This window comes from Stenella coeruleoalba (assembly GCF_951394435.1).
Source record: "Stenella coeruleoalba genome assembly, chromosome: 21".
Taxonomy (NCBI): Eukaryota; Metazoa; Chordata; class Mammalia; order Artiodactyla; family Delphinidae; genus Stenella; species Stenella coeruleoalba.
This window is the reverse complement of record NC_137167.1, coordinates 18,784,659-19,073,016: the sequence shown is the minus strand read 5'-3', so window position 1 is coordinate 19,073,016 and position 288,358 is coordinate 18,784,659. Positions and strand designations below refer to the sequence as shown.

Below are 288,358 nucleotides of genomic sequence, written 5' to 3'. Positions count from 1 at the left end.
AATCACTTTTCATTTTCATGTGTCAAACTTCCTGCTTAGAAATGAAACAGAAAATCCAAGTTAGTCATTTTCAGCAGGAGTAATCTAGGTTGTTGTCTTCCAAAGATTTCAGAAACATTTGTGCATGTCTGAACTCCTAAGGTTTTATGAAATTACAGGAAAGTTCAAGGGACTTTTGTAGCTCAATAAATTACACACCCTGTATCCTACACTTGCCAAACACAACCCAGAGTAAGTCTCATATCCACGAATAAGGGATTTACTTTAACTATCAAGGCTGAATGAGTTGATTCTTATTAGTTCTAATTTTGACTCTATTATCCCCAAGCTATTTCAGCAAAGACAAAGCTAAAATCCACCAGTTTTTTTAAAATGGTTGGATACTAGATATTGAAGCTTGTTTTATAGTTGAATAAATAGGCTTGAAGGAGAAAAAAGTCTTGGATCAGAGTTCAGACCACTAGAGTTTCAAGTGCTTTCAGGCCACTGTTGTTCTCCATTTCCCTTTCAAAAACATGTAAAAAATTAAAGGTGATTTTCCACACATTCCATATTTACCCATTCCTTAAGATAAACAATAAAATATTGAAAAAAATACAATAAGCCCTTATAAGACAAATTATCTTTTAAATTTGTATTTTTCGACTTGTCTTTTAACAAAGACCAAATAATGGTTTCGCAATGGTTTTCAGTTCTGCACTGCTCTCCCTATGAATTTCCCTACATCCTGCCACTCAGCTAGTTTCTGGGTTTTCTTTACATTGGCCATTAATCAAGAATCGCCCAGAGCTCCACCCGTTCCGTGCTGGTCTCTGTTTCCTTCGGCCAGGATTCCTGCTGGGACTGTATCTGCTGAAAAAAGTCAGCCTTCTCAATCCAAACATCTTCAGTCAGCCTGTTGCTCTAAGGACTGAAAACCAGGGAGGGGGTCAGGAGAGAGCTCAGCTGATGTAAATCCTTCTCTGTCCCTCCACCTTGTCAAAGGTTCTCACTGCTCCGGCGATGGCTTCCTAACCATGTCCAGTGGACTTCTCTCAGTTTTCAACTGCCTCAAATTCTCTCCGGCTTTCTATCCTTTTGTCTGGAAATTGTTTTCCCCCTTGGCTTTCATGATCTCTTCATTTTCTTCCTACCATCCTGACAACTTTTTGTCCTCCTTGCTAACTATGGAACTCCTAAGAATAAATTCTTGAATCATTTTATCTTCATCCACCTTCACAATCTTAGCTGTTATCCATTCCTAAGGCTCAGCCAACTTGATGGCATCTCTCCCAAAAGCTACTTTGTTAGACCTTGTCTTTGCTCCAAACTGTGTCTCTGGGGAGATAAACTTGCAAGTACTTGAAATTATATGATTGAAGAAAAATCCATCTCTTCCTTAGACTGATATCTCTCTCCAGCTTTCTTCTTACTATTTTTCTGGTACTCTTTAAGTTATACATTCTCCTGGTAATAACCTTAAATTGTTATTTACAGCTCTCTCCTTTACTTTTTTTTTTTTTTTTTGCGGTACGCGGGCCTCTCACTGTTGTGGCCTCTCCCATTGCGGAGCACAGGCTCTGGACGCGCAGGCTCAGCGGCTATGGCTCACGGGCCCAGCCGCTCCGCGGCATGTGGGATCTTCCCAGACTGGGGCACGAACCCTTGTCCCCTGCATCGGCAGGCGGACTCTCAACCACTGCCACCAGGGAAGCCCTCCTTTACTTTTTTTTATGTTCCATCAGTCACGAAGTGCTGCTACTCTTCCTCCGTTGATTCTGTATTACAGAAACAATTTTTTCTCTTGATTTCTAATCTCCGTCTCCCTAATCTCTATCCTTATCACGTTTTCTTTTTAACATCTTTATTGGAGTATAATTGCTTTACAATGGTGTGTTAGTTTCTGCCGTATAACAAAGTGAATCAGCTATACCTATACCTATATCCCCATATCCCCATATCCCCTCACTCTTACGTCTCCCTCCCACCCGCCCTCCTATCCCACCCCTCTAGGTGGTCACAGAGCACCGAGCTGATCTCCCTGTGCTATGCGGCTGCTTCCCACCAGCTATCTATTTTACATTTGGTAGCGTATATATGTCCATGTCACTCTCTCACTTCGTCCCAGCTTCCCCTTCCCCCTCCCCATGTCCTCAAGTCCATTCTCTACATCTGTGTCTTTTCTCCTGTCCTGCCCCTAGGTTCTTCAGAACCTTTTTCTTTTTTTTAGATTCCATATTATCCTTATCATGTTAAGACAAGTTACTGCAGTCTTCTCAACAACTCATGGTGTCTTCTCATCGATTATAGAATCAAACTAAACTCCTATCTTGTACAGACCCCATCAGTATATCTTCTTGACTTATCATGTGTCCAAGATGGTAGCCACTTGCCACGTGCACCTCTTGAGCGCTTGATTCATGACTAACCTGAACTGAGATGTGCTGAAGAGTAAAATATACCCTGAATTTCAAAGACCATACAATCAAAGTCATGTAAAAATGGCTCACTAATAATTCTTTCACACAGATTACCTGTTGAAGTAATGTTTGGGCTAGGCCATCTACGTCATTGGAATTATTTTCACCTGTTTCTTTTGACTTCTTTTTCTATGTGACTGCTAGAGAATGTTAAGTTACAAACGTGGCTCACCTTGTATTTTACTGGACAGCGCTGCTTTAGACAATCAACAAGCCTGTCCTGGGCTAAGCAAGATGCAACAAATTTTTTAAAAAGCACGAATGATCCACCCCTTCACAACCCAGCTAGGGGGATAAGACATTGAAAATCAATTATTGACACCACGGTAGGAAAACGCCAAACGACTGAAGAAGAAAATTAGCCCTGTGGAAGCTTAAAGGAGAGAAGTGGTCAGGAAGCCTTTCCTGAAGAAGTGGCATTTCAAAAGATCCTTGAAGGACAGACAGCTTGCTTTTCTGCAGCTGTGGAAGAAAGATAAAGCCATTCTGGGACACAGGAGGTGGGAAAGCACTGAGGAGGCTTGGGGTAGACGTGTAGACCATTGGCTGGGGTGAGTGCCATGCCCTGGAAGGGACTCAGGTCGACGCATCTCCTGTGCCTCTATGTGCTCAATCACCTCTAGGATGACCTCTTGCCTACTTTTCTCATCATTCTCTGTCCCATTGCTTCCTTCCAGGCTTTACCATACCCAGGACCTGAAGCTAGGATAAAAGTTACATGCACGTTGCCAGCCCTGCTTCTGACGAAGTTTCCAGAAAGCGTGCTCCAATGTATGCTCCCAGACAGTGACACCGCATGGTGTTTTTGCTGAGGAAATGTTCTCCCGCACTGGGGAAACCTTTGAATGGAGGGTCCGACCCAAATAAAGAACAGAACTCAGTGTTTATTTAAATTGCCTCCTATCTACGTTGGCCAACCATTCTGATTTGCCCAGGAGTGTTCCAGTTTTAGCACTAAAAGCCCCAGGACCCAGGAAACCCTTCAGTCCCAGGGAAACTGGGATGGTTGGTTCATTTTACTTACTCTGCCATGTTCCAGGTTCTGACTTTGTTTTTCCTTTTTAGTCACTACTGTGATTTCTAAGACAAAATGACAGATAGTACAATTGTGTTGAAAAGGAGTGTGGTTGCTTTCTCTGGTCACAGCAGTGCTGACTTGACAGCATTTTTTCTCAGCCTTGGTTTTGTGATGTCCTGGGGGGGGGGGTCACAATTCTTCATGTTAAATTCATTCAACTTCCATTTTAAAAATATGTCACTGGATACACCCAATCAAATAGAAGGGGGATACTTCAGTTCCCAAAAGTGGGAATAGACAGAATCCTACCTGCAAGTAACCTTACCTCTTCACTGGAGCCTAATCATCCCCGTCAGTTCCCTGTTACTTCCTCCTGAGCCTCTTTCTGGGCCCTGGGAAGTCCCACTCCTCTTGTAAGTCCCATTCTTGTTCTCAAGGCCTGATAGCTAAAGGACGTCATCAATATGAAGAGAAAACACCTAGATGAGAAATTCGAGAAGCAGATGCAATTCCAAGTTCTGGCAGGAAAAGGCTTACCCGATTTAAGAAGTCTCCTCGTCCCAAAGGAATGAAGCAGCAATGGTGAATGGGTAGGTGATAGGTTTGGACTTTTAAGATACTGACCTGAAACCTTTCAGATCATCAACACCATATATTCATAAAGCTTAGCCGCAGTAGAATCACTTACCCAAAAGTTCTTGCACAAGTCTGAAAAAATATCCAAATCCCAATTTCCACTTAGCAACCACCTCTTGCACGGCGCTGTGAATTCCAAGTTGCAAAACTTCGGTCTGAAAATGCTCATGTGGAAAATGTTACTGTCTACCACCTTCCAGGGCTTCTGTGTAGCCTCATCAAAAAATTAAATACTTGGAGGTCAAACAATGAAAAGCAAATTAACCTCTGGTGGTGGGGGGAAGGGAGAGGGACAGTTGGTTCCTTGTTTAGCATGACTTTGATGTTTTACTGTCTGGCTTGGGCTCCATCCCTTAAAAGATCCTTCCCTTAAAAAGCTCTATGAGTTGGTAACCTGTCCTTAAGGACCTCAGGGGATGAGAGCTTCAGAGAGTATACATTTTTTTTTTTTTTTTTTTTTTTTTTTTGCGGTACGCTGGCCTCTCACTCTTGCGGCCTCTCCCGTTGCGGAGCACAGGCTCCGGACGCGCAGGCTCAGCGGCCATGGCTCACGGGCCCAGCCGCCCCGCGGCATATGGGATCTTCCCGGACCGGGGCACGAACCCGTGTCCCCTGCATCGGCAGGCGGACTCTCAACCACGGCGCCACCAGGGAAGCCCCAGAGAATATACTTTTAAAGCTCCCACCTCTTTTACTTTTATATTTGGATTGGCACGAATTGATGCCTCTCAGCAAATTAAGCAGTCTTTTGTGCCTTTTGTATCCTAGACAGAGAGGCAGAGTCTGTTTTAATGACGAGCAGTCTGGTACGCCGAGTTTCTTCATACAAGTCAATGTTGGTTTACTCCGTCCCAGGGAGAACACCTGAGTTCTTCCTCGGTTACATAGAAGAGTTCAGAGTGCTGGCTCTCATGTGGCTTGTTCCCTAGTCTCTACTGTCAAATCTGACCGCACTAGAAACTGTGTGCATTTTCTCCAGAAGCTTTAGGGGAAATTGCGCTTTTGTGCTTCTGCATCTGGGGAGAGAGCTTGTACAGCCAGGCTAAACCTGAGTAGGATCCTGGCCTAATTTGGAAGGCACTTCAGTTCTGCCTGGGTTTTCATTTTCATCTTTCCCAAAATTTAATTCTGGGGAAGAAATCATGAACTAAAAAGATATAATTACATTCAGATGTGCAGTAAAAAACACAAACTAATCCTACTGGTTGCTAAGTTAGCTAAATGTATGATTTTGAGCAAAAAGTTCTCAACTGCATTTTTTTCACTTTCTTTTTCCTGTGAAGTGAGGATAATAATACTCCCTTTAACTTCTCCAAAAGATTGTGAGAGTGATACACAGGTAAGCAAAAACACTGCGAACAAGTTAAGTCACTCATTAAGGTTTGGCATGGTTCATACCCCATCAGTCTAAAATTCAGTTCCAAATACAATTTCAAGTTAAAAATCTAACTCATTTCTCAGGCTGTGCATGTAAACCACATAATGTAGCATTATCTTTAACATTACATTGAAACAAATAAAATAAAGTTTTAAATAACTGATACTTTTAAGCCAGGTTGATCTGTCCAAGCAATCTTCCAACAATAGTTCTATCTTTGGGGTCATCTTGCCTGTGTCAGCAGCAGTCATCGCCAGAGTGTGACCCATGACCTGTTAACTGGCCGAAAGGACCTCAGCCTGATGGTCATACTGCTTTCCCTTCTGTTGGCCCCTGTGTTGACCTTCTTTCTAGCCTTCTTACAGTTCAGGGAAACTTAGAGCAAAAAATAATGAGCAGAAGAAAAATAGGAGAGAAGAAAAAAAATCTTGAAAGTACAACATTTTAATTTTAAATTCTCAGTCATTTCACAGCCTATGTAGGTAAGTGATAATCATTAAAAGTATACAAAAATACGTTCCCATTTATTATTAAATGCATCTAAGGATGAGTCTTAGGAAAATCTACTGGGGCCCCACTTCTAACGCTGCAATCTCAACCTCCCAGCAAGGCCAGGCAGGTAACATCAAACTTTGAGGCTAGCTGGGCATCAGACGATAGTGGGGTGGGGGGAAGGAGGCTACAGAACTGAGAAAACATTGAAATACAAAAATTTAAACACTGAGCCAGATAGGCAACACACAAATACAGGCTGAATTAGTTCCCAGGCAGGGATACCAATTTTCCACATCTGTTCTAAAAGGTTACTCATATAACCGTGCAGTCAACTGAAATTATTTATTAAAATTATTTTTTAAACCACATTCACTATAGGCATAGTGGATATTTAATTGTCTGTACGATTCTAGTACGTTATTCCCTTTAAGGTACAGTTTCACATTTTTTTTTTAAGGAAATACAAAATTTAGTGTAAATTTCTTTCAAAAAGTTACATAAGCATATTTCCCATGAGAAACTCCACTTGTTCGTGTGGGAAACTATACAAAGGAGTTTATTAGCAATAAATTGTGCATGATCATCAGAATAGCAAAGTAATCATTTTGAACTGAGTGCATATTCTAATCCTCCTGTATGAATTATGTGAATAAAATCTTTGAAGAATTGTTGAGGAGGCAATCTTGGCTAAATTGAATTTGACAGTGCCCCTTTATCTAGTTCCAATGTGATTAGACTATGGGGTGCATATAGAATCATAGCGGATACTGCTTTAAAATATGGTGCAATGAGTACATTCCGGCATTAGATAAAGCAACTCAGGACAATGAACCCTGCATTGAATAAAAGTAACTTCAACACCCACAGTGTAACGTTTCCTTTTTGGGGGGAGGGGTTCAATTTGATAGGCTGTTTCACATCATTTTATTTTTATGAAAGTTTGACAGTAATATCCAAGGGGGTAAACATTCATTTTACAACTGTATGTTTTATACCCTTAAGTTCCAGCCGGTTGTGCCCTGCATGACCCCAGGAGGTGCCATTCTTATGGACAACAATGTGAAAAGCATTCCTGGGATTCAGGCAAAGTACAATGTACACAGCCTTAAAGCAACCTCACTGAAGACTCAAGGGATAAACAAGCTGTTCTGCATAGGCATGTTTCTCAAAGAGCAGAAATTTGTCCACTTAAGTACCCAAATTTAAAACATCTGTGCGAGGCTTCCCTGGTGGCGCAGTGGTTGAGAGTCCGCTTGCCGATGCAGCGTGACACGGGTTCGTGCCTCTGTCCGGGAGGATTCCACATGCCGCAGAGCGGCTGGGCCCGTGAGCCATGGCCGCTGAGCCTGCGCGTCCGGAGCCTGCGCGTCTGGAGCCTGTGCTCCGCAACAGGAGAGGCCACAACGGTGAGAGGCCCGCGTACCGCAAAAACAAACAAACAAACAAAAAACATCTGTGTGTATGTACATAATTGTAAATAAGCACTTTAAATGGTTTTTTTAAATCAGTGTACAACTTCCTGGATCCTTAAAGAGATGATGCAGATGAAATTTTCTTGTACCTTTGGGTCACGATTATGAGGGTGCAAATAATGAGAACACTGTTTGTAATGTGTGTTACCCCCGTGGTTTTGAAGTGTGCATAGTATTTTTAAAATGTTATGAATATGTCTTTAAAGAAAAGACAATATTCAAGGACTCTATCTTAGCTTGGATTTCCCCAGAAACCAACATGAGACAAGGATTTGACTGCAAGAAATTTATATGAGAGGAATAAGGAAATAGGGAATTAAGATGGGGGAGGGAAGTAAACTAATAAAAGGTGTTATCAAAAGCATGTTGACAAGTGGCGCTTAACCCTTTGGGAGACAGCGTAGATGTTGTGTCTCAGAATTCTCATTGAGGGGGAGGGAAATCGGACACTTACACATCAATTCCATCACCTTTGATGCAGGGCTTCTCCTGGGGGCTATTAACTCTCCTCGAACATGGACAAACAGGCTGAACTAGCCAGAGGAAGCCCTACAAAGGCACATGAAGGACCTTGTCATCTCCGTCCTCAATATGTCATAGCAGCCCTGGATCCTCATGTTAATCAGAACTTCTTTCTTTGCTTATTGGTCACCTGGAATAAGAAGCTGAAAATGCCAAGGGAGAAGATGTAACTTAAGGTTCAGTGGAAACTTGCTCTGTCCCCTTATAGAAGGATCCCTCTCCCTCCCAGGAACCAGGACCCAGCATAGGCAAAGTGGAGGGAATGGGAAGCACAAATTTCCAAGTCATTCCCTGACCCATGTATTTTAAACATGAACCCTGCTGCAGGCTAACTTGTTAAATTAAATTAGGGTATATCAGAGCTCACAGCCCCTGCATCCTACAGTTCTGTTCAAGACATGACATTGTTCTTGATTTCTTACCATGGCCAGTAGAGGCACCTTTAGGAGACTTCCATTTGGCCTTTCTTAACAGATGATTTACTCTGCAGGTCAAAGAACCTGTGCGGGGTGAGGTTTTGCCAGCTCTAAGCATAGTCATTTTGATTATGCCCTTGGGCAACACAGACATTTCTACCTGGGTGTCCATAGATGCACTGGATCTCTTGTCAGATGAACTTGGGCCAGGACTCCAGACTCCATTTATTCTCTAGCCTCTGAGTAGCCCCCACTCTAAAAAGGGGCCACAGGGTTGGCTTACAGCCACCAGGATGAGTATCCTGCATCTCACAACTGGAACTTAATTCTGCTGAGGAAATATAGGAGTACACAGTACAGTTCCATCTATTCTTCCATTCAGTGTGTTTATGCCCCCAATTAAGCATGAGACAGGGACTGTGAGTCTGTTTGTCATTCCTTAGCTGCTTTCAGATCCCACGTTATCTGTCGTTCCACTGCACCAGTTACGACTCTGTGATTTGAAGGTACATATGCTTTGTACGACATGGTCTCTAAATGCAATCCGTAACTCATCCAATGCCAAGCAAAGTAGCGATCTGTTCCAGTGCTGGAGGAAAACCAATCATGAAATAAGTAAGAGATAGTTTGTCTCATATGAGGTGACTCTTGGCATCCACCACCATCCTAAGAGATTTCCAAGGGTCATGCTTTTCCTTTGCCTTCACGCTACCCTATTTAATCTAACCCCTGAATAAGATACAGTCCCTTGTAATGTTTGCCCTTCACTGGTGTCATTTAGTAAAGAGATTTGGGGAGGAGCTAATTCTGTTTTCTCTTTGAGTGTAATATTTACTTCCAATTTTGTAGCTGGTTTGCTAAGCTTGTTGACATATCTCTGAGGCTTGCCTATTTTTTTCTCTCTAAGAAGTACAACTTTTAATATTTTTTATTTTGTTCTCTTCTCTGTCTTTAGCAATAAAATGAATCAATTTTATACTAGAAGGTATTATTTTGTGCTTGTTCTGGAAATAGGTTCACCAGAAGTGTTATTGCACTTTTTCTTTTTTTTTTTTCTTTTTAATGGTGTGAGAGCTTCCATGGCTTTCTTTTACTCTTTGGCAATGTTTTCTGATAAACAGTGTCCTGGGCACTAGTGGTGATGGGATTGCTGGTCTAATAAAAGCATTTTCAGATATTCTTCAGTATCTTTCTTATTTCCTTCTCTTTTGTAGCTGCTTATACAAAATCACCTTTCAGATTCATTTGTTCCAACACATACTGGTTGATATTCTATATTCATGTTCATGTGTTGTGTTCCCTTTCTACACATATGGCTTGCAATTAGATGTTTTGCTTATTTTATTTTAAAATAAATCATTCTTGGGCAGTCAATCAATTTTTAGGATTGATTGTAAGAAGAAATAAAATGATCAAAGGAGAAAAGCCTATATGCACATTTTTATCTGACCCATACTCTCCCATAGAACTTCACTGGTGATAAAACAAATGAAATCTGCAGCATTTTCAATGTGCTTACAAGTATGCGAGAAGGTGAGTGGATATTCCCAAGCATGAGTTAGATAACATCTTAAGATTATTTTTATGCTGTGGTTCTACTATTACCTCCAGGAAAAGAAAGCAAATGCAACCAAATGTATTACAGGACAGTGGAGAACCTGGGATTTATATTTTTGCTGTTCATTGGTAAATTATACTGTCGTCATAGAACCATTGAAAGCTAGAGTTGAAGTGGGTTTCTGGCATGACCCAGCACAGCTATTCCATTCTTCACGAAAGTGGGGACCTAGGTAATTTAAATGTCTTTTCCTAAACTCATAGCCCTAGTTAGTGGTAGAGCTGGGGGTGGGGAGATACCCAAACTGAATGTTATAATTTTTTCGCTATCATTTTGCTTCTCAAAGCAAATCCCATGACGGTGCCTATAAGTAATGTAGGAAAATTCTCTGGAATTTCCCCAGTCAACTGGACGTCTTGACTTCAGGGAAGAATGCAAATGTCAGGAGAGGTCCACCACCAATGCATCACTGCTCTCGTAATAAAGGGGGCAGGTGTCCTGGGGTCAAGGCTGAAGCACTTGGCAGGAGAGTAGTACTTGCCTCAAACACGCTTCACCACTAGACAAATACAGGATTTCAATACTTAGGACAACTTGTCCTGTAACCTTGTGATTTCAAACAGAGATGTGAGTGGAAGTGTAGGTAGAGAGACAGAAAGACAATGACTAGGCATTTGCTAAAACCATCTGTCAACTAAATGAAATGTATCAAAAACCTGTACAAACACAAAAGATAAAGTACATGGGGTACGTTATTAGAAAAGACCAATTTTCAAACATTGCTTTATCCATCTCCAATGTACCGCTTAATTTTTCTCTAAGGGATTAAAACGATGTCTTCTCAGTGGTTGGGAGAGGTTAGGTTATGTCTCTATGGTTAGGTGAGGTTAATAGAGAATATTATACAAAAGGCAAAGTTTTTAATAAAACTTAAGTGAAAATGAAGCAAGGCTGAATTGTTGGCTTGTCTTTCCCATCTGGCAGCCCTGTGATTAGTGGTATCAAGGGGTGTGTGGAGGGGGTGTGTGGAGGGGTGTGTGGAGGGGTGTAGCTGGAAAGCTGCAATCATTGTTTTCTCTCTGGTGTTGACGTAGGTGTCAAAAACTGGTTGACATGCTTGATATGTTGGGCAATTCTTGTGATAACTTAGTTCAAGCTTCTGCTCTTAGGCAAACACGTAAGTGAAAAACAGACTGTAAATACCCACTAGCTGGAATGCCCAGAGGCTAATCTGGTTTTGCTCCATGTACAGTATACACTTCATCCCAGCAGATGGTCAAGATGTGGTGGTGCAGGGTGATACATGCTTTCTTATTCAGAGACCCACCGATGACAAATTCTCTCCTTTACACCGTTAGCTCTAGTTTAATGAGATCCTGAAAATAAATGTTAGGCTAACATTAAATCATGTTTCTAGGGAAATATATAAGGGGCTAAACCACTTTCCTTAAATTAAATCTTAATAGTGGTAACTTGATTTTGTGAGTGCAAAAGGGAATGCTATGACACCTCTACATGGGTTTGAATATAAAAATTATGTTTAATCTGCTGTTACCATAGATTTAGCTATAAAAATCATTTCAAGGGCATTGTGTTGTGATGTAATGTACAACATGACAAATATAATTAATACAGCTGTATGTTACAAATGGAAGTTGAGACTAGTAAATCCTGAGTTTTCATCACAGAAAAAAAAATTCTATTTCTTTAATTTAGAACCTATATGAGATGATGGATATTCACTAGATTTATTGTGATAATCACTTTATGATGTATGTAAATCAGATCATTGTGCTGTACACCTTAAATTTATATAGCACTGAATGTCAATTATATCTCAATAAAACTGCAAAAAAAAGAACATTGTGTTTTTACACTTCTCTGGGAAAAAAGTAGACCTTTCTAAAAATAATAAAGGATACACACACAGGCAAATTTTTTTCCTTTCAGTTAATAAAAAGGAGTAATGCTATGCAATTTGAAGCACAGCTGACATGTATTTGGCACTTAATAAAACTAACTTTGTAATAAATGAATAATTATTTGAGCTTCGAGGGGTTTTTTTTTCCTTCAGTAAGCCTTATAATGCTTTGAAAATTCTCTTAATACAATTGCATTGGTCATCATCCAGTTCACAGAGAAATGTGGAGCTTTTTAAACACCATATAAGCAGATAAAATGTACACAGTCTGCTCTCCAAGAGCTTTCAGTTGGAAAGAATAGTCAATTAAATCAATATGTAGGAAAAATTCAGATATGTAAGTGTATAGCAAACTTAGGGATAATAGAGCAAAATCCACATTATTGAACCTCCTTTTTTCAACACAATAGTTGATTTTATATAAATAAAATTTTATTTTCCCACCCACCCATTAACCCCTAAATGAAATATAGTCAACTTCACTTCCACATAAATTAGCAAATCTGAACACAGAATCTTTTCTTTAGTTTCATGTATTCAGTAGAAAATCATAAGCAATGCAATCGTCATCCGTAAAGCCCGAAGTTTAAAATAAGGGATATCCTCAAACGAGACATTAAAAAGGGGAAAATAAAAGTCAGTGCTGTGCCACGTTTTTAGTAGAAGTCATTAAGAATACAAATGAAAAGAATTTCACTGGGTTTGGTTGAGAGAAACACTGTACCAAGTTCTTCCCAGAACATGTTTTGACAACCATGGTCGCACTTGGTTTTTGAGCTCATATGCATTACAAAGCAAATGAAATCCATATGTTTCTGATTCACTTACACTCAACTCATCAAAATGTAGTTGTAGGAGCTTCTTGATGTCTGAGCAGCTTATAAACCATACTTTGCCCTTATGAAATAGAACTCAAAGACAGAATTGGTTTGCATTTAACATATAATTATCTAAAAACTATCTGAGGAATTTTGTTCAACCCATGTGGTTTAATACATATTGTGCTATCTCTTGGAAATGAACAAGCAGTACAGGATGTTTAGCCAAATAAATCCTTATTATCCCTTCTTCCCATTGCCTTTTTGCTTCCATTGGTTTTCAAGGGAAACAGAAGGAATTTAGCCTGCCAAGAGAAATCTGTTCTCTCCTCAAGGAACATAATATATTCTATTAATCTTCTCTCTAATTCTTCATGTAAACAATAACGAAAAAAAAAAAAAAGAAAAAGGACTTCCATGGTGGTCCAGTGGTTAAGAATCCGCCTTCCAATGCAGGGCATAAGGGTTCGACCCCTGGTCGGGGAACTCAGATCCCACATGCCAAGGGGCAACTAAGCCACAGTTAGAGAAACCCATGCGCTGCAATGAAGAGCACTCTCACTGCAACGAAGACACAGCACAGCCAAAAAAAAAAAAAAAAAAGTTTGTCAACTATGGAGTTAAGTAATTCTCATTCCTAGTTCTTGGTTGGACTTTTTTTTTTTTTTAATATTTATTTATTTTTGGCTGCGCTTGGTCTTCGTTGCTGCGAGCGGGCTTTCTCTAGTTGCGGCGAGCGGGGGCTAGTCTTCATTGTGGTGCTCAGGCTTCTCATTGCGGTGGCTTCTTTTGTTGTGGAGCACGGGCTTTAGGTGGGAGGCTTCAGAAGTTGCAGCACTTTGGGCTCAATAGTTGTGGCTCGTGGGCTCTGGAGCACAGGGTCAGTAGTTGTGGTGCACTCGGTTAGTGGCTCCGTGGCATGTGGGATCTTCCTGGACCAGGGCTCGAACCCAAGTCCCCTGCATTGGCAGGCAGATTCTTAACCACTGCGCCACCAGGGAAGCCCTCTTGGTTGGACTTTTATTCAGAGAATTTTGATCAGAGTTTGATTATTGTTTATAACGACTTGAAGTGTTAGCTCCACAAAGACAGTGACTGTGTTCTTTAGCCTTGCGTTCCCACATCTGGCACAACACCTGGCACAGAAGACTTGGTTGAAGGAATGATCATGGCAGGTCTTGTCGAGGCGACTGGTCCTTTGTTCCTTGTTCCTTAATAGAATATAAGTGGCACTACAATCAATTTATTTTAAGTAGATGTGCTTGGGGATAATATAGAGATGTAACAGTAAATCTGATATTGGGTTTTACAGAAGATTTGAAATATTTTAGCTGCTCAGATCATCAAGAATTCTTCAGGCAGCCTTTAAAGCTGCTATGTTATAACCAAAATGGGATTCAGGAGAGTCACCAAACAAAAAATCCAGTGAACAACTTTATTGTGGGGTCAGTAACATTCCATGCTACCCCATGAGAGAAGGTCTTCTCCAGAGACAGTGCTTCTAAGGCTATGGGTTTCTCTGTCACTTCTTCACCTACCTGGTGGGGTTGGAGTCCAGCCTCAACACAGCAATTGCTCCCCTGATACGTGGACCTTGTAGGCAAGGAATTCGTAAAATATATATTTACTAGGTTGGTCTCTTTTCTCCATTAAGCTTATTCCACAGATGACCCTGCAATTATTTTCCAGTCCCTTCTAAAGGGGATTTTGTCATTACATCCTCTCCTCTCAGCAGGGCTTAAGAAGGCAGTGAGATATAGAAAAAAAAAGTATTTAAGGTCAACAAACCTTAAGCTGTGTAACCCTGGGTAAGTGGTTCAACCTCTCTGAGCTCCAGTTTGGTTATTTCAAAAGCAATTATAATAACTAGCTTGAGGATTGTAATAAGAATTATACACAGTGCCTAGCACATGACTGGTTCTTATAAGTATTCTTTTTTTCCTCTCTACTCTGATAGCCTGAAGAATATCATGCCTACTTGTACCCTCACACTTATTATTTCAGCTCATATTCATCAGGTACCATGAGCCAGGCAGTCTGTTAAGTAACTTGGCCATTGGAGTGAAGGAAAGGGATGTGACCATGTCCTCTTGGGGTTTCAAATTGAGTGGGAGGGAGACATTAAACAATTACACAAATGAAGATGTATTTACAAATTGCAACATTCTGTGAAGCAAAAGTAGAGTACTGTAGGCACTGATGCTGCCAGGCATCCACTCCTACTCAACTGACTTGTTTCCAGGCAAATATCGAGATTTATAGCACCCAGTGAATTTTCATGGTCCTAGCTGCAGTCACATGTGATGCTTTCCAATCGTATTAGTTTTTTTTTTTTTTTTTTTTGGTGATAGGCGGGCCTCTCACTGTTGTGGCCTCTCCCGTTGTGGAGCACAGGCTCCGGACGCACAGGCTCAGTGGCCATGGCTCACGGGCCCAGCCGCTCTGTGGCACGTGGGATCTTCCCGGACCGGGTCACGAACCCATGTCTCCTGCATCGGCAGGCAGACTCTCAACCACTGCGCCACCAGGGAAGCCCCGTATTTGATTTTTATAGCGTTGGGAGGGATCAATACTTGTGTTTATCAGACATATAAAAACACATAAAAAAGAGTGTGGGATTCATGTTAAAGCATTAATATAAAGAGAGGCTAACATTATCATTAATGTTTATTTATTATAAATCATCAGTAGATTTGCATCCGGAAGACTGTATGACACATCTGCTTACACTAGCGATATCCTATAGGCAAGATTCTTATTGCCAACATAGAACAGAAAGTAGCCATCATATGTTATTGCCCAGGAAAGGGAGTGCTCTATTCTTCTTTTTTCAATTTCTTGAGGTTACTTTACATATTAAAAAGTGCACATATTTAATGTATACATTTTGATGAGTTTGGACATATGCATACATCTGTGATACCATCACTACAACCAAGATAATAAACATAGCCATCACCTCCAAAAGTTTTCTTGTGTCCCCTTGCTTGGTTTTTGTTTGTTTCATTTTGTTTTGTTTCGTGGTAGCAAGAACACTTAGCAAGAGATCTGCCTTCTTAATAAGTTTCTAAGTGCACAGCACCACATGTTAAGCATAGGCACTAGGTTGTACAGCGGATCTCCAGAATTTATTCATCTTTTTTTTTTTTTTTTTTTTTTTTGCGTTACGCGGGCCTCTCACTGTTGCGGCCTCTGCTGTTGCGGAGCACGGGCTCCGGACGCGCAGGCTCAGCGGCCATGGCTCACGGGCCCAGCCGCTCCGCGGCATGTGGGATCTTCCCGGACCGGGGCACGAACCCGTGTCCCCTGCATCAGCAGGCGGACTCTCAACCACTGCGCCACCAGGGAAGCCCTATTCATCTTAATGTAACCAAAAGTTTGAACAACTTTCCATTTCCCCTCCCCACCCCACCGCCTTTTTATTCTCTGCTTCCATGAATTTGACTATTTAGATACCTCATATAGTGGCATTATCAGTATTTGTCTTTCTGTGACTGACTTATTTCACTTAGCTTAATGTCCTCCATGCTGTTGCAAATGGTAGGATTTCCTCTTTTAAGGTTGAATAAGATTCCGTTGTATGTATATACCATTTCCCTATCTATTCATCTGTTGAGGGATATTTGGGTTGTTTCCATATCTTTGCTATTGTAAAAAATGCTGCAGTGAACATGGGGATGTAGATATACCTTCGAGATAGTGAATCATCTCCTTAGGATATATACCCAGAAGTGGGATTGCTGGATCATGTGGTAGTTCTATTTTCAATTTTTTGAGGAAGCTCCATACTGTTTTCCATAGTGGTTGCACCATTTTACATTCCCATCAACAGGGTCACAAAGATTCTTTCCGATTTTGTTGACAGTGATTTAGAATTCAGAAACAATGTAATGAGTGATGATGAGGGACCCAGAACAGCTCACATGGCATAGATTACCCATTGCATAGCTGAATCATGATTTTTAATAGCTGTAAATTGAGTCTGAGCCCTGTGAAATGAGAAGTAGAAGATAGCATCTTCCTTCTGATGTAGGTCTGATCCCAGACCAAATTTAAAAACAGGCAACTGTGAAAGGTGCACTTTCCAGCTTGCCCCCTCTACTCCTCCTACCAAGCCCAGAGCCGTGGTGTTATCCAAAAACTACGCCCTTGAGCTTGCTCTAAGTGATAAATAGTCTAAAAATTGGGGGTGGGGTGGAATTTTATTTGTTTATTTTGAGTTAAAAAATAAAACTGTATTTTAAAAGCATAGAAAATACAGAAAAGTAAGAAGTCCCAAATTTTCATCATACCAACATATATATCATTCTTCTATATTTCCATTTCCTCTTTTTTGCATAAATGTAATGCATACTCTTTGGGAGGGGGAGGGGGAGGGGAGGGGAGGGGAGGGGAAGAAGATACTTTACTATCACCACAAGACTCCCTTATATTACCCCTTTATGGCCACACCTATCTTTCCTCCCCCATCCCTAATCCCTGGTGACTCCAAATTTGTTCTCCATCCCTACAGTTATATTATTTCCCCAATGTTACATAAACAGTATCTTACAATATGTATCCTTTTGAGATTTTCTTCCACTCTGCAAAACTTCTTTGAAGTTCGTCCAACTTACTTCATGTATCAATAGTTTATAACTTTTATTTCATGGCATGCATGCACCAGTTTGTTTACCCATTCAGTCAGTGAAGGACATTTGGTTAATTTCCAGCTTTTGACTACTATGAATAAAACTGCTGTAAACATGTTTGAAGTTCTTCGTGAAAATAAGTTTCTGTTCTTGAGAATAATTGCTGGCCTGCAGGGTATTTGCATGATTAGTTTTATAAAACACTGACAAACTGTTTTCCAGAGTGGCTGTGGCATTTAACTTTTCCATCAGCAATCAATGTACGAGTGATACAGTGTCTCTGCGTCCTCTCCAGAATTTTGTGTTATCACCATTGAAAACTTTTAGCCTTTCTGATAAGTGATATCTCATTATGGTTTTACTTTGCATTTTTCTAATGAGTAATAATATTGAACATCTTTTCATGTTCTTATTTGCCATCTGTATATCCTCTTTGGTGAAATGTCTAGTTATTTCTTTTGCCCATTTTCTAATTGGATTTTTTTAATGTTCAGTTTTGAGAGTTATTTATTCTAGATGCAAGTCCTTTGTTGGATGTGTGATTAGAAATATTTTCTCTAGTTGATAATTTTTATTTCTCATCTTTTTAACAGAATCTGTCACAGAAGAAAACATTTTAATTTTGATGAGGTCCAACTTATTAATTTTCCTTTTATGAATTATGCATTTATTATTTAGTCTAGAACTCTTCATCTAGTCCTCATTCCCAAAGTTTGCCTTTTCTCCCCCTTGGAAGTGTTATAGTTTTACATTTTACATTTAACTCCAGGATTCATATTGAGTCAAATTCTGTATAAGGTGTGAGGTTTAAGATATAGGTTTTTTCATTTGTTTTGTTTTTTTGCCTATGAGTGTCCAACTGCTCCAGTACCATTTATTGAGAAGGCTATATCTCCTCCATTGAATTGTTCTTGCCCCTTTGTCAAAAATAATTGAATCCATATTTGTGTAGATCTATTTCTGGGTCCCTATTCTGTCGCACTGATTTATATGTGTCTTTGTATCTGCCAGTACCACAGTCTTGGTTACTGTAGCTATGTAGTCAGCCTTAATCTTGGGAAGTTATTTTTCCCAATATGTTCTTTCTCAAAATTGTTTTGGCCATTCTAGGGCTTTTCCCCTTTCCATGTAAATTTTAGAATAAGCTTCTCTGTGTCTATAAGAAACCTTGCTGAGATTTTGATAGAAGTTGTGTTGAACCTATAGGTCCATTTGTAAGAATTGACATCTTTATTACTTTGAGTCTTCCAATCTTTGAACATGTATGTCTCTCCAAGTACTGAAGTCTCCTTTGATTTCTTTATTCAGCATTTTGTAATTTTCATTATCTAGATCTAATACATGTTTTCTTAGACTTATACCTAAGTATTTCATTTTGGGGGGTGCAATTGTAAACGGTATTGCATTTTTTAGTTTAGTTTTCACTTGTTTGTTCTTAGTGTATAGAAACAATTTCTGTATGTTGATTTGTATCATGTGACTCTACTTAATTCACTTTTAATTTCTAGGAGTTTTTTTGTAGATTCCTTGGCATTTTCTATGTAGACAATTCTGTTGTCTACAAATAGAGATAGTTTCATTTCTTTGCTTCTAATCTGCTTGCTTTTTATTCCTCTTACTTGTATTATTATCATAGCTAGAACTTCCAGTACAATGTGGAGTAACAACGGTGAGAGTGTGCATCCTTGCCAGTCCTTGATCTTATAGGGAAAGCAATAGGTCTTTCATCATTAAATATAATGTTAGCTGTAGATTTCTTGCAGAGGCTCCTTATGAGGTTGAGGACGTTTCCCTCTATTCTCATTGTACTGAGAGTTTTTACCATGAGTCAAAGTTGAATTTTCTCAAATGATTTTTTTTTGCATCAATTGATATGACCATATGATTTTTCTTCTTTAGCTTATTGATATGGTAGGTTACATTGATTGATTTTCAAATATTGAACCAGCTTTATGTTCCTGGAATTAATTCTACTTAGTCTTGGTGTGTTAGTCTTTTTATACCTTGTTGAATTGCTAAAATTATGATGAGGATTTTTGCATCTAACTGCATAAGAACTATCTGTCTGCAGTTGTGTGTGTGTTGTCTTTATCTGGTTTGAGCATCAGAGTAATAATGGCCTTGTAAAAGGAATTGGGAAGTATTCCCTCCTCTTTCTGAAAGAGATTGTATAAAGTCAGTGTTCATTATTTGAATGTTTGGTAAAATTTTACAGTGAAAATATCTGGGTCTGGATAGTTCTTTCTCAGGAGGATGAAAGTTACCAATTCACTTTCTTGAATACTTACAGCATTATTCAGGTTACCTGTTTCGTCTTGCGTGAATTTTGGTAGTTTGTGGAGTGCATAAAACGGGGAAGGGGAAAGTATTTGGGTAAACACTGTGTTCCCACAATGTAAGGCAAACTACACCTAAAAGTCAGCCCAAACCTAAATACTCCCTAACAGATACTACTTGTTACTTTTCTCACTAATAGAGCTCCAAAGCTCACAGACTTTCTAAAGGATCCAGCTTTGATTTATTGTTTTAACAGCATATGCAACTTGTTTAGAGCGGTAACTGTGACAGTAGCTATTCGTCTCTATGTGTAGTTCAGAAGTCAGTCTCCATTTTTACAAGTATAATATGTGCTGATTCAGGCCCACTACTGGTTTTGTGGCAGTACACACTCCAAGGCACATGTAAACTGAGTCATATACAGACACAGGGCAGTGACAGAACACCCAAGCCCCTGCGACACAATGAGTTAAGGTAGAGCACCCCCAAATGCCTTTGAAACAAATACATGCCTTAAAAACCAACTCTAGCGTAAATGCTCTTTATTTTCAATTTGAGAATATTGATTATGAAAAAAAAAGAAAAAATGTTTAAATTTATTTCTCAGAGAAACTGATCTAAATGTTAAGGAAACTGCTGCTGAGTATGGGGAGAAGCAAGTCCCTGTTCTGTTTCCTCCTTCCAGCTGTGTCAGAGATCGTGGACAAGTTTCTTAGCACCACACCCTAGGAACCATGACTGAGGTTTTTCCAATGTCTCCAGTCTCTATGGCACCCGTATTCTAGAAACAGAGTTTAGTCACTCAAACCTGTGGCTTTTTAATCATATAGTTGGCAAGGTTGCTATTGGCTGCTCACAAAGAATTCTGTCTTTTTGAAAAGCACATCTGTTGACTTAGGATGGTCTTTTCATGTTGGATTTTCGTGTTTATCACTTTTTAGCAAATAGTCACAGCATGGGTACCCCCTTCAAAAACAGATCTGAACATCTACATTCACGAGGAATCAATTTGTTAAGTCTGCTGGAAGGACACAAGACCTGAGGATGTTAACCAAATCCCCAGGCCTGGTTAGGAGTGGTCATTAGACCATCAAATAATCAGGGACCCTAAGATCACAAATAGAAGCCAGAAACATCCCAAAGTTATCCTGACTCATGTTACAACCATCTACCCATTACTAATCCAGTTCTTGGCCAGAATATCTTTAAGGACAGACTCTAACTTTCCTAGGTCACCATAGTGGAGATTTATTTTTTCAGTTTCAGAAGAATAAGACACTGATGAGTACTGTAACTCCAGACTACACACATTGTAGGATTTTTATCCTATAAAGTTTCACACTATAGGGATTTGGTCACCATATGAAAATTACCAGTCTCTTAAAGCACGTATTTTATTTACATATCTGCTGTTGTATTTAAAATATTTAAGAAATAAGAATACTTAAATCAGAGATTCACTTCTAACATTTTTATTTAGACAATCTTTTGTTCTTTTCTGGACAGACGGATTATAGGCATACCTCATTTTATTGTACTTTGCTTTACTGTGTTTCACAGATATTGCTTTTTTCTTTTCTTTTTTTTTTAGAAATTCAAGTCTAGTGGCAACCCTGAGTCAAGCATGTCTATCAGTGCCATCTTTTCAATAGCCCTTGCTCACTTCATGTCTCTGTGTAACATTTTGGTAATTCTTGCACTATTTCAAACTTTTTCATTGTTATTATATTTTTTATAATGATCTGTGATCAGTGATCTTTGATGTTACTATTGCAAAAAGATTATGACTCACTGAAGGCTCAGATGATAGCATTTTTTAGCAACAAAGTATTTTTTAAATTAAAGAATGCACATTGTTTTTTTAGACAATGCTATTGCATACTTAATAGACTACCGTATAGTGTAAACATAACTTTTATATGAACTGGGAAACCAAAAATTCATGGGACTCGCTTTATTGCGGTAGCCTGGAACTGAATGAACCCACAATATCTCTGAGGTATGCCTGCCTGTATTTTGGTATTGTTTTATAAAATGAAAGTGAAAACAGTGAGACATATGTCATCTAATTTTATGAATAAATTTTATCAAATAAGCTTACAACAACTTAAAGTATTAAAAATATGTAGGAGTGATGACATGATAACATTGCATTCACTTCATTTTGCAGAATATGAAAACTGAAAAGAAACATTGTGGGTGGGAGCAAACCCCATGATTACAGCTGCTTAAGCCCCAAACTACAAGGAAATGGTCCCAATTTCTTCTTCCATGAAAACATGTAGCTTGTTATCATCCTTCATTTTGAACTTCCCGAACCTTTTTCAAGTCTGCCCTTCTGTCCATATTGTGATGCCTTTCTATTTCATTCTGAGAAGCAATAAGATGTGGAGTGGAAAGATGCCTCTGATTTCCCCAGGTGAGAGAACACGCCAATGACAAAGGTTGTTCTGGTGTTTTATTTTCCCCTAAATCAGTGCTTCCCAACGTCTATGAGGATAACAATGACCAAGGCACTTGTTAAAAACACTAATTCTCAACCTTTGCCTTTGAAGAGTCTAATTCAGTAGGCTTAGGGTGGGACCCAGGGAGCTCTCATTTTAATAAGTTCCCAGGACGCTGTTACTATCAGGGCAGTTTAGGAAATGTTGAATTAAAGTAGGTTTTTTTTAACATTGCATTTCAAGGACCCCCTTTAAAGAATCAGGGCCACTGAAGGAGGCTGTGCAATTTGTTCTCCACCAGCCCTGCTGGCTAGGAGGCGCTCTCTGGCAGGAATGTGTGGGATCTGAGAAAGGAGAGCTTGTTAAATTTGTCCCCCCAGAGGAGGCGATTTTTCTAATTGGCACCACATTGCACCTGTGCTAGCAGCTGACTCTCATCAGAATGGCCGAGAACGCTGGTTATATATACAGATTCCTGGATTCTTACCTAATACCTATTGAAAAAGGATCTCTGGATTGGGTTGTATTTTAAACAAGCTCCCCCACTTCCCACCACTTTGACTCTAGTACGTATAAAAGTTGGAGAACCACCAACAGCTTAGACCCAAACTCAAATAGCAATCTCTTTGATAGATGTGGCTCTGTATTCTTTAATCTCTAATTTTTGAGGACCTCAGCTCCTTGGCCCAAAGGCTCTTTACCAACTCCTAATACCTTTGAATCCAGAGCCAACTTATAATAAACACTGCATACCCAAATTATGATTTCCACCACTGGAGCTCAACCACCACTACCCTGACTTGCATTGTTGTGTTAACCCAACACCTGTGTCACCCTCATTTTCCTCTTAGTTTCCACGCTTTATTGGACTCTATTCTTCATGTTTCAGTTGTACTGCAACTCATTTGCAAATTTGTCTCTATTCTCTACAAATTTTGCAAGGTCCCTGAACCAGTCTCCTCTGATATTTCATCTGATTCCTGCCGTGTTGCTTTCCACTCCTTGATTCTCTGCAGCTCTTCCTTCTCACCACCTGATTGGCTGCTATCCACCCACAGTGCTCAGCCTCATGTAAACTCAGCACCAGAGAAGTTCCCTCTGGACGTGCTGGTTTCCTTCCTGTGGGATGAACCAAACAGCTTCTTTGGATAACCACAATCGATCAAGCTGGTAGGAGCTACTCAGGTTTGGATGTCTGGGAACAGATGTTATTGAATTGGTTTTTATTTACTTTTTTATTTAGTCCTGTGATTGGCTGCTGTTGCATTAATTTTATTCACTGCATTTCACAAGATAGTCTCTGATTTAAAGCTTAGTGAAATGAGACACGGGAGAGAGGACAAAATGAAAATCACCACAAAACTTAATCAACTTCCCCAGTCCTTATTTATCTTATAACTAGAAGTTTGTACATTTGACCACCTTCATCAAATTCCTCCACCCTCTACCTCAGGTAACCACAAATTTGGTCTCTTTTTCTGGGTTTTGTTTTTTGCTTTGTTTTGTTTTTTTCCCCCCAATTTTATTTATTTATTTATTGACCATCACAGGTGGTATCTTTTTTCATTGTTTTGAATTTTTAAATTTAATTTAATTTTTATACAGCAGGTTCTTATTCGTTATCCATTTTATACACATCAGTGTCTACATGTCAATCCCAGTCTCTCAATTCATCCCCCCCACCCCTCCCCCACCGCTTTCCCCCCTTGGGGTCCATACATTTGTTCTCTACATCTGTGTCTCTATTTCTGCCCTGCAAACCGGTTGTTTTGTTTTTTTTAAGAGTCCATATGTAAGTGAGATCATACAGTATTTGTCTTTCTCTGTCTGACTTACTTCACTAAGCATAATGCCCCCAAGGTTCATCTTAGTTAACCCTGCTATATGGCATATTTGAAAGTTGCTAAGAGAGTAGACCTTAAAAGTTCTCAGGACAAGGAAAAAAAACCCTTTTTTTGGTAACAATATGAGGTAATGGATGTTAATGAAAACTATTGTGGTGATCATTTCATAGAATATGTAAGTCAAATCTTCATGCTGTACACCTTAAATTTATACACTGTCATATGTCCATCATATCTCAATAAGTCTGAAAAAACTTAAGCAACTTCATATTTGCGGGTAAACCTCACATAGTGATTTAAATTCTGCTTCCCGCTTTCTTAGAATATTTTCTAATGTTAGAATTTTTAAAAATCTGTATCCGAGGGGCTTCCCTGGTGGCGCAGTGGTTGGGGATCTGCCTGCCGGTGTAGGGGACGCAGGTTTGATCCCCGGTCCGGGGGGATCCCGCATGCCGCGGGACGGCTGGGCCCGAGCGCCACAGCTGCTGAAGCCCGGGCGCCTGGAGCCCGTGCTCCGCAGCGGGAGAGGCCACGGTTCACCACGGCTGGGGAGGGCCCGCGTGCAGCAACGGAGACACAACGCAGCCAAGGATGTAAAGAAATAAATAATAAATAAATGCAAGTCCCTGCTCTTTGGAAAAAAAAAAAAACCTTTATCCGAATATTTTTTCTTGATCCCTGCCTTCTAAAGCAGTGAATGGCTATAAGTGCTAGTAAGTCTACCCACTTTAAGACACAAAGGGTGCCTTTCCTAGTCTCAGATTCCTTCTCTGTATTATTGGTTACTGCTGCTGCCACGGTAACCAGGCTCCTCCCACCCCAGAATTCAGATGATTCTATTAGATGAGTTCCGGAAGGAAGACCCTTCCATTAAGAGTGATGGTCTTTAATGTGGTTTCGCTTGACTTCACATAACAAGAGTCATAAATAACATTGTAGCAGATCAAAAATCACCATTTTTTAAGCTTTAAAAAATAGCTTCCCAAGGGGTAAAAGAACCTTGATTTGGGGGAAATCGTTGATTGGGAGGCAAAAAACACAACTGCAACCAATTTTTCCTAAAAGCTAATATCGTGCCACAAGGATTAGATCCACCTATGACTTGTTGTTAGTCTATGATCATTAGAAAATAACCAGTTCTGAAAGTGAAAGGATACTCATTTTATTTATGAAATGTTATTAATGAAGCACACCATTTTATTTAATAATGCAAAGTGAAGTTTTAGTCTTATAAAGCAATTCATGTCCCCCAAGAATTTGCCCCCAGAAAACTGAGTTATGGATGCATGGCTGCTGATTTTCCATGTGACTTGACTGGGTTTGAGTCATCGTTGCAAACTCTACTTAACGATGTCAAACATCTTGTGATACAAATACCCTAAAAAGGTTTGCTAATGATGCACTTTCAGTGGCCTTGGCCATGGAAATCAATAAAGTGAAATCTCCTCTTGAAACAAAACCATCTGATGGTAGGCAACGTTCCACACATGGTAAAGTAACTGACTCACGTGACTGGAATGACACACCAGCTAGGTGGTGACTTCACAGAGGGAGAGGAAGATTAGGCTATGTCCAGACAAGGTGTGTCATTGTCATCAAAGGAAGGGGACAAACTTATGCCAATTGCCAAATGGTGTTGTATCTCCAGGCACTATTTTCCTGTCTACCTGCCTCCTTGTATTCAAAGTTACCCAAAGAACACCTCCGGTTGAAAAAGAATTTCTCTTTTACTTGCAAAACCAAATCTATATCTGTATCTCCTTCTCTTACTCAGATAATTTGGAAAATATTTAATTGCTGTTGCCCACTGTGGTAGCCTGGGTTAAGGGAGCTAGAGCAGCGGAAGGCTAGGGATCTGACGTAGATAATACAGAGCCTGGTTCCTGGTGTTTTCCCTCAGCCCTAGTGTTCTGTCCCGGAGAGAAAATAAATCAGTGCTCTAATAATAAAAGCAATTCCCCAAAGAGCTGAATTCATAACGACATAATATTTGAAAACGAGGGTTTACATTCTGAAAGCTTTAGAAAGTGATCTGGTGCCTTCCTTTGGTGGTTTAGAGAGAAGGTGAGGAGATTGACGGGAGGGTGTTGGTTAAGGGTTTTGCTGGGGTAACAGGCCCCCCGACCCCCTCCCCTGCGCTTTTTTAAGTTCAAGGTATAAAGACACATTATCTCAAATCTTAGCGGGTGGGGGTGGGGAGGCATGAAATAACGGTGAGTCCATGCTTAGTGTCAGGGTTCAGATAATATTTCAAAGTTTATGGTAAGTTCATAAACATCTGGAATCTCCCAAACTGGCCTGGCTTGGTCGCAAGAAAGGCTCTCACGAGATTTTTCAGAGTTACTTCCTGCTCTAATCAGGACGTACATGTATAAATATCTTTTCCCAGTACGTCTCCACTTTTGTTTCCAGGTGAAATGGGATGTGTAGATGTGATCAGAATGCAAAATGAGAAAACATATTTCACATATTTTATTAATGGAGGATTGTTTCCATAGCTTCTATCATAGGTCTTTAGTAGTCAATAAGATCTATCTGGTAATTTGTTTAAAATGTAATTTTAATCTCGCTATTTATGTCTATATTTCTACATATATATGTATGTGTGTATTTACACACACAAATATATATATACATATATAAACACACATATATACATATACACACAAACACACACATATTTACTTGTTTGTTTATGAAAAATAAGAGAGCAAGACATGGCGTTCTGGTGTTCAGAGACATAGATACACAAGTGCTACAATCCTTTTTTGTGTTTCAGGAGAAAAATGTGGTAGCACAATGTATGAGGAAATATGATTTTATCTTTAGTAAAATTCTCTATAGGAAATTATAAGGCAAATTTTAAAGACTATTTTTCCTCTGCACCCAAAACCCAAATATATCAACTGGCTTAATAGAGGAAAAAGTAGATAAAAATAACATTTTAAATTTCTGTATTTTTCTGTAGTAACATTTTAAATTTCTGTATTTTTCTGTAGTAGGGAGCAAATGCTTAGAACTATAGAAAATTACAAATACTAATATTTGCAGTTTACAGGGAAAGTTCGAAACTTATACTAGAAGTTTCAAAGCCCAACTTCTGAGTGCTGAGCCTTTGCCAATATACAACATTTATTTTTGTCTCCATGCTTACAGAGTTTGCTTATACCAAGTTTTATGTAGCCTTTGATTTTTATCCAAAAGATTTTTTCAACACCCCTAATGAGCTTCCTTTTCAGGCAGGTTAGTGGCCTTTCTATAGGGGCTGAAATGTTTGCACCAATTTGGCTCATTTTAAATAAACATATAAAACCAATGATGGTAATGGAGAGAATACACAGGAACCCAGTGCTGGGACCTCATGTCACAGCAGGAATGATTCATCAGTAAGGCAGTCAGAGTTCCCAGGGTAAATGATTTCCATTTTACCACTGGACTAGAAGATAAGGATAGAGCTGTCTTTAAAAAAAAAATTAAGTTTAAAATTTCTGACATCTTTTATTTGGTAATATCTTAGAAATACATATATATTAAACTTTATTCTTCCTAGTCCCTAAAATACTTGGGGTAGGGAGAGATCTTACGAGTAAAAGAAAACTCCCCAGGGCCAAGCATGAGGATAAGAGATTACAAAAACTTGATTATGAAGCCTAATCATATCTAGTTAATGGAGGACAAAGAAATTTCTTACGAAAAGGCAAAAATAATCAAGCTCTAATTTTATTTTATTTTAAATTTGCTGAGTCCAGTGATTCAATTTTTCTAGGGAGAAGTCTAAAAGACCCTTTACTTCTTGAATTCAATGAATAGTATGTTGTGGTTAATAATTTATTCAACAAATATATCAAAGAAGTTTGAAAACAAGCAACCATGCTAATTTAGTTTATTATCCAAAAAGTGTGGGGTTCAGTATTCAAGTAATGCTTTCAATTTAGCTAAGAATCAGATCTGAGAATGTGTAACCCATCTACTAGAGGTGAAGGGAGCTGCACAGAAGTTCCGGCCAATCATTCGATCATCAGCTATTAGTTATCTATTTCTATGGCAAGTACCATGCTAGGCAATGGATATATAGAAATGAAGAATCAAAACTGAGTCACTAAAAAAAAAAAACAAAAAAAAAAACTGAGTCACTCATGCTCCAGTGAGTATCTGAATGTGTAATAGATTATTGTAATATACCATGACAAGGGCCGTGTCACTCTAAGTGCTGGGCGTTCTAAGAAAACATGGGGGTCATAAGACAGCGATTGCCTCAAAGAACTGGGAAAGGCTTCAAGGATGAGGTGACCTCTGAGTTGGGTCTTGGAGGATGAGCAGGTGTGTTTCTGACGTGGGAGGAGCTGGTCATTCCAGGCAAGGGAACTGCCTGTACCAAGATGCAGAGTCCTAAATTTAGCAGCTCTTTTAAGAAAGCTGAATGTTGCTAGAGTGTTTTGAGCTTGTACATGAGTACAAGGGCAGGGTATAGGACACATGGGTAAATTCTCCCATGGTTTTCCTGTATCATCCTTGCCTGTTCATTCACTTTATAAAATAAGACTGAATGATCCTTAAGGTTCAAAATTTTATGATCCTATGAAAGGGAAAAAATTCTGATCTGAGTTGGAAAAAAGAGCTTGGGGGTGAACAAGGGTGTGGGATTGTTTCTATGAAAGTGAAGATTTGCAGCTGCTTCACACAAGTTACACTGAATAAAGAGAAAAAAGAAAAAAAAAAGACTTTTTTTTCTATTCTTGGTACGTTTTGACATGTGCCTCTAGCACTATTTGGAAAGAAGATGACAATTTTTCTTCCCAATAACAAATACTTCTTTTTTCATTTTCTTTTATTAGACTCCCTCGGCAAATGGAAAGTTTTTGTCCTGGTCTTGTTCTTAGACAGAAAAGCATGTATTTTAAAACTAGGCAATCTATGTCTAAGAACCAGTTTGTTGTCATTTACAGATAGGCACATGTGCAGGGAACCAGGGTCTAAGTTCTGGGCAGAGCTGCCCTGTAACGGTGTTCTTTGCAGACTTCAGACACCAAAACTGAACCTCAGGTTACTGGGATGAGAGAAACAACCTGTAAACCTGATGGGCTGTTGACAAATGAAAGAGAAACAGAAAACTATTTCCCATGTGGTACATAATCTCAATTAAAAACATAGAAGTTGAAAAAATAAGGTGTCTTATAAAAGACAAAGACATGGGATTTTCCTCACACATTCTATTGAAAATTACCATGAGCATTTATATTCATGGGGAAAGAAATGAATGTGTTGTTTATTTAAATAACTGAAATTTAACTCAAGAACACAGAGACTTAGTTTAAATTTAAACACTAGGAAAGGATGATTACTTCTCCAAATGATACTCTCTGAGAGTGTAGTTTTACAAGTAAAGGAAATCAGAAAAAAATATTCTGATTTTTTTAAAGCTTGAATTTTAGCTAATTTCTTTTATTTTAATATCCAGAGTCCTAAAGAGTACTTGAGCTGTTTTGCTACTTTGAGATTGGTAGTTAAAGACTACTGATTGCTCTGACATAAGTAGCTTGGCCCCAATACGCTTGTACTCTCAGACAGGAAACCTTTGCATTTCCCTGTTCTCATGCCTTTCAGAGAAGCCTTCCTTCACATCTTCATCCACCCAAAGCTTAGCCACTTTTAAGATCAAATTCAAACCATCTCCCCTGTAAAATGTCCATTTGATCATCTCTGCTTGAATAGTTGCTTTCTGCTCAGAAATTCTTCACAACCTATTACCCATCACTTAACTGCCAATTAATCCCTGCTAGCTAACAAGCAACCATGCTAATTTAGGATAATCCCATTATTATCCTGAATCTCGTATTGTTGACTCTCAGTAGGAGCAGGTGTTTGTGCCTAACCTCCTCAACAAAATCATTGTTCCTTGAGGACAGAGACCTTTTCTTCTCGGTGTCTTTACAGAGTTGAGTTCGGTAAATATTTGGTGATTTGTGTAATTGGTTAATTCAACAAACATTTACGAGGCAGCCACCATGTGAAATGAACTAAGGCTAACAGTAGTTAGTCACGAAGGCTAACAGTAAATCTAGAGTCAATAAAATGTAAAAATCTTCAGCCCATCTGTAGATGAGTCGCTAATTTCTCTAAGTTATTAAGTCAGGGTCCAGACTTCTTTTTCGTTGGTGACTCCCTTGGGCCTCACATGGACCCTCCAGGTTCACATTATTCTAATTTCCCAGCAGTCCTGCTGACGTTAGCAGTCTTTTCTCTACAGTCCCTACAAAAATCTCATTTCACTTAGTTGGTTCTGATTGGCTGATGAGAAAGTTTCTACTCCCCCACCCAACCTCCCGCCCCATGTATGAGTGATGGGACAGGATGAAAGTGGATGGGTTAGGGCGGTGTTGACAGAAAAACAAACCATTGTTCTGTTACCAGGACAAAAGTAAGTGAATGTTGAGTAACAAAAGAACATATATCGGCTGTAACTTTCTTGCTCACTATATAAAAGTTGATAGAAACGAATCTCTAATATAATGAAATTAATTGATTTCCTTTAAAAAGAATTTTCTTTTCTAAATTTTGTCTTAGTCCTCACCAAAAAAATCCCACAACAGGAATAAAAAAAAATGTGCCAGTTTTGAGATGCTCTCAAATACAGAATACAAAACTATTGGTGCTTCTTTTTGTAGCAATTTAATTTGTTTCTTAAACTTCAGTCAGGGCAAAACACTACCACCAATGGAAATGCAGATTGTTTCAGGATAGGTTAAAAAAAATTTGATACCATAGCCATTAGCCACATGTTACTATTCGAATTAAAATTAAATACAGTTAAAAGTTCAATAGCATTCACATTTGTCACAGTGCAGGTGTTCAGTGGTCACGTATGGCTAACAGGTTGGACAGTGCAGATGAAGACTATTTCCATGGTGGCAGGACATTCTATGTGCAGCAATGATTTAAACTATGATATTTATTTCCAGAATTTTATCACAGATCAGATTTTTGAAACCATCTCACATAGGAAAACTTAATTAGACAGGTAAAAGCAAATTCTGAGGGAGTTACAAAGAACGCCTCATGCCTTTCACCTTTCTGTCCTTAATGTCTAGATGACTCCCAGTTTTATGAGGTTGGCTGGATGCCCTTCAGTGGCTATTGTTAACTGTCCCATCCCAGTGCGACAGTTGAGTCCTTCGTGGCTAGACCGTAGAGTCTCCAGTGAGTAGTCAGTATTCAGTCAGCTCCGTCTCCTACTGGAGTAGAGCATGCCCTCAGCCTCAGTGCAGTTACTCGTGTGCTAGCTGCAGCCGCCCTCTTGCACATGTCTGGCTGGAGCCAAAGCAGTTTGCTCCTTCCCACTGACCCCACGGCCAGCCTTCCCATTGAATCTTTTTCTTTTTTATTGAGATATAATTTACATACAACATTGTGTAAGTTTAAGGTGTTCAATGTGATGGTTCGCTCCATGCCTATATTGTGAAATGCTTACCATTATAAGGATAGTTAACATATTCTTTACCTCACATAGTTACCATCTTGTTGTCACGGTGAGAGTATTAAAGCTCTCCTCTCACAGCAACTTTCAAGTATACAATACAGTGCTGTTAGCTGTAGCTACCAAGCTGTAACTTAGACACACAGAACTTGCTCGTCTTATAACCAGAAGTATGTGCCGTTTGACTAACATCTCCCCATTTCTCCACCCTTCAGCTTCTGGCAACTACTCAGTGTTTCTATGAGTTTGATGTTTTTGATTTCACAAAGAAGTGAGATCATACAGTATTTGTCTTTTTCTGTCTGACTTATTTCACTTACTACAATGCCCTCAAGGTCCATCTATGTTGTCTCAAATGGCAGGATTTCCTTCTTTATTATGGATGAGTAATATTCTACTGTGTCTATGTACCACGTTTTCTTTACCTATTCATTTATGAATGGACATTTAGGTTGTTTCCATGTCTTGTTTGCCCATTTTAAAACATTGCTTGGTTTGTTTTCATAATACTGAGTTTTGAGAGTGTCTTATATAGAAGTCCTAGATACAAATCCTTTATCAGATATATGATTTGTAAATATTTTCTTCCAGTCAGTGGCTTGTCTTTTCACCCTCTTGAGATGTCTTTCAATGAGCAGAAGTTTCTTGATTTTTGATAAAGTCCAATTTATGTTTGTTTGTTTTTTAATGGATTGTTGTGCTTTTGGTGTTATCTGTAAGAAAACTTTTGCTCAACCTGAGGTCACAAAGATTTTCTCCTATGTTTTCTACTAGAAGTTTTATAGTTTTACGTTTTACATTTAAATCTACGATCCATTTTGAGGTGAATGATGTGAAATATGAATCACAGTTTATTTTTGCATGTGGATATCCAATTTTTCTAGCACCATTTGTTGAAGATTATCCTTTCGCCACAGAATTTTGTTCTTTTGTTGAAAATCAACTGACTATATATGTGTGGGTCTATTTCTGGACCCTGTATTTTGTTTACTCTATTTGTCTATTCTTAAACTGATACATTGTTTTGATTACTTGCGGTTTTACAATTTTGAAGTTAAATACTATAAATCCTCCAAACTGGTTCTTATTTTTTAAAATTGTTTTGGCTGCTCTAGGTCCTTTGCATTTCCATGTAAATTGTAAAAGCAGTTTGTGAATTATACAAAAACAACCTGCTAGAATTTTGACTGGGATTGCTCTGAACCTGTAAATACATTTGGGGAGAAACATTATAATAATATCAAGTCCTCCAATCCATGAAGACAGTATAACCCTCCATTTATCTAGGTCTTCTTTAATTTCCTTCAGCAATGTTTATAGTTCACAGTGTACAGGGGTTGCACATTTTTTTGGTTAGATTTATCCCTATTTAACATTTTAAATGTATTTTAAATGGTATTATTTTTAATTTCCAATTATTGGTTGCTAGCATGTAGAAATACAATTGATTTTTGTATTGATCTTCTATCCTTGCTAAGGATACTTGTACTAAGTACCCTTAGCATAATTGCTAAGCTTACTTGTTAGTTCTTATAGTTTTTTGTAGGTTCCATAGGATTTTCTGTGTATAAAATCATGTTGGTTGCAAATAAATAAGTTAACTTCTTCCTTTTCAATCTGGGCATCTTTTTTTTTTGCGTTACGTGGGCCTCTCACTGTTGAGGCCTCTCCTGTCGCGGAGCACAGTCTCCGGACGTGCAGGCTCAGCGGCCATGGCTCACAGGCCCAGCCACTCCGCGGCATATGGGATCTTCCCGAACCGGGGCACGAACCCGTGTCCCCTGCATCGGCAGGCGGACTCTCAACCACTGTGCCACCAGGGAAGCCATCTTTAGTCTTTATGATTGTGTTCAAAAACTCTCAAAAATTGTTAATTTTCAGAGTGAAATAATCTTGAAATAGATAAAATTTGTAATGCTAATTGGATTACCAAGATTAAATGCAATGTGTTCTATTCTTTAGTCTTTTTAGAAATGAGAAAATATTCAAAGTGTCTACTTTTCATGAGCTGTTAGGCATTTCCAAACACATTATTTTTCAGTGTAGGGTGAAGTGTTTTGTGTGGTTCCATCCATTTACACAACTCTCTTTCCCCCTCTCTATTTTGTGAGAACATTGGTTGGGAACTATCATAAATCAACTCCCTTTTGGAGTCATTTTTCTCAGAGGAGGTTGCAGGAACACTGCTCCGGGTGACCCTGGTAGTCCACAGAGGGGGAACATGAAAGAATTAAACAATAATACCACCCATCAGCTACTGCTCCCAGAGAGATGCACAGGAAATGTTCCTGATCAAATTTCACTTGAAACTCAGAGCAGGAAATGACTGTTCCCATTAGAGGGGAATTAAAAGATTCCCTCAGGCCTCAAAGGCAGTGAGGTTGATTGTACCACTGAGCAAGTTGCCACAGTGAGAAGGCAGATAATGAGCCTCTGGCTGGAGACACAGAGCCCATCTGCCCTTTCATTAACCAGTAAATCAGGTGGGGCAGGCTGGAAGGAATCCAAGCCTTTGGAAGCAATGGCGTGATCAAGACTTCATCCTCAAGGAAGTTAAGCAACTTCTTAAGCAAAGACTAGGAATATTGGCAATACAATGGCAGGATTTCAGAACAGGGAAGCAGGGTGCAAATATTGCCCGTACAGTTTCCGACCTATGTTTCCTTCTATTTTCTTTCGGGGCCTCCTTCAGTTTTCTTGTGTTATCGTTGGGTGACATACATAAGGCAACGAGCTCGTTACTGGTACATAGTTGTAAAAGGAGAAAGATGCCATTCATAACCTAGGTGACTTCTAGGGACGGATTTTGCTCCATGGAAAGATGCTTCATGTTACCTGAGACTTAACTGGCTTGTGTGTGATGAGATTAGGAGCTGGTGTTGACTTGCTCTGCGCGTTGCGGAAGCAGAACTTGGAGTTCCCAAGGCAAACTGGGTGGAAAGGAACAGAGAAGTGAAGGTGAGTAGAGAAATCCAGAAGGAAGAAGAAAGGCTGGGTGAAGGGCCAGTGAAACCCCAGAGTGAATGCCGTGGTACTTCAACAGCAGGAATGCCTGATGTTTTGAGTAAAAATTGTATACACCTTCCTCATATATTGCACAGATACGCAAAATTGGAACTTTCTTCATTTCTCTATACCTGAACTAAATTTTGAGTCCCCTTTTTAATGGGTAGCGACAAGATAATCTTCTGATTTAGTGTTAGCTCAGATACTTAGGGTTGAAACTCCATAGATTACGGCTGTCACTTCAATCATTTCCTATTCTTCCTCAACTCTTTCCTCCTTTCTGCCCAGGAGGTAAGCTAAGTTCCAGAATGAAGTGACTTTAACAATCATCCAGGTCAGGGGAAGAGGATGTCTGGTCCTCAATCATCCCGTATCCATCTCTGGCAGCCCCTGAGCTGCACCTTCTCCCACCAGCCTCTGGATGCACCTTCTACTGCTTGTGCTGAAGTGACCACTGTCCTCCCAATAACCCTCCTGATGATCTGTTCAATGCAGGCCACTCCGGGTCCTGCTCACTGGGGTGTAGATCCCAGATTCGTCCACGCCCCCTGACCTGAGTGTCACTCCCACCCCCCTTTCAGGGGCTACAGTAAATTTGTGTTGTTGTCCCCATATCACCCTGGCGGCCCCTGAGGCTGCCCTTGGGCCAGCTGTCTGGGCATTTTTCAGATTTTGCTGGTGCCAGTTTCTCTAAGAGACTCGCAGACTTCCCATAGTATGCTTTGAGAGGGAAGGTCTAGTCCTTTCCTGCCTTGGGTTCTCTAAACCCATCTTGGATTTCCAGTTGTCTTCGCCACCTGGACTCAGCCTAGGCAGGGAGTGAGGCCAGGGTCCAGGAGCACCAAATACTCACAAACTCACACTCCCGCTCTTCTCTCCCCTTTGAAGTTCTTTCCCTCGACAAGAAAAGTCTTTCATCCTCTTCTTGTGTGGCTGAATACGGACTCTGCATCTTTCTTCTCCCCATATATTGTTTGAGGGTAAACTTTATGTCTTCCTCCCTCAGGCTTTGGATCTTAACAATTAAAGCTAAGTTTTTGGAATTGAGAAAACATTTTTTTCCCAGGTATTGTGGCTCTCAGCTCAACTCCCTGCTACGCAAGGGCTTTTGGGGTCTAGCTTTTATCTGACCTCCTCTTAAGAGCACATAAAAGATATTATAGCTGCCTGAGTAGTTGGAAGAAAGATAATGGTAAAAGGAAATGTAAGGAAAGGGAACTTCGATTCATATTTCGAATAATATTCACTACACTAATAGGTGTTTTCAAATTGGTAGTACTGTGCTGGGTGATGTGACATAAGCAATCCTAAAAATTAAAAAAAATATATCTTCAGTATTATCTACATTTTCTCAAATATTTGGTTTGAGTTGTTTTATGTAGAAATACAGGAAAAACTGAGTTGTAAGTCTAAGGTGACAAACCATGGAAGAGAGGCAACAGGACCCTAGAACCTGTGTTGACTTTCCTCCTCATGTAAAACTCTGCAGAAATGTGGACTTTCATGGGGCCTGGACTGTGGGTTTAAGCTAATTTCATCTCAGAGAGTGAGTATGTCCCAGCTGACATCTGGGTGAAAGAGGAAACAGTCAGTAAAGGTTAGCTAATTACAGTTGTGGTGGAATTAGAAATCGTGGTGGTAGGAATGTTCTTGAAGAAGCAGATACCCCTGTGCCAGTTGGGTGGGGAAAGAACAACACGGTGCAAGGTCAAAGCAGTGGGTATCCCCTTAGCTTGTTTAGAGTCCTAGGTGAGAGAAACCGAGACTAATACCCTAACCCACCTTGTATCTCCTACAAATCATTACCTACCACATAAAATAGTGTTCCAGAGGACCTTAGCATGGTCATCGATCCATGCTGGTTTGCTGACCTTGCGAGCAGGTGCTGTCTCTCTCTGAGCATCTGTTTAAGTTGCTATGATCAAGTACTTTTGGGTTGTCTGTAAGCTGCTAAGTGTATTAGTCACGGTTCTTCAGAGAAACAGAATCAATAGGAGATATATACAGAAAATATATAGAAGACATCATAGGCTATATAGATCTATAATTATATATTTATTTTATCATCCTAATATCCTATATATATTCTATTATCCTCTGTCCTATTATCCTGTTAGGACATTCTACTATCCTATATGTAGTCTATTTATCTTTCATATCTATATCTATCTTCTCTCTATTTTTAGATCTAGATATGGATTGATTTATTTTGAGGAATTGGCTCATGTGATCATGGGGGCTAGAAGTCCAAAATCTGCAGGGCAGGCCAGCAGGCTGTAAATTCCAGCAGGAGTCTTTGCAGTCTTGAGTTCAAAGACAGCCTGGAGGCAGAATTCCTTCCTCTTTAGGGACCTCAGTCTTTCCTCTGAAGGCTTTCAATTAATTGGATGGACCCACCCACATTACGGAGAGTAATCTGCTTGACTCAAAGTCTACTGTTAACCACAGCTAAAAAAAATTGCCTTCACAGCAACAAGTAGGCTCGTGTTTGACCCACAACTGGGCAACTTAGCCTGGTCAAGCTGACACGCAAAGTTAACCACCAAAATAAGGGCGTTTGCTTTTGTTTTCTCTAGAGGCAAGGACGGTGGAAATCCTGACTGACACATTGTTTCATCAGACAGGTTTGAGCACCAGTGGAAAGATGGGTGAGCCACCAACTAAAGGAGTTCATGAGAAATTCTGTGGACTCTGGACTCAAACAGAGCCGCTTTGCAATTCAGAAAAATGTGACCCAGAGCTGGCGAGAGAGGCATCCTGCCCACCTCTGTGAGAAACCCAGCATGGTTCCTGCCCTTCAAAATGGTCAGCCTGGAAGTGCCAGGAAACAACCCCCTCGGCATGATGTTAACCTTCTCATTGACGGTAGCAGTGGTGATGAGGACGTAACCCCCAGGTGGGGTTTTCATAAGACAGAAGCTGGAGTGGAGCTTGAGGAGAACAGGTGTTCCTGGGTGTATCCAGTAAGCCTCTAGGAATGTCTAGACATGCCTGGGGGTAACATTGCTGGAGACAGGAATCTCTGTCTGGGCAAATGGAGACAGTGAGCCCATGGAAGTCGCATCCACAGGCTAGAAAGACCCAGAGACTTCTGGCTTATATTCTTTTTACTTTACAGACTGAGAATTCAATTAGTCTTGATACACTTTTTGTGGATTCCATAGGAATTCTTACAGGTATTGTTATCTACATCTATCTACAAACTGTTTGAACTCTACCTGATCATTAAAGTCAAGAGTCCAGGGCTCAAGATGAGCAAAACCATCTCTGTTCAAGGTCTACCATATAGACATAAAGATGAGTGTGTTAACGTTGCATAAAATCTGGTCTTTGGTCAAACTTATGGCGCTCTCTGAGGGTCAGCTGACTTAGCTGACTTAAAGCTGTAAGCTATCTAGCTGTTGAACAAGAGCACAAGATATGGGGTAAGAGAACCATGAATTCAAATTCTGATATCACCTTGACACGTCTGTGACCCAGATTAGTTATTTAATGATTAAATCTTCATTCCTTCCTCTCCTTATGGATCTGTTATAAGCTTTAGCGCATAGTAAGGACTCAACAAATTGTAGCTGTTAATGTTACCGTTGTCAGTTTCATCTACCATCCTTTCCATATTTTCCCCTTAAACTTCAGCTGACATCTGTGAAAGTAACCGGTAAGTATCTACTGTGGTTCTTAACCCAGGTGGGCATTTGGAACGAAGGGGCATTTGTAAATATTGCTGGGGGCAAATATTGAGGGGCACTGTGTTTGGATGTCACAATGACTGGGCGTTCCGCGGGCATCTGGTGCCCAGGGATCAAGGACAACAAACGCTCTGTGGGTCAGTCTTGCATCATGAATTAATTGTCCCACTCCAAAAACCCCTATAGTGCCCATTAGTGAGAAATGCTGTGTTTTCCTTTCTGCCTATTTTGAGTTAAAAAAGAGAAATGAAGTGGAAGAGGAGCTGGGCCCAAGAAGAGGGGTTTTCGAGGGCGTAAGGTGAGAGGCACTGCTCCAATTGCTTTGAATTCACCACTCCCTGATTCCTTACAACAACCCAGTCATTAATTCCCATTTTACAGGTGAGCAAACTGAGGCACAGAGAGGTTAAGCATAGGAAGTGCTTATTCCCCTGGTAAGTGGAGAGCCTGAATTCAAGCCCATGCTCTTAAGCACCCCATTATCATGCCTCTCGAGAAGGTAAAAGAAAGCAAAATCAAATTAAGCAAAAATAATCAAACAATACAAAACACTAGCGGTGCGTATAATTGGTTTTAGAGTTTTCTATGCTAACGGAAAATTCTTTCTCTTTTAAGCTCAAAAAGATTAAAATGAAGTGATTTTCTTGGGTAGTGCCTCCCATTATGTTGTAGGAGAAACAATTTGAGGAAAGTATTAATAATCTCACTGGCACCAAATGCACTTCTCTACAATTGGAAGTGAGCCCTCTTTTGGTGCAGAGAACACGTGTGTGCATGCGTGTGTGTGTGTACATATATTTTTCTATCTTCTATTTATAGAGATAAATTTATATTGAGGTATTATTCACTCTCCATAGTATTCGAATGAAAAGTTTGATATTAAATTTTTTTCAGAAAATAGAATTATACTTTGTTACTTAAAGGATGAGGTGAAGGAGTGAAGAGAATACCTTGACTTACAAATAACCTACATGACTTTAAACAACCTGTGCTTTTGTATATTCCATAATGATGACCCCAAGTTGCAGATTGTCAACTTTTCCTTAATGAGTGATGAACACACACTTAGAGGTGTCTCATGCTGACCCTGCTGGCCAGTTGGCATAGTATTTTATTTTATTTTTTATTATTATTATTATTTTTTGTGGTACGTGGGCCTCTCACTGTTGTGGCCTCTCCCGTTGCGGAGCACAGGCTCCGGACGCGCAGGCTCAGCGGCCATGGCTCACGGGCCCAGCCACTCCGCGGCATGTGGGATCCTCCCGGACCGGGGCACGAACCCGTGTCCCCTGCATCGGCAGGCGGACTCTCAACCACTGCGCCACCAGGGAAGCCCGGCATAGTATTTTAAACTATGTTGTTTTCTTGGTTTGTCCAGGAGAGTTTGTACAATTATTTGAATATTTAATACATTTTGCCATTATTTTAAATAATTAGTAGTAAAAAAATAATACTAGTGATATAACAATTGCAGCAGATGTAAGTAACTAGTCATGGTCAGGTGTTTAGCTGAGTTAGAAACATGGACTTTTGAGATTAAGCCTATCAAGTATGTATTAAATAGTGAGTGAAAATGTAAAGAAATAAAATGTACAAAATGCTAGAAATAGGTTGTTGAAGCTCAGGGCTGACAGTTGAAGGGCACTAATGGTAGAAATGGAAAATCTTTAAAATTAAAGATTGGAAATTAGATTGGAGACACTCCAGAGATCCGAAGGCCTAGGGAAGTTCCCAGAGCTTCTGCCAGCTGTTTCCTCCTTCAAAGCACAAAGAAGTCAGGTGTTCAGTTTTCACACAATAAATACTTCAGTAGAGTCAACAAACATCGTCACATTCTCTTGTTCAATCCTATGCGGTTTTTTTCCTAGTAAGCTTCTCTTCCTAAGAATAAAAGAAATTGCTTTTGTTCCACGCTGATCCCACTTCAAGTAACTTGAGCAAACTAGAATTGAGATAAGAAATTACTTAAAATTTTGTTTTGTCTCTATGTACTTGTCCTGCTTTTTGGTGTTTAGCATATGCGTTATGTATCCTGAAAAGAGACGAATCCATTTATACCACTATTAGGGAATTTTGTGATTTTTAAAACTTTCTAGTCAGGGAAGCTCTATTGTTTAGTCAATTGTGAGTCTGTGTCCTGCTTTGGTTTTCAGGGATCCTGGGCATACAAAGGTGGTCATTAATATAAGGTCATGGGAAATCATTGTTGCGTCAGTCCCTACCTCTCTCAACTCTCCTTTGTTCTTTAATTCAGACTTTTAGAGTTTAAACAGCACTTTCAAAAGTTGGACCAGGATGCCATCAGTTAAAATAGAATAAGATCAATCTTTCTCAATTTTCAGGAAAAGGAATTATCTCTTTAAATTTTTTCTTCTATAAATGTTCTTAAAATCTTTTGTGTTTGCTATTCCCAAGACCAAAATGAATGAACAACTTAATAACAAATATGACCATAAAATTTGGGAGCATTCTACAAAGCAGATCTTTTATTGACGCATTATCGTGGTTGAGATATTCTATATATGACTGCAAAAATAGTCACACATAGAGTTATATATATGTAATCCTCTATCTATCCTGGTGGAATACTGTTTCATAGTCTGCAAAGACCACAGAACCTAAAGAGCTTTATGACTTCCAGGTGCTCTTTAACCTAATAATGTAAAGAGGAAAGAGTTGAGATATTGCTCTTCAAGAGAAGTCACTTCCATTGGCACCCCATCACTTAAGGCTGCTCTGGGGCTTGTGGAAGGGGCCCCTCCTGCTTCTAAGGTGGAGGGAGGAGGTCTATTCCTAAAATGCAATGTTCCTTATGTGTTTTGATGTAAAGTCACACGTGGGAATTCAGTACAGTGTAAGTAACAGGATGACTAGTACCATTGTTTGCAGACCCTTCTGAGGAATGGCCCCGAAATTGTCATCGTTTGTGAAATCTGAGAACCAAACAACCTTCTTACAATGCGACTCTTGGACTATAATTCATTCCTAAGTTGGCGATTATTCATGCAGACTCCCTGAAAAATGACCAAATGATCAGGAACAAAACACTGAAAATAAATGTGATCTGTTCTACCTGCAGATGATGGGGTTCCTATCTTGTGCCGTGTTCAAGCTCTTTAGGCTTGTCTTTGCCGTGGCAAGACAGTCAATCACATCTGCCAAATCCAAATGCAAACATAGGTGGTTCTCAGCCAGTTAGAGCCAGATCAAATCGTGTTTAGTTCACCATCTTGCACAAATCTTGTTCACTGATTTTGTTTACAAAAATATCCTCTCTGCCAAAGAAGAGATGGAAAAATTCCCTTGCAGAGCCAGCATTCAAAATTACTCATTATCTCCACAAGAAACCCTAGTGTAACCCAAGAACAACTTTTACATCTGTTTATTAAGAGTCTCAGATTGTCCTGGCTATGAGATTTATGTTCATATGTATTTTGCCAATACTTAGCATCTGCATCTAAATTTTAAAAAGAAGGGGATTAAGATAAAGTTTTATTAATTACGTATGACCCAAACACCAAAGATACATCTCAGATTTTTTACTAAAAGTTAAAGTCAGTTAAGTAATTTTTTTATACAACATTGGCTTTTAAGCACAGAACATTCCTCCAAGCTTGATTGTACTTCATAGAAAAATCTTTGGGGCTTTTTTTTTTTTTTTTTTGGTTGTAAAAACAGCATTGCTAAAATCCTTACAAGTCAGGAGGGAGCGCCCTCCTCTTTTCTTTTTCCAGCTATTGTTACACACTTGGGATATTGTTTTTATTGTTTCCTTATGGAAAATAATCCGGATTTTATCCTTGAAAAATGATTACTTTTCAGAAAGATTATTTTTGACCTGAAATTTTAGGAAGTATACACTTAAAATTCTCTCAACTCTTCAGTAGTCTTTTTAAAAAAACAAAATAAATTTTTTCTCCACAAAAATATTTGCTTTGACTTTTGACACTATGATGTGATTATTATTACTTGTTTCTATTTGAAATTACCTTTTTAAAGTACGCATTCTTTGTAATTATTAAAATGTGCAATGTAAATATTTGTAAAATATAAAAAATAAAATTATAATCACCCACAAATCTACACCCAGATGTAATTGTTATGCCTGTGTTTTTTTCTTCTATTTTTTTCTCTCTTTACTTTCACATATACACATACACATTTTGAAACACAACTCAGATCACACTGTATATACAGTTTAGTATCTGGCTTTTTGGCTTAAAATTTTGTTATGAGCATCTTTCTATGTCATTAAGTATCCTTTGGGAAAAAAACTTTCAAGCTCATACAGTATTTCACATACAGCCAAGCCACATTTTATTTTAAAATTCTATTTATTTTAAAAGTTAATTAATTAATTTATTTTTGGCTGCGTTGGGTCTTCGTTGCTGTGCACAGGCTTTCTCTAGTTGCAGCGAGCGGGGGCTACTCTTGTGGTGCACGGGCTTCTCATTGTGGTGGCTTCTCTTGTCGTGGAGCACCGGCTCTAGGGGCACGGGCTTCAGTAGTTGTGGCACAGGGGCTCAGTAGTGTGGTGTGCTGGCTTAGTTGCTCCGTGGCATGTGGTATCTTCCCGGGCCAGGGCTCGAACCTGTGCCTCCTCCACTGGCAGGTGGATTCTTAACCACTGCACCACCAGGGAAGTCCAAAATTCTATTTATTTTTGATATTTATTGCTTCTAATGTTTCACCAAACAAAATGTGACAGGGAGTCTTGGGTGGACTGGAGCTAGAGCTCAGATGCTTCCAGATTGTTGGATTAGGCAGAATCCTGTCCCCTAGGGGTCCGTTGGAATACTGTTATTTTCATGGGAGCTGAAGAACATCCTGAATTTACAAAAACTTGAATGCTGCACAGATATTTGCGAAAATCTGAAGAATTACGGAGCCTGTGATGATATCAACCTGCCCCACAAAACCTAACTCCATCCAAAGAGAGAGAAATTCATCACGACTGAAAACGGGATCAAAATAAAAGGTACGTCCTAGCATCAGGGCTTGATGTCGGAAAGGGAGTGTGGTGGTTCTGCGTCCAAGGTTCTGACTGATCTCAGAAACATTCCATTTCGGCGCCTGGTGGAAAACGGCAATGTCCACGTATTGACAGATTGTGAACTCTGACACTTGGCAACCCAGGAGCTCTGCTTTGGACAAACCCTAAATGAGCTTCATAAGAAGGTCTTACCTTTCATTTCACAAGAATATCTGCCGTAGGCAGATGTCCCGCGCTGGAGTGTGATAGCGGCTTCACAATCTCACAAACTTTGAGAAGAGCCTGTTTTCAGCAGTGTAGGTGTCGATGACCACAGAGTAGCAGTGTTGACAATGGCAGTGACGGACTACAAGAGGACGAAGTCTCAGTTGAGTATTGGCACTGAATGAAGCTGTCGAAGACCCAGAGTGGAACAATGGTGGGGAAAGGAGAAAACTCTTATACTCTGGAATACTGTACATCTTTGATGTGAGAAATCCTCCAAACTGAGTGCAAGTTTGATTTTTGAATCAGAAGACAGAGGCAGCATGACAGCTTCCCTGGCATCGAGAACAGCAGATTCCCAGCAGCAAGAGCAGCAGCATCTTTTGCCTCTCACTGCGTCTGCTGCAGCAGGATCCTGCCCTGGCTAGCAATGCAGCAGGGAGCCACCAGGACTGGCTGTGCATACACATTGGTTCCTCTGCAAGTATTAGGAAGAAGAGGACTCTATATAATGAAGATGGAGGCTTAGGGCTGTTGAGATTTTAGGTATTAATATTCATGTGATTGCCTTTATATTCCTAAGTTTCTGAAGCCTGAAATATTTACATTTCATAAATTATGTTGTTCTAAATATCTGTGTCAAGTTGGGATCAGTGCAAACCACTCTATGTATTTGTATTCATCAGCTTGAGTTGCCATAACAAAATACTACAGACTGAGTGGCTTGAACAACAGAAATTTATTTTTCATAGTTCTGGAGGCTGGGGAGTCCAAGATCAAGGTCCCCCAAGTTTTTGGTGAGAGCTCTCCTTCCTGGCTTGCAGATGACTGCCTTCTGCTGTATCCTCATATGATAGAGAGGGAGAGAGAGAGAGAGAGAGCGAGAGAGAGAGCGAGAGAGCGAGAGAGAGAGAGAGCGAGAGAGAGAGAGAGAGAGAGAGAGAGAGAGAGAAAGAGTGAGAGAGATCTCTTCCGCTTCTTATAACGGCACCAGTTCTATTGGACTAGAGCCCTACCCTTATGACCTCATTTAATGTTTATCACCTCCTCGTATTTGGATCTGCTGGGGTCAAAAAGCCACTGTCATAGATCTGTTTCCACCACAACTCAAATCAGCTAGAGACCCTTTTCTTACCCAAGGCCCCAGTCAGAGCTGGTGGGCCTGATGGCCAACTCTGTAATAGGCTAGAGGGCCGCAAAGCAAAGCAACTTGCCTTTCATGCTGGAGAAGCTATTTCACCACTGCAGATCCTAGAAACTTCACTGAGATGGCAGGACCCTGAATTTCCCCAGAATGTATCTCCCATCCTCTGACACATGTGTGTTTTTCTTGGGCATCTTGGACCCCTGCAACTTTCTGTTCATTCCATCCGACCAGCATGACATTGTCAGTGTAGTGACCCAGCGTGATTCTTGGAACAGGGGACTGATTAAGGTCCCCTGTGGATAAGTTGTGACAGAGATGCATAAAATTACACTTCCAGATGAAAATAAACTGCTTATGACGATCTCTGCTTATTGGAATGAACAGACAAGAGTTATTTTGGAAGAACTGCATTTGGAGGGAATGTTGAAGTGAATCTTGAAATGAACCTAGGGGATTTGATACACAGGAATAGTATGAACAAAGACATAAAGGTAAGTAAATGCAGGATATAGAAAGTGATTGGTTGACTAAGTGATACATTCAAAAACTATTTATTGAGCACCTACTAAGTGCCAGTGACTTAACTTTGCTGAGTTTGTGAAAGAGAAAGGTAGGATGTGACTGGGCCTTAAATGACAGAATAAGGAGATGGTACTTGATTAAAAGGCAATTGTAAACCACCTGAAAGTTTTTAAGCTGGAGAGTGATGATTAGAGTTGCTTTTCATGAGGATTGATCCGGCAGCAGAGGCTAATATTCCAGCCAGGAAGAAGCAATGAGGATCTTAGAGCAATGGCAGTGAGAAAGGAAGGGGAAGGATCAGCTGAGGAAAAGTTGTGGATGAGGAATCCGCATCTGTCTGGGTATGGGGGCCAGTGAGGGACATGAGCCAGAAACAACTCAAAGGCTCTGAACTTGAGTGATTGAGATTAACAAAAGAAATAATGACGTCAACAGGAGGTTTGGTATCAGGTGGAAGATAATGATAATAATAATAGTAGCTGATATTATTAGACAGAAGCACCTTGAGGGCAGGACTGTGATTGCTTTGGTTCACACTTTATCCTCGGTGCTTGGCTCACAGAGGACAATCAATAAATATTAGTCACAAAATATATGCTCGATCTCACTGAATTGTCAAATCCATCCTAAGAAGGAGGTGTAATTATGCCCCATTTTCTGCTATCAATTTTATTTTTTATTTTGGACTACCTCAGGCATATACAAATAAACAGGAAATAATGATATATATACATAGATATTTATCTCTCTATATATAGATATCTACTCCTCAACTTGAGAAAAAGAAAGTAATACAGATATTATCATTATCTCCATTTTACAGGTAAGAAACCTGAGGCTGAGAGGGGTCAAAAACTTGTTCAAGGTCACACAGCTAGCCCATGCTGCAGCTGTGACTTGAATATAGGCCTGTCTGTCATACCTAGTTTGTGACATTGATGGGACATCCATGTGGAGGTACTCAACAGGTGGATGGAAATATCATATGTGAGGTATGGAGAGAATTTAGGAGTAGAAATATTGACATGGGAATTGTCTGCATCAAAATGATGGTTGAAGGGACAGCAGTGGGAAGGGAATAAACAGTAAGTGCTCTGAGGATACAGACTTGTGTTTGAGTGATGTGCCTTCTTGGAGGGAGAACAAAATATGCGAGTCTATTTTAAAACCTGGCCTGTTCATAGAGTAAGAGCTCCTTTTATGCTGGTCCAGAGTGTCCCCTTTGGTTTCTAGAAAAAGGGCAGAGCTGCCTGCAATCCACAGAGTGCTTATTCTCTATGTCTGGCATAGGGCGAGGCCAAAGAAGACATTGGTATTTGGCATCATTGGCTTTATAAAAATCCTGAAGGTGAGGATGTTATTTTTTCTAGGCAGAGCCCCAAATGCGGCTCTAACCCTATCCTATTGGGTAGCTAGCCTGCTTCTAGCTGAGGCTTGGCTTGTATAGAGATGGGTGCCCTCCTCCACTCATATCCTTGTGGACCGCTGAGGCTTAGCAGTGCTGAATAGGATTTTACTGGGTTTGTAATTGTTAGCAATGCTACCCTCCTGAGGAAAGAGTTCTTGGCTTCACTCCAAATCAGAAGTTTTAGTTGCCTCAGGAGAAAAGTAAGAATTCTAGAAAAAGTCTTGCCAGTGTTTGATAAGCCTCTACATCTCCTCACGCCACTGAAGAGCACAGCATTGGGGGAAGTTCCCAGTGAACATCAAGTTTGGATATAAAAATTCCTATAGTAATATTATTTGCAACTAGACTATCTGTGTGATAAAAATTTCTTAAGGAGAGGTTCTGCAGAAGAAGTTTGGTAACACACGATAAAGTTGAGGTCTTGGAGATGACATGTGTCATCAGACCTCTTTAATGACATTATCAACCCCCTTGAGAAAAGATCAGAGACACAGGAGGTATATTATTTTGACTCTCAGAGTCCCTTCTTTAGAATGTCAGCATAGGCGAGGGTAGGTACAAAACTTAACCTCTAAATCTCAGTGGCTTCATGCAACGACCACCGCTACAAAAAGCTGTTCTTTTCACTCAAAAGAATCTGCTGTGACACTTCAGAGTAGCTCCCTTCCAAGTAATGACTTGGAGAAACAGCCTGTTTTTCTCTTCATGTCAATCTAATGCTGAATAGTTTGTGGCCACAGTCACATTATATACTCAGAGTGAATTTATCATCATTATTTTCTCTATAATTTCAAGATAAGATCTCCAAAGAACAAGGCAAGGGAAGAGAAAGCTGGAGGGCCACAGAGGTTTTGCAGAACTTTGGCTTCAAAATGACACAGGTCACTTTCCACGGCCCTGGTCCACGGTCCCACCCAACAGTAATAGAGTGGGGAAGCATAGTCTCCTGTGTGCCCGTGAGGGAAAGGAGAATTAAATATCTACCATTTTCACAGAGGTAGAAAAGCACTGAAGCATGAGCACTAAAGGTAAAATGAGGGCAACTATATTGTGTGCTGTCAAGGGAAGAAGTAGTTTGACGAATATGCAGGTAACTAGGTCTTAACCTTATTGTCTGATGTTTTGCTTGATGGTGAAAATAGTTTTGTTGAATTTTCCATCCAGGATTCACAAATGCTAGCTTAAAAAAAAATAGCCATCTTCCAACCCACTGGGCAAAGTGACTCTGTGGTGTAAAAAGTAAATTGATGTGCTATAAATCTGGATGCGGATCCCTCTGCAAATCACGCAGTGTTAGAAGAATACATTTTTTTCTCCCCTTCTTACTTCTTGGTTCTGGTGCCAGATGGAGAGATTTCTGCTCTGTGAACACTCAGAGGTGCAACATTTATCCACATGACCCTTGGTTCATAACAAATGCAACAGGAGCAAACTTTAGGCATTAGGTATATGATCCTGAGTTCACCTATTATTTTCCATATAATTAACATGGAAAATGTAGGAAGCAGGTCAATCTCCTTGAGGCTACTTTTGGCATTTCCACATGCTCTGTTGCCATCCTACTGGTCTACTTTTCACTTCCTTGGTGTTATCCATATCACTGTTATGGAACTTGGTATCCTCCTCCTCTGGGTCTCCCTTCCATTTCCCAGCATCTGCCATGGTACCTTGTGCATGACCGTCAGTAAATTAATCTCAGTGATTCTTAACTAAATGAATGGCTGGTTTCACTTTCTGCCCTACTTAGGATCAACGTGTATTCTAGCTTCTCTCACTCCACTGCCCACCAGCTCTTGCTGCTTTGTTCAATCTCTTCTGCCCCACTGGGTGGTGGTTCAGAGAAGCTGTGAAACATGGGGGCATGAGGCAGTGCAGAGAAAGTGAGAAAGAGCAGAGTGGCTGTCTGGGGTCAACACAGCTTGTGATCTAATAAGCTGGATAGCGATCGGGGCTGGGGGTCAAGTCAAGGAGGATTCCTCAGAGAACTGTTAGTTCAAACCCAAATGTTTACTTATAGAGAATTTTTCCCTATTGTTATTTTATTTCTAGCTTATTCTGTGTTAACTTATCCTAATAAGTGGAATGAGGTCAGAGGCTGAATTGGAACCAGAGTGCTCCTGACGCTATTCCTGGTGTTTTTTAGTAACAAGAAATTATACTCTGGGTCAGTTTTGCCATATGCAAACATCAGTTTACTGAACTTGTCCTAATTGCCCCCCAGAGTGGAAGGAGGATGAAATGATAAAAGATATGTGAAGGGGACCTGGAAATTTGAAAAATGCAATACTGTATTGATTAAATAAACATTTATTTGGAAGGTTGCAATGTGCCTACCATGGACTGGACAAAAAGAGATTAAAAAAAAACCAATGTCTACAGCCAAAGAATTTACAATCCAGGTAAAAGAGAGATGAGTAAGAGCTAGGAAAAAATTGGATAGATATTATTCTAAGAACTACGAAGAGTTTTATGAAATAATTAGTTATGGTAAACCTTTACACACAGGTTTGCAAGAAAAAAAGGCGGGGGTGGGTGGCGCGCATTTCTTCCCTTTGGCTTTTCCAAATGGCTTAGTACTAACAGTGGCAACAACTACTCTTAATATCATAAATGGAAGAATGATGCTTTATAATGGATGCTTTGTTATCTATATCTTACAGTTCAGTTAGTTAGAGCTAAGTGAAGATGTCAAATGAGCATCCAGTACTGTGCCAAGGTAAAGTGTCTCTTCCAACGGTAAAGTCACAGGTTGATGTGAGATGCCTGCCTGAACAGCACTTTCTCGGGCGCTAACACTGTTGCTATTTCCACCTTCATCCCAAATGCTCTGCCGCCTATGATGAAATATACAGACAGGGCCCAAGAGGCCACACTGGATCTGGAGTGTTTGTGGCAGCCTTTTTCCCGCCCCACCCTGAAGTCCCACCTATCCTGGGACGCTCTGGAAGGAAGCCCATGGGCGGTGTGGAGCAGCGCTCGGTCCCATCTCTCCTCAAGAGGGCACACCCACCGCAAGGCCCCCATTGTGTCTCGGGGAACAGTAACCCGACAGTCTTACGCTGGCTGCCCTTCTTCAGAGGAAGCGAGCGGCTCCCGCGACCCCAGCCAGGCAGCCAGGCAAGGGGCGGGGCGGGGCGGCGACAGGCGGTGCAGGTGGCAGTGGCGCAGAGACGCGCACTCTAGGACCGCGCGCTCTAGGGCCGCGCGGGCGCCCCGGGCCCCGCACGCCTGCCTCGCGCGGGCGCCGCCGCACCTGAGGGCGGAGCTAAGCCCGAGACCCGCCCGCTCCCGGGCGCGAAGCCCCCTCCCCGCGTCCCTCCCGCCGCGCTGCAGACTCGCGCAGGTACGTGAGGCCTCACCCGCCCGGGACCAGCAGACGCGGGCTCGCCATGGAGCACATCCGCACGCCCAAGGTTGGTGCTACGGGCGCGGGCGGGGAGGGAGAGCGGGAGCAAGAGGAAGGATGCTGAGCCGGCTGGAGGCCCGGCTTCCCTGTCCGGCGCAGACCGAACTGGCACCGCGAGCGAGCGAGGGAGGAGGCGGCGCCGGAGCCTCTCCCGCTTCGCCGGGAGGCTGGGCTTCCTCTTGCTGCCTCACAGGCCTAGCCTTGGCTGCTGCTGGATCTAACCTCTTGTCCTTGGGGATGCTCAGTGGACAGAGGGCTGGACGGGAGGGAAGCCTAACTGCCAGTAGAGTAATGGGGCTGCTGATAGGCTGATAAACGCTTCCTTCTGGTCTAGCACTAGGTTGCTGCTTTAAAAAATTTTTTTTTTCTGTTGGCTGCTCTGAGCAGTTGAAAGAGAAACAAGCCTTCCTAATAACAGGTGCAAGGAAACGAGTTACGTGCAGGTGCGTTGAATGCACTCGGGAAGCTTGTTGAATCTAAGGGTTCAGACCCGCCCAACTCGCCCTTCTGCTTCTTGGTCTTCAGGCTATCAGCTGCAGTGGACCTTGCACCGAGCAGATGATCAGTGTTCGCTGTAGGCTGAATATTATCAATCCTTCCATCTTCTTGCCTTTTCCAGTGGGTTGCAGCTTACAGATTCGTCCACTGGTCTGTTTTAAACAACACCAGATCTTGCCAACTCAACAAAAGCGACTGGTCCCAGATCATTTCAGTTAAATAACACTGGAAACGTTGACCCCTGTACCAAACTTTACTATTCATGGTTGTACTAGTAATAAAATTTAGGGCGAAAAAAGTGATCGACATTTCTGATAAAAACCCTAAATTAGTGACAAAACCTATTTCAGGAACCTATTGGCTGTCTCTTGTTACTACCACTATAGCGCCTTGCGTTTCCGGGATGATCTTCTGTTCAAAATCTAGGTCCTGACAGTGAAGTCAAAGCTGGGCCTGAGTGGGCGGAACTTAGGAGGCCCCAGGGATCGTATTCATCTCATGGGGCCATTGCTGTGCAGTAAGTCCAGTAAGAAAAATTCATTCCTAAATTCCGGAATGGTTTCTCTTTATAAAGGCAGCTTTACGATTGTCTTATGTCAATGGAAGAATAAAATCTTTCAGTTTGCCACATAATGTGAGTTCCAACAGTAAAGTTAAGTTGTATTGATTTTGCACCATGGAATTAAATTGTTGCTTCACAATCGGGAAATTGTAAACTTAGAGGAGAGTGCCGTAAACCGCAGGATAGGTGGCTCAGAGCTTTCAGGGTTTAAGTGGTGCTAAATAATTTATTCTGGAATGAGGAATTTAACTCATGAACTCCCTCTGCCCTTGCCAGGGGCATCCTTTCTTTGTCATGATGAAGGGGGCTCTTGATAAAAATGATGTCTGATGTGAATGTCAGTAGTGATAGGGTGACATGACACTGAGTGCTTTTCTTCCTATGGAATATGAATTTTGGGAGTAAAGGCCTTTTCTCATCCTTATTCAAACTCATTCTCTACAAAGCCATGTGTGCAAACCTGAACATCAAGCAATATTCTCACTTGTTCTTAAAACCCGTTTTCATAAACACCCTGTACCATAAATCTTCTGTCAGGAAACAGAAGGAAATGGGGGGAAATGGATAATTGTCTGAAATTTCACTGAGTTGAGAGTCATGAACGTTTAGGATAATGCAGGTGGAAAAAAATTAAAAGCTACAGAGGTTGGGGGGGGATCCAATCCAGTTATTCATTCATTTCATTCCACAAGCATTGGAGAACCTTTCCTGTGAGAAGCTCCTGTGTGAGCTCTGTGAAGCTCCAGACCAGGGAGCTCCTGGCCTGGAACGGAGGCAGTTGTAAATCTGGAGAGAGATGTGTACAAGGGACAGTGGGCAGAGAGGGCAATGGATGGAGGATCAGCTCTACCATAAAGGGTGAGGGAAGGCTTCTTAGAAGAGCTGAGTCTTTTTTTTTTTTTTTTAATTTTTTTTTTGTGGCACGCGGGCCTCTCACTGTTGCGGCCTCTCCCATTACGGAGCACAGGCTCCGGACACACAGGCTCAGCGGCCATGGCTCACGGGCCCAGCCGCTGTGCCGCATGTGGGATCTTCCCGGACCAGGGCACGAACCCGTGTTCCCTGCATCGGCAGGCGGAGTCCCAACCTCTGCGCCACCAGGGAAGCCCGAAGAGCTGAGTCTTAACATGCAGGAGCGTTGGAGATGCTGTCAGGCAGTTGTGTAAATATGGTATATTGTAATAAATCATTACTCCCTCAAAGATGCTGAAAGCCTAACAGCGATAAAGATAGAAATGATGACATGACATGATTCCCTGAGGTTAAACAGTATCATTTTATTTTACATTTTTAAAACAATTAAAAAATTTTTATTTTTCACTTCCTGTTTTATTGAGATAGAATCGACATACAGCACTGGATAAGTTTAAGGTGTACAGCATAATGATTTGACTTACATACATCATAGAATGATTGCCACAATAAATTGATGACCATCCATCATCATTTAGATAGAAAATTAAAGAAATAGAAAAAAATTTTTTCTTGTGATGGGAACTCTTAGAATTTATTATCTTAACTTTCATGTATAACATACAGCAGTGTAAATTATATGTATCATGTTATCCATTCCATCTCTAGTACTGATTTATCTTATAACTGGAAGTTTGTACCTTTTGACCACCTTCCTTCAGCCTGCCCCGCTGGTAACCACAGATTGGGTCTCTCTTTCTATGAGTTTGTTTGTTTGTTTTGAGGTGTAATTGCCCTACATCACTGCGTTAGTTCTTGTTACACAACATAGTGATTCGGTATTTTAAACAATTTCATTTTACATTTTTAAGTGCAATACTAATTTTCACAGTATAAATGAAAAGGGACCGTACTACTTACAGAGCTTGTGTTGTAAAATGTATAATTTTTGATGGTCATATTCGTCTTTGTTCTGGGCTTCCATTATATCATGGGGGTGCTGAATAGATAGCTTGTCTTATATTGTACGATTTCACGTCTTAGGTGGCTTGTGAGGGGTACACACTCGAGTTTGAAGTGTATTTACCATGTGGCTGGCAGGGGTTTATTTTAAGAGGAAAGGAAATGCATGTATAATGTACAGTTGTTTTCCTATTACAGTGAAGTCATTCATTTACTCTTTGTAAGCTGTGCGATATCATCACAGCCTCTGTACTCTGCTTCAGTCTCTGGAGTGCAGTGTAAGGAGAGAGATACCCATGTATAATCTGGATGCTTTGCACATCTTTCTTGCTGGTGTGTGTGTGTGTGTGTGTGTGTGCGCGCGTGCGTGTGTGTGTGTGTGTGTGTGTGTGTGTGTTTAACAGAAGCCTTTAACAGAGCGTATACTAAGCAGGGTGTTTCTCTCCCGGAATGGTTCCCGTATAAGAAAAAGAAAATGTTCCAGGGAGGAGCTAGTTTGCAGTTGGGTTTAAGTTAGGACACCAAGCATTACCTGTATTGCATCACAGTGAACTTTTTGTTTCTACTTCTCTGTCTGGTTTTCTCTGCCACTCTGAAGACTTGCTGGTAAGAAAAAACCCTGCAAGAAACTTAGGGATAATTTGGGTTCATGTGTTACTTAGTTATATATAAAGCCTTCAGGGCTTTTAGAAGTAACTTAAAGTGTTTTGTAGGGTTTGGGTTAGTATCGGATAGATGCTAATGTGTCTAGGAACCTGGTGAAGTAATCTCTACTTTTTATGTTTTGGTCTTTCTGGAAGACATTTTTTTCCCACACATGTAAATTTGAGTTGTAAAATAGAATATGTGATGACCTCCAAAACTCCAAATAGACCTTGAAAATGCCTTTTGTTCCTTTCCACCCCCATCCCTGGTCTGAGCCGTTACTCTCACAGCCTCCTAACTGGTTCCTCTTTGCTTTTCTCCCATCCCTCCTCCACAGAGGGAGCCTGGGTGATGCTTTTATGACACAAATTGGTCATGTTACTTCCCTGCTGAAATTCTTGGGTGGCTTCCCTTTGTACCCAGGATATAGAGTGAGAATCCCCAGAGTGGCCTGCCTGGACAGACCCATGTTTACTTCTCAGCCTCATTCTGTGACAGTCGTCTTCTTACTCACCACCCTCTGATCACAGCTAGCCTTCGTGGGTTTCTCACATGTGACAGGTTCTTTTCTGCCTCAGGACTTCTGCATTGCTGTTCCATCCAGAGGATACTCTTATCCCCCTGCTCTTCACCTGCCTAAATGTCTCATCTTCATAGTTTCAGATTAAATATAATTTCCTCAGGAAGGTATTGCCCAATTCTCCATCTAAATCAGGGCTGCCTGTTATTGATATATTCTGTCATGGAACCCATATTTCACCTTATGCCCCTTGTTACATACATGTTATATATATATGCAAGTGATTATTTGTTTCATGTCAAGCTCCCCTTTTAGACCAGGAGCCCTGTGAAGGTGAGGACCACATCTTGTTCACCCCTGTATCCACAGCATCTAACATAGTTTCTGGCACCAAGTAAGCACACAGTAAATAAATTAAGAATTGGATAATAGAAGGAATGAGTGATTCTTAATTTCAGCCCTTCAGTTTTTAATATTTTCTTTAGTAATCCAGGCCTTTTGTGCATTGTACCCATGCTAGGTACCATATTGTCAGTCTTCTAATAGTAATAAGTACTTGTGGATGTCAATATATTTTATAAAATATATAGCATATATATAATGATATGTCTTTTGTCATTATATATTGTTTTAATGAGACAGAATTAAAATAACATAAAATTCACCATTTAGCCATTTTAAAGTGTACATTTCAGTGTTTGTGGCCTCTCCTGTTGCGGAGCGCAGGCTCAGTGGCCATGGCTCACGGGCCCAGCCGCTCCGCGGCATGTGGGATCTTCCCGGACCGGGACACGAACCCGTGTCCTCTGCATCGGCAGGCGGACTCTCAACCACTGTGCCACCAGGGAAGCCCCATTTCAGTGTTTTTTGGTATATTTGTGTGGTGTACCTCTCACCACTGTCTAATTGGGAACATTTTCATCACTCCCAAAGAAACCTAGTACCTATTAGTAGTCAGTCCTCGTTCCCTACTCCAGCCCTTGGCAGCACTAGTCTACTTCCTGTCTCTATTAGATTTGCCTATTCTGGGCAGTTCACATAGATGAGTAATATAATTTGTGGCCATTTGTGACTTGCTTCATTTAGCATAACCCTTCCTGGGTTCATCCAACTTGTAGTAGGTGTTGGGGCTTCATTCCTTTTTTATTGCAGAATAATATTCCTTTTTGTGGATATACCACATTCTGTTTATCCTTTCGTCAGTGGATGGGCATTTGGGTTATTTCCACTTTTTTGTTTATTATGAATAGCACTGCACATGAACACTCATATACTTGTTTTTTGGGAGAACATAACTTTCCAGTTCTCTTGGGTGTATCTCTGGAAGTGGAATTACTGGGTCATATAGTAACTTTAATATTTGAGGAAACTTATGAGTACATCTTACATATTATACAACTAAATCTTTTTTCTTTAAATATACATCTAATAATCTAGAATGATTTATGTAGTATTCAGAACCTAGGCACTTTAGGACTAATTGTTTAAATGGGTGAAGAGAGAGGTTTACATCAAAAGGGAGTATAGATTTTTATTGTTAGGTTTACATCAAAAGGGAGTATAGGGTTTCCCTGGTGGTGCAGTGGTTGAGAGTCCGCCTGCTGATGCAGGGGACACAGGTTCGTGCCCCGGTCCAGGAAGATCCCACATGCCCTGGAGTGGCTGGGCCCATGAGCCATGGCCGCTGAGCCTGCGCGTCCGGAGCCTGTGCTCCGCAACGGGAGAGGCCACAACAGGGAGAGGCCCGCGTACCCCCCCAAAAAAAAAAAAAAAAAGAAAGGGAGTATAGATTTTTATTGTTATACATTTAAACAGTTTCTTAGAAAAACAACCTAATGAGATGAAGTTATATTTACATCACTCCAAATTCAATTCTAATTTGTGATAACATGCCCTTTTTATATAGTTGAAAATAGCATGCTTTAGCTCTCTTATTGAAATTTTTGCCCACCATTATTTTGTATATATATTTTCTATTCAGATGTCGTCTCCCTACTTATTGTTTTAATGGTTGCATATTATTCATTTGAGTAGGGTTTGCTTAAACTGTATCCACTCATAGGGATGTGGGTTTTGTGCCCCTAGGAGAATACCTGGTACAGTTTTCTCAATTAATTATTGCCCAGAGTGGAATGATGAGAGTAGGAACAGTCTTTATAAGGATTCTCATTACGTGATATCTTTCAGTGTTGGAAAGCTTCTTTATGGTCCAGGGTTTAGAAAAACTCTTTATAGTCCCAGCGAGCAGAAATGAAGGGACTGCGGAGGAGAAGGTCTTGGCTCCGTATAGAGAAGTTCTTTACCACAATTATACCTGTTATAGAAGAGAAATTAGTTTATCTCTTGAAGGATTACATGTGTCTTAAGCAGAGTCTGGATGACTCTCGTTAGCAAAGACATGAATGTGTTTCAGGCATCTGAGGGGAGAATAGACTAGAATCCTGTCTGAATTTCCTCTGAGCCCAGTGCCCAGCTGGCCCGAGCTCCCTACTTCTGATTCTGAGAACTTGCTGTGTCCCTTGGCAATCCACGCTGACCATGGACAGCTCTAGCCAGTAGGAAGTTTTCCTTATATTGAGTCAGAATCTGGCTCACTGTAGTTTTTAGTAATTGGGTCTAGCTCTGTCCCCTGGAATGTTCCCCAATACATCAACCCTCCTTCCAGGAAATGGCCCTTCGAGGATTTCCTAGGATGCCACCACCTCCATAATCCTTCCCTCTCACCTAAGTAGTTGGCTTAGCCCTGCTTTTCTGGCAACCAACCAGTGGCTTGGTTTTAAGTCCCTTTATATCCTGGTTACTTTACTCAATGAGTTAAAAAAAGTATATGATTACTTCAGGTTTTGTTGAACTGGGAGAGAGTAAAGTTTGCTAACTATTTTTTAAATTTAAATATCCTCGAGCCACAGCTCAGCGGCCTGTGGAAGAGAGCCCTAAAGTGGTCTCCACACACTGAGCTGTGAAGTCAAGTCTCCCCTGTCTTTTCCTTGCATGATAGTATCTTACACTTAGCTTTGTTGAATGTTATCTCATTGGATTTAGCTTCTCGCTTAATCCCTAACACTGTTTTTGGATCCTGATATACATCTGCTATTCCTCTCAGTCGGGTACCATCCACTATTTAACAGCCTTGCCCTCTATTATTACCTCATCCGTGATCTTATCCAGGGAAGAAGCTAAATTAGGCAGATGTGACTTCTTAGTAGCTTAAGTTCACCCTCTCTCTCAGGTTCTCCATCCTGATAACAGATACACTAGTTGCCCCAGCTTGGTGCCATTTACCGTTTGATAAACTTGGCTTCCATCACCTCTCCAAACAGCTCGTCAAAGAAAAAACTGAGTAGCCTGCGAATGATGGAGTGAATCCTCCTGCTGACTGATAGTTTCCTTTTCTAGGTTCATACAAAATTCCATTAAAGAAGCCGTTTTAGAATCTTGCCTAGATTTAATGTCAAACTCACCAGCTTATAATTCAAAATTCCATACCCCCATTTGAAAATAGTGATGTCATTTGCAAGATCTCTCTGTGATAGAGATCAGTAGAGTCATGAGAAGATTGGCTTTCTCTGTGTCATTCACTGTCATTATACCATCGGCACTAAGTGTTATCTCTTTCATCTTTATTTTAAAAAGTATACACTTTCAGGTTATAAAAGTATATTTACTTTTAATTCCTTAATAGGAAGAATATGGAAATTAACCACTGTTAATATGTGAGTATATTTCCTTCTGATATTTTTTTTTCTTTGCATGAATACTCACACTTTTTATTTGCTTGTTTAGAAATTTAGGATCACCCAATTCAATTTTGTAGTGTGCTTCTTTTCATTTACCTTATTGTGGTCTTTGAAAATATGCTTTTTAGAAGACTATGTGATTTTTTTATCCTATGGAAATGTCATTATCGCATTAACCATTTCCCCATAAGGCTGTTCCAATAATATAATGAAGAATATCTTATTTATTAATTATTATTTGCATATAGGCTAGAGCCCTAGATGGAATTACTGTGTCATGGAAGATGAACAATTTTATGGTTAATATATGTTGCCTAATGACTTTCCAAAAATATATCAATTTTCAGAAATAGGGCATAGTGTCTTTCTCACTGTACCATTGCTTAATTATTTGAAAAATATTTGTTAAAGGGGGAATAGCACTGTGTTATTTCATGGTACATTTTTTTTTATTTCTAGTGAGGTTGAAGCATTTTCAAAAATATGTTTATTGACTATTTTATTACTTTCCTCAATTATCTATTTATATCTTTCTCCATTTCAATAATTGTTGTTTGTGTGTGTGTGTATAGTATGTATATATATTTGTATATATATTTAACTGCCAGTCTGTTTTCTGGAAGTGACTATACCATTTTAAGATCCCACCAACAATGTGTGAAGGTTCCAGTTTTTTAGTATCCCTGCTAACACTTGTTATCGTCTGTCTCTTTTATTCATCCTAGTGGGTGTGAAGTGGTATTGATCATGGTTTTGGTTTGCATTTCCCTAATGACTGATTATTTTGAGCATCTTTTCATATGCTTAATGACCATTTGTATATTTTCTTTGGAGAGCTCTCTATTCAGATCCTTTGTTCATTTTTTAATTGGATTATTTGTCTTTTTTAATTATCGAGTTGCAAAAGTTCTTCATATATTATGGATATAAGTCCCTAATCAGATATATGACTTACAAACGTCTTCTCCCGTTCTGTCAGGTTTTTTTTCACTGTCTTCATGGTGTCCTTTGAAACACAAAAGTTTTGAATTTTGATGAAGTCCACCTTACCCAGTTTTTCTTTTGTCACTTGTGTTTTTGATGTCATATCCACGTATATTTTTTTAAAAGCCCTTTTTTTCTGATTAAAAAGGTAATACATTACAGAAAATTTAGTTCAAAAAAGCAGAAAGAAAATAAAAGCCATGCACAATCTCAATACCCAAGAAGAACTGCTGTTAACTTTGTATATTGTGAGCCCTTTTCTTTGTATAAAAATGGAAAAGTGTTATAAAACAAAATTACATTTGTTTTCCCTCTCTCTTTCTGTCTCTCTGTGCCTGTGTGTGTGTGTAATTTGGGGAGTGAGAGTCTGTGTTTTGTATGTCACAGTATACCATAAATATTTTTCTCACCTTATTAAACATTCTTCTGAAAAGTGATTTGTTGTAACTACATGGTCTCACATTGCGTGGATGCATTATAAGTTATTTAGTGTTGGGAGGCAGCTAATTCTCCTGTAAACATTTCTGTTCTTTTGTTCTGAGGTTATCTTTTCAAGGGTGATTTTATAGTAAACAGCCTTGGAAGAGAGAAATAGTTTCTCCCTTGGGCAAAGGGCAGATTTGTTTGCTGTCCGGGTAATAAAGACAACATTTTCCTCGGGGCCAAAGGTTGGTCAGGGTTGCTAGCAGCCCTCTTATAAGATTGGCGTGTATGATGCTCTGAGTGTCCTCATCTGGGACACAGAGCTGCTCGGAGTGCAGCATCCACTGGGCTGCTGTTTCCCCTCAGACTGGGGAGGTGGGGAGGGGTGGGTGTAGGCACCTGATGCAGACGTGGAGCTCCTGCTTCCTGGTGTGCAGAGAGTAATGAAGTCCTTTGTTTCTGACCCAGGAGTCTTGTGTCTTCCCTCAGCAACCATGAAACTGCGGCAGGCTAACTTGTTAGGTTGCAAGCAGACTAAAATTTCAGGCATTTCACAGCTTTTAACCAAGTTTATTATCACTTACTATTTGATAGTAAATTTGCTTCCATTTCGTCACTAGAACAAATAACTGATAAACATCAGTGAATTTAAATTGTTGGGCAGATCTCTCTGTTGCCTCAGATTAAATTTCTAAAGTGTGATTTTGGGTTCCATTTCTATACGTATCTTAAAGATTTTTGATATCTTCTGCTAGATTTTCCTCTAGAGTTGTGTCTGCTTTGCCAGTGTAGCAGAGGAACTTTTTTCCTTTATTCTTATGAGAATGATATGTGAAGTGTGGTTTCTCATTAATTTATATACTATAGCTTTGTTTATTGGTGAGATTGAATATACTTTTGGTGGCTGTTTGTAACAATAGCAATATAATAATAGTACTGGTGAAAGAAAATCCTTCAGTAGCACTTGCTGTGTGCTAGGCACTCATTTCATTAGTCCTTGAAATAACTCTATTAGGTGTAAGTAGTATTATTATCCCCATTTTGCAAATGAGGAAACGGAGGTGAAATAACTTAAAAGGGGCAGAGTGAGGATGCAGAACCAGACAGTGTAGCTGCAAAGTTTGTTTTCTCAGCAGCTACGCTATCTTGTGTTTGGATGTTGAGAGTGGGAGAGAGTGTGGTCTGGGTTCTCACTCCGGTCTGGCTTTACACTCCCAGGGCGAGGCCTTCTGCAGCCCTGCTCACATTCTTGCCTTGAGGCTGCCTCTGGATTATTAAACATGCCCCTTGTTTTTTCTTATTATTGCAGTTTGGTTTTATCGAAAGAACCAAGGTCAGCATTTTGCTTTGATTTAAGACAGATTATTGCCCAATTGTTAAAGTCTCTTCCGTTGCCCAATATTTGACAATATTGGGGAGGTAGTCTGTGTAATCAAATACACTATCTCACTTCAAAAGCAAGGCTGATAAGTTCGTTACAGTGAAACACGCCACTAGCGTGTAACAGCGGCAGTTACCTTTTCTTTAGTTTTCCAACTTGTGGTTAAGCAGGAGTTTTTTAAGCATTCCTCAAAACCACCTGCATTTCTTGAAATCCTCACTTCTAGTAGGTTTAGCAAAAGTTTAGTTGAAGTCTGGTTGTTCGGGTGCGAGTTGGGTGTGGGTACAGAACACATGGTGTGTCATAGACCTTAAGAATCCCTATTCATTCTATACTGTGTAAATGCAGGTAGCTGCCAGGTAGCTTTCTAATTAGGGGATATACACTGTGTGTGTGTGTGTGTGTGTGTGTGTGAGATGGAGAAAATTCTATGAAGAAAAATAGCAAAATTCAAGAAGAGGGATGTTGGTGGGAGTGAGTTCGGGTGGTTATTGATATATGCTGATAATACAGCCTTCCTGATAAAATGACACTTGAGCAGAGACCTAGAAGTGAGGGAGCAAGGCATCCGCTCACCTAAGGACAGCAGAGGGTCTGGAAGTAGGAATGTGCTTGGAGTTTTCAAGGAGGAACAGGAAGACAGGGTGGGTGAGGGGCAGGGATGGGGCAGTCGTGGGCAATGAGCTTTGAGGGGGACCAGGGACAGAGAACGTGCGGACTTTCACCTGGCTGTGAGGAGATCCCCAGGAGGAATCCAAGCTCGGAGTTAACATTTAGCAGGCTCTTGAGCAAAAATAAACTGGGTGGAGGTAGGAGGGTAGGCAAAGCTGGAAAGAGGGGGTGGTGGGTAGCAGTGGAAGTGGAAATAAACAATATATTTACAAGTAGAGTGCTAAGGATTTACTGACAGAGTAGAGATGAGAGGAGAGAAAAAGAGGAGTTAAGAACAGCACCAAGGTTGTTTGCCCCCCGCCCTGGAAGGGTGGATTGCTGAGACAGGAACAGCTACAGGAGGGGAAGATGGGAAGCGAGGTGAGAGGGAACCCGGGCCTCAGTTTTGGACACAACTGAGTTTGAGATGCCTGTTAAGACATAGAAGCGATTTCCTTAATAGGATCAGGGAACCCCCTTAAGGAACTACAGAATGGCAATACAAGAGTGGCATACTTTTTTAATAGGACTGTTTCTTTTTTATCACTTTATAAAGGTCTCAAATCCTTTTGAAAATAGTCTGATGTAAATAAATTCAGTCAATAAATACATATTCTGGAAAATTTTCTCATAAGCCGTATGCTTGTAGTTAGGTCAGAGTTCCCTATGGATCTCGTTGTTTTTAAGCAATAATTAACCCTGAATTATTTTCAGTTGAATATTGAATTTTCTATCTTGTACATAAATAATATATTTACTCCCAATAGTTTAATTTTTGTTCTTTTCCACCTTCGCCTATCATGTATCAAGATGGACAGTAAACAAATACATTTCTCAGCATGAGAGGAATATAATATTTAAAGGTATGCTAGATTGTTCCTTTGTAATATGAAAAATGCTGCTTTGCTTTGTCTTGTTTCATCTGTTTTCACAAAGCAAACTAATACACTTATAACTCAACAATAACAAAAAAATCAAGGAGCTCAATTAAAAAGTGGGCAAAGGACTTGAGTAGACATTTCTCTAAAGAAGATATACAAATGAAAGCATATGAAAAGATGTCCAACATCACTAGCTATTAGGGAAATGCAATTCAAAACCACTCTGGACTACCACTTCATACCCATTAGGATGGCTCTTGTTAAATAAATAAAAATAACAAGTGTTGGCAAGGATGTAGAGAAATTGGAACTCTCGGACGTGGCTGGTGGGAATGTTAAATGGTGCAGCTGCTATGGAAAACAGTTTGGCAGTCCCTCAACAACTTAAACATAGAATTACTGTATGATCTAGCAATTCTGCTCCTAGATACATGCCCAAAAGTATTAAAAACGGGGACACAAACAGATACTTGTATTCCTGTGTTCATAACTGCATTACTCACAATAGACAAAGAATGGAAACAATCCAAGTGTCCAGCAATAGAAGAATGGATAAACAAAATGTGGTATATACATATAATGGAATATTATGTAGCCGTTAAAAGGAACAAAGTTGTGATATATACCACAGCATGCGTGAACCCTTGAGACATTTTGCTGAGTGAAATAAGTCAGACAAAAAGCTTCAAATATTGGGTGATTCCACTTCTATGAGATGTCTAGAATGGGCAGCTTCTTAGAGACAGAGGTAGAATAAAGGTTAACAGGGGCTAGGGTAAGGGAAAATGAAAGTTATTACTTAATAGACGTAAAGTTTCCATTTCAAGTGATGAAAAAGTTTGGGGATAACGGTGGTGGTTACACAGCACTTTGAATATACTTAAAATGGTAAATTTTATGTTACGTGTATTTTGCCACAATAAAAAAAAAAAAAACAAGCAAAACCATTCCCTAACACATAACCAGTGCTGAATAAATAGTGAGTGAATTTGTTGAATGAATGAATGAATTCCACCTATGCTTAATTTGACAAATGAACATCAGCTTTTAGCGTGGTAGTGTGTGGGGGGGGTGACAGTGTGACTCTGAAGTCAAGTGACCACAGTTTAAATTCTTACTCTGCCACTTCCTATGACTTTTTTAACTTTTGGCATAATTTTTTAAAATGAGAAGTAATTCACATAACCATAAAAGTCACACTTTTAAAGCGTACAGTTCAGTGGTTTTTGTTATATTCACAGTGTTGTGTAACCATCATTACTGTCTATCTAATTTCAGAACATTTTCATCACCCCCAAGAGAAACTTCATACCCATTATGAATACCCAGCTTCATACCCATCAGTTCCAGTTTCTGTCTCCCCACACTCCTGCAAACACTAATGTACTTTTTCTTTCTACAGATTTGCCTATTCTGGACATTGTATATAAATGGAATGTTATAGTATATAGTCCATTATGACTGGCTTCTTTCACTTAGCATAACATTTTCAAGATTCATCCATATTGTAGCCTGTATCAGTATGTCATTCCTTTTTATTGCTGAATAATATTCCATTGTGTATATTCACCCACATTTATTTATCCATTCATCAGTTGATAAATATTTGGGTTGTTTCCACTTTTTGTTTATTATGAATAATGCTGCTATGAACACTTATATACAGGTTGTGTTTTTTTGTTTTTTTGTTTTTTTTTTTTGCGGTACGCGGGCCTCTCACTGTTGTGGCCTCTCCCATTGCGGAGCACAGGCTCTGGACGCGCAGGGTCAGCGGCCATGGCTCACGGGCCTAGCTGCTCCGCGGCATGTGGGATCTTCCTGGACCGGGGCACGAACCTGTGCCCCCTGCATCGGCAGGCGGACTCTCAACCACTGTGCCACCAGGGAAGCCCTATATACAAGTTTTTTGTGTATGTTTTCAGTTCTCTTTGGTATATACCTAGGACTAGAATTATTGGGTCACATGGTAACTGTATGTTTAATCTTTTGAGACTGTTTTCCAGAGAGGCTGCACCATTTTATAGTTCCAGCAGCGTTGTGTGAGGGTTCCAGTTTCTTTGCATCCTCACCAGCACTTGTTATTGTCTGTCTTTTTGGTTATAGCTATCCTAGTGGGTGTGAAATGGTCTCATATTGTTGTTTGATTTGCATTTCCTTGATGGCTAATGATGTTGAACATCTTTTTATGTGCTTATTGGCTATTTGTGTATCTTCCTTGGAGCAATATCTATGCAAATTCTTTCCTTTTTTTAAATACTTTTTTTTTTTTTGGGTGCAGTTTTAGGTTCACAGCAATATTGAGCAGAAAGCACAGAGATTTTTCGTATACCCCTCCCCCCGACATGCATAGCCTCCCCCGTAATCAGTATCCCTCACCAGAGTGGTTCATTTGTTATAATTGATAAACCTACATTGACACGTCATTATCATCCAAAGCCCATAGGTTATTAGGGTTCAGTCTTGGTGTTGTACATTCTATGGGTTTGCACAGATTTATAATGACATGTATCCCTCAATGTAGTATCATCCAGAGTAGCTTCACTGCCCTAAAAATCCTCTGTGTCCCACGTATCCGTCCCTCCCTTCCCAACCCTTGGCAACCTCTGTTATTTTTGTGTCTCCATAATTTTATCTCTTTCAGAATGTCATATGGTTGAAATCATACATATGTAGCCTTTTGAGATTGGCTTCTTTCACTTCTAATATGCATTTAAGTTTCCTCCGTATCTTTTCATGGCTTGATAGCTCATTTCTCTTTAGTGCTGAATAATATGCCATTGTGTGGATGTATCAGAGTTTATTCACTCACTTACTGAAGGACATCTTAGTTGCTTCCACGTTTTGGCAATTAGGAATAAAGCTGTTATAGACACTTGTGTACAGGTTTTCAGCTCCTTTGAATAAATCCCAAAGAAAGTAATTGCTGGATTACATACTAAGAGTGTATTTAGTTTTGCAAGAAGCTGCCAAACTGACTTCCAAAGTGACTGTACCATTTTGTATTCCCACCAGCAACGAATGAGAGTTCCAGTTGCTTCACATCCTTGTCAGCATTTGGTGTTGTCAGTGTTTGGATTTTGGCTGTCCTTGTCAGTGTGTAGTGGTAACTCGTTGTTTTAATTTGCATTTCCCTGACGACACATGATGCACAGCATATGCTTATTTTGCCATCTGTATGTTTTTGGTGAGGTGTCTCTGTTAAGATCTTTGGCTCATTTTTTAATCGAGTTGTTTTTATCAGAAATGTCTTTTGCAAATGTTTTCTCCCAATCCATGGCTTGTCTTTTCATTTTTTTGACTGTGTTTTGCAAAGCAGAAGTTTTTAATTTTAATTAAGTCTAGCTAATCAGTTCTTTCTTTTGTAGATCACGCCTTTGCTGTTGTATTTAAAAAGTCATCGCCAAACCCATGATCATCAAGATTTTCTTCTGTGTTATATTATAGGTCTTTGTTCATTTTTAATTGTGCCATCTATAAGGGACCTCCTTCGTGGTCCAGTGGTTAAGACTCCGCACTTCCACTGCAGGGGGCATGGGTTCGATCCCTGGCTGGGGAGCTAAGATCCTGCATGCCTGGTGCTGTGTGGCCAAAAAGAAAGCTTACGTGCCATCTATATTTTTATTGTTGAGTTGTAAGTCTTTGTATATTCTGAATACCAGATCTTTCTCAGATATATGACTTGCAGATATTTGCTTCCATTCTGTGGGTCTTTTTTTCATTTTCTTGTTCTTAGAAGCACAAAAGTTTTTAACTGTGATGAAGTCCAATTTATCTATTTTTTCTTTGGTTGCTTGTACATTAGGTGCTATATCTAAGAAACCATCACCTAATCCAAGATCACAAAGATTTTCACTGTGTAGGTCTTTGATCCATTTTGAGTTAATTTTTGTGTATGGTGTGAGATAGCGGTCTACATTCATTCTTTTACATGTGGGATTCCAGTTGTCCCAGCATCCTTTATTGAAGGACTTATACCCTTTAATTATCTCCACAACCTTGTGGAAAATTAATTCACTATAGTTGCGTGGACCATAGATGCCTGGGTTTTTTACTGGCCTCTCAGTTCTATTCCTTTGATCTCCGTATTTATCCTTAATTAGTACCACACAATCTTGATTACTGTAGCTACGTATATGGCCTTGATTGAGTCACTTGAGGTCTCCCAAAGCCTTGATTTTCTCATCTGTAACTCATTAGGAGACTAAATGAGAGAATACATTTAAAACACTTAATAATGTGGCATTTAGTAAACTTTAGCTGTTTTTCTTAATTTTATTACCATCATCATTGCCAGAGGAGGTGGTCACCGGTTTGTATGCTGGAAGAACTTCTATGAAATCTGAGAATAAAAATTTTTTTCTTTATCCAAACATTTCATTTGATTTACTCATCCATTTCCTCACTTTACAGTGGGGTTGACTAGTTTTTCCCCTGAGGGCACTCTACAAAGAGTCCCTTCCTGTCACCCAACTCTAGTTCACACCCATACTTGAGAGCATAGTTTTCTTTTATAAAAATGTTAATTTCATCAACTGTGTGAATTTTAGGTAAGGTGTCAAGTTTTGCTCAGGAAGCCTCTGTCGTGGCCTCCGTTCCCTGGAGAAGAAGCCTCAGTGACATCATCCAGGATTCCAGAGGGAGAATCTTTTTGGAGTGGATGTGTGGGGAAGAAACTGAGAAAACGGTCTGATTTTTTTTTTTTTTTCTTTTAGTGGATGAAAGTAACATGGTAAGATTGGTGTCTGCATTAAGCTTTCAAAAGGGATACCATTAAGACATTTCATACCTTGAAATATCTGAATGCTTGTGAGGAACGATCAAGACATGAACGTGTAACCTCCTGCATATGTCCACTCTGGGCATTTATTTATTTATTCGTGAATTTCAACATTTCTCACTTGAACTCACATTATTGACTGATGTGGTTTAGTTATCACTTCTGTCATATCTCCACAGGCACACAGTGTCTGGAATGCTTGTTTTCACAGAACAGATGTGCACGTATTTTCTTATCCTTATTTAAAGTTTATTTTTATTGGTTTTTCCATTCCGAATGGGACAAGCTGTGAAATATGCATGAAATTAAACCTCTTGACCACACACCCAGGGTTCCGTGACTCTGTCCCGTGTGATGGTTCCGTTTGTATTCTTCTGTTACACTCAGAGGGAGGCCGAGAAGCTCATTTTGTACCATATTTCTTAGGCCAGGAACAGTGTAAACTATTTTCTGGTGCCCTTTCCCCTGGTGGACAGCTAGTGGACAGCTAGTTGAAGCCTTTGGGAGTTAAAGTACTTCCCAGGACATAGGCCCAACCCTTCCTCCCTCAGCCGTTTAAAATAGTTTAAAAATAACCCCACTTAACGTTTTGTGGCAGGCTGTGACAACTTTATAAAAATTGTGTGTTTACTTTTCTCCTTTTTTTCGTGTATTAAAACACTGTTTATCACAGATTCCCGGAGAAAGAAATTTACTGCCAAGCTCTGAAAGAAAGTTTCATTCCTCGGGGCATGTAGCAAAGCACAGATTATTTCGAATGGTCAAGGTGGAGTTGACTTCCACATGGAAGTGAGCTGCTCAGCCTGCATGAGTAGTGGTGGTGTACCAAAGGGGTTCTGCCTTCTTGAGCTAAGTGGATCGATTCAAAGACCCTATTCATGCAGGTATTCTTTCACTTGGACCTTCAACAGCTCTTCCTTGAGTGCTTTCTGTAGGCCAGGTGCTGTTTTAGGCCTTGGAGATCCATCCAGTGGTGAACAAGACAGGCTCTCTAGTGGAACCTCTAATGGAACTTACGTTGTAGGGAAGAATCAAGCAAACAAAAAATATTCCAATATTGCAATATAGATACAATCACTGTAAGTCAAGACCTTAGAAAATTGTCCACTTCTAGAAGGTTTATCTGCCAAATCCTGCTACCTTTCTTCCCCTGTACACCTTCCAGTGTGGGTTTCTCAGCCCACTCAGAGTGAAAGGCAGTGAGTGTCCTAGCATCCTCTTGGAAGGCCTGACAGATGGCCCCAGCTGCCTGTGGCAACTCGTCCCCACTCTACACCAACTCTGGTCCAGACGTCCCACCTCCTTGTAGCCCCTTGAATTATTCAAAGATCTTCCTGTGCGAGGTCTTGCAATGGTTCCTTTGGGCTGGAATGCTGTTTTCCCAGATTGCCTTGTGGCCGGCTCTCTCACTTCCTTTGGTCTCTACTGAAATGTCCAATCATTTTATAGGAGAGGAAGTCCCTGGACATGCTGATGCCCCTCCCCACGCAACTGCTTATCTTGCTTCCGTTTCCTCCCTAGCACCTTCTGGCATGCACGTATGTTTGTTTGTTGGCTTTGCTTGTTTATTTGTCATTGCCTGTTCTCTTGCCCCCCCAAACAATGCCAGCTCCCCGTGCCAGTGACGTCGTCTTGTCCCCTGCTGTAGCCGCAGCATCCAGAGCGCTCTGTGCCTGGCACAGAGGAAAGGTGCACAGTGAAGATTCCTTGAAGGAATGAATCAAGGAAATGGTTTAATGTGACTGGGTCCAAGCTTCACTATCTTTCAACAGCCTTCTTTCTTTTTTTTTGTGAAAAAATTTTTAATTGAGGAGTAAGAGACATATAGCAGTATTATTAGTTTCAGGTATACAACATAGCGATTCAGTATTTGTATACATTGTAAAATGATCACAATAAGTCTAGTTAACATCTGTCTTATTTTTTAACACAATTAAGCCAGTGTTCCCTGGTACTCTAGTGGTTCGGGTTCGGTGCTCTCACATGTATGCTAATATTTTATTAATTCAAAAGTACTTTACAAGAAAATATAAATATGGCTTCCAAAAAAAAATGTTATACCTGGATTTAGTACCAAGTTCACAGATTTTCATTTTGCAAGGACTGTCAGGCTCTAAAAAGTGAAGCAATATTGTAACCAAAACTTTAACCCCAAGGATTCTCGCAAAACATTACAAATGACAGCACGAAAAAAAATCTTGCATGGTAACTCCAAATTTAGTTCTACAGTGTACCCAGAAACTGGCAAGACATGGTGTCTTGCACAGTCTCAACTTTTCAAATAAAGAATGTTACAAAGAGCTATATAGGGCTTCCCTGGTGGCGCAGTGGTTGAGAGTCCGCCTGCCGATGCAGGGGACACGGGTTCGTGCCCCGGTCCAGGAAGATCCCACATGCTGCGGAGCGGCTGGGCCCGTGAGCCATGGCCGCTGAGCCTGCGCGTCCGGAGCCTGTGCTCCACAACGGGAGAGGCCACAACAGTGAGAGGCCCGCGTACCGGAAAAAAAAAAAAAAAAAAAAAAAAAGATCTATATAATCACAGCAATCACATGAAGAGTTTATGACCTAAAGTTTCTTGAAACTTGTCAGCTTCTATACCACCTGGGTAACGTCTTCCCAGTGTGAAGACGAGTTTTATTTTGTCTTTTTAAAAATCTCTAATCTAGTTTAATGGTGCAGCTTTTGTTTTTACCTGCTGGCTTGTGTTCACAGCAGCTTTTGAAGACTGTTCAACCACAGCTGCATCCTGTACCCCAGCTATGGAGAAGAAGGTAAAACCTCTTAGTCCCACGGCACTTAGTTTTAGTTTTCACCTTTGCAGATGAAGTTTGGTGTTTTGTTTTGTTTTGTTGTTTGTCTTTATTCCTTGTTTCTTGTCCTTGCAACATCTTCCATCACTTAATATTACTTACCTTGTCTGAAAATTCAAATTCAAAAATAGAGCATTCCTGGTTAATCATACCTGAATCTACCTATAAGCCCTCACATACTTCGTTTTTACCATAGTGCTGTTAACTTCCAGTCACTGGACGAATATTTTAGCACATGCGTGTGCTAAGCATTAGGGCACAGAGATGAAAAACACATAGTGCCCGTCCTCAAGGAGCCTCTCGTCGAGGCGTTGCCATGTTGCTCTGATATCATCGTAATGGTCCATCATTGCCGGATGCCAGTAAGCCAAGGACTGCATCTCCTTTTTCCTTCTTCCCACAGTTCCAATGTAAGTGTGGGCCTGCATTGTTCATGGTGTTGCAGGGAATATTGGAAATAAAAGAACCTCCCTTGAGAATATGCATTCTGGGAAACAATTAGAACGGTTCAGTAAAAATAGCATGTTATGGGGCTTCCCTGGTGGCGCAGTGGTTGGGAGTCCGCCTGCCAGTGCAGGGGACACGGGTTCGTGCCCTGGTCCAGGAAGATCCCACATGCTGCGGAGCGGCTGGGCCCGTGAGCCATGGCCGCTGAGCCTGCGCGTCCGGAGCCTGTGCTCCGCAACGGGAGAGGCCACAACAGCGAGAGGCCCGCGTACCGAAAAAAAAAAAAAAAAGCATGTAATAAGGCAGTGCAGAATAAATGGGAAATAAATAGTAATGACCAGAAGTGCCACAGCAATTCCCAGTCCACAGAGAGGATGATCTCTGTGGACTGGGATGGTCAAAGGGAGGCAGTATTGAGGAGGCGGGTCTTGGGTATTAGGCTGGAGGGGATATGCTGTGCTGGGTGAGTGGTGTCCTCACGCTCCTGGGGACCTCAGAGCTCTTTGTGACAGGACAGTTGTGCAGTCTTTCTAATTGGGCCTCAGAAGAGGCTTCCGCATCTTTGTGTCTGCACGGCATTCTGCTGTAAACTCATTTCCCAGAATGGGAATGATGGGCTCCCAAGGGGTGTCCTGTAAGATGAGAAAGGGGAAAATGTGGTGCCGATTATAGAGTTTGTCCTTGGGGGCTCGGAGCCCAGGGTGAGGCATGGGAATGTGTAAATGGGCTGGAAACTGGCCTTGCCCGCGTGGACAGGCTGTACCCCTTTGCCCTCTGGCACCGATACTTGCCAGGACACGGTGGGAGGGGCAGGGGGGTATACCACTCGGTTCTGTCTGTGCCCAGGCTGTCTCCTCTCTTTGGACCAGCAATGAGTTCCATTTGGCACAATTTGCCCTTGGAAAACTGGTTTCCCATAGTTTCCATAGAGCTATGTAAGTAGACGGTTTAATCCTTTGCTCGCGGTGGCTTTGTCAAAAATATGTCACCTTCAGAAGCGTTTTAGAATTTTAGAAATATTTTTAGAGGAAAATCATAAGATAAGCCTTTGCCTTCTGTATTGCCTCCTAGCTAGGTCTTATTCTCCCAATATTATTCTAGTTTTCAAAATACTGTTGTTTTGAAGCCAGGTATCTTTAATAGGTTGTTCCATAGGTTTATTCTTTGAGTCACAATGGGCCCAGCATCTGTTCTTTATTTATTTTCCTCTTAATCTCTTTCTTCCTCTTTTTCTCTTATTTATGCTTGTTGAAAATGGTATTTTTGGTTGAGGTTATTTTGAGGTGGTGTTGAAATAAATCCTGAGACTGTCCTCTTGTTCAACAGCGCATGTTCTTTTAAGCCTACACATCCAGGGTCATCCTACCAAAATAAATTATATGGGCCCTGTGCAGATCTCTCAAGTGCCTGACTTTATTTATGAGCTTGGCTGCTGGCATAACGTTTATAGTTTCCCCTGAGCAAAAATGGGCTCCCTTTTCTTTTCTCTGTCTTTTCCAAGAATTGCTAGCAATCTCATTTCTTAAGTAGCTATATAGGTCTGTGTCACTTACTATTTTAACTTTATTGTCCCCCTCAGGGAATTTTTAAAATTTAGTTGAATGTCAGTCAAATCAACTGTTTTATTTATTTATTTGTTTATTTATTTATCTTTGGCTGCATTGGGTCTTTGTTGCTGTGCACGGGCTTTCTCTAGTTGTGGCGAGCGGGGGCTGCTCTTCATTGCGGTGCGTGGGCTCTAGGCACGTGGGCTTCGGTAGTTGTGGCACATGGGCTCAGTAGTTGTGGCTTGCAGGCTGTAGAGCGCAGGCTCAGTAGTTGTGGTGCACGGGCTTAGTTGTTTCGCAGCATGTGCGATCTTCCCGGACCAGGGCTCAAACCCATGTCCCCCTGCACTGGCAGGCGGATTCTTAACCACTGCGCCACCAGGGAAGTCCCAAATCAACTGTTTGAACAATTGTATAGGCAGATGGAACTCAACATTGTGCCCATTTATAGGCATTCAGGGCTATCTGAAATCATCAAGAGATTTCCTTTACCTTGGCTTAAGCTGGATAAAAATATCCTTTTTTTATTTTTTTAAATCAAAAAAATTTTTTAATTTTGGCCGTGTCGCATGGCTTGTGGGATCTTAGTTCCCCAACCAGGGATCAAACCTGGCCATGGCAGTGAAAGCGCCGAGTCCTAACCACTGGACCACCAGGGGATTCCCAAAAACATCCTCTTCTATATAGGAAAGTTGACTGACTTTTTTCTTCTTTTAAAAGCAAATTTCCCACAACTTATATTTTTCAGAGTATAACCTTATTTATTGGAATTATTTGGAGATTTGTAGATCTGTAGAAATAAGTGTGTCAAGTACCTATTTCTTGTGTGGAGAAAGGTCTTAAATTTTCCAGCCAATTGGGGAAATACATAGATTCTTCACTTTGAAAGCTGACACACTAAACATCCTTATAACATGCATACAATTCAGAATCTTTATTTTCATTGTCCTGTTGTGCAACTAGCATAACAGAATATTCTGGATAAACCCATTCATTCTTTTACCTCTTACTTTTGAAAATTAGATCAAGGTTATCGGAATGAACTTTTCTACCGATAGCTACCCATGGGTGTGTCTACACTCCTTGGATTATGAGTCTGTTTCAAACTGGGTTTTAGTCTTTCCAGATCTGAACCCTCCCACTTCAGTTAACCTGCCTGATACTGGCTCTGTCCGGACAGAAGTTGGTGCTTGAGGGGGTAAGATTGAGGAGGCGGGCTCTGTAGGCTGGTAGATGCTGTCGGAGGAAGCAGCAGCATGGGGGTTATCTGCGCATGTGCAGATTATGGTAGCTCAGTATGTCTTTGGAGAATAATCAGTGGCCTCTATTATATGATGTTGGCGATGGTTTTGGGTATTAAAAAAGGAACCTGCTGAAAAGGTAAGGTGCTGCCAGGCTGTGGGAGGCCCTGATCAGTAGTACTGGGAGCACTGAGGCTTTGAACAGCGAGTGATGTGACAAAGGCGTGAAGTAGGATGACAAGCTGGGAACAGAGGGCGTGGTAGCCGTGAGCCGGGCTCTGGCAGCTCACCGTGCGTTCTCCCGGGCTCACTGAGGGCCCACGCCTGGTCTGCCCACAGTTTGTGTGCTTTTGTGTGGCTCGAACCGGGCCACCCATCAGGTTATTCCTGTGACCACTGTGACTGGCTTAAGTGTAGGCGTAGGACCCAGTGAAATGCAGTGAGGCTGCATGGGCTGCGGGGAACACATCCGGTGAGGCTGGGTTTCTGGAGCCGTCGTGAGCAGAGAGCCAGCAGAGATGGAGGGGCCCCTGCTGAGAGATGGCGGGGGGGGGGGGGGGGGGTGGGGGGGGGGGGGCTGGGGACTTTGAACCCCTGGCCAGTCTGATCGTTATGGTTAAATGCTTCATTAAAATCCCTTTTGGCTGCAGCCGTATGAAGTTGAGACTTCTGTCTCTTGCTCCTGGAAGAGTCCTGACAGAGGTGGAGTCACATAATCTGCGGGCAGTGTCACTAATTAGGAGTCTCTGGGTAACCGGTCTGGGTCCCTGGCACAGAATAGACACTCAAATTAATAACATGAATTAATAAATTAATTACATTAACAAAGGTTAAACTGATGGGTGGCAGCCGTCTCAGGGGTTTTTAATAGGTGCCTTGCTTTGTAGTGTATCTGACTGTACTGACTAAGTTTTAGAGAATAATTCAGCTTCATAGCGGGATACATTTTTAAAAGACTTGATTTTTCAGGCAGCTTGAAAATAGGATTATTTTCCTGCAGTCTGAATGTGTGTATCCTACCCGCATCTCTCTCTGTGTTATGTCAAAGATATTTTATAAATTTTTTGAAGGACAGGATGTCTTAAGTATTTCTTCTGGTTACATGCCATATATTTTCTTGGATTGTGTTTTGTGATTTTTGCCTTTCCCTCATTTCTTCTCCAATATCTGACCTCTGAATAAAATGGTCCTGGGAAAAGACTTTCATTAGTTTTATGGTTTTAAACAGATTAAATCTGCCTTTTGGGAGAAGGATTGGTGTTTCTGATTTTTCTACCAAACGGCTGGATTAGAAAACTCCTGAAGCTTCCTGACTACCCCCGTTTTTTTAAAAAATAAATTTATTTATTTACTTATTTTTGGCTGCGTTGGGTCTTCGTTGCTGCACGCGGGCTTTCCCTAGTTGCAGTGGGGGGGGCTACTCTTCATTGTGGTGCGCGGGCTTCTCATTGCGGTGGCTTCTCTCATTGCGGAGCATGGGCTCTAGGCTCGCGGGCTTCAGTAGTTGGCGCGAGGGCTCAGTAGTTGTGGCTCACGGGCTTAGTTGCTCCGCGGCATGTGGGATCTTCCCGGACCAGGGCTCGAACCCATGTCCCCTGCATTGGCAGGCGGATTCTTCACCACTGTGTCACCAGGGAAGTCCCTGACTACCCCCTTTTATGAGTTCAAGCAACTTTATGCAACTAGGAAAAATGTGTATCTCTTAATTACTTTAATTAAAATTTTTTTTGCAAACAAGTTTATTATATGACATTTTACCATGTGATTTTATTTTTTTAATGTGGATCATTTTTAAAGTATTGAATTTGTTACAGTATTGCGTCTGTTTTATGTTTTGGTTTTTTGGCCGCGAGGCACGTGGGATCTTGGCTCCCTGACCAGGGATCCAACCACACCCCCTGCATTGGAAGGTGAAGTCTTTACCGCTAGATCGCCAGGGAAGTCCCTACCATGTGATTTTATTTTTCCAGTTTTACTGAGATATAATTGACATAGAACATTGTATTGGTTTAAGGTATGCAGTATAATGATTTGATATATGTGTATATTGCAAAATGATTACCACAGTGTTATTAGCACTCATCACTTCATATAGTTAACAATTTTTTTCTTGTGATGAGAATTTTTAAGATATACTCGCTTAGCAACTTTCAAATATACAATACAGTATTGAAAGTACTTTTTTTTTTTTTTTTTTGCGGTACGCGGGCCTCTCACTGTTGTGGCCTCTCCCGTTGCGGAGCACAGGCTCCGGACGCGCCAGCTCCGCGGCATGTGGGATCCTCCTGGCCCGGGGCACGAACCTGTGTCCCCTGCATCAGCAGGCGGACTCCCAACCACTGCGCCACCAGGGAAGCCTGAAAGTACTTCTTTTTAAATTGAAAAAATCAGATGCTTGTTTTCCCTATTATAAGAGATTATGACAATTCCAAGTGGTCTGAAGAATGTTTTATTGCTTCACTTTTTCTTCATCTATGTCAAAATATTCTGCAACTATCATTGAGTAGCCCATCTTTTTTGCAAACTCTGTCATTACCACTACTGTAACAGGGGAAATGGAATCACAGACACGAGGTGAGCATTCAGTGAGAGCAAGAATGAAATCTCCGAAGTCTCTGTTATGAACTTGTTTGTCAGTAATTACAGTTTATTCATAACTACAGAGATGGATGCCTTTCCTCTTTCTCTCTCACACATGTAGTTACTCGCAGGTGGAATCATTCATTGTCCAGGAGCTCTGGGTTCAAACTTAAAACATCCTACTTGGCCTTCCCTGGTGGCGCAGTGGTTAAGAATCCACCTGCCAATGCAGGGGACATGGGTTTGATCCCTGGTCTGGGAAGATCCCACATGCCATGGAGCAACTAAGCCCACAAGCCACAGCTACTGAGCTCTCGTGCCACAACTACTAAAGCCCGTGCGCCTAGAGCCTGTGCTCCACAACAAGAGAAGCCACTGCAATAAGAAGCCCATGTACCGCAACGAAGAGTAGCCCCCGCTCGCCGCAACAAGAGAAAGCCTGCTTGCAGCAACGAAGACCTGATGCAGCCAAAAATAAATAAAATAAATAAATTTATTAAAAAAATAATCCTACTTAGTGCCACAGGGACATCTACCATAAATGAAACATTTCTAAAATTGATGCATGGCTGGTGAGAAGTGCACCTTGATTCCTGACGTGGTTCTCCTGCTGCCAGAAGGTCATGGCACCTTATGACGTGAAACAGGCCAGAGCACCTGTCATGACTCTGGCCAGCTGGTCCTGGGACCACGTGGGAGCCAGGCGCCCCAGGCCTCCTCAGTACCATGGCGGGCATGCACCCCTCCAGACCAGTGAAGTACTAGATGGCGTTAACGTGGCCATTTTAACTTAATGCTCTACACTGAGTTATCAGTGCTTTAGCTTTAGTCAGAACTTTTTTTTTTTTTTTTTGCGGTACGCGGGCCTCTCACCATTGTGGCCTCTCCCGTTGCGGAGCACAGGCTCCGGACGCGCAGGCTCAGCGGCCATGGCTCACGGGCCCAGCCGCTCCACGGCACGCAGGATCCTCCCGGACCGGGGCACGAACCCGCGTCCCCCGCACCGGCAGGCGGACTCCCAACCACTGCGCCACCAGAGAAGGCCTAGTCAGAACTTTTTACGTGTTAACCGTGTAACTCTGTCGTTGAAATTTTAGGGAAAATGAAGGATTTACAGTCTTAGGCTTGGACCGAGGGGGTAAAGTATGGGGACACATCTAGGGAACAGGTGTGGGCGTCAGACACTTCTGGTCTGAAATCTAGCTCTGCCGCTTTCTAGCTGCGGGTCCTTGGGCAGTAGGTCTACAGGCTGCATGTGTATTTTATCATTTGTTCAGTGGGACCACTATGTCTAGTTTTCAGCCAGGGTTAGAAATAGTGTGCGGACAACACTTAGTACGATACCTGACACTCAGCAGTTGCTCAGTTAATGTGAGTAGTGTTGTTGTTATTATTACCCTTCTTTCGTCCCTTCTGCTCAAGGGAGAAGTTGAGAGGAATCTTCCTCAACGGTGCTTCCTTCTTTACCTTCAGCTTTTCTAGAAAAGTCCTGGATGGGCCTGATTGTGATTCTCAGCCGTTCGTTCGTTCGTGAGCAGGTAGTGGGCACTGCTTGAAGCCAGCACAGCCTCTGCACCCAAGACGGTGGATACCTGAGGCCGGGCTCTGCCCTCGGGGGCTTCTCTCTGTTGGGCCCCGAACACTGGGCTGCAGTGCAGCCCCTGGGCCACTTTCAGAGAGTGTTGTGGCATCTGCTGTGGCCGAGGCTGGTGCTTCCTTTTCTTGGGAAATCGCGAGAGCTTTGTTGGCCAACCACGTTACCGAGGGGCTAAATTTCTTGAGATTTAATATTGAGTCATTATCGTGTGTATTTTCACAACTGCTGTTTTCTGGGTTTTCTAACGTCTCTCTGAAGCACCTCTGAGTTAACCTGTGCAAGTGTGGGAACGCATTAAATACCTGTAGGTCCTTTACAGGAGTCAGAACCCAGACGGAGTCGCTCAGCTGCCTGCACCCAACGGTTCCCTTTCAAAACCAGAACCGGAACCAGAACCAGAGTCGAGGCCTCCTGACTTGCAGACAAATATTTTACTTTTCATGTTGCTGGACTTAGAAAATGTCATGATACCAAATTTAGCACGACAAACTATTTATCTAGTTGCTTTTCTTAGATTAGAACATAAACTTGTCTTCGGTTTTGGCCGCTGCAGACATTTTGATTTCTCCCTGTTCCGCAGCCTCTGGATCTCTTCCCCTGGCTGACTGGCCGTGACCCTCAGCCTGCTTTATACGGGTTAGAGGACTCACCTTCAGCCCAAGCAAAACTGGTGGCCAGTGCCGTTCATCTTCCTTTCTTTCATTAAAAGGTAACCCTACACTGCACTTTGGACTCCCTGTCCTGCAGAGCAGCTTTTCTTTTCCAGATAGAGATGATTCTAGAACCCCAAAATGTTCAGTAGTCCAGTATTCAACCTGCAGGGTAGAAAGTAAAGACTTCTATTTAGATTGAAATTAGAAGGTGGTGCAATGGAGAATGGCTGAGGAGAGGCTGTGTCCCCCTGTGATGGATGGGGGAAGGATGCAGCCATACTTGTGTCCTGTTTCAGGCCTGGCAGTGCCGTGGAGGGGCCCCATGTTTTCACTGAGGCTTTTCAGCCTCGGCTTAGAAAAGCTGATGAAAGCTTTTTTTCCTCTCAATCTAACCTCAGCAGAGCAGGGATGGGAATGAAAAGGCTATTAAACTGGGGCACAGCCTTCTCCATTGAGTCTGTAAGATTCTTCAGGATGAGACAAAGACTCCATCCTATTCAGCCTTTTGTTCTTCTTCCCAGAACCTAACACCGTGCTACACAAAGGCATTTTGTTGAGTGGAATTGGATGTTTACTGTTCTTTCTTTTGGTTCTGAGAATCCTGAACGTGTCCTCGTGCCAACATTTGGGTTCCCGTAGCCCATTCCCAGGCCTTTTGTCTTTGGGTTTATCTCAAAGAAGAATGTTCTCATAGTGGTTTGTGAATATAGTTTTACAATATAATTTTCTCTTAAATCATTCTGTTTTTTAAAAATTAATTAATTAATTTTTGGCTGCGTCGGGTCTATCGTTGCTGCGCGCGGGCTTTCTCTAGTTGCGCCTAGCAGGGGCTACTCTTCCTTGCGGTGCGTGTGCTTCTCATTGCGGTGGCTTCTCTTGTTGTGGAGCACGGGCTCTAGGTGTGCGGGCACAGTAGTTGTGGGTCACGGGCTCTAGAGCGCAGGCTCAGTAGTTGTGGCGCACGGGCTTAGTTGCTCCGCGGCATGTGGGATCTTCCCGGACCAGGTCTCGAATCCGTGTCCCCTGCATTGGCAGGCGGATTCTTAACCACTGCGCCACCAGGGAAGTCCCAGCATTCTGTTTTCAAATACTAATTTCATGTATAAAGTTGCTTAAAATAATTGTTAACTGGTTATCCTAAACATATTAATTTTGGGTAACAGAACTAGAATGACCTCATAGGCATTCACCAGGGTCCACAGCCTCGGTGACCTGTGAGCTTGGCCTTTGGAGCTGGATAGACCTTAACTCCAAGCTGAGCCTTCCCATGTACTACTTGTGTGACCTGGGAGGATTTGTCAGGTCTCTAAACGTAACAGTGAAATGAAGATTATGTGAGGACCTAACTCATGGGGTTATTGTGGGGATTAACTGAGGTCAGATATGCAGTGACAGCACAGTGCATGGCAGAGAGTAAGTTCTCCAAAAATGTTTAATTGTTGTTTTTATTATTATTATTTTGGTAATTTTTACACGAGCCAACTGACGGCTGGGATTGGCCTGACCCATGCCATGTTGGTAGTTATTTTGAACACCTCCATTCTATTCCCTTCAGAATTCCAAAGCTCTTCCCAGAATTTCTGCCGGTTCCCTTGGATGTTTGCACTTTCACAGTCTCCTCTAGCATAATCTTCTGCTCCCACTGAATTAGTTCAGGTTATCGATTGTTTCACCATCCATTTAGGCACCTCTGGTCCATGACTCAGCTGTGTTGTATTAAAACCCGCCTCTTACTTAATTACACAGCCCTTGTCCAGCCCATCAAGGCAGTACAGTATACAACCTACTCTCCTGAAGATTTGGGGCAAAGGAAAGGTTCAGTAAAGCAACGGCAGAGATTAGATTTTTCCTCCCCATCCTTGGGTTTCTTTCCCCTGGCACTTTGCCACGTAATCAAAAAATGCTTAAAATAAGGTATAAATATTTTCTAAAATACACCAAAAGATTCACAGTGCTTGTGGTTTTTAAAAATATTTATTTGTTTTTGGCTGAGTTGGGTCTTCGTTGTGGTGAGTGGGCTTCTCATTGCAGTGGCTTCTCTTGTTGCAGAGCATGGGCTCTAGGCGCGTGGGCTTCAGGTGCTGTGGCACCTGGGCTCAGTAGTTGCGGCTCGCGGGCTCTAGAGTGCGGGCTCAGTAGTTGTGGCCCACGAGCTTAGTTGTTCCGCAGCACGTGGGATCTTCCTGGACTAGGGATTGAACCCGTGTCCCCTGCATTGGCAAGTGGATTCTTAACCACTGCGCCCAGGGAAGTCCCAGTGCTTGTGTTTCAATTATGGGCCTAGGGTGAGTTTCTTTCCCTCTTCTGTATTTCTGAATTTTTAAACATTGCATAAATAAGCATGTTTCTTAATTTTTAAAAAGACCAGTTTTAAAAGCTGGAGGAGAAGCTTTGTAGGACTGGGGAGACTTCAGTACAAGCAGGATAAACAAATCCTTGTCCAGTGATCCTCATCTCCTTTTTCTAATCCTTTAAAACGTATTTCTCACAGTTTCCTCCGAATGGGAGTTACTTTATTTCCTGTGTGCATCACAGTGTGAGACGCCCCCTGGTTGGCAACCCTCTTAGGCTGCTTTGTCTTGACCTGCCTATTGCTTCTGGAAAGCTCTTTGCATGCTTCGGTCTTTTGCTACTCCGGGATGGAGTTTGAGTGGTCAGGTTCCCAGCTCTGGCTTCTGCCTTCACTTCCACGAAGAGTAGAATCTCCACTTTCTCAGCTCTAGTGAGTTCACTCCTCCAGCCGTTGTGTTATGGCTTCTGATCCCAGGGCTCCCACGACCCCTTCTGCATCTTCCGTGATGCTGAGTCCAACGGGCATTTTATGGTTCTTGCCTTACTTGATTTCTCAGCAGCAATCGGCATAAACATTCTCCTTTTAAACCACTCCCTCTGCACCCTCTCCCCTGACAGCACGCTCTCCTGATTTTCCTCCTAACTGGCCATTCCTCCAAGTTTGCTTTTCTGATTCCTCCTCTTCCTTCAGAGCTTTAAGTGTTGGATGCCCTCAGGTCTTTCCTCTTGTCACTTTGCATGCTCTCCCGAGGTAACCTCTTTCAGTCCCATGATTTCAAATATAATTTATATGCCAGTGACTAATAACTGCATTTCAGCAAACCTAAGACATCAGTGATTGTAAAATGCACTGAGATTTTATTTACCACAGAGAAAGAAAAAGTGCAGCCAGTTAAATGCCACAGTGGCTTCTTACCACATTAATCATAAGATACATTCCATTTTTGGAAATGTCAGAAAGTGAAAAATGTACACTCAAGAGTTAATGATAATAGTGTAATATCTTTTGCATAAATGAATTGCCATTTGCAGAGCACGAATGCCAAGTGTGTCTTAAGCGTGGTGTTCCCAGGAACATGCAAATGAATTGCAATAACTTTGTCTTAAGAAGCTGGTGATTTCCTGGGCTTCCCTGGTGGCGCACTGGTTAAGAATCCACCTGCCACTGCAGGGGACACGGGTTCAAGCCCTGGTCCAGGAAGATCCCACATGCCGTGGAGCAACTAAGCCCGTGCACCACAACTACTGAACCCACGTGCCACAACTACAGAAGCCCGTGAGCCTAGAGCCCGTGCTCCACAACAAGAGAAGCCACCGCAATGAGAAGCCCACACACTGCAACGAAGAGTAGCCCCACTCACCACAACTAGAGAAAGCCTGTGCGCAGCAACGAAGACCCAACGCAGCCAAAAATAAATAAAATTAATTTATATATATAAAAAAAGAAGCTGGTGGTTTCCTGAGAGTCATTATCTCTCCAAGTATGAAAGAAGCCTTATTACCAATAGTTTATTACATGTGTAGATGAGGTAGAATTAAGTCAGCTCGACAGTGAGGCAGCGTTATTGAACCAATGGGGCTTCATGATGGCGCCCAAACTCTTGAGATTTATTTCATTTTTTCTAGAATTGACTGACTCTAGCATCACAGTCAGGAATGTTCTGGCTGTCTTAGTGTAAACCACGTGGTGGTCCCAATTTTAGTGCTCCCATCTTCACAGAAATTCTCAGATTACGGGATTTTAATTCTTATTACTCATTTCTTTTATTACATCACTGGGAAATCATGCTGTTGGTGTTTCCCTCATTTTTTTTTCCCTCCCTCCCCTTCAGCCTTACTTTTGACAGCTGTGAGACCTGTGAGAACGATTGCCAAATCTTGAAATGTAATTTTCCTGCGGCAGCATCCAAAGTTAACAAAAAGACATGGAAAAATCTCATTAAGTGTTTTAACCTACCACCATCTGCAAACCTTCTTCTGTTCCACTGAGGTTTTCTAAAAATAATCTAAGTGGTATAGCTTTCTTCACTTCTATAGGGAGAATAATTCATACTAAATACTTTGGCTTCAAAATATTATCTTATGTTCAATGTGGTTACCCTAATAAAATTTTGTTTCATTGGTTCTAAGTGCAGAGAGAATTATTTACATTCTGTTTTTAGATATTTTTAATTGGTATATCAATCCTGGACCTCTGGTTAGTTTAGCTAGGCACATTTCAGCATGCAAATGAGTTTTTCCCCATAGAAATGTCCTAAAAATAATATATCCCCTTGCTTTTCTCCTCCCACAGTCTCTTCCATGCTATCTTTCTCATAGTGACTTCAGAATAGAATGTTTAATGACAAAAATTTAAATACCGTAATCCAATCCCGTGGGAATTGAAAAATATTCTCTTTAAGAACTCTTGGGTCAAAGAAGAAATAAAGGGCTTCCCTGGTGGCGCAGTGGTTGAGAGTCCGCCTGCCGATGCAGGGGACACGGGTTTGTGCCCCGGTCCGCGAAGATCCCACATGCTGTGGAGCGGCTGGGCCTGTGAGCCATGGCCGCTGAGCCTGCGCCTCCGGAGCCTGTGCTCCGCAGCGGGAGAGGCCGCAACGGTGAGAGGCCTGCGTACCGCAAAAAAAAAAAAAAAGAAGTAAAAACTGCAGTTATAAACTACCTAGAAAGAATGATAATATTGCAAACAAAACTCATAAGATGCAGCCAAAGATTTAGCTGGAGGAAAATGATTGGACTTAAAGCTTGTTATTAATCAAAAAGAATGAAAATTGATGAGCTATTAAAGTCAAGAATTTAAAACTGAGCAAAGAGGGACTTCCCTGGTGGTCCAGTGGTTAAGACTCCATGCTTCCATGGCAGAGGATGCAGATTCGATCCCTGGTCGGGGAACTAAGATCCTACATGCCTCATGGCGCAGCCAAAAAGAAAAAAAAAATTATAAAAAAAATTAAAGTGAACAAAGAAACAAATACCACATGATATACTCAAGGAAAGCATGTTAAAACATTTATTAACAAACACAAGCAGAAGGTAACGATTGGAAAAGAGAAAAATTAACTCGATAAATCCAAGACCTGTTACTTAGAAGAAAAACATATGCATACCTAATCACAAAGAAATAAGAACATAGTTCACAATATTAGGAATGAGAGAAGGGGTAAGGACAGAGGGGTTTACCCACAGACAAGAATTAAAAGATTGTAAAGAATTTGAAAATCGGCAATAAGATAATTTGAAAAGAAAATAGATATCAAAATCAGATTTAGTAAAAAATAGAAACATTGAACAGATCTATAATTGCACAAAAAATTGAATGAATTATTAAAGTCTTGTTTCTGTATAAAGAAGTACCCATATTTCTTTCAAATACTAAGTAATTTGTATGTTGAAAGCTTCCTAATTAACTTATGTAATTTTAACTGTAATGATTTCTTAAAAGCATAGATGCAAAAAAACCAAAAGGGAAAACAAGAATAAAACAGTTATAGCGGATAAAATATAAGGAGTATTGAAACACTAACACACCGATTCCAAGTTGGTCATATACCAAGATGCAAGACTTCTTTAAGGATTAAGAAATCTATTGCTATTATTAATAGCACAGGACTAAAATAAAAAAGTAAATATTCATCCAAATATATATTTAAAAGGTATGATGTTCATTCCTCATTTTCAAAAATCAAAACTCTTATAGGAGTAGGTCACTTCCACTATGTGATTTTAAAAAAAATCAACATCAAACTCAAGGGTAAAATATAGGAAGTGTTCCCATTAAAAACAGATGTGCACATGAAAAGATGTTAGCATCATTAACCATTAGGGAAATGCAACTAAAAGTCACAAGATACTATCTCATACCTACTAGGATGGCTATGATCAAAAAAAAGAAATTACTTAACAAGGGTTTGCAAAGACATGGAGAAATTAGAACCCTTATAGATTGGTGGTGGGAATGTAAAATGATACAACCACTTTGGATTTGGAAAATAGTCTGGGAGTTCCTCAAAAGGTTAAACAAAGAGTTACATATGAACCGGCACAATTCCATTCCTAGGTATATATACACCTAACATATGTCCTCATAAAAACTTGTATGAGAAAAAACTTGTATAAGAATGTTCATAGCAGCATTATTAATAATAACCAGGGCTTCCCTGGTGGCGCAGTGGTTGAGAATCTGCCTGCCAATGCAGGGGACATGGGTTCGAGCCCTGGTCTGGGAAGATCCCACATGCCGCGGAGCAGCTAGGCCCGTGGGCCACAAATACTGAGCCTACGCGTCCGGAGCCTGTGCTCCGCAACAAGAGAGGCCGCGATAGTGAGAGACCCGCACACCACAACAAAGAGTAGCCCTCGCTCGCCGCAACTAGAGAAAGCCCTCGCACCGAAACGAAGACCCAACACAGCCAAAAATAAATAATTCAAAAAAATAATAGTAATAATAACCAAAAGGTAGAAACAACCCTAATGTCCATCAGCTGACAAATAGATAAATTAAAATGTGGTATATCCATATAATGGAATATTTTTGACAGTAAAAATAAATGAAGTACTGACACATTCTACAAATGGACGAACTTTGATTGAAACACGGATTGAAAACATGATGCTAAGTGAAATAAACCAGTCACAGAGTACAACAGACTGTACGATTCAGTTCATATGAAGTGTCTGGAGTAGGCAAATCCATAGAGACAGAAAGTCGATTGATGGTTGCCTAGTGCTGAGGTGGTTAGTGGGGAAAGAGTGCTGACTGCTACTGGGAACAGGGTTTCCTCCTCGGGTGATGAAAATGCTTTAACGTTGACAGTAGTAGTGGTTGCACAGTGATGATCTACACAGTGCTGTGAATATACTAAAAAGCGTTGAGTCGTATACTCTTAATGGGTGAATTGTATGGTATCTGAATTCTGTCTCAATAAAACTGTTACCAAACCAATGAAAAGCAACACAAGAGTGTTGTTACCACTGTTATGTACTGTTATTCTGAAGGTTCTAGTTAATGCCATTAAACAAGGGGAATGAAGGTATAAATATTGGAAAGGAAGAGAGAAATTATGACGGAAAATATTCCTGTTCTACTCGGAACATCCAAGAGACTTTGGTGAAAAAATTATTAGAACTAGTAAAGGAGTTTGGTAAAGAGGCAGTTATAAAACATACAAATAACAATTAAGCCATAGGCTACTATCCTTACTATATAAACAGTTTTCATGAATGTATAAGAAATGATGACCACCTGGTATGAAAGTAAACCAATGATGTGAGGACCATTTACGAAAGAGACAGACCGATGAATAACCATGTGAAAGAATGTGGAGCACTGTAGTAACAAAAGAAGTTTTTTTTTTTTGCGGTACGCGGGCCTCTCACTGTTGCGGCCTCTACCGTTGCAGAGCACAGGTTCCGGACGCACAGGCCCAGCGGCCATGGCTCACGGGCCCGGCCGCTCCGCGGCATGTGGGATCCTCCCGGACCGGGGCACGAACCCGTGTCCCCTGCATCGGCAGGCGGACTCTCAACCACTGCGCTACCAGGGAAGCCCTCAAAAGATGTATTTTTTAAAACCATAAGCTGGTAGGTTAAGAACACTGCTGTTGAATGACCATTCTTGATACACATAGACATTCACAAGGCCTCAGGAATGATGCAGCCACCCCCCGCATAAATTGTATGCCCCCCAATTATAGTAAATACCTGATTCTTTATTTGCCTCATTAGATCCCTGGAAATTGGGAAGAAGTGGGACAAGACGCTCAAGTACTATTCCCAGAAGGCTAGTTTGGTTCTAAGGGCTCAGAGGAAACTGAGGCAGTGGAATGTGTGGAGTGATGTTTGCCCTTGGAGTTGTCCTGACGGTCCTGAGGGGTGTCCATTCAGTCCGCTGTCCCCGCAGGGCTTCCTGGAGCAGTTGAGAAGCCTTGGGATCTCCAACTGCATCAGCACAACAGCTTCTATATTAGACGAAAGAATGGAGCACACATATGATTCACTAGTCTCTCAGCTGCCTCATGGAAGCAAGTCACCATCCTGATTTGAGGGATGAGGGTTGAGCCAGTGTCTTTTTTCTTCTTTTTTTTTACATCTTTATTGGAGTATAATTGCTTTACAATGGTGTGTTAGTTTCTGCTTTATAACAAAGTGAATCAGTTATACATATACATATATCCCCATATCCCCTCCCTCTTGCGTCTCCCTCCCACCCTCCCTATCCCACCCCTCTAGGTGGTCACAAAGCACCGAGCTGATCTCCCTGTGCTTTGCGGCTGCTTCCCACTAGCTGTCTACCTTACGTTTGGTAGTGTATCTTTTTGTAGATGGTTGATCCTTGGCAGTAGTAAGTAGCATTGCTAAGCACTGCCATCCTTACTAGAATGTTCATCGAGTGTTTGGGGTGGCTCTGCCTTATTGAAGTCGTCGTTGCTGCTTTATTCGTTTGTAGAAACTGTCTTGTCATTTCCTTTACATTTCATATTGAAATGACCCCGATGCACATGTTCTTGAAATTACTCTACATTTCAGAGATGTATGCTTGATAAAAGTTGTTTCCAGAAGTCTCCTGTAGCAGTTTGAATTTTAGCTCAGGGGTGAGCATTCTATTTATTAGAAAGATTTTATCATAAATATTAACATCTTAATTTGGTAGATTTTCTTGCTAAGCATTGCAGAACATTCTTCTGACACTTTTTGCTCCTGTATGTATATTTGTATTTCCTACTAGTTTATATGGAAGCAGATAACCTTGGGGCCATTTCTACAACTGAGAAACACATAGGAAAATACATTATTTTTTTAATAGAATGCTATTCATATATAGTTAATGTGTAAACTCAACTTTCATGGGTATGCTTCCTGCCTTAAAATTACATAATTACAGTGAAGTAAAAATGTTGACCTATTTAAAACACAGAAAGGGTATTCTTAAAGAATAGGATCTATACATGGGGAGGGGGAAGGGTAAGCTGGGACAAAGCGAGAGAGTGGCATGGACATACATACACTACCAAACGTAAAATAGATAGCTAGTGGGAAGCAGCCGCATGGCACAGGGAGATCAGCTCGGTGCTTTGTGACCACCTAGAGGGGTGGGATAGGGAGGGTGGGAGGGAGATGCAAGAGGGAGGGGATATGGGGATATATGTATACGTATAAATGATTCACTTTGTTATACAGCACAAACTAACACAACATTGTAAAGCAGTTATACTCCAGTAAAGATCTTAAAAAAAAAATAGGGTCTATAACTCTTTTGTGGTACATTTAAGGTTCTATTTAAGGAATTGGTGAATTTTTATCTTTTGATATACAGAATCATTGTGAGATCTAATTAAGAGGGAAAGTTTTGGTTTTTATTATTGGGAGAATTTTCAAAATCATATTTGGATTAAGCTCGAGATTACTTACTGATTGCTTTTTGTGAATAGCTTTTTTGCTCTCCTCTAACCCTGTCACATTAATTTCTCTAGGTTGAAAATGTCCGCTTGGTAGATCGAATATCTTCTAAAAAGGCGGCCCTTGGTACTTTGTATTTGACGGCTACTCATGTCATATTTGTGGAAAATGCACCTGACACAAGGAAAGAAACATGGGTATGCATTCCTCATTGTTGGCTTTATGTGTTTTCCATTGTTTTAAGTAACAAGTTTTGACCCCCTCTTTTTTTGTTTGTCCTCAGGGTGAGGAGGGTGGGATTTGGCGTTTGGGTGTTCAGAGGACTCTTTTTGGAATGTGGGTTTTGCCTTTTTTCTGTAAAGGGGCACATCCACTTGATCTGTTTCCTCATTTTAAGCACCAATTATTTGAACATCATCAGAGACATAGAAATAGCCAGAGCTATAAGTGCTTCGTGTCACAGCTGTCAAGTAGAGGTTCAATAATGTTAGTGTACCAGATACAGCATTTCCACAGTGCCTTATGTGCAATCCACTTTATTTGTAGCATCCTGTAATGCAGGCCATTTAGTCATCTTATTATGTGGTCTGCAGTTTTCTCATAACTTAAAAAAGAAAAAAAAGTCTAGGGAACAGTCCCATCATCAGGTATTTCTGCTACATAATAATGAGACCAGTAGATAGTTCTTATTTTATATAGCCACCCAACCATGACATCATGACCAGAACCAGAGTCCCTGAGTTGTAGATTTTGCCTTTTCTGTAGTCTGTAGACTTTATCTTTTCAGCAGAAGGTGGCAGGCACTACTTAGTGGAGAGGAATTTAAAGAATGAAGTGTTGCCACTGAGCAGAGAGAGACCCTCCTGAAACGCCAGAGCACTTCAGCATGATTTGCTTTCAAGTAAATCTCTTCTGCAGCCTGCCTGACCACCAAGAGCTTCGAAAACAACAATCTCACGTAGCTGTTGAACTTGAGAGCATTCCATGTGGAATTGAGGAGCGTGGTGGTACCTCCCAGCGGAGCTGTCTCTAACTTTTGTTGATTGCAAGGTTTACTTTACTAACTTCTCATGACCTTATTTAATTTTAGCTACTCAGTGCATTGCAACATTTGACGGCCCAAATGTTCCCTTACCTGGACCTGTGCAGAATTGTATGCCGAATAGTTTGCTTCATATAATTAGCTTGGATATCAGAAAGCTTGGCACTGAAAAATAAAATGATAAATTCAGACAGTGGGCTCTTACCCCAGACACGTAGATTCTTGTCATCTGAGTGCAAGCCAGCTGAAGGTCAGGGAGTGTTTCCTGTCTATGTGTGTGGCTCAGAGATCTGTGTTACTTTTTGTCCTGTGTGTCTGTTATTTGTGCTTAGTTTACCAACATTAACTTTTGGTGGTAGATTCTTCACAGTCAGATTTCCACCATCGAGAAACAGGCGACAACGGCTACCGGGTGCCCTCTGCTCATTCGCTGCAAGAACTTTCAGCTCTTACAGCTCATCATCCCTCAGGAGAGGGACTGCCATGACGTTTACATCTCTCTCATCCGCCTTGCAAGGCCAGGTAGGGCAGAGCGGCTCGGCATTCAGCTTGGACCCACTCTTAAGACATTCACAGATTGTGTTGAAGAAATATGGATAATACTTCATAATTACAGTACTTTAGGAATTATTCCAGCCTTCAGATGAGGCCAAGAAATCTGATAGAGTTCCTTGTCTTTTGAGGGGGCGCCTCTGTCTGAGTTACTTACTGTATGAGCTTCTTTCATTATTCATAGTTTTTATCTTGGAGGGGGTTTTAGTTGTGCTTCACTTTTGGGGTGAAATCATCCCAAACTATGCCCTTCTGATACTGTGGTAGTCAAGCCACCTTGACTGAGCCCTGAGACAAAACCCACAAATGGTTTTGTGTGGAAAACATTGACATCCAACAGGTCTAGGGCAGTTTTCCCTATTTGGGGGCTTTTAAGGTTTGGTTTCTGTTGCTTTTTGATAGTGATATGTATTTCCCAAGCTTGGCATAACTAGACCTTTGTTAGCATCAGTGAATGTTCGGGGTATGTATATGTTGATTCTCCTAAACAAAACCACCTTAAGTGTTGTGGGAAGAATGGCTGATTTGAAAAATATATGCTATCAGTTACTCTCTGGTTATATATCCCTCAACTTAGGGTCTTTAGAATTATAGCTTATTATGCTTTAAGTCTAAGAAATTTATAGCTTACTATGCTGTAAATGTATGAAAATCTACACAGGTGTTTCTTGTGTATGTGGCTTGTGTGAACTGTAGGGTTCCTTTGTTCAGTGTCTTGGAAGTATACAGTGAAAGGAGATCATTTGTATAACAGTTAACATCCATGGTAGTGTTTACCCAGAAGTCATTAATAAGGGAGATAGGACATGTGCTTATAGTTATTTTACTAAATGCTTTTTGATTCAGGACAAGACGTTTGATTGTAAACCCTTCAAAGCATTTGGTTGGGTCCTCAGATTCTTATGATACAACTGTATTGTCTGTTGAGAGCTGAGAGCTAAAGTTACGTGATGGGAACATCAGAATCTGATCATTATGAACTTGACTTTGCTCCCCTTTCAAGTCAGCCCGTTGAGGCTTTTTCATCTCAGTGTGTTGAAAAGAACTGCCGAGTTAGCCAGAAAAGCAGTTGAACTTTTTGGAGGGTGCACTATAATTGGAACAGAAGTTCTGGGAAGATGTACGTGAGGTTGCATGTAGCAGAGAATGCGAGGGGAATTGTGCGCCAGCAGTTTCTGTGTCACTGATTAATGGATGTACTGGATGATAAATGTGCTCTGACCGGATTAATGGGATTTAGGAATAGCCCAGAGAACTGGGAAAGGGCTGAGGCACTGGAAGAGTAGATCACAGTGGCGGTGAGGGCTCTGGCCCCAGATGACAGTGAGTGCCCAGATTCACATTGCGAGGGTCCCCAGGGAGGAAAATCACTGTGTTCCCCTGCTTTTAAAAATATACACTTTTTCTTAAAGATGAAGTTTTGGGAGTTCAGTATTAGCTGTAGCCAGAGACCAAAGAAAGAAATTATAGTCATTAATTGAATTAAAGCCATTACCTTAGAAGATTTTTTAAAAAGCCACCAGCATTGTGAAACATTGGAATTAGAAATGCCAGTTTATGTAAAACATAGTACTTTCATGAGTATGGGAAGAGGAAATAGAATCCAAGCAGCTTCACAGTTTAATGCTGAAGGCAGTGCTAAAATTAGGACATATTGCAGCCTGTCACCTTGGAAGCAGGGTGTTGAATCTGGGTGGAGGTGAGGCAAGGTGGGAGGGAGTTTCCACCAGGAGTGTGGTGGCTTCTCAGACCATCCCAGGACCTTTTACAAATTACATCTTTGCATTCCTCAAGGTATTTCAGAAGAGGGGTGTGTGTGTGTGTGTGTGTGTGTGTGTGTGTGCATCTCTGGGGTTATTGTGGTTGGTCACCAGCACAAATCATGTGTTTTCAGCTCCCCTTATGGGCACAGCTAAGGTCCTGTAGAGGACACTTTTTTTTTTTTAACAAAAGAAGAAATGTTTGGGAGTCCATTTCAGTCAAGGCCTATGAAGGAGATAGCTTCAAAGCTCTTGCGAGTCTGTCTTCACCGAATTACGATTTCTGGGATAAGGGTAAATCAAATGACTAAAAAATTTGTCTAGATTTTATTGGTTTGTCTTCCATATGAATTCAGATTGGTCAGAATTTGGTCATGGACTCTAAAAGATCCCAGCCAAACAATAACGTAGCCAAACCCAGTAAGCTCCTTAATTCTTCGTAAAGAGATAAGTTAAAATAGGGCTGCGGCCCAAATGAGAAAAGAAATTAATGCTGTAGATCTGATGTCCTAATAAGGTTATACATTTTTCTGATTTGAAGACCCTTGTTTCTCAGAGGGCTTCCATTTTCCCCATGTTCTTTCTTTCCTCCTCCCTCTAATTAGCCTCCTGCTGGTTATTTTTTTGTATCAATTATCTTTCCCTCTGTAGTGTTCTTGGGCCCTTTAATATTTAAGCCATCTCTTTTGTTTATTTTCTCACTTTTTATGAAATTGCAGTATTTTTTCAGCCCATCTTAGTCCCTAATTCTTCAGCATGTTTACTGTGATTTTTAAAAATCTCAGGATTGATATAGTCTAATTTGCCTAATTTAACTTTTTACTGTTCTTATCTAAGTCAGTGCCACTCAAGCAATTTTTACAGTAACAATTTCCTTTTTATTGATGATACTAATCTCCGGGTCCCGTAGCCCTTTTTTACTACGTGTTAGCTTCCACAATCCTGATGTTTAACCCGATCACTTGTCTGTTCAAAATAGAGAAGAAAGTTCTCATTTTTTTTTAGTATGCAGGATCCAATTAATAGCTGTGTTATCTTCTCACCCCTCTTTAAATGGTTTTTCAAGTACGTTTATTTTCAGTTGCCTGAATTCATTGGGGCGTGTAGAGCAATTTAACTTTCTAAAGTTAAGGGTTAGGGTTTACTTTGGGTTCTAAAACCTCTGTGTTCTTCCAGTGACTGCTGGTGACTTTTCCCTTTCCTTCCTCATCCTTCACATTCTGCTGATGCTAATTCATGTTTGTGTTTCCTTTCGATTTTTAAAAAAATTTGCATAACAGTCAATAATGTAATTGGATTATTCAGGTTTTACATTGGTTGTTACAAGTTTCCTTTAGATTTTTTTTTTTTTTTTTTTTTGTGGTTCGCGGGCCTCTCACCGTTGTGGCCTCTCCCGTTGCGGAGCACAGGCTCCGGACGCACAGGCTCAGTGACCATGGCTTACGGGCCCAGCCGCTCCGCAACATGTGGGATCTTCCCGGACCGGGGCACGAACCCGTGTCCCCTGCATCGGCAGGCGGACTCTCAACCACTGCGCCACCAGGGAAGCCCTCGATTTTTCAAGTACTTTTGATTTTAGTATAAATTACCTTCCGTTTTTCCCAGTTAGTCAATAATAAGAGAGAATGCCCCCATGTTTTCTTTTCTGTTTTCCTAACTGCTTTGTTCTGCCTGAAGGCTCTCTTATTTGGTGGAATGAACACGCTTTCCTTTCTTACGGGAGGAAGGAGCAGAGGTTAAATGCCGAGACAAGGCCATTTGTAGGCTTGGTGCTTCCAGGTTGAAAGAGTTTCCACTTGATGGCCCATATCTTCTCCAGGAGTAGAAAGTGGGATTATCTGAGCGGGAGGGAGTTGATGAGAGCAGTAGGTATCGAATCGATTGCAGCCACACATGCTGCCCTGTGTTAAGGCGAGCGCTGAACAATGATGCTAAAATAAGATAAGGTCAGTCCCATCTGTGTGTCTCTGTGCTTGGGTGGAGCTCATGCACCTCTACTTAGTCCTGAAACACTGACTTGGCCTTCTTAGAACCGTAGACAAAATGCTACTCATTCTTAGTTTAATGTAGTATTTGAGAAATGGCCATTTTTCTTTCTAAATAGAAGTCTGCCCTTGTTTAGCAGTTATATGGTTTAGGTAGGTAAATAAAGGAAGTGCTAGAATGATTTCCACATAAGCTTTTCTGAAAATTTTTTTCATTAGAGGTGCACATCCAGTTTACTCCCCCCCCCACCCCCGTCCAAAGGCATGCTGAGGGTTTGCTTCTTGTTGGAAGAGCTCTTGTGCCCTCCTAGTCATGAGGCCGCAAGGGGCGAAGCCTTCAATGCATCCCCTGTTGAAGGTGCCAGGCCACGAGCAGCAAAAGGCATTTTATGTTGGATGTGATGGCCTAGACTTTGCGATGTGAAAAGCCAGTGGAGTATTTAACGTGTTTGTTTTAAGAGTGGGTGGAAAATCAGGGATTTGGCCTTCCCAAAGCACATAAGTATTTTCTCTCAGTTCAGATTCTGTAAGGACCGGAGATTTCTCAAAGCCCTACTTTGGTTGTTGTTGGTTTTAATTTACCTACCTTACTTAACTTACATTAATAATGTTGATTACTAAACATTCTGCTGTGTATTTTGCAAGAGATGGAGATGAGGGGAACAAAACATTATGAATGGGAAATATTCAGTAAAATTTACAACTTTGTTAATGCTATTTTTTAATTTCTCAGAGTAGACAGTTTTTAGCTGAGGGCTTCTCCTGAGCTGGCCTCTGGGTAAGAAGCTTGCCCACATTAAGAAGACTGAGCTTTGACTGACAAAAATGTGTTTCTCTGCCCGCATGTAGAATTTTAGGTAAATTGGGCCAAAGGTATGGTTGATCACCCTTTTCCTTAAAAATAACTGAAAGAGAGGGCTTCCCTGGTGGCGCAGTGGTTGAGAGTCCGCCTGCCGATGCAGGGGACACGGGTTCGTGCCCCGGTTCGGGAGGATCCCACATGCCGTGGAGCGGCTGGGCCTGTGAGCCATGGCCGCTGAGCCTGCACGTCCGGAGCCTTTGCTCCGCAACGGGAGAGGCCACAACGGTGAGAGACCCGCGAAGCCCCCCCAAAAAAAATTAACTGAAAGAGAAAATTTCATTATTTCAGTGGCAACCCATTCTGATGTCTCCCAATTCAAGAATGATCTTCTTAATGTCGGTGACAAGTTATTCTTGCATTAATTTATGTGCAGTTTCCTCACCTCTTCCCAATGACAGCAAGAATGAGCCCATACATAGAAAACTATCTGCAGTCATGGAATGGTTTTCTTCTTCTACCTTTAAACCTATTTGTAGGCATTTAGCAAATGGAATTTAACTTCCATTATTACCCCATCTTCCTTAGCTCTTCTTTCACTGAAGGAACTGAGGCTTTCTCAAGAGGTTCTCTTGGCATCTTAAACAAATTGCATTTGTGGTTAACATTATGATATCAGAAGCCTGAGTCATGAAAATGGTACTTAGAGATGGGAAACATATGTCAGTGTTGAGCCGACCGTTCCCAGAACAGGATGTCAATTTAATATGCTGTCTGTTCAATTTGCTAAGATGACAAGAAACCGTTTTTACTGGAAGTGTCTGTGCTGTGTGTGTGAGTGTGTGTGTGCGTGTACATGTACCTGTATGTGTGCATTTTCTTCGTTGAAATCTCAGTATGCTCAATTTTCAAATTTAGAAATATGACATCGAGAGAGAATGAAATAGACATAGCTTATCTCACTGATAAACCCCAGTCTTCTCGCTTCTTTTTTACAAGAAAGAGTGCATGTCTAATTCAAAAGTCTGATACTTAAAATATGACCCTTATCTTATCATTCTAGTAGATGAGTCATTTCAGTAGTAATCAAAGGAAGCTGGAAACTTGAGTTTTGACCTCAGGCTGCCTGCGTATTATTGCAGCCTTTTGCTGGTGGTGAGATGCTTTGTTGGTCCTCCAGACACACGTTTAGGAGCACTGAAGTGTCCATGCTGAACGCCATTGACAGATGAAGGAACAAATGGGATGATCTAAGAAAGCTGTAAGGAGGAAAAATTCTGTTGAAAAAAAAAAAAGAAGATTAGGGGGATGGTTGGAAAGAAAATATACAAAAGCGGCCTGTCTGGGAAGAAGAGAGAAGGGTCTGCCTTGGAGTGGGGGCAGAGTGCGTGGTGGTGAAAGCCAGACTCCCTACCTCCTAGCTGTGTGACCCTGGGATCGCTGCAAAACATCCCTTTGCCTCAGATTTCTCATCTGTGCAAGGAGACCTGTCATGATGCTTACTAGACGGGTCAGTACATTTAATCAGAACAGAATCTGGAATGAAACAAGGGTTTGCTGAGTATCAACCACGATTTATCATCACCAGAAATGCTTTGATTTGCACTGTCCAGTAGGTAGCTCCTAGCCACACGGGGCTGTCGAGGGCTTAAAATGGGGCTGGTCTGAACTAGGTTGTGCTGTTTGGTGAGAAATACACATGGAATTTCAAAGATAGTACAAAGCAAAATGTATAAAATATTCATAGGTTTTGTATTCCGTATTTGTTGAACGATATTTTGGGTATACTGGGCTAAATAAAATATTTTGTGAAAATTAATTTCACTTTTTTCTTACGATTTTAATGTGGCTACAAGGACATTTTACGTGACATATGTGGCTTACGCTGTATTTCTGTTGGACAGCGCTGGCCTAGTTGCTTCCCTTAATGTGGCAAGGCCAGAGCAAGAAAACCAAATCCTTGATCTTGCTGGGGATAGCTGTTGAGCCTGGCCTTACAAGCATAAAAGGCGATGCACGAAGTTAGAGACACCCTGGCACAACGGAAAGAAGTCTGTCATCACACATCCTTCAACTTGCCCCTCATGAGCAGGGTGCCATGTGAATGGAAATTTTTTAATGAATCCTGTAAATACTGTATGAACAGTACAATTATGACATTTATGTAGTTGTTAAAAGTTCAAGTGTTTCAAGTGCAAACATTTAAATATATTCCACAGTTTTTTCAACTGTTTTGTCATTTAACACTGTTTGAGCATCAGAACATGGCAGTGGCCTGACCTCTGTGTATCTCTGAGAGGCCATCCCAAATTTGAGCTCGACGTACATAAACAAATTTGAGTTCTGGTTTTCTAAGGAATATATGTGTTCTTTTTTTTTTTCTTTTTTTTAAAATTGAACTATAGTCGATTTACAGTATTGTGTTAGTTTCAGGAGTTCAGCAAAGTTATGCATATATATTCTTTTTCAGATTCTTTTCCATTATAGCTTATTACAGGATATTGAATATGGTTCCCTGTGCTATACAGGAAATCCTTACTGTTTATTTTATATATAGTGGTGTGTATCTGTTAATCCCATACTCCTAATTTCTGCACCCCCCTTCGCCTTTGGTAACCATAAGTTTGTTTTCTATGTCTGTGAGTCTGTTTCTCTTTCATAAATAAGTTAATTTGTATTATTTTTTAGAATCCACATAAAAGTGATATCATATATTTGTCTTTGTCTGACTTACTTCACTTAGTATGGTAACCTCTAGGTCCATTCATGTTGCTGCAAATGGCAATATTTCATTCTTTCTTATGGCTGAGTAATACTCTATTTTATGTATATATATACACACACATATATATCTCACATCTTCTTTATCCATTCATCTGTTGATGGACACTTAGGTTACTTCTGTGTCTTAGCTATTGTAAGTACACATATATTCTTAATTACTTTTTAATCTCCATATTTTACGTGGTCTGAAAATATATTTGCTTTCAGAAGCAACTCAAAAACAAAAACAAAAACAAAAACAAAAACAAGATGGGGAAGGCCATGCTCCTGAAAGAAAAGAAGTTCTTGCGAAGTTGAGTTCAGTTGTCCTGAGGTCTTGTTGTTGGGAAGAGGTGGGTGAACCCACCTCAGAGACAGGGTACCCTGGGAGAGCCCCGAGGGGTGAGAAGCTGGGCTGGCCTCTCCAGCCCAGACAGGATGCATTTGGGGAAATTTGATTCTGGCTTTGACTTGGCTTGATTTGGCTTTATTCTCCCCTTTTCTTTTTTTGCAGTGAAATATGAGGAGTTATACTGCTTTTCATTCAACCCCAAGCTGGATAGAGAAGAAAGGGAACAAGGCTGGATGCTGATCGATCTCAGTGAAGAGTACCAGCGCATGGGCCTCCCTAATAATTACTGGCAGCTCAGCGATGTGAATAGAGATTACAGAGTGAGTGGAGGCATTTGGTGAAATGCAGATACTTAATCCAGATGAAACCATGATTTCACATAGTTTAGCATGACTTCTGTTTGATCTCCTTCAACTTCGATAGCTCTTTGTGGGTACAGATGTGTGGATTCCCAAGTCTCCCTTGGTTATTGCTGGCTCTGTTTCCTACTTGCACCTAGAATCAGAACGTGTGAACAGGGTCACCCCAGAGAACATCTCCTCTAATGGATGAGGGAGTGGAAACCCGGAGAGGCCCAGCGGTGGGCCTCAGGGCCAGCACCTCCCTTCTTCCAGCCAGTCTTTTTATAGCTCAGTGAGTGATGGCTGGGGAGTCACAGAGGCTCTGCTGGCAGCTTGGCACGAGCTCTCTGTGCTCACTGAACTCTTGATTGGTACACAAGGTCACCAAGAGCCTTCCCTAGAGAAATGAGGAGAAATATGTCTGCACTTACGGAAGGGAATGGGCGATGCAGCGAAGCAGGGGGGGCAGAGCCAATTCCATATTCTCCCTGAGGGTGGGCTTACAAATCAGTGTTGATTTCCTTGTTAATTTTTAAAGTGTTTTCAGTAATAAAAGTACATGAGAACATTGCAGAGAATTTACAAAAGAGAAGAGAGCCGGCATCCCATTGCCCTAACATTCTTCTAGAAGGTTTTAAATTTTTTCTTAATTTTTTTATCATCTGCACAGTCCAATAACTTTTTTCTTACGAGTAATGCATTTCATTGTTTACAATTGGAAAATGTCAGGGCAAAGGAGCCGTTCAAATATATACAACAAAAATGGAATCATACTACATATGCCTTGTGTTTTGCTTTTCTGCACATAGCATATTGTGAGTGTTATCCTGTCAATAAATATATTTTATATCATTTTAAAACATTATATAATATGACATAGTATGGCTATATCATAGTCTGTCTAATTTTTAGACATTTAGGTTATTATTATTTTTCACTCTTTTAAATAACATAGTGAGAACATTCTGGTAACTGTACCTTTGCCCATGTTAAAAGTCTTTTTTTAAAGACAGATTCCTAAAGGTGGAATTTGTATGTCAAAAGGTTTACTCAAATTTTTGTACATATTATCAAAAAGAACTGCAGGGCTTCCCTGGTGGCGCGGTGGTTAAGAGTGCACCTGCCGATGCAGGGGATGCGGGTTCGTGCCCCGGTCCGGGAAGATCCCACATGCTGCGAGTGGCTGGGCCCGTGAGCCATGGCCACTGAGTCTGCGCGTCCGGAGCCTGTGCTCCGCAACGGGAGAGGCCACAACAGTGAGAGGCCCACGTACCGCAAAAAAAAAAAAAAAAAAAAGAAAGATTGTACCAATTTATATAAATTCTCAACAGTTGTGTAGGAGAATGCTTGAGTCTTTGTACCTTCACCATTAAAGAGTTTATTTCTTAAAAATCTTTTGACAGCTTGATAGTGGGATAAGTGATTTCTCAATTTAATCTTCACGCCTTCATCTCTTGAATTGTAGTTTCGTACATGCCGACCATTTATATCTTGTCCACTCTTAACTGACCATTTCTGGCCGCATATTTTGAATCCTGATTACTTTCTTCACCTTACCATATGGATTTTCTATATTGTGACAGTATTCGTATCAGTAATTAAATGACTGTGTAACATTCCATCAAGTGAATGTACCGTAATATACTTAAATATTTCCCTATTATTAGGCATTTAGAGTGCTCATAATTTTTGCCATATGAATAGTTCTGGGAGTAATATCTTTGTTCGTGTGATTTCCCCCATATTTTAAATTATTTTCTAAGGATAAATTCCCAGGACCAATTACAAGGCATAAGAGGCTTAAATCTTTTTTTTTAGATTTCAAGCAGGCAGGCCATTGATGTTTTTGCTTTTGATCAGTATTTGGTTGTTAATTTCTGTTCCCTTGTATAGCAAGCAGTGTATGTGACCTGTAAGATTTGAACTTTGGGGATTTTTTGAAGATTTATGTCTTCATAAAACACCCAATATTTGATTTTATCAATGTTTTGAGTCTGGAAAAAATGTATATTCTCTGTTATTTGGGTATAAAATTCTGTCTCCATCTAAATTAAGTTTCTTATGTTATTTTGGTCCCTTTGCTCACTTGATTTCTGACAGAGGTATGTAAAAATTTCCCATTATGATTGTTGATTGGACGTTTTCTCCTTACACTTCTAAAGTGTTTGCAGTATATATTTTTGAAGTTATGTTGTCCAGCACATAATGGTTTAGGACATCTGTTTGGTGTGCTTTTTATCAACTTAAAATATCCTTTTTTCCTGTGAATGGTTTGAATTCTATTTTGTATTATTATGTTTCTACTGTTTTCTTCTTCTTGTCAGAATTTGCCTGGTAGAGCTCTACTTATCCTGTTACTTTCAGTGATCCTATATGAATGTTTTGTCCTTTTAAAAAATATCTAACAGTGGGAATTCTCTGGCGGTCCAGTGGTTAGGACTTGGCACTTTAACTGCTGAGGTCCAGGTTCAATCCCTGGTCAGGGAACTAAGATCCCGCATGCCGCAGGAAAATAATAATAATAATAAAAAAATAATAATAATCTAACAGTAGTTATCTTTGGGTTGTGAGGGTGGAATGTGTTGTTTTTTCTCAAATTAGGTATGGTTAGATTTTGATTTTGCAGTAACTGATACCTATGACATTGTTCTAGATACGATGCTTTGTGGTTTTACTAGTCATGTTTTTCCCCTTTTCATATCTATAGCTAGATAGTTTTTTTCTTGTATTTGCCTGTAGTTTTGGAAATATACATCTTACTGCTTTCTTCCATTGATTATTCTTCATTTTAAAACAGCTGTTTATTTATTATGCCACTCTTCCAACATACACAAAACTTTGAAAAATAATGAAATGAACAGCAGGGACCTGCGTACTATGTAAGAACAAACATGGCCAATGCTGTTAAACCTCCTTAATATTCCCTCCAAATCACTTCCTGCTCCAGGGTCCCTGACTGCAATTTGGTGTTGTCATTCCTTTCTATTTATAACGTTTCTACGTTTGTAAGTAGCGGCATGTAGTATCTTTTCGTGCGTTTTTTACACTTTCTGTATGCGGTATCATGCTGAATGTTGCTTACTGAAACTTGACTTTTCACGCAAGTTGTATTTGTGAGATTCATTTCATTTAACAAACACATGTATAATAGTTACCACATGCCAGGCTATGTTCTAGAAGCTTAAAAAATGTTAGCAGTCCTGTGTGGTAGGTGTTGTTATTGTCCCTGCTTTCAAATGGAGAAACTCAGGCAGAGACAGATTAAGTAACTGTCCAAGATGTAAAGAAGTTAGTAACTGTTGAAACCTGTAGCTCTTGTTTATTCATTCTTCACTATTGTCTTATACTCCATTTTACAAATATACCATAGTTTAAACTTTTATTTATTCTTTTTGTTTCTCTTTTGTTTTCCCATCTCAACTAAAGCCGTTATCTGGCTTATATATGACTCATAGTACATTTTGAGTTTCTACCTAGGAGTAGAATTTCTGAGTTAGAGGGTATGTGGATTTTAGCCTTACTAGATATTGCCAGATTCTTTTTTTTTTTAAGATTTTTTTTTTGATGTGGACCATTTTTAAAGTCTTTATTGAATATGTTACAGTACTGCTTCCGTTGTATGTTTTGGTCCTTTGGCCGCGAAGCATGTGGGATCCTAGCTCCCTGACCAGGGATTGAACCTGGACTCCCCACATTGGAAGGCGAAGTCTTAAGCATGGGACCGCCAGGGAAGTCCCATTGTTGCCAGATTCTTTTCCAAAGTGTTTGCATGGACTTACACATCTAAGATATGATTTCTCATTACCCCACAGACTTACCAACAGTTGGTATTTACAGTGTTTGGTGGTATCCCTACTTATTGACCCAACAGTCTTCTGGGAATTTCTTCTAAAGAGTTAGCATAAACGCACAGTGACGTACACAGTTATTTATTGATGCATTGTTTATCAAAGCATGTATTAGAAGAAACCCAAATTTCTTTAATAGAGGACCAGTTAAATAATTTTGGGTCTATTCGTAAAATTAAATTAGTGTGTAGCCATTAAAAACATGTAGAATATTTCCATGTACTGATAAGGAAAGATCGCTAAAGTATATTGTTAGGTTCAAAAAAGCAAGGCACAGTATCGTGAATATAGTGTGATACCTTTTATTTTATAAAAGAGGGAGAAAAATAAGACTTGTTCATATGGATGTGTAATTGCCCCAAAGTGATAACCTAGAAAGTAGGTGGGAATGGGATGAATAGAACACAAGGGTGAGGCTGTGCACCTTTTTGTATTGTTTTATTTTTTTTTATAACCATGTGAATTTATTAACTAATCAAAACGTTAAATTTGAGAAAATGCCAATTGAATTGGTGTGAAATAGATCTCAGTGTGGTTTTCTTTACATTGCCCTGTTGTCATTTATAGCTGTTGCAAATATCTCCTCTTAGGAGATATTTATGTACTGTGCCTAGAGTATCTTTTAATTCTCAGAAGTTTTGAGTTGTCAATGTTTCCTAGTTTGTTTCATGGTTTTAGCATATTGTTTAAGAAAAAATCCTGGTCTATTCGCTAACCTTTGTCTCAGTTTACACTGTGTAATTTCCATAGTTACATTTTCACTAACTATGATTATTATAGCTTTATAGTAAATCTTGATATTCTACAAGTCAGGTCCTTCCACATCCTTCTGAATATATTGAATGTACAGATTATTTGGGATAGAATGGCCACTGTCATGATACTGAATTTTCTTTGTAATTACTCTTAAATGTAACGATCATAATCTTACACTGTGAGTGGACATTTGGGTCCTTTTTGTCTCAATCATTATAAAGTATCTGGCTAATGTAATAGTTTGTTCCCATGCTAAAGCCAACCTTTGCAGTGAATTTCTAGCCTTGAAATGAAAGGCAGGAAAATCCAAGTTTAGTAAAGAAAATAGGATATCCTTTTACAATTTAAAAAAAATATGACACACCCTTGGGTGGGGAAGAAAATGAGGCTAAGGCACGTCTTGTGGAATAATATTTTCTTGAAAACACAGGTTCTTGTTGTTTTTGATGAGGTTTCCTTCTAGACTTAGCACCACAAACATGACTCACGTTTAGTCACTTAAGTTCTACAGTATAGAGACTGCAAAACATGAGTTATTCAGCATTTTTTTCCCAAAAGTAATACACAGCAAACCCAAACTAACAATCAACAAACTGTGTTGAAACAGAAAAGGTGAAAACCTAGGGGATTTTCTGATTTTACAAATATCATTGAAATGGCGAGAAAGGTGATGAACCCTCATTTATTACCAGTTAAAAAATGTAATAAAAGTTGGTTCCATCAAACTATTTCTGACTGTTAGTCCATCGGGAAGATTATGTCATCATCCATTACTTTTGCTTTTAACCTCATGGTTGAGAAAAACCTCTACTTTTTCCTCCCTTCTTTTATAAGAGTTATTTCTTTCTTTTCACAAGTTATTTGATGTAAGTGGGGCTAGTGATGTCATCTGATGGAGAAGAAGCTTTTGTCCATGGTGGAAAGAACACCATACATAGCGCACAGAGACTTAGGTTCCAGAGCCGGCGCTGCCCTTTTCTCTCCATGTGGTCTTGGGCAGGCTAATTATTATTATCATAATCACCTCTATCAGCATTGCTATTATCCCTGTTTATAAGACACTTGCTTCTGGTAATCTAACTCTCTAAGCTAAGATTTCCTTTCTGTACCTAACTCTTAAAATTATCTTTCTTTAAATAAAATAATTGGCGTTCATTACTAGGTTAAATTTTTAATCTAGTTCTCTTGGAATAAAATTGAAAGTATAACCCAAACCAGTAATTTTAAAAAATCTTGTTTATTTCAGTTCTCTACAGCTATAGTTTATGTATTATTTTATTTTATGTATATACAAATCATTTCATGCTGTTCATACCACTTCTCCCCATTACATCATAAATTCCTTGAGATAAATTTTAGGTCTTAAATGTTGAAGAAGACCGTTGTCTTTATAGATATATCTCAGTTCCTGACAACTAACCCTCGCCCTGAAGTGCTCAACTGAGTGACGGGTCCTCAATAAATACAGAGCCTTGGCTGGCTCTCAGGTGGATACTATGCTGCAGTGGTAAATACATGTATTGGGAGGTTGTAACCAGGGCAACAAAGATCAAAGATTCCTGGGATTGTGAACTCCTTGAGGCCAGTAAATCTTTTGTTATTCATCACTGCTCTAGCACCTAACCTAATGCCTGACACATAATAAGTATTCAGTAAAAATTTGTTGATAGACACCAGTATTCTATGATAATCATCACATTTCTAAGAAACTAGAACTTAATGATTCCAACCACTAAAAAGAAAGGATGATTATGTAACATGACAGAGGTGCTAATTGTCACTACAATGGCAATTGTATTACAATGTACAAATGTATCAAATTAATATGTTTTACACTTTATACAGTGTTATATGTTAAATATATTTCAGTTAAAAAAAAAAAAACTTGTTGAATGAATGAAAGAATTACCAAAAAAGGTTCCTCTTGGCCAGGCGAACCAAGACACGCAGGCACTCCAGGCAGGCTTATTTAGCGGAGGACAAAGAAAATCGTTCCCTTATTAATTAAAAAAAAATTACGCAGGATTTGTTTGAACTTACTTACTGGAACTTAGTGAACTTACTGAAAACCTACCAATTTCCTTTTTAAAACTGCTATTTTAAGAAAACGTTGTTAAGTCTGGTGCAATGACTACGTCTCTTGAACTCAGACGCGCAGGTGTGGTCTGTGTAGTAATGTTCTGGCTGCCTGACTCCAGAGAGGTCCTGACACCAGATTTGCAGGGAAGCAAGTGTAGTGTCTGTGGGCAGTAATTGCAGTAAAATCTCAGGTTCCAAGTAGGTTGGACCATCTGTTCTTGGTCTGGGATTTTTGTCTCAGTGCCAGAGCCCACGTTGACGTCTTTGGTAATCTTGCCTAAAATGCCGTTGGGGAAATGCTCTGGGCCTGGGAACTTCACTTCTGTGGCCCATCTGTCTCCTTCTCAGTGCGGTGCCCAGGCTGGAAGCAGACAAGGTAGGCAGGAGGGCAGGCGAGGGAGGCGTCGTCACAGAACAACTGATGTGCGCTTTGTGACGGGTTCTCGTTCCCTTCGGTCCCGTGAGTGGTAAGGACGGGCGGGATGGTTAGAGGACGTGCAGACACACATTTCCCCTGCTGCTATGCCTGCTTGAGGACTCTGCTTGAAGCGCCCAAGGAGGTGCTTGACTTCTAGGAAATAAACAAAGTTCAGGAACTGCCATCTAAACGGTCCTCGTGTTGCAAAAGGATGGGTTGGCTGCCATCAAAGCAAAATATGTCGAGCAAGAAGTCGACTATTACTGTGGCCACCATTCGCATTTCTGTCAGGATTAATGGTTGATGAAGAGCCTCGTCACTGGTGTCCTTGTATCAGCCGCGGGGGATGTCATTTCTGTTCCGTGTCAGTTTCAGAGAATAGCAAGTGCTCAGTAGTTTGACTTCTTGAAGGTCGTGAAGTTGGCAAGTTGGAGCTAGGTTTGTTTTTTTTTTTTTGCGGTACACGGGCCTCTCACTGTTGTGGCCTCTCCCGTTGCGGAGCACAGGCTCCGGACGCGCAGGCCCAGCGGCCACGGCCCACGGGCGCAGCCGCTGCGCGGCATGTGGGATCCTCCCACACTGGGGCACGAACCCGTGTCCCCTGCATCGGCAGGCGGACCCTCAACCACTGCGCCACCAGGGAAGCCCCTGGAGCTAGGTTTTAAACCCCTGATATCTGACAGAATTGCCGGACCATTCCGAGGCGCCAGAGCTTCCACTGGGGGAAATCACTGCCAGGGATGCGCAGAGAGGGTAAATCATTTCTTACCACTTCTAAAATCGTCACGTAAGAAACAAAAAGTTGTCGTAGTGTGTGGTGAGGGGTGGAAGCGCAGGGGAGAGGAATTGGGTCGGCCCCCGAAGAGCGGGTGGGCTTTGGGAAGATGTCTGGGGAGGGTGTTGGCTTGACCGTCACCTCAGATAGGAGCGCACAGAGGGTGTGCCAGGGACGGGAAGGTGCCCTGAGGAGGTCACCACTGGTGCTGGCATTTTAGGACATTGTCTCCCAGCGTCAGGCGGTCTTAAACAGGCAGCTGAAGTTTTCCCCGTTGCCAGGATGCAGAACTGCAGTCTGTCCCTTTTCGATGAAAGAAATGCTCGCTTGTCACTGTCTCACCTGCCACCAAGAGCCCTTGGAGAGAAGGGGCAACGCCTGAGGGCAGGATGATGAAGAGTGTCTTGCTTTGCTTCACTGTGATTTCTTAGAACCAGCGCTCCACTTCTCTGAAGCGGCTCTGTAACTGGTTAAGAACACTTAAATATGCAACCTGTAAGCCCAGTGAAATGGAATTTCTGGTGGCAGTTTGTAAATCATGACTAGATTGCCTAAAACATGCCCTTGTGCTTTCCACAACAGGTTTGTGACTCTTACCCTACTGAGCTGTACGTTCCCAGAACGGCCACGGCACACATCATAGTGGGGAGTTCCAAATTCCGGAGCAGACGGCGATTTCCTGTCCTTTCTTACTACCATAAAGATAACCACGTAAGTCTCAAGGCATGCTTTTGTTTCATGCTTTGCTTTTCTTCTTTTATCATAAACAGGCCTTTTCCAGGGAATTCTGCCGTGTGTGGGGGTTTGAATTCTTTTTAAAGTATGTGGATATTGCTGTGTGTGTGGTACGACATGACACGACACGACTGTGCTTAAACCCTTATCTCCTGTAGAAGTTGACCTTCCGTGCTTATTTGACAATAAAGAAATGGGAAAGAGTCACAACACACCTAACCATAATCATCTGAGTGGGTGCCGTCCTCGCTTCTAACTGGTCACCTTGGGAGGCTCTGTACTGAAGAGCCTATTTTACAAAAGCCTAAAAGCCATGGCACGTTCTTTCTCTTCTTTTTTTAAATGCAACATATATATGTTTTTTCAGTATCTTCAATATAAGAAATCTTTCTTTATGGAGAGCGAGTTTCAGTTTTTAAAATAATATTGGTGAAAGCTAGAATTAGGTTTGTCTGCAACGAAGAGAGACCATAAGTAACCGTGGCTTAAATAGGATAGAATTTTATTTTCTCTCCCATAAAACTCCCCAGGTAGGCAGTCAGGGCCTGGTGTCCTGGTTCTGCCCCACTCAGCCCTCAGGGACCCGAGCTCCCGGTGCCTTTCTGCTCTGCCAGCCCTGGGGGTCGCCCCCATCACGTGGCGTGAGAGGTGACTTTAGTTCCAGCCGTGACCTCCGCGCGGCAGCAGATGGAAGGGGGCGCAGTGGTGCCCTCGCTGCTTTCGGAGGGAGGCTCCCCAAACTGCCATGGGACAGCGCTGCTCCTATCCTGTTGATCAGAACTGCACAGGGCCTGTGGGAAAAGACAGTCCTGTGGGTAACTGTGGAAATCACAGCTAAAAGCTGTGATTCCATTTCTGTAGAGGATGAGAAGACAAATTTGGGGAGACAAGAATGATCTTCGTTACCTGCTGTAGAGGTCATGTGACTTCAGCCGGGCGAAAACGTTTGGTTTTCAAGTGAGATAACATAGCCTCATTTGACTTTAATCCCAAACTATAAACAATCGCAACAGATGTGTGTGAGTGTGTGCCGTGCATGCACCTATAGGCAGGGCGTGGGGCAGGATCTGTGTCCGCTCTTAAAAGGAGGCTTCCAGAAATACACTGAGCAGTGCCAGCTTGGCCAGAGTAAGGCATATAGCCTTCTGTGGTGCCCCACTTTGAAGGGAGATATTCACTCAGCCGTGTAAGGTCCGTTAATTGAAAGGATATTAATGGTCTTATTTTCAGTTACACTCACTGCTCTGAAATGGCCTAAAGAAAGCAGGTATTTCATTAATATCCTGTATTATTTGACTCCAAATATATCTCAGCCTACACAGAGCTGGCCTGATGGTGAGAGGCAAAGGAAGATGTGAATCTCTTTTTTTTAAAAAAATGATGGGATGAAAAGGGATGTGGAATTTCATGATGTTGTATTTGAATTTAGGATGCCAGGAACATTTACTTTTGTTTTGTAGCATCCATTGATAAAGAAGTAAGAGAGGAGAGGGAGGGAGAATCTTTGATGGTTATGTCAGAGGTGGGGATGGACCGGGTATTAGAAAGTGAGCTTAGGCCTGATCCTACTTCTTTTCCTTCTGTTTTGATTTTCTTGAGAAAAGGAATTTTTTTGTCAGTGTGAGTATTATAAAGGGCAAGCATGTAATGTCTGAGGATAGGATAGAATTTTTAGCAGTTAGGCCACAGAGACCAGCTTCTTTGCCTCTTGACGTCAGACCCTCATCACCCCATTCCCGCTCTCGTGCTCTGTTCTTTACTTGATCTCCAAGCCCGGAAATGAACTCACACAGCCATCAGTTATGGTTAAAAATAATTGATTTCCTGTACTTAAAATTTTAAAGCAAACAGTACTTTAAGTTTTAGCTCTTCTTACAAGATAGAGAAGGTTTCTAAGCATTGCTAAGAAACCATTTCTGGTTGCCCAGGGAAATACTTCATGTACATGCATGCCCACTCTCCCACACCCACGACCTAAAATCTCTGCTGCAGGTAGAATACGATCAAATTTGTGGTTTTATAACAACGCTCAGGTTTTCATATCCAGGTTAATTATGTAAATGCTTCCAAGGTGACCAGGGGTTTTTAGAGCGGGAGATACCATTAGCGAAGGTGGATTTCTGTGGTTCGGCGGGAGACACAGGAAATATCAGTGCAGTATTTCATGCTGTTGCTCAGAAAAACCCACACATAAGCCAGGCATCTTCCGTGAAAAGTAAACAGCTAGAAAGTACCTAAGTTTGCGGACCTTTCTTTCTTCCTTTTTGTGATTTTAGACTTTTTAGACGAGTAGGTATTCCTGCCCCAGTAGAACTCAGGCTTGGGAATAAGAATATCACATTTTCTAGTTAAATTCTGTCCCTCGCATAGCCCCTTGTTCCCAAGGAGCACTGAAGATTTGGGTGGTGAGATGAGTTGGCCGGTGTTGGGTAGTGGGAATTGGTGATTAGATTAAGAAAAAGCTTGACATGTACCTCATGTCGTGAACAGGAAGCCCCGTTGAGACTCCTTTGATATAAATCCCCCCGCTGATGGTACATCATTACCTTTGGACCGGCTTTTAGCATACATGGTGTTGTAATCACTTCCTGTTCACCCGTTGGTGAGGTCAGGATTCCTGCCCTAGGGTTTACTGGGCTGACTGAACACATGGCATCTGACATTGGACAAATGAGGTTTATTAGTTACATATGCCCCCTGCCCAGGGGAAGAAGGCACTGCATGGCAGGCAGGGCTGTAGGAAGTTTGCACTCAGGAATCGAGTGAACCAGCAGAGATGGTGTGAGGCAGGCTTTGGAGTCTCAGGAGGATGAGTTGACCCCTGGTTCCCAGGGGAGCACGCGATTGGCTGGTTTGAGTAATTCCATGGGCTGGCAGGGGACGAAACGCACTGCTCTGGGATGAGAAGGGGCTGCATCTGGTCCTTTGGGAGAAGGGTTGCTTAGCTGGGGACTTTATCCACGGAAGCAGGGTATGGAGGGGAGCTTGCAGCTGACCATTTGAGGTCCTGCTGATGTTACCAGCTGTTAAGGGCAGCACTTAACGTTAATTTCAGGCCTTGAACCACACATGAGTTATACAGAGCCATCCAGAATCCTTTTGGATATCAAACGGTTCAACAGCTTCGCAGATCACAGTTAGAGATGTGTCAGTGTCACTTGTGTTTGGAAGCCGCGGTATCCTTGGTTCTTTCTTACTAAATATTTTAATTGCTTTTAAGAAAGCAGTTCTGCTTTAAATCATTAATAGCATGGTATCCCCAAATCACAGTACAAATCTTTGGGAAGCCCAAGTCTGAAAGATTTCCAAAGAGGCCATTTTCCTTAAGAAAAATATAGACCTTCTTGCCCTTCTTTTATAAATAATGTTTATTGAAACTTACTTTGTGTTAGGCATAGTTCTAGGAGTGTTATATACCTCATCACACTCTGTAGTTTTGGTATTATTATTATCCCTGTATTAAAGATGAGAAAAACCAAGGTTCAGAGATGATAGGTAAATTACCTAAGATTATATAGGAAGTGAGAACACACCTTGGATTAAAAGCCAGATCTTTTTGAATCCTGCCTCTTAATTCTCTCTCATGCTTCTTGACTTATTTACACACATGGGCGCTATATTATGTTGGTTCAGAAAATATTTTGCCTGGATTCAACTCCTAGCTCTGTGACATTGGGCAAGTTCCTTTACCTCTCTGTGCTGTGGTTGTCTCATCTATAAAATGGAGCAAATAATAGATCTTACTGTATATGGTAGTTGGGAAGATTAAATAAAAATACACAGAGTTCTTCTAATAGTGCCTACCACATAGTAAGCATTCAAAAACTATTGGCTATTTTATAGATTATCAGTAGCCTTTGTAAATGAGGCTCTCATGACGGTTTACCATTGAGGAGTCTTATCTCTGCTCTCAGGTGGCTGACATCAGTAAGAAATGCTGCCAGGTAATGGTGCAATTCTCTCAACAGTCTTGACTCTCTGAGGTGTGTATAGGGTGGACAGGGCACTTAGAGACTACTCACCGCTCTTTACAAAGCGGACAGCTCTACGCCAGCAATCACTGAGTCAGTGACGAATTCTGTTAGGAGCCTATCTATAGATTATTAAGAAAATGTAACTACAAAGTATTAACATGTAGTCTGTTTAATATATCTGGTTTAATTTATCGACTACATTTCATAGTGTAACTCTGTTCTGACTTAACCCTTCACTGAAAACTGCTCTCAGCCTGAAGGTAAGTAGTAATAGTTGTCACTAATTGGCTTCATTTCATGGTTGGACCTGCACTAGTTGAGTGAGTTTAGGTGCGCCGTATGCTTCCTTGGACAAATTCTCCCCGTTGAGATATGGTCTCTTCCCCATCTAGCTCTTCTGATAGGATCTAAGAAATTGCCTGATGGTAGCTGTCCTTAATTAGTATTTCCTTAGCCCAGACAAAGCCAGCTCAGAATTGTTTTCTGCTCCAGTCAGAGCGGCTGACGTGACCCCTCTGCACATCATAGGAGACGGGAGCCTGGATGAGCGCAGTGAGAGCATCTGCGGCGCTTTACTCTCTGTCCATCCACTGCAGCTTGCCTTTTGTCCCCAAGCCCCCTCTGGCCCCTGCCGTCCCTTTGCCTTGCTGCTGGCCGGCCTCCCATCCACGGTCAGACCCCCGGGGCCCTTTCTCCTCCACTCTGTGGTTGGACTTCTGCTGCCAACAGCTTGAGAATTCAGCAGCCCTGGAGCCCCTCTCTTGCCCCTTTGCTTTGCTTCCCACTCCGCAGGGACCGGCCCCCTGAATCTGGCTGCAGGCACAGAGTTCCTGGAGCGCCTCAGCAATTGCCCCTCTCTGTCACAGAAGGTACTGGAACCCTCGGGCGGTTGCCCGGTTACTTGTCTGCAGTTCTCGGTCCTGCCGGGAGCTTCTCTGCTGGAGGATCATATGGTTAGTAAGAACCATCCCTGCCTTCCCCAGCGAGGAGTGCCAAAGCTCACCAAACCCTGGCTAAGGAGTGCTGGCATGGGCTTTAAGGACAGTCAGGCTGTGCTTGGACTCAGAGCTGGAGTGGCTTCCAGGATGAAGCCCTGCCTGCAGGCTCCCTGAACGGGCTGGGCCACGGCTGTTTTCAGGGGAGGTTTCCCTGCTCAGCCTGCCCCGAGCCGGGGGGCTGCCTGCATCCTCTTACACAGGGGGCGCCTGGGCTCAGTTCTTCAGAAGAGTCATTCCTAGATTGTATTTGGTGATTTGAGTTCAATTTAAATGTTATAAATCTAAATCCATAAAATGTATTTTGCCACAAAAGTGTAAGTTTTACAGCTGTGAGGTTGTGGCTACACTCACCTATTAATAACTCAGGGAAGTGTTTGTGCTGTTATGTATATTGTTTATGCTGTTGTGTATATATTATTTATTCATTTAGTTTTGGCTGCGTTGGCTCTTTGTTGCTGCGCGTGGGCTTTCTCTAGTTGCAGTGAGCATGGGCTACTCTTCGTCGTGGTGCGCGGGCTTCTCATCGCGGTGGCTTCTCTCGTTGTGGAGCGTGGGCTCTAGGCACGCAGGCTTCAGTAGTTGTAGCATGTGGGCTCAGTAGTTGTGGCTTGCAAGCTCTAGAGCACAGGCCCAGTAGCTGTGGCACATGGGCCCAGCTGCTCCGCGGCATGTGGGACCTTGCTGGACCAGGGCTTGAACCCGTGTCCCCTGCATTGGCAGGTGATTCTCAACCACTGCGTCACCAGGGCAGTGGTGCAGTGTACCCTTAGAATCGCAGAGTAGAGAAATCGAAGAATAGAATGCAGATCAGTTCCCCAGAAAGACCTTGCTTCTAACTTACCTGGTCAGCCCAGGTCCATGCCTGCTGTCCTTAGAAGCTAGCAGCAGCCTGGGCTTCATCACTGTGAAAACTCCCCCATTTAGGATTAGAATTGGTTTTTATTTTTTTTTGCGGTACGCGGGCCTCTCACTGTTGTGGCCTCTCCCGTTGCGGAGCACAGGTTCCGGACGCGCAGGCTCAGCGGCCATGGTTCACAGGCCTAGCTGCTCCGCGGCACGTGGGATCCTCCCGGACCGGGGCACGAACCCGCGTCCCCTGCACCGGCAGGCGGACTCTCAACCACTGCGCCACCAGGGAAGCCCTAGAATTGGTTTTTGGTATTTGTGTTGTTTCTAAATGGGCTAGTAAATGATGGAAACACTAAAGAAGTCACTTTTATAATTTTTATAAGTTTTACTAGAATAGTTACTTACTGTATATTTCTACTTTGGCAGGAAGATGAAACAGTAGTGGTGAAGAGGAACGTAGGATGTTTAACTGGCTTTACATTTCATAGTTTGGGTCCCACCTAAACATCCTTACACATTCCTAATTTCTTACACAGAGAAACTTTTTGCACTGCTTGCCCATATAGTGGTTTCTTGACTTGAATTAGAAAGAAAGCAACCTCGGTTTCTAGAAGGCATTGATACTTTTACGAGCTACTGGTGGGCGTCAGTGAACTGGGGGGCCTTGTGAGGGTGGTCTTGAGGGTTCCGGGGAGGTGCCGTCGCACTGCTGCCTGATGCTGCCGCGTTGCTTCCCCCCAGGTCTCCATCTGCCGGAGCAGCCAGCCCCTGTCTGGCTTCAGTGCCCGGTGCCTGGAGGACGAGCAGATGCTCCAGGCCATCAGGAAGGCCAGTCCGGGAAGCGACTTCATTTACGTCGTGGACACTCGGCCTAAAGTAGGTGTCACCACGCTGGTGTGTGTCTTTGCCGCTCTGAATCATGAAATGGGAGATGAGGCCATGCTCCCTGACCACCCTCACCCGCTCAGGGAGCCCCATCTGCAGAGGCGCTGTTTCCCTTTGCACAGTCGTGCGTGGCTGCCCTGCTCAGCTGCCTCTGGGGCCCCTGAGGTCGGCAGGTACTTCTGATATTTCCCCTGCCTGCATTGTGCTTGGTACATAGTGCACACAATGAAAGTGTGGTTTCGTGTTGGAGATTACTCTCCTAAATATACCACATTATTTTTTTTGGTTTGTTTATAAAAGGACCGTTTCTTCTCCGACGGTATGAAATTTACTGTGGAATTCCTACAGTTCAGTTTTTGTGAGATATTCACCTCTTCTATTGCAAATTCCACTTGTAGTGCTCTGTAGCTATGACTTGGAAAGATTTACAAAATGCAATGTTAAGTAAAAAAAGAAAAGTCACAAATTAATGTGTATACTACTCTGTCTGTGGAAAAAAAGAAACTATAGGTAGGTAAAAATTTAAATTAAAATAGAAAAAGATCTGGAAGGATAAACACTAAACTATTAAAATTGCATGGAGAAGGGGGGAGGCTGGAGGGAGGTAGAGAACTTTCTACTTACCTCGTTTGAAAATATTATTTTATAATTATGCAGGTATTCATATATTAATTTTATAATTGAATAGAACAACCAACAGGAAATAATCTAGTTATCAACGGGTAGACCAAGTTCATCTTATGCTTACCACCCACTCAGCTTTATATGTTCTTGACACTAGTCAGGGTCAGGTCAAGTATAATTTGTAATTTCACTCCTTAGACCCATTTCTTTGTAAACCAGCCAACACATGGAGTCCTCAGAGGTATGTGCCGTTGAATACATGGAAACAAAATCACCTACAGGGGCATGGAATATGTGGGACAACATGAGGTGACACAGAGAAATGGCCTTTATTCAACATATTTGGCATAGGAATTTCTTGCCAGTTATGAAAATAGACCTGGACCTATGACTGTGAGAGAGAGCTGCGTGTTCTTTCTCCACGTGGGTGGAACAGTGTCCAAGATAGACCGTGAAGCAACAAGAGCTACAGAAAATCTGTAATGCCATGTATGTAATAATAATTAAATTATAAAAATTATACGTTGTTCTATAGTTTTTTCATGGAAAAAAGTTTGAAGGTATGTATAGTAAACTGTTAACAGTGGCTTTTCTTGTGAGGTGAGAGGAGGATTTTAAGAAACCTTTATTTTATAAATTACAGTGTGAAAGAATTTTTAATCATAAAAAGGTTGAAAGAACATAAGGACTTCAAAATGGTACACATAAAAGTTACCATGTGACCCAGTAATTCCACTCCTAATTTAAGAAAAATGAAAACATATGTCCACACAGAAACTTCTAAGTGAATATTCATTGTTAATAATAGCCCCAAAGTAGAAACAACCAAATTCCATCAACTGAGAATGGATTAATAAAATATGGTGTATCCATTCCCTGGAATAGTTTTTGGCTATTATGACTAAAGGAACGAAGTACTGATAGCTGCTACAACGTGGATGAACCTTGAAAGTGTTAGGCTAAGTGAAAGAGTCAGTCACAGAGGATCACATATTGTATGATTCCATTTATATGAAGTGTCTCTATGACACATCCATAGAGACATCAGGCAGGGTGGTGGTTGCCTAGGGCTAGGGGAATGGGAGGAAATGGGAGGCGACACCTGATGGGTAGAGGGTTTCTTTCTGGGGTGATGAAAATGTTCTAAAAATAGATTGTGGTGACATGGTATATTCACAGTTCTGTGAATATACCAAACACCATTGAACTGTATACTTTACATGGATAGATTGTATGGCATGTGAATTCTATGTCAAAGAAGCTATCAAAAAACATAAGGACATAGAAACATTAGAACAGGAAGGAGGAAATATGACCAACGGCCCAAGTCACTTCAAAGTCTACACTGATGTTAGGAGTGGGTAATTACAGATAGGGTCTATACTCGTGGCCGATAAGAGAAATCATGGAAACTGGATGCTATCCAGTGTGTAGCCACTCAGACTGGCAATCTCGCTGCTTCTCTGAGCCCTATTTCATTAAATATTGTGATTCATGGTCTCGATCACTAAGTTTGATGTCTGCCCAGTGTAAGATCACTCACATCACTGCCCTCAGAACAGTCCCTTCCTCTCTAACGGGAGGGTAGCTGTGGGATGGCCATGGAGGGGTGGGCAGTGAGGAGGAGTTACTCTCAGAGGCCAGATCAGCAGACCAGCCGTGCAGGTCAAGGACAAAACATGTTGCAGCTGGATCACATTCTAGTAGATGACAGGTAAAGGAGTCCCTTCCTTTTGGACAGATTTTCAAAGCACAGCAGGGAAGAGCTTCAGACTGGGGAAGAAATAGCTTCTCTGCTTGAAGGTTTTCACTCGAAAGATGCCAGGCTCTGACTTTTACTCTCTCTTTCGATTTGTGCTTTCTCTCTGCTTCATCCTTCTCGCATTGACTGTTTCCCTCCTGTCATTGTGCCTTTTGCGTCGGGACAGTGGAGCTGCTCTGAATTTCCTAACAGTCAGAGACAACTGAATGAATGCCTGTCCTAGACACACGTACTGAAGACAAGATAAGAAAAGGACGGGAAGACAGGGCCTTTAAAGTGAATTGGCGTGCCCTTCTCCGATCCCATTTTCCTAGATTTAAATAAAGGCAGACAGGTTCGCCTGCTGCTTTAAGGGCCGACGACCCAAGCGTGTACTACGCTATGCAGACCTTCCGGGCAATGTGGCAGCTGTTGAGCCAGGCATAGTCCAGATGTAACATAAATTAATCCAGAGGATTTGATTTGAAGGGTATATTTAGCACTGAGTGCGTTTGCTCTTGGCGATAAGAAGTTGGATGCTAATCCCTTAAAGAAGATTGGTGTCTCATACAAGTCATGCCCTCTACCTATTTCCCAGGCACGCACACCTTCACAGGAGTCTTCACCTGTTTGCTTTAGGGCTCTCATTCTTTTAAAGATCACGTCCGTTGATGTTTATTCCTCGGTAGCCGGGAGACCCAGTCCATGTTTGCTGTGGGTGGTAGACAGACAGATGGGCCCTGGCCAGGTTTGCTCACAGGTTTACTGAAAAGGAGAAAAGCTAGAAGTCGTTCTTGTCCTTGGAGCAAGGCTCACCCCGGATGCTGCCTGTTCAGATGAAAGCTTCTGCATTGCTTGTTGATGTTAAAATCTCAGGAGGCAAAGGCAGTGAGGGCCTCAGCATGAACTGAGTATCTGTTAAGAAAAAACATACCCTCGAGGTCCTATGTTACTGCTAGAATCTGGTGCATTAAGAAGATAGGAGATCATGTTGATGCCATAGTTGTTGGATTTTGAAGTGATACCGAACTCCTTCTGTCTCAGCCTCGCTCATGACTTTAACATTACTTTGTTCTAGGACTTTGCTGAGCTTGTAAAAATGCCAGGCACTTTCCCATTCAGTTCTTATTATAATCCTGCAAATTAGGAGCTGTTCTTTTCTGTTTATGGGTAAGGTCTCAGACTGAGAGAGGTTCAGTCATGTGTCCAAGGTCAAGCCGTTCAAATCTAGGCTGATCTGACGCCCGAGCCCACGCTACTTCTGTTTGATCACGGTCTGTTGACAGCGATATCCAGGGGAGCCTTGGGTCCACTGTCAGGTTCCACAGGGTTCCCCTTCTGAGCACATTTGCAGGGAGGCTGGAAACTCAGAGCTGAAGGACCAACCACAGGCTCGTACACGCTCAGGCCGGGGCGAGAGGTGTGAGCAGGCCTGTGAGCCAGGCTCTGACGCCGGCGGCCTGGGAGGGGTGCCGGGCAGTGGAGGGAAGGGGTGAGCAGGCCGGCCGGGGGCTCAGCTCACGCCCGGCCCCTTGTCCTGGCTCTTCCTCCAAAGACAGCTTAGTGGTTAAAGGGCCTCTGATTTCCCTTGTGAGCGATTCTTTAGCTGTGAGACAGGAGGTCATGTTGGAAGTTTTCCTGTGTCTCTGGAATCAGTAATTAGGTGGTTTCCACTCACTGAATCCTGTGAGGGGGGGATCTGGGAGGATCTGTTGTAGAGATCGGGGTGCGTGACAGAGGGGCAGCTAGGAGGTCACTTCGGCATGGGATGCGTGGCCGACCTGTTCCACTGCGGCAGTGAGCAGGGGAAGGGGAGCTGCGCGGCGTTTAGTGGCAGTGGGGCACCTGCTCTCCCTCTTTGGCAGGACAGGGATGGAGGGGGGACCTGTGGGTCCAGTGGACACTGAGAAAGAAACTTGTACGTGAGCCATCTTGCTAAGGCCCGGGTCCCACCCCCAACTGGAGGTTCCCAGCTGCGGCCGACTGTGGGGTACGTGCTGGGGAGGGAAGCCGGGGGCCTCGGAAGAGGCTCAAGCCAAGGTGGGTCTCATGTCAGCGAGCTGTGTACCTCCTCCTCCTGGGAACCCACGGACTTGCCCTAGGATTTGGACACTTAATGCCAGAGAGGGCAGTGCTGGTCAGCGAGTGTTAACCGGAAAAGCAGTGACGACCAATGGAGAGAGAACAGCAGCCTCGTCCAGCTTTACAGAGAGATATTTACCTCCTCTTTTATCCCCCTCCCCAATATAAAGATAGAGCCTAGAAGAAGGAGGAAAAGGAGAGTACCAGAGCAGACCCCTCACCAGTCCAAACAGCCTATAATAAGAGAAGGAGAAAATTTTGCATCATATATGGGGTTGGGATTTTAAGTTGAGCTGGACGGTGATTTCCTATAAGTTATTAATTCTTCCTTCGGGGTTAGGAAAGGAGGATTTTGATTAGCACAGTTGTAGACAGTAGTTGCAAGAAATAAAATCATCTCTTATTTTCATGTTTATATCACAAGTTAAGATTCTTCATTTCACCAGATACAGATGCAGGGAGAGAAAAGGACCATTAATTGACACCACAGGCTAGAACGTGGTCCAGGCCTCCTTCTGCCAAGACCAACTTCAATTCTCATTTTTCAGGCACGTCAGATCAGGTCCTGGCATTCAGGTACAGAATGTGCTCTGCTGAAATGTTAGACTCCGTGGCTGAGATGCTGACCAGCTGACCTTTAACTTGATATGCAGATTATGGTCGACTGAGTTTCCATGATTTTGATGTGTCTGATTGATGATTTAAGATTGCGGGGGAAAGAATCTGATTCTGTTTTTTTTTAACATTCTTGGCCTGTTCACCTCAGCCTCCCTCCGTTAGCACATTCATTTGGCCGGTCAGCCCGTCAGTAAATCTTCACCGAGTGCCTGCTCTGTGCCAGCTTGACCCATAGGGTCCTGGCCATAAATGAGACCAGCCACCTTCCTGTGCGGCTCACGTCCTCTGCCTCACTCCAGAGGATCTTCTCTGTCGTGGATACTAAATCTCGAATGTTTCAATTAATCCTGCTCAGAAGCCTTCAGCGGCTCTTTACTGCCGCAGATAAAGTTAGAACTTCTTAATCGAGCTTGTGTGTAGAGGACCCTCATAATTTCTAGCCTTGTTTCTTGCTGCTGCCGCCAGGCTTGAACCTTCCGCTGTGCTCGCACTGGTTGACTCAGCTGATACCCACCTGCTTCTTCGGTGGCCACCGATACCCTACCTCTTCCCTCTCTCATCGCTTCATCTGGGATGCCCTCCCCCTTTCTCTCCATGCTCCCTGGTTATTAAAGCCCATCTTAAATCCTCCTTCCATCATGAAACGTTACCCCTGAGGCCCTAGGCCGCGTGGGGCTGTTCCAGATTCTAGCTACTGCCACCGCCTCCACCAGGCTCTCAGCTCCTGCCCAGTCCTGGTGGGTATGATCTGTCGTTATTTGGTGTTGTGTGCTCGCACTTCCATACTCGATGATAAGCTTGTGGTGGCTGGGACGACTTCTTATTCACGTTTTTATTCCATTCAGTGCCTGGCACACAGTAGGCGTTCGTTACGTGTTTGTTGAGAATGAGTGAATTTTTTGGTTTCACTTATGAGTTTTTTTGCACCCAAAGATGCTGAGATGATCAAATAGCAGAGTGACCTTGGATTAGAAAACAGGGCACTTTTTCCAGTACCACTTTCAGTTGTCCGTTGTGTTCTTTAAGCATAGGTTGAAACTGGAATGCAGTTACCTCCGTTGTTTTATCTGTTTGAGAATTTTTTTTTTAAATTAGACTTTCTGTGTTGAGATAATTGTAGATTCACATGCAGTTGTAGGAAATAATACAGAAGGATGCCTTGTACATTTTACCCACTTTCCCCCAGTGGTAACATCTTGCAAAGCTGTGTACAGTATTGCAACCAGGATATTGACATTGATAAAATCCACCAATCTTGTTCCGTTTTTCCCAGTTTTACTGTAGTCGTGTGTGTGTGTGTACGTGTGTGTGTGTGTTTAGTCTATAAAGTCTTATCACATACGTATGTTTGTATATTCAGTACCACAGTCAAGATAGAGAACAATTACATCACCACAAATAACCACTAATCTGTTCTCCACCTCTATAAGCTTGTCATTTCAAGCACGTTCTGTAATTGAAAACATATAGTATGTGACCTTTTGAGGTTGTTTTTTTTTCACTATTTGAGAACTTTTAGGGGCCGAAATGAACAGCTTTTTCTTTGCCTGTGAAATGGAGTTCTCAGCCTAAGGGACAGGGCACCTAACTAGACTTAGTGTTTTATTTATATAAGAGATACTCCATCTGAACGAATATACCTATACGTCCAAGATAGCTTCTGAATTTTTTATTAATTATGAAACTGTATTTTCTGCTTTGAAGGGTCAGCTAGTGCCCCATTATCCTGACAGGGCCTGTGAAATACGTGGAAACCTTGAGAAAGTACACTTTGGATGGTAGATTAAATATTGCCACCTTCTGTTCATTATGAGAAGTACCGTTGACTTTGAAGAGGCCATCTTGTGTGGCTCCTTTGCTTTTAAAGAAGACCATCGATAAATTCTCCTAGGTCATAGGTCATCAACTACTAAAAAATGTGAACATAGGGTCCTAATTATAGATTAAAGTAATAATAGTGTTTTGGTTTTTATTCACTGCCCTGTTTAAAAAGAGTATGGTATGTGGTGAGAAGGCTTAACTTGAATTATTCAAGATACAGAATAAACATAAGGTTCATGTAACATAAAGATACTTGCACGTATCCTGTTAACCATTTTATTTATGAAGCTTGTAAAGAAGCTTGTAAAGAATAAGCCAGCAACTTTGGAAAATAATTACACAAACCAGTGATATTTTTATAATAGTATGTTTCAAAAGAACAACGTCTATAGGTAATTTTAGAAAAATTTTCCTCTTAAAATACTTTTAAAATTTAAAGCATGAACATCAGTCGTCTCAAAAATAACACTATTTTTATATTTTTTTCTTTATTGAGACCAAACCCTTTATCCTTCTCATAGCATGCCTGGGAGAAAGGGGATGATCTTTCCGTAAATGGGAAACAGGGTAGTGGGGCGCACCCCAGCTGATGTCACGTGAGCTGAATCACGGAGCAGGAAAGGGAGGGGCCTGCCATGTTTTTTTTCTGTTATTTAAATTACAAACCCACTGTATCTGGTTTGTAACAAAGCCTGGAGGAGCGTCTGGAGTAGTATTGGCAGCCGCTCCCCACACGTGCCGCCTCTGTCTGTCTGCTGCAACAGCTGCGAAATTGGTGTAGACTTCCATTCATTTCTGTTCTGCTTACCCCAGCATGCATAAATGTAAATGCATGTCAGTAGGTCGGCTTGTTTTACAAAAAATGGGATAATTGTATGAATATTATTCTGGAGCTTACTCTTTTCACTTCACATGTCATGGCCCAGTATCTCCTCTCTTCTCCCCTCCCTCCCCACCCCTCTTTTTTTTCTTTCCCTCCTCCCTCCCTTTCCCCGCAATATCTAGACATCTGTATATCTGTCTGTCTCTATCTCTGTGTCTCTACTTGAGCCTATTAGAAGTCCAGGGTATGAATATACCATAATTCATCCAATCATGGCCCTATGGAGATATTCATAGGTTTTCCGGTTTTTTTACTCAACTGTTATTTAAAAAAAAAAAAAGATTGCAGTAAACATCCTTGGACGTCTGTCTTTATGTGCTGGTATTTTAATAGTGTCAGATTCTCACACATAGGAAATCTGGGTCAAAAAATACGTGTGCTTTTAACTTGGCTTCTTAAACTTAGATTTTTGAAAAGTATGAATATCCCCCGAGTGCTGCATCGTGGTCCTAAAAACGGATATATTTTTGGTAGTGAGTTCTCTGCCTGGGCTAGCCCGCCTGCCCTTTGTGGGCAGAGGAAGAGAATGGTCAGTGAATATTGATGTCTAGGATGTGATGGCCCGCTTAGCTGAACAGCAAGAATGGAGTATTCACAATAATACATTCATTCTAGAAATCTGTGTATTTCTCAGCTAAGGCAGGACTTGTCCCCTTCTTGATTTTAGTTACACAGGAATAAGGCAGAAGTTTGCATATCATAAATTTCTTCTTCAAAGTTCATCACCATTTAACCCAGTTTGCACTAGGAACCGTGACTTTTTATAGATGAAATTATGACAATGAATGTGATAGAAAAAAATCCTCTCTGGAGATTTAAATAGGGTGGCCAGAGGACATGTCTTGCCCTCTCTCTGTTTTGTTCAGCGTTTCCTGCTCAAAGTTGAACTGGGTACCTGAGGGATTCTTGTAGGCAAATTAGAATGACGTAACTATTCCTATACGTTGATGTGTTTGTTGGCATTCGAATACTGGAAGATATAATACTTTAACTTACAGAGCTTTATGTTGCCAACTGTATCTGCAGATATTCTTCTGCCAACCTAAGGCTGTCATGTTTGGTATTAAATTGGGGCGACTTGGCTCTGTACAGAATCCCACATTGGATTTGGCAGGGAACGTCTCCAAAAGGGCTTATCTCTAGGATGCTTCCAGCTCAGAAAATGTTGCCACATCGACAAACTGATGTTGTTGAACGTAAGCGCAGCACGAGTGTCTGTAGCTACCTAGCCCAGCGCGGTGTTCCCGGGATTTAAAGCATGTTTCTGCACATCATGTTGAATGTTCTTATGGATATTAGCCGTGAAGTGTTGTGATTGTTTCATGAATATCACTGGTGACTGTTCTGTTTTGCTGCCCACTGCAGCTTAATGCGATGGCAAATCGTGCTGCAGGGAAAGGCTATGAGAACGAAGACAATTATTCCAATATCAAGTTTCAGTTTATCGGGATAGAGAACATCCATGTCATGAGGAACAGTCTGCAAAAAATGCTGGAAGGTAAACCATTTCCTTATGCACAGCATTTAAAAAATGCAGTTAAATGTTTTAATGCCAAGACGGAATAAGATGGTCTGTTGATATGAAAACTGTGCTTTACTTCGATGTTGTTTGCAAGGGTGGGATCAGTTGGGAAGAATATCAAAATGCAGGGGCTCTTTAAACATGTAACAGCTTTTCTCTTCTTTTTTGGTGTCATCGTGGAGTGGTTTTGTCACGTGGTATTAGCTGCTGGGCTCTCTCCGGTGGTAGCTAACACCTAAGATAGAAGTGCACGGGGATATTTTTTCTTTCTCTCTCATAATAGTAGTTCGACCCATATTCAAGACCATTGGGAGATAAAGCAGTCCTACGTCGAAACCGCCAGCTGTTCACGTGTGGACGTGAGGCCCATAAACTGAATCCGAGCGGCTGAATGGCCATTAGAAGGATGCTGGGGGGTCCTGGTTCTCCCTTCCATCAGCAGCACTGCTGCAGCGCGCTCCCTCCACCCACCCCACCCAGCGAGCACCACGAGACGCGTACACCCAGGCTTCTGTACTCACAGGGAGAGCAAGTCGCAAAGCTGGGTTATGCAACGTAGAGGAATTATTCATGTGGCCACACCAGCCGTAATCTAATTACCAGAAATCACATATTCCAAGCAAAACCAGCCTCGTTTACTGCTTATGCTCTTGCGATTGCCAAGGCCCAAGGAGGAGTCTGTTGTTATCTCCACCACTTCTCCCTCTTGTGGGAACGGAAGAGAAAGAGGATGCATAACCCAGGGCTTTGTGCCTCTGGACCAGGGGAGGCTGTAAATGCTGGGCTCGCACTTCTGGGAGGAAGCCCTGGGGAGGCGGCGCTGTGTGCCAGGGAAGTGGGCAGTCCGGTCTGAACCGGAAATGCGGGGTCTGTAGTGAAGAGGGACAAAGTGCCGAATTCCCTTTTTCTCGGGATGCACGTTTGCTCTCAGTAACCAGTGCTTAATCAGAGCAGGATGTAGTGAGAAGCTAGCGGTGGGGCTGGAGGAACTTCAGTGTCACAGACAAGCCTGATTGCCATTCTCCTTCCTGGATTCCCGGGGTCATCTCAGTCATTATGAGACTTTGAACACGTCATGTACCTTCTTTGGGGCTCTGTACCTGCTGTAAATGGAGAGGATTGGACTCATAATTTCTGTGGACCCATCCAGCCCTGACAGTCTGTGAGTCCACACTTTGATGCCCCTGATTGCAAATAGTTTAAAATTGAGGGTTTGAATGGTTAGACGAAACCTCTTCCTGCATTTAAAAATAAATAAATAAATAAGTAAATAAATAAAATAAATAAATAAATAAAGGCCCCAGAGCTGTCTATCTCCATCTTACCTCCACGTGAAATTTGCCATGTCTCAGCGGACAGGAGGATGCCTGGGGCATTGAACTTCGTAAACTTTGGGAGATTATCATGGGTGGTGTGGCTCTCCCTGCTATAAGCTGTGCTTTCTAGACATTGAAAAACTGGACTAGCTTGGTACTGTAACTGAACGGGTAGTCTAGTTTTAGTGTGAAGAGTGTTCGATATCAGAATCATTAAAACATTTGCATGCTTTATAGTTTTCATTTAGTAATTTCATAAGCTGACTTTTGAGAATATGTATTTTCTTCTGTGCAGAAGGTGGCTCCCAGGAGTGCTTGGAACATGGCGATTTGGCTTTTGTTTTAAAATTAGCATTTACTTGGTTTCTTATTAGGAACCATGTCTCCTGCCCTCATACCTTTGGTCTGACTCGCTATTTCTGAAGGACCAGCAAACGGACCGCGTTCCAGAGGGAGGGCAGCCTGTGTTTCATAAGGGATTGTGGTTCTTCTGCATCACTTTTTCAGCCCTGTGACAGTGCAATAAGCAAGGACAACTTTCTGGATGCCTTTCAGGGGACTTGACCAATGTTTGACTATCTGTTTTTGCCAAGTAAATTATAAACTGCTCGTGGAAGCTCAGCTGATGAACTGATGCAATCAGACCCACCTTTTGAGGCTTTTATCCTTCAAACAGCTGTCTTGGCATCAAAGAGATCGGAAGGTTTGTACCGCTGGTCACTTGGTAGGAAGTGGAATAATGCATTCCCTTCATGATTATTATTTTTTTTTCAAAATTCCTCTTATCAGGGATATTGATATTATCAGGAGAGATTCTGAATAACAGAAATGAAAAATTGTTCGCATTCTGGCCCGAAATAGCCCTGTCTGTGAGCAACAGCTGCAGGGTATTTCATCAGAAACTGAAATCTAGGACCAAGTTCACATCCGGTGTAGGTCCTTTTATGGGGCTGATTGATTGCATGTTAACTTTGGTTTCTAAGTTCTAAACCAAACTATTTTGTGGTATTCACACCTCCCAGTGAGATAATAATGAAGTCTTTCAGTTATGTAGCAATTGTGTGATTTATTAAGTGCTTTCCACAGAGCCTTTCCTCTTGATCATGTCAATAATGGTTTTTCCCTCAAATAATAAAAGGATGCCCTATATTTTCTTTCTTTTGTTGTTGTTGAAACAGGCAGTAGAAGAACCTGGAAAAGGCTCTTTCTGTGGCTGAGGAAATTGTTATCAGATGTGGAAATAAAAGCCTCCCAGGGCATCCTTGATTTGGGGGGAGGAAATCAGTGAGAGGGAGGGAGAGAGGGGCACATGGAATTACCTCACATCCGGGCTTTGAGATTGAGCCGCACTGTCGTGCCTCTTCGTAAATAAATACCTGTTTTCAAGGTAGGCGGGTGTTTATGGGAAAGACATGATGGCAGTGACACCTTCCTGTTTTTCAGTCAACCTGCTCCACCTTTTGTATGTTGCCCAGAAAATTGACCTTTCTCCCCACCACTAGTTTTGGCGCGCCTGGATTCTACATGAATCTTAGATTAATATTGTTGGCCACAGTGTGTAGTTCTGTATAACTGACCCCTTATTCATTGACTTGTGCATTTCACTAAAAACAGAGCACCTGCTACGTGCCAGGCTTCCTCAGTATTTTTACTTAAATGATTCACGAATGGGCAGACCTTGAAGATATCGCAGGTTCGGTTCCAGACCACCTCAGTAAAATGAATATCGCTATAAAGTGAGTCGCACGGATTTTTTGGTTTCCCAGTGCATGTGAAAGCTATGTTTACCCCATCCTGTAGTCTATTCAGTGTGCAACAGCATTATGTCTAAAAAAGCACTGTACGTACCTTAATTTAAAAATATTTGATTGCTTAAAAGATGTAACCATCATCTGAGCTTTCAGAGAGTTGTATTCTTTTCACTGGTGGAGGGTTTGAAATATTTCGAGAATTACCAAAATGTGGTACAGAGGTATGAAGTGAGCAAATGTTGTTGGGAAAATGGTGCCGATAGACTTGCTCGATGCAGGGTTGCCACAGACCTTTAACCTATAAAACACACAGTATCTGTGAAGTACAGTAAAATGAGGTCTGCCTGTATTTGATTTCACAGCAATAGTGTGCTGTACGTAATATTATCTGCACTTTATAGATGAAGAAAGTGTCTCAGTGAAGTTAGGCAACTCAATCTAATTCTTTAAAGAAAAATAAGTTGAAACAAACAGAAAAACATTTAAACTTGCTCTGATAATTAAAGGTAGTTAAAACCTCAAAGTACCATTTTTCACTTAAAAATTTTTTTAATTTAAATAAGATTAAATTTAAATATTTAAATTCAAATACATTAAAATATTCAATACTGAAAAGAATATGGTAAAACTAGTACTTTAAATATTTTTAGTATCATTGAAATTGGCAAGAGGTACCTAATATATTTTGTTCTGAGATACATATTTTTACCAGATTAATTCCCCTTAGGGACTAATCCAAAATATGGTTTAAAAAAAAGACATATAATGCCTGTTTTGATAGAAGTGTTTTATTTATAATAATAGAATTTTGGAAGCCTCAGGAATGTTCAACAATAGTTGACTGACTAAACACTCTACCTTTTGATACAAAATTTTGCATCCATTAAAAATGATAAATGTGAAAAATATATTACTAACATGGGAGAACGTGTATAATCTAAGTGAAAAATTCAGGTTGTAAAATTGTATACATACTCTGATTCACTATACAGTAAACCATATTTATGAAGAATTTCCAGAATGATAATTGGATTAGAATGAGAGGACGATGGGTGAATTTTTTCTTTTTCCTTCTTTATTTACAAAATTGTCTATGGTTGGTACGTTACATGGAACATAAACAATACACACTTAGCAGGTCACAGTTTCTGAGGGTCACGAGTCTGGGCATTTCTCATGTGTCAATGGGAAGCCAGGATCCCTCTGCCTAGGATCTTACAAGGCTGCAGTCAAGGTGCTAGCCGGACTGTGTCCTCATCTGGACACCTGGATGGGGCAGAATCTGCTTCCAGGCTGATTCAGGTTATTGGTTGCATTCAACAGAGGGCCCTGAGCGCTGTCAGCTGGCGGTCACCCTTAGGTCCTAGAGTTCTCTGCCATGTTGGACCTCCACATAAGCTGTTCACAACACGACAGGTTATTCTTCAAGACCAGTAGGAGCGCCTATCTCCAGTTACAAAGTCTGGTGTATTACATTTTTAATTAAAAAGTTTTTAAAGACATACCCTTCTTGGTATCATATAACAAAGGAAGAATTGAGCCTAGTACTTTCCATCATTTTACCATGCTCCTCGTTGATTTGTGGTCCTTTTATTAGGCTCACAGATAACCACCCACATGGTAATGATGATATAACATTTACGGGTGATTATTATGTACTGGACACTGTTAATTTTTTTAATATACTTATTTATTTTTTGGCTGCGTTGGGTCTTCGTTGCTGTGCGCGGGCTTTCTCTAGTTGCGGCGAGCGGGGGCTACTCTTTGTTGCGGTGCACGGGCTTCTCATTGCAGTGGCTTCTCTTGTTGCGGAGCACGGGCTCTAGGCGCACGGGCTTCAGTAGTTGTGGCATGTGGGCTCAGTAGTTGTGGCTCATGGGCCGTAGAGCACAGGCTCAGTAGTTGTGGCGCACGGGCTTAGTTGCTCTGTGGCATGTGGGATCTTCCCGGGCCAGGGCTCGAATCCATGTGCCCTGCATAGGCAGGTGGATTCTTAACCACTGCGCCACCAGGGAAGTCCCAGACACCATACTCTTAACCACTTTGCTTTACAGTCTCTCTAGGTGGTGGCTTGGGTAGAAAGTGCCCTGGCCTAAGTGTCTGAAGATCTGGGTTTGGGTTCTTGCCTTAGTCTCTTAGTAAACATGAACAGACTTCATTTCCTGTATTTGTAAAACAGTGTAAGCAATATATCATTGCTGTCTAGCTCACAGATTTGTTCACAAAGATTCCTTGCAAACTGTAAAGTGCTTTCCAGTATAAGGTGCCTTATGCTTTTTCTTGGGAAGCAGTACAGTAGTTTAAAATAAGTACTGCGTAAAATGGATAAGCGAATGGACTGTAGATTAATTCAGGCAGCTAGGCGGGTATTTGATAGGTCCCCTGCTTTCTTATGGGTGACTTTCCTTAATTTTTTTATTCAAGAGACATGGAGTAAGCACAATTTCAGAGGCATGGAAGTGCTTGCCTCGTGATACGGTCTGTGTCCACTCAGCACAAGTTCACCAAAAATAATTTAATAAACCCCATGCCAGGCCTGGTGGGTGTTTTCTCAGCAAGTTGTCTGACAGAGATACAAACCTCAGCCTGACAGCCGATCAGATGGGAGCAGGTCCAGAGCACAGGAACAAAGGCCCGCTGCCCATTCAGCAGTTTGGACAATACTACAGTGAAGGGCTGTTTGTAAGATTCAACTAGAAAGATTGGAATCTTTTTAGCAGGCCCCAAGAGGTAACCACTTCTATCGTTTCCCCTAGAATTGGGAACAGTGATGATGGCGAAAGTTCTGTGGTAAAGTCAGGAGGCCCCAGAGATATGTGACCTGTGCTTGTGTGTGAAGGTTGTGAGGCCCGATTGTTCAGAACCTTTGTTGGGTGTAGAAGGGACAGGTAAAAGCAGAGAACTTCGAGTGTGTCATGGGAGGCACCACGGCCGTGGGTGCTGTGCTCGTGTGACGACTCCCTGCTCTGGCGTCCCTGCCCGGTGCTCTCGGGTGCACCAAGGTCTAGAAGGGGACGGTCCCTAACACACCTGGCTCCGAGGTTCCCACGAAGTATTTTTCTCTGCTCAGAGGTAAGGTTGTAACTCTCAGTCCCAGTGTCCTTTTTATTTGATTCTTTCTTCCTCACCTCATTACTTTATGTGGCGATGGCTAAGTAAGCCTGGAAGAAATGGAAGAGTTCAACCCTTTATAGTCACATGTAAGTTTTTCATTTCAAAGTGAGTATTTCCTGTAACATGGCCTACAAGTTTATGCTATGAGGTTCTACCAGCTATGAGCTAATGAAAAGCTATAAAGGCTGATCTTTTTTCAGTTCTCGATCTTCTGACTTTCCCCATTATTAATTTCCTGAGATTACTAACCTATTAGACGAGACAGCCAATAAGACCTGGCTGAAAATCTGGTCACTGTCCCTCAAAATTTAGCACGTGGCATGGGTTTCCACACAGAAAACCTACTTTCCCATTAAAGTGAACTGGAGAGCTCCACCTAGCGGTAAGATTTTTTAATAAGTGTTCTACTAGAGCAACAGGTCTCTTTGTCAGGCTCCACTAGTTATCAATTCATGGTCACTTGGAAGAAAGAAATGCATCAGGAGTGTGTACCTGGCTCTCTCTTTGTTGTAAGAGGATGTAAAATGTGGCTGGATGGTGTCGCCCGATCTAGACTGAGATCTAATGCTCTAAGCACTGAGGCAGAGAGGAAAGAGCGTGAGCTTTGGGGCGTATGTGTTGTGGCCAGGACTCCAGCTGTTATTTGCTGGCCGAGTAACCATGGATGACTTAGTAAACTCTTTTTTTTTTTTTTTGGTTCGTGGGCCTCTCACTGTTGTGGCCTCTCCCATTGCGGAGCACAGGCTCCGGACGCAAAGGCTCAGCGGCCATGGCTCACAGGCCCAGCCGCCCCGCGGCATGTGGGATCTTCCCGCACCGGGGCACGAACCCCTGTCCCCTGCATCAGCAGGCGGACTCCCAGCCACTGCGCCACCAGGGAAGCCCGACTTAGTAAACTCTTTAAGCCACACTGGCTAATCTGAAAATTGGGAGTAAATATATGCTGCATGGTAGATAATGGATGTAGAGGAAGTCACTGGGAGCTACATAGTTATTTTAGACAGTCATCTGTACATCAGACAGTTCTTGAGAGTTTTCTATACACTGGGCATTGCATAGAAAAAGGCTTTATTTATTAATACAAAGTGACGTTACTGATCTTGATATAGGGCAGAAAATTCTGGCGGGAAGAGAAGATGATGCTTTCTCATAAGTGATCTTCCTGAGGGCTGTCCTTGGGTAGATCAGATGGTTGAATGTTTTAATTGGATGTCAAAGCCAAAGACCTCATCTCTGGGTGATTTTAGCAAAGGAGAGGACAAGAGAAAACAAAGATTTAATGGGAGAAGAATGGCTGTTTTTTATTCTCATTGTGCTGTATCTTGATGTTCCTTGGGACAATTCAAAGATCAAAAAATTTCACCCTCAGAATTGTTGTTTTCATTTTATTAATCATGACAGCTAGTTTTTGGATAACTAGGACATTTACAAAAGGAGCACTTATAGAAGAACGTGTCTCCCATAAAACTAAAGATAGACGTGACTCATATTAGCCACAGGGTGAGCAGTTTTCCCATAAGGCTGCAGGGGGGATGGGGCAATTCAGTATCTGCTTGCCAGTGACAGTGTGGCCTCAGATTCGATGGGTGCATTGGTCCTGCAGCTTTGCTCAGCCGGTGTGATGAGCGTGGAATGCTTTTCCACCAGTTACGTCCCCAGCCACGTGTACTGCTTATTTCACCACTTGTTATTTGCTGGCAACATCTTACTTAATCTCACATGATTCTCGGCCTTCTCTCCAGCATTTGCCACTAATATCTTACATCCACCCCGACGTCACAGGCTCTCAGCACCCCTTCCTTCTCGCAGACTAGACTTCTATTTTCATCTGCCTTACGTTTCCTATTTAGACTTGCTCATTCCTTAAGCCCTGTCTTTGGTTGAGTTCCTGTTCACTGAGAGAAAATGACCAACTCCCAAGCCTTCTATATGGTAAATGTAACATAAATGGGCATATATATTTTAAAATTTATTTGTGGCAAATTGTGTCTTTAGACACAAAACTCATATGCAAAGCTAATAAATGCTAGTAGGGCATTCTTTTGTGAACCAGCTGCTTGATTTTCTTTAGGTCAATGGTAATCAGTATTACTGGAAAGTGTGTGTGTATACATGCATTTACACACACATACATGCTTATTAGTAGCTCGACACAGACACATACTCACGCCCATGTGAGTTTGCATATAGTTACTATGCTGCTAATGCAAGCAGTGCTAGCACAGGTGTACAGAATTTAGGCTGGATCGCAACTTACCATTTGATATGAGCATCGACTTCTTTAGAGGACGACAAGGCTATTCAAAAATGGCTTTCATGGCATTGTTAATTGTGTGGAGATTCCAGAAAATAGCATCACAAACAAAGCTGGAATCTTATTGGTGTCCAGTAATATACAGAGAAGCTAATATACAGATCTCTCCAATTAATGTAAAGGCCTCTATAAAGAGGGTCCATGTCAGTTGGCGGGGGGGGGGGGGAGGAGAGTGGCACTGACATTAATAGACTGAGGACACTTCACTGCAGAGTTTATTCTGTCACCAGGGTGGGCTCTAAGTAAAAAAGGGAGACTACAGGGCAGGCTTTACCAAACACTTCTGTTGTACAGGCCATAATTAAGTCCTCTTTGAATGGTATCACCTGCTGGGATGTTCAGTTGAGGGAGATTACCATCATTTTGCTAGTTCTTTGAAGGCCGTTTCATTGGGCTTGGGTTTTTGACTCCAAGATGGGAAGGAGACAAACATGAGGAGAGCTCAGGTATGTGTCTGGCTGGCAAGTAAGGGAGGGCCATGTACCTTCCAACCTTAGATCTTAGACACAAGAAAGACCAATCCCACAGGGTTCAGATGGAGACTTTGCACCCTCACTGATCCCCACGCAGTCACTGTGTAGGAAGAAATGAGCTTGGTATAGGAAATAGCTAAGGAAGATCGTGGGAGGTTAATTTTCTTCCAAATAAATTTCCTATTTCCTCAGGTGCCGTAATTATCGATCTTTCTTTAAGTGTTGTTTTTATGTGTTTGTGGGATATAGTTGCCCTGTTATGTAAAACAAATGTCACTAGACCCAGGCATTAAACTCCAGGTTAGTATAATAAGTCTGGTTCTCTGTGATCTGTGGCTGACGCCTGTGAGGTCAGCTGAAATGAACTTTGTTCAGCAAAATGGTTTGTAAATATTGGTTCAGCTTTGGCAACAAGGGTGAACCGATCAGTATTTCTGCCTTATCCTGAGTTTATCCAAACAAACCCACCAGTTTTATATTTAAAAATCCAGGCGCTAATTCTTGGAGTCTCAAATGTACCCCCATCTGTCCATGTGTATTAATCACCTGTGGGCTGATTGCTCTTAACAGTGGCCACTCAGCATGTGAGGGGAAACACTCAGCCGTTACCTTGCGTGAAACCTCGGGAGGCTATTTTATTCAATGTACCCAGTTATGATGTTCCTGAAAGCAGATGTGTTAAACAAGGAGCCATCCTCCGTGTGGAAGGAGGGGAGCTGACCTGGGAGAGATGCGGCAGCTGGTCCCCTGGGCCGTGAGCCAGTGAAGAGGGTGGCCTGGGCATCCTCTCTACAGCACCTTTTAGGGCCTTGTTCTGTGAGCTGGCCGGTCCCCTCTTGCCACTGGCACAGGCTACCTCCCAGTTAGCTGGAGAGCCTGGCGTCTGTATTTTTAAACTCGCTGTCATTTCCACACCTGGTGAGAAGAGAAGGCAAAAGGGGTCATTTGTCCTTGGACTGAGCTTCTGAGCTTGGATGCCAAAATATCCCTCTAGCTCCCTGGACTTTTTGAAATGAAGGAGGATGCCAGCGAGCCCTGAGCCCGATCATGACCACCAGAAATTTGGGCTAGTTCAGTGGAAAAAAAAAAATCACAAAAAACTGTTTGCAAGTCGGTATTATCTGCGGAAGATTTAAAGGACTCAGTGGGTCCAGAGACTCTACGTGGTGGAATGTGTGTATTTTAGGATTAAGTTGAACGGTCTGGGTCACGGCCGGGGTTGGACAGAAAGACCAAACAGCAGGCGCCCGCGGGAGAGGCCGCAGCACAGAGGGTGCGGGGATTGCGTCATGTGCGCTGCACGGCGGGCCTGGGCAGCCCTGCGGCCAGCCCGTCCCCGTCCGCCTCCCCGAGGACAGAGCCACGCCCGGCCCAGTTTCTCACCAGGGCTGGCATTTTTCAGTTGCAGCAGATTCAGCGTCTGTCTTCACACTGAGTACATACACCGCGAGGTCACGGGAAGAGTTTCCCAGGGGCGCCCTGGCTGGATGGCTTTATGGCACTGACTTCCGCAAGTGCTCCTTCCTAAAACTGCCTCGCCTGCCTTAGAGATGCTCCTCCGTCCAGGTGTGAACCAGCCATCCTTTCCCACCTCCCATAACGAACTGTCCTTTTGCCACCTTACAGACGGCGAACACACCTTCAGTCTTATTATGGGGCGTTATTCTAGGGTGCCTGAGAGGGTACATAGTTTTTTTTGTTTTTTTGTTTTTCAGTGTTCATAAAGTTTTTTTGTTTTTTTTCTACATCTTTATTGGAGTATAATTGCTTTACAATGGTGTGTTAGTTTCTGCTTTATAACAAAGTGAATCAGTTATACATATGCATATGTTCCCATATCTCTTCCCTCCTGCGTCTCCCTCCCTCCCACCCTCCCTATCCCACCCCTCCAGGCGGTCACAAAGCACCGAGCTGATCTCCCTGTGCTATGGGTACATAGTTTTAAAAATCAGTGGAGGGGCACATGTGCAAAAACGTTTGAAGACTGCACATCAGGTTAATCTTCCTGGAACAATCTAAATCGCTGCTGGTGGGGAGCCAGTAGCACTGTGACCTCAAAGGGACAGTGTCCTGAACCAGGGCAATGCTGGAGAGAACTCAGTTCTCCAGCTGGGCTTCCAGCTCAGGGCAAGCTTTTGGAAGGAAGAGGTTGGACTCTTGCCTGAACATATTCATAATACGGTTTTTTCTTAAGAAGGGCCTTAAAAGGTGGGAATCTCGGTATTTTCTTCCTCACTGCTGCCGTCTGTGACTCAGAATTTAACTACTTGTGCTTTTTTTGTGTGGCTCTTATGTTGCGGGAAATACGACTGAACCCTCTGTTATCTGGCATATCTGAGGGAAGGGCATCTGATAAATTAAACGTTGTTAACTGTTTTTAAGTATTGCAAATGTGCGATGCTTTCATAGACTTAAAGTTGAATCTGGGAGTCTAGAGTTGGAAGGGCACTTAGATATAATTTAGTACACCTTCCCCGTTTTAAACGTGAACAGATCAAGGCCCAAACTAACACTTTAAACAAACAGAATCTATGGAACATTAGTTAATTTTCATTGATTAATTCATAAGATTCCTCAAAAGGGCTTTATAGGTATGAACCCCATGAACTTTGGAATGTCATATTTGTGATATGGAGTCAGAACGCTGAGCCCTAAAGTTTTTTCATGCTTAACTAAAAGATAAGCTCTCGAGATGAAATTGTTTGTGATAATATTATAGAAGTGTTTACACAGCTGCCTTAGTTTTGTAAAATATAGGTATCATTGGAATCCTGGATTATCTTCATTTTCGACCAAAGGGAAAGCCCCTAACCTGATGCTCTAGAAGCAATCGGAAGTGCAGGGCCTCATGTTTAAGTTCACACGCTTTGCTCCCTTTGGGTAGGGTTGTTGGTAGCAGGAGTTCGATCACTTCCATTTAAGACTTCTAGGACAGCTCTGTTTTGTATTTTTACAGCAGTCTGCAAGTGCGGTGCTGGGATGATGGAGTTCTAGTTGGGAAAGTGCTGGAGTTCGTTATAGGCGTCTTTTCCTCCAGGGCACTCTTACTCAAGTGCTTCCTGGTGGCACATTTTGACTATCTTTGCTGGAAGAATAAATAAATCTCTTATTTTTACTATGGTAACATTCAATGATTTTCATTTATTGGGGTTTAAACTTTACTAATATAATACTCCTAAACAGATGCAGTGTCCCCTGTGACCAAAGAAGATAGAAAAGCCTTTCCTTGGAACTGTTCAGTAGAATGAGTAAGCTTGGGCGTCTATCTTGACTCAAGTCTTCCAGAAAGTACTGCAGTGAAGGAATCATTAACGAACTGCCTGCAAATATGATCAAATGTAAAATGAGAGATTTTCTGTATTTTGTTTCTGTAACACGATTTATCTTGCAGTGTGTGAACTTAAATCTCCCTCCATGAGTGATTTTCTTTGGGGACTGGAGAACTCTGGCTGGTTGAGGCATATTAAGGCCATCATGGATGCAGGAATCTTCATTGCAAAGGTATGCGAATGCAGAGAACAGAAATTATGGGGCAGAGCAGCCAGTGTACTCTGACTTCGGAATGGAGATCTTGTTGCCTCGTGTGAGCTCCTCTGTACTAAACTGGGTGATACCAAATGGGGAGCTGGCTTTGCAGACCTCCATGAAGTTTGCCCTCTGAAGATGGGATTTTGTGAAAGAGAGGATGGTGTTCAGTTGACAGTGTATCATCAAGGCGATCAAGTGGTAAAATACTTTCAGAATGGTCTCTCTTCAGTTAGGCTTGGTCCTGGGTGGAGGAAAGAATTTTCTATAGGAGGGTACATCCAAATGTGAGTCACCTGAGTGACCGAGGCCTGAAGCTTCCATCTTAGCAAACAGCTCCCCCTTTTCAGTGATGGCAGAAGCAAGTCATGTTCCTGAACCTGGCAGGTAGATTCTGTTCTGCCAGGGGAAGATTTTGCTGCAACTTTCACATAAGCTGCTTTTGAATGCATTGTCTATTTTGTTGTTCAGTGCGTTTTTTTTTAAAAATAAATTCCCTTCAGATTTATACCTAAAGACAACCATATCTTTTCTGATGACATGGTATGCCTCCCTTTATTAGATAATTCATTTATTTAACAAATATTTATTCAGTGCTGGGCACTTTCACTTGGCTCTTATCCTTTTATCTCTAATTTCATAGTTTTACAATTTATGATTTTTGTCTTTTCCTTTTTGAAAATGATTGCAGCCAGCAGCAGCTCCAGAATTTCATTTGGAAAGGCTTAAGGTGGAAACCCGGCAGGGAGGAAGAGGGTTGAAGGTGGGCTAGGAGACGTTCATACAGGAAGCCTGCTTGTATATGGTACAGAAGCCGGGCTCGTGGCTCCTGGACATAAGGGAAGGGAAGTGACACTTCAGTTACCGGCACCAAACCTCTCCTTGGGTCCGCCCTAACTACACGGGGGCGTGAACACTCAATAAATGAAGGAACAGGTTTTGGTATTGATTTTTCGCCTGTAAATCTTTTTTTGATTCTTTCTGCGAGTACAAAGCCAAAGCTAATTCTGATGATGTTTCCTGTTGATAGCCATCCTTTGCCCATCCTGTTTTTCAGGCAGTTTCAGAGGAAGGGGCAAGTGTGCTTGTTCATTGTTCTGATGGCTGGGACAGGACTGCTCAGGTGTGCTCGGTGGCCAGCCTCCTGCTGGACCCTCACTACCGGACTCTGAAGGGCTTCATGGTGAGTGTGGCCGCTTGGCCACTGTCCAACGCACGCAGTGCCTGGACAGAATGGACCTCTCTTCTGACAACTATTGGCAACTTTTCCCCCTCCTCCTCAACATTATTTTTCTCTTAGTAGATCAGCATGATTAATTAAAGGGGAAAAGGTGAAATAGGCTCGGAATAAGAAGGTGAATTTCTGGGATTTTGGAACCAATTCAAATCAATGCTATTATAAATATAAAATATCTACTTAGCAGTTTGTAAAATAGTTTTATACCTCATTTGTATGAATATATTTCAAGTTTGATATATATTTTCAAGTTTGAGGTAACATGACTATAAAACAGAAAACACTTTCCAGAAAAAATATTTGGAGAAAAACCTTTCTATAGGAAAAAGTGATTTCACTTACTGCTTTTATATTTTAAATTGTCCTTCACAACTCTGGATATCCAGAGAATATTGAAAACTTTACAGTGTTTTTGCATTCCTTACTGAAATTCTGGGTACATCCTCTCCTAGACTTTGCACCTTTTAGATGTGCATCAAAGCTTGACATGTTGCTTCCAACTGCAGAATATTTGTGTTAGTTGCCTGGAAGGGTGAAGCTTTGGCTAAGCCAGAACCAAAATCTTAAAGTGGCTGCAGGGACTTCCTAGCGGCTGGGAGATTACTGGTTCCTGCCTCTTGAACCATGATTTGGTAGAAAGTGCTTCAGAGGATCCTGAATCCATGCTTGGGATCCTTTATCGAGTATTATCAGCTGACACTCTGGGGACAAGAGAGAAGTGGCAGGTTTCCACTCTTGGGCTTTTTCTTTCCTTTTGTTTTGAATGCGTCAGAGAACTTCCTATCGCCTGTGACAGCACTGAGACTTCAGGGTGACATTCCTGCTTCAGACCCCTCCCCTGGACTGAGGTTGGGGGCTGGAGTCCTTCATTTATGTCTGGAGAGTGGGGAGGCTGAGTCACACACCACCGGGCAGTTTGTCAAGGCCAAACTTCAACCAATCCTTACTTTTTTTAACGGAAAAGCTCTGGCTGTTTTAGAGCATTGGTGATATTGATGGTACTATCCTATAGTATTTGATTAAAAAGTTTTTTGTTTTTTTAATCCAGACAGTTTGAGAGTATAAACTCATGTTACCCCTAACTCCAAAGCAGGGCTGAAACTTCTAATATGTTCCAGGCCCTCATCATTCTAGAATTCTTCTAAAGTATACTGAAGATCACTGGAAAACATCCCTAATTGTTTCTTGTAAAACGGTTAGTATTTGCTATTATATTGACAAGCAGCATTGCCTGTTGCTTGAGAGTTGGGCTAGATGGGCTGTGGTGGTTTCTGGAGCTCGGTTACGAGGTGGCATCCACCACTTGCCAGTAGCGTGATCTTTGGTGAGTATTTAACCTCTCTTTCAGTTTCTCCCTCTCTAAAATGAGAGTGATGATACCTACCCCACAATGAAATGAGATCATACATGAAGCAATATGAACAGTGCTCACCGAAAGCACTCTGTGGGTGGTGGCATTACATCTTCATATGTCCACTCTTGTTTTTCCTATGGAAGGCTTTCAACTTTGCCCTCTGACATGCATCTGTATAGGGGTGGACAGTGAGTGTTTGTTCATGTGCAGGTTACGGAGGAGGGTGACTTCCGCTCCAAGAACCTCTGAATTCAGAATCCTTCAGAATTATTGGTGCTGGTCTCTTATTTTCCTTCATTTGCTTCTCTCCATGATATTTATATTCTGTCTTGTGTAGGTATTAATTGAAAAGGACTGGATTTCCTTTGGTCATAAGTTTAATCACAGGTAAGAAATATTTTAAAATCTGTTGTAGTGAATGTTTAGGATAAAAGAGATAATCTGTTTCTGAAGTTCTCAATTGAGTGGGGGAAAATACCCTTGTTTTCAGAGTTTCCTTGTGTACCTTATTCAGGAAGTTAAAATTTTGTTGAATATGTGTATCACAGATAAAAAAGTTCTAACTCGAGAGCGGTTGGTATTTACTGAGCAAAACTAACTAATATTAAGTTCTTCCAGAAGAGACAGAAGCTTGTTCATTAATCAACCTAGAAAGGATGGACTCTCCCTTCCTTCCACACACATTTGATTTACTAAATTATTACATTTTTGAAGTGCAGATATTCATTTTAAGCTGCACATTGTGAAATGCCTGTGGAACAGTTTTTCTTTGATCTTCCACAAGGGGAGTTAAATTGGGCTTATCCTGCGGCATTTGTGTCCCAGGCGTCTCTGGAGAGCTAATGTAGGACAGCGGCCCAGGCTTTGAGCCCAACAGATCCAGCCTCAAATCCAGGCTGTGGCATTTACTGTGTGGCCTTGGGCATCTGTCCTCTCTGAGCATTCGCCTCCTGTCTATGTAAAGGGGAGACCCTCCCTAATCCACGGGGTTATAGCAAGGCTTTTAAAACTGTATATGTGAATAGCCCAGCTCCTTGCCCACTAGCCCATCTACTGGGCTTTAAATAAACAGAAGCTACTGGCCTTATTTGGTTAGTGTGGATGGTAACGTCTGACTGGTGTTCTGGTGTCTCTGATCCCTGAATGTTACGTGTTGTAGCTGGTATGGTCTCGTCTTTTAGAGGTAAAATTTAAATTTAGGCAGTATGCTGATAATAATTTAGAGATTTTGATATACATTTTTGATTGTTTGAATGTTTTCCTAAAATAAATTCTCTATTTATGGAGCTGCCCATATTTATTTTTGTAAGTTTTTGCATTTAGCATTAGTTGAGCATTTATTATGTGGTTTTCTGGAATTCTATTTTTATAATTAATTATCTTTCCCGGAAAGCAGTGATTCGATTTTACAAATGAGAAAATTAAAGCCCCCAAACAATTAAGTAACCTTACGATCAATTGTTATTTTCAATTTTGGGGGTTCCACCGACTGTCTGATAGGCACTTAGGATCTCTGAGGTAGAGGATCTGTGGCAGTAAGAATATAGAAATGGCTAATGTGTGTCTTGTGAGGAAAGAACGTACTGGGCAACCCCTTTTTAAAGCGACCAAAGGTGAGTGGGACTAAACCTTTTGAGAGGTTTCCAGGCAGTTTCTAATGTTTCCACCCTGGAAAAAACTACTAAACCGATCCTTGCTCATTCCTACTCCTCAAGCTGATTATCCATGTCTGAGAAGATGAGGTTCTATATTGTTATTCTGTATTTGATGGTACCCAAATCACCCTTTTGGATTCTTTCTGAAATTCACATAATAGTGTAAAGGACAAGGCAGTCTTCGTTTAAAAATCAATACAAACATGAGGGAGGAGATTCCTGATGTACTCTTGAGAACAGTGATACGAGAGATATAAAGGTATATGGGAATCTGGTCACGTGGAAATAAATTGACAAGTTTTAACACTGGTCTAGAAATGGAAATATCCCTAGAAACTTGGGGAACCCGTTTTTTTAAAGCTGTCTCTCTTCCTCTTTTCTTCCCAACAAAACCATGCAAAAACGAAAAACTCTGAAGTTGCTTAGGCGTTTCTTCCCATTCTCCCCCCAGTCACTAATTAAAGTGGAAGATTTATTTCAGAAGTTCTGATGTACTTCGCATGCTTGAATGAAAGGTTGCTCTCTCCATAGAAAGACTCCTTGAATGCACTAACACTTTTCTTTTGTAATTATAACGTCAACATGTCCCTTATCTGCCCAGACCTTCACTACAAAGTTTCTTTTGACATTACAATTTAAAAAGTTATGTTTTTCCACTTCTTCTGCATTCCAGGTTTATAAGATAAGATGTTTAGGAACTAGGGTTGCTTCTATGATTGTTTTTGCATTTATAGCTTTCGAGTTAAAAAAAACAAAAAAAGAAACCCCCAAAAACCTTGCCGTAACGTCTCATACTTTGTTTTACAGGTATGGCAACCTAGATGGTGATCCCAAAGAAATCTCTCCAGTTATTGACCAGTTCATTGAGTGCGTCTGGCAGTTAATGGAACAATTTCCCTGTGCCTTTGAGTTTAATGAGAGGTTTTTGATTCATATTCAACACCACATCTATTCCTGCCAGTTTGGAAACTTCCTATGTAACAGCCAGAAGGAGAGACAAGAACTCAAGTAAGTGTTTCAGTGTTTAATTTTTATCGAAAGAGTTTGTGACTGAGAATTTCAGATGGCCTTCCACAGTTTTGAAGACTGTTTTACCCACACATCTATACTGACAGAGTAAAGTTATTTTCTTTTTCCTGACGTCACTTTAACAGTTTAATGCCATCAGCTGACAAAGATAGGTACAAGTCCATTTTGCCCAGTTCCTGCCTAGTGTCCACAGACAGGTAGGTAGACTTCACGTACTGATAATGGAAAGGAAGCTTCTTGGAGTCAGAGAAAGCAATTTTTGCATTTAAAAGGAAAGAGACATCTTTGGCGGATATACTGTCATAAGAATTGCAAGTACAGTAGTCCCCCTTATCCATGGTTTCGATTTCCATAATTTCAGTTATCCAAGGTCAACTGTAGTCTGAAAATATTAAATGGAAAATTCCAGAAAAAAACGATTCATAAGTTTTAAATTGTGAGCCATTCTGAGTAGCACAACGAAATCTTGTGCTGCCCCTCTCCATCCTGCCTGGGACCGCCTGTTACTTACTTAGCTGTCTCAGTTATCTGATTGACTGTCGAGGTTAACACAATGCTTGTGTTCAAGTAACCCCTATCTTACTTAATAATGGCCCCAAAGTTCAAGAGTAGTGATGCTGGCATTTTGGATGTTCTTATTATGCCTAATTTATAAATGAAACTGTATCATAGGTGTGTATGTATAGGAAAACACAGTATACACAGGGTTCAGTACTGTCCACAGTTTCAGGCATCCACTGGGGGTCTTGGAACATATATCTCATGGATAAAGGTTGACTACTGTATAACAACTGGGAAAGTAAATTAGAAACTCAGGTCACTCTCTTATTCAAATTAAAACTGGATTGCTTTTTATTGAGAGGGAAAAAGTAGATGAATGTGGACGTTTTATAAAGTCAAAAACTTAACACAAAGTGACTTAAGAGCTGCAAATCAAAGAACATTTTTGAAATTTTTATAAAATAAAATGACTTTAAGTGTGGTATATATAATATCGGATTTAATTTTGGAAATGATCAGTTCAAATAAGACTCTACTAGTTTATAGAGCCTGAATGGAAAGAAAATGACTTTTTCCAGTAGGTACTAGTTTGTTTTCTCTAAGGAACTTTAATTCCAATAAATCGTAATGATTTAAAAGTAGCAGAGTACATCCTTTAAGCTCACCTGTTTTCCTAGGTAGTTTTGTGATTAGTTGGGCCAGATTAGCAAAAGGGACAAAAGTCATAGGAATTCAGTGAGGATTAAATGAGAGAAAATATGTGCAGCATTTAAATAGTACCTGGCAAATAATAAAAATCCAACGACTATTTGGGGAAAAATTCCAAAAAATTTCTTGTGGTTTTATTTTACACTCAGAGGCATCAAGCATCTTGCTGAGGCCAGTACGGATAGCAGTGGAGTCGAGACTGTTACAGAGCTCTCCTGCTGTACCATGAAGACACAGGTTGCAAATTTCCCTGCTAGAGAACAGGGACACCTGATGTTCAGATAACAGTTTTTGATCCCTTTCCAGCTTTAATATTACATGTCTACTATTTGTAAGAATGAAGATAAGCTATATTCAGGCTTATTTTCTTTTTAACAGAATTCAAGAAAGAACATACTCTTTATGGGCTCACCTGTGGAAGAATCGGGGTGACTACCTGAACCCTCTATTTAGAGATGATCCCAGTCAGACCCAGGGAACCCTCCATCTCCCCACGACGCCGTGCAACTTCATGTACAAGTATGTAAACCTCTAGGACCTTAACAAGTATGGCTATGAACTTAGATTCTGGCACTTTTTACCATTTGGAAGTTGAAGTGTATGAGCTTCAAGGCTTTTTTGGATGCAAACACACTGAAGGAAGATGCTTAAATATCTCATCTGGCATTTTTGCCAGTGTCTCCTCTTCTCTCTCTTTTCCCCCCTAAATGGGGAATTCTCTTTAGAAGTCAATGTTTTGTAGTAATGATATCCTAAAAATGTAAGTTCCAGTCTATTTAAAAGTGAAGGAGGGAGGGAGGGAGGGAGAGAGGACCTTAGAAGTTAAATGTGGAATCACAGGTTTAGGTAGTGATCATGACACAGCTTACCTTCAGGAATACTGTGGCTTTGGTTCCTGACCACTGCGAGAGAGTGAATACCACAATAACGAGTCACATCAGTTTTTTAGTTTCCCAGTGCATATAAAAGTTATGTTTACACTATACGGTAGTCTATTAAGTGTGCAACAGCATTACGTCTAAAAAACAATGTAACCATGTTATATACCTTAATTTAAAAACACTTCATTGCTAAAAAATGCTAACCATCATCTGAGCCTTCAGTGAGTAGTAGTAACATCAAAGATCACTGACCACCATAGTAAAGAAAATAATACTGAAAAGTCTTGAAATATTCTGAGAATTACCCAGATGTGACACAGAGACACAAAATGAGCAAATGCTGTTAGAGAAATTGTGCGGATAGACTTGCTTGGCACAAGGTTGCCACAACCTCCAATTTGTAAAAAAACGCCATCTCCACAAAGCACAGTAAAGCAAAGTGCACCTGTATTCTCATTTGCATTTCAGTATGCTTTACTGTGTAGGATAAAAAAGGGAGGATTTATTGCAAATGTAAATTTTTGGTGGTTGTGATAAAAACAAGCGAAAACCCTCAAATTTAAAAGACTCCCTTTGTGGCTGAAAGATTCTGCATGTTAATACAAACACTCATTTTCAAGTTGACTTCCAAACTAAGAGCCATTTTCTTAAGCCCAAAAAAGAAAGAAAATGTAACATGTACTACCTTCAGTCTGTTTTAGAAAAATATGTTATGTGCCTACTAATTCAGTACCATCTGTACAAGTAGACTTCATGAATTTATTCTCCCTGAAAGAAGTCTACTGATTCAAGAAAATGAAAATATCAACATGAAGTTATCGCCTTAGTAAAGTGGCTTTTTTGAGCCCGTGCTTTGCATTTGGTTATTATTAGGACGGTGGGACTGTGGGTTGAAAGATTCCTTAGAAGACTCGAGGATGTGGATATACAGATTGTGACCTGGTGTTTCATGAAGCACTGCTGTCCTCTCTAGATTTTGGAGTGGAATGTATAACCGCTTTGAAAAGGGACTGCAGCCCCGACAGTCGGTCACAGATTACCTTATGGCTGTGAAGGAGGAAACCCAGCAGCTGGAGGAAGAACTCGAGGCCCTAGAAGAAGTAAGACACACTTGCTCTTGTTAACCGTATTTTGTGACGATCACTGCTCTGGGAAAGCCTCTCATGACTCAGGATGTGTGAAATGTAGCAACAGAGCCATTTCACATTTTTAGCTGGTGGGTAACAGGAAACACAGCCCCCAAAGGTGAGCACTTACCTATAGGCACTTGATACGTTTCAGACATCTGGCTTGGCTCGCTTCCTTGGTTTGCTTCGGGGATGATGAAAATATTAGGGAACTAGATGGTAGTGAATGGTTGTGTACCCTTGTGAATATACTAAAAACCACTGAACCGTACACTTTAAGAGGGTGAGCTACTTATATCTTAATTAAAAAAATTAGATAATGAGCACCTCACTCCTAATTTTAAAAAAATGTATTTTGAGTTCACAGGATGAAAATCATTATGTAAAACCAGATAGATACAGAAAGAAGGATGCCAGGTGCTCTACCTATGCTACGTTTTCTGCATTTTATAGAAAACCTGTGCTAAGGCAGTGCCATCCTTACATTAGAGATGAAGAAAGCAAGCCTCACAGAATCTAATTATTTTGTCCAAAGTCATGAAGTCTAGTTTTCAACCCAAGTCCGTCTAAATCCCATGTTCTTAACATTATACCCAGCTGGAAGGTAATGAATACCTTTAGGCATGCATATACAAAAAAGATACATGATTTATGATCGTTCCCTGAAATTGTTGTTTCTTTTTAGAGGCTGGAAAAGATTCAGAAAGTCCAGTTAAATCGCACTCAAGTGAAGAGTAAGCAAAGTGAACCCAGCAGACACTCAGGGTTTTCTACCTCAGACAACAGCACAGCCAACACTCCCCAGGATTACAGCGGGAATATGAAATCATTTCCATCCAGGAGCCCTTCACAGGGCGATGAAGATTCTGCTTTGATTCTAACCCAAGACAATTTGAAAAGCTCAGACCCAGATCTGTCAGCCAACAGTGACCAAGAATCTGGGGTGGAGGATCTGAGCTGCCGCTCCCCCAGCGGCGGGGAGTGTGTGCCAAGTGAGGACAGCGGCAAGGACCGGGATTCGGACGAGGCCGTGTTTCTCACGGCCTGAAGGTCCCCCGTGGGGGGACACACAGAAACACGTTCCAGAAATAAGGGAACAGTGCAATTTCAAATGATAAAGTAGCCCAACAAATGATACAGGTCCTTGAGAATTATAAAATGTAGCAGTGAAAAGAAAAAAGCCCAACTTTTAGTTCCTTCAGGTGTTGAAGAACAGGAAGTAGCCATTTCTTTTATCAAACAAGTATAAGGAAAATGATTCCCCATTTTGAAAATCATTCTAGACTGCGGAAGAAGTTTCATTCACCACAGAGCAATGACCTCTACCATCACCTGAGGTTATCAATGCAAATCTTCCTTGATAGCCTGCAGCTGGTCAGAAAGTGCCCTGACCTCTTCACACTTATCACTTCAGTCTTTCCCCTTATTTCACCTCCAGATGCATATTTTGTTTCCTAAAATATTTTGTTACCTTCCTTCCTGTTATCAGTATTTCTAATAATGGAACACGTTATGGCTAACAGACATATTTCTGTAACTGATGAGCTCTGTAACTGCTCTTATGCTTATCTTTCAGGTTTATTCACTTTAACGTTCTCTTAGGTAATATATTTTAAATCGTTATAATAATTTCGTTGCCTTTTCCTGGAATTTCATATGCTCCTTATTTAAAAAACGCTAAGACTTACAACACACTTTTCTCTAACACCAGTGTACCACCTAATAAAGTAGAAACAACATTTACTCTCTGGGTCTTAAATATGAATTTGGATCATATTAACTTCTTTTTTAATAACAACCTTTTATTATTACTCCAGAGGCCACATCACCAGGACAGGGTGGGTCAGCCACCAGCCTGATCCCTGAAGTATGACTGTATAAAGTCACAGGGCACCATTTCAATGAGAGAAGATGTCACGTAAGAACTAGAGAATTTGGTTTTCATGTCTGTTTACCACGTGGAGTAAGTTCTGTCATTTGTTACCTTAGGAACCGTGTGACTGGTTAGTATTGTTTGATCGACGTTCTTTCTGCCTGCAGAGCCCACACAGCTGTCTCAGCCAGCAGCCCCGTTCATCAACAGAGTCCGGTCGGTCGGTGGTGCAGTCTGACCAGAGAATGTGACAAAGCGCAGGTTTGCCTAGCTTGGGCTCCCGAGGGGACGTGCTGCTGGCCCTGGAGTCCAGTCTGCCCACACCCAGGCAGAAGAGCTGAGCCATGGCACCTCTGCTGTAGACTGTGGCTCCTGGCCCCTACTGACCAGTAAGCCTGTTCAGGAAGATGTGGGAGCTGCCTGAAATGGGCCTTCTCAGTCCTCCGCTGGCAGAAGACAGAGAGCCCCACCCGATAGGGAGGGGTGGTGAGAACACCTGGAAGCTGCATACCCCAGCAGCGCTTGAGCTGAGAAGTGAGTGGGCAGAGCTGACTGCCCTGAGAGCAAAGCCAGTGGCCCTGTTTGGCCAGGGAACCTGGGGCACAGGTTGACTTGAGACCACAAACAAACAGCGTTAGTGACCTTCGAGCTGCTTCTCCCACAGTGCCTGAGCAGGGAAACTCATCTGTAGCCCCACTTATTGCTGAAAACATGCATCAGCCTGCCTGACCAGGGAGCTTTACCAGAACACATGGGAAACTGCATAACCAATCCAACAGCCCCGTTTACAGTGGCAGTTGAACAGAGAGCACAGCCTGTAACTTTCCCTGTCTGCAGAGCAAGACTGGTGGCCTGCACCTTCAGTGCACACTCCTGCCTGATTCAGGTCCCCAAACAATGAGCTGTGCAGGCCTTGTGTCCCATCCTGCTGCACCACCAGGGCAGAGAAGCTAATTTCATAGCCCCACCTAATGCTGAGTATAGTATCCAGTCCCAACTGTCTAGTAACATCACAGAATCCAAGCAACCATGAAGCCCATCCTACAGCCTCACTTGGGTGGGAGGGTAACCAAGCCAACAGTCCTACCAGGCTATCTCAGCCAATGACCCTCGCCTCCCCCTCAGTGCTCAAACAGATGCTTTGGCCAAAAATAGACCACCTAAGTACATAAAGCAAAAACTAGCAGAGCTAAAAGGAGAAATAAAAGCAATAAAGTAATAGTTGGGGACTTTAATACCCCACTGTAGACAATGGGTAGATCATCTAGGGAGAGAATCAATAAGGAAATAGCAAATTCGAACCACACTATATACCAAATGTACTAACAGACATATACAGAACATTCTGTTCATCAACAGAAGAATACACATTCTGAAGTGGACATGAACATTTTCTAGGATACACCATATGTTAGGCCACAGAACAAGCCAGTAAATTCAAGAAGATTGAAATCATATCAGGTATATTCTCTGACCACAATGGTATGAAACTAGAAATCAATAACAAGAGGAAAACTGGAAAAGTCACAAACATACGGAATGAAAACTCTCGTGAACAACCAATGGATCAAAGAAGAAATTAAAGGGGATATAAAGAGTATCTTGAGATGAATGAAAATGGAAACACAACAAAACAAAACTTACGGGATGCATCAAAAGCAATTCTAAGAGGGAAGTTCACAGCAATAAATGCCTACATTAAGAAGCAAGAAAGATCCCATATAAACATCCTAACTACGCCTTAGGGAACTAGAAAAAGAAGAGCTGAGCCTTAAGTTAGCAGAAGGAAATAGCAAAGATTAGAGCAGAAATAGAGAGTACGAAAACAACAGAAAAGATTAACCAAACTAAGACTTGGTTCTTTGAAAAGGTAAACCAAGGAAAAAAGAAAGGACCCAAATCAACAAAATTGTAAATGAAAAAGGAGACATTACAACTGATAGCACAGAAATAAAGAATTGTAAGAGGGTACTATGCAAAACTATATGCCAACAAACTGGACACCCTAGAAGAAATGCAGAATTCTTAGAAACATACTATCAAGAGTGAATCAGGACAAAATAGAAAGCCTGAATAGACCAATTATAGTAAAGAGATTGAATTAGTAATCAAAAATCTCTCACAGAGGAAAAGCCCAGGACCAGAGGGCTTCAACTGGTGAATTTCACAAAACATCTTAAGAAAAATTAATGCCAGTCTTTCCCAAAAAATTGAAGAGGAGGGAACACTCCCAAAACTCATTTTATGAAGCCAGCATCACTGATAGCAAAGCTGGAAAAGAACATTACCAAAAAAGGAAACTACAGACCAATATCCCTGATGAACAGAGATGTAAAAATTTGCAATAAAATACTGGCAAATTGAAATCAGCAGCACATTAAAAGGATCATTCACCATGATCAACTGGGATTTATACCTGGCATGCAAGGAAAAAATTATCTGATTAGATGCAGAAAAAGCATTTGACAAAGTTCAACATTCATTCATGATAAAAACTCTCAACAAATTAGGTATACAAGGAATATACTTCAACATAATAAAGGCCAAAAGGGATAAGCCCACAGGTAATATCATACTGTTGAAAGGCTGAAAGCTTTTCCACTAATTTCAGGAACAAGATAAGGGTGCCCACTCTGACCACTTCTACTCAACAAAGTAGACCACAAAGTAGACCAAAGTAGAAGGAAAAGAAACAAAAGGTATCAGAATTTGAAAGGAAGAAGTAAAACTGTCTCTGTATGTAGATGACATGTTTTTATACATAGAAAATTCTAAAGACTCCATGAAAAAAATCTGTTAGATCTAATTAACAAATTCAGTAAAGTTGTAGGATACAAAAGCAACATAAAAAGTCAATGGCATTTCTATATACTAACAATGAAATTATCTGAAAAAGAAATAAAATGATCCCATTTACAAGAGCATCAAAAACAATAAAATACTTAGGAATAAACCTAACCAAGGAGGTGAAACATCTCTACTTTGAAAACTACAAGACACTGATGAAAGAAATCAAAGAAGACACAAATAAATGGAAAGGCATCCTGTGTTCATGGATTGGAAGAATATTGTTAAAATGATCATACTACCAAAAGCCATTTATACATTCAGTGCAATTCCCATCAAGATTCCAGTGGCATTTTTTAAAGTAGTAAAAACAATCCTAAAATTTATATGGGACCACAAAAGACACGGAATAACCAAAGCAATACTGAGAAAGGAGAACGAAGCGGGAGGCATCACACTTCCTGATTTCAAGCTATCCTATAAAGCTGTAGTAATCGAAACAGTATGGTACTGGTATAAAAACAAATAGATCAATGGAACAAAATTATGAGCCCAGAAATGAACCCAAGCATATATGGTCAACTAATATTTGACAAGGGAACCAAGAATACTCAGTGGAGAAAAGATGGTCTCTTCCATAAATGGTGCTGCAAAAATTGGATAGTCACATGTAAAAGAATGAAATGACCACTATCTTATACCACTACCCAAAATGAACTCAAAATGATTAAGACCTAAATGTACAACCTGAAACCATGAAACTACTAGAAGAAAACAGAAAAAAGGCTCACCGGCATGTGTCCTGGCAGTGATTTTTGGATATGACATCTAAAGCACAAGCAACAAAATAAAAAATAAGTAAGTAAAACTACATCACATTAAAAAGCTTCTGCACAGCCAAAGAATAATCGACAAAGTGAAAAGACAACCTATGGAATGGAAAAACATATTTGCAAACCATATATCTGACAAGGGGTTAATATTCAAACCATATAAAGAACTCATACAATTCTACAGCAAAAAAAAAAAATCCAATTAAAACATGGGTAAAAGACTTGAGTAGACATTTTTCTCAAAGAAGATATATAAAAGGGTCAACAGGTATATGAAAAGATGCTCAGCATCACTGGTCATTAGGGAAATGCAAATCAAAACCAAACCATAATGAGATATCACCTCACATCTGGTAGGATGGCCAACATCAAAAAGACAAGCAATACGAAATGCTGGTGATAATGTGAATTTAAGAGAACTCTTGTGTACTGTTAATGGGATCATTAACTGGTACAGCTACTATGGAAAACAGTACGGAGGACACTCAAAAAATTAAAAATAGAACTACCATATGATCCAGAAATTCTACTTGTGGGAATACAAAGTAAATGAAAACACTAATTCGAAAAGGTAATCTGTACCCCTTCATGTTCATAGCAGCATTATTTAAAATAGCCAAAACATGGAAACAACCTAACTGTCCACCAGCAGATGAATGAATAAAGCACACACACCATGGAATAGTATTCAGACATAAAAAATGAGGAAATTCTGCCTTTTGCGACAATGAATGGGCCTTGAGGGCATTATGCTAAGTCAGAGAAAAACAAATACTGTATGATTTCACTTATATGTGTAATCTAAAACAAACAAACGAACAAACCAAAGTTAGAGAAAAAGAGATCAGATTTGTGGTTAACCTGAGGTGGAGGTGGGGTTGGGGAATTGGAGAAAGGTGGTCAAAAGGTACAAACTTTCTGTAGCAGGGAATACCTTGTTAATGATACTTAGGATAAGTTGTAATAGCTTTTGCATTTTTATAACATAACTCACTTCATACCACTCTTGTAGTTGATTATCAACTCTAGAAACTTCTTTGCCTCATGTTGAGGATGAGACTTTAATTTCTTCCATTTGGCAGTATACATCTACAAAAATAAATAACAAATTAAAAAAAATAACACAGTAACTATAGCAAACAGAACTATGCATTTATTTTAAAAAGCAAATACTATAAATCTTTGATATTTTAAAATTTAGTTCTTTAATGTGAATGTTTTCCACATCAGACACAAAATTTTTTTTCAGCCCCACACCAAATATTTTACAAAACATTATTTAAGCATATGTTCATTTAGACTACTTATAAGGTAACCTAACACTGAAATTTATTTAAAAAAGGTTACCTTTATTGCTTATTAAAACTTTATTGTGCTGGACAGAGCCTTAAAAGAGCATGGCCAATCCAACAAGGCTAAAATCTCTAACAGTATATTCTCATTTTAAATCAAACATCGATCAAGGAACTGTTTTATTTAGAGCAGTTGGTTTAAACCATGTAAAACTGACTCAAGACAGATTACTTCCCAACTAGTAATATTTAGCGCTCAAGTGATTTATTATCGATTTTCTGGAAAATTTAATAATATGAAGTAGGTAAACATTTTGATCATGACTCAGCAGTCAACAAAGCAACTTTTTAGAATAAAGGAAGGTGAAGAGAAGGGAAAACCTGGCATAGGTTTTTATTTTTTAAGAGCACATGATTAGTTTACTTTCCGTAAAAATGAATCTGAGCTGTCCTTCAATTTAAGCACATATGAATTATGATCAGACTTACCTGTCAATCTCTATTTCAATATAAATTTCCTAGTCTAGAATTATTCCTAGAAAATCTTCCAACTTGAAACATTATGTTTAGCACGTATCACATTTATTCAGAAAACTTTCTTCTATTTTTGAGATGTTAGCCTTTAAATTTCTACCCGTGACAAACCCCTACTCTGAATTATCTAATAACTCCTCAGCTTTTCTGTACTATTGTGACTTCCATCTAGTCTTCTATTATGTGTTAAAGTAAAATCAGAATCTGCTTTGGCAGGCTTTTTTTCTTCCTCTGGCACTGTTTCTCCAATATAGCCAATTTTAAGAAGAAAATAATATATCCATAAGATTAAAGAAAAGTCACTAAAATTTTTATTGTAGTAACAGAACCAAAATGCATACATATTCAAATGCAGACTATTGTCCGTCCTGGATGACTTATATGACCTATTATCTGACCTGATTTGTCGGTTAAAATGTAGGTAATGATGATCAGACTCCTCTTATTAATGACTGGGTTGTAAGGAGGTTATCTAAAAAATTAATTTTAAAAGGAGAAACCAAGGTATGTTAACTGGTACAGAATGAAACTGGGATAGTTCAAGTTTAAAGAATAAAAAACATTGAGATGAATTACTTATGTGATTATGTAGAAGAGATCTACTATATAAGAAAATGACTTTTTTTTTTTTGTGAAGGAAAAGGTAGATAAGTACCTAAACATCTAGACCATGTTTGAGTCATCGTTGTATAGTATTTCCACAGCGCCTCATTCTTAGTAGGGGCTTAATAAAATTAGGAGATCAAATGAATTAATGGCTGTGGTCTGCTGGCCTCTTGTTCTGGGCTCAGCCTGGTTTCTCAGAAAGCTTCCTGATGTTTGCAGAAGATTGGGACTACCGTGTCCTCCACTGTGGTGACTGCTGGAAAGCTGAAGCTTCTGTGACCACTACAGTAAGGAAAGGTTCCTGAAATACCCAGAAGACTGCCACAAATTTGCAACACTTACCTCAGTTATCTCATCTACACATCCAGAATAATAATACCTTCCTCGTCTGGTCATTTTGAAGATTAAATGGCATGCCCTTAGCACAGTACCAGGAAGACAGGTGATTAAAAAAAGTTAATTTCTTTACCCAAATTATATCTTTATAGTCCGTGTGAATACTTGCCCTTCCACACACATAGACTAAGTATTAAGTATTATTCAAGTCTAAGAAAATTTTGTTTTTCCTAAAGTTCTATTGCTAAAACATGTATAGAAAGAAGAATAAAGAAAAGAAAACACCTGTACCGTATGCTCGTGTTTGGAATGGCAATCATACTGTGATGAAGTTTAAATAAAAATTGTCATTAGGCTGTTCTGTGATCTGGATACTCTACCAAGCCTCAGATATCTAGTTCAAGATTTTCTACTTAATTAGCTTTCACAGCTACCCATAAAATATATTCATTCTGTAACGTAGTATAAAAGCAAACTGTTTAACACAGTACAAGTTAAAGCGAAAATCCAATTAAATTAATTAAAAACTAGACTGCCTAAAAATTAATATTAATTTATTATTAAAGCTTTTCTGTTATGAAAAGCTAACACAGTAAAGGTCAGAAAAATTCACTGACTTTTGTGTGTTTAAATTTACTATTTATTAACAAAAATATTGTTTTAAACTTCAACATGAGGAACTTAGCATATCCTTATCTAACCACAAACCCAGCAGATACTTACATTTACAAAGTTAGCATGAGGCAACTCCCTGGTGGTCCAGTGGCTAGGACTCTGCGCTTTCACTGCTGAGGATGCGGGTTCAATCCCTGATTGGGGAACTAAGATCCTGCAAGCCGCGCGGTGTGGCCAAAAAAAAAAAAAAAAAGAGTTACTATGAAAGTTTATGTTGGACTATTTTAAATGAAACACAGTTTTTTCTATTAGGTAAAATATTTATTTACCTGTATTGCCTCTTAAGTGCAACTTTAATTTTAAAAATAAGACAACAATAAGTAAAAAACGCTGGTTTACTCTTTTGATTTATTGTATGAATTAAAAGTTACTTCCTTGAGACGGCACATTGGCAGGTTTGGTGTTTCCTGACACTGTGAATATTTAAAAACAAATTATTTCTGAAAGTTTTATCATACAGAAAGAAACAGGAAGAATAACAGTTTTTCTACAGTTGAAATGGTAATTTTTCAAAAAAGGTTGAGAGGAAAAAATCGAAACCATTCTTGATAAAGCAATGAGGCAGTTTCAAATTAAAATTACAAATTTAAATGAAGTAATTTTATAAAATATTGAAACTAGTTAAAATTACATGCATAGGTATTTAATCAATAGTAAGAGAGGAACAGCAGTGGAACTTAAATATGATAGGATTTATCAACAACAAATAAACATTTTTAGTGCAAATAGTGCAGAAAAATTTCTCAAAGCAAAGATCATAGCAATCATTCTAATCTGTACAAAATCAGTCTCAGTTCTGTATACAATCTATATAGTGTATCTATGAATTCAGCCACTGTAATGAAATGCCAATTTGCAAATCATAAATATAAATGTGCTTAGTCTTGTGTCCCATTCCTCTCTTGGCAGTTCATGTTTTCAGGAAAATCTGAAAAGAAAAGAAAATCAAAACCTAAGATTTAATTTAAGATGATAAATTAAGATTTACCTAGAAGAAGATAATCTATGAGGGAAAAGAGGTAGGGAAAGGATTCTAGCATGCTCATGTCAGTAAGCAATTACTCAGTGCCCACTTACTTCTCAACCTTGAGAAATGCATAGTTGATATTAAAAATCAACCCTTACCCTCAGGGATTGACAGTCTGATTTGTAAAATAAAACAATTCAATGTTGCTACTAATGTTAAGGAGAACTAGATTGAGAAAAGGGGCAGAGAGTTTGAATGGGGGTTGAGAAATGCCTGTCACTTCCCTCCCTGTAGCCTGATTCCTTTTAAGGGAACCTCCCATGCTCCCTTCTCAAAGTCTACTCCTTTAGCCCAGCAGAGCGGGCAGATGAACACAGGACACCAATCTCTAGGTCAAACTGCTGAGGTCAGGATGCACACTGTCTATACAGGGCCAGTCTCTTTCCCTGAATTTGTGGTGAGACCCTTGTCAGTCTCCACTGGCTGTTTGGACTGTCATGATATGATCAAGCCTGTGGGTAGCAAAGAAAGCTCTCTGAAGAGCAAGTGAGAAAGCACATGGGAGTGAGAGACAGAAAAGAAGAGAGATGCAAAAATGAAAAACAAGCAGTCGTGGGAAAGGTCTAAGAGGAGCTGCTTTGGTTACTGATGGCCTCATGTCGTGTTTTCACTCCCAGGTGACTGAGGTGTACTTTTCTGCATTTTGGCTCTGTTTCCCTGCGTTATCCAGTGACACAAGCTTTTAAAGTTGTTGAGGTGGGAGCTAGTCTTTGCCACCAGGTCATTCCTAAAACAAGATAGATGGAGAGGAAAACAGAAGAGTGTCCTGAGATCAGGTGAGAGCATGAACAAAGATACGGTGGTAGAAAAAACAACATGACATGAGAGAACATAAGGGGAAAATGGAAAATTAAAATGGATGATCTAAAATATAAGCGAGAGAAATTTGGCATTTCTCATCCCTAGGGGTTCATTGCAGGTCCTGGAGCAGAGAAATGTTATCACAGAGTGGTATTTTAGGAAGATCATTCTGTCAGTGCTGAGCAGGAAGGAGAAACCCTAAAGTCAGAGGACTGGTCAGAAAGTTATTGGAATAATCCTGATGTGAGATGGAAAAGAGACAGAGCAGAAATTCATTTTAAAGGAAGAAATGACAAAAGAGACTACTGAGGAATATGTCAACTAATATGGTATACTCCCCACACCAGCTGAGAGAAAGGAACTAATTACAGTTTAAACTCTACATAAGTAGCTATCAAATACTGAAAAAAAATTCATTTAAGCCAATATCATACTGAGAAAATATGCAAACAATTTCTACTGGTTATATGCTTAGGCATAAAATATTATGCTTAATATAAAGTATTCTACATGTTATATAGCACAATAGCTATAACGACAGTATTATGCTTAAAGCTGGCTGAACAAACACTAGTAAGAACACTTCATTAAAAATAGCCATGCAATAGCCTGAAGACTCAAACCTTCTAGAATACAATTTACCTATAGTGGAGCATGAAATTGGCTGTGCATTGCTATCACTTGTTGAAGTTTTTCTTCCTTGGCTCTTCTACAGTGGCAAATCTAGAAGACAAATTATTTAAAATACCAGTCACTTCTCCAGTAATCTTCCTACTACTAGCTAAATTTGACAGAATTCTAAGTAAGAATCTTTTAACTTGTTGACATTATTTAAACTGTCGATGTCTGAGGTAGAGCAGAATTTAAGAATCAAAAAGAAAAAAATTTTAATTTTGTTTGGAAGATAATCTTTGTAAACTTCCAGAATGTAAAACGCACTCTGATCCTTTATACCAGTTCTCTGATTATATAATTTCAAATATCTGTGTTTTAAAAATATGAAAATAAATCCTACTGTTGTTACCCAGGAAGCTTAACAAATAAAAACTTCGGGGCTTCCCTGGTGGCACTGTGGTTAAGAATCCGCCTGCCAATGTAGGGGACACAGGTTTGAGCCCTGGTCCGGGAAGATCCCACGTGCCGCGGAGCAACTAAGCCCGTGAACCACAACTACTGAGCCTGAGCTCTAGAGCCCATGACCCACAACTACTGAAGCCTGCGTGCCTAGAGCCCGTGCTCCGCAACAAAGAGTAGCCCCACTTGCCACAACTAGAGAAAGCCTCCGCACAGCAATGAAGACCCAACGCAGCTAAAAATAAATCAATTAAAACAAAAACAAAAAAAAACTTCAAGATACAGTTAAATAGTACCGAAGAAAAATGGACCCAAAATCGACGCTTCACTAATGCTATAACCATTGTCATTAATATCTCTGTACTTCAAATTTTCTCATGGAAAACAGGGATAATAAAATCTGCCACACTTTCCTTAACAGTTCATATATATATATATATATATATATATATATATATATATATATATATATATGGCACACCTGTTTTATAACGTTTATTAACAAAAGGTTATTTTAAAACTGTGATGTTTCAGAGAAATTAGGTAAACATTTAGGACTCTATCAAAGGACAAGATACTGCTAAGCAGACTTAAAATTTTTTTCTTTAAATATAATGAAGGTCTTCCCTGGTGGCGCAGTGGTTGAGAGTCTGCCTGCGGATGCAGGGGACGCAGGTTTGTGCCCCGTTCCGGGAGGATCCCACATGCCGGAGCGGCTGGGCCCGTGAGCCATGGCCACTGAGCCTGCGCGTCCGGAGCCTGTGCTCCGCAACGGGAGAGGCCACAACAGTGAGAGGCCCGCGTACCACAAAAAAAAAAAAAAAAAAAAAATATATATATATATAAAAAATGGAAATACTAGAACAGAAATTATCCCCAGAATGTTCTCAGTAATATTAAAAACAAAAAAATTTTAAAAATCTGTATAGGGAATTCCCTGGTGGTGCAGCTGTTAGGACTCGGCACTTTCACAGTAGTGGCCTGGGTTCAAACCCTGGTCAGTGAACTAAGATCCTGCAAGCCGTGCGGCACAGCCAAACAAACAAACAAACAAACAAAAACACTATATAGGTTATTCTCTTTTTAAACAACTTGTGAAACAGGTTATTCAGGAGTATATTACATCTATTAAGACTAGACTTAAGCTAATTTACTAGCTTTACTACAGAACGATACAGATACTATCATTTCTGAAACAGAACCATTATGTGATTTACCTGCTTGTGTACTCACAACAAGCAGGTTTAAAGTGATAGCAGGATGTTGCTATCATTCTCAATAGAGGCTCTTCAGTTTCCTCTCACGGCACTCAAAACTCCAGCTCAGTAATGTGCTAAGGTTTTTTTTACTCATGAATATACATAAGTTATTTGATATTACGCTGTCACTTGTCCTCAACTGAAGAGTATTACATACTGTTCTCTTTTCCATGAAGCTACTGAGAAAATCATCTATATCAGTTTTTCCCTCCAAGAAATCTTCTGCAATATTATCAGAGTCTTCCTCAGCTTCATGTGCAGCTACTTTCAATCTTGCCTGTAGGGCACTCGCACTACAGCTCTGAAAAAGAAAATCAAGTATATTAGTTTCTAATGCTCAGAAAAACTCCTTAGAGGGAAGGAAAATGGAGTAGAGGTAGAGGTAGGGAGAAGCAATTCATTATGTGCCTTACAAAGCTTCTTTTTGAGGAAATCTGGTCCCATCTAAGTCCTTACCCTTTTAGACATGAGATGGCTACCTAACACAATAGAAACCAATGCATTGCCTGCAAGCTATTGAGTGAGAGAAACTGGGTAGATCACTGTCCTCTCTTGGGAATTTAGGAATCAGATCATTGTGGTAGGCACCCTCTAAGATGATCCCCAATGATCCTCCTCTCCTGGTATTCCTGCTCTTGTATAATCCCCTCCCCTTGAGTGTGGTCTGGACCTAGTGACCTGCTTCTAATGAACAGAATATGGCAAAGGTGATTAAATTTAACCAAAGTGGTGAAGGACACCGAAAACTACAAAACATTGCTGAAAGAAATTAAAGAAGACATAAATAAATAGAAATAAGTAGAAAGACACCCTGTGTTCATGGATCAGAAGACTTAATACTGTTAAGACAATACTACCCAAAGTGATCTCCAGAGTCTATGTAATCCCTATCAAAATGTCAACAGCATTTTTTGCAGAAATAGAAAAATTCACCCTAAAATTCAGAGACTCTCAAGAGACCCCCAAATAGTCAAAACGATCTTGAAAAAGAAGAACAAAGTTGGAGGATTCATACTTACTGATTTCAAAACTTACTATAAAGCTACAGTAATCAAAATAGTATGGTACTGGCAATCAGAAGAGACATATAGATCAATCAAATAACAAACACTCATACATATGGCCAAATATTTTCAAAAGTGTGCCGAGACCATTCAATCGGGAAAGGACAGTCTTGGACAACTATTGCTAGGAAAACTGGATATCCATGTTCAGAATTAAGTTGCACCCTTACCTTACCTCATACACAAAATTTAACTCAAAATGGATTAAAGATCTAAATGTAGGAACTAAAACTGTTTTTATTAATAGTCATCCTAGTGGGTGTGAGATGGTATCTCATTGTGATACATCACATACAGGTATATATAGAAATACACCATTTTTAATCACCTTTACCTACACTGGTTATCTATCCTTACAAGTCTCGCTCACACAATGTAATTTTGCTTATTAGTGTAAGGTTAAGCATCTTTTCAAATGTTTCCATTTACTTACTCATTAAATATTTATTGAGTATGTACCATGTGCCAAGCACTGGACCAAGGTATTGGGTATACAGGGGGAAAAAAACAGGACAGGTTCCTGCACTAATGGCACCAACAGTCTAGTGAAGTGGTTTCCATACTTTAGAGTATAGAAGAGTTATCATCTTCAGAGATTCTGAGTGAGCACATCTATAGAGACGATCCTAGGAATCAAGGATTTTTTTAAACATTTCAAGAAGTCAGAATAATTGCTATATCAGAATGTTTATTGGACCTTCATATTTCTCCTTTTGTGAGTTTCCTGTTCTTCCCTTTGCCTGTATGTAAGGTTTCTTTATGGACCATTGGCATTAATATTTGTTATATCTGCTCCAAATATTTGTCCCCTTTACTTCACTTTTGATTTTATGATCTTCAATGTATACAAAGTTTAAATTTATATATAGCTTAAATCATCAGTTTTTTATTTTACGCTTCTGCCTATTGTCATAATGCTTAGAAAGGATTTTCCCATCATAATCCTAAAAAAAAAACTCTAGCAATAGTTCTCTCTCATAATTTTATGGTTTCCACCTAAATAGTTACTCTATCTAGAGTATCCTTCTGTGTATGCTATGATATAGGGATCTAACTTTTTTCTAAATGGACTGCCTTTATTAAATTCTCATTTTTTTCTAACCAATTACTCATGTATATGTCTGTTTCTGAACTGCAGAATCTGTTCCATAGAACTATTTTTTGCTTCCTACAAGGCTACTCTACTGTTTTAAATGAAGAGTTTTTATAGTATATGTTGGTATTGGGAAAGGGTTTCTTTTTGCTCAAGCTCTTCTTGACTAGTTTAACCTGTTTAGTTTTTCAGAAGAACTTTAGAATAAATCTGTTTAAATTAAAAAAAATACTCTTGGGATTTTGATTGGAAGTATAGAAGATTTTTAAGTTATTTTGGGAAGAATGAAATCTTTATAATACTGTATCTTTCAGTCCATGAATATTCTGTTACTCTATTTCTTCAAGTCTTCTTTTGTGTCATTCAGTAAAGTTTCCTAACTTACTTCATTGGGTTCAGTTCTAAATTTTTTACAGTTTTGTTTATATTGTAAATGAGTTTTTTTCTTCTACTTCACTTTGCACTGGTAGTTGCGAGATATCTAGAAGAAAACCTCAATTTGCTAGGATTTTTACTTGTTTGGTTTTGGTTAACAACCGTTTCATCTTTTCTTTTACATTATACCTCTTTTCCTTTTCTTGTCTTCTTACAGTGGCCAGAACCTCCCAAGCAATGTTAAATAGCAGTGATACTGGGGCATCACTGTCTCATTCCTAACATTAAAGGGATCCTGGAAATGTTGAGTCATTAGGTATGATGTTTGCTGTTGGTTTCCTTATTAAATTAAGGAATTAATTTTATCTTAGTTTACTAAGAGTTTGTCTAAGGAATGATGCTGATTATTGTGAACAGCTTCTTCAGCATCTACTAAGCTTTAATAAGCATCTAAAGGTATTTTAGTTGACTCTGTCAGATTTTCCAGTTAAGTGAGGGAAGACTGCTTACATGTGACTCCTGACTCTGATACTTTCTATTTACATGACCTCAGGGATGTTATTTAATATCCATGTGCCTCACTTTCCTCATCTGCAAAATGGATAAACAGTAACAACATCTACCTCATAGGGTTTGGGGTGGAATAATGGGCAATATATGTAAATAGCTTAGTGCAATGCAAAAGATTATAAATTTATATTCTCCTTTACCATGATTTTTTTTTTTGCTGTTGTCTTATTTCTATTTTATGTTTTACTAAATTGGCTTTACCTTCTAGAATTCCTGATTTTAAAGGAAACAGAATATTATGATTGGGTTATTGACATTTAATTTTTTAAATGATTTTTGCCCTTTTTATTTTTAAAGATTTGTTTTTTTAGGAACATGGGTTGAATTTTATGAAGTTTTTGATTTTTCACATATTTCTAGCATAAAATCTATTATTTGTGGTGAATTATACTTTATACTTTTTATATATTATATTTTTCAATTTGCTAACTTTTCATTTAAGATACTTGTATATAGGCTTACAAGTAGTCTAAAATTAAAATTTTTCTTGGTAGCTTTTATTAGAAGAGTTAAACTGCCTTTATAATAACTCTCCCAGAAGAGTTCTTTATGGGGCTTTTTATATTTTTCTATTTTGGAACCAAATGACCTTGCATGAGCACAACTGATTTACAATGGCTTATAACTGACAGCTGTTCATCTGCGTAACTTAGAGCTGTTTATCATGACTTATAAACAGATAAGATAAACTCAGATACCTAATAAATGCTTTCTGGTAATAATGAATTTAAGAATGTGGCACATGCACATTAAGATTAAAAATTCTTATGGTAAAAGAAAAGAGCTAAACAATCTTACCTCGCTAAGTTCATGCTGCCTTTGCATCTTCTTTTCAAAAGTTGATTTCATTTGTGTAAGTAATTCATACTAAAAGAGAAAATTAAAATGCTATTTAATTCTATTTTAAAATTGTACGGATTTCTTAAAAAATGATAACTAACTCACCTTATCTAAAACAGTTTGCCTTTTGGCTTCCAAGCTGGGCTCCAAAAGGAGATTTTTTCCTGTAACATAAATTTTTAGTTTATTGCTAGGTAAGGATCACATTTTTCTTAGGAAATTTAATAAGTAAGGAAAGACATACTTGCTAGCTCCTCAATACTTTTCATTAAGTCATCCTTGTCAGTAATAATTTGTTTTAGTTGAGGCAAAGTCAGAAACTGTTCTAGTAATACCTCCTCTTGGTCATTCATATCTGTAAGTTGTGATACACTAGAAACACAAGAGAAAAAAATGTTAATGAATATCAGTCATCTAGTTTTTTTCCATAATAAATATTCATCATTTTTCAGTTTTACTCAGCTGATAAAGTTCTAAATAATTTTTGACATATATATTTTTATATAGACACAGAAGAAGGCAAATTATAACCTTAAAAGCAAATAAAACATCAATCACAATAGAACAAAAAGCACTCTAAATACAGTACAGTGTCAAGTCACTACAGGACTATGAAGACGAGGGTTTATGAACAGCCCTAATAACCTACCAATTTTAACCTCTGAGCCTATTTACCTAATAGGTATGTGGCTGTCACAATAAATGATACATGTATATGTGTCTGTGTACATATAGTCATAAAAATGTTTTTAAAAAGCAATCGTGGAAGGCCAATCCCAGAACAAAAATCATATCCAGAGAGTGAAAGAGGGAACTGGATGGGTGGGATAGGGAGGGAGGGAAACCTTTCTGAACCTATCTTTCAGTTTTGACTACATATAGATCCATATAAATGCATTATATAATTAAAAAACAAAATTAAAAAAGAAAAAGCAGTCTCTAAAATTCAAAGCAAATGGAAATAAATGAACCTGTTTTTTTTCCCTAAGTTATATAATCATCCAGAGAAATTTTACTGAAAAGACTTTAAAAAATAGTATTTGGCTGTACATCTCTGGTGTGCTATATGCTAAAGACAAAAGAAGTGTAAAAAACAAAACAAATAAACAAAAACTTATCCTGCTTTCAATAATCACTACTGATATTGTTATTTTGAAAAAGAACAAGTGCCTTTCAGAGAAATGGCTGGCTTCAGGTCAGGGAAAAAAAAATGTTCATGTTGAGCCCATGACATCTTTGTTTTGCCAGAATTTCCTATTGACTAAAGATAGAACTGTTTAAGCAGCAAAAAGAATAATGTTTGAAATGGACTGAAACACAAATTTCTTTTTTAATTTATGAGTTTATAACAACTCAAAAACAACTATAAAAAAACAAAAAAAACCTCACCTATCAGAACTTTTGCAGCTAGCTTATGCATCAACTCATTATTCTCAAAATCAATAAATTAAGAGGAAAAAATCAAGCATACATCTTGTCTTTCTGTATGAAGTATATTTCAATATAACTAAACTTTCCTTTTCTATGAAGGAAAGTCTTCATAGACTTCTGGCTAATTCTGGCAGTAGGAAATCACATTTGCAATCCTTAATGAAATAATGCACAGTCAGTGATTTCAAGTGTTTCAACCTGTTTCAATCCTAATGTCACTAAAAATAAGGCAACCAGACATCACTGCTGCCATATGTGATGTAATAGGAAATATGCACTAACTATGATGTAAATATTCTTGCCAAAAGAATTAAACCTAAATTTTTTCCCCCAGTTTTCTTGAGACATTGTCTAAGTTTAAGGTGTACAATGTAATGATTTGATAAAAAAAATTGAACCTACATCTAATCAAAACTCTGTTATCTAGCCACCAGTAGAAGGAAATATGAGAAACAGAGGAACACCCTCAATGGAACCACAAGGATGCAATCAGGCAACAACAGGGTATGGGAAATTCTATAGGACAAATAACCAGTTTCTTACATAAATATTTAATAATATGTGTATAATTTACTCTATATGTGTTTATATGTGTATGTATATATTTGTATGTATATGTATGCATGCATGTGTGTATATGTTTGTGTGTATATGTACATACATATTAATAAACGTGGGAGAAATGGTTCATGATTAAAAGAACTATAAAAGGTAACAGTATTCAAATGCAATAGGTAGATATTATTTTGAACCCTGATTCAAATAAACTACCAACCAAAAGATTTAATTATTAAGACCCTGGGGAAATAAGATAATATCAAAGAATTAAAGAATGAGCATTCATATTGTGAGGTACGATGATGATGTGGATTGGGATTATGGCAAAGAAAAGGTCTTTACCTGGTGGAGAAATTTAGTGAAGAACTTACAGGTAAAAATAACAGAATATTTGGGATTTGGTTTAAAATAATCCTGACCTATACCCATACTTCTGAAAAAAGCTGGAAGATGGCAAAGAGGTTCACCTTTTTGTATTTTTGACGTTTTCGTAATAATGTTTTTAAAGGGAAGGAAGAAAGGAAAGGAGGAGGAGAATGCTCTATAACACGGCAACAATAACAGCCCCTACCTTCACGGGTTGCTGCAAGCATTACTCCGTGTATGACTGCTTTAATGTGTACGTGGCTGCATGTAAACTTCATTAATTATTAGCAGAGAATAACACATCACCACTTCCTGCAAGTGACTGTAAAACACTGTATCAAATAAAGCTAAACCTTTTTTAACTGTAGGATTTCTCACAGACCAGTAACTCAATAAATATAACCTACAAGACATACGACTGATTCATAGAACTTTCCCACTAAGACAACCACAATATAGGAAGAGTGATGACTTAAAAGGTTTTTTTAACTTAATATGGATATGAAAATGATGATGTGGTTTCTATTTACAAATTAAATAGACAACAAACACCAATGTTACTCTCCTAGTTTTTTTTACCTTAGTTCTGAGAGTTCTGGAAATACATCAGGGATATCAGGCATCTTGTAACCAAAACCATTTTGGCTTATCTAAAGAGAGTGTGAAATGGTGTTAAATTTCAGCCATCTTTTTGACTGCTCCTATTTGGTTACAAAAGTAATTTTTAATGTACTGCGTCCCATAACTGTTTTCATTATCACACTTAATCTTTGCACGTCACATTGTCCTTACCCTCCCCTTCTTTCTTCACTGTTTTTTCAGTGTATCTTCATACATATAGGGTTACTTTTTTTTTTTTTTAATGGGGATCACGTGAGTACCTGTGTTTAGCCCTTGGACAAGTATACGGTTGTAAAATAAATCTAAGTGTATCTGTGACATATGTGGAGAATTATCTCTGGGTTTCATTGATGTATATGAATGTTTGTCTCAAAGTGAAAGGCATTAAGTATAGAAAAATTAGTAAGTTGGCAAAAATCTGAATAGTTACCTAAGTTCCATGAGAGAGTAGGGTAGATAAGGAATAGAGTATACATTGTTTGAATATAGATGACATTTTAAAATCAAGGACCCATGAAAAGTTCTCTTGTAATTTTATTTATACTAATTATAATTTGTTCATAATATTCATTAATACAATGATGAAAGGTTTTGGAAAAATGAAGTCCACTTGGGTCTATATTCTAATGGGTCTATATTCTAAATTATTACAAACACTGAAATTAGTAAAGTTGATTATGATAATTTTTTAATATTTGAGTATTACTATGGGTGATATTCACTAAGGGTTAAAAATGAAGGTTTTAAAATCCCTTTAATATGTTTAATGCACAGTCTCTCCCTCAGTAACGTCCCACATGGCAGCAGATACCAGCTTAACTTAAGAACACACAATTTTTTACACGAATGAGACACTGAATTAAAAGTCCTCAGTATGCTAGAGGAGACCCTCCATAAGCTGATACATGCTTCTCCTATACGATCCTTCTCTTATCTTTGCCTGTGTCCTACATGACAACCAGAGGGCTCTATAACAGGCAGCTTCACAAATATGCCATCTGGTTTATGCTCCCAAATCTTTGTCAATGCTGTTGCCTCTTCACAGAATTGCCTTATGTGACCCCTTATCATCCTGGCAAATTCATTACCATCTATCAAAATTTGGCCCCAAGTGTGAATCCATTCATTCATCTGCCTCATTTTGAATGAGCACCTACTATATGCATCAGGCATGCTTTGAGGCACCAAGGATAAAGTGGTTTAAGAAAAAGAATTGCATCTTTTATAAAGTTATCTTTCTAGCTCTACGATGGTCCCTGGGAGCACTGACTATTCCCTTAACTGTGTCTTTGCCATAGCTCTAGACTATCTCTTCTACTTACAATTATTTAATTATTTGCTGGTTACCTCTTTGAAATTGTTACTTAAGTTGAAAATGTGATTTAATCTTTTTATCTTTTGTGCCATGGTGGCTGGCACACTGGAGAGATATAATGTTTGTTGACTCAATATTTCAAGGGTACAAACTACAGACATCTGATACCAACCGGTGCTGAAGTGTCTGTTGTGGGAACAGGCAGTGGCAGATTTGAAAGGACACCAAATGAAGGAGCAGCAGGTTTGGCTGCTGTATGACTTGTCGCTGAAGAAGAAACAGTGTCAGCAACAGATAAAGAACTGACAGTCCTGGTAGCTTCTTGTGGGGGATATGGAGGAAGAAATGGAAAACCCGGAGAAGCACAAGGAGGCGTCCCACCCGCTTTACTGTACAGGCTAAAGAGAAAGACGAAAAACATGAGGTTAGATTTTAGGGGTAAGTTGGTAAAAGTATTCCTAAATTGTTCTAAATAACAGTGGTTATGCAGTACAGATGGCAGGTGCCATCAGTTATTATAATTATATAAGTGAATCAGATATCATATAAATTGATAAAATATGAACACCCCTCATGAGAAAATTTTCGTTTCTTTCCATGAAAAAGAAAAATGTTTTAGAAAATATACAATTCAACTGGTCACACTGGAAATGAACAGAATGCTCAAAACTCAAATATGGCCTTTCTGTTGGCATCAATGAGTATCTTCATAGAAGAAATGGAGAACATTTAAGTCCAGGAAATGTATTCAAGTGTAGCTTGAATAAATTCGTAGCTTTCATTATATCTGGCAAAATCTGACTGCAAGTCAAGACTGCTTTTCTGGAAAATTTCAAAGAAAAATTAAATATATAGATGAGCTGCTAAAAATGTTAAAACATAAAAAAGATGCATATAAAAACTATGTATATATTAGAAAAAGCGGCACAGCAGTATGTACTCAAGATATAATCAGAAAATAATTTATTTTTGCAAGGTAATAAATATTGGGTTCTGGATCAAGATGGTGACATAGGAAGATCCTGAATTCACCTTCTCCCACAGAAATACTGAATCAACAGCTACACAGGGAACAATTTCCTCTGAAAAAAACCCTAAAAACTAGCTGAGCAGCTCCTACACGTTGGGCAAACAAGAAGAAAATGACATCTAAGCTGGTAGGAGAAGCTGAGACACAATCTCACCATCAACCCCACCCTCAGCAGGACAACCCACAAGCTGGAGAAAACTCAAAACCCAGAGCTTTTCCCTGGGGAGTTAAGGGTTGAGTTTGAACCTGAGCGACAAGCCCCCAAAACATCGAGCTCTGAAGGCCAAAAGAGCTCATGTCCCCGAGACGCGAACTAAGAAACAATTCTTACAGGGCTCGTACTCTTGGACTCCCCTGCCTCAGGGCCAAATGCAGAAGAGGACCTGACTTAATGTGAAAGAGGCTCACTTGCCAATCTTAAAGCATCAGCTCCAGGCAGCAGGCATCTAACTTAACACACATCTAGGGGTCCGCTGGGATACTTTCTGGGGATGGTGGCTGGTGGGCGACATCTTGTTTCCCATCTGCTGTGCTCCAGAGACCCAGTACCACCCAGAGGGAGCTCCTATATGCATCTGGTGCTCTGGTTTCTGCAGCTCCTGCCCAAGGAACATCCCTTGATTGCTTGACTCTGGATGCCAGGCAGGCTAATGTTCCTGGGTCCCTCAGGATTGTAACCATCAGAGAGAAGGTTCTTGGTAGACTATGACCCCCCAGGACACTGCATAGACAGCAGACAGAAGCAACCCCCAGTCTTTCTGTGAAAGAGGCCTATGTGCTTGTCCAGGGGCTTTGACATCGAGGCACCCACGGAGATGCTCTCAGGGAATGGAGGCCAGTGGACGTCATCTCCGCACTCTCCCTCTGCCTCACTCCAGCTCACCAGTATCTTAGAGAAAGGAGCTTATACCCTTGTTTTTGCAGTGGCAACCAGAGGACACAACATTGTCTGAATCTGACAGCCAGCGGGGCTCACACTCACAGAAATGGAGAACAAGTTCTTAATCAGCTACCCCCCAGGGGAACAGCATGAGACAACAGGAGCTCAGTCTTTCTGCTGAAAGAGGCCTATTAGCTTATTATCATAGCTATAGCCTGAGGGGCAGGCTTCTAATTAAACACAACTCTAAGGACTGAATGTAATCCTTCCAAAGACTCCCGGAGGGCGGGCTCTACTATCTTTGTGCTCTCCTCTGCATGTTCCGGAACGCCAGCACGTCTTGCAGGGGAGATCTTACGTGTGTTTGGTGTCCCAGTTTTGTATTTGGTGCTCTGGTTTTTGTGGCTGCCAACCAGGGAATGCCCCTTACTTACCTGGCTCTGGTGGCCAGGGGGGCTGACATTCCTGGGTCCCATGAGACTGTAACAGTTGTAGACAGTTCTTGGCAGGCTACCACACCAGGGCACTGCAGATAGCACACTTAAACACACCCACAGTCTTAATGTGAAACAGGCCTATTTGCTTATCCTGAAGCTTCAGTCTGAGGGGTGGGCTTCAGGCTTGGAATCCATGCATGTGAAGGCCTACGGAAGTGCCTTCAGGGAACAGAGGCCAATGGACACCATGTTTTCATTCTCATCACCTGGCTCAGGTGGCTAGCAGGACTTAATAAGCTTGTGGTCCCACAGAACTGCATATATTTGCATACATTAAAAGCTGCCGCCTGAGGGTCTTGCTTCCAATCAGCCTAAATCTAGGTATGGATATCCTCCCCTGTGGGGCAATGACAGGTCTTGACACACCCTTAATTCCTGGGAGCTATTAAAAAAATAATAGGTTGCTTGGACAATCACAAAGGCTTGAGAGACAGTCAAGAGCCAGGGTAAGGTTGAATGATAAGGTTCATCTCCTTGTCCCGTCCTCAAAACTGGGAGAGGTAACTGTTTTATCTTACACAGAGTCAAGCAAAAAGAAGAAACAAAGAAATATGTTCCAAATAAAAGTACAGGATAAAATCTCAGAAAAAAAAACCTTAATGAAATGAAATGAAGATACATAATTTACCTGATAAAGAGTTCAGAGTAAAGGTCATAAAAATGCTCCCTGAACATAGAAAGAACCTCAACAAAGAGAAAGAAAATACAAGAAAGAAGCAAAGCTGGAGAATACAACAACTGAACTGAAAAATATACTATAGAGGGATTCAATAGCAGACTGGATGAAGCAGAGTGAGAAATGGAATATTTCCTGCCATATCAGTAAACAAAGGATGTCACAGTCATCAGCCAGAAGAAATGATCAGTGAACTCAAGACAGAGCAGTGGAACTCACAAAATCAGAGCAGAGAAAAAAAAGGGAAAAAAGTGAAGATAGCTTAAGGAACTTATGGTTTGTATTACAGGGGTACCAGCAAGAGAAGAAAACAGAGAAAGGGGCAGAAAACTTATCTGAAGAAATAATGGCTGAAAACTTCTCTAACCTAGGGAAGGAAACTGGCATCCAGACCCAGGAAAGCCAGGAAGTCCCAAACAAGATGAACCAAGACACATTTTTTTTTTTTTGCGACACGTGGGCCTCTCACTGTCATGGCCTCTCCCATTGCGGAGCACAGGCTCCGGACGCGCAGGCTCAGTGGCCATGGCTCACGGGCCCAGCCGCTCTGCGGCATGTGGGATCCTCCCAGACCAGGGCACGAACCTGTGTCCCCTGCATCGGCAGGTGGACTCTTAACCACTGTGCCACCAGGGGAGCCCCAAGACACATTTTAATTAAAATGTCAAAAGTTAAAGACAAGGCAAGGATCTTAAAAGCAGCAAGAGAAAAACAACTTGTTAAGTACAAGGGAACCCCCATAAAACTACCAGCAGATTTTTCAGCTGAAACTTTGCAGGCCAGAAGGCAGGGGAATGACATTTTTAGAGTACCAAAAGAAAAACACTTTCAAGAATACTCTACATAGCAAAGTTCTCATTCAGAATTGAAGCAGAGGTAGAGTTTTCCAGACAAGCAAAAGCTAAAGGAGTTATCACCACTAAACCGACCTTACAAGAAATGTTAAAGGGACTTCTTTATGCTGATATTACATGCAAATAGAAACCAAAAGAAAGCTGGGGTAGCTATACTTATATCAGACAAAACAGACTTTAAAACAAAGACTGTAATAAGAGACAAAGAAGAGCGCTACATAATGGTAAAGGGGTCAATCCAACAACAGGATATAACAATTATAAATATTTATGCACCCAAGAGAGGAGCACCTAAATATACAAAGCAAATATAAACAGACCTAAAAGGATAAATAGAGAGCAATAAAATAAGAATAGGGGACTTGGGACTTCCCTGGTGGTGCAGTGGTTAAGAATCTGCCTGCCAGTGCAGGGGACATGGGTTCGATCCCTGATCCGGAAAGATCTCACATGCCGAGGAGCAACTAGGCCTGTGCGCCACAACTACTGAGCCTGTGCTCTAGAGCCCACATGCCGCAACTACTGAAGCCTGCGTGCCTAGAGCCCGCGCTCCGCAACAGAAGCCACTGCAATGAGAAGCCCACACACTGCAACAAAGACCCAATGTGGCCAGAAATAAATACATACATACATTTATTTTTTTAAAAAATAGGGGACTTTAATACCTCACTTACAAAACTAAACAAATGGGACTACATCAAACTAAAAAGCTTCTGCACAGCAAAGGAAACCATCAACAAAATGAAAACGTAACCTACGGAATGGGAGAAAATATTTGCAAACCATCTATCTGACAAGGGATTAATATCCAAAATATATAAAGAACCCATACAACTCAACAGCAAAAAAACAAATAATCTGATTTAAAAATGGGAATCTGAATAGACATTTTTCCAAAGAAGACATACAGATGGCCAACAGGTACAAGAAAAGATGCTAATTCTTTGATAATTAGATTACTAACTATCAAACTTGTTGGAATGACTATTATCAAAAAGATAAGAAATACCAAGCATTGGTGAGACTATGGAGAAAAGTGAATGCTTGTACACTGCTGGTAGAAATGTAAATTGGTACAGCCACTATGGAAAACAGGATGGAGGCTCGTCAAAACAGAACTACCATATGCTCCAGCAATTCCACTTCTGGGTATTTATGTGAAGAAAATGAAGACACTAACTCGAAAAGATGTCTGCTCCCCTATGTTCATTGCAGCATTATTTACAATAGACAAGAGATGGAAACAACCTAGTGTCCATCAGTAGATGATTAAAGAAAAGGTGGTGTCTATATACACTGAAATATTATTCAGCCATAAAAACAAAGAAAATCTTGCCATTCAAAACAATATGGATGTACCCTGAGGGTATTATGCTATGTGAAATATGTCAGACAGAGAAAGGCAAATACCATATGCTCTCATTTATGTGTAGAATTTAAAAATGAAAAACAAAAACAAAAAACACTGAGTTCATAAATACAGAAAAGAGATTGGTGTTTGCCAGAGGCAGGTGATGGGCAGCAGTAGGCAAAATGTGTGAACATGGTCAAAAGGTACAGACTTTCAGTTATAAAATAAGTAAGTCATGGGGAGGTAATATACAGCATCATTATGGTTAATAATACTATACTACATATTTGAAAGCTGCTAAGAGTAAATCTTAAACATTCTCATCACAAGAAAAAATTTTGTAACTATGTATGGCGATGGGTGTTAACTAGACTTATCATGGTGATCATTTTGTAATATAAATTACTATTGATCATTCTGTTGTACACGTTACATGTCAATTATACCTAAAAAAGATATTTTACATTTAACTTTTTTTTCCTTTTAGAGCAGTTCAAAGAGAACCATACTCTAAAATAATTAGTGTAATTTAGGCCAAAATGCAGATGAGAATTATCTAAATACCAATACTTAAATTAATATAGTTAAGTTTAAATGGGTCAGTCACTCTTGTATGAAAGATTAAAAGACTTTTTAAAAAAATAGAATACTAAATACTTTACTTTGTATTTGTGGTATAATAAGAAACATATTTGTCTTTGACCAGGTTCTAGACAAAGTGCTCCTAATATCCTGGTAAGTTCCTAAATGACAGGACCCTTTTTTGTTATTTGTAACATCTGAGTTTATACTAATGAGGTGACTTAGGCTGAGTCCCTATATAGTCTGAGGACGGGGTTGGTCACCAAAAAGACCAACTGACAGAAAGTTGGAACTTTCAGCCCCACCCATCGATCTCAGGGAAGACGGGGGCTGCTGAATAAGCTCTAAAAAACCCTTGAACAATAAGATTTGACAAGCTTCTTGTTGATGAATGTATCCATATGGCAGGAGGGTGGTGCACCCCAGTTCATGGGGACAAAAGCTCCTGTGCTTGCGGCTCTCCTAGACCTTGCCCTGCCCTAGGTACCTCTTCACCTGGCTATTCATCTGTATCCTTTATAATCAACTAGTAAACATAAGTAAATTTATTTTGGAGTTCCATGAGCCACTTAACAAATTACTCAAACCTGAGGTGGAGGTCATGGGAACCTGTGATTTATAGCACAGGTAACTATACATTTTCAATTGGTATGTGAAATGGAGCAGCCTGTGAGACTGAGCCCCTAATCTGTGGGATCTGACGCCACCTCCCGGTGGATAGCATCAGAATTAAGTTAAATTCGTAGGAAACAGTCAAGTGTCTGGTGAGAACTGGAGAATTACTTGGTGGTGTTGGAAAAAAAAAATGGGTATCAGAGTACTGAAATGTTCCATAATATATCAAGCTTAAACAATTTTTTTAAACGGGAGTGCTATTGTTTCATGACATAATTTAATGTCATATTTAATGACATAATAAGTTAACATAAATTGGAATTGTGTTGGAAGAAAACATTTATCACAGATTTTGAAATTATAATACTAAAGCTAATATGGAAAAATAAATAAGAAAATAGAGAAAAGTACCTGAAAAATGAGGGTAAAGAGAGATTAACCCTGCCATATAGCAAAACACATTAGAAAACCTTAATAATTAAAAATAAAAAACCACAAAACTTTTTAAAAGCATAACACTGGCAATGGATAGGTAGATCAATGGAACTGAATACAAAATCCAGAAAAATCCCAAAGATATATGGCAATTAAGATATAATAAAAAGAATCTCAAATTAGTAAAAAAAAAAAAAAAAAAAATTGGTCAATAAATAGCATTGGGACATCTGGAAAAAATTAAATTGGAGCCAAGCCCTCATATCTATAATAAAATAAAAACCAAATGTATCAAATTTAAAATGGTTTTTGGATTTTTAAAAAAATCTTAAAAGAACTGGAAGAAATCACTGGGAAATTAAAAACTTGGGGTGGTAAAGGACTTTCTGTGATCCCAAATTCAAAAGTCATAAGACAAAATAATGATAAATCCCATGACATAAAAAACAAAACAACAAAAAAAACCCTCTACATGACAAAGTCCATTATAAATAAAGACAAATAACAAATTGGGGGAAAACATCTGAAACATGTCATAGGAAAATGGATAATTTCTCTAATATATAAAGAATTTCTCCAAATTAATAAAAGACTAACTAACAACCCAATAGCAAAATGGAGAATAGGACAGAATACACAGGTTCAAGGAAAGGAAAAAAAAATCTCTAAATCATAGGAAAAAACTGTCAACTTCACTGTAAGATAAATACAAATAAAGTTATACTAACACATTTTCCGCTTATAAATTAGCAAAGATCCATTTTGATAGTTTACTATGTCAGCAAAGGGAATAAGCATCGCGTACAGGAGTAGAAATTGGTACCACTTACTCTGTAGGGCAATCCTGCAGTATCAGTCAAAATCACAAACATGTATACCACTTTGAGACTGTATCTAACAAATAAACTTACACTTGGGTAAAATATTACTTTTAATGTTATTCACTGCATCACTGAGGGCAAAGAAGGATGGGCCTTTCAGGAAAGATTGGAAACAACAAAAATGTCCATTAATAGGAGTTTTGTTAACTTATGCTATATCCATAAAACAAGTACTTTGTGGTCATAAAGAATGAGGAAATGCTTTAGTAACCAACATGGAAAGCTCTCTGAACCATACCATTTAGTGAGGGGAAAAAAAAAAAAAGGGCAAGGGAATAGTTTGCTACCATTTGTGTGAAAAAAGAGGGAATAATACTATGTGTACATATTTCCTTGTATATGCATAAAATATCTCAGGAATTCTATGCATGTGCACCCAAATGAAAAACTCTGGATACCAATAAGAAGAAAAAGTAAACTGCAAGGGAAAAGGTGGAAGGAGACTTTTCGCCCCATACCCTTTTACAGTTTTAAAATTTTTGAGCCAAGTGAATATATGATTGAAAAAAATTAAGTTTAAAAAAGTTCTCTAAAAAGTTTGTTTATTTCAAAGTATGGCTCACCTTTATCTTAAAGCTTTACTTTTACGTAAAGGTATATTATTAGCAGGTATGTAAATATAAGTTATTTAGAAAGAATATGTTCAATGTGAGGGAATATTTGTACTATCCTTGAAATAGTCTTAATAATTTTGAACCAGTCAGCTTTATTTTAATCTCAATACTGGGTACAACCTATAAAATAATCTAAGAAATGTATCAAACTTGCTTTTTAACAATGTGTACTGTATCACAGTTGTTGGCTTATATCTTCAAATAAGGTGAATGAGGTATATTTAACTCTTTCCTGACAGAAGATAGGAAATACAGTTTATTATTCTTTAGATAAAGAATATCAGCGAGGTTTATGACTCCAGGACAAAGACACAGGAGGGCAAAGATGATGGCTGGGGCTGATACACCCAATGAATGGGATAATCTAGCCTAAGCAGATTTCCAGGCAGTGTTAAAGATGCCACCTGACTTCTGAACAAGAAAAAGTTCTTGGAAATTAAGTAGAACTGGGTAACTAAGCCAAGAGATATTACAGGAAAAGGAAGTAAAGATTGTATGAAGTTGTATCATCATGCAATTTCAGAATATCTGATATAAAAAGTTACAAAGGATCAGGGACTTCCCTGTGGCACAGTGGTTAAGAATCTGCCTGCCAATGCAGACAGGGGACACGGGTTCAAGCCCTGGTCCGGGAAGATCCCACATGCCGTGGAGCAACTAAGCCCGTGCTCCACAACTACTGAGCCTGCACTCTAGAGCCTGTGAGCCACAACTGAGCCCATGCACCACAACTACTGGAGCCCGTGCGCCTAGAGCCCGTGCGCCACAACAAGAGAAGCCACTGCAATGAGAAACCCGCGCACTGCAACGAAGAGTAACCCCCGCTCACCGCAACTAGAGAAAGCCTGCGTGCAGCAATGAAGACCCAACGCAGCCAAAAATAAATAAATAAATAAATAAATAAACATTACAAAGGATCAGAAATCAAAATGCCACTGGACATCTTGGCAACAGAAGCCTATGTATAGACAATAGAGGAATGCCTTCAAAATTCTCAGTGGAAAACCACTTCAACATAGAATTTGAACTCTACCAACTTTTAAGTGTGAGGGTATATTAAAGACATTTGCAGGTAAAAAAAAAAAAAAAGTCTCAAAATTATTCTTCCAAGCACCTTGTGGCATACTGTATTTTCCAAACGTGGCCACAGCACTATTTCTGGTCCCATATACTCTTCTAGAACCTTGCCACTCCAACATGAAGAGGAAGAGCCTGTTTTCTTCCCCTTGAATCTGATCAGAACTTCTTGATTGCCTCAACAAACTGAATGAAGCAGAAGCAGAATGAAGCAGAACAAACTGAATGACTTCAGTAGCTATGTCAGAGAAGGCGAATATGACTTTCTCATAACTGTTCAGGATGTTTACCCCAGGAGCCCGGCCATTATGATGTAAGGAAGCCCAGGCTGCATCTAGGTATTCTAGTTGACCTCCCCAGGTAAGGCCTCTGATGAGAGCCCACTGATGATGAGTAGAGCAGACAAGAGCTTTCCCTGATGAACCCTTCCTGAATTAAAGATCAGTGAGCAAAGTAAATGTGTTCATTGTTTTAAGCCATGCCAGCTGATGCAGAAGGTGGAGCACAAACAAGCTCTATTAGTCCCTAACCAAATTGCAGATTCACAAGGAAAATAAATGTTGTCATTATTTTAACCACAAGTTTTAGGATAACTTATTATTCATCCTTAGTAACTGGAACATGCCGTTACTTAGGAAGCTATGGGGAGGCAGTAATACAAGAAACTAGGAAATAGCCTGAGAAAGAAAAAAACTTAGGATGCAGGAAAAGGAGACTCCAACACAGGAGAGTGGGAAAGGGAAATCCCAGGATGACAGCTTTATAGCAGTTGTAGAGTAACTAATTCAGAATGGAGGGGGAAAATGGAGCAATGTCTGCAAAGAGAAAATACCAGAACCTAGAGATTACCTGACAGGTTTGATGATGTGAAAAAATGATTTGAAAGGTATTTTTCAGAGCTGCTAAAAGATGTGGAAAATTAAAAAGATCAAAGAAAATAAAACCAATGGAAAAATGGAGTAATTATTAACTCCGGAGAAAAGCAAAAAGTTATACCATCAGGGAAATATAATCATTATAAAGTACGAGGCTCAGCAGCAAGGAATATTCAGAGAGTCAATGTAATGAAAGTACCAAACATGAGTTTAAGTAAAAATCAAAAATTTCTCAGAGGATGAGGGAAAAGGAAGGTTTGTGAAAGGTAAGTAAAATCCTCATCAATCCATAATAGGAAGTCAATAGATAGTATCTAAAATGAAAGAATCAAGAGATAGCAGTATGTATACATTATTCAGAAAGATGAAGGTAAATATTAGAGAAGCAGCTTAAAAAAGAAAAACACAGTTGCCTCTGAAAAGTATGAATGTATCTGTGTGTGAAGGTGGGGATGTGGAAAACAGAGGATTGCCTTTTAACATTATTTGAATTTTTAAACTATATTTTGATTACTTAGATCAAAAGTAAATAAATGTATATACAAACTCTTTCGATATAAACATACTTACTATGGGAATGCTGTTGAAGCAGGAGCTAAAGCTGGAGGATTCTTCCAAAACTCATCCAACAGACTCTGAATAATTTTCCCAAGATCTGAGTGCATTGTAAACTAAAAGTAACAGTAATACACGGTGATCAAATTCATCTTCAGAAAAAGATTATAAAGTCTCATTAGGATAATTTAACTGTAAAACTCAATCTTAAATCCACTTTTGCAAGTCAAGAATTAAATGAAAAGCAAAGGATATTATGTCAATTGAACATATCAGCAATCTACAACTTACAATATTTTCTTATAGAATCAATACCATAAATGAGGTTAGAAGTTTATTTAGTCAATAATGGAGCTGAAATACTTCCACATTTCACTATTGACAATAATTTGAAGGTTCAAAGGTAAATACTGAGTACATTTAAGTTACCGTCCTTCACATTAATCAATCATATATATACATATATATTATGTATATATATCCTAAGAAATTTAAGGCATATTTGAATTTTATCTCTTTCTAACCACTATAAAAGATCTACTATGAACCAAAGTTCTTAACATCAACAGGTCCTCACCACTGAAAAACAAATAACCTTCAAATCAGGATTATCTATTAAATACAGTGAACATTTTTGAAATAAATTACACCATATACATACATTGTTTACTAATGGAGAGGTAACATACACTCCTTGTTTATCCACTAAGTGATGTCGTATTGGTGGATAAACACTGATCACTGGTTTTTCCTGAGGAAATTGTGGAGGAAGCAATCTGGTAAAGGTAGAACAGATTAAAAAACAAAAACAAAGACAACAAATGTGATATTATACAGTCATAATCCTAAAACAAAATTACTTAAAAGCAAATAAAATTTTCATACTTTCATTTGGATTACTCAGTAATTAGTGCTCTACTATGCTTGTTGAGTTGATTGAAAGTATACAAAAAGATACACTTTGGCAACAAGACTATAAAGTAATTCAGTATAGTAAAACCTTCTTAATGTGGAATAAGGATACCGTGAATTATAGACTATTCTTCACACCACACCAATTAATTGCTTTCAAACACAATATACCAAACTATCCAAAATCTCAGCTAAAATTAGACCAGGCATTTTTATCAGGTGAACCCTAATTTAACCCAGTCTGGCTATTTAGTGGACCACAGGTTCCGGCCCTATACTTTTCTTATGGCTTTCCTACTTTTGAAATACTGCCAACAATTATTTCATTATATGCTGAATTTTTTAAAGAGTTGAGTGGATAAAATGGGAAGTGCTAGGATTGGAACAGTGTAGCTGTCATCATGCCTTGGTTCTATAGGGCTCTCTTCTAAATGTCTCAATTAACATATCTCTCCCAACTTTGAAGTCAATCACATGGTTTCAAGTAAATAACAGTAAATTCTCAATACAAAAAATAAAAAGAGTAAAAACCTTAACCTTTTTTGAGCTACTACAAATTTAAAATTAGGGAGTAAAGTCTTTAAAAGTGAGAGTTTACTGGACATGGAACCGTTTTCCAAATCTAAAAACTCAGACCAGTATGTCCCTTTAAACTGCCACTCTGTTCCCCTTCTGGCTCAGAAAACTATGTGTTGGCAACACTGTCAAGAAGAAAACTGGGTCCTTGTTGGCTTCTCCTACTTAGCTCTACCTAAGGCATGTGATGAGAGATAAAACTACTTCATTTATATAGTTGAAGATGTTAAACTAGTTTGGTAAAAAAAGGCAATGTATGGCCTTTGGACCCCAACCAATCTGGGTTTCTCTCCCCACTACACTATTCACTACCTATTTGTTCCAATTTGCAGGGCTGCTGTGATGATTCAGAAACTCCCATATATCAAGATAACACAGCATAATGGTTGTCACTGTTATATAGTCATGCTTTAATCCACTCATTCAACTAGGATTTAACAAGGCCTCCTATGTGCAGGCACCATGCTAGGCAATGAGGATAGGACGATGAACAAGTATGGTTCCTATCTTCAAGTTAAGTGCCTTTTTACCTCACCCAAACACTCACTCTAGTGGCTAGCCACCTGATGCAATCTGAGGTAATAACTTAATTCTTTCATGCTAAAGACTAATAACTGCACTTAAGGCTAAATGAGTACTTCAGCAATCACTTTGTCCAACCTTTCCTCTTTATAACTTAATAACCTCATGATTACATTTTCAACTTTTAATTTTTTTCTTTAAAAATAATTAGCAGATCAAATTCAGTCTTGAACTTTCTGGTTGACGTAGTTTATCTGTTGCCGAAAACTAGAATATTTTCACTTATTTCTGATGTAAAAGTGTCTATATCTCTAATGGTTTTCCACACATGATCCCTTTGAGTGTTTGTCATTATCATTCTTACTCTTTCAGCCTACCTCCAGCTTAGACTTTAGTGCAAAACAATAACGTCTTTTTATTACATTTCCTCTTTTATAGTTTCTTACAGCAATATCTATTACAATGGTGACTTAAAAAATTTTTTATTTCACAAAATTTTAAGTTTAATAAACTATAGTTACTAGAGAGGGAGATAAATACTAGAAAGGGAATAAATTCACTTTTAAACAGTTTACTTCTAATAATAGCTAAGAAACAAAATAATAAAAAGATTTTAAAGTCCTATTACATGAAAAAATAGGATACAATTCTACTCACATATTAATGTTAATTGTCAGGTTGTTTACGGTGAATGGCAACCTGTATTCCACATCTTTCTGTATTTCAGCTATACTGTAGGAGAAAATTTGAGAAAAAAAATTTATCTAAAGTTATAAAAACCATTAATGTTAAAAACAAATGTTAAATATTTTTAGAGTCTACTAAAACTACTTTATTTTAATAATAGAATTTAGATGGCCAATATAACTTGTATCTTGAGGGGAAAATGATCATGTTTATCGAATAAGCAGGCAATACTATTCTGAGATATGGGCGGGGTCGTTGCTGAGAGGGGGAGTTAGATGGTGAGGTAAAGAGACAAAAAAACTCTTATATTAGTGCTAGATCGATTTACTATCACCTTATCTAATTCATCCTCAGTAGAAGCAATTGTGAGCCCTCTAGTTAGAACAAGTCAGCAAGACATCTGGGTTCTGATTATAATTCTGCTATTGCCCAGCTGTATAGATAGCTGGGGAAGCCTGGGCCTTAAGAGCTTAAACTTAGAAGTCTGGATGAGATGTCTCCTACAGTCTTATGATTGAGACCGCTGGCTGCTTTCCGAAATCAAATGTTCCCCTTCTTCCTAAATAAGAGAAGCCTGATTTTATTCTGAGTAGCAATGTTCTAACTTTTCTTGCAGCAAGTTGTTGCTGTAGACTTAAGTTCCAGTCGATAAAACATAGAAAAGTTGTGAGGTGGAATTTCCAGGAAAGCATCTTAAAAGGGAACAAAAAAACTGGTATGAGTCCATTTTCCCTTCCAGCCTGGCCCTGATAGCTGAACTTCTAACAGCCATACTGGAACAGGAGTGACCCTGAGAACGGGAGCCATACACTAGGGAGAGCTCAGCAGGAAGATGTAGCTTGGGTCCTTGATGGCTATGGAATTGTCAAACTGAATTTCTTGTATGTAGAGAAAAAGAAACTTTTATCACGTTAAAGTTACTATTTTGGGAGTCTTTGTTACTAGCAGCTGAATATAAATGCCAACTAGTATAAATCCCATATACTTTAACGTTCTACATTCAGAATTTTATTTTATTTTTAATTGCAGGCATGCAATTATTACAGTTATAATCTACCAACCAAATCTTTTGGGGGATCACTTGGAATGCTAACCAACATTCATAATCTTTCCAAAGGGAAAAATGTTAAGTAGTATTAATGAGTTAAGGCTGAAAGGAGGCCTAATATCCAAACAGACGTGAAACTTTTTCAAGCATAAATACCTTTGAAAGATCTACCAATTACGTAATTTACTTTTCTTTTGGTTGCTTCAATTAGTAGCTTTAGAAAACCTCTTATTTTCCTCATTTTCTTTTTTGGACTATGACTTTTTTTTTGCCTTCTAATAAAAATCTAGCCTCTCAAATATGTAAATTTTAGGTAGCTTGAAAGGTTAAAAAGTGTTGGGATGGAGTTATGGAGAAATCATAGATGTCTCCTCTGACATCCCATGGAATGAGGTTATGACTGAAGAGAAGAAATGGTTGAGAAAAGACTCAAGAAGATATTCAATATTAGGACTAACACAATTTTTTTTTTTTTTTTTTTTTTGCGGTACGTGGGCCTCTCACTGTTGTGGCCTCTCCCGTCGCGGAGCACAGGCTCCGGACGCACAGGCTCAGCGGCCATGGCTCACGGGTCTAACTGCTCCGCGGCATGTGGGATCTTCCTGGACCGGGGCACGAACCCGCGTCCCCTGCAGCGGCAGGCGGACTCTCAACCACTGCGCCACCAGGGAAGCCCGGACTAACACAATTTTTATGAAAGTTTCTCTTTGGGGATCACGTTTGGACTAGGATACCAACAGCCTTCTCAGCTGTATAAACATTATGTAATCAATAAAATGACTTAAGTTTTTTATTCCTCTTTGTTATCTTAGGACCCTAAGGTGTCCAATGCTTTAAGGGAATACTGATCACAAAAGCATCCACCAGTTCAAAGCCAAGTGGAGCATCTTAGTGATTAAGAGCACAACCTCTTAATCTAAGCTTCCTGGGATCAAATCCTCTACCATTCACTTGTGTGATCATGGACAACTTATCTAATCTGTCTAAGCCTTATCTCTCAAATGGTAAATGCAGATGTTAAAAATACCCATCTACCTAAAAGAACTGTTAGATTAAGTGAGATAATGCATGCAAAGCCCTCCCCACATAATACCATAATAATTGTTCAATATATGTTAGCTATTATTAAATAAGCATTTAGAACACACATCTAAATTGGAGCCTGTCTAAATTTGTAATACTAAAGTTTTAACTCATTTTTTCAGACACTGTATTTTTATAGAAAAAAGTGAATTTGATTAAGATGATTTTTACTTAAATCATTGGCTAAAAGTGTTCAATTCACTGTTCCCATAATTATGTTCTTGACATTTATTAAAATTTCTGACAAGTTTCCTCCACAAATGAGGTATCAAAAATAACTAAAGGTAATATTTGTAACATTAATGAGAGCTAAACCGTCATTAACAAATTTCAAAACAACAGGTTAATCATGGCAATTGATGGGGTTCAGGACACGCTACCCCTAAATGTGGCACCTTGGCATCTTGAATATTTTAAGCTGAAGGAGTATGAGAAAATAGCAGAAACAGGAAAGTTACTCTGACCTTCTCCCCCCCTCACCCTTCTTCCCTGAAACAGGTCATAAAACCTCATTAAGAGGTGCCCTCCCCATGCCAAGAGGAAAGGAGCATCCTTATCTCAGAAGACATAGGGACACTAAGAAGAGTCCTAACAAACCGGCCTTGCTATGTCATCATTGTACCCTGCAACCACATGCCCCCTGCCCCATTTACTACAATTACAAGCATACTTCACTTTATTGTGCTTCATAGATATTGCCTTTTTCTTTTCTTTTCCCTTTTTTTTTTTTTTTACAAATTCAAGGATGGTGGCAATCCTGCATAAAGTCTATTGGTGCCATTCTTCCAATATCATTTGCTCGCTTCATGTTTCTGTGTCACATACTGGTGATTCTTGCAATATTTTAAACCCTCCACCAGCAGAAAGATTGCGACTTGCTGAAAGCTCAGATAACAGCATTTTTTAGCAATAAAGTATTTTTAATTAAAATACATTGTTTTTTAGATATAATGCTATTGCATACTTAATAGACTACAGTATAGTGTAAACGTAACTTTTATATGCACTGGGAAACCAAAAAATTCATGTGACATGCTTTACTGCAATATTTGCTTTATTGAGGTGGTCTGGCACTGAACCCGCAATATCTCTAAGACGTGCCTCATACCCCTTAACCCATCATATTCCTCCACAACTGTCCACTCTTCATCAAACCCAGCATAAAATACTCAGGTCTGTTTCTTTGGGTCTTCATTTCCTTTTGAAGGCCCTCTGATATGTAAAACTCACATTAATTAAATTTCTATGCTTTTCTCCTGTTAATCTGTCTTTGTCAGTTTAATTTTCAGACCCAGCCAGGGACCCTAAGAGCATCAAGGAAAGCTTTTTCCTCCTCTACACTAGCTGTGTTAGACAAAACAGCAGATATTTGTTCTACTTAATTAAAACAAGAATCATTCCCTGAATCTTTATCACATATTTATTTTGAAGTTTTTGCTATTTTCAAATAACTTTAAAAAAGTTATTCCAAAAATAATTCATTCTCATTAGAAAAAAAATTATTTTTCCAAATCAGCAAATGTTATTTTACAATATTTTTAAATGGCTGCATAAAGTTCTAGTATATTGTTTAAACTACTCCATACTATTAGATATTGAAACTGAGCAGGACCCTGTGGGGCTCCTGGGCATGGAAGCCTTTCTGTGTCCTCCGTTTCTTGTTTGTAGGGAATACACTGAATACACTCCAGCCTCCATTACCTTCCCTGAATTCTAAAGGGCAGATTTGAACAGCTGCTAATCAGGGAAGGGAGGGGATGCAGAGACAAGGGAGGAGACCACCTGAGGCCAAATTAAAGGAGTGCAGGCCCTGCACACACCCTGATCCTTATTAGCAACTCTGCCCTTGAACCACTGCTATAAAACTCACCAAATCCTCCCAGGCTGGGACACAGTTTCTCAGGGCACGAGGCTGTTGTGTCCCTGTTTGCCTGGCAAAGCAATGGAGCTATACTTTTCTACTTCTTCCAAAACTCTGTCTCCAAGATTTGGTTTGGCACTGGTGCACAGAGGCTGAGTTTTTGGCATCAATATTTAGATTGTTTCTAAGTTTTACTACTATAAACTATACTTTGATAAACATTCTTACAGTCATATATAGCCATATCTTTATGCTGACAGGTAAGTACTCTTTGGATGTAAACACACACACTTTGAAGTAATACTGTAATCACACCAGAGAAAATTTAAATAGCCTTCCATTAATAATTTTATTTCCTAGGTTCTCTGAGAGCAGTGAATTACTATGGCTTTACTTCAGTGGCTCTGGATCTGTTCGGGACTAAAGAAAGCTGCAACAACAGAAAACTTTGTCACATGTGTCACTAACTGGCATCCACATTTCTTTAATAGTCCCTAAAACTGTAAACAAGCAGATCTTGAAATGCAAGAGAGGCACTAGTTATGGTTAAAAGATTCCTTTTATAGAACAATCATTTATCTCCTTACTTTGTATTTTGTGTAAACTTGTATTTTGTAACTAAGACTAGGTTCAACTGAACAGCTACCATATATCCAGCATCTTCCAAGGAAATGGAAATAGTGTGGTCTTTGCTCTGATGGGGCACACAGCACATCAAGTGACTGAAAAAGAGCAATTCAAGATACTGATTTCATGCATCTCTGGCAGTGTTGCGTAGCTCAAGGGAGGGTTTTTAAGTGATCCTTTCCAATAAAGGGTTTAGATGCTTCAAGACAGTAGATAAAGATTAGACAATTTCCCTTTCCCATCCCATTTTCTCCAGGAAATATCGAAACTGACTTTTAAAAAGCAAATCTGTAACAGTGCTGGAAAGCAAATAGTACCATAAACTGACAAGAAGCTTTGAGGAATCTTAGAAAGATAAAAAAAGATGGGATTAGATTTAAGGAAAAGATCAGCGTTAAAAAAAAATAAAGAAAATAAATACAGGAACTAATGACGACCCAAAACATAAGACCAAAGCAAAGTAGGAGCAGTCTGAAGGTCCTCCAATCCCTTGAACCGATTCAACGCAAACCAGAGGGTGGAGGGTAGGGCAGGAGCGCGTCTCAGGGTAGACAGTGCTGGGACACGTTGGCCAGCAGGAAGCTAGAGCACTCTCCTGGTGCCCCGCTTGTTCCAACCAGAGGACAGCAGTAGTATCTGCCCCCTGAACAACACGGGGATGTAGCCTCTAAGGTAGCAGTGCCTTAGGAAGCTACTGACTCCCAGGAAGCCTCCATTTCCAAAAGACAGCTAACAGCTTGGCCCATAACAAAGAGAGTCATTCTTTTTCACCTATCACCTGAGGCAGGGTATGGTAAACAGAATTAAATATCTACAAACAAGTCAACCAGGAATCTCAAATACAGAAAAGGTTTGAACAAAACAAAACCACGCAAAGCGTGCACCAAACTCAACAAGCCCCAAACACAAAACTTCAAGGAAACAGAGTTAAATGAGCAAACAGAAGACTATCAATTTGTATAATACCCTGAGAGGAACAAAAGAAAATAGCCCTTGTGTTACCGAGTCCAAGCTCGAGCTCTTCGCTGCACGACAAGCCAATATATTGAGAGACGAGTTGTTGGGGTAAGGAATAGCGACTTCATTTGCAAGACCAGCAGATCAAGAAGATGGTAGACTCGTGCCCCCAAAGAACCATCGTGCCGGAGTCAGAATTCGGGCTTCTTTTATACTAAAAGGGGAGGGAGTAAGGCCAAACATTTCCTGTTTCCGGTCAGCCTCCCGAGGGGATGCGTTAATTTCTATCTCCCTGCAGTCATTCACAGGTGGGCCTGCTCAGGAGCTAAACAAAGGTATTTTAGCTTAATGCTCTTTACCTGGGAGGCAGGGCTCCCAGATATGGGCCATGATGTATAATTGAAGCTAATAGGCAACATCCCTTTAGTAATTAACTTGTAATAGAATACAAAGGTTCTTCCTTATTAACATTTGCATCCTCTCTCTCTCTCTCCCTCTCTCTCCCTCTCTCTCCCTCTCCCTCTCTCTCCCTCTCCCTCTCTCTCTCTCTCTCTCTCTCTCTCACACTCACACTCACACACACACGTTGATATGAAAATGAATAATTAAGAAACTGGAAATTTAAAATAAATAGCTAAATAGCTCAAATAGATGGTTCAGTGCTCTGCTTGGAAGATGCTTCATACTGTATCTTTCTCTTGGAGAATATTGATGCACTTTAGCATATTAAAGGCTTTTAGAAATTCTAGAATACTCGATTTTGTTTTCTATGTCTGTTTGACATGGACCACTTATTTTACAGTAGTTTTTGAACAGTGTTCTGTAGAAGACATTGAATCATGACAGAGATGTGCACAGAGCTATAGGAACACAGAGGAAACAACCTAACCTAAACAGGGATGGATGGGTATTCGGATTAAAAAACAGTATCTGAGCTACATTTAATAGTCAAGTAAGGGGCTTCCCTGGTGGCGCAGTGGTTGAGAGTCTGCCTGCCGATGCAGGGGACACGGGTTCGTGCCCTGGTCCGGGAAGATCCCACGTGCCGCGCGGCTAGGCCCGTGAGCCATGGCCGCTGAGCCTGCGCGTCCGGAGCCCGCAATGCGAGAGGCCACAACAGTGAGAGGCCCGCGTACCGCCAAAAAAAAAAAAAAAAAGTCAAGTAAGAGTTAACCTTAGGAAAGAGAATCGGGGAAATGAAGTGTACATTCTAGACAAGAGGAAACACAATTAGGAAAGCTTCAGTAGGAAATAATAACTCTAAGAGTGTCCATATCCTTTGCCCTAAAGAAACTTTACATTGTGTCTGCTGACATGTTTCCATCAGTCACATCACCACCTTCTGTGACAACCAGGCTTTAAGCTAAGGAGGCTGGCAAGAGTTAGGAAGCTACTGAAAGGAATAACATGGTCAAATTCAAATTTTAAAAAGATGACTCTGGCACCCATGTGGAAGAAAAAAGTAAGGGAAGAAGACTGCAGGCAGAGAGAATAGTTACAATCCAGTGGTAGCAGGGATGACCAAGTGAAAACAGGATGACCAGGTTTTTGGCTTAGGTGAGCAGGCAGTAGAGACAGCTTGGAAGGAGTTCAGAGGTAGGAGGGGAGGAGTAGATGTGGTTGGATTCAACTGGCAATGGAGAAATGACCTGTGTGGTAACTTTTTTTAAAAAGCAGGTATGGACTGATACTACTATAGGGAAAATTAACTAGGGATAGCACTTGAGTGTTACCATCTATTTAGGAAAATTTTAAAATGGTAACATGCTTTATTGTGTCATATACTCTGAAATTATAACGTTTAATCACTGGTTATAGACTATATGATTTAATGTATCAAATTAAAATTCACTTAATTATGGGATTGTTTGATATACATAACTTTTAAGTTCACTGTAAGAGTTTAAATTTAGGGTCAAAATATTGACATTTTGTAGGTTTCTGTAGCTTCAATAGGCTAAGGCACAGCAGATTCTTATAGAATTTTTTATTGCAACAAGTCAAGGTGACTTTCTTCCCCAAGAAAATTTTACTCTCAAATACCTTTAAGAGTTAGAAAGGTACATGAAATGAAGGCAGTTGCTTGTAGTACAAAAGGGTGTGATTGCAAACTGGTAAAATGGAGAAGAGCAGCCCAGTAAATAGGACAGCTACTCTTAAGCTCAAAGCAAGCACTGTTATGTGGGAACTGTTGCCAGATCTTTCCATTTTAAAAGAAAAGTTGGAGAGGGCAAAGGCTATATGGGAAATCTCTGTACCTGCTGCTCAACTTTTCTGTAAACCTAAAACTGCTCTAAATAATAAAATCTATTTTTTAAAAGTTGGAAATTTGGATATTTTAATGAAAAATCTCAAATTATGTCGACAACAGATCTATTAAAAAATACAACACTAGACAGGTTAAAACATATACACATATCCTCTCATTACAAACTTTTTGTCTTATCAAGTTTGCATATGAGTCCTTATGAGCTGACAGTAAAAACTACAAAAAGAAAGGTTTGGAATCTAGGCTTACTAAGAAACCCATGAGTTTTATACCTGAGAACAGGGGGTTAAACTTAACAGCTATAGGGTAGAAAATTATACAAGAGCAGGCTCTCCAAAGATGTTATAAGGTTTTTTAAAAGAATCTGGGTAATCAGAAAGAATATCCAAGGACTGGCAACAAAAGAAGATTTCAAAACAATTTTTAAAAACTATGAGGTTGGCACTATTATATTTAAGATACAAAAATAAAATAATTGGCATTTACAGAGTACTTACTGTGTGTCCAATAACATTCTAGTTTCTTTACATGTATTGTCTAAAATCTTTCAAAATGAAATCTTACATTTCATTTGTGAAGAAAAGAACTCTCTGGAATGGACATGCTTTCTGAATGGAAAGTCAGAAGTAGTCCTGCCAGAGGCAAGTGAGCTGTAAGCTTGTGAGCAATTCATAAACAATAAGCTGGCTAGATCCATGTAGGCTAAGAGGCAAAGGTTCCAGGCACCCTGATTCTATGCAGTGGAAAGAAGGAATACAATCGGCTGCCTGTTTACTGTGTGTCAGATACTCTAATAAATGTTTATATATATTACTTAAATACCAACAATCCTGCAGAATAAAAATCACAATTCCTGATTCTACAGATGGGAATTGGAACTCAGACTTCACCTAAGTCATGTTGCTTTTCCCAATGTCAATAATTTTTGCTTGTTTGCATTTATGTTCCTCAAATTCATTTTGTCTAACATCTCATACCAGAGTGAAAAAGAAAGCAATTCTGATAAAAATAACTCCCAAATTAGATTTTCTGATTAAAAATAAAATAAAAATAGCACCAGAATTACCACATAACTAACTGATTATTAAAACGGAGAAGTCCTTTACTTGAGAGAGCTGATCTCCCTAAGTAAAAGGTAACAAAGAAAGAGTACTATTTGTATAACTTTGAATTTATATAGTTAATTACAGATAACAATTACAAACACAGCTCCAGGTTGTTCCTTCAGAGCTAAGGAAATAAAATAATAAAGAAGCTAATAACTGTAGATACTGTGAGAGAGGAAAAACCAGGATAGTAAGGATAGTAAAGTAACTGTTGAGCTACCATCAGATTTTAGTATTTTCTGATTGCAGGGTCAATGCAGGGAGATACTTAACAGCTTCAGTTCGAAGAATCTTTAAATACTGGAATTAGTGAGTATCACTTGGGGCAGTTTCAACTGCAAGTATTAATAATTGAAAAACCAGGCCAGAAGTGTCTTAAACAGTGAGGGGTTATTTGTATGTATAATACAAATGTATATGTATCGTATAATCTCATACAGCAAGAAGTCCGGAGGAAGGAAGTTTCCAGATCTGGTTAATTCAGCATCACAATATTATCACAGACTTTCCATCTTTCTACTCTACCACATTCATTAGTCAGTCTGCTTCCGTCATGATCCAAGCAGTTCTAGATGTTCCATGTAACAAAACAATATCCAAAACACAAAGCATTTCCTCTTAGACACTACTATTACTAAGAAAATGTTTTGAGCAGCTCCCCAGCAGACCTCTTCTCCAACCCACCACTCCACTGACTAAGATTAGGTCAAGTGTCTTGCTTCCACAATAACTAGCAATGGGAATGAGACCATCATCATTGGCGTAAACAATCATTATTTACCTAAGCAGGTTGAAAGAGCACAGCCTCCATTAAATAACTGGTCCCGCAGACCAGGAACCCATATAAAAATAATGTTCTTCCAAGAAATCAGAAGAAATGGATTTAGATGGGAAATCAACAGTGTCTCTTAGAGTGAGCTTCTTTAGGAAGTAAAAGAAACAACAGAATTAGTTCTACTCCTGCCTGTAAAGTCAGGAATTTTAGTGGTAAATTGAATACTGTGATGACTGTTATTTAGAAGGTGGAATAAAATTCTTGAGCCTAGTAATCTATATAACTTTGTTTCCATTTTCATAGCAGACAAATGTGTTATTATATTTTGGGTAAACACTTTTTTGGTCATCATTATGACAGTGTCCCATTTGCCCTGCCTTACCAGTAAGACTTAGATGAGGAAAAAATACACATAAAATTCAGCTAACCTTTAGGAGAGGCCTGAGGAAGATGAGGAGGTAGGAATTTCTTAAGGTAACTGAAAAGAAGCTTACATTAATTAGAGAAAGGGAATTAAAGAGACTCTTTCCTGAAGTGGGATTTTTTTTTTAATTATAAGGAGTTGGAAGGTAGATGAGAGAATGGGGGTGGGAAAGGTTATTGAGGAGACGAAAAGAAGTCAGACGCTTTCATGGCCAAGAAAGAGCTACTAACCCTATATTTAGAGAAGGGATAGAATATTAAATGTGAGGCAGGTGGGCAGCATGCAACAAGGTATTAATACTCGTAACTGAGGAAGTTTTCTATTATTCATTAAAATACTGTTCGAAACATTCTTTGAACTTTTAAAAAGTGCACCTTCAGAATAACCAATCGCAGTGTCTTTTTATACAAAAATCTTTAAGCATAAGTTGTAGTATTGAATTTGGTTACTCAAGCAACATATTTTCAGATACTGCACACATACATCATTTTTACCAGCTAGTTTTAAAAGGTATGTCATGAGTTAAAAGGGAAGACTTAACAAGAATAGGTAGAAGACATTTTTTCTGGGATCATACCATTCTTTGAAAAATGGAAGTACATGACCTCCTTAACTGTCACCAGAATTATCCAAGTATAGTTTATAAATGTGAAATATTTCAATAAAAACTTCAAATATTTTTATAAAAGAACTTAAAAGAATCAAGTACTTAAAGTTAGCTGTTCATAAAACATTACAAATGTGTAGATAATATCACATGTCTGATTATGTCCGTAATTTCTGGCTCAAAAATAACAAAATAGATCCCTTCTGCATTTGACTCAGAGTATTTACCGATCCTCTTAAGCCAACTGCAGAAATCCTTAGATTAGCAATTCCTGCCTTAGAATCTCACCTTATTTGAAGGCCAAAAAAATATACAATAAATTTCACATCAATCGCTTTCCTTATTTACCAGCTTTAGCAGCAAGGGGCTTTGGAATATTTGAAAAATTCAACTCCAACCTCAAAGAATAAAAATTCGCCAGCAGTGAGAATACCTAACAGAATATACTAAAGGATTAAAAGCAATTAATTCCAAAAGTATGGTTCTAAAAAGTATTTTGGCAATAGTAGTACTAGCATAGTATACAGTCTTCCAAGGCGATGCCTTCTAAGGAGACAAACTTTCGTTGTTTGTTAAAAAGGAGTCACCTTGTTTCATAAGCATATTTTGTAAGAGTAGCTCTTACAGGTTAGTAGAGAATACTATTTGGAGTAAGACTGACTTGTAAGAACTCTATGAACTTAATTTTCCAAAAAGAAAGCCACAATTAAATCAAATACCATGCCATTCTTTCCTGTTTAATACCACAAATTCTCACCTTTCTAAAGTTCTCAACAAGCAGAACAATTGAGACAAAGAACCAAGAAACACCTGAAGTTCAATCAGTAATAGGCCTCATTTTAGCCAAACTCATTTTGCAGTGATTTTTTTCTTTTAACACTATATCTAATTTAAAACTATTCTACACTATAACTTGCTTGGGAAAAAATCCTTAGTGTAACAGATAAAATGGCTCCTAGAAGTTCCTTCCACAGGAATTAATCAATTTTAATACCTCTGAATATATATATTTCAAATGTATGAAAAGTCTATTAAGATGTTGACATCTTTACATTAAAATACGTGCTGACACTCAAGTAAATATACTTGCAAAATCCATATAATATAAAGAGGCAGTTCTAATTTTTAAAAACCACTAGAGGTCACAGATTTTTGCAATATAAAGGGCTGCAGCAAACCAGTTTACAATAAAAACAGTTGAATTAATTTGAATTGCAAAATATTTCTAATCTGACCACGCTGGAAATGAACAACTCATACAACGCCAAAAGAACAATCAAGATGACTCTAAGGCAATTCCCGAGTGTGGGAACAAGAATAACGAAGTGAGAAATGAACAGAGACTGATAGTTGCCAGCTGGGGGGAGGTGGTTAGAACGGGGTAAATCTTCTATTAGAGACTTCAGAGGATTGAGTATGTCACTCCCAGAGAAGAACTCACTGGTGAAAACTGTCTTCCCTTCTCTTTAATGTTGAAACAGTTTTGGGTTTTTTTCAAAAATGGTCCACTATTTGTGAAACTTGGAGATCACTCTTGACGATTCTTTTTACCCAAGTACAGAATTTTAACAATTCTGCCAACGCGGCAAACAGGTGGGCAAAGGGAAAGATTAGTGAGGAAGCCGGGCAAAGCAAGGCATACTGGAGACAGACTATGAGATAGATTACAGTCAGCAGCGCTGTTGTCAGGAGGGATGAGCAAATCGCAATTAGAGGAGCTGAGCAGTGGTGGGGCGGGACGGAGGGAAGGAGGGCCCGGAAGAAAATCCTGAACGTGGGTCAGGGATAGGAGAGCAAGCGTGAGAGGCAGGACGAAGGGAGGTAGGTCAAAAGGCGGCAGCTGGCGGGAGTCGGCCTGAGGAGCTGCGAGTGTAGTTAGGACCAGCCCGCCCTCCCGCCCTACTTTTTCTTCCTGTCGGAGAGGCGGCGACCAGTCACCTGGAGTGTGAGTTCCGGAGGGACTCGATCAGCCGCTGCTTCTGCTGTTGGAGGCTGGTGAGACCACCGGGGGACCCAGCCGCGGAGGAGGAGGCGCTCTTGGTCAGGGGAAAGAGCCAGCTCATCCTCCACGGGTCCCCGGGCCCGAGGCCCTAGAAGGCTCTGGCCTGCTTCTCCCAGCTGCTCAGCCCGGCGGTTCCCAAGCGACAGAGGAGGAGCGGGCAGGGACGCCCCAGCCCAAGTGCTGGGGAGCCGCGTCTTCTCTAAGCAAACCCGGCCGGGGGTCCTCGGGGTCAGGGGGGCATGTTCTGTCTGCGGACAGCTGGAGACAGGGAACTCGCCGCCCGGGACCGGCAGTCCTCCCTTCACTGCCCTGACGCCCCAACCAGCCAGTCAGGACGCCTGACCGCGCAGCTCTCCACCACCCCAGCTTCCGTCACCTGCGTGCCCCGCCCTCTCTGCGTGTCGCGTCATCATCTGGCGCCCCCGCCTGGACGTGCGAGAAGCGACGGCGCAGCGCGGTGCGGTGCAGCTCCGGCTCCCCTTTCCCCCTTGCCGGGCGAGAGGTGTCTATGGGGCACCCGCCGCCGCCGCCGTCGTTGCCGCCACCCCCGCCGCCGTTGGGTGCTGTCTCTATGGCGAGGAGGAGGAGGAGAAGTGCGAGCTCAGCGACACAAGTAGATCTTGCCACAGACTTGCGGGGGGAGGGGCGGGTTGGAGAAGTAGAAAGGGGGCGGGAATGACGAACCTAAGCGGGTGCGCGATGGCGCCAGCTGGAGTGCAGCTGGCTAAGGGCTGGGCGGCGGGGGGAGGGGGGAGGGTAACTGGGGCTGGGGGGTATGTCAACGGGGTGGCGCAGAGTGATGACGCGAAGGCTTTGTACCTGGTGCTTCGATGCTGTGGGGCGGAAATTGGGAGTGGAGGGCGGTGGCCTAGATCCTTAGCTTCTCGTATTCCTTCACGCAGCGGTGCTTGGGAGTCCATCCGGCTCCGGTCAATGGTTATCAGCACCTTCGCTCTGGCTTTCTGCCAGGGAAGAGAGTTATCTGTGACTTGAGTGTGTCTGTACTGTCCTCGCGTTTCGTTGGGAACCCGCTGTTCGGAGATGCTACCTCCAGTAAAGAGAGGGGGCCTCTGATGCCTCTTCGGGGCTTCTGGAACTGTAGTAGAGAGAGGTGGAGGAAAGCAGTGTTCAACTACAGGGTCTTTCCACTGTGTGTGTGTGTTTGTGTTTAGCGAAGAGGGTTATAAAGGAAGGAGCCCCTGGATCTTTGGTTTCTGTTCTTAGAGCACTCGAGGTCACATTTGTGACTGCAGAGTTTAGAAGGGGCGGTCATAATTCCCTTTTTTACACTTTCTGTTATGATTTTTTTCAAAGTTGTGTGAAAAATGAAAGCGCATCTGGAATTTCCCTGCTCAAGAATCAATGTTGGTCTGTACTGCTCTCATTATATACCATGAAACCTGTGTTTAGGGACCAGAAACGTGACACGTGTGTTTGGTAACCAGGGAAAATGCTCTGGTTTTTAGGAAATTAGAAAGAAAAAATTTGAAATGCAGACCCTCTATTGCTTTCTTTCTTTCTCCCATGCACACTTACAGACATGGAAACAGTTTCTGTGGCTGTTACTTATTGCAGAAAGAACTTTTTTTTTTAATTGGTTTACTTTTGGCCCCTCCAATCTGACTTGAATAAATTCCAGTAGATTTTGTAGTTAAATCAGACTTTGAATGTTCAGTTAATGAGGAATAAAAGTAAATACTATCTTTGCCCTAGTAACATCTGATCTGATCTTTTCACATGTGTATCAGCATGTCACTTTTCCTTTTTTTTCTGGAAAGGGATGTCTTTATAAAGTTTTATTCAGAGAGTGAGTTGAATTTATAGCAATTTTTAAGTAATGAAAAATTTTTTTAAATGATTAGTATGTACACAAAAAACACTTTTTACATAACATATTAGAACCAGGAAACCTGTGTTGTAGTCCTTTTTCTCCTACTGATTAGCTGTGTGACTTTAGACAAGTCACTTTCTAAACTTTGATTTTCTTTTAAAGCAAGGACTGTGAATAGATAATCTCTTAGGTTTCTGTCAACTCAATTATTCTGTGATTCAGATTCTTCATATAGTTGTTTTTTATTTTGACAGGTACGTAAATAAAGGATAAAGTATTTTACGAAACAAATCTTCAATCAAGTATAACATTTTGATGCTTGGCAGCTAGACTCCTTGTGCCCTCACTATGCCAGCAGCGACTGTAGATCATAGCCAAAGAATTTGTGAAGTTTGGGCTTGCAACCTGGATGAAGAGATGAAGAAAATTCGTCAAGTTATCCGAAAATATAATTACGTTGCTATGGTATGCCTATGAGCAAAATCCTTAAAATGCTTTTTATGAAAGAGGAAAGGGGATTTTAAACATCTTGAATTCAGCCCTTCTGGCTGATGTTTTTTAGTGATTAATTTAATTATAAAAAGAATTTTGTCAATGACCTCCAAATAAAGACCACCAAGAACACACCTGTAATATGACAAGTTGGGTTTCTTACTCATTGCACTGAGGGAAAATGCATTCTTAGAACCATGGGGCATTTGAGTAAGAGAGTGTTAGAAAGGACTTCTAGGATTTGTGCTTGTGGCAGGTGGTTTTAGGAAAGGAATAAGGAAGCAGGGCTTTGCTCTGAACTGGATGCTGTTAGTAAGCTCGGGTAATTCCATGATAGGGTATCTTATTGAGTCTCAACTAGAATGAGAGAAGACTGGAGTGGGGCTAAAGCCATAAAGAAGCAACAGTCACTCAGCCAAGATAGAAAGATGTTTGGTCATTTTTGTGGTTTGGACAAATGTCTGTGTTTTTGCGTATGTTCAGTCATGATTACAGACTGGCCTTGTCTGATGTTATAGTGTGAAACTGTTTATATTCAGCAGAAGAATGCTAGGACCTAGCTGTGAATGCCAGGTCTGCTCCTAGCAACATTAAGGCCTAATATTAATACCAGATGGAACTCCTGAATGTCTTTCTCAAACAAAAAAATTCACATTTCCCAGTGAAGCATTGTTGATCTGCAGTTTTTTGTTTGTTTTTTAATTACCAGTGGAGTTCCGTGGACACACTGTACTGTTAAGCATTTCTACTTTTGCACATACTGTTCAATCTGCTTAGCTTGTCTATTCAGTTAATTATTTTGCTTCTTTACTATTGTGTTTTGGCTTCTCTACTGTTTTCTAGATAATTAGCTTCGAGAAGTAAGAGATTAGTGTCTTAATCATCCTTTCTTCCCTGACACCTAGCGTAACACATAGCGTCCAATAAAGTGGTTGTTGAGTTGCACTGAATTTAGAAAAGTTTTAATTTCCTTACTGCTTCATATGAGTTGGTATTTAGATTTTGTTCTTAGTTTCCTAATTTGAATTTTAATACTAAACTGATATATTATTTTCTTAGTATATTTAATACAAATAAATTAATACTCTTTTTTTGGGAGGGCCAGGTTGATTGGTTAAAATATGAATATTTGAGTGTACATAGATAATGTCCTATTTAATAGATGTACTTACAATTAGAATGAAATTATTATTTTTTTCTAGTAGGAATTCATAGTGATCATTTCTTTCTCAGATGATAAGGAGTGACAGCATTAGAGATGTGTTTAACATTCTACAGGAATGAGTGGTGGCATGCAGTTTTTAGCAGTTTTTAAGGATGTGCTTTCTCTGGACTGTAGAGAGAGTACTGTTTTAGCCCAAGAAATTAGGAGGGTTTTGGTGTTTAGATAAACCTTACTTCAGAAAAGCAATCGGAAAGTATGGTGCATCTTCCATTCTTTTTAAACAGTTCTTCATTGGTTTTAACATTAGAATACTGTGAGCATAGTTTCACACACCGGTTGAGAAACATGAATTTGTGACTTTTTCTCCCTTCTGTGGGAATAGAGTACTCAGTTGCATTATTATGTGTATCTAATACATAGTAGTTTTTTACTAATATGATATTTAAAGTAAGAAGAAGTCGTTAAGTGTGCAGAGTTTTCTTTTATGGTTCTAAAAAGTAATGCTCTTCCTAGTTAAAAGGTACTTTGCAATTGAACGTGAATTGTGTAGAATATAATCTATAACAGGATTCTTTGACTTGTACCCAAATTAATTATTTATTCTAGGAATATGTGGATTGTAGTTTCGACCATTTAGTAAATAATGAACCTTAAAACTATTTTACAGGACACCGAGTTTCCAGGTGTGGTTGCAAGACCCATTGGAGAATTCAGGAGCAATGCTGACTATCAGTACCAACTATTGCGGTGTAATGTGGACTTGTTGAAGATAATTCAGCTAGGATTGACATTTATGAATGAGCAAGGAGAATACCCTCCAGGAACTTCAACTTGGCAGTTTAATTTTAAATTTAATTTGACGTAAGTGGGAAATAAATTTAACCCAAACTTCTTTTTTTAGTTTAATTTTAGGAATTAATTTCCCTCAAGTATGACAAATGAAATTCTAACTGAATTTGGTGTCATTATCCTGGAAATGTTTAAAACCTAAAATTTCAAAAGTTTACATTTCTTTTTATCATGGGACAAAAAAATTAGGCTAAAGAAGACTTAAATGCAAATACTTTGAGTTTTAGAGATGTTATTTGAAAAGTATGACTGCCACTATTTTGAAATTTGGAAAACTGGGTATTGAAAATACTTCTTGATTGAAAAAATTATCTTACAACATTAATTTTGCTTTCAAACTTTGAGTGCAATTTGCAATATATATGTTTTTGTTGTAACAGTTATCCTTGTGAAGAGATTTTTATTACGGTCATACTCCAGTGTATGAGTAGATTACACGTCACAGGTGGTAAGATAGTTCTTGGAAACTTGGGTGCATTTTCCTTTTAAATCAATATATATTCTTAGGTCAGTCCACAAAACCTTTTGTAAGTTATATATGGGAGACGTAATAGTATCTTTGAGCCTGGTGTTTCTTTTAGAAACAATTCAGAATCTGAATTCTAACTCAAGCCCTGGGTCAAAACCCAGTTTCTTTACTCACAATACTTCTATATCATTGGTACGAGTAGTCTTGATAGCTTAGGGAAGTTTCCAGTGTTTTGGGGTAAGGGCAGATTGTTTACAGACTGACTGTGAGATGGGGAAATGCTTAATACATTTTGAGTATGTTACTATACTGCACTATCCTTCTATTTGACTGCCTCTGATTGTTTCATATGATCTAACATCCGATTTGAAAAACTGTAAAAGAAGCTGTAGGACAATTAATGGTAGTGCCACGTAAGAACTTCCATTCTCTGTAATGTGATACTTAGCATATAAGATCTAAAGAAAAGCAGGGCTGATGAATTCAGAGGGTAGTGTTGTCAATGATGCAATAGTATGGCTTCTAATTGCATTATGTTTAGCCTCTTTGTTTTTACTCTGTTGAATTTAATAATATACGCTCCAGAACTTGGTAGAGGGTGAAAGGTACTCATCTCTATTAAAACTGATAATAACCATTTATATGTACTGTAGTTCCAAAAATTCCCTTTTATCCTTTTCCCAAAAGATAACCCTTTTTAAAATCAGTTCTTTACCATTTCATTTGTTCCATGTTACCTTTTTTCCAAGCTGATCATTAGAACATTGGTCTTTACTAAGATACTGCTGTGATCGCATTACGTGAGTAGGTGACCATTAAGTGTCTCAGTTTTGGTAAAGTTGACATTTTTCTTTTCTAGAAACATCCTTGTTCTAATAATAACTGCTTTATTATTACAATCTCTGAAAGACGTTTTTTTCTTATACAGAGAGGGCTACTGTAGTTTTGCCACCATTCATACTAATGTTAATATCTTAATAGATGTTTAAGGATACAGTGAAAAATATTATTTAAGTAGAAAGGGTCAGTTGGAAGATAAAACCAGTTCTACCTAATGTGGAGAAAGAGCACCATGAATCTTGGATATTTTGAAGAAAGATGAAAATTGACTTTTTTATTGAGTGCCTAGAATGAATGTGTCAGCAGCTGTGCTAGGCCCCAGGGACATAGTGTTGGGGAAAGTTGGTCATAGTCATTATAACTTAGTGTTTCTATAACTCTTCTGTCAGCTTTCTATTGCCAAAGTCCAATGTTTGGGAATTTGCTCTAAACTGAATTTGGAGTTGATATGTACATGAAAATTAAAGTATAATTTGATACTTGATCATAAAACACCAGAGGTACTCATCCAGGTCTCTCTCCTGGAGGCTGTGATTCATTAGGTCCAGGTGTGGGACTTGGGAATCCATATTGTTGCTAAGTTCTCTGAGCGATTGTTATCATTGGTCAGGTTTGGGAAATACCGACTTGAATAGTGCAGTACTCCTTGGTGATATAACATTGAACAAAACAGACAAAAATTATTGCCCTCTTCAAGCTTAAATTCTGATTGAGAGAGAGATAATAAACTACAATAAAAGTAAAGTGAACATATGGCCCAGAATAATGTGTGCCTGGAGAAAGAATCTGGTATGCCTTTGGTTGGTTATAATTGCTAAAGCATGTCTCTTAGCCTTGGGGCATGATGAGTGAGATTCTACTTGTTTAAGGTACATATTTTAGTATAATAAGGACAGTAATATCTGTTGTGTAATGAAAAAACTTGGATTTATTCAGATACCCTTCTGTAACAAGGGTTTTCCAGGGAAATTTTCCAGGGAATTTTGACTTACAGTGATCGTTGTGGTTCCTCTCTGTTTTTAAATATTTCAGTTGCTAGTTTTGTTATTTTTCAAAGACATTTAATAGTAAATTGATTTCCAGAGAGTAGACCATAAGGATACTTTTTGGCCTAAGTGTAATGTTCCTTTTGGTTTTGTTTTATTAAAGCTTTTGTAGAATTTTTTTTTTGCTAAGTGGTAAAAACCAGTATTCTCACAATTTTAAAAGTAAATAAAAGGAAACAACCAGTGGGCAATGCATGAAATACTTTTCATTTATTCTCAGGAGCATACTTTCATTTTGATCACTTTTTTGATTTAATATAATGTTTTGGATACCTGTGTGTTTGTGCTTAGAAATTAGAGATGGCTTTCTTTTTGGCTTAAGTAAAATCTTGAAAAATTGGTTTATATTTAGATTTCCTGGCTTGATTTTTGGGAGGTAATCTTCTAGGAGTAAGGTTGTTAGAAGAAGAAATTAATGCTATTCTAGCAGAGCCCTTCATTTTAAACAGTTTACTGCTTATTAGAGCTATTTGAAAGGCTCATCATTAGTGAGAGGAGGCATCTCCTTTTTCTTTAAGACGGAATGTGGTTTAACTCAGCCACAGCAGATGTTTTCTACTCAGTCTCTTTCCTGCTGAGAGCCCGGGAGATAGACACAGGCCTTCACCCCCGGGGGCTGCAGCTCCATTTGGCAGCATTAAAAGGGCTGCTGAGACTGAAAGCCCCCGATAAGAACACGTCTCTTACTTTGTGGTGGTAGCCACTGGTTAGAAGAAGACCCTTTGTTTCAAATCCAGTTAAATTTACTTAACTTGTGAAAGGCTAATGAAATTGATAGTAAAGATGAAAATCTCACCATTGGACTGTTGTGAATGATTACTTACCACATGAACATTTTTCTAAAATACTAAATGACCTTTGTACTTAAGTTGTGTTTTCATTCCATATATGTGAAGCATTGGAATAAATGGGCCCAAGCCCATCCTCTCTCTTGATATTTCTGGCGCTGTAGTTGTAGATATAAGTGGGAGAAAAAGTTTGAAGTATGGCACTTTTGAATGTTTTTCTTTTTCTTCTGCCAGGGAGGACATGTATGCCCAAGACTCTATAGAGCTACTAACAACATCTGGTATCCAGTTTAAAAAACATGAGGAGGAAGGAATTGAGACCCAGTACTTTGCAGAACTTCTTATGACATCAGGAGTAGTCCTCTGTGAAGGGGTCAAATGGTTATCATTTCATAGGTAAAAAGATTACATTGAAAATGGCATTTGTGTTGTCATTTCCTGGCTGCTTCACACTTCACTTGGGTCACTGTGTCAGCAATTTCAGGCTTAGTTACAAAAAATTGGCTGCCATGTAGCAGTCTCCTAACTCTTGACAGGCTAATGTTGGTCTGCTTAAAGATGAATTTAATGATATGGGATCCATTTTGGACTAAGAGACAGTATTGCATGTGGAAAGAGCACAGGCTGGAAAAATAGACCTTGGTTTAAATTCAGCAGTGCCATTTGGAATCTTTGTTACCTAGGGTTATTTAACATTTCTAAGCCTTAGAATGAAAACATTTATTCATTTTTCAAAAAAGTTATTTATTATCTACCATATGCCAAGCACTGTGGTAAGATTCTAGGCATTAAGCTACGAACAAAATAGAGTAAAATCATTTCATGGAGTTTACATTCCGGTGGGAGTAGGCAGACAATTTTTTAAAATGATGAGATGTATATTGTGGTTTGTTAGATGGTGATTAAGTGCTATGTAAAAAAAATGGCAAAGAGAAAGCTAGGGGTGGGTCTCTGTGGTGGATTTTAATGTTTTTTTTTTTTAATAGAATGTCAGGAAGAAATCACTTAGAAGAATTATCTTACAGAATTGTTTTAATGGTCGATAATAACATATTTAAAGCATCTAGTAAAGTGCTTTACACACAGTAAATTCTCAATAAGTGGTAGTTTTAAATTCTTTCTTATCATAAAATAAAATCAGATTGTTGAAGAGAATTTCTGGAAAGGAAATTAATTCCATTTTGTAAATATAGACTTTTAGGTAAGAGAAAGAATTTTTCTATCTAAGTAAACTAAATTAAATTGGCAGCCCAGGGACTAATAGTGACCTTGGGAATTTTATTTGGCCTCTTGTTACCGTTTTAAAAATCACTGCATTTTGCATATATTAATGTTCTTATACTTGGTCCACTTCACACATTTAAAACAAAAAAAGAGTTTCTGCGTGCTTTAGAATTTCCAGTGCTGGCCTGTGTAATGAATGAGAATAGTGAAGGACTGTTCATACTGTCAGCTTCAATGCAGTACTAAGCAGTAATTTTTGAGTTGGAGTATTGAGCATACCAATTCCCACCTATCATCTTTTTTCTCTGTTCTCCATTTGAGCCTATACCTCAGGAGATGAGGCTTAAGTCTCTGGTAATTTCAGGAACGTTTTTTGAGTTCTTTTTTTTTTTACTTTCCTGGTCATGAAGATACAAAAGAACTGGAAAGCATAGTCCTGTTTTTTTATTACTATGTATGACAGGTTCTTTCTTTCAAAAAATACCCTGAGCAAATACCCTATGCTAGGTACTAGGATAAGATGAACAAAAACAGAAAGGGGTCATGTCTTCTTAGAGTTTAGAGTCTGGATTAGACTCTGATATATTTGAGTATTTGTCAAGATATGTTAAGATTTTATTCTACTAAATGTCATTAAATATTTTCTTCATATTCTAACCTATTTCTAGTAAATAAAGACTGGTTGAAGAAATTTATAAATCCTAAACTCTAATATGATCTTCGTTTTACTAGTATTGATGCTAAGCAAACATACTGACATATTTTAGGTAGACAGCAAAGTTAGTTACTTCCTTGTTAGCTACCAGAAATTTAAAGGTTTCTGCTGTTTATTGTTTATTCCTTGATATTCTTTAATGGTCTTCAATGTAAAAACATTTTTTTCTCTTTTTAAAGTAAGAAGTGAAATTCTAAACATTGAATAAAAATTTTATTTGTAATCTCCCCTGAAAGATATGTTAAATAGCATCTCTCATCATTTGAGTCCCAACTCTGTGCCATAAGGAAAAAAAATTAAGATGTGACACCTACCCTTTAAACGTGGAGAAAACAATACATGTGCTTTAAAGGGAAGTACAAGAAAACAGCTTGTCTGAGAAATCTGCGGGAGCTGAGCTCTTGAGGGAAGGCATCCTGTGGGAGGTCCTTAAAGGAAAGGTAGACAGGGAAAAGAAGGGGTGTGATTGTGGCACGGGAGTGTAGAGAGGTATTGATATAAAGCTGTGGAAAAGCCAAACAGTAGGGAGAGGAGGTGTTGATTTGAGTGTGGGAGTTGGTTTTTTATTTTCTAGATACTAGTTCTCAGCCTTTACTACCTTCGCTTCAAGGTTCAACATTACCATTAGTATCTCTTGGGGATTGACATAGGAACAAAATTTTGAGGGAAGAGAGTATCATTAATAAAATCACTTAAGGGAAGTGAAGATACTTTGTTAGGGAATTACCGTTTGGGTTTTTGAAGTGTATGACCTTGTTATGTAAATGATGGGAAGATATGAATTATTTTTGCCTTCTGAATGCCAGTTTTCCTGCGTCATTTGACATTTTTGCCAAGTTTCCTTTCATCTTTATTTTTTGAGCTATCTGCTATGGACAGTTTGATACTCTTTAGAGAGTTCTCTATTCAAGGATTAGCAAAATAGTAGTTTAGTGACTACACGCTTAGGAGGGTGGTAGAGATCTCTGTATATTGGTATCCCTGAATGATGAAATGACACTGTAAAAGATGGCATTTTTTTCCCATTATAATTGTAAACATGTTTATTTTCTCTTTTATTCTGTGTACTTTTTTCTGGTTCATTCTTTTTTTTTTTTCCGCCTACAGTGTGACTCACTTAAAAGTTGTATCAGAAAAAAATTTATCTTTTCATTTCTGTGGTATTTATGGTCCCTCTTCTTTATTCTTTCACCCTTTTGTAGTGGTTATGACTTTGGCTACTTAATCAAAATCCTGACCAATTCTAACTTGCCTGAAGAAGAACTTGACTTTTTTGAGATCCTTCGATTGTTTTTTCCTGTCATTTATGATGTGAAGTACCTCATGAAGAGCTGCAAAAATCTCAAAGTAAGGCTTCGAATGTCTTTATCTGTAATCAGCACAGTATTCTTTCAGAATGGGTGACTGACTTACAAGGTGCTGGGTTGGGATATTGATTTAAACCCTATTTTTAAGTTTTATGTTAAATGCGGTTACATTATCTGATTATTTGATTCCTTTTTTGCGTAAATAATAGTTTATAGGAAATCCTTTTTCAGAGCTTCAATATAGATTGGCAGAATAAATTTTCAACAAGATTTAAACAGAAGATCAGATTTTTGTCATTGCTTGCCAGATTGAACATAAACTAGCACAGAATCTGAGCCTCTCAGGCACAGAAGTCCAAGTTCTCACTCTCTTGCAACACGCACATAATCTTTCCATGCAAGATAAAGTCTGAAGTGGCCAGCAATGTGCAGATATGGTCAGTTGTGTAGCAGAAAGAGTTTCTCCTTCAGCTTACCTTCATGAGAGATTATTTTCTTCGGTCTAGTCATAGGGTCATGTTACTAGGAGTAAATTACATAGCTAAAAGGGCTTTTTTTCCCTCCCCTGGCCCATAGATGTCAGCTTGTTAGTAGTAAGTGCTAGTGATTGGGTAGGTCCTGTCTAGACAGCAGCTTACATTCTGACACTGCTTACCATGTGTGTAATGATTTGTTACTTCTGAACATTAATTCTTTCAAAAAGAAAAGAAAGTGTCTTTATTAAGGAAAAGGTGCTCCTTTAGTCTTAGAATGAATTCATTACGGGGGTACAGACTCCTAAGGAATATAGTGGTTTTGTTTTTTCTGGTGTGTTTGTGTTTAAGCTGTAATTCAGGAAAAATGTTTATGTAAAGTGGTTGCTTCATAGAACTTACATCAAGGTTAATCAAGTTTTCTCCTCACCAGCTTTTTAGAAGTGCAAGGAAGGTTATACTTTTAGGAGATGGTAAAAACTTTAAGAGTTTTATGCAGAAAGAAATAATTTAGGAATTGAATAAGGAAACTTTGCTTTTGACAGATGAACTGATAATCATGAGAGTGGTCTTTTGTCCAAAGTTTGCTTGCCTCATTACAGGATATAGCATATAACCAGGTAAATTTTTAAGAAATATTACTTCACGTTTGTAGCACCAAAGAACAGCAGAATTCTGTGCAATTTGAAGAGACTACTGTGACTCAAGTGAACTTACAGTAGGTTATCCTCATTACTCTAGAAAGGGTACCCCCTGAAAGTATTGTGTGCTGAGAATCCAAGGTGTAAATGTTTTAATCTGGCTGTGGAAATCCTTTTTAAAATTGACATGTCTGTACAATGACAGTTTTGGGGAACAGAGAACCGAATTATTGTTCATTATGTGTATGTTGTTGAAAAATTTCTAAGCATATTAGGTATTCTGAATATGCCCCGAGTTAACGGCAGTGTTAAAATGTAGGTTAATGACAAAGGTACTTTTTAACCTATAGTCAGTGGTACTGAATAGCTCTATTCTGTTGCTCTCCTAAGCAGCTGCTAATGATACCTAATCCTTGTGCTATTTTTAGCTCTGAAGCAGCTGCTGTGCAAAGCACTGTTTCAAGCTGTGTTGTAGAGAAGGGCTAGTTTGGTGGTAGAGGCCTTAACAATTCAGAGAAATTTGTGTGTGTCCTTGGTCCTGATGTTTCTTTACTTTCTCTTCTCCCATTTTCCCCCTCTTTATTCTCCTTCCCTCACTCCCTCTCTCCTTCTTTTCTTGTATTCTTTCTCTTCCTTTCTTTCAATCTCATTATCTTTTTTTTTAATCCTAGCAATATTTACATAGGGTGTTTAGCAGACCCTTCTAAGGAGTTGTATTCTTATAACAACATAACCTTTTTAAACTAACAAAACCATAGTTAAGCACTTAGTGAATTCTTATGGATTTAATTATAACAGCTTTGTTTTGTGCAAATTATTTAGATGAAACTATTTAGAGATAGATTGGTGTGAAGCTTAAGAAAATTTGAAGTAACTGCCTACAGTCAGTTTTATAATAATTGATGGATGATAGAGGGACTGGATGTACTTGGCAAATGTTACCCGGTGTACCTGTTACCTTATATATGATCTGCTTCCCCCATATCTTTAGGGAAGTTATTTGCCTGCCACATGCCTTAAAGAGTATGATGAAGATAAATTTTCCCAATTAGGATCTCATTTATTAAATTATAAACATCTCCCCCATTCAACAAATACATCAGTAATTCACATTCTCTGTTTTTTTGCTGATCTTCATAAGGTCCGTCTTTACATACTGAAGTTCATTTCTATTTTGGTCATTGTCTAAGTTATGTAATTTGTGAATTCGAGTGTTGCAATGTTTCTTTCTTTTGACAAGCCATTTTTCTTTCTTGTAGGGTGGTTTACAGGAAGTTGCTGAACAGTTAGAGCTGGAACGGATAGGACCACAGCATCAGGCAGGATCTGACTCATTGCTCACAGGAATGGCCTTTTTCAAAATGAGAGAAGTATGGAGACATCAGTGCATTTTTCTCAGTTGGTGGTTAGGTTGAGAACATTAAAATCTAATGGCAAAAGTTTTGGGGCAATAAGTACATATTAAGTGAAGTATATAATTATAAGTACCATATAAGTCATACTCACTACACTTGAATGAAAGTAATCAAAAGTCATCATAAGTCATCTTGAAATGTAGTTCAGAAGGCAATGAAAAAAATAAGTTCTTTGTAGAATAAAAAATGTAAACTACCTTAGAAGTCATGTAGGTCCAACCATATTATTTTTTAGGTGAGGAAGCTGAGGCCAGATGCAGGTAGCCTTTATCCAAGGTCATACACATTACTAACGGGAGAACTCCAGAGGACTTTCTGTTGGCCACATCAGTGTTGCTTCTGTCAAGTCAAGGAATCCATATGTTAAGTTTTCCCTGGCATTGGCTTCTCTTAGGTATTAAACTGCTGCTGAAACTACTATTTGCTCTTACCATTCTTCAGTTCTTTGAGGATTTACAAAGTAGGACTCATGCTTTTTAGTAGATTCTTACAAAGAGGTTTTGAATTCTAAAGGGGTTAAATCTGAAATAGTTAAATCAAAAACCATGCTGGGCAGACACTCCTTAACTGGCAAAAGACAGAGATAAGTTCTTCAAATATAAAGAAGTTAGGTATGGAAGAATGAAATTTAATGAACCCAAGTCTACTCTTAGGTTAAGTGACAGGTATACTTCATTGTAGCTAAATGCAAAGAAAAGAAAGCCAGTTGTGCAAAAACAAAACAGAATGGACTTTTTTGCTTACAAAAGAGTTTTCCTTCTTGCAAAATATTCACTGTAGAATTCTTTTGAGTATATCCTCTTAGACATTAAAGAAATGACTGAGAATACTTCTGGGGATTTAAAACTTTTTGTAGAAATGTATTAATAATACATACAATAGAAAGCATATAGCTATTTTGCCAAGTGGTATTGATTCAGAAGTGATTTGGACTGTTCATGACAAGTAAATATTTGTTTTGTACTTCTTCCCAGTGCTTCATTAGAGAATTAAGACAACGTTTTGAGTTCTCAGTTTTGCATTTAAAAATGCCTTTATGGTTCAGTTAATGGTAGATTCTCTGCTACTAATTCATTATCTTTATTTTTCTTGGCTTTATTAAGGATAATAACCTAATCTGAATGTTCAGGGTTTGCTGTCCAGACATGTTTGGGGTTTGATTGTTTTTAGCCAACTTAGCCTTGCACATAGACTCAAGGCTACTTATAAACCTAAACTTCCCCTCCCCTGCCCATTACTGGCTATTTTTATTCATTCTCATGATTAAGTATTATTAAATTAATGGAATAAAAATGCCTGCCATTTTTCCGTTACAAATTCTCAAAAATGGTCTGAGTGTTAATAGGAAAGGTGTTGTGTTTATACATTTTTTTGGTAGTCTTTTTCTTTGGTTTCTTTTGAGCTCTGTACTTCTTGAGAAAGTCAGTCTTATACGTTTAATTTAAATGTGTGGCTTCAGAGGAGCACCATAGAAAAGAGCTGTCATTATAGTTAATGAACAGTCAGTACTTACATTGCTGAAATATAAATTACCAGTGGTACCTTTTGGTTAAAATTATCTTTTTTTCTTCCAAAATTCCTTTTTAGATGTTCTTTGAAGATCATATTGATGATGCCAAATATTGTGGTCATTTGTATGGCCTTGGTTCTGGTTCATCCTATGTACAGAATGGCACAGGGAATGCATATGAAGAGGAAGCCAACAAGCAGTCATGACATGAAATAGTTTTTATTTTATCTGAGCTACGCACATGCTTGTATATAGGTTTTATCTCTGGTTGAATCCCTTGAACAATAGACATTACTTTTTTTTCTCTCATAGCTCATTTTATTTTCTGCCTTTCAGTACTAAGTATGACCATTCCTATCTCAGATCTTAATAAATAGAAAAGCATTCAGGTTAAATCTGGCCTTAATATACTTGTTAGTAGGCGTGTGTGACAGAGTGGGGAAAGCTATTCAGTACATCATATTGAATACTTTGATCAACATTACTTGAGCTTGGTTTTTTTCCCTTTCCTAAATTAACTAGCACTGACTGTAATTTATTTCCCTGTTTCATGTCTCCCTTCCATTCTGCAGGAGTTTTAGCTATTTGAGATTGTGGACCATCAATTTTGCACTTTAGAGAGTGATTCTGACTCAAATCCTCTGTTTTATCAGCAGTTTTGGCTTTTCTTGCTCTTAGCTGGAAAAATGACCATCTGCCAACTTTATACAGTATTTACTTGCTTTTGACCCACAGAATATAGAACATGCATTGTGCAAATGGTTGATTCAGCAAGACTACAAAAAAAAAAAAGACAAAAAAACTACTGAGGAGCTTAGTAACTGCTGTTTCTGTATGTAGTACTTAATCTCCCAAGCACATCTAGTGTCTGTCAGTTTCTAATTGGCATGTGTAGGCTGCTCTGTGACTGAAGAATTTTTCAAACCAGCTTTACACCCTTCAGGAAAAATCCTTTGTGATTGGATGTTTAGTGTCTGCCCGGAAACTGGTATCCAAGATGTTGAAGCTGCGGTTATTTTATGATAGCACACTTCCCTTGATCTGCTTCTTTTTATTCCATCGCTATTTACCCTTATTTTTAATTTTTAAAAATTTTATAGCCATACCTAATGATGCTCTTGCTTTGTTGATTACACAAATCAATTTCATTAAAATCCAAAGATTGCAAGTCTTTAGGTATATTTTGTACCAGATTAAATTAGAAGACAAAAAATTTGTGCTTTCATAGTTGCTACAAAGATAAATAATGGAGAGATTTGGTGCAAAACAACAAAATACAAAAAATATAAATTTATTAGCTATATACAGTGTAGCTAATAAAATTACCTGAGGAGTGTAATGCTTGTTTATTTTTTTGTGTATATCTTTGCAATCTATTTTATATATATTGACAAAAGAGACTGTGAAATATTTAGCCATGCAGAATATGTGACCAGATCAGAGCATGTGTAGGAAGACACTTTGGTAATCATTAACTCTGCCCTGAAATGATGGACTACAAGTTATGATGTGTGTTATCTGCACTTCAATCAGTAGTATTAGCAAATCTCCAAATGTTAGCCACATTGGTTTGTTTCCCTTGTACATTCTTTATTCATGATACTTCAATGCTGTAACTGGGTGGTCCTTTTTAAACAAAACATTTGTGAAACAGAGGGATTGTTTTTAAAGCTTTTGTAAATAAAGGCTTCAGAAATGTTTTCTTATATATGTTGATGACTAGTAATTTTGTTTCAGAAATATTTGGGGGCTATTGTGGGGTTTTTTTTTTTAATTTGGGCAACTGAACATAACTCAGTAACTTCATTAACTAGATGATTTTTAATCTCTTAATTGAAAAAATCAACCTGAGCCTTCTACATTTCAACAGTGTTGGCTTATTTTTTAATGCATACCTCAACTAGATGTTAAGACTGGACTTCTGTCTCCCCATTTATTCTGAAAGATGAACAAAGTAAATGCATTTGGTATAACTTACTGTGGCTTCTTTTAAAGTCAACACAAATTAGTAGCTATCTAATTGGTTTCTTTTTCTTTTGATCTTTTATAAAGATTGCCTTTTAAATAGCCATGTAGTTGCTGAATTTCAGTTTGTAGTTGCTGAATTTCAGAGTTTGTATCAATTTTTTGGTTTTGGTTTCTGTCTCCAAGAACTAATATATTTTATAACTTCTAAAAGAGGAACATTATAACCTTTACTAAACCTAGCTTTTGGATAAAAGATATTCGATCATTTTTTCATGTTCCTAAGCCATTAATTCTGGACTTAACCATATTCTGTTAAATCTACTAGAGCAAGAATCAGCAAACTATGGCCTACTGATCAAAACCAGCCTGCTGCCTGTATTTTGTATGGCCAGTGACATGAGAATGGATTTTACAGTTTTTAAATGGTTGGGGGGAAAAAAAGCATTTCCTGACATGTGAAAATTATGAAATTCAACATTTAGTGTCCATAAATAAAGTTTTATTGGATTGCAGCCACAACATCTATGTACTGTCTATGGCTATCTTTGCACTACAATGGGGAAGTTGAGCAGCTGCTATAGAAACTGCCTGTGGCATTCTCATCATTTCATGGCCCGACAGCAGCTGTGCCATGTATATCTCTGAACCACAACATTTTATTATTTGTTTATATTACCAATTCATACCCACTGTGTCAAAACAAGAAAAGTGCACTTTGGTGTGCTTTTTAAGGCACATCGGAGTGTGAATTATATTATCAAATTTTAATAAACTGTGACACTGTAACTGTGCTAAAAAAAAATACAACGTATGTTGATATAACCAGACTAAGCCCTCATCACGATATTCCCAACTCATGGGAAAGCAACAGGAGAATTAGCAATTTTAAAATGGAGTATCTCATCACAGCATAATTTCATAAAAATATTCATATTCATAAAAATAAAAAATGAAAATAAGCCTGCAGCCAAAGTATGTTTACAAGTGGCCCATTTGTTAGCCAAGCAAAGCTGTTTACTGATGGTGAGTTATGTATCATGTCTGAATGCAGTAGCCCAAAGAATGTATCTAGAGAAAACTTAAGCTTTGTGTACAGCTTTCTGATGAGAACAGTTGCTTGAAGAGTGGGGCACATCAGCAGTTAATTATGGAACAAGACAAATGATTGTTTTTCTTTGGCTCTTAATGAGTCAGATGTTATCAGTACTGCCAGCTGTTCTTTACTTTTGAGAAACCAGTGCTGAGTTTGAGTAAAGAAGAAACAACTACAGGTAAGAATATTTTCAAAGAAGTTGAGAAACCACTAAGTACAACCTGAAGTGGAATCTACAAGGGTGTGATATAATTGATGGTGGTAAAAGTATGCATGGAGCAGGAAAAAGTTTAATTGATCAAATTTTAAAACTTGTGGAAATGTAAGGTGTTTGGTTTGGTGGGGACCCATTTCACTTGTGTCATACACCTTTGTTTTTTTTTCCTAACAAGAATTAACATTGTTTACTGATAGCTGGTGTCTTATACCACTGCAAAGACCATGTAGAAAGAGCATAAGCCAAAAAAAAAAAAAACATACCTGAAGTATACATCTGTATACAGACTGTCCTTCTGTTGATTCTTTCTAGCCATTTACTCCAGGGCTCATCCATATTCTCTACTTCTTGCCTAAGTATATTTTTTTAAAGAACTTTAAAACATGTTTGTTTTAGTGTATAATCTAGGTTTATTATACACTAGTGTATAGTCAAGGGTAGTCAAGTCAAGTCTAGTGTATAATCAAGGTTGCTTTTTTAAAACATTCAACTTTCACATTATAAATGATTAGGGCATTTAAGATACTTTCAATACTAGGCTTTAGGGCCTATACATACTGACAGAAAAAGAAACAAACCTAAATTCTGACAATAGTCTTAGTTTCAGCTGAATAAAAAAACAACAGAACTGAAGCTTTCCATGGTAACAGTTCTTTAATTCAGCATCAACAGAACTCTACTTTGGGGCATTATGTTTTTTTCTTAATTTGATTAAGCACCTTTATCTGTCAAACAAGAAACATTAAGTATTAAATTCAGGTCAGGATTGAACTCCTTACATTGTTAAATCTTCCCTAGAAGATGCAACAAAAATCAGTTTGTTTTCATGAATCATAAAATAATATGTCCCTTCTGAGCAATAAGGAGCTGCTTTAGCATAAACCAGAGCTTAAAGTCACTTATCAAAAGGCCCCCTTTGGTTTAATTGGTACTCAGAAATAAGTCAACACAAAAGATGAATAACATTAACACATTTTCCCCCCAACTGTAAACAGTACAGAAATACTGAATATTGGCTATATGAACAGTAACATCAAAGATCTACGTTTGGGCGTTGTCACCATTTTGTTTTTGCTGTCACTCTTTTGCAGTGAGAGGGCTTCAAGAGATTTAAAGTTGTCTTTATTGACATTGGCCAGACTTTCATTTCACCTTTTTGTTGGTAAAGAACAATTCAAGGGTGCTAGAGACTGAGCTCTTAATAACCTAGACTGCATTATGGACAAGCATCCTCTTTACTTACATCCTTTTTTTTGGAAGATGGAAAAAACATCCTATTTCAGAGCCTCCTGCTATACTGAACATCGTGCTGGGAGATACTTCATAGTTTGTGATCCACAGGAGTTCCTTTGAAACAAGCCTACTTGAACTCATCCCTTCAGTGATGTCCACTTGATACAAATCGGGACACTACTGTAAAAGAATAACAAATCCATCATGGCAAAGACAAAAGGAAGGGTGCACGGTTTGGACCATTATAAAGTCTAACACAGTTGCCTGTATTCTGTAACAAAGTAAGATATTTTGGTAGTAAATTCTAAATCTAGTGGAGGAAGAGATTGCTCAGTTTTAAAATCAAGACTTCTCTAATGTTGGAATGTATTTAATGTTTTTAGTAAGTGACATGATCAAATTGCTAAAGTTTTAATAAACATTAGAATCTATGAATTTTTACCAAGGTAAAAAAATTCTGGTGGTGTCTTTGTAAAAGAGTAACAAATCCTTGAGGTGTGTAACACAATTTGCTTCCACAGGTAAGAGGAAATACTTCTAAGTTGGCTAAGTATGTGGAAAAGGAGTGCAGGCTGTTAAAAAACATTTGGGGTTACTTAGAACAGTTTTCCACAGAAGGATCTTACCCAGAGATGTATGTTACTAGCGAAAATCCATTGTTGAAATGCATCACTTCAGATAAAATGTTAGCAGATCAGAACCTGTAGTCTGTGGAAGGGGGATGGTCGTACTGGAGGATACCTTCATCACGGTTTACAGTGTAAGTGGATTTGCGTTTAAGTTTTATGAGGTTAGAATATACGTGGTGGCTTTTCTAAAAAAAATTCATAATAGTATCAGAACTATCACTTTTACAGGTAAATATTTGACAATAAGTGTGTACCACAGTATACAGTAAGAATCAGCCCAGCAGGTTTACATGTACTATTGCAAAATAGGGAAAATTTGCTAGTTTATAATATAAGGGAGTAGCAGCTTTTTCACAGGTTTTCTTGAAGCATGAATCACATTTCTAGCTTAATTTTTTATGAACATGGTTTATAAGACCTTTGTGTATGATTTTCCCAGTGAAGATGGTTTTCTGTCAAACATATGCCATATTTCCAACAGTTATCTATTGATTACAGCACACTCAAATGTTAGTCTTTTTCTAATTGTCCTCAGACTCCTTTAACTACTAATGAGCAATCACCTCATCCTGTCATCCACTTCATCTCCAAAGACCTATGTTATAACCAGGTTGTAGACATGAATCTTGCCTGCAGGAGCTCTGGTAGATGATTAGGAAAAGTATATCTTTAAAGCAACTTAGATTGTTAGTGCAAAGGCAATTTCATATAGACAGCTAACAAAGGTGATCAACCAGACTTTATTATGGTATAACAGGAGGGAATTCATAGATAAGCACTTACTTGAATGTCTCATCATTGTATTCAGATGCAGTTTTTTTCTCTTTGAAAAAAACAAATCTTTCACTGCACAATGGCAAATAGCTAATGTATATGAAGCATTTGTACAACATTTTTAAATGAAAAAATTCTTAAATATTGATACCTATATGATATAATCTCTAAAAACAGGAAAAATCAAAATTATCATTTAATGGACTGTCAGGACATACTTCAAGGGTCTTCAAGTTTGAGTTAAGCAATTAAATTTTTTAAAGCAAAGTGTTTAAAGTGTTTTTAAGGTACATTTTATAAATATATACAAAACGTAGGTCTATTTGATGCTCTGTTCACTCAGATAAAATTTATACTGCAAATCTAATGATATGCCATCATCTCCAAAAATTATAACCCCTTAGAGTTAAAAACAAAACTAAACAAAAAACATTTTAAAGATTAGTCACTGTATGAAACCAAAAAGGGAACCATTACAACTTAATGAAAAAAACTTTATTTTGAAAAATGTTTTCATCTGATTCTAATGTATATTGACTTATGGATTTGAATAATTACATGAAAGAGCTAAAGGGAGGGGGGAAAATTAACAGTACTCTAGCAAGGTAAAGAATAAAAATCCCTCTTTTTCCCCTAATTTCTAGTTTGACAGGAGGGGGTCACCCAACAGAATCCTGTCCGTAAAAACAGCTCTAGTACTGTGCTTTGAAAAACATCTGGCTGCATATAATTCTGAATACATTATGTGATGCTCTTGCCCTTAAGACTTCTAACAGGAGCTATAGGTTCCAACCTGGCACTTCAGGTAATGAAAACGATGACCAAACAATGCTTTAGGATAAAAGTAAGAATGTATCATATCTTCCGAGTTTTCTTGAAGTAGATTGTCAGATCAAAATCTTTAGTTTAAAAAAAAAAACCTGAAAAAGACCACCATCCTATTGCTCAAAGAATTGCACTCAAATGATTTATAAAATGGACTGGGCTGACACTGGTTCTTTTATGAAGTCATTTAATATAAAACTTCATATTTTTAGCAAGGATGAGCAACTGCAAAGATCTGTTACTCCATTATCCTCTGGTCTTCTAGTCTACTTTGTGTTGAATTTATCTAATTCAGATTTTGAAAACTTTAATACCATTTTCTCTTTGTTTAAATACCAGTTCCTTAGCTGTGTAGTCTTAAAGGGTAATCTGCTTTAAATTCTCAAAATCAGTACCAAAAAAATGTATATAGCGTATTCTAATTGCTAACATTTACAAAACTTGCACTCCATCAAATTAAAAAAGAATAAGACTCTTTAATAGTGCATAGAAGGCACAAGAGCTTCTTAGTATATTTACTGAAGCCGAACATTTTGGCATCAACAAACACACCACTGTAGTTTATCTTAAACTCAGTTTCCAAACAGCACACCATTCAGTTCCTGTGGGACTAAATTTCCAAAAGGATATGACTTTTGTTTGATGATCTGCATAATTTAATCTTAACAGGTATTTGAGGACCTATGTAGTTTAACTGTCATACTTCTGATGAGAGGAAAAAGAAATAATATAGATGTCAATGAAGGATTAATTCATTGGCCCATCAGGGATTCTTAACAAAAATTCAATGTTTGCTATGTTCAATAGAATAACCTAAAAAGAGACTTTTAAAAGCTAAACCAGCAAAAGAATATCATAAACCAATCTTCATAATTGTTATTATAGACTTTCCCCCATTTTCAGATAATTAAAATAAATGAAAAATATATTTCTGATGTAATAGAAATGTATTAATTCTGACAAAGATTTTCCAGCCAGTTGAGCTCAAGCTTCAATGATCACTTCTTTTCCAGCAGGGAACAAAGGCTAGAATTAAAGTCTGGCAAAAAAAAAAAAAAAAAAAAAAAATGGATGGTCATCTTCAACTGCAGGCCACTTGAAATTTGTAATGATTCATAGTTTTTACAGTTCACGCAGCCTAAGGCTAGATTCACATCAGAGGGAGTAAACAAGTCTCATCTGCTACCTCCACCTTCTCGTAGGTAACAGGTTTTACGAATAAAGCTTATCATTATAATGTTACGCGAAATCTTTTAAATCTCAGTATCTTAATAGTCTCAATTTTCTGAATCAGAAAATCAGAGGATCAGTGGGTTTTTTATGTGGTAAGTTGTGCTCCCCAAATATCTGGGTGAAAACTGGCCCATGACTTTATTCCAAGTTTTTATGATAGAAGATATTTTTGTCCTTGATTCATAAACCATAACTACTTTTAGTGTTTAAGAGGAATCTGTGTTAGCTGAAACAATCTGTACACTGGAGTAAAAATGTGTTATGTTTTAAGCAACAGCTTGGAGAGAAACGGTCAATTCACATTCTGCATATCCAGCCAGAGGGGGTGGGAACAGCTAGTTAGTGGTGCCTTCCTGCGGGAAGCCTCTTCCATCCATCGACAGCACTGATTACCTTGGGATGAAACAGAAAACATGAAACTCTCGTGTTAACTCTAAAAATACAAGCAAACAAAAAATGAACCAACTCATTCATTGTTGCAATAACATCCCTTGTTCAAAATTAAATGTTTTCTATACTAGAAGGCTCATCAGATGAGTTCTTGAATATAGACAGAACTTTACATCAATTCTCAAACTATAATACACACATACAAGAGAAGAGGATCTTGTTAAAATGCAGAAAATACAGATTCTGATTCAGTAAGTCTAGGGTAAGGTCCACAATTCTGCATTTCTGTTAAGCTCCAGGTGATGTCAATACTGCTGGTTTGGGGCCCCAATTTGAGCCACAGGGTTCTATGTTCTTAGTTCTGAATTTGTCTGAGGCCAATAGGAGTATACAAGTGACAAGTGAGTTGTGAGGGGATTTAGGGAAGTAATTCTGAAATACCATGTGCATAGAATCACAGCATTTTGAAGTTTCTATTGTGTAAGAGTGAAGGTTGGGCAGGCTAAGTTTAACCTATACTTTAGCACTATTATGGATTTAGGCACATTTTCACTGTGTGGAAACTATACTGAACCAAGAAATATTTTATAAAAAGGTCACAGGTCATTTACTAATATAATTGAAAAAGGAGAAGAGATATCATTTAGTAATATAATCAAATTAGGTGTATCAATATCAGATAATATTGTTCAGGTTAAATGTGTATTGAATGAATTGCAAGTCTGAGGTATAAAGCAGGAAAAACTTTAAAAAACTATTTTGACTATCAGCTACCTTAGGAAAATTCAATTTTTTAAGGAACTTTTCACTGGTATGTCAACAGAATGAAAAACATTACATCAGAAAACACTTTTTTTTTTCTTTTACGTCAACGCAGTTGATTCATGCTACAATTGGGTTTTTATGACCACTACTGTCATATATTTAAGTGTAATAACATCAACTTTCTGTGAGATATTAAACATCAATGATGTTATTTTATCGCCCATTTACCAACTGTTTATTTAGAACCTACTATGTGTCTGGCACTGCAAAGGGTCGAGAATAATGATGAACAAACACAACACTGATCTTGTCAAAATACTGGGAAATCTACCGGATTTACACACAAAGTTACGTTACTATGTAAGCTTATAAAATATTTCACACAGATAACCTCACATACAATGGTAATTATAACTAATTCAACGTACTAAAAATAATCCTGTGAAACTTTGTATGCTTTACAGAACTATGTTCTGTAAAATACTTTGCTTGTGGTATTAGCTAATGATTCGTATTTATATAATCAGTTATATTTTAAGAATTATTTCCAGAAATTTACACTGTATTCACTAATTAACCAAATTAAGAACATTAAATTTTCACGATCCTAACCATAGTTACAATCAATCTGATCTACTATACCATCATATAGAGTGATCTAAAACCAAAACACTGGCCAAATGGCACACAGAATTACATGGCTATTCATCAAAACCAAAACCAAGTAAAATAAAAACCAGATATCCATGAACTACTTCGACACAATTTTGTTTTAGGTGCTACTCTCTTGCTAGGTCACAGTTTTATAAGTAGAGAGTTATCTTGATAATTTCAATGTTCAATTCTTCATATATTTTTTTAATTTTTAAAAATTTTATTGAAGTACAGTTGATTTACAATGTTGTATTAATTTCTGCTGTACATCAAAGTGATTCAGTTATACATATATACATATATTCTTTTTCATATTCTTTTCCATTCTAGTTTATCAAGGCTATTGAATATAGTTCCCTGTGCTATACAGCAGGACCTTGTTGTTTATCTATCCTATATATAATAGTTTGCAACTGCTAATCCCAAACTCCCAATCCTTTTCCCTTCCACCACCCTCCCCCTTGACAACCACAAGTCCAATTCTTCATATTGTTTACTGTAACAGTACACATAGTTGTTTGATTTGTTAAGATGTTTATGGCTTTGTTCCAAAGGGGCTCCTTATTGTAGCTTTTTATTGACCGCAGCCTTATAAATAGATTTCACTTTAAGGAAACTAATTTGGAACTACAGGTTTAAAAAAATTACGGGTTAAAGAAAATGACTTGGAACACCTAGTATTTTAAGGATGACACATGCTCTGGGGTCCTACTGTGACCGAAAATAGGGGTGGCAGAGATTTGTGCTAACAAGATATAATTATCTTGTATTTAGACCCAGTGAGATTCAACTAATGGGTGGTCAAGAATAAGACCACTGGATATCCTGAAGGAAAGAAAAAAAAAATTGCATGATCCTATGAAATGACAAGACAATTGTCATGTAAAATTCAATATTTTAGGATCAATCTTTGCTATTTAATGCATTACTGTAAAAATGAATTTTGTTCAACTTATATTTTATCAAGTTAACCTAAGTACTAGCTAACATTCAAGCTAAATCCATGTCCAGAGGTCTCCAGCATGACTGATGCAATCCCAAGGGTCAGCTAAGACATTGTATTTGAGTCACTCATAAGTAAATGTTGGGACTTCCCTGGTGGTGCGGTGGTTGAGAATCCGCCTGCCAATGCAGGTGACCTGGGTTCGAGCCCCGGTCCGGGAGGATCCCACATGCTGCGGAGCAACTAGGCCTGTGCGCCACAACTGCTGAGCCTGCGCTCTAGAGCCTGTGAGCCACAACTACTGAGCTCGCGTGCCATAACTACTGTAGCCTGTGCCCCTGGAGCCCCTGCTCCACAACGGGGTGGGGGGCCACCACAGTAAGAAGCCCGTGCACCGCAACAAAGAGGGGCCCCCTCTCGCCTCAACTGGAGAAAGTCCGTGTGCAGAAACAAAGACCCAACGCAGCCAAAAATAAATAAATAAATTTATAAATAAATAAATGTTTATGGAAACTATTTGCCCTAGGAGAGCTAGAGAACTGTTGAAAATATAAAACATAACAATAAAGGAAAAGCTTTTCTTACTTCCGTGAAGTATGAGTAAATTTTGTTAGAAGAGTTAATTCTCATTCTCCATGGTAAGTGCAGGATTGCTCATACCTTCAAGAAAGAACATAAGTTAGCAATTTTTGTTGTTGCTTTTGAACAAATAGGCAGAGACTTGTTTATTCAGTCATGAATCCTGCCAGTGTTTTTCCAAAAGTGACCTGTACGTAGTATGGGTATTTAGAAGATGTTATATAGAACACACACACACATACAGTACAGTTCGCCACAACCGGTGTCACAGAAAAAGCACTTTAAAAACAGTTAAATATATACACCTGAGGAAGTAGGGGTGTGAATAAAATAATGTAAGAAACACTGAGCCTGGCACTTCTCACACTACCTTAAATCACTGTTTTCTAATTCTTCATCTACCTACCTCATTCTTGTCAAACTAATCTTGGAGCCCTTTCTCATCTCACCATTTTCATATTTCTCTTCCTTCTTTTACACCATCCTTTAAACTTTAAATAATTTCTCAATTTATCTATCACAGTAACAGAAAATTAATCTATGTCTCCAAACTAACAGCACACAGAAACCAGAATATCACTTCTACATTAATGTAGAACTATAAAGTGAAATATGAATCTCTTCTGAAAGACAGTTCTTTGTCTTTCTACCCCCCAAATATACATCACTTCTTTGTCTCTAAGGAAACTGAGGGATTCAAAAGGCAAACAGGTGTCACCAATTTTGTTCAGGTAATACCTAGTCCCTCCCATAGACTGAAAAATGGAATGGAATGTTTGAAGGTGAAGAGACAGACCAAATTATGAATACTCAAATCACGGGATCTTCAGAGGGCATACGCACTTCTCAAGAACAAGACTCTTTAAAGAAACAGAGAATGTGACTGATTATATATTAAATAATGACTTAAGAATTTTTACTCAGGACTGTTTGTTTTTCACTAAATCCCAAAGAGATTTCAAATAAACCAGGAAACACTTTAAAGTGCAGTAAGCCAAGGTCAGGCAAGCACTAGGAAAAGGTTTGAAGAAAAGACTAGAAATGAAGGGGAAACATTTGAAGACTTAAATAGGTCAATTTGGAGATTTTCTGGCTAACAGTGCCTTAATTGAGCATGCATGGTTTTGCACTGGGGAGACCACACATATAATATATACACACCCCTGCACATATGATCACGTATTTTGTTTAATTCTTAACAACCCTGAGAAATAAGTAGTATGTTAAAGATGAAGCTAAGTCTAAAGGAGGTTAAGTAACTTAACAAATACCACACACTGATTAGGTGCCCAAATTGGGATTTGATATCCGGTCTGTCTGCCTTCAAACGCTTCCTTGTTTTTTGCCAATAACCTATATTGACCCAAATCATCAAAAGATTCAAATCAACAATAACAAGAGAGCTGTGAGTGGGATATGAATAAATGACAGGTAGCTAAAGTTATAGCAATTCTGCAATGGCTTTACTTCGACATTTTGAAATGGATAAAACTTTTGAGTAAAAACTACATAATTTGAGATCCCTTTCAGTAGATAGTTTTCAACCTTTTGTCTGAGCTTACTGCACTTTTTCCAATTTTTAAATAAATTATATTTTGAGTTTATCAGTTTATTTAATATGCAGTAATAAAGATTTGGTTTTCTAAATTGGAAAAAGGCCATGTAAATCTATTTTTCACAAAATGATTTTCTACAGCTTCCAGACATTAATCAAAGCACTTCACAAGCAGTTCTTTGAAAACAGTTCTATACTTACAACGGTAGTCTGCCTCCAAAACAAGAAAAATTCTACAGCTAATAAGAATGAAAAATTTTTACCACTTTCACCTTTTAAAAATAAAATATATCGAAACAGCCGAACAAGCATACTCTTACCAGCTTTACCTTTTCCCAGGTTTGTGCTGTTCTCTGTCCAAGATTGAGAATCAGTAAGAAGGTGGCTCTGGGACTCTCTCAATGGCTTTGCAGGAAATTGATGGTTTTCAGGACTGAATAACAATAATTATCATTAGGTTAACTCTTGATAGTATTAGGGTGAGTGTTTTGCAAAGGATGGAACTCAACCCACTTGTGGTGCAAGATAATTGTAGGAGTTACACAAGAGAATTTGGGGAAAACAGGAACAAGGCATTAAATCATACTGACTCACAATGAAAAAAGCGTTCTCGCTTCAGTTCACTTTTCTTTCTTCTGATTACGATACAAAGACAATCTCTGACTTTGGCAAATCTCCATTCTTAATATGGAGAATAGGCCTCAGCCTAAGACTTTAGCAGGTAAGGGAATCTAGTTAGAACTTAACAGTATTTTATTATTGATTTTATTTTTTTTTAAGTTATATTCTATGGCAAATTATACTAATTTCTCATTTATGACAGTGATATAAAGTTTGGTTTAAAAAAATTTAAGTGGCAATTTAAATAAAAATATTAAAGAAAAATATTAATTTTACAAGTGGAAAAAATATGGAAAAAAATATATGAAGATGATGGTAGAAAGATAAGTTTGAAAAAAACTGACCTACTTATTGTTTCTAAAGTGGCCTAACTGGTCTCGAACAAAGAATTCTCTATCTTTCTCTATAAAACTGAAACAACAAATTTGAACGTTATCTTGCAGGAATGTTGAAAACATCTGACATTGTCAGGTCTTAAAAATCTGATGTTTAATTTGGTAAATAAAGAGTTTAAAAGAAAGACTTTAGGTTTTAAAATTTAAGTAGACATGCCACATATGACATATTAGATGGTATGAAAAAAATGTACATAAAATAGCATTTCACTTAGATTAAAAAAATTATTGGCACAGAAACTATTAGTGTATTATTTTACAACACACCAAAACAGAAATTATAATAATGTTCAAAAGAAAAACCCACTTAAAATTCTTCCAAGAGTAATTTCACATATTTTAGTTGACTATAACTATTATATTTTTTAAAGGATATGCCTTTGCTCCTTAACAATTACCTCATATCTAAAATTTGAGACTATTTCAATTTTGTGCTGCTTTAACAACCCCTTACTAAAATTTTGGGAGGAAAATCTTAAAAAAGAAAAGCTTGTCTCCTATTCATATGAAATATCTCTTTTACTCTAATTCTAATTATTCCTCAGGAAAGGGACCTTAGACCAAGTACAGCTACCTTAGTCCTGGTTTAAGGACTGCTTGGAGATTCATTACTGCTAACAGGAATCTAACAAATGGCAAGGATCCACTCATTCAACAATACTCATTGAGTATCTGTTACATCAGTGAGTAAAGTCTTTGATCTCATGGAAGTTCTGTTGTAACTGAGGAAGAAGTATAATAAATATATAGTAAGTCAGGTGGTAAGGAGAGCTCTGACGACAGTAAAAGACAGTATGAAGGGAATGGAGGGGCAAGTTACGATTATCCAAGGGTTTCCAAAGGCGGCCTCTACTGTAAAGCTACACCTGAGCAGAAAGTAAAGTGAAGGCACAGACCGTTCAGATATCCAGAGGAAGAACCTTTAGGAATAGGAACTGGCAAGTACAAAGCCGCTAAATAAGGAACATGCCTGGTATATCTGAGGACCAGCAAGATCCGTGTGTCTGAGGATTGTGAGTGTCGGGAAGGTGGTACGGGGTGACATCGAGAGGTGTTGGGGAAGAGATTAGTCAGCGCAAGGTAAGGACATTCATTAGCTTTTATTCTGAGCAAGGTGGACAATCAGTGGAGGGTTCTGAGCAGAAGAGTGACACAATATGATTTACGCTTTAAAAGGATCCACTCTGACATTTTAATGGAGAATAAACTGGAGGAGGGCAAACATGGAATCAGAAAGGTCAGGAACGAAGGTACTGAAATAATCCATGTGAGAAATGATGGCTTGGACCAGGAAAGCAGCCTTGCAGGTGGTAAGAAAGTATCCAGGTTATAGATATATCTGGAGGGGACATCTGACAGGATCTACATCTGTATATACAGGGTCCCTGAAAGAGAGGAATCTAGTATGACTCCCAAGTTTCTGGCCTGAGCATCTGGGAGAATGGAGGTCACTACTACTGATACATGAAAGAATGAAGAAGAATCGAGTTTTGGGTGGGGCAAGGGTAGAGATGGCTTGGAATCAAGAGTTCTGCTTTGCACCTGTTCAGCTGGCAATGACTTTTAGATGTTTAGGTGGGACCACTGTGTAGATAATCAAATATACAACTCTGGAGTACACAGGGGAGACCAGCACTAGCCATAGACGATTCATAGGGGCTAATCGGGGGAAATTATAGAATTTTGTAGAAGAGACTTTAGCTGTCAAAATCCAATCTCAACATTTAAAGGAAAGGGAAGAGAAGCCCGGAGAGGTTACGTGACCTCTTCTAGATCACCTAGCTGGGTAACAGTGCCAGAACTAGGATTTCTCCCAATGCCCATTGTACATTTAGTAGGAGAGATACTATCTCTAAAACCCAAATAAACTACAAAAACCTCTTAACAAGGATAAAAAACATTATTGAAAATTACTGTTAACTTTTATAAAAGCAGGAAAGCATTCTAAGTAATTTATTAAAACTAGATTTTTCTGCCCTGAGGTATATAAAAAAAAAAAAAAAAATTAGCATTTAGCTCTGTGGAATTTTAAAGCCAAAACTCACAGGGCAGGACCCAGTAAGACTCTGGTGCCTTTGAATGTCCCTGTGACACACATGGGAACGGCCTCCTCATTAACTAACTGGTAGAGCCTGGACTGCACATAGCTCACTCTAGGGATGGGGGGGGCAAATAGGTTTCATCTCATGACGATTTAAGATGACTTTGGAATGGCTGCCAGAATCACCACCTTGAGATGGATGCTGGGGTCACATCAGGCTCCAAGGGACAAAGCGCCGTGATCAATAAGAAACACGAACTAGATGGGGAGACTATAAGCATAGGTGCTGTGAACACAGCATTCCAGCAACTAAGAAAACCTTTAAAATTTAACTAATGATATTATGGTCATGCTTTTACTATTGGCTTTCATTTAAAAATTAGAGGTATGGTCACATCAAAAAAAAAAGTCTCTCTTGAACATGTAAAAAAATGTTTCAACTTAAAACTTCATGTAGAGCATTTTGAAACATTTAGATAGTTTCGCTTTTTGGCAGTTAGTAGCCAAGTCAGAATCCAATTTCAGGTCTTCCTCAAATGCCTGATAGACTGGAACCAAAAGAGACTTAAAGCAGTAACCAAAGTCTCCAGACAATGAATTTCCAAGACTCCCTCCTCTCTCTCTCCACAGAAATGGCTCAGATCATGCTTAGAGGTCTTGGAAGAGTACCAAGGATATGGTGCCCATTGCTAACGGGACTGTCAAGCAGATGTCTGGGATTCCACTTCATCTCCAAAGGCCTGATCCAGGCAGGGAAGTTTTTTGATCTCTTTATAACGGTTACGGCAGAGAAGAAAGGCCCAGAGGGTCAGAGGGAAAGTTTACCCTGTCTGCTCACCCGATCACTAGGGGGACTAATTTGGACTTACGTTATTTTCTTTTAAGCACCACATTTAAAAATAATCATAATTTATTTCCATTAACAAAAATGTATAGAGAGTTAACACCTGTTTACTGACCACCCAGATTAATAACAGAATTTTATAATTATGACTGAAGCTCCCTATGTAACCCTCCCCAGTCATACTTTCCTCTTACCCTCATTCCAGGTAGAAACCAGTGTAGTAAATTATCTTAAGTTCTTAAAATTTTTTTTCAAAGGAACATATAATTGAAGGACGCAAGAGGATAAAGTATATTCTTTGAAAGTAAAATAGAAAAAAAAAAATGGACTCACTTTTTAGATGATGAATTCAATCCTGCAGGAGTAGACGGCTGTTCAGGATCCTGGTTAACAAGGCAAGTTGGAAAGGAGCAGCCATCACCTAGACTGTAATTAGAATAAAAACTTACAATTATGCAGTAAAAAAGATGATCTCTGTGAGTAGAACATAGTTATATTATGGACAAAGCGTGTATATCAGACATTGGCTTGAATGTGGTATGTTTATGGAGATGTGAGTCAATTGATTTCCACATTGATATAACAGTGAGTCATAAAATAATACTGTAAAAAATAGTTTTTATGCAGAATTACAGAGTTCTTTTGTTGGATTACTTCCATTTTCAGTCTAAACCCTGAAAATTTTCACAATAAAGTACCTTGAAAAAATGGGTAGCAACCAGTACTTCTTCTCATCACCAAAAACCTGTCGCATATTTTTACTGAAACCCAAGCTGAATCCATTCTTATCTGTTCCATGTCGAAATACTGGACTTCTAAATGCCTCTAGAAAAGATGGTAGAGCAATCACATGAGTAAAGAGCACATTATCTAGCAACCCCTATAGTTAGAAATGACGGAATTAAATGAAGAAACTCTGAAAACCAATGGCTAGCCTCCTGTGACTGCTTCTGTGCCTATCAACAGCCCTGCAATGAAGATTGTCTATTCTTTTAAAACAAACATAAAATATGATTAGATCTATTTTAGTTTTTAAGTAACCCTTTTATTCTTGCAGCAGCACATCTGCATTGCAGAAAATTAGAAAATGCAAACAAGTAAATAAAACTTTACATCTTCTAAATCTTTATTAAATGGACGGCTGGATGGATAGAGAAAATAATTACAAATGTACATTTTTTTAACCAAAGTGCGACTAAAGATACATTCTACCACCTTTTTTCAGTTAATAAATTCCATTTTCCAATTTCATTAAAATTTTATCTCATCCAATCATAATTTTTTTTCTAGCTGATCAAAAATGTACTTTAAAGCTCTTTGTCCAAACCAGGGTCCAATGCAGAGCCGTACATCATAGCTGGTTATGCCCACTCTGCATATGGAAGCTGAGGTTCAGAGAGACCGTGCAACTTGCTCAAAATATCACAAAAAATAAATGACAGAAGTGGAACTTGAACAAGGTCATCAAAGTTCTGTCTATGATGCTACATTTTCTTCTTAAATAATGCCGAGATGCAAAATCTAACATGTTAGTTTTGGGGTGCAAATAAACATAGAAGTGTAATGATTTCTGCCCATAATTTAAAAAAGGAAAAATATAACTAGCAGAGTCATGGTACTATGAAAAACGTGATTTGCAAGATCCTTAACATTTATCAACCTAGGTTATATAGCTTTTTATAAAACGCTTTAATAATTATAGGACCATACTGTCCAGAGGAAGTTCCTTCAGTGTTACAAGTTAAATCTAGACGTTTCTAGAAGTTAAAAGCTAGTAGAAAAATTTACGTTTGAAAAATAATTTAATTGTTCTACATATAATTTGAAATAAGGTACTTTGTTTAGAAATTATTATACCAATATTTTCACCCTAATAGTACTTGCTGGGATAAGATTTCACCTGAATCCTAAAAATGAACATTCACTGACTATATACTACAATTAATCTTCACTGACTATTATAATAATGGAATCTCATAGCCAGTATCACACTCTTTTGATTACTATAGATTTGTTGCAAGTTTTATAAACAGGAAGAACTTAACAATTTTTTTTGGTGGATATTGTTTTTGCTATTTGGGGCCCCTTGAAATTCCATATGAATTTGAAGATTAGCTTTTCCATTTATGCATGAAAGGCCATTGAAATTGTAATAGAAATTTCAATAATCTCCTTTGGGATGGTTCATTGATAGTATATAGAAACACAACTGATTTTTTTGCATATTGATCATGCAACTTTGCAGATTTTATTAGCTCTAATAGTTTTTACTGTGGATTCTTTACGGTTTTCTATATATAAGATCATTTCATCCACAAAAACAATAGTTTTATGTCTTCCTGTGCAATTTGAATGCCTTAATTACTTTTCTTGAGTAATTTCTCTGGCTAGAATTTCCAGTACAGTGCTGAACAGCAATAGTGAAAGACGGAATCCTTGGTTTATTTATTTAGGGCAAAGGTTTATTTTTCACCACTGAGTATCATATTAGCTGAGAACTTCTCATAAAGTCCTTGTCAGGTTGTAGAAGTTCCCTTCCATTCCAGCTTAAGTGTTTTTATCAACAAAGGGCGTTGTATTTTGTCAAACACTTTTTCTGTTACAGTTGAGATAAAAATGTGCTTTTTTCCCCTTCATTCTATTAATGTGGTATACTACCATTGATTGATTTTTATACATTGAACCACCCTTGCATTCCTGGGATAAAAGGTTATATACCATGACGAAGTAGGATTTAACGTGCTGCTGGATTTGCAGATATGTTACTGGGAATTTCTCCACCTATATTCATAAGGAATATTGGTCTATAGCTTTCTTTTCTTGTGATGTCTTTGTCTGACTTTGGTATTAGGGCAATGTTGGCCTCACAGAATGATTTAGGAAATGTTTCCTTCTCTCCTAATTTTGGGCATAGTTTGAGAATAATTCATGTTAATTCTTAAGTGTTTGATAGAATTCATCAGTGAAGCCAACTGGTCCTGAGCTTTTCTTTGTTGGGAGATTTTAAATTACTGATTCAATCTCCTTACTTATTATAAGTCTATTCAGGTTTTTATTTCTTCTTGAGTCACACTGGTAGATTGTGTTTCTAGGAATTTGTCCATTACATCTAGGTTACCTAATTTTTTTTTAATTTATTTTTTGGCTGCGTTGGGTCTTCGTTGCTGTGCGCGGGCTTAGTTGCTCCACGGCACGTGGGATCTTCCTGGACCAGGGTTTGAACCCGTGTCCCCTGCATTGGCAAGCAGATTCTGAACCACTGCATCACCAGGGAAGTCCCAAGGTTACCTAATTAAACTTTCTTATTTCTGCAAGGTTGGTAGTCATGTTCCCACTTTCATTTCTCATTTTCATGATTTGAGTCCTCTTTTTTGCTTTCTAGTTATAGGCTTGTCATATTTGTTGATATTTTCAATAAACTAATTATTGATTTCATTGATCTTCTGTTTTTTAGAATTCTGTTTCCATAATGTCCTGTCTAATCCTTATTATTTCCCACCTTCTTCTGGCTTTGGGTTTACTTTTTGCTCTTCTTTTCATAGTTCCTTAAGGTGTAAAGTTATTGATTTGAGGTATTTCTTTTTTAATGTAAGCATTTATAGCTATACATTTCCTGCTAAGCACTGCTTTTGCTGTATCCCATCTCTGCAGGGCTTCTGAACATACTGTTTTCTCTGCCTGAGATGTTCTGGCTCTGACTTCTTAGTTTAAATATACTTCTTGCTTTTGTGAGCTCTTCCCTGACCACTCCATCTAAATAGGTTCCCTTCTACCATCCCCAGACCTTGATTCAAACCTGAACATCCTGTTTGTTTCTTTCGAAGCACTTCACATTTTGTAATTACGTTTATGTTTGGTTATTGATTTTCTGTGTCCCTCACTAGACTATTTCACCCTTGCTAACCACTGTATATACACAATGCTTTACACACAATGGACAGTCAAAAAATATATGGAATGAGTGAATTTGTATTTGTCCCACAAGACAATGTGGGAAACAAGACTGATTTTACAGCTTCAGGATAGGTTAGCATTTAATCATATGGCAACTTCTGATGACTGTTTGGTTTTGCATTTAAAGTTCTGTTAACTACAATAATTGGATACTCACCTAATGTAGATTTATTTTTGCTGACTAGCCAACAATGATAGCCAAACAGAGAAGACAAGCTGACAGAAAACATAGCTGCAGCAAAGAATAAAAACATAATATGGAACTTGGCTTGAGTATCAGGTAGGCCATTCTATAAAGAAAGGAAGAAAATAAAATGTTTTGTCAAAGGGATAAGTATTCCCCTACTTTTATAAGTAAGATTTTTTTCCATAAAATTTTTCTTAAATTTAGGTATGGAGAAAGATATATGGCTTTATGTTAAAACTTTGAGGAAAAAATACATCTTCAGGTTCGAATAAATGTTTACTAGAACATGAATATATATGTATATATATATGGAAAATATATTAAAATTTGGGATATTTATTTTCTTTTGTATAACCAAATTCATAGAAAAATTATGATGTGTGTAAACTATATCAGTAGGGAACAAGATAAAACAAGCTATAAAATATAGCTTTTAATTTACTTCCTGAAAATGTTTTGTTAACATACTCCAGATTTACAAATGCTTAAACAGTTTGATTATAATGCCAGAAAATGGAAGGTTAATTGGCACAATTTAGCTACTCTTCTCATTGATGTTTTACATCACTACAAACAACAGCATCAACTACAAACACACAGAACACATCCACAATAATACTTCAAGCTACTTTAAACAACATCGTCACAAAAAAGATCAACACTAGTTTATAACACCTGTCTAGAATAAACCTTACAGTACCCATGGGATGAAAAAGGCCATCTCAAAGCAAAACCAGACTGCTCCTTGTTCGTATGTCCAAGGAGACCTGGAGTCCCTCTAGAATGGCAGGCTTGGGGACACTTAGTGAAGCACCAGAGCTGCCAGGACGTGTCCCCTTCTGATATTCTGTTTCAATATCCTGTAGTACCTGTCAGATTGACCCAGGTCACAAGATCTCACTGATAGCTTTTGACAGCAGAGTCAACACAGTGAAAACCAGCCGTTCCTTTACAAATTTATTTGTGGTATGGAAATAAAAGCATCCACAGGAATGAGGAGCAGTGAGGCCACAGGCTCTCAGACATTCATTAGAGATCATTCTTCCAGCTGGACACTGGAAGTATCCTTGAACGCTAGGCCATGTTCATTCACCTGTGGATTCCTAGCACTTAGCAATATAACTGGCACATAACAGGATTCAATAAATCTTTAGTATTGAATGTGGTTCAAATCTCACATCAGTGATCTAGCAATTCAGAAAGCCTTACCATAAGAAAGGATAATTTAATGAATGTAATAAAGCAACCCTACAGGGGATAACTGTTATTTTTTACCATTGTTTGGTGTTGTAAGGAATATCTTTGGGTATTTAAAACACATAGTTCCAACTTCATTTTGCTTATGTTTAAAATATACAGTAAAGAAAACAAATGAGCTGCCTAAAGCATATACAATGCCTAATAACAATTCAGGACATTATAGGTATAATAGTTTAATAATAGTTTTACACATAAAGAAATACTTCTATTTTTTCAATACTAAGAAAAACATTCTTCTTATATAGTCAATTCTCGTTATTCGCAGTGGTGCTGTTCTATAAAGTTGCCATGAACACCGAATTTGTGAATCCTGAACCATTTCTCCTGGGAAGATACAGCGTTAGGGTCCTGTAAGCCTCTGGTCACAATATTTTTGTCAAATGATCGATACGTAACCTTGTTCTGTGTGTTTCTGCTTATAAAACCTAATTTATACCTTATTTAATGCATATTAAATAACAGAACTCACAGCCACCAGCACCATAACTCAGGTCTGAAGGAAGCTTATCTAAACACTAAACACATGTATTTTCTCCATCAGGCACATCTCAGTCTCTTCTTCTGCTCAAACACTAGACAGCACTTCAGCGCTAGGCTTGAAGACCTTTTAAACAATGAAATCACCAACAAAAAAGCACAAAAATGCAAAAGACATGGCACTAAATAGAATGAAAAAGCACACTTATTTACAGTATGTGAGTTCCAACAGGAAGGCAGCAGGTCCTCTGGTTTGATCTCAACTAGAAATGTGCACGTGGGTGACTCACATTTTCCCTACTCTGTGCATGTTTGCAAATGACCACAAAAGCTACGTTGAGTATTGACTCTGAGGTTACAGATAAATGTTAGCAAGTACGTGAATTCACAAACACAGAATCTGCGAATAATGAGGACTGACTATATATATATAAGTTAGCGCTCTTCTATAAAATTAGTGTCAGGATTAATTCACTACTGAAAATCTATAATATACCAAAAAAAGTCACCAAGGTAATGACTTACGGTCCAAAATTTGATAAAATACTGTAAATCTGTAGCAGCAATAAAAAGGCAGTACAGCAGAGAATAAGCCAAGAAAAGGAGGAAAAATTTATAATTTGAAAATCCAACACAATTGTTCACCCTGTTAACAAAACAAAAACAACATTTTCAATGAGTTTTACATTGTCACCCTAGGTTTACATATGCTCAACCTTAATACAAGTATTTTGTTTCCTAACATTTAAAATTTATTGGCATTTCTTTAAGCATAACTCAGAAGATTTCTTTATACATACAAACATTAAAACATCCACTTCACTAAAAAGGAATTTCTATGTTCAGATTTTTAAAATTTGATATATATGTAATACTGCTTTAATCAATCATGACCCCTATATTTCCTGTCCAGTTATACAAATAAACACATGCCTTAAGCATAGATACTGTGAGAAATCTACTAATACCAAGCAGATAAAAGGAATTTTCTAAGTTCTTCTCTGTGTTACCTTTGGGTTTGATTTCTAACTACGATTAAGTAATTTAAAAATCTTTCAAGTTTTCCCAAATTAGATGAAATTTCTTCAGAGACTACTTGCATGCCGTCAGTATAGCACTGAAGCAACCAGATTATCAAAGCATATTAAGTGGTAGGTTTAAGAAAAGAAACAGGACTGGGAACCAGACAGCCAGGTTGTCGTGCACATTTGATGCTAAACAACTATGTGGCCCCGATAAAGTGCTATCGTCTCTAAGAATTTCATTTTCCTTATCTGTCCAACAAGCACTCTGAGATCCTTTCTGAGAGCCAGCTCTGTATGTTATGATTCCGAAAATGGAGATATATAATTCTCAGTCCTTACTCTGAAATCACTCTATTTGGTAAGAGGGGTGGTAAGAATTCAAACTACTGTACCAATAAACATAAATACAAATACAACTCATACTTTACAGTCGCACTTTTTCTACCAAAGCCTTTTCCCCCCTTTTCATAAAGACAAGGGAATTCCTAGACAGTGTATGTGACACAACACCTAAGCGGAACTGGCTGCTATCTTCACGGGTTCACTTTGTTAATTGGTATAATAAACTCATTGCATAGAACACATAGGTGTTTCTTCTCCTCAAACACCTTTGTTCCTACTCTAATGTTAGTATAAGGTAATCTTGCTCTCTACTGACTTTGCCAATAAACTGAAACATTTTTCTTTCTCTCTTAAGGTGAAACTATGTTCATATGAAAAATGTTTACTCAGCTACACAAGATGAACAAGTTCTAGATCTGCTGTACAACACTGTGCCTGTGGTTAGCAAACTGTACTGTGGAGTTAAAATTTTGCTAAGAGGACAGAGCTCATGGTGAGTGTTCGTACAATTAAAAAAATTTTTGTAATTAAAAAAATTCAAAAGTCAAACACTGGGCTTATGAATAAACAGAAATTTGGAACAAAAATGGAAAATGTGTACATCTTCTACCTTAAAAAATATAAGGCAGGGCTTCCCTGGTGGCGCAGTGGTTGAGAGTCCGACTGCCGATGCAGGGGACACAGGTTCATGCCCCGGTCCGGGAAGGTCCCACATGCCGCGGAGCGGCTGGGTCCGTGAGCCATGGCCGCTGAGCCTGCGCGTCCGGAGCCTGTGCTCCGCAACGGGAGAGGCCACAACAGTGAGAGGCCCGCGTACCACCAAAAAAAAAAAAAAAAAAAAAAAAAATATAAGGCAAAGGGAACAGCATTAGATTCAGTAATTTTGGAACTTAAGGGTATTGTGTATGACAAATGCATAAAGAAGGCAAAACTGTGGGTGCACGCTGTATGAAAACAGTAACATTTGCAGTTCTAGAGATTCCAGTGTGAGTGCAAACCAGTTACTGAGATTGCCTCTTACGACATCTGAACAAAATAATGGCAAGAAATAATACTGCAAACAGTTCCATACTAGCCTAACCTAAATGTATTCTGTCACAAAAGGATATAGGATATTCCCTGTGCTTCCGTGCGTTGGTTTCAAGAGGAGAGAACGGTCAGACAAAGGCTGGGTGCGTTAAGACTGGACATGTGGATGGAGACAACGACTCTTTTGTGGATGAGGGGAAAATGAGAAGGGACAGGAAAGACTGTTTCTCTTCCTGCAGGAATGTAAGAAGCAGCTTTTGTATTAGATGACAAATCGCGTTTTTATAGAAAGGAAAATGATTTTGAACGTAGATTTTACAACATGTAATTTAGCTTACTTTAACTTCTACTTAGGGTCATGGTGTAATTTGCCATGTCAGAGCCAGGAAACAGGAGAAAGTCAGTAAATAAAGACCAGGTATTTTAGAGTCTGATGGGTACTTTGAACTTGAGGAAATACAGTAATAATATTTATTCTTAATAACCTCTTAGTCTCATCATGACAGACAGCTTTTGGTTAGACATTTTAACTGCCTACTACTCTGTAGACTCAGTTTGAAAAGGAAGTGCATGTTTCTGAGTCTGAATGACTTTATATGGAGAAATAAAACACATTCTAGGTAAATACGCCTTATATGTTGTTTAAATTCAGGGTAAATAGCTCTTGGCTCTGTTTTAGGGAAATTGCTTTCTGAGTCTAAATTGGAAAAAGAACATAATACAAAAAAAAAAAAAAAAAAAAGATGGAAAGAAAGTAGCCTCTGAAGTCCAAAAACCTTGCTATATGACTTTAAGCCCACTCTTTAATTTATCTGAGGCTCAACTTTCCTCTTCTTTAAAATGAAACAAGTAATTCCTAATAATATCTGTCACTGTTATAAGGATTACAGATTTTTACAGATATATGGATATATCATCTTTAGACATTACAGGCACTCAATAAACTGAGGCTAAAATTATTTAATTTAATTAGGGCTACCTAACCACTGGCAAGCATGTCAAGGTACACTGTTAATATAATTAATTGATAAATGAAAATTTTATATTAAAAGAAAAAGCACTTCTCTGACAGGAAACCCAATAAGGCAAATACTACAGGATCTCCACTTTAGTTAAAAAAGAAGTGTGAGGTTGATCCCCTGCACCCTGAAGGGTACTCTTAACTGGCCATAGCAGACATGGCTGAAGTCACTGAGAACAGAAGAGGTATGGCTCTATGATCTTTCCAACACTAAAAGTTGACAGATACTGAATTTCAAAATCATACACAAGACCTGGATAAAAAGGTTCCCCACAGTTTGGGAACATACTAATAAAGGTCTTAGTAAGTGACTGTTACACATTCACATAATGGCTGTAAAGAAGATCTTTTATATACTGATATGAAACAATTTCCAGGATATATTAAGTGAAGGGAAAAAAAGGCAGAGACCCAGTCCATAAGGCAAACTCTTGTGTTAAAAAAAAATGTGTAAAAAATTTTCTTGTGTGTATAAAAAATATTAAACACACGCACATGTACAGATTTTTTTTTTTTTTTTTTTTTGCGGTACGCGGGCCTCCCACTGTTATGGCCTCTCCTGTTGCAGAGCACAGGCTCCGGACGCGCAGGCTCAGCGGCCATGGCTCACGGGCCCAGCCGTTCCACGGCATGTGGGATCTTCCCGGACCGGAGCACGAACCCGTGTCCCCTGCATAGGTAGGCGGACTCTCAACCACTGCGCCACCAGGGAAGCGCACACATACAGATTTATATCTGAAAAGCACACATGACATTTAGCAACCAACACTGGTTCCCTGTGAGGAGTGGAAGGAGGTGGGGAGGAGGGGCTAAGAAGAACACCTGTACCTTTTTATTTTTGAATTTAGAACTGCGAGTGTGTATTATCTGTACATTTTTTCATTTAGAATTTTAATTTGAAATTTAAAATAAATAAAATGGCTGCTCCATTAGCTGGCACCAGGTGAATATTAGGTCCTCAGCACCAAACCCTTCACAAGTCGACCTGGCTACTGCTTTCTGCAAGAGAGTGCCCGGATCTGGATGGTGGCTGGGGCAGTGGCTGCAGCACAGGAGGTGACAGTGCAGAGAAGCAGCAACACAGAAGCTGAAAGGCACTGCAGTCAGTCCATTCAACTTCTTCCACATTGCCACGCAGCGTGAAGGTGACAACAGGTAGTGTATAGACATGTAATCTGAACCCATTTTTTAAAAACTCTAGGGTCACATCTGTTCCCCTTATTTAATAGGGTCTGTCAAAATTTAAAAGATTATCCAATTATGCTATGTTTCTTTTAAAGCCAAATTAATTTCAGGTTTAGGAAGACTGCTATCAGGACTTCCCTGGTGGCGCAGTGGTTAAGGATCCACCTGCCAATGCAGGGGACACAGGTTTGAGTCCTGGTCCGGGAAGATCCCACATGCCGCAGAGCAACTAAGCCCATGAGCCACAACTACTGAGCCTGCGCTCTAGAGCCTGCGAGCCACAACTACTGAGCCCACGAGCCACAACTACTGAAGCCCGCGTGCCTAGAGCCCACGCTCCGCGACAAGAGAAGCCACTGCAATGAGAAGCCCGCGCTCAGCAATGAAGACCCAATGCAAACAAAAAAACAAAAAAACAAAAAAAAAAAACAAAAAAAAACAAACAGAAAGACGGCTATTGTAGTAAATCATCATTTCTATATGTGTAATTTTCTGAGGATAGCAAGGGCATGGCAAGCTTTATAGGTGTGCACTAGCTTGGGATTAATCCTGTTTCCAGCTCTCCATTATTACCACTATCTGCTATTACTTTAAGATAGGAAAACGGGAGTGAACTCTATGCCCCTGATTTCTTTACCACTCTGCTCAATCACAGCTAGACCACCCAGCTATCCAGAAAGGAGGAGAAAAGCCGAGAAAGCATGTGTTCCTGGCCAGGCCCTCACTGGGTGAGAGTGGCCTCTGGAAGCATTAATGCCCTGGCACTTCTGAATTGCCTGGATTATGAGCTGAACAAACCCCCCAGACATATGACAGCCCTCAGGCAGAGAAGCAAAGAAAAGGCAGTGCCCAAAGTGGGAGCAGTGGGTGGGCTTGGGAACTGTCCACCGCAGGTGCAGAGAATGCACAGGTGGATGGTGGGGATATAGTGGTGGCGGGGAGGGACTGACAGCAGGTGTTACTGGAAGGATCGACAGAGGAGTATAAGGAGGACTAAGAAAACGTATAATTGGAGATGTCAGGGGGAAAGAACTTGCTGAGAAAGAGAACAGAATGAATGGAATGAAGGAAAGAATGAGGAAAGCAAAAGAATGACCTCAAATGAAAATTAATACTCCAAAGAGAGGTTATTTACTGACAACTTTCTCTGAGAGGAGCATTATTCTCACAGGCATTAACTAGCCTTGACATGTTAAAGCAGAAAATCTAGGTGAAGAAAAGTACGGGGTACCCTGGAAAGAGATAAATAACATTGCAAACCCGGCATTCCTCTATTGTTTCCGGCAGCTAAGATAACCATTTACTATGTATATTTCCACCTACCCCTGGTGTAGATTTGTGGGCACGTCTACCTTTCCCTAGTGCCATCCCTGAAAGAAGATAAGGCTTTTAGAATGATCATGCTTAATATCTAAATCCGACCTGGCTGGCAACTTTAGCGTGGTTTTCACAGGGATGTGCACATTGAGATGAAGAATTTTAAGGTAGAAAAATCAACCTTCATTAGTTAAATACATCTTTCAAACAATCCTCAATTAAGTTATCTAATTTCATGATTTAGACTTTTTTTTAAAAAATATTAATGAATTCTAAGTGGAAACCCTTGTTTAAACATGTGTGTATTTGTATATTTCCCATTCTACTCCTAAATGTTAAGTTTTATTTAAAATAGATTGTTAAAGCTCTAGATGAATTCATTCTTTATTAGAAACTTTGAGTGCACTATCGTGTATAATTTATGTGTACGTTTTGGTGTAATTTCTGAGAAGTATTTTAGAATCTCTGTGCTTATGCATGTGCATAAAAAGAAAACCAGTTGTTCTGAGCAAATATGAGAAAATAACTTTTACATTGTTAACCTACTGGTGTTAAAATTATTTCACGGAAACTCTCCTGAATAAGGGCTCTTTTGAGCTAACTAAACAAATACTAGAAACTTAATCTGAAAGGTCCTCCTAGGTCAGCTAAGGCAAGATTTCATTTATAAAAAGATTTAAATAGATCTATGATTCAACTTGTTATGTTATAACGGACAGAAACTTCTTTAAGTATAGAGCCATACTCACCATGGGCAATGATGATCCATCTTCAAAATACATCTAAAAAAAAAACACACATACAAAACTCAACATCCCACAAAATTTTAATCCCAATACATTACACAGAGGAAATACTATTTCAAAAGAGTCGTGGTGAGTAAAATATTGCAAAGTTATTTACTTATCTAAAAACTGAATAGTAGCCAAAGGCTTCATCTAAAATAAACACACTACGGCCAATTCTAGACGATCCAATAGTAGAACTTTAAATTCAAAATATACATACTTTAAGATGCAAATAAAACAATTTTCTAAAAACAAGCAGTATGTAATATACAACTCTTATGCTAAAGATAAAGTGCAAAATGTCAACAGATTTATACAAAGTCTGGATAAAGCTTTTCCGTTAATATCCAACCTTAAGGCAAGTAGCACTGTCCTTGTCGTATAAGTATATAATAACATCTGACTGTCATGAAGCCAACTGAGTTATCTTCATAAAGAGGGAAATGAATCACAGAAGTACTTGTTAACTAGAACCAGCCAAGTATGAGCTGCGAAAAATCATGCACTTCATTCATATCAGCGAAAATCTGGGGGGAGAGGGGCAACCAATCACGGCCCTCAGCCACACTCACATTAATGCAAGGGACCATGCTGGTTATACTTCCTAAATAAAGGTCTGAGAAGCATGAATAAGGAGAAAAGGAAATAATGTGGAAAGCGGTGAGAAAAGAAACATATTAAATAAAAAGACCACCAGCATGTAGACATTTTGGAAGTAAAAGGTTTTCTTACTTATCACAGACGGAACAGTGATGGCAGCGATCTGGTTTTATAAGTTGGCATCTGTCACAATAGCGGATTGCTATGAAAAAAGAGTTCCACTTAGCCTTAGATTTAACAGTGAATTGAATATACAATTAAATAGCTTTTAATCATCTATCCAAATTTAAATTCTAAAAAGCATAATGAATTTAAATTCGGTAAAAATGACATATCCGACTGCGTAAATACAAAAATGGAATGACTTGCCTATAGCCTCAGTTCTCTGGAGAGGTTTCCCAGGAACAGAAAATCTTTTGGGGAAATTTTTCTAAGGCACGCTCAACTATAAGTATACTATATAATTATAAAGCAGTCACAGTAAGATTCACAAAGGGTGCAACCATGTCCATTTCTATCAAAGTAAACAGAATGTCTCCCTCGACTAAATCAATTCATTTCCAGTACCCTGCCAGGATAACTAGGGGAGGATACAACCACATTCTAGAAGTTTTTTGAGAAACACATTGTAGAAATTTGTGAATAAACTCAATTGGTTGCTTGAATTGGGAAAGCACTCACATCTTTTCTGCTGGGTGAAATACAAGATTAGAAGTGAGTATTGCAAGAGGTATTTCCAATAGAGAATTTTAATTCTTGTGACTGAAGTCCTGAGCCTTTCTTCTCTAACACAGATATCAAAGACAATTATGGAGGACTGATCTGGAGATGCTCCTTCAGTACACAGGCATCTGACAGGATGCACTCAGTCTGCCAAAATTACAGGAGATCAGTTAAGTGGGCAGTCCAGTAGGACCAGCAAAACCAATACTAATGAACTTAAAATTTGGAAAAAATACTTGCAACACGCAGTTACCAAGATTATATTAGCCAATACTATAATCTCTAAAAAACAGAAATGGTTGCTATAAACTAAGAATAAAATGAGGTTTATTTTTAAGACAACAAGGCCTAGATGGAGTTGTTTTCAATACTGAAATAATTCCTTAATCATTCTCTTATAACTTTCTTTTTCAGAAATTCCAGAGATGAATGGCATGGCCTGCTCATCTCCTGAATGAAGAAGCCTCACAGGTACATCCCAAGTGAAGGTCTAAGGTATTACTGGCTCATGCAAAGTATCAAAGTGTGAGGCAGTGTTGTCCAGAAGGAATATAATGTGAGCCACATGAGTACTTTTAAATTCTCTAGGAGCTACGTTAAAAGAAGTAAAAAGAAACAGGGGAAATTAATTTTAATGATATATATATATATATATATATATATATATATTTTTTTTTTTTTTTTTTTTTTTTGCGGTACACGGGCCTCTCACTGTTGTGGCCTCTCCCTTTGCAGAGCACAGGCTCCGGACGCGCAGGCTCAGCGGCCATGGCTCACGGGCCCAGCCGCTCCGCGGCATGTGGGATCCTCCCGGACTGGGGCACGAACCCGCGTCCCCTGCATTGGCAGGCGGACTCGCAACCACTGCGCCACCAGGGAAGCCCCTTAATGATATATTTTATTTCACCTAATATATCCAAAATATTATTTCAACATAAAATTAATCTAAAATATTAGTGACATATTTTACTTTTTTTTATACCAAGTCTTTGAAACCTGTTATGTGTTTTACACTTACGGTCACATTTTAAGTTGTCAGTAATCACAACTTAAAGACTAGTGGTTACCACAATGGACAGCATGGGTCTAAAGTCACAGAATTTCCAGGTGAGTTCTGGTGGGCAATGCTAGATTCTCTCCAAGCGGTGATTATCTCTAAAGTACACTGGGGTAAAAAAACCTTTCAAATTAAAGTGGGCAATAACTCACAAGAAATCAAAACAACGTAGAAAAAGGTTTTGTTTACAGTCTTTCAGAAACAGAAACTTAGTCTTATAATAAAAAAAACACTCCACATGCCATATTATATTCAACTAAAATCATCCCACTGGAATTTTAAATGAGCCATCTAATTATCACTTAAAAAGTCTTAACAGTGGAGGGGGCATTTTATTTTAACTGTCTTGCTTGAATTTTTTGAGAATTTATTCATGTATTATGTGATTTAAAACTTTTTTGGTACATGTTGAAAAGGAAACATTACCAACATCTGTGTGCAAAATGATAAACTAATTACCTCACTTCTAATGGTTACCTTCCTTGTCAAAAAATCTACAAATATTTTTTTGTAGGAAAGGATCAATAGCAAGGGAGAGCTAAGAAAGCAAATAGTCCTCATTAATAAAAATAAAAATAAATAATAATATAATAGAGTTTGGAGAACCCTGTAAGAAAGCAGGAGATGGTCGGATCAGAAGAAAGCACAGGACAAACAAGTGAGATGAGGAGACTTAATACCTGCCTCACTACACCCTACACCCAAGTCCGTATATGGTTGACTTTGTTCTCTGTGTACAGCAGTCAGTATATAGGCAGCTAGTATTTTTCTCTTTTAGGTCTGGAGGAAGGACTGTGGATTGAGAATGAATGGGAAAACCCCAAATTATATTGCCATCTACTTTCTTCAGTTCTCTTAAGACGTATAAAGTGTGTGAACATCAACTGAGCCTTTCAGTTGCTTTAGTCCACGGCCTTTCGCAGGGTGAAGAAGGAAGTTATCCAAACGACCCAAGGGTCTTGGCTGGGGATGGGGTAAGAAGGACCCTGCTCACATTCCTGCCTTGGGGGTACTGTGGCTGCTTCACTGGACGTCCTTTCTGCATCATGATTACCTTTACGTTCCACATGTTCCAGAAGGAGAGCAATCACACCAGCATTATAATCTATTATACTTTCTGTAATTTGAGTCAGTGACTCTAGTCAGTTAATATTGATTTTAGCATGCATCCAGAATTTTTGCACTAAAAATAGAAAGACTGTATCAGGAAGTTCAGATTCTGTCCCAGACTGTCACAAATACTGAGAAACATAAGTTCATCCCAGGAGATAGGCACACAATACAAGAGATGACAGCCTTACCAGTACATAACCCACACAAGAAGATAACTTATAAATCCAAAGGGTAGTTGTTATTAATGAATAGTAATACTCTATCCTGGTATGACTTATACTTCCCTCCTTGGTCTTAATGTGGTGTAGCAAGGGGTCTAGTAGAAAAAGCACTTCACTAGGAATAAGGAGACGAGATTTTTGCACCTGATACTGTCACCGCCACTAACTAGTTTCGGCAACTTGTGTAGTAACTTATTTTTAGGGGGCTTAAATTTCCTCAATATTAGTTTAGGCTTATGCAGAGTAAATATATGTAAACATACATAAGCACATCGCTCTCTTTATGGGATAGAACCAGTGGCATAATATTAAATCAGGGAATGACCACTTGCTCATTGAGAAACAGTAAAAGCAACAGGAAAAAATCAAGTGTGAAGCTTAGCGTTATATTCAATTATGACTCTAAAGTGAGTCAGAAACAAATATAAATAATATAAAAATATTAACGAGGTATTTTACAGGTCCGAGGTCCTTTTTTTATACCAAGTCTTGGAAACTAGTTGTGTGTTCTACACTTAAAGCACATCTCAATTTGGACTAGCCACGTTTTAAGTGCTCAACAACCACATGGGGCTAGTGGCCACTGAAAGGGACAGAATACGTCTAAACTCACAGTTTCTTTCTGGGTGAGCCTCTGTGGGCAAGTACCAGCAGTCCATGTGTGTCAGTTTTTAAGACAATTCTTTAATTAGATAGCTGTTAAATTACCTTAAAAATCTTAGTCCAAGTAAATGAGATTTATTGAGTTGCTTTTGTAAAAAAAAAAAAAAAAAAATACCATAAATTTTAAAGATAAAGAAATTTTATCAATACCCGAATTAAGTTTTGTATAATTTACATACTAAGTTTTAAATTTATGTAAAATTATCAATGTTATGTTCATAACAGATACTGCTCTTTTGAATTAAATAAGAATAGGAATTAAAACTTTAAAAATGAACGCAACTACAAATCAAGTTTCAGCAGTTCTAACATCTTCACTGAGTCACAGCTAGGAAGGCAGAATAGAAGTCAAGTCAGTTCAGACTTGGTTGAGATCTCTGTGCCACAGCATTACTCCTGTTTCCATTCTGTTTTATGGGACTGTACAGGAGAGATTTAATAATAATCCAAGCTGAAGCACAATGTGTTTCAATGAGTGCTTGACAGTTTCAAGTATAGATGTGCTTTCTAACCATCACCACACCCCATCCTGCCAAAGCACTCGTTATCCTCTACCTCCAGACATGGTCCTGGTGTAGATGGGAAGGTCTCTGGCTGCTCGCCTAAGAACTTCCTGGTGGGCTTCTCCTCTTGGCTCTCTCTCTAGCAATTCTTTTTCTGCATAAGAGAGATGGAACTGTGGAAGAAAGTTAAATTTTAATCAGTGTTCTCAAAGAAATGATAACATATTTATCTACTATACCCAAAAAGAGGTATTTATAAAATATTAACAGTATATAGCATATAAATTCAGAGAGGTAATAGATTTAAAATCTGGGCAAGTCTGTTAATCTCATGGATCACTAGTTTATAAATCTAAAAAAAGGGAAGAATAATAATAATACCTACTTCCTCAGATGTTTGTGAAACTCAAGAGAAATAAGGTATGTAAAAGTGCTTTGTAAACTGTAGAGTTCTATCCAAATATTAGTTACATTAATAGATGAAATGGCAAAATAAACAAATTTGGTTCAATGGATGCATTTTTCAATTGGTTATAATTAAAAACAAAAATAGAAACAAATACATCAAGCATGTATTCTCATCTAAGTGAGTTTTAACTTAGGGATAATCATTACATGAATTCTCTAGCCCTCAGAAGAACTAGTCATTGATTTTGCTTCTTATACTGCCAATTGGACCCAACCAATTTAAAAAAATACTTATTTGAGAAAAATGAAAATTTGTTTGGGCTCCAACTTGATAATCACAAAAATACGGTTTTAAAAGTCTATTTGAACTCCTATAAATGTACTCCAGGAGACACGTACAAGGGTATTCACAGCACCATTGTTTAAAATGTAAAAAACTAACCACAACCCAAATGTCCATCAAAAGGGGAATAGATAAACTGGAGTATGATCTATCCAAATAATGGAATCCTATACAGCACTTAACATTTAATGAACTACAGCTGTGTACAACCAAGACTCTCAACCTATTGATGAACAGATATATAAAATAAACTACTATATATTATTATGGTTAGGGATATGTATATATGATAAAATTATTTAAAAACAAGGAAATTAATACAAAACTCAGGATAGCTGTTACTTCTTGAGAAATGCAGGGAAATACAACATAGAAGTACACAGAAGATACTTCAAATATAAATAATGCTTCTATTTGGTTGGGTGACTGTTCAGGTGTTTTCATTTTATTATTCTTTAAACTGTGCCTTATATATGGTTTTTGAATGTAAGACATATTTTACAATTTTTTAAAAGTTTTTAAAAAGTGATTTAAATATGTCAATGAAGGAAAGAAAAACAATTTGATGAAAATGAGGTCATGATATTTGAACCTAAATCATTATCTTCAGAGAAATAAAAATTAAAAATCTTTGTTTAGAGGTTGATAATTCTACTGAGGTTATTTTAAAATTAGAAACAAATCTTCAGGGCTTCCCTGATGGCGTAGTGGTTAAGAATCCGCCTACCAATGCAGGGGACACAGGTTTGAGCCCTGGTCCAGGAAGATCCCACCTGCCGCAGAGCAACTAAGCCCATGAGCCACAAGTACTGAGCCTGTGCTCTAGAGCCCGTGAGCCACAACTACTGAGCCCATGTGCCACAACTACTGAAGCCCGCGTGCCTAGAGCCTGTGCTCCATAACAAGAGAAGCCACCACAATGAGAAGCCTGCGCACAGCAACGAAGAGTAGCCCCCGCTCACCACAACTAGAGAAAGCCTGCGCGCAGCAACGAGGACCCTACACAGCCAAAAATAAAAACAAATAAATTAAAAAAAAAAAAAGAAACAAATCTTCAGCTTCCAAATGTAAATGGGAGGTACCATAATATTCACAAATGCATGATTTTTAATGTAGTTGTAAAATTTCAGACTCATTAAGAAAATAAAAATAAGTTTTCTCTAAGTAGAAATTTACATAATGTGAATGATTCTAAATTAGTATATCAAATTTACTTACATTAAATTAGTAGGTATGTTACAGTTAGGCCCCTTAAGAGTTTGTGAAAGATATTTGAAAAAAAGTATTCTCCACATTAAATATTCCTCCTGCAAGATGCTCACAGCATTTGCTTACTATTAATTAATTTCATAGTGTTTCAAATTACACTTTAACCAATCCTTTTTCAAATGAATACGAATAACAAATAAATGAAGGCCACATTTATAAAGCCTTGGTGTATTCGTTCTATCAGATACTCTTCACTCGCCTGCTACCTTAAATCTCAGTTTATAAAACAAAATATATTTACACAATTTTCCGGATTGAATGACTATATAAATGACAGCAGTGAGTGGCAGTGAGCAGTGTTGAGTCTCAAACTCAGAATAAAAGGACCTTGCAGCCTGATCCTAGAGGCTGCGGCAGGAGTAGCAGCAGATTAAATACCTTAGAGTCAAAGAAAAGTTTGGGAACCACATTTCCAACAGGTGGAAAACTATCTCCCAATTGGATCGTGGATTCCTAGAATCTATTCCATTGTTTTCAGAGTTACTCTGAAAAAGCAGTTCACTGGGAAGCAGAGGCAATGAGAAAGCCGTCACCGTTCAGGTCTCACTAACAGAATTAAAGACCTAACAAAGAAAAATGCAAATTGCTTATTGACCCATCACATGCAATCATACTGGTTTATCAGAGGATCGGCCAGATTTTCTTTCTTACTTAAAAATACTAGGTTGGGCACCATGCACCTGTTGATGACACTACTTTAAAATTTGAAACATGCTACTATTCATTGTTTTTTTAAAAAAAAAACACTGACAAACAGGTAAGTGTACTGATGGTCTTTATAGAACTGTTTATCTTGTTTGGAAATATTTGAGTGGTAGAAAATGTATAACATCAAATGATGCTGTAATTCTGTAGTAGTCGAGAAAAGGCAGGGTTGATCTAGAGAAAGTGTCTATGAACTTTGTACGTGTTGATTCCTCTGCCTAGAACATTATTCCTTACACTTTCTGGATGGCTCCTTCTCATTTTGCAGGTTTCAGCTTAAATGTCATCTTCTCAAAGAACTTCCACGATTCCCTTACTAGGGTAGGGACCCTGATCATTCTGTCCCTTCCCCCTGCCATACTCTCCATCAGGTCCATGTGTGATTTCTTTGTGCTACACACCATAATTTGAAATTATTTTGTTGGTTCATTTGTCCTTTGTCTGTCTCTTCCACAAGCATGTAACCCCACAAGGGGATCAAGCTTAGCACAGAGTAAGCCCTCTGCTAGAACTGTGGAATGGACAAAGGAGAAAGTAACAGGAAGCCTAAGTCAGAGCACTGAAGATCAAAGCAAAAGTTATTTTGTATCCTAGTCTCTAACTTTCCATTGTCAGAACCATCAGTCCCATAATTCAGGCAGATATATCTCCCTTGCCCATTTCTAAAAGTAATTTAAAACCTAGCATTGAAAGTTAGTTTCGTAAAAGACTTAATACTCAAAAGGAATAAAACCATCGACATTTTATTACATTTTCTACAGAGTTCTGGATCCTTTTAACTTTAGAGGTAAGTTCTAGTGAGTGATGGAAATGGAAGAGTCCTTAGTATGTTTAATACTTTTATAAATAAATAAACATCACACACTGCAACCATCAGGTCCTAAAAACCAAATACATGTTGGTGGAATTGTTATTTATGTAACATGGATGTCAAAATATCTAGTTCTACCTTGGAATGCATCAAATATGCAGTCCCCTCCCCCTCAGAACACTTTTATGTACAAACGCATATCACAGATCTGAGGAAAGATGTAGAGATCTGAAGGAATGAGAGATCTCCTGGGGTGAAAAAGATAATATATCTGACCTCCAATCTTCCAGACTGCAGCAGTCCTTTGGTCAGTAATGCAAGCTGTTTTGTTTTTGTTTCAATTTTGTTTCAATTTTGACTTACAGAAAAATTGAGAAAATGGTACAAGGTTCCCATATATCCTCTCATCAACTTGCTGATATTCCTAACATCATATATTAACATGGTACATTTAGGACAATTAATGTATCAATATGGATACATTGTTATTAACCAAAGTCCACAGTTTATTCAGATTTCCTTAGTTTTCATTGAAGATCTTTTTTTCTGTTCCAGGGTCCCATCTAGGAGACCACAGTACATTTATTTTTCATGTTTCCTTACTCTTGGCTGAGACAATTTTTCAGCTTTTCCTTGTTTTTGTTGAGTTTGACAATTCTGAGTAGTACTGATCAGGTATTTTGTAAGATGCTGCTCTACTGAAACTTTTCTGATGTCTATCTCATGATTAGACTGGGGTTATGGGTTTTGGGGAGGAAGACCACAAAGGCAAAGTGCCCTTCGCACCACGTCATATCAAGGGAACATACTATCAATGTGACTTAGCACTGTTGATGTTGGCTTTAATCACCTGGTTGAGGGAGTGTTTTTCAGGTTTCTCCGCTGTAAGGTGACTCATTACTTCCCTGTCTTCACCCTGTACTCTTTGGAAGGAAGTCACCACATGCTGCCCACATTTAAGGAGTGGAGCTTTATTCCCCTCCTTGAAGGCAGAGTATGTACATAAATTATTCAGAATTCTTCTGTAAAAGAGATTTCTCTTTTCTCCCCATTTATTTATTCATTCAATCATTTCTTCGTATCGGTAGACTCAAAGATATTTATCATACTCTGAGTTATACTTTATACTTTATTTAGTTATGCTTTATTTATACTCTGAGTTATAAATGAACACTATTTTATTTATTTTCCTGCTGAAATTGTTCCGGCTTTGGTCACCAGGACATTTTCAACTGGATCCTATGTCCCTTTGATATACCACCGTCAATACATTTTATTTTATTTTTTGGAGTACCTTTTACTTTTTGGCATAAGACGCTCCAGGCTCATTTTCAAAATATCCTGCCCTAGTTCTAGAATCAGCCATTTCTCCAAGGAGCCCTTCTTCCTTTCCTTAGAGAATGATACTTGAAACCAACAGCTGGGATCAAACACAGTTTTCAGATTAAAGGAGAGTATAATTTTAAAAGGGTGCACAAATTAAGAAAAAACCCAGAATCCGATAATAAACAGAAAACTCAAAGAACTGTATTTCCTTTTTTGCTAGTTGTTTCTGACTTAGGACAAAAATTAAAATATAACCTCACTAGTATCTAAAATGTCCAAATTAAAACGGAGAACTTTTTTTGCCTATTAAATTCACAACAGTTTTCTTAAGAACAGCATGCAGTGCCAAGGTTCTGATAAAAACTGGTGGCTTTGGAAATTGCTGTAATTATTCTGGGAAACAATTTGGAAAGTGACTTAAGTTTCCTTCGTCTAGTAATTCAACTTCTGAGAACTTACATTAAGAAAAATAACCCAAAATATGGGTAAAGCTCTATGAACAAACACTTTAACAATGCTGTTTATAATATGAAAAGTTGGGGTCGGACTAAAAATCCAGTGTTTCAGTGAGAATATCATGTTGTTATTAAAAATGACAATAAAACAAGGAAGAGCTCTTACATGAAAAAAATTGGAATATGTGTGCTCTGAGTACCACTAGGAAAAATAACCAGAAAGAAATTCAGAATGTAAACTGGCTGAATTAGTGTGGTGGGATTTTTGTTTCTTCTTTTTCTTTCTGCCTACTCTTCGTTTTCAAAATATAATTTCGTATGGTTATATTACTTTAATATCGGGAGAAAATGTTATGAATTGAAAAATTATATTCTCTGAACGGTGATAAGAAAATATTTACATTATTTTCTTATATTATCTCTTCTACTTTTTTAGTCCCAGTTGAAGTCCAAGACCCTCATTTTACAAGTGAGGGAGTCTCTGGCTGCAAATCAGTTAGAAGATTAAACCCAAGATCTTGCATTTTATTAATGGAATAACCCAAGATTCTTAACCAGCAAGCAAGGGCTCTTTCTTTCATGACAACGGTCTCCAGACTTTTTTTTTTTTTGCGGTACGCAGGCCTCTCACCGTTGTGGCCTCTCCCGCTGCGGAGCACAGGCTCCGGATGCGCAGGCTCAGCGGCCATGGCTCACGGGCCCAGCCGCTCCGCGGCATGTGGGATCTTCCCGGACCGGGGCACGAACCCGTGTCCCTTGCATCGGCAGGCGGACCCCCAACCACTGCACCACCAGGGAAGCCCTGTCCAAACTCTTTTGATAATGTACCGCTACCAGTAAAAAATAATTTGAGACTGCATTGCCAATATATGCATATTTACTTATTTACAGATGTGCTATTAGCTAATATAGTATGTATCTTATATAAGAAACTTTAAAAAAGGAGAAACATAAAAGAACAGCATATAAATAGAAGTTTGGCTATTTCTTCCCTCCACGCGCCAACTGATGTCCTGGCACACGTCCCCTCCACAGCCCCCCACGTGGGGTCCACTCTTCATGCTAGAGCGTGGTGCAGTGACAAGAGTGCAGCCTCCATGGTCAAAAGGACTTTGCTTTGAACGGTATTAGCTCTGCCACATACTAGCGCTTGAAGCCTTAGGATAATTAGTTCATGTTCAAGCCTGCTGCTCCATCTGCAAAATGGTAATAAATAACACCCATCTCCTACAGTAATATGAATCAAATAAGGTATATGTCTTCTGTACAAAAGTCATCCAACAAGGCCTGGTACAAAACTGTAAATTCACTGTTGTGAAACTCCACTACTCCCTCAATTCTGCGTTTTTTATCATTTCATTTTTCCTCTCTCTCTAACTGCTATTTCAAACCTTCTCTGCTCTTCCAAACCTCAGTCAACCTACTTCCCCCATTATTCTTAGTTGTTGATCTCACATATAATTTTAGGGAGAAATCAGAAGTCACTTCAACTTTCCGCCAAAGCTATAAACACAAACCTGCCTCTATACACATAACTTCTCAACTTTCAGTCATTTAACAAATATTTATTGCGTACCTTTTAGGGGTCAGACACTGCTCAGACACCAGGTACTGGTGATGGATTAGTGAATAAAACAGATAAAGCTCATGCTGTTGTAGAGCTTATATTCTAGGGATGGTATAAAAAATGACCATGGGATGAATTACAGAATGATATGCCATGGGGAGAAATACAGCAAGGTAAGGTTTAGAAGGATACAGGGATAGGGTTTTGCTAATTTGGAGGAAGTGGTCATGGAATGCCTGAAAGGTACTCTTGAGCAGAGACACAGAGATAGCAAGAAAATGAAGGACCTGGCCATGCAGTTATCTGTGAGAAGAGTGTTCCAGATCAAGGGGTAATAGCAGCTCTCAAGGCCCCTGAAGGAGACACATGCTTAGTGTGTTGACAGAACAGCAAGGAAACCAATGTGACTAAAACAGCATTACAGAGGGTCAGAGAAGTGGTGTGAGGCCAGGCCATGTGCAGCCTTTTAGGTTACAGTAGAGAATTAGGTGTTTACTCTCAGTGAGCTCAGATATGACAGCAAAGTTCTGAGCAGAGGAATAATATGAACTGTCTTGTGTTTTGTTTTTATTTATTTATTATTTTTTTTGTGCGATACACAGGCCTCTCACTGTTGCGGCCTCTCCCGTTGTGGAGCACAGGCTCCGGACGCGCAGGCTCAGCGGCCATGGCTCACGGGCCCAGCCGCTCCGCGGCATGTGGGATCCTCCTGGACCGGGGCACGAACCCGTGTCCCCTGCATCGGTAGGCGGATTCTCAACCACTGCGCCACCAGGGAAGCCCTGTCTTGTGTTTTGAAAGGATCACTCTGGTACTGTGCTGAAAATATACGGAAGAGGGCAAACACAAAAGCAAGGAAACGTGCTGAGAGGGTGCTGTACATATACCAGCAGGGATGCTGGTGGCTTGGACTACGGTGGGAGCATGGAGGGGCACGAGCTAACACTTGCATGCTCTGAGGGTATGGCCTACAGAATTGGGTGATTGATTGAGTGTGGCGTCTGAGAGAAAAAGAGTAGCGAAGGGTGACTCCAAGATTTTGATCTGAACAAGTGGAAGGATGGAATTGCCATTATTGAGATGGGAAAAATGTAGGAATAGAAGGATTTGGGGAGCAAGTAAAAAATCAGAAGTTTATTTGCAGGTACTTGGAATTTGAATTTGCAATTCCTATTAGATGCCAAATAGGAAGCAGGAAAGGAGTCTGGAGTTTAGGAGAGAGGATCAGGCTAATGAGTAATTTGAAAGCGATGAGATAGTACATAAAGTCATAATGTAGATAAATAAGAGAAGAGGTCCAGAGATTGAACTCTAGGATAATCCAATGCTTTAGAAGTTCAGGAGATAATGAGGAACCAGCAGAGGAGACCTAGAAGGAGCTGCCACTATAAATAAAAATAAAATTATTTTGATGAGAAAAGAGATAAGCATATTCTAGAAAGAAAACTATGGCATGGTGTACACAGGAAACCATGTACATAAGAACTACTAGAGTACAAAGTGAGGAGTCAGAAATTTGGACAAGGGTCATCATTGCCAAACTAGGGAGACTGGCCTTCACCCTGTGGGATGGGCAGAGTCACTGAATAGACACAAGCAGCAGAGTGAAGGATGGATTTTTGCAGAATTCTCCGAAGGGAATGCAGGCAAGACTGTCAAGGGTGACACCACAGGGAAGACTGCAATGTCTCAGATGACAGAGATGACCAAGACTCTGAATTACGGCAGGGATGGAAAATAAAGAGAAAGGGGCTTGAACTGAAAAAGAAAAGTTAGGAAGTACAAACCTTTCCAGGATTTGGACGCTGGGGGAGGTGCAAGGATGCCAAGCTTCTGGCTCGAATGACAACGTGGTTGGCAGTGGCATTAACCCGTAGAAGAAACAGATGAGTCACGGTTTGGGGAAGGAGAGGGTGGTGGCTTCAGTCTCAGATGTGTTGTGTTTGCGGTGTCAGTGCAGTGATCGAGGAGCTATGTTTGGCAGGGAGATATATAAATTTGAAATTTGTGGGAGAGGTCAGGCTAGAAACAGATCTGGGACATGTCAACACAGAGGTCACAGACAAACCACCAGAGTGGATGAGATGACCTATGATAAAAGTCAGCATTTTCCTTCAAACCTACAACTAAGGCCAGGATGAGGGTAAGAAAGATGATGGGAAAGAAGAGAACATGGTAGGAGGGAGGAAAAAGAGGTAGGGAAAAAAGTAAGTAGAGAGAAGAAGAAAAAAAGGCTATATATCTAATGCATTCTAGGCCAAGCACGCCATTAATACTGTGCAAATATCTGTGGTTTTGTTTTTAATATCCTTTCCCAGTTCATACAGCATATTTATTGGCTTTTTGACCACAGCTGCATTTCAAACAGATTACTTCAGGAAATAATTCTAAGTGATGCCTAGACTTCTTCTTTTTTTTTTAATGTTAGCCTACTAAAACTACATTATTATTACTGGAGCAGAGTTTATTTCTATTCAATACCATGTACTAGACTAAGTGCCAAGGGTCCAAAAATGAGTAAAACACAGTCCTCTGCTTCAAGGACATTTAACCAGGATCAACCCAGAAACGGGCTTCCCTGGTGGCGCAGTGGTTGAGAGTCCGCCTGCCGATGCAGGGGACACGGGTTCGTGCCCCGGTCCGGGAGGATCCCACATGCCGCGAAGCTGCTGGGCCTGTGAGCCATGGCCGCTGAGCCTGCGCATCCGGAGCCTGTGCTCCGCAACGGGAGAGGCCACAACAGTGAGAAGCCCGCGTACTGCAAAAAAACAAACAAACAAAAAAAACACCAGGAAACAAAAAGTTCGCCAGAATGATCTTTTCAAAATGCATATTTGAACATATAACTCTATTTAAAACCTTCTGTAGCTGAAACTGCTAGTTGTCCTCCAATATCTACTCCTTCTAACGTGGTTAACATGGCCATTGAGAATAAAGACTAAATTTCCAGTCTTCTGTGCAATTAAATGTGGCCATAAAACTAAGTTCTAAATGTAAGTGGAAATGGCATCAGCAACTTCCAGAAAGTCCTTAAAGAGAAGGACATTTACTTCTACTCTTCTTTTCTACTTTCTCTGGCCTGCTGTCTGGAATGTAGACATGATGGCTGGAAATGAAGCAGCCATTTTAGGCCAAGAGGTAATGTTGGGAACGGAGGCTATACATGTCAGAGCAACAGGATAGGAGCCTGGGTACCTGACAGCTATAGACTAGCTACACTTTGAAAGTAGAGAAGATTGGGCTTCCCTGGTGACGCAGTGGTTAAGAATCCACCTGCCAATGCAGGGGACACGGGTTCAAGCCCTGGTCCGGGAAGATCCCACATGCCGCGGAGCAACTAAGCCCGTGTGCCACAACTACTGAGCCCATGTGCCACAACTACTGAAGCCCGCGCACCTAGCGCCTGTGCTCTGCAACAAGAGAAGCCACCACACTGAGACGCCCATGCACAGCCCCCACTCGCCGCAACTAGAGAAAGACCGCACGCAGCAACGAAGACCCAATGCAGCCAAAAATAAAGTAATTAATTAATTTTAAAAAAAAGTAGAGAAGATTAGTTAAGTCGTTGATTTGTTGTTATTGTTTCTGGTGGCTGACAGCCAACTAATGCACCATTAGTATGACAATTATAATAGAAATATGTCTACCTTCAGCTCTATCTTTTTATCTATCTATCCATCCATCCATCCATCCTTCTGCCTCACTCTAAAGTAGAAATGGAACGTATAACATATTTAATATTGTAAATATAATACTCATCCAGTGCAAAAATAATATTTATCAAGTGAAAATTCAAGTATTTAATTAACACATTAATATAAAAATCACTACACTAAGTTTGCAACATTAATAAAGACATAAAACTCATTCTTCAGACATCAGTATTACAGACTTCCATCTTTAGGACATAACTATACTAATATTTTAACTTACTTCTTTTGAAGGATTCATTGGTAATGTAAAGATAGTTTTCCAATACGACCAGACAAACATTGCAAAAAGTAGATGATACGCAATCAGGCACACAACTAAAATGAGAGAAACAAAATTATCACTTTAATATGCAAGTACATGCTAAAATCACGGTATTCACAAAAGATGTGCTTGTTCTAAAATAACCAAATAATTTAATTATTTAATTACTTACTATCCCATGATTAGAACCCTCCCATCTGTAGACAAGCCCATCTATCGGCAAAATGGCTACGGGGACCTCTCCTAAGTTGTAAAAATAAGGCAGTTATGCCTGCAACTTTAAATAATAAACAAAGTGTTAAACGAATGTTAAAACATTCAGGCTGTAAGAACTTTGCTTCACTAACAAAGAATAGCAAAAGCAGTTCCTGCTTAAGCTGTTTGCCTATTTTGCTCAGCTCGAGTCAAATCTGGTGGTCCTGTTTCAAGGACAGTAGTTTGAAACAGAGATCTTCTGAACAAAGAGAGATTTCCTCCAAGGACAGTTCAAGTTTCTTACTGATCACATGGGACAATTGTTAACAAAAGCATTCTGAATATTTTTTTAAGGTAGTGTACATAAACACACTTTGTGTGGTATTTTAGTCTTGAAGTCTTATGCAAAGCTGAAATATTAATTTTGTACACAGTGATAATGATTAATTCTGGATAATACATTAATATATAACTTACTTGTGTAAGATACAGTTGAATAAAATATGCTAATTTAATTTAAAATATAGCATGTTTGGTATTTTTAAACCTTAACAGCCATTTTAGCTTTTTAAAAGCAGCTGATATTCCTATTATAGAACCATTAAAACATTCAGTTACCTCATAAGGCACTTAAATCGGTGTGAGATGACTAGACCCAATGATATTTTTCATGAATTATCTAGGTGACTCAGGTATGGGGTCAGACTCTGAGCTGAAACAGGAGATTGTTGATATTCCTGTTATCTTGGAGCCATAAGAACCTGGCACAGTGACTGCCATTTCAGGGTTAAGTTCTCTGCCAAGCGTCTGAGAGAATTCAGTCTGGGGACTGAGAGAATTCAGTCTGCGGACTGAGAGAATGAGACGCCTTTAACCCATCCTGACTCCAACATTCTCCAAGTATGACTTACTCCAACCAAATCAAAATGAATGCTATTTGTTTTTGCCAACGATTTTTAAAATTTTAGACTGAAGGCAGTGATATATCTTACCTTGTTCTCCAATATTTTCCATGGACACTATAGAAATAAATAGAGAAAAGAGACAGGCAATAGGTTATAAGAAGCTTATGGCAAACAGAGGGTTTGACGGAGACAGAAGACGCTTGAGTAGGTTAATAATGTGGCTCCGTTTCAAACCAACGTTCTTTAAATATTTGTTCAACGTTGTTTCGAGGAGGGATGAGCACTACGGGGGACAGGTGGGGAGGGAAGGCGGGTGGCCGCCCTCCACCAGGCCCCCGCTGGCGCTCCAGCCCTGGCTGCCACGCAGAAAACTCACCCCGCCAAGCGTGGCCCTGGCGGGTCTCACTCCTTTATCGATAGGTTTCTCGGGTTTCCTTCCAACTACAGAGTTCGGATGAAAGCTCTCCAGCTCATCACACTGCCAGTGACACTGATTGCTCTTTATAAGTTGGCAACCATCGAGTTAGCTTTCCAGAAGGAAAAAAATCTTGTGTCCACAGCATACACTTCTCTTGCCGTATTTCTGAAAGGATGAATTCTTACGCCCGATGACTAACTGCTTCCTACTGTACAACAAGGGGCCCAGACCACGTGCCCGAGAAACTGCCATCCCTGAAGGGCTGCTGTAAATATCGCAAGGTGGCAGGTAGACTGAGGACAGGGACCACAGAGCTCAAACAAGCTGGGACAAAAAGCCCCACTCTGGCAGTTTTCTTGCCTTCTGTTTGTCTACTTGTTTTGTTTCCCATGTGGTGGTCATCCTCCATTTGTACTAAAGTCTTCAGGAAGCTCTGGCCTATCTCAGTTGTAGCAAGGGAAGATTTGACTTTATTTACATAGTTTTGTTCCTCCTTGGCTATTTAAAGGGGTACAGTATTCTGGGCCTTTGTCCTGGAGTATATTTTCATTGCCTTAAGAAGCACTGAAATCAGAGGGTAATGTTGTGAGAGATTTTTAAGATTACCTGATCCAATCAACCTCCTTCACAGGAGAGCTACCGTTTAGTCATTTCTAGAGTGAGCAGGAGACACCGTTTTGGAGAGCAACCCACTCCCTTCCTGGATTGCTCTTAAGAATGACTGTACGATCACACGGTGCCGAAATGAGCCTCTTGTGGCTTCTACCTATGGAATCTAGGCTTCCAATCTGTAGCAATAAACAGAAAATCTAAACGGCAGACCTTCATGTGTTCTCTTTTAACCTAAAAAATAGATGATTTCGGGCTTCCCTGGTGGCGCAGCGGTTCAGAGTCCACCTGCCGATGCAGGGGACGCGGGTTCGTGCCCCGGTCTGGGAAGATCCCACGTGCCGCGGAGCGGCTGGGCCCGTGAGCCATGGCCGCTGAGCCTGCGCGTCTGGAGCCTGTGCTCCGCAACGGGAGAGGCCACAGCAGTGAGAGGCCCACGTACCGAAAAATAGATGATTTCCAGATTTCTCACCAACCTTGATGCGGCTCCTTTAAACATTTCCTGGTCTCTCAATTTCCTTTTACCTTTCTGATCCTCATGATGGGACAGGCAGACACAGGTGATCTTTGACTTACAAATGGCCTGTTCCACAAGTGTGCTTGTCCACCAGAGGCGAGAGTCATAGTGCACTTTCTCATAGAATACGTGAAGACGTTAATGTGAGGCCAGAGGAAGGACCAACCTGGCTTTTCTGTCTGACCTCCACCTCTCCCTTCATGCATTTCTCTCCAGGCTCTGACTTCCCTGTCTTCAAAGTGCTCCAAAACTGACTATAGCTCTTCCTTGGATCAACATTTCTCCTCCTTCAGCTAATCTAATGAAATGCAAAAGCACTTTTAATTCATTCGTGCATTTATATAGGAATGACCCTTAATGACCATTTCAGAGGTGCTGGTGTTTTAAAGAAAATGTATTTGCTAACCCATGACTCTAGCTGTCAGAACTGAAACAGTAAAACAAAATGACATTAAAAAAAGAAAAAGTACAGTTAGTATGAGGTGAGAAGTTTTTTGCCCTGGACCATTATTATATTGATGGGATATGCATTCAAAGACATCTTTTAAAAAGCTATTTTTGCCCCTCACAGTTTGTTTTTCTCTTAATGTACTTCAAAATTCACAGATCTTCTTCTTTTTTTTTCCATTTAAACAAGTTACTCATGGATGCATGCTTATGGTAAATAATTCTGATAACATTTATAGAGTTAAATGTGAAGGTCCAAAAAGGCTGTATCAATTACACTCCCCCAAATTGTGAACCTATCCAATTTCCTATGAATGTAAAATGTCTTTAATTTTTGTCAACATTTTAGGCCAAAATAAAAAATCACTGTTTTAGTATTCATTTCCCTGATTACTAATGAACTTTAAAAAATTTTTATTAAAAAGTAAAATGATTGGCTTTTCCAATCTCTTCTGATTAAATTACCACTTTCCCATTGGTCTACTTCTCTTTTACTTATTGAGAGCCTTTTATATAGTACTCTGGGAAGTAATCCCATATTTGTTACATATGTTCCAAATAAAGTTGTGTATAACTACTTTCAAATGACTTAATAGTTAGGGGCTTCCTTGGCGGTCCAGTGGTTAAGATTCCACACTTCCAACGCAGGGGGCGCAGGTTCGATCCCTGGTTGGGGAACTAAGATCCCACACGCGGCATGCCGCAGCAAAAAAAAAGACAATAAATACTAGCAAAATCTTACGGTTTATCCCTGATTAAACAGCAGTATCAAAACTTTCAAACTGACCTATTTCACTAACAGATATATGGACTATACTTGGTTTTGCTTTATGATCTTGAGGAAATTAATGTTCTTTCAACGATGTTTACCTGTTTAGTGGGTCAATGGTTCACCTTGTAATTTTCAATTTAGGGCAAGAGTTGTCAATTTCAACATTTCCTTTCTCAGACAAAACCACATAGAATACAATGTTATTTTCTATTTTGTTCATAAATGACTGTTGAAGAAAAGGTTATAATTTAGCCACATATGTTATATGTATATAAAGATAATATATGGGAAATACAGACTCATTTTTGGAAAAAAAAGATGGTAAGTCAAAAATAGATGGTAAGTCAAATGTAATTTGACTATTTACATCAACATGAGAATTAAATAGCAATACTGATCATATTTATGACAGATCTTCCAAAGATCTACTGGGTTTTAATGTGAATTTTGAGTTTTATTCAGTATTATTTAATTTTATTATTTCACAGAATTTCAGTCTGGTCTATTTAAAAACTATGCTGATACTTATTCTCCAACTACACACACATAGAAATTTCAAATCTTTTATAACCATCTTTAACATATTTTGTAAAAATGACTTTTGACGTAATTTAATATAGTTATTTCTATTTTTATTAAAAGAAAATGGAGGCAGATGAGCTTTACATCAAGTCACAATGAGTAGCACATTAGTTAATTCTATCTGAGAAATTCTTTTATTTTCAATTTTAAAGTTTTACGCATGTGACAAAAACATTATGATTTGGGCTCTGCTGGATCTTATTAAAATTAGTTCCTTATTAAAGTACAATAACTGGCATAGAGCATCTGCCCCATAAATGTTTAGTGAATAAAGACAGAAATGGCGCAGTGGTTAAGAATCTGCCTACCAGTGCAGAGGACGCGGGTTCGAGCCCTGGTCCAGGAAGATCCCACATGCTGCAGAGCAACTAAGCCTGTGCGCCACAACTACTGAGCCTGCGCTCTAGAGCCCGTGAGCCACAACTACTGAAGCTCGCGCGTAGAGCCCGTGCCACTGCAATGAGAAGCCTGTGCACCACAACGAAGAGTAGCCCGCGCACCACAACGAAGAGTAGCCCCTGCTCTCTGCAACTAGAGAAAAGTCCACGCGTAGCAAAGAAGACCCAGTGCAGCCAAAAATAAATAAAACAGATAAATTTACTTAAAAAAAAAAGACAAACAGAAGAAAACACCATTAATTTGAATCATAAAAGTGGAATCCCAAAGCACACCTATGAGAAATGTTAATTCTTTCTTCTGTTGACTTGAAAATTTCAAGAACAAAGTTATTTCTTTTGCCTGTCATCTTAGCACACTGTAGAAACTCAACTAGTAATTTGCAAAACCAAGAGTAATCTTATCTGTACTGCCTGCTAGCATACATCCCCAGAAGTGAAGACAATACCTCATTACACAAAGGAGACAGCGACAACCAAGTGGTTCATGATCCTCTAAAAATTAAAATCTTGAAGAAGACACTGGCTTCAACTTGGCTTCAAGCAACTTTAAAAGAAGACAGAAAGGTTTTATACGTTTATAGGGTTTCTCCCTCCTAATTTTGGCTCTTCCTTAGTATTTTACTTTTTAATAGTTCAGTTTGTCAAAGTGAAGAAGAATCTTACTAAGCACAACCAGACTAAAGAGCAAAGGCTCTGGATAAAGACCGGCAAAGCTCCATCCTATTTCTGCCACTTGCTGGTTTACACAGTGATTCGACATATTCCATCATGAAGTGAGGGTAGTAATAACAACAGCAATATCATCACAGCTGTTGTGGAATTAAAAGAGGTAATACATGTACTGTACCTAACATAGTACCTGGCACACAGTAAGCCCCCCAAATATACAAGCAATTATAATACATGATATTTAATTTTGCAAACACTAACTGTAATAGATAACATATAGGAAAGGGGACTACAAGTTACAAAGAGACAAGTGGTATTTGTACAGACCTCTGAAAGACATCAATGTAAAATTCTGACTAAAAATAGACTTTACAAAGTGAAAAATAAAAGGTGAAAAATAACTTAGATCTCCATATCTTGCCTTTTTATATAGATGTGTCATTCCAGAAACGTGATAAATAAAAATGGTGGTACTCATCCTTACACAGGGTAATGATGAGATATAAAGACTTCATTCCTGATGTGGCAGTCAGTCCATGTGAGAACTTCACTAAAAGTGAGAAGATCTATTTTGGATGAGACACAATCTGTTCAACTTAATGAATAAGAACAATGACTTTTTTTTTTTTAAAGGTCTAAATCTTATATTCATTCCGAAAAAGTTAGATGCAATTTACTCTTGAGAATAAGAGCACTGCTGTTGTTACACTAAAATATTTACCCTTCATACATATGGTGACCATCTAAATACATACAAGAGTAACACCATGGGTCAAGATTCTAATTTTCATTTCAAAAACTTAACTGCCTGATTTTATCTTGGATTAGCCTAATTTCTTTCCAGTTCCATAGCCTACAATGATAATATGCTGCTTTAGAGATCTCTAACTTTCAATCTACCCGCAGGACTTAACATTCCTCCCAGATTAAGTGCAGTACAACTAGGCAACAAGAACTCTGCCTTGTTGAAAGATCCTGAAGAACTGAAGTACCTTCTTGGCACTGGTGGTCTATTGAAGAGAGAAAGTGGGAATGATAAATTATTACCAGTGTTTGCAAGAATGTTCCTTTTGCCAAGAGGAAAATGAAGGCCTTTAAGAATTACATCTTGGGGGGGCTTCCCTGGTGGCGCAGTGGTTGAGAGTCCGCCTGCCGATGCAGAGGACGCGGGTTCATGCCCCGGTCTGGGAGGATCCCACATGCCGCGGAGCAGCTGGGCCCGTGAGCCATGGCCACTGAGCCTGCGCGTCCGGAGCCTGTGCTCCGCGGCGGGAGAGGCCACAGCGGTGAGAGGCCCGCGTACCAGGAAAAAAAAAAAGAATTACATCTTGGAATCTGGCACTGTCAATATAACTGCAAGACTGGTAGGTCGGGGGGCCAGTTGTGTTTTCTGGCCACCCTTTCTGCTAACCCTCCTCCTCCCTCATTAGTCATTTTTCTAAGAAACAGAGTGGGGCATTAGAGAAAAGGCTGACTGGTCAGCCATCAGTTTAGAATTGATGCATGATACTTTTGTTGTAGTATTGATCTTTAAGAAACTCTTGTGTAAAAATAAAACAGGTAAAACCAAAGTTGAAGAGTCAGACTGTCAGCCAAAGTAGAAACCCCTAATATACAAAAGGATGAAAAACTGCTTCTTATTCCAAACCTGACTTGAGTAAACATCCTTAAAAATGCATACAAAAAAAATTAAAGGCATACCTCACTTATCTCTTCCACATGAATTATCAAGCAGTCATTTAATCCAGGGGTCAGTAAACTACAGTCCTCAATCCAAATATAGCCAGCCACCTGCTTCAGTAAATAAAGTTTTTTGGAGCAGAGACACGCACTCATTTACATGGCTATTTCTGTGCTACAATGGAGAGTTGGGTAGTTGTGACAGGAAGAGTATGGCCTGCAGAGCCAAGAAAATTTACCATCTGGCCTTCTTATAGAGAATGCTTTTCAACCCCTGTATAAATATAGTTCTCCAGAGAAACAGAACCAATAGGGTGTGTGTGTGCGTGTGTGTGTGTGTGTGTGTGTGTGTGTGTGTGCGTGCGTGTAGAGAGAGACAGAGAGGGAGGCCAGAGGAGGGAGGAGGGAAGGAGAGAGAGAGGGTAGAGCATGAATGAATATGAATTTTAAGGGCTGGCTCACAGGGTTATGGGGGCTGACAAGTCCAAACTCTACAGAGCAGGCTGGCAAGCTGGAGAGCCAGGGAAGGGTTAATGCTGCAGTCTTGGGTCTGAAGGCAGACTAGAGGCAGAGATGCTTCCTCCTCAGGAGACCTCAGTCTTTGCTCTTAAGGCCTTCAACTGATTGGATGAGGCCCACCTACATTATGAAAAGTAAGCTGCTTTACTCACAGTCCACTGATTTAAATGTTAATCATATCTAAAAAAATGCCTTCACAGCAACAGCTAGACTGGTGTTTAACCAAACAACTGGCCACCACAGCCTAGCCTAGTTGACACATAAAATTAATCATCATTGGGGCTTCCCTGGTGGTGCAGTGGTTGAGAGTCCGCCTGCTGATGCAGGGGACACAACTTCGTGCCCCGGTCCGGGAAGATCCCACATGCCGCGGAGCGGATGGGCCCGTGAGCCATGGCCGCTGAGCCTGCGCGTCTGGAGCCTGTGCTCTGCAACAGGAGAGGCCACAACAGTGAGAGGCCCGCGTATCGCAAAAAAATAAATAAATAAAATAAAAAAATTAATCATCACACCTTGCATCTAGAATCTAATTTTATTCTAGAAACAGTTTACTAAGAAGACATGTGTTGATCTTCTGTGTAAGTTCTGAAGCCAAGTTCATTATTTACTGTAAATTAAAAAATTGGAATTATAGCCAGCAAACTAACTACATAAACTAACTTTATGTACCTGCTAGAGGGAAAACAATAATGAAATCCTTTGTCATACTCTAAAAGCTTGACTGCAAATAATCCTATTCAAATTAACTTTATATATACACCCATATGATTCCCTAAGGATGCTATCCAACCCTATTTTCTAAAGAGCTCTAAAAATATTAGAGCCGATTTAGTCTAGATTGATTTAAATTCAATCTTGATTAAAAGCAAAGGTTCACCTCAAAGATCCTTCCAGTCCTATATTTTACCAACTGATTTTTTAAAATTTTGCTTTGGTGATTATACAATTGAGAGTTTGCTGTCAAAAATGTTATCTATTGTTAAGTAGCATGCTACCACTGTTAGTCAGTAACTTGAATCTAGTTCAACTTTCAGTCCTAAGTACATCCAAAATCCAAAACTTCAGATACTAAAACAAGCCTTCATAGTAGGTAAAAAAAAAAAAGTACTTTCCCCCTTAAATTAGCAAAGAACAGTTACATAATTTTTTCCAGAACAATCTGGTTTTGGGGTGTTTTCATCACAAATGTATACTGCTGTGGTTTTTTATTTCTTTTCTTAATCTGAATTTTCTTTCTCTTGCCTTCAAATTCAAACTCTGTTTTGGAAGAATAATTTACTTTTATTGCATAAACACAGTACCTTCTCTGTATAAATCCACTAGGGCAGTCTGACACAGATATACCTTAGCCCCATATATTCAGTCTGATAATGAAGAACACCAAAAGTAAAGAATTGGTTCTAATGAATGAATCTGAAGGGTAACTTTATAGCCAAGCTCTATTTTTTTCTACTTATCTTTAACTCATTTATTGAAAAACAGTCACTGACTCTACCATAGTTACACCACTGAGGACAAAATGGTAAATGAGACTCCATCCCTCTGCTCAAAAAGCTTAGAGTTCATGGGGCCATTTTACATAGAAGTTGAAACTAACAGAAAAAACAAGGACATTAGAACAGTAAAACACTTTCAGTTAAGAAACAGAAGCCCCTCAGATTCAGAAAATTAAGATGAAAATAGGAATAGTGCTACAAATATACTTTAATATCTCCTGTCCTAACATCTCTCCTTTGACCTCAAGTCTCTAGCTGCCACCCCATTTTTCTGGCCCTTTCACAGGAAAACTTATTTTAACAATCATCCAAACGCACTGCCTCTACCCCCTAATTTCTTTTTTTTAATTAATTAAATTATTTGTTTATTTATTTATTTATTTTTGGCTGCGTTGGGTCTTCGTTGCTGCACGCGGGCTTCCTCTAGTTGCGGCAAGCGGGGGCTACTCTTCGTTGCGGTGCGCAGGCTTCTCATGGCGGTGGCTTCTCTTGTTGCGGAGCACGGGCTCCAGGCGCGTGGGCTTCAGTAGCTGTGGCTCATGGGCTCAGTAGTTGTGGCTCGCGGGCTCTAGAGCGTAGGCTTAGTAGTTGTGGTGCAGGGGCTTAGTTGCTCGGCAGCATGTGGGATCTTCCCGGACCAGGGCTCGAACCCATGTCCCCTGCATTGGCAGGTGTATTCTTAACCACTGCACCACCAGGGAAGTCCCTACCCCCTAATTTCTTGTTACTTCCTCGACCACCACCAAGTGGTTCTGCACCCCCAACATTCCACTGCTATCAGTCCTGTCAAGGTCATCAATACCCTCCCTAATTCTTGGTGCTCAAGTTACTCTAACAGAATTAATTACTCTCTCTTTGAAATGCTTTGTTGAACTGACAGTGAGTTCTTTGGTGAAACCCGCCAGTGAAAACCCCTTGAAGCAGAATCCTTTGTCCTTTCAGCTACTTTCCAAGAAGCACTAGTTCACCTTTAATGTATTAGAGATCAAAACTGGGGCAGTAGAATACATCAAATCATTCCCATGAATACTGGTGACACCGCTGCTAGACCATTTCAGTAAGAGAAGCCACCGCAATGAGAAGCCCGCACACCGCAACGAAGAGTAGCCCCCCACTTGCTGCAACTAGAGAAAGCCCGCGTGCAGCAACGAAGACCCAATGCAGCCAAAAATAAATAAATAAATATTTTAAATAAATAAAAAGAAAAACTTGGGGCAAAAGTCATTCTACAAATAGAATCGGTGGGTTTGTAGGAACTGTTTTGTCAAGGACAGGAAAGCAGTTTCAGAACAGAAACAAAGAATAAGGGTAAGGCTTCACATTATCTGGACCCGAAAACACATGGTTTCCAATGTGGGTTCTCACGGTTACATAAAAGCCAGACGTCACAATCCCAACCACAAACACAGGCCATGCGGTCTACGTTCCTTGTCAGATCCCCATACGGCTCCTTAAATACTCATTTTGGGATAAGAAAACCATGGTCTCTTTTAAAATGTCAATTGATGTCATCTCACTAAAAACCCTTCCGTGGCTTTGCACTGAATTTACACTAAAAGTCCAATCTCCTTACTCAGGCCTCAGTGCGCCAACACACTCTGGGTCCTACCCACCTCTCCAAGATCACTTCTCATTCCTCATCCTCTTGCTCACTAAGCTGCAAACAGGCTGACCTTCCAGAACACACTAAACTTTAGTGTCTTTACCCTCTTCACCTGCTGCCACTCCTGGCTCACGCCTGATCGTCCTTCAGCTTGCAAGTGACAGGTCAGTTTCTCATAGAGGTCCTCCTGTCCAGTACCCGGCTACAATCCTTACCACCACACACTGTTTCTTTCTTAGCATTTAGCACAGTCTGTACTTGTTTTTATTTGTTTCTTTTCTATGTCCTTCACTGAGGTTTGCATCCTGGCTCTGTCCAGTTTGACGTTTTATCTCTGCCAAATTACTTATTCTCTCCTCAGTTTTATCTCAATATTTTATCTCATTGGGTTGTTTTGAGAATAAACTAGGTAATGTAAGTAAAAACACCTCGAATAGAAGTTGGCATATATGAGGAGCTCAATAAATGTTAGTTGAATATGGAGCATAAATAAATCACGAAACAGTGAAACCTTAAGAGTAGGAGTGTCCCCAAGGTTTAGTGTTAACAGTTTTATAAACAACCTGGAGAAAGAAGCACACCATGCATTTTTAGCTTGCTGTAGTGCTACAATTTTCTGGACAGTGAAATGCCAAGGCCTCCCCCGAGGCCTGTCCAGGTTCTCATAGGGTCTGGCATGCATCAGCATCTCAATGTGAGGAGTGGAGGAAATTGTGTAATTTGGGGAGAAGTAGGATTTCCCAGGTGGTCTGATGCATCCCCCCTGCCTCTATCCCAGGATTTATATCTAACAAACTATACTGATCTAAACTAGATGTTTTGTGTGCTAGAAATTATCAAACAACCATGGAAAAATGGTCAGGGAGACCTTCTCCAGAAGAATGGCACAATGCAACATCAAAGAAAAAAAATGAATGGCAGTAAACCAGTCAATATAAACCAAGACACAGGAAGAAGAGGAACCTTAAGAACAGGTTATGATGTCCATTGACAGAGGAATGGATAAAGAAGATGTGGTACATATATACAATGGAATATTATGCAGCCATAAAAAAGAATGAAATAATGCCATTTGCAGCAGTATGGATGGACCTAGAGATTATCACACTAAGTGAAGTAAGTCAGACAGAGAAAGACCAGTATCATAGGATATTGCTCATGTGTGGAATCTAAAAAAACGATTCAAATGGACTTATTTACAAAACAGAGTCACAGACGTAGAAAACAAATTTATGGTTACCAGGGGGGAAAGTGGGGGGAGGGATAAACTGGGAGATTGGGATTGACATATACACACTATTATATATAAAACAGATAACTGATAAGGACCTACTGTATAGCACAGGGAACTCTAGTCAATATTCTATAATGGCCTATATGGGAGAAGAATCTAAAAAAAGAATGGATATATGTATAACTGATTCACTTTGCTGTACACCTGAAACTAACACAACACTGTAAATCAACTATACTTTAATAAAAATTAAAAAAAAAAAAGAACAGGTTATGATCCAAAAGGTTATGCAAGTCGTATGTTATCTGGGTGGTCAGGCCTCCAAATCAGCCATCAAAAGCCTTTCTAACGCTTAATGTACCTGAAACAATATTACAAAGCTGTGAATTAACAATATTACGAAAATCAGCTACTCTGTGTCAGGGGAGGCTTTTTGGCTGTCGGATGTTCCAAACTCACCTCCTTCCACCAGGATAGACAAGAGGCTGCCCTCATTCTCTTCCCCTACCTGCTGGGCTATGAGAGCCGACGTTCCTCCCACCCCAAGTCTTCAGTGCTGACTCCTGTATTAGTGGGTCTGGGGAAGGACCACAGACTCCGTAGCCTCTTTATCAGACAGCTATTTCCTCACAGCTCTGGAGGATACAAGTCTGAGATCAAGGTGTCGGCAGGACTGGTTTCTTCTGAGGCCTCTCTCTTTGGCTTGTGGATGAGCATCTTCTCCCCGTATCTTCACATAGTTTTCTCTCTGTATATCTTTAGAACCAAATTTCCTCTTCTTACAAGCACATCAGTCATACTGGATTAGGGTCCACCCTAATGACCTCATTTTAACTTAATTACCTCTTTAAAGGCCTTATCTACAAATTTGGAAGTCCTGCAGGTTAAGACTTCAACCTATGAACTTGGGGGAAGACACAATTCAGCCCGAAACACTCTCTGAAATAAGCCTGCAGGTCGAGCAGGGTGAAGGCTAGGTCGGGGTGACAGGGCATCACTGGGCTGGTGGGGGTGGTCAGATGACAAGGGGGAAGAATAAACTAAAGGAAGGGAGTGTTTTGTTAAATGTTTACTCTATGCCAGGAATTGTGCTAATTTTTTTCAAATGTTTATCTCATTTAAACCTTACAACAATCTGTAAGGCAGGTATTATTATCATAATTTTAAAAGTTGGGAAAACAGTCTCCCAAAAGTAAAATAACTTTCCTAGTGTCATTCAGTCATAACCTGTGGTGCTAAGATCTACATATTAGGTCTGTCTGACTCCAAAACTCTTTCAAGGATTCCACCTGCCCTCCCAGGATGTGTGACATCTGGCGCCCCCGACTGCATATCCCTTCCAGGCTTCTTTGTCCTGAGCAGCTGTTCCTTCTCTGGTTGCTCCCACACAGTGGCCCCTCTGTGTTTAACACCTGGGCCGCTACCTGTTACTTGTGATGAGGGATGTTCTGGAGATCAAGGTTTAAGACGTCCTCTTTTTGTCACCCTTCCTCCACCAACCAACCTAAACATAACCTGGAAACAGGTCATTTTACAAACTCTGGGCACAAAAAAATTCAAATATTTGGTTATATTTCAGTGCCGAGAGCCTGGCTTTCCTGAGTTCTCAATTCAAGAGCTGGGGAAGGAAGAGAGCTCCAGGTTCCAAGGATAAGAGTGAGATGGTGATGCATGGAAGAAGGTTAGGAGAGGAGACTGGGACTTCCTGACCTGCCTTCTCAGTAGCAGAGGGAAAGATCATTCTTGAGGTCAGTACAGCCCAGGTACACTCCCTTACAGGAAGATCCCTCACTTGTAGAAACTGGCAATGAAGAGTGAAGGAACATACATCTGTCCCGGAAAGGGAATTTGTAATTCCTACCGCTATCAAAATCTTCCAAGTTAGAAGTTCTTCTCTCTCTCTCTCTCTCTCCCTTCTTTAGCAGTTTGACCACATCATTGTTCTCAATACCTAAGCTCTGCTCTGCAGAAACATTTGGTGTAAACTCTGACTTTCCCAACTGAAGGCTGGGAACACACCAAATGTTTGTACTTAATCATTAGGGATGTGTGGTCTTCTGATTCAGTAGTTTTGAAAGGGGAATGAAGATTTTGTCTCACTATTATGGCCCTGAGAAAACTCACTGCCACTTTCCTCTCGGCAAAGAGAAAGACAATCCCTGACTCACTGAGTGTACTAAGCAGTACTGTTAAACGAGGGACTGATCTCAGGGCTGGTCCCTGGCTTAGTGCCCTCACTTCTAAGCTTACTCAATGGAATCCTATAATCCCTCTGTCTCAGTTAAAATAGAGGAGATTCCCAGTGCCAGCAAGTTGTACAGATTTCAAGGCAGGTTAGTTTATTTACCCTGTTAGACAGAATTGTACGGGTCCCCCCCTCTTCCACACGTGGCTACAGCTCAACTCAAGTTCCAACAATGCCTGGGTCTTTTCAACTCCAGTCCCCTTCCTTTCCAATTCCACATGCCCTTCTTTGGGTTGGCCCTGAGAGGCATGACCGACTCCTCTGAATCAGGCAGGTTGGTGTGGACAATAAACCTTCATCAAAGTTCTCCCCAATTCCCAAATAATGCTTGTCTACTATTGGGGGAAGGTCAAGCAGAGACTTTAAATCCTGAAAACATCCCCCTCATTAGTCAGAACCCAAATTTTAGAACTGGAAGGGCCTTAATGATTATTTTGCTCAGTGTTAAGTACTCATCTTTCTTATATATGTATTTATTTATTCGTAGTAAGCAAAAATCCCACTTGTATTTTGGTTATTTCAGCGTTTAAAAATACACATATAAGATCAGATGGAAACAATTTTTGTAGTGTATTTTTTAATGTCATTAGATCAATCCCTTATTACCTGGTGTACTCAGAATTATCACAGAGGACAATACTGAGAGAATTTTTTTTTCACTACCGAACATTAGCTTTCTGATTTATTAAGTAGAAAAATCAGTGCTTCTTGTGTGCTTCTCCATGGAAACAGATAACCTTCTAAAACTATCTCCCGGGGTTAGCAGCTACATGTTGAGTACCAAATGACCAGGGCACTTACAACAGAGCACATATAACATATTTAAAAATTAAACCAATATTTCTAGGTTCATGTAAATTATCGGACACTTCTATAGTACTCCAGAGAAAGGTACAAAGCTATAATTCCAACCTTTGTGTTTATGATGCTCATCAGTATAGAATTTACAGTGTCACACTTGAAGGGATGAATTAAAAGATTTAAAACATTAGCACCAGCAGTAATTACTGCAGTCGAGCAATGAGTCGCAGTATCTATTAAAACATGCAAAGATATTAAACTATTCACTGACTCACCCTTCTGGACTGGGTATTGAAGGGTGAGTCAGTATTTTCTTTTATAACTTCACTGTCATATATTCATGAAGTAAACTTCTCACACACACAATCTTTCTTTGATCTCAGCGTGAATTACAGTATGCCTTGTTCCTCTTACTTGCAGCAAATCATACCCTTACTCTGTACTGCATTTACCAACAGCACTAGCACAGCCCGCCGGACAGTAATTGCAGTGATAGTACCTATATTCAGTTGCAGCAAAAGCAAATTTGACATAGTTGTAAACTGGCAGGTCACAGATGAAAGACGGGCCCTACTACTGCTTAAGGCACAGTATGAGAGTACACTAGTACACAAATACCACCTAATTCTAACTAGATGTATTCATTAATGTAAACAGGAAGTTCTACACAATTGTGTACAGAACTAAGACAGTCATCAATACTTGGACTGAGTCCCTTTCTCCACTCAGTGTGTGAGTTGCATCTCATGTTTCCTACTTGTATCTCTCCACCAATTAATGTGCTGATTTTTGATTTCTGTTCCTGAAACCACGGTCACTTACTCTAGATCTGCAGGCAAAACAAATGCCCTGATATTCATTCATGAATTGTGTTCACTGCTGTGTATAAGGACCTAGCTCATGATTAACACCGGGGGATACTGACGCATCCACAGACACAGGTATGTTTCCTCGACTTCTCCCCACCAGCTCATGCCACCAGCTCATGTTTACCCAGTATATGTACCATTTAAACTCATAACATGTTGCTCTTTAAAAAGATAAAATTTCTACCAGTTATCATTAGTGCTCTGGTTACCCAAAAATTGTTGTTGAATTTTAGACTACGTACAGTAGGCCAGCAGCTCTCAACATTTCTGCCTTGGCCGTACCTGACGGCCGGTGTTCTCATGAGGGACACAGTCCCTACGAATGAAGAAAGCTACTGCATGGGCAAAATGGAGTTACTCACAATTCCCTGACCACCAGCTTTCCTGCTGCACTGTGAAAGGGCAAGGTAGTTAAAAACTACTCCAGTGACATTGAATATGGACCTCACAGACACTTCCAGAGACCTTCAAGTTTAGATATGTTTACAAGGGTATATACAGGCTTCTCTGGAATCACAGTTCCATCAAAATCACCTGCTCCAAGAAAACAGCATGGCGGGCCTCAAAAATTAAACACAAAATTACCATATAATCCAACAATTCCACTTCTGGGTATATACCCAAAGAACTGAAATCAGACACTTGAACACGTATTTGCAGACGAATATTCACAGCAGCACTATACACAATAGCCAAAAGGTGGAAACAACCAAAATGTTCACCAACAAATGAACAGATAAACAAAATGTGGTATATAATACAATGGAATATTATAGATGATTAGGAATGAAATTCTGACGCATGCTACAACATGGATAAACCTTAAAGACATATGCTTAAGTGAAATAAACAGACACAGAAAGACAAATACATGGTTCCACATATATGAGGTACCTAGAATAGTCAAAGTCATAGAAACAGAAAGTAGAATGGTGGGTGCCAGGGGATGGGGGAAAAGGAGAATGGGGAATTATTGCTTAATGGATGCAGAGTGTCATCTGGGGAAGATTAAAAATGGCTGGAGGTGGATGGTGGTGGTGGTTGCACAGCAGTGGGAATGTACTCAATGTCACTGAACTGCACACTTAAAATGCAGTCAAAATGGTAAATGGGTACAATGGCAAAATTTTATGCTACGTATATTTTACCACAATCAAAACATTTAAAAATCACCTGCTCCAGAGACTATTCTCAAACCACAAATTAAACTAATATTCACCTGTAGCTAAAGTTTTCTTTCTCATCTCTGGTTATTTCTACAATGAAGGATTTTTGTTGTTTGATCTTTTCAAGAAAGTAAGCTCAGAAGTGGTAAGTAAAGAAAAACAAAGCTTTGTTGAGATGCAGATGTCTAGCTAGGCATTTCCACTGAAGTGGTTCATTCATGAGTCTTCCCAGATTCTCAGGGTCTGAGATTCAGAAGAACACCTAGGCAAAATTACAAATTCCACACCTCCTGGGCCTTTTTCAGTGAATGAATGCAAAATCCAAAGACTTCAAGGGTCTTGGGTATTTTTGGATATTAACTGCATACATGTATCCATCTCAGATTGACAGCTTCAAATTAAAGTTAAATTACGTACAGCATACTCTATTTAAGAAGGCTGGGGCAAGAAAGTCTTTCTCTTTTGTAATCTAAAATGGGTAAAAATTTTAGCATTATAAGGGGAGATTTTAGTTAGCTGAAAACTTTTAAAATGGAATGTAGCATCTCTGGGCAATGCTGGCTAAGTTTGAACACTTCCTGCAAATGCATTTCACTCATTTTTTTAGTGATTATTTTATACTTATATATTAGGGCAAATATTTTGCATATTCTAAATTGTTCTTAATCTTTTAACTTTTCAAATGGGTTACAAAATTAATGTTGTCATCTAAATCCTTATTATAGATGATTACATTTCAATATTCAGAAAGAAAGAAAAAAGAGGCATTTGATTATTATATTTGTGTATTAGTTCACTAGGGCTGCCATAACAAAGTACCACAGACTGGGTGCCTTAAACGACAGAAATTTGTCTTCTCACAATTCTGGAGGCCAGAAATCTAAGATCAAGATTTAGCAGGTTTGGTTTCTTCCGAGGCCTCTCTCCTTGGCTGACTTCTTGTGTCTTCACATGGTCTTCCCTCTGCATGTGTGTGTCCAAATTTCCTCCAATCATCTGGTATTATGACTCATTCTAATGACCTAATTAAAATTTAATTACCTCTTTAAAGGCTCCATCTCCAAATACAGTCATGTTCTGAGGTACTGGGGGTTAGGACTTCAACATATGAAATGGGGGGGGAGGGTACAACTTGGCCCATAATAATTTGAAACCATAAAAATATTACAAACTCGTTTATGAACATCTGAGTGATCAAATAATAAAAAGCTAAGCAGGTAAGTCTCTCATAAAGGATTCATGTTCTTTGAAGCTTGAAATGTCTACTGCGATCACAAAAGGCTCAATTAAAACAAGTTCAGTGGGCATCCATTCATTTAAGAAAAGTATGTCTTGAATGCTACTCTGTCAGCATCAGGGTTACTACTGTAACCAGTTATGGTTACTGCTCTCATGAAATTTTCTATAGGTAATGTTCAGATAATAAGAAAGTTAAGCTTGTCTAATAGAATAAGGTCTTTTTAATGTGGATTGAAGGAATCCAGATATCCCAGCGACTCACACACTGGTATATGTGTTTCATTTTGGTAAAACTTTTAAAATTAAATTCGGGGGTCTTCAGAGCATAGTCAGTAATAAATTAAAACAAGAGTTCAGGGCTTCCCTGGTGGCGCAGTGGTTGAGAGTCTGCCCGCCGATGCAGGGGACATGGGTTCGTGCCCCGGTCCAGGAAGATCCCACATGCCGCAGAGCGGCTGGGCCCGTGAGCCATGGCCACTGAGCCTGCGTGTCCGGAGCCTGTGCTCCGCAACGGGAGAGTCAACAGTGAGAGGACCGCGTACCGCAAAAAAAAAAAAACAAGAGTTCAATCTCACATTGTTAAATTCTCAGTCCTTATTTTACTTAACATATGAGCTTATCTGTCAACATTGATTGCTCCCTCCTCCTTGACACCTTCTCCTCCCCAGGCTTCAGGACCCCACATTCTCTTAGTTTTCCTCCACTTCACTAGTCGTCCCTTCTCAGTCTTCTTTGCTGGTTCCTACTCATCTCCTCAACTCTCAGTGCTGGTCATCTGTGGTCCTCGTCTCTGCTCAATTTACGTTCACTCTCTTTTTGGGACAAATGTATCCAATGTTAAGTCTTTGAATCAATTTAAACGCTGAGGACTCCCAAATTTACTCCTCCCGTCCAGACTCTCTTCCCAATGCCAAACTCATCTACACAACTGCTCACTCGGCATCTCTGCTTCCATGTCAACATACCACTGCTGATCTACGGTCACCCCATCCCCACCCAGCTCCGCTCTACCTACATCTTGTGCATCTCAGCTCATTTCCATTCGTCCAGTTGTTCAGGCCAAAAATCGACTGGCTCCTTCCTTTCTTTCACAACTCCCAATGTCTGTCAGGAAATCCTGTTGTCTCTAAAAATAAATGCAGAAGCTGGCAACCTCTCTCCCTTCCCACTGTCCCCACCATGGTCTGACAGATCATCATTTCTCACCTGGATTGATGAAGTAGATAGCCCAGAGTACGCAGCAGCCAGGATGATCTCTTTAAACGTAAGTCATAGCACATCACTGTGCTACTCAGCACTCTGCCATGGATCCCTGTTTCACCCCAAGTAAAGCCAAAATCCTCACAATGGCCTATGAGGTCCCATAATCTGTACCTTTTCTGCACCTCTCTGACTTTGTCACCTACGTCCCTTCCCCCTGCTCACACCCCTCCAGCCAAAATGACCTTGTTCCTCCTCTAACATGCTCACACACTCCTGCCTCAGGGCCTCCATACTGACGGTTCCCTCCGCCTGAGATGCATTTCTTCCCAGTGCAAGCATGGTTCAATCCCTCAGCATCTTTGAGTCATTGCTTAAATTCCTTGACCATCCCACCACACACACACACACACACACACAGACGCATGGATAAAAAGATGTGGTCTATATATACAATGGAATATAGCTTGGCCATAAAAAAGAATGAAATCTTGCCATTTGCAGCAACATGGATGGACCTAGGGTGCATTATGCTAAGTGAAATAAATCAGACAGAGAAAGACAAATACTATGTGATTTCACTTATATGTAGTATCTAAAAAACAAAACAAATGAACAACACAACTAAACAGTTCTAGATACAGAGAACAAACAAGTGGTTGATAGAGGGGAGGTTGGTGAGGGGAGGAGAGAAATAGGTGGGGGAGATTAAGACGTCCAAACTCCCAGTTGCAAAATAAATGAGTCACGAGTACGCCAAGTACAGAGTGGGGAATATAGTCAGTAATTATGTAATATCTTTGAATGGTGACGGATGACAACTAGACTTATTATGGTGATCTAAAAACTAAAAAAGGAAAACGTCCACTGGCATTCCCCATCATTTCTGCTCTGCTTTTTTGCTTTGTTGTCATGATACTTAGGAGCCTCTAACACATTATATAAGCTACTGTGTCTCTTGTTCTTCCTATCCTCCAACTAGAATGTAAACTCTAAGAGCCGTTAATGTGTATATATATATATATATATATATATATATATATATATATATTTTTTTTTTTTTTTTTTTTTTTTGCGGTACGTGGGCCTCTCACTGCTGTGGCCTCTCCCGTTGCGGAGCACAGGCTCCGGAATCGCAGGCTCAGCGGCCATGGCTCACGGGCCCAGCCACTCCGCGGCATGTGGGATCTTCCCGGACCGGGGCACGAACCCATGTCCCCTGCATCGGCAGGCGGACTCTTAACCACTGCGCCACCAGGGAAGCCCAACAAATATTTCTGAATGAATGAACAAATTAGGGAGATGCTCAATAAATTATGGATGGTTTGAAATGCATTCTATTCTTGGATTTTAAAATTGCTTGCTAAAATGCAAGTTTATGGGGGCCTCCAAATGAATCACTGCTCTCCACCCCCTCCAACCTACATACAGCTCTCAGTTGTGCATATCTTAGTTTTTAGTATGTCCTAGTCCTGGAATAAGCTGCATTTCATTAAAAATATGCTATAATTAAAACCTTGATTAATTCCAGCTGGTCTCTGCCCTGCATGCCTTCACATTAATGGACCTCCCTGGAGGTGTCCTGTATAATCACTAGTCATAGTTAAGCACATAAATCCCTTACTGTCTTTCTTCCTACAACATGTCACATGGAGTTGGCCACCAAGTAAAAACCCTGATCACAAATTAGTCCCTGCAATTCAGAGCAGGCTTGGGACTTATAGTCTGAGGCTCATAACACTGAAATCTTTTTCTCCAGCAGTAAATGGTACCAGGTGTCTCTCATTAGGGCTCAGCATCAGCTGTTTTGGAGCAGGCTGTTTTTCCCACTACCATATTCCCAATGTGAATTACATGGACATTACAGAGACTGTACTTTACGTTGCACCATCTCTCACATCCCTACCAATTTGGTGAAAAGCCACACTTCAGATTCAGCCACCTACTACCTCTCCTGAGATGACCTTTGGACCCCCAAAACCATCAGGGACACAGTCTGGTCTGGGTTTTCAGTCACCTCATTCTAAACATACTCATTAAAATACAGTGAAAATCCACTTTTTACATAATGCAATAAACAGAGTCAGAAATTTAATTGTATCTATATATATGAGAAAATAGATAAGCATTACAAAGCATTCTGGTCTGCCAAATTTCACCTAGTTATAATCAAATAAATCTATAAAGTTCTTGTAAATACATGAGCTGCTTTTTACAAGGACTGTTGCTATTATAAGATGACCATGAAGATAAGCAAATTACCTTGAAACTATTGTACTCTTTGGGTACTTGGCTTTAAAGGATGTAGAGAAAAAGGTTTTTTGATTATTGCTTGGCGTTTATTTTACTGAAGAACTGATCTGGACCATTTTGTTCCTTTAGGGTGGCGATGCTAGTGAATAAATCCAGAGGTCAAAATACTTTATAGCAGGAAAGCTTAACTGACACTCTATATGAGGAGAAATTCAGGATACCATGGAGAAATACTGGCAAAGAAATAAAGCTCAGTGATCTGTAAAAGCACTTCTCTTTCATTTGCATTTAAAAATGTAATCAACAACATACCTAAAATGAACTACCATCAATATGCATTTTTTAGAGTGCAGAGAAGAGCTAAGATGATAAATGCAGCAGATAGTTTTGCTCCAGTGTCTCCCAAATAAAAATGGATTTTTAACATTCCTGGCACAAATATTTAAAATTGAATTGGAAAGTCATAGTCAGATGAAAAGTCAAATTAGGAAAAATCCTACACAAACGTTTCAAATGTGATTTAATTTTGAAAGGAAAAATTTCAGGCAATCATAGCCAGTTACTTTATTGCTAACATATGCTTCTCAAGAAATCAGGTCATCCACTTCCTCCCAGCTGCCCTCACCCCACCCCCTGCCCTGCAAATTCCACCCTTTTCCATTCTCAGCATTTGACTGAGATAACAATTAAGATAACATAAAATTACCCTTAAAAGAATTAGAAAAAAATATTTCAACAATGTTTAATGGACTATTAAAGAAATTAATTCAATTATGTTATGCTTTTATTATTAATTCTCTGGTATATATCTACATGGTAATATAAAATCATAGGCTTCCACATACTATTAAGACTATCTTTCTAAACAATCTTTGTAAAACTGTTTGCCCAACGGAGAACGTTAAGAATCTACGGCAAATCTATCATTTTGCAAGTAAGATGAGATAGTATTTCTCCAGTCATGACAATGTTGCAGTCTCAGGGGACCCACGAACTCACCACTTCCTAGAGGAAAGAAGGCTGAGCGATGTGATACAACAGTCAAAATGCATGAAATCAGCAGTATAAATTACAACATGTAAGTCCTGGTTCCATTTTTCTGAGAAGAAAAACCACAAATTTTCCATCAAGATGAAAAAGAAAAACAAACGAAGCAAACAAAGTCCACTGAGAATCTTCTCACTGAGAACGCTCCATCTATACTAATCTCTGGAATATCTGTCTTCTTGGTTTGTTTGGTTTTTGTCCTCCTGGCACTTCTTCCTACCACGGAGGCCAAAGAGATCCAACACCTGCTCTTGCTAAATAAACCCTGTTGCCTGGGATGTGGGCACAACAACAGCTCAGCCAGCTGATGCTCCCAGAACCATCTTTACGGAGTCCCAGGGCGCAGGGATGGCTCCAGGGCTTGGGATGGCTGGCCACTAGGGCGGCAGCTCCTTCCAAGGGCATGACGTCAGCTCAGCTTCACCCACCTTCTCTTGGTTTCTGCTCATTTTCTAAGCTAGGTTCTCCAGTCTTCCCATGGATTCAATGAGGTGTGTTCAGGAAGTTCTCACATTTACTCACCAAGCCACAGGCCCTAAGCTGAGAGCACAGTAAAAGTTGCCCAAGCATTGGGTAAGAAATGAGGCAACTGAAACAACCACGTAGCACGTAGCTGAGGCAAAACTTGCTGGTCATAATCTCGCTCTGAGATATTTGTATGTGGTAGATTGATAACATGATTAGACAGTCATCACTAGTGAAGTGCTCTCCATCAGCTCTTCTTACCTGCTGTACTGATCATTCTGATTTAACACTGGTACAGCAACCAACTCACAGGCTCCCAGGACTGGGGTGGTTCATTTTCCATTTCTCCTTCCTGCCCCTGTGCCATGGGAGCCGCATTTTGAAAGTTACCAACCCTTCTCCTCATGCACAAGCTGGAGGGAAGGCTTCAGTTTTGTTCTGTTTTGTTTTTCCAGAGGCAATTTTTCCCCTTAGCTGTGAGGAAAAGATGTCTATTCAGTTCTCCTCTAAATCATCTCTGTGGGGAAAAAGTGCCTAGCACATAACAAAGGTTCAATAAACACTTTTGAATGAACCCTGCTCAAACCCCTCTGAAGCTGGCCTCTTTCTAACCTTGCAGAAATGCACCTTCTCTAGAGACAATTATCTTGACTTAAGAAACCATCCCTTCAGCTTCTGCTTAACTACTGGAAACACTTGAGCAAGTATTTAATTTGATGGCATGGACACGGCATTCTCAGTAAGCATTTGAAAGTAAACTTTTATTCTCCACAACAAACTTTAAATTGAGTTTGGACTTCTAGACCCTCTTCTCTTACCTATTTACTTTATACAATTGTTTCATAAAAATCAAAGACATTAATTCATTCGACTTTTAGTGAGCACCTCTGCATGCTAGGTACCATGGTAACTGCGTTACCTATGTCATGTCATCTCTGATAGGATTTAATAGCAAACAGTAATGCTGCATTGTCCAATATACAAATTAAAAAGTTTTCTGACACACTAAATGGAACCAAGAAAGCATTAAGCAGAGGCTTTTCTTCTCCTTTCCCACTGACCATTTATATTAAAGTCAAATGGTACACAGGTCAAGAATTTGGAGTATATCACATTTTATACATTTGAATTTTAGATTTGAAGAAATGTTGAGTTCTTATCCCTCTATTTAGACAATTAAAAATCTTGAAAGTATTTGATAATATCAAGAAAAGTTAAAGAACTAATATATTTTAAATCAACTGTCAACAAGAAATAATTTCTAAGTATTTAGGCATTAAACATTCAGCATGTGTACATCTTCTACGGATGTGCTTTCTGTGTCATTTTAAACTATTTTAATAATTATAGACTTGTAACACTTGTATTCTCAAGATCGTTTGTCGTCAGTAGTTTTTTCTAAAAAAGTTTTAATGTCCTGCATAATTTAAAAAAATGATAGTTTACCAATAACAAAAACACAGTTCTTTCTCTGTGGGGCTCAAATTCATTTCATGATGGAAAACAACTTAGAGCCCCATTCAGTCTCCATCCTTGAACATGCAATGGCCTTGAATTAATGGTAGATCATAGCAGAATCCACGTATGAGGTTTTATATGTTTTATCCTTAAAGATATCCTTAAAAGAAGGAAAACGTAATTTTCTATCTCCTAAACTGATCCCTAAGTATGTAGACTAATCTTATAATTCTTGAACATCTTCAATAATCACTGTGGAATACAAGAGGTTGCAGTCATTTCTGAGAGGTGTTTATTAATAATAAAGACTGCAAAACCATGAGTAAAACCCCAATATTCTAATGGTCTAACTTCTAACATAATCCAGGGTCAGCAATCTATTGCCCAAGGGCCGTCTGGCCTGCTGACTATTTTTATAAATAAAGTTTTATTGGAACACAGTCACACCCATTTGTTAAATTATCTAAAGTTGCTTTTGTGCTACAACAGTAGTGTTGAGTGGTTGTAACTATCTGGCCCAAACTATAAACCCTTTGAAAATTCTGAAATCATTATATAAAGGCTGTTTCCCTTACTTTCAGAGCTGTGTTAACTCTTACTAAACAACAACAATAAAGTTTAATGAACTTGCTAAAGGACTTCATTGGACTAGAGAGATTCGGTGAGGGGTTTGCAAGGAAAGGGAGACATTTTAACATTTGTACCACAGAAGCTGAAGTCACATTGGTTAATTTGGAAAAAGGACATAGAACTGGTAGCAACTCTTGGACATTTAATGTCTGCATCTACAAATGCCAGAGAGAGTTGGCCTAAATGATCTTTCAGCTTTGCAGTCTTCATGATTCTCTGAAATGACTTCAGTAAATCCATAAGCAAACTCAGAACCACATGAGCACACGACTTAATAATAAATGTTTCATGGCACCTGCCTAAGGTGAAGGCAGGGAAGGAATACATTTTAGAAAAGTGGAAACCAAAATTATTAAACAAGGGTATGTGGAGCTTTCTGGTACTATTCTTGAAACTCTTCTGTAACTTTGAAATTATTATCAAATTAAAAGGTATAAAAATAGTTAAAACAATTTTAAGCGTTAGCACTTAAAAGGGAAAACTTCAGTCACCGTATTCCACAAAGTTAACGCAATGACTGACATAATGGATCTGGAAAACACATACGCCATGCTTAGTATGTTCCCTGAACCAAGCACGCCTGCAGATTACCGTCATTCCCTCTGTTCTGCATCCTAATTACCCACCTTACAGATTTTACCCTTTGAATTTATCTTACTTTATGGAAAATGAGCTAACTAGTAATTAAAGGGATCCAAAGACAGATAAGACACAAAAGAAGCTGGAGTGGAGAGAGTAGTAGGAGGCAGAAGGAGGGACTAGAAGAGATCAGTTAATCAATTGACTAGATAAACATGTTCTGAAATGAGCACACATAGCAGCAGCTCTATTTTATCTCTTCTTTGGTAGATGAGGAAGGAAACTAACCCCAAATACTTGACTCTCATACAATATATGTACATCCGTATATTTTTTATGTACACATATTCCAAAAAGAGATATGAGTTTATTTTTTCTAAATACAAACACTAAGCAAACATTATGCTAATTGAAAAAGTGCCTAGAGAGCCACACACATCCACATCGTTAAATATAGAAACTAACTGTAATGAGAATCATTATCTCCAGTTTCCAAGGATACCAGGGTAAGCACTACTCCTAAACTGCAGTTAATTCAGCAAAGGGCACAAAGTAATTTATATTCAGGGTCATCTCTGCTGACAGCAGATACAGAAGGAAGGCCAGGGTAAACCGCCCTGTTTTTCTATTCTGTTTGTTACTCACTCTAATTCCCAACCCCCAACCCCCATCCCCTGGTCCCAACCCTGGCCAATGTTTTATGGGTAAAATTTGGAAAATCTGATGGTAAACAGCAACTTCCAAGAGAAACAGAATCCACAAAGGGCAGGGCCGTCAGAGATGCGAATAATGCTGGGGGGTTGGGAAGGCTGGCATTCCTCTTTGCTTTGTTTGTGAAAAGGAGAGAAGCCTGCTTTTGTGTGCCTGCCACACCAGTGGCCCCCTTTCCCAGTGCCTGTAAGGGAACTGTACAGTTAATTTCAACTTCCCACCCAACCAAGGCTATCCAAGCTTTTAGCGCTTACCCCTCCTAAACTGTCACAGCGTCTAGAATCAAATTCATTTTCAATTTTCTCTGTCTTCTTGACTCTAGGATCTAGACGTTTCATACGATTACTTACAATTTGTTTCTATAGCTTTAATATAAAAACTACTTTCTGACAACTTCAGAGAGATTGCCTCTGAATTATTTTGTTCTTGTTGTTTATTCAAGGCTATTTATTGCTTTCAACATGACACGCATTGTACCAGGTGAGGGAGGCAGTGATGAGAAATGATATGAGACTTCACTTTTGATCTCCAGGGAAAGTATCAAAAACAGGCCATGTCACTTAGGCAGTTTAAAAAGAGGCGTTCCCCTCTCAAATTTTCACTTACTAAAATAGTGATGTGGAGTTCATGGATACTTTAGATTTATCTTAAACTTACAGAAATTAAAATAAAAATATATAAAAAATATATAAATAATATTCAGATAAAACAGCGGTTTTCCATTTAGTTCCTCCCCCATCACCTGTCCACTCAATACAGTAAGACATACTATGTAGAACTCAGCTGGGACAGAGATAATTTTAAGGGAAGAAAAGCTCTCCCAGCCTTCATGTGTTTCTTCCTGATGGGCATGAGACTGCATCAGGCTAAGCTTCTTATCTTAATGTGATAATGTAGGCAAATAAATTGTTTTGATAACTGAGGTCTTCTGAGACTTTCCTCTTTTGCACCAGTTACAGTAATTGAAACCGCTCACTGCTTCTCTTTAAGAGAAGGAATGAAATACAACAAACGTTTCTAATAGTTATGTAACATTTCAGTATACCTCAATAAAGCAAGTTGTTTTAATATTAAGTTAATACAAAAAGTACGTTTCTGAAAATTTTTTCCTGTACATTTTTGATAACTTGAATGCTACATACTCAGTTGCACTGTCTTGATGATTTCGGTACCCAATCCTTCTTTTTTTTTAAAAAAGCTACTTTTGTACTGAAATATTGTTTCTAAATTCAATAAACAATACAGTAATAATATCAAATTTTAAAACTATATGAAATGGGAAGTTAGTCTCAATTCTGTTAAAAGTTTTCCCAGTATTTTGGTGTATTATTCTGACACCTATTATTTCTCACAAGGGGCAACATTTTGAGGTAAGATGGCTTCAGAGAAGATTCTATGACTGAATCTTGCAGCTTGCAAAACACTTAAATTGAGAAGGTTCAACTAAACAGGCCACCGTTTAACCTTTCTCCTGGCCTCACGGGAAGCTAATGCTCCGGAGGGCGAAAACACAAAACACAAAAAGCGTTCACAAGTCACTGGCAGAAAGGTCATCCTCTGGTTTATCACCTTTTCTGATAACACAGATGAGTTTTCACAAAACCTCTAAGGTAGAAACCGGCTTACATTAAGAAACAGAATTGTATTCCCTAATCGTGCGTAATCAACTTTTTTTCTTCTCATCTTCAGCGCTGCAAATACCCCATCCAACCGATTCTGGAGCCTAAAACTTGGACTGGAGCCACTTGGCTCTCCGGATGAAGAAACATCAGATGGTCGCCTCCTTTCTTCCTTCTATTATTCTAACATGTAAATTACAGTCTTGCGTACTGCATGTATCTTCGAAAATACTTTATAGTAGCTGACCACCCACCCACCTCCACTTCACTAGCAAGTGTCCAATTGGCAACGCTCAAAGATCATAAAGGCAGCAAAAACGCCCCTGCGCGCTGTCACAAATTTTTAAAAAGTGGATTAAGGACAACCAGAAACGGGCAGCTCTGACACGCGAGGCCACCGTCCCCCGCGCCGGTCTGGCGCAGCTCAGATCCTGGGCCCAGCTCGGAGCCCTCCAGCCTCCAGCGCAGCCTCTCCGGGCCTCACCCCTCGGCGGAGGCTGGGGCGGCGGACACCGCCGTTGTCCCGGGTGCCGGCCTGCCGAGGGCGGGGGTGGCTGGGCTGCGCGAGCGTCCGGGTGGAGGTAACATCGTAGCCGGAGAGTTGCGAGGGGAAGGCGACGGTAGCGCGAGCGGAGGGAGGCTGCCGCGAGGTTGTTTTCGGCCGCGGCGCCGGCCGAGAAACAGCCAGTTGGCGGCGCACGGGGCGCGACAGACTCCGGGGTGGGGAGAGCGGGAGCGCGGCGCCGCGCGCTCGGCGTCCCGGCGTCCCGGGACTGTCGAGTGGGCGGCGGAGGGGGCGAGGGGCGAGCGCAGAGGCCGCTGAGTGGCCGGGCCGGCCCTCCGGGGGCGGGGGAGGGCCGAGCGAGGGCGGGCGCGCACTCACCTATGCACAGCTGGATGGCGTAGGCGTAGTAGGACCAGCCGAGCAGGAGGCTGATGAACACCACGGGGATCCAGTACAGGACCCGCCGGCACCGCCGCCTGACGCTGCCCGGGCCCGAGGGCGCCATCTTCCAGCCGCATCCACCTGCCCAGCTCCGCCGCCGCCTCCGCCGCTGCCCGCGGGCCTGGCTCCGGGGCTGGCTGGCCGCGCCCGGCGTGCCCGGCGGGACGGGCCCGGGGGCGGCGGCCGGTTGCGCCGCGGCCACTGCCGCCGCCGTGGCGCTAACTCCCCATCCCGCAGCCCCGAGCCGGCGCCGCGGACTCCCGGCTCCTCCGTCCGGCGGAGGCGGTGGCTGCGAGAGGAGGGCGCGGAGAAGGCGGACGGTGAGGAGGCGGAGGCGGAGGCGGAGGCTGAGGAGGTCCGGGAGGAGGAGGCGGCGGAAGCCTCCGCCCCGCCTCCGCGCGTCCCGCCCGCGCCCCAGCCCCCCCGCGGCCGCCTGGCCGGCGCGGCCCGCTGCGCCCCCCGGCGGCCTCTCGCGGCGCTCCGGGCCGTCCCCGCTGCGCCCCGGGGCCTCGCGCCCTCGTCGCTGAGCACCTCAGGGGCGCCCGAGGCGGAGAGTGAAGGCGCCCACCTTGGCGCGTCCGCCTCCGGCTTGGCCCCTGGGCTGGAGCGAACGCGCCGGGCCGAGGGCGAGGACCCTTGGCGGCGGACGCGGGCCACGGAGACGCGCGCGGGGCATGGCAGGGGAGGGGCAGCCCCGGGAGTCGTGTGCACTGACCGGACTCCTCGCCGGCCCCGCGCGGACGGGGCGAGCCGCCACCCCTGAGGATGCGCCTCGACGACGTCCTTAGGCGCCGGGGCCAACGTCCGTGCCTCCTGCTAGGAAGGGAAGCATCAACTTGCGGGTCCCGCTAAACAGGCGGGAGTCAGCGAGGGCGGGGCTGGTGCTCCAGACCCGGAGGCTGGCGCGAGGGGCTGGGGCGCCTCCTTTGCACGCGGCGTTTTGGGGGGACGCGGGAATGCACCACCAACAGGGGCTGCGGGGCCGACGTCCGCCGTGGACTGTGCGTGAGGAGGAAGCACCTTGGGTTGTGAATCCAGAAACCACCGGAGTTAGAAACACAAATCATGTGCTCTGAGAATTTGAACTCTTTTAAGCCACTTAGGGATTGTAGGAGCAACCATCGCCACCGCCGCCTCCGGAAAGGCCGGGGCTTCTCTTGGTGTACGCTTTTTTCCCAGCCGGTTCTTCACTACAGTGTTTTCTTTTGTGGTGGCAATTCTCAACTTAGCATACAGCTGGTTCTAAAGTGGTTGCTAAAAACCCCTAAAGAATCCTGAAGGTAGTGAGACTGAAGGCCCGGCTTTATGGTTGGTGAAACGGAAAAGAAACGAATGCTTCTGAGATTGTTTTCTTTCTCCTTTCCTCTAATTATGAACGCACCTGACTCCGCATGGAAGCACCCCAGTAAATGGAGTGTCTCTGAATTATGTGCATAATCATTATATATAATGTGCACGATTTTAACATTAATGAATATATGTGTGTACACTACACAGCAACCATATTGGATGAAATTACTTCGTATTCATCTGTAGAATGAACAGATAAAAAGAAGTACTGATTTGCATAAAGAAATTTAAGCTCTTATGTCTTTGCGATTATCTTTCTGAGATCATTTCTATCCCAGTGAATCACTGCATATTGGTATAACGCCTTATGCCCTTTATGGATATCCTATAGGGTAGGTTAATATAAGAACATAACTTCCTTGGAATACTCAACTTTTCCCATGGATATCAAATTTATGCTCCCAGTCCGAAGACTCTAAAAACAAGAAACAAAAGTTCGTACCAGGACTGATATACCTCCACAAAATGAGAAAATCAGTGTTGAAGGTCACTGAAAAATTCTAAGGAATGAAAAGTAAGGGATCAATTTTCCCATACTGGAAACAGTGTAAGAAAGCGCGAAGTGTGCCTCTTTAGATATTAGATGCTATAGCGCCCTGTGCTGCTTCTCTGCAAACAGTCTTACAGGGTCTTGAGATCAGAAATGGAGAACATTCGACAGTTTTCACATCTTTTACCCTTTTGGAAGAATATTCAGGTGTAACATCTTTGAAGGAGGCGACTTTTTTTTTTTAAAGATGCTTTTTAAAAAATTTTAATTTTTGGCTGCATTGGGTCTTCGATGCTGCACGCAGGCTTTTCTCTGGTTGCGGTGAGTGGGGGCTACTCTTTGTTGCGGTGCTCAGGCTTCTCATTGTGGTGGCTTCTCTTGTTGCGGAGCATGGGCTCTAGGCGCACGGGCTTCAGTAGTTGTGGCATGGGGGCTCAGTAGTTGTGGCTTGCGGGCTCTAGAGTGCAGGCTCAGTAGCTCAGTAGTTGTGGCGCACGGGCTTAGTTGCTCCGCGGCATGTGTGATCTTCCCGGGGCAGGGCTTGAACCCATGTCCCCTGCATTGGTAGGCGGATTCTTAACCACTGCGCCACCAGGGAAGCCCCGAGGCTACATTTTTATTATGTATCTAACATGCTATTGTTCATATTTATAATAAATATTTGTGGAATAATCGCAACCTATTTTGAGTCATTTTAAGAGTACTACTACTACTGAGTTCTCCAAGGGTATCACTCTTACCTAAAAAAGAAAGTCTATCTCAGGAATAATTGTCTCTAAAGCCACATGATGATAGGATTTAGCTCTGCCTAGGCTCTAATTAGACAGGCATGAACATGCATGCACAAATGTAAGCTCTTTGGAGAGTAGCCAATCTCTAGATATTAGGCTCTGATGAGAGTGGAAAGGTAACTTTAATTTTTAGGACCAGAGAGCCTTTTTTGGGGGCTTGATTTAGAGCTGTGCATCAATAAGAAAACAATTTGAAGGTCATCAACCGTTAAGAAGAAACTTCACTGGAGACTTAAGAGAGGAACTTCACTGGAGACTTAAGAGAAAAGTACAGAAGGTTCAACTCACCAATTTTAGATACCCAGTAAGTCATATTATGAATTCCATGTAATAATTTTGATAAAACTGCTACAGCTATTTATGAAAAAACGAGTCAGCCACTGCAAAGGAGGGAGAGGGTAACACAAAGGCAAAGAAGAAGGGGACGACCAGGCAAGCATCAGGGCAGGGGACCATCTGAGAAGAGCGAGTCCCCCTGACCTGGCCCACGCAGTCCCTAAGAACCGTAGCTCCGCCCTTTCCAGACCTCTGCCTCCATGCTCCACCCACTCAGCAGTTTTATGGAAGTCATTCACTTTTCAAAACCCCTATCATCATACCCTGACCCCCACATAGGAAACGATCTTTCTCTTCTCCAGCCAAGATCGACTTTGAAATAGTCCCCAGATTCTCCAGTCCCCAAACCTCAAATCTGTCTTGCCATCCCGACTAATACTCCAAATCTTCCTCCTACTTCCAGATCCAGATTAAAAATGTTTACTTATTGCCTTTCATAGTATGAATCGAGAATAGCCTTAACCAAGCCCAGGGAGCCCCTGGACCCAGCCTGTCCCTGGGGAGCATGGACCTCCATTCATGCTGCCTATTGCAACCTCATCTCATCTTTTCAGCCATACCACTTTAGAGCGGTCTGAAAAAAATACCGATAGATCCTCTTTCATTGTTTTCTTAAACTAAGCTTATCACTCTTTGGGGGAAAAGAAAAATCCCTTTAGAAGTCGGAAATCCATGACATCAAGGACTCCAGTATTAATTTGCATTTTCGTAATAGTGGCCACGATATTCTCTGTGGGACCTTAATAGTATGCCCAATCCACGCATCGTTTCTGGACACAAGTAACATAAAAGCAGTCTTAGTGAACTTGGTTTAGGGAATGTGGTTCAAAGTGCTGCTAAGATACACTTTGGTTCTCAGAGATTTATAGTTTGCAGTCAACCTGGTGTGGAGTGGAATGGAATATAATGGAAGAGAATTTCAAAGTCCTAAGGAGTATCTGGTGGATTGGGTTAAAACGTTAGGAAAACAGTAAAGTGGGAAAAAAACTGGCAAACCTTGCCTTTCAAGCCCTGTGGTATCTCTATGATAGTGTTAATAGCATCTTGCCACTAGAGGGCAGGCGCACACCAAGCGGTGCGGCTCTCCTGACATCTTTCTGTAGAGATTTCGATAGAATCAGCCACTAGTCTAACCAAGCCAATTATAAATTATGAATTATAACTGCATGACTAATTATATATACTTATAACTAATTATAATTATGTTATATTTATACAATTTTATGCTATAATTTAGTGGCTAATGAAAACCATATTCAGAAAATTGAAAAGAATGCAAATTGCTCTGTTTCTGCTTCCACTTCTTTACAGTTTGCACGAAGGTTAATCTCTTTAGAAATAAAATTGGAACTTTTCATTTAAATGAGTGCTTTTGCCTACACCAACCCCCCCTCCCTTGCCCCTACATGGGGAGAAAGCAGAATCTATGAACCCAAAAGGTGAGCAGATATTTCCTCTCCATGGACTGGCATGATCTTTAAGTGGTGACACAATGGCAAAAGTTCAATTAGAGATGATGAGACGTGGCCACTGTGTGGAGAGTTCAATGGCCAGCAGAGAATGACAAGGGCAGCAGAATCCTGCAGTGCGGTGGCGAGCGTCCAGCAATGTCAAGGCCAGCAATGGCGTCCTAGGAGACTGTTCTCAGTGGCAGGCCCTTGGCCAGCCATCAGCTTCCTCTGTGTCAGCTCAAGCTTGATTCTCCAGGCTTCTGGTTGATTCTGTGGGGTGTATACATACTCGCAAAGACATTTTTTGTGTAAATCCACTGGCATTGACTTGTGTTTGCAACCAGGAACTTTGACTGGAACAGAATTTTAATTTCATTCAGCATCCCATTTCTTAAAGGGTCATGGAGACCGAGGCGTTATGAGAAGTAGGGATACAGGAATTTGGGGACAGGGGAGCCAACTAGGTGCCTTCAAATTGCACTCTCCAGGCCTGCACTGTCCAGTAAGTACCACTAGCCACGTGTGGCTTTTCAAATTTAAATTAAAATTAATTAAAGTAAAAGAAAATAATTCCATTTCCTTAGTTGCAGCAGCCCATTTCAAGTGTTCAGAGCCACATGTGGCTAGTGGCTACCGTACTGGACAGTGAAAATCTAGAACATTTCCGTCATCACAGAATGTTCCGTTGGAAGCGCTGACTAATCTTGTCTGAATATTCATGAGGCAAGCTCTATATTTATAATTGCAAGAAACAAAATAATTGCCTCTAATTAGATCTCTACTGTTTTACAGAAACCAAAAAAAAAAAAAATGAGAGGTAATAGGAAGTTAAAGACACTTTTAGGTTAATAGTATTACGAGCTTTCTTCCTTTGAAGACAAGAATCTAAAGAGTCAGGAGCCACACTAAAGGGAACAGAGGTCACACTATAGATTCTTCAACCTGAGGTTTATATACAAATAATTACTTTCAAGGGATATGCAGGGAGAAACATATTTCAATACTTCACTCAAATTCCTATCCATAAAGCTAGATCTTGGGTTTAGCTTTTCATCCAATAGGGCTCGATACAGCCTTATTCTGGGATAAATCCAGCCTTTGAGCACAGGATCGTCTGTCTTCATCCAGTGGCCGTCAGGACACTTTCTGTTCTGTTGATTGAGCAGATAATAACTGGGGGACCGGAAGAATAATCGGTTATATTCAGCTCTGTTTCTGTCAAGCTGTAGGCTAGATTAGTCATGCTGGATTTTCTGTATGGCAGATGTGGGAGGGGGTGGAATTAATATGTCTTGCCCAGTGGTTTGTAGAAACTGACACTGGCTCTGGTTCAAGACACTCGTTTGTCCTGAAAAAAAAAAAATATATATATATATATATGTTTAATATTAATAAGTATTTCCAAGTGTTGTCAAAGACTTTAAATGTAACTTAGAGATCAAGCTCACATTGCAATTTGTTACTGTAGAAGGGAAAAAAAAATCTTACCAGGGTTTTCTCAGGCCTTTAAAAAGAGCAGGGAAAATGGAGAATAAATATTTAATGATGACATTTAACAAAAAAGTATGTTGGCTTCAGATTTGTAGTAGAAAAAAATTTTTGATTATCAGGGATTCTTCCATCAGCTAGAATGTATTCAGTGTAAGTTATGTCATATACCTCAGAGTCTTTGAGTCTACAATTATTTTCAAGTGATACTTGGACACTGGATTCTGAATTTCTTTGGACTGTTTCACTGGTTGCTAAAACCTTTCTCCATTTGCTTATATTTCAGTCTTTTTGATAATGGGTCATGCTATGAAATGCTAGATTGGCAGTGGAATATCAGTAACCTTTATATCTGGAATATGAGACAACATGGGTTTTTTGTTTTTCAAAAACTCTATATAGTGGTTGAAGGTTCAAAATCCAAATGATTAGAGGTTTTGGATTTTATGCTTTAAACCAAATAATGGGTAATAAATTTTCATTCTTTTAAGCTTTCCATGAAGTTTTAAGCCACAAAGTTTTAAAGAGAATTATCTTCATAGAAATAGAGCCAGCTCGGACTACCAGGGACAGAGACAGTACATAATAAAAAGAGGCCTTTGGGATTCCAGACTTCTACAAGTGGGAAACCACTAAGGAAATTGCACAGCAGCAAACACGTGCTACCTTTTATGGAAAAGGAAGGATGACTAAGGTGGCAGAACCAAGAGCCCAGAGAATAGATCTAAGAGCTATGGAGAATTATTCCCAGACAGGAGTAATACTAAATGTTTATCGAGAACTTCCAGCACTTTAACATACTTCCAGAAATGCTATCAACCATTGACTCCTTCATTCCTCCAGTTTCCTGCCTTTTGAAGAAGAATGCCTAGAATGGCTATGCTATCTCTGTTCCACCATTGTACAATATATTGTATATAGGTTTTGTGTGTGTGTGTGTGTGTGTGTGTGTGTGTGTATGGCAGGGGGAGCAGGTAACTCGTCTTGTTCATTCACACATTTTCAGGTTGAAAGGAACTGTACTAAGGGACCTGTACTTAAGGACTATACCCAAGGAGCTTCATCCATACCAGGAACTGATTTAGATTCTGCAGTTCGAGCTAATGCATTAGATCTTGTGGACCTTGGGAGTGGTGAGTATATTTTGCAGGTGGGAAGAATGTAAATAATTTGTGGCCAGAGGATGGACTCTGGTGGTTTTAAATGTCTCCTCAAATTCTTTGACATTCCTCCCTTCAAGAGGCAGAGTCCAATTCCTCTTCTTGTGAGTGCGGTTGGATTTAATGACTAATTTTTAATAAACAGGATATAGCAGAACTGAGAGAGGGAAACTTTAGAAACTAGGTTGTAAAATGCCTTGTGCCTCTCTCCTCTATCTTGGATCATTTGTTCTCGGGGAAGTGAGCTGTCGTGTCATGAGCACCCCTGTGGATTGGCCCAGGTGGCAAGGAACAGAGTCCTCCAACCAAGAGCCATGTGAGTAAGCTTGCTTGGAAGTCGATCCCTCAGTTCCAGCCATGTCTTCAGATGACTGCAGTCCTAGCTGTCAGCTTGATTGGTCATCATGAGGGACCCTGAGCCAGAATCACCCAGCTAAGCTGCTCCTGAATTCCTGACTCTCAGAAATTGTGTGAGATAATAAATGTTTTCTTAGACCACTTCATTTTGGGGTAATTTGTTATGCAGCCACAACTAATATAGTAGCAAAGAAAATGTTGCTTTGTAGCATTTGTCTATATAAGTTCAAATATGAGGGATTTAGTGAGCATACCAATTCCTGATAATCATGGCAAATTATTGCCACTTAAGCTGCATGGAACGAGTTGGTGAGAGACATGGGGAGAACAAAGAGGAAGAGAAAGGAGAGGGGAAAGAAGAGAGGAGAGAAGAAAGAAGGAATAAAAGAGAAAAAGTAAGAGAGGGACATGGGTAAGGTAACTGTTGTCCTAGTTTACCAGGATAGTCCAATTTGTGGTGCTATCCTGGTATAATTATGCAGGAGCCCTCTTTCACTTTCAAAAGTGTCCTGGGAGCTTCCCTGGTGGCTCAGTGGTTGAGAGTCTGCCTGCCGATGCAGGGGACGTGGGTTCGTGCCCCGGTCCGGGAAGATCCCACATGCTGCGGGGCGGTTAGGCCCGTGAGCCATGGCCGCTGAGCCTGCACGTCCGGAGCCTGTGCTCCTCAATGAGAGAGGCCACAACAGTGAGAGGCCCATGTACCGGAAAGAAAAAAAAAAAAAAGAAATGCTTAGCCTCGTGTCCAGCATATAAAAAGAAGCTATATGTATAGAGCATATGTATATACTGTACTAAGCATTTTATATGCATAATATATATGAGCAATATATGTTAGCTACTGTCAGCATTTACTATCACAGAAGGCAAATTCATTTCATTGAGGCTGAAGTACTTTAGTCGTTGGGATGTGTGTTTTACTAGGAAACTCTCGAGTATGTGAGTGATTGTATTTATTAATTTTAATATTGGAAGGCAGAGACACAGTTTAGGAAATATGTTAAGGAGTAAAGTAATAGTCAGGCAAAGACTGTATTTGCTTTTCAGGCTTGATGTGCCTTACTTTGTTTATTTATTCATTCATTCATAGAGTCACCCACTTATTCTTTCAACAGACTTGTATTGACCAGATCCCAGGTACTATGCTAAGCACAGGATTGAGCAAGGCTTTTCAACAAGAATAAAGCTTTATTCCCACTTCTTAAAGGAAAATATTACATTAAAAAAATTAAAAAGGGGCTTCCCTGGTGGCGCAGTGGTTGAGAGTCCACCTGCCGATGCAGGGGACACGGGTTCGTGCCCCGGTCCGGGAAGATCCCACGTGCCGCGGTGCGGCTGGGCCCGTGAGCCATGGCCGCTGAGCCTGTGCGTCCGGAGCCTGTGCGCCGCAGCAGGAGAGGCCACAGCAGTGAGAGGCCCACGTACCGAAAAAAAAAAAAAATTAAAGAGATGTTTGTGTGGGAATATGAGTGACAAGGGATCTGCAGCCAAATTTAAATACATACATATATACATATACATACATATATATATATATGTTTTTCGGGTTGTCTGGATTTTATTCTAAATTAGCTTTGAGCAATGGAAGCTATTTTCTGCTATAAAAAGCAATGTATTTTAGTTTTGACTTCTTGTTGTTTTTTTGAAAACTAAGAGTCGGAAAATCCAAATTATGCGAATATATAATTT

General features: G+C 39.8%; 4 protein-coding genes and 1 long non-coding RNA gene across 11 annotated transcripts; 2 read left to right on the top strand and 3 right to left on the bottom strand.

The window, feature by feature from the left end:
• Positions 1-49,294: 49,294 nt before the first annotated feature.
• On the top strand, positions 49,295-146,057 carry MTMR7 (myotubularin related protein 7). 3 transcript variants are annotated; one of them, XM_079909511.1, is made up of 14 exons: positions 49,295-49,745; positions 87,309-87,431; positions 88,636-88,798; positions 96,650-96,807; positions 105,287-105,415; positions 112,002-112,136; positions 121,280-121,412; positions 133,796-133,905; positions 134,987-135,112; positions 136,858-136,907; positions 138,983-139,183; positions 140,792-140,932; positions 142,268-142,394; positions 143,107-146,057. In XM_079909511.1, exons 1-14 carry the CDS (start codon positions 49,722-49,724, stop codon positions 143,467-143,469), a joined length of 1,983 nt encoding a protein of 660 aa, XP_079765637.1. In that variant the 5' UTR covers positions 49,295-49,721; the 3' UTR covers positions 143,470-146,057. The 3 variants fall into 3 exon arrangements, with proteins under 3 accessions (XP_079765637.1, XP_079765638.1, XP_079765639.1); XM_079909512.1 differs by lacking the exon at positions 112,002-112,136; XM_079909513.1 differs by lacking the exons at positions 49,295-49,745; positions 87,309-87,431; positions 88,636-88,798; positions 96,650-96,807 and adding an exon at positions 104,275-104,682.
• A 5,507-nt stretch (positions 146,058-151,564) lies between these two features.
• Positions 151,565-190,489, bottom strand: VPS37A (VPS37A subunit of ESCRT-I). 3 transcript variants are annotated; one of them, XM_079909515.1, is made up of 12 exons: positions 182,992-183,151; positions 177,341-177,415; positions 175,335-175,449; positions 174,689-174,789; positions 163,924-164,149; positions 162,395-162,465; positions 159,705-159,832; positions 159,566-159,624; positions 159,419-159,487; positions 155,676-155,819; positions 153,828-153,908; positions 151,566-152,285 (listed from the first exon to the last, which is right to left on the bottom strand). In XM_079909515.1, exons 1-11 carry the CDS (start codon positions 183,072-183,074, stop codon positions 153,828-153,830), a joined length of 1,152 nt encoding a protein of 383 aa, XP_079765641.1. In that variant the 5' UTR covers positions 183,075-183,151; the 3' UTR covers positions 151,566-152,285. The 3 variants fall into 3 exon arrangements, with proteins under 3 accessions (XP_079765642.1, XP_079765641.1, XP_079765640.1); XM_079909514.1 differs by lacking the exon at positions 182,992-183,151 and adding an exon at positions 190,066-190,489 and having other exon boundaries at positions 151,569-152,285; XM_079909516.1 differs by lacking the exons at positions 162,395-162,465; positions 163,924-164,149; positions 182,992-183,151 and adding an exon at positions 190,066-190,489 and having other exon boundaries at positions 151,565-152,285.
• Positions 190,490-190,606: 117 nt separating this feature from the next.
• CNOT7 (CCR4-NOT transcription complex subunit 7) lies at positions 190,607-206,602 on the top strand. Its single transcript, XM_079909520.1, has 7 exons — positions 190,607-190,742; positions 192,215-192,425; positions 194,285-194,478; positions 197,844-198,005; positions 200,751-200,895; positions 203,229-203,339; positions 204,972-206,602. The coding sequence occupies exons 2-7, from the start codon at positions 192,309-192,311 to the stop codon at positions 205,098-205,100; spliced, it is 858 nt and encodes a 285-aa protein (XP_079765646.1). The 5' UTR covers positions 190,607-190,742; positions 192,215-192,308; the 3' UTR covers positions 205,101-206,602.
• On the bottom strand, positions 200,908-210,017 carry LOC307179852. The gene is made up of 4 exons (XR_013825563.1): positions 209,416-210,017; positions 208,436-208,524; positions 203,582-205,042; positions 200,908-203,320 (listed from the first exon to the last, which is right to left on the bottom strand). It is a non-coding gene; the product is annotated as an uncharacterized lncRNA (long non-coding RNA).
• A 2,553-nt stretch (positions 210,018-212,570) lies between these two features.
• ZDHHC2 (zDHHC palmitoyltransferase 2) lies at positions 212,571-279,454 on the bottom strand. 3 transcript variants are annotated; one of them, XM_079909517.1, is made up of 13 exons: positions 279,187-279,454; positions 251,165-251,191; positions 249,936-250,030; positions 239,171-239,291; positions 234,971-235,040; positions 234,200-234,232; positions 228,057-228,177; positions 225,765-225,897; positions 222,352-222,478; positions 221,987-222,079; positions 218,073-218,185; positions 216,204-216,278; positions 212,571-213,259 (listed from the first exon to the last, which is right to left on the bottom strand). In XM_079909517.1, the coding sequence occupies exons 1-12, from the start codon at positions 279,311-279,313 to the stop codon at positions 216,238-216,240; spliced, it is 1,101 nt and encodes a 366-aa protein (XP_079765643.1). In that variant the 5' UTR covers positions 279,314-279,454; the 3' UTR covers positions 212,571-213,259; positions 216,204-216,237. The 3 variants fall into 3 exon arrangements, with proteins under 3 accessions (XP_079765643.1, XP_079765644.1, XP_079765645.1); XM_079909518.1 differs by having other exon boundaries at positions 218,082-218,185; XM_079909519.1 differs by lacking the exons at positions 251,165-251,191; positions 279,187-279,454 and adding an exon at positions 250,150-250,588.
• Between the last annotated feature and the right edge of the window lie 8,904 nt (positions 279,455-288,358).

Excerpts from the sequence above, each read along its gene's own strand:
- MTMR7 (XM_079909511.1), top strand. The coding sequence starts at position 49,722 with ATGGAGCACATCCGCACGCCCAAG. Across the intron at positions 139,184-140,791 it reads AAGGAGAGACAAGAACTCAA|AATTCAAGAAAGAACATACT; the intron begins GTAAGTGTTTCA and ends TCTTTTTAACAG. Across the intron at positions 142,395-143,106 it reads AACTCGAGGCCCTAGAAGAA|AGGCTGGAAAAGATTCAGAA; the intron begins GTAAGACACACT and ends GTTTCTTTTTAG.
- VPS37A (XM_079909514.1), bottom strand. The coding sequence starts at position 190,190 with ATGAGCTGGCTCTTTCCCCTGACCAAGAGCGCCTCCTCCTCCGCGGCT. Across the intron at positions 162,466-163,923 it reads CAACAGACACTTCAGCACCG|ATAAGCCAAAATGGTTTTGG; the intron begins GTTGGTATCAGA and ends CACTCTCTTTAG. Across the intron at positions 159,625-159,704 it reads AAGTATTGAGGAGCTAGCAA|GAAAAAATCTCCTTTTGGAG; the intron begins GTATGTCTTTCC and ends TTTATGTTACAG.
- CNOT7 (XM_079909520.1), top strand. The coding sequence starts at position 192,309 with ATGCCAGCAGCGACTGTAGATCATAGCCAAAGAATTTGTGAAGTTTGG. Across the intron at positions 192,426-194,284 it reads AATATAATTACGTTGCTATG|GACACCGAGTTTCCAGGTGT; the intron begins GTATGCCTATGA and ends ACTATTTTACAG. Across the intron at positions 198,006-200,750 it reads AAATGGTTATCATTTCATAG|TGGTTATGACTTTGGCTACT; the intron begins GTAAAAAGATTA and ends ACCCTTTTGTAG.
- ZDHHC2 (XM_079909517.1), bottom strand. The coding sequence starts at position 279,313 with ATGGCGCCCTCGGGCCCGGGCAGCGTCAGGCGGCGGTGCCGGCGGGTC. Across the intron at positions 234,233-234,970 it reads CACTGTTCCGTCTGTGATAA|ATGTATTTTGAAGATGGATC; the intron begins GTAAGAAAACCT and ends TTTTTTTTTTAG. Across the intron at positions 222,080-222,351 it reads TTGCTACCCATTTTTTCAAG|TCTAGGTGATGGCTGCTCCT; the intron begins GTACTTTATTGT and ends TTCTAATTACAG.